Genomic DNA, 260793 nt, shown 5'->3' on the forward strand with positions numbered 1-260793 from the left:
TAGTAAGTACAGCTGTTATATAGATGCCTTCAGGAGACTGGACCTGGATTTCTGGTAAGTTCAGCTTTGTTTTAAAGCATGACAACAACAGAAAAATAATGAATGTAAATTGCAAACTTGCTTTATTTCACATCTACTGATTGATTTAGATTTTGAAAGGTATAACGAAAGGTACACTTTAAGTTATCTAAACCAGGGTTGTTTCTTATAGTCAGGTGCACCGCGTAAAACGAAAACTACAGTAATATTTCAAACAATTCCCAGTTCTCCATCTTGTGTTTATAACACATGTCACATATAAAGGAGTTTGGAAATATGTGATGCTGCGAGGGTTTTTTTGCCATGGTTTAACCCCATGTTGATTAAAGTCAGCTCCATCTTATTGTACAATGTAGACACGTGTGTTTAAGTATCATGCTATAATCCTGATATGTTGCTTTTTTTGTGTAATTATTTAGCTACATCTTTTCAGACGTAAACTAATGGCGTCCATCTTTGCTTTCAGGCTGCCTTTTGTCAGTGTTTATTCTTAGACACCAAGTTGGATTGCAGTGGCCCAAACAGGTAAAAACACTATGGGTGGGTTCACACGTAGTAAATCGCAGCGGATCTCGCTGCGAGTTTGCTGCAAAATCTGCTCCGGCCGGGAACCCATGTGGTGCCGCAAAGAACTGACATGTCAGTTTTCTGCAGCCACAATTCAGTGAATAGAGGCCACAGAAAACCCTGTCAGTTTACACAATGAAGCGAGCGGCTCCGGCCGCTTGCTTCATTGTGCGCTATGGGAAGTTATGATGCAGGCACGCACTGATGCTCGCATCAGAACACTGTGGCCGGAAAGATCATCATCAATGATCTTTGCAGAGACTGGCCGTTCCCTGACCCGGCCGTGTCACGGAACGGCCGATCTCATACGTAGTGGGAACATAGCCTTATTCGAGTGAAGTTTCTTTTTCAGCTCCCAAGAGCTTAAAACAATATAAACTTTATTTCTTCATGTTAAAATGAGCTGATCACATAGATTGGTTGCCAGGTTGTATTTGTACTTTATTTGTGTTTTCATTTCAATGACTGAGTTTATATTTTTTTAACCTCCTGTGAGGGGGAAGAGAAGCTTTAGTGGACAGTGTGTTACACCTAGCGTGGAGTTATCCATTCTCCGTTACTAGAATATGAATAGACAGCCACATGGCCAATAGCAGGGAGCTGATTTTGTCTTGTTATTATTGAAGTTGTATTATTGTATTATAACATTTTGTCATTTTTTTTTTCTTGATTTCAAAATTTTATTTGAAGATTGCAGAAATGTTTTCTTATTTTTCCATTTTTACAAATTATATAAATTGTATACTCTCTCTGAGTGCTGCGTGTATTGGACTATAGATCTACAGAAATTGGATCGACATCCGTATAAAAATCAAACATCTTTATTTTAGACAATAAACATACAATAAAATAACCAAGAGGAAATTCCAAACATGAAAAAAGTTCCAGACCAAGTGATTAGGGAAACAAGAAAGAGTGTTTTTTCCCTTTTTAAAGTGAGGCTATGTGCTGTAAACAGTATTCAAAGAAAAAAGTGCAAATAGTGCAAACTGATTAATATTACAGCTGTATGTGCACCGGACCACAGTATACTAAGGCATGTCTTGCTCTACACCCACATAGTGTTCAGTCAACTGCGTCTCATCAATACCGTCTCTAAACAGCACTATCTATGAGCTTCTTAGTGCATAAAGGTCCGCACTATGCTCCAATGTAAATATAATCACACATATTGCACAGGCCATATAAATAATCATTGCATCTTACCCATAAAGTCACCAGTCTGGTCAGTTCCCCAACGCACGTTTCGCGATCGTAAAGCGACCTTTTTGCTTCCTCAGGGGGCGTTGCCTATTCAGTCATGTGGGCTCTCTTTTATGTCCTGATCTAATGATGTCATAGCTACTTCCGGATTAAACGGCGCATGCGTGAATAGCTCCCGGAAATCACACCGCTCCTCCCTAAGCGTCCAGTCACAATCCGATGCCCACAACCAAAATGGCTGCCGACATGGAAGCGTCACCTACGTCCGCCCGGCTTTTGGTTGTGGGCATTGGAGTGTGACTGGACGCTTAGGGAGGAGCGGTGTGATTTCCGGGAGCTATTCACGCATGCGCCGTTTAATCCGGAAGTAGCTATGACATCATCAGATCAGGACATAAAAGAGAGCCCACATGACTGAATAGGCAACGCCCCCTGAGGAAGCAAAAAGGTCGCTTTACGATTGCGAAACGTGCGTTGAGGAACTGACCAGACCGGTATTGACTGACCAGAGACGGTATTGATGAGACGCAGTTGACGGGAACACTATGTGGGTGTAGAGCAAGACATGCCTTAGTATACTGTGGTCCGGTACACATACAGCTGTAATAGCAATCAGTTTGCACTATTTGCACTTTTTTCTTTGAATACTGTTTACAGCACATAGCCTCACTTTAAAAAGGGAAAAAACACTCTTTCTTGTTTCCCTAATCACTTGGTCTGGAACTTTTTTCATGTTTGGAATTTCTTCTTGGTTATTTTATTGTATGTTTATTGTCTAAAATAAAGATGTTTGATTTTTATACGGACGTTGATCCAATTTCTGTAGATATGTATATTATGGGGGATCTCCGTGATTACTAGATGGGATGAGTATTAATTGTAGAACATCATCACTTGGTGATGTGCATTTATCATCCACTGGAGTACCTGTATATATATGTGTATTGGACTATATATATTGAGATTTTTCTACAAATGGGACATGTTACCGAAGAAAACTAATCTGTGATGTAAGGTTCTATTGCAGGACAAGAATTAATTTGTATGTAAAACATACAACATAAAAAAAAACCTGTAATGCCAATCTTCCTTGTAATAGTAGCTATGTGATCTATATGCTGCAGCGCCTATGAGACCTTCAGTATGTGGGACATATCATATGCATGGTAACAACATATATACATACTGAAACACTCGGGTTATGTCATCAGGGGAATATTGATGGATTACATATAACTCCAACCTAACAAGTCCCCAAGTGGATACGCAGATATAAGAAATCATGTAAAGGAGAAATGTATTGGATATTTCAGCTTGAGTGTCTAGTACCAAATGGGTTAAAGACAATAGCAAGTGCTAAGGAAGATGGAGGCACATTACAGAGGGTCTAGAGGAGACTGGTAAATTTAACTAATATAAAAATAAATATAACATTTTATTTACTGTATTAATGGGCATGATAATGATAAACGTATGAGGCCACGTTCACACAGTGTATTTGGCCGTTTAACAACAGCCCTTGTTGCAGAGTGCAGCTACGGCCATTGCTTAACAGCACTGCTTCATTGTATTGCAGTCTCTAGAACCACGGCCATAGTGTATACACCCCCTGTTCTCTGCGGACGCACAAAATAATTGACAGGTCTATTTTGTGTGGCCGTTATTCAGCTAAGAGTGGCCGTATTGCAGTATTGGCCGGGTGAACATCTCAGACAACGGCCGATGTTTTCCCAGCATGTGAAGATGGCCTAAGGCTATGTTCACACTATTTATTAACAATGGTCGTTGTTTGACATGGCCGTGTAAAACAACGACCACCGTCTCACATCTTCACACATTTAAGTGTGCCTGCAATCCAAATTACCATTGACGGCAATACAATGGTTCATAGTCTGCTTGCTGGAAATAATTGACTATAATTGGCCGTTGTTTGCATAGGTTTCAACACGGTGTCTTTTTTTTTCACAAGAACGGACACTGTTATAATCAGCAACAACGGCCATACAGCTTGTGCAACAGTGCAAATTTGGTGTCCCCTCAAAATGACTCAACACCCAACCTTTTGGCCACCGCACTGCAGCTCAGTTTAAAGATGCTCGGCCAAACTGAAAGGTCTGCTGCAGCCGGGGGGGGGGGGGGGGGGGGGACATAATAAAGAAGCTCTACTTACCCATCCCGCAGTGCCCTGTCCCAGGCTCCTGCAATGTCAGCCTCTCAGTGACTGGGTGAGTGGGCCCTTCCTGCCTGGTCGTGATGACACCAAAAGACTGGAGAAACTGGAGCCTGGCGGTGGTCAATGAGCCTGTGACAAAGCTTACGGGGGCACAAGGACGGTAAGTAGGGCCTCTTTATTATGTTCCTGCACCAACCCCCTGCCTGCAGTGGATTTTTCCTTTTGTCCAGACTTCCCCTTTAAGGCTATGTTTAGACCTCATATGAGAGTGGCAGTTCTGTGACCCGGCTGGGTCACGGAACGGCCGGTGTCTGAAAAGATAATCCCGGCTGGTACTGTAGTACCGACCAGCTGATCTTTGCAGCCGCAGAGTTCTTATGCAGGCGCATCCGTGCGCGCCCACATCAGAACTCCACACAGCACACAATGGAGCGTGCGGCCGGAGCTGCTCACTCCACTGTGTGCTCTTACAGGGTTTTCTGCGGCAGCTATTCACTGAAAACTGGCATGTCAGTTTTCTACTGCACCGCGAGATCCCGGCCAGAGCGTATACTATGTGTATACACTCCAGCTGGGATCCCATAGAACAGGGGGTCAAACTCAAATACACAGTGGGCCAAAATTTAAATATTGGACAAAATCGCGGACCAACCTTGATGATTATTGAGGCGCGAATGCAGCAGCCCTCCCACATAGTCTTATATAGTAGCCATCCCTCCCCATAGTCTCTTATATAGTAGCTAGGCCTTCCCCATAGTCTCTTATATAGTAGCCATCCCCCCCCCCTAGTAGTCTCATATAGCAGCCAGCCCTCCCCCACAGTCTCTTATATAGTAGCCAGCCCTCCCCCAGTCTCTTATATAGTAGCCAGTCCTCCCCCATAGTCCCTTATATAGTAGCCAGCCCTCCCCCATAGTCTCTTATATAGTAGCCAGCCCTCCCCATAGTCTCTTATATAGTAGCAAGCCCTCCCCCATAGTCTCATATAGTAGCCAGCCCTTCCCCATAGTCTCATGTAGTAGCCAGACCTCCCCCATAGTCTCTTATATAGTAGCCAGCCCTCCCCAGTAGTCTCATATAGTAGCCAGCCCTCCCCCATAGTCTATTATATATTAGCCAGCCCTCCCCATAGTCTCTTATATAGTAGCCAGCCCTACCCATAGTCTCTTATATAGTAGCCAGTCCTCCCCCATAGTCTCTTATATAGTAGCCAGCCCTACTCATAGTCTCTTATATAGTAGCCAGTCCTCCCCCATAGTCTTTTATATAGTAGCCAGCCCTCCCCATAGTCTCTTGTATAGTGGCCAGCCCTCCCCAGTAGTCTCATATAGTAGCCATCCCTCCCCCATAGTCTATTATATTGTAGACATGGCGGGCCAGATGTAATTCAAACACTAAATTGCCTGGCAGGCCATAAATAATGGCACCGCGGCCCAGAGTTTGACATGTCTGCCATAGAAGGTAAGGCAATATATGTTTTTGCACAAAGTACGGCCGTTGTTGCCGATTGCAACAACGGCCGTACTTTTCCGAAAATTTACGTTGTATAAACATATGGCCCTATTCCACCAACAGATCTGACAACACATTATCTGCCAAAGATTTGAAGCCAAACCCAGGAGCAGACCATAAACAGAGATCAGGTCATAAAGGAAAGACTGAGATTTCTCCTCTTTTCAAATCCACTCCTGGGTTTGGCTTCAAATCTTTGGCAGATAATCGTCGTCAGATCTTTTGGTCGAATAGGGCCTGAAGGGTGTCGGAACTCTTCTCATAGCCTAGGCCATCTTCACATAGAGCAACAATTCTTTTGTCAGATCCCCAGCGCGTTCTTTGCCATGTTGGAAGTGTGAAAGCGATGGCACCAAATCTAACACACCTGCTCCCCATTCACACCCGAGACCTTTGTAACACTAACAAGTCACATGACACCGGGCAGGGAAAATTGCTAATTGGGCACAATGTGGTCATTTTTGTACTCACACTTGTTGCCAGGGGGTTAGACATTAGTGACTGTGTGTTGAGTTAGGCTAGGTTCACACTGCGTTTTTGCAATCTGTTTTTTTTTTTTCATCCGTTTTTTTTTTTGACAGGCACAAAGTGATGTCGACTACGTTTTTGTGTCCGTAAAAAAAAAAAAAACGGATCCATTTTGATCCATTCTTTTTAAAATGGAAGTCAACGGAAAAACGGATCAAAACGGATGCACACAAATGCATCCGTTTTTTGCAAAAAAAAAATGGATGAAAGAAAACGGATTGCAAAAACGCAGTGTGAACCCAGCCTTATTTGGAGGTCACAGTGAATGTCTATTGTTATACAAGCTGCACACTGACTACATTGTATCAAAGTGTCGTATCTGCAGTGTTGTCCCGCGACAAGATACAATATTTACCGAAATGTGAAGGTTGCGCTCACTGTGTGACATACTGTAATAATCTGTCATCACGAGATACTTTGCACTCAGATATGTACGTTTGGATATATGAGCGTGTATAGATATATTGATAAATACATTATTGGATATTGTTTTTCGTGCATTTTATATAGTTTGTGGTAAAGTATTTCTCTTATTTGATAGAGAAGAGTGTGATCAGGGAAATGATTAACCAAAGCATGGTAGCTATTCGAGATGAATTATTGTTACATACTGTAGTAACGTGGGGTTATATCTTTGTAATGATTATATATGAGGTTATCCCCTCCTTGTTGTTTCCCCCTTTGCCTTTACATGGGGGAGTTTTGGTCATAGGTTATTAAAGGGGTTGTCCAGCAAAAATCTTTTTCTTTCAAATCAACTGGCGTCAGAAAGTTATATATATTTGTAATTTACTTCTATTTAAAAAATCTCCAGTTTTCCAGTACTTATCAGCTGCTGTATATCCTGCAGGAAGTGGTATTTTCTTTTCAGCCTGACACAGTGCTCTCTGCTGCCACCTCTGTCCATGTCAGGAACTGTCCAGAGCAGGAGAGGTTTTCTATGGGGATTTTCTGCTGTTCTGGACAGTTCCTGACATGGACAGAGGTGGCAGCAGAGAGCACTGTGTCAGACTGGAGAGAATACACCACTTCCTGCAGGACATACAGCAGCTGATAAGTACTGGAAGACTGGAGATTTTTAAATAGAAGTAAATTTCAAATCTATATAAGTTTCTGAAACATGTTTATTTGCAATAAAATCATTTTTACCAGCAATGGAAATAAATTAGCATATTAAAAACACATTATGACGTTGTTGTTATTATTATTATTATGATTTTTTTTTTAAAAAAATTGCGGTTTAAGTTTGGGGAGTGATGTGTTATTTTTCTTTCCCACTTCCCAGACAATCTGTCCTAGGACACAGCAGGGTGGGTTGTCTCATTGTATTGCAGGGGACAGGTGTCAGACGTCCTCCCTGCTCGGTCTGCTACTAACTAGCTCACATTACAATATACGCTGCCTGTGTCTGCGACAGGAGAGAAACATGAGCTGCCAACTATAAAATTCCCTCAGCTGTCTGTGGGAGGCTCCGCTCCATAACATCCAAGGCCACACAATTCCCAGAGAATCCCTTTAAGGTTGAGGTTAATGCCCTTCAAACATATCTCTGACTAAGGGGACAATGCACAATACATGCTCATCGTAAGGAGAGCTACCATGGGTATTGTAACCAATGATATTGGTGTTTTGGGAGAGGCACCCATACACAAACTGATTTATTATTTTATTTATTTGTATTCCCTATACATATCTTCTCCATTGTTCCTGAGGGTGTTTGTTCTTTGTTAAAGGGGTACTCCAGCGAAAATATTTTTTTTTCTTTCAAATCAACTGGTTTCAGAAAGTTATATAGATTTGTAATTTACTTCTATTTAAAAACTTTGAGTCTTCTCATACTTATCAGCTGCTGTATGTCCTGCAGGAAGTGGTGTATTTTTCCCAGTCTGACACAGTGCTCTCTGCTTCCACCTCTGTCCATGTCAGGAACTGTCCCTGGTAGGAGAGGTTTTCTATGGGGATTTGCTGCTGCTCTGGACAGTTCCTGACATGGACAGAGGAGGCAGCAGAGAGCACTGTGTCAGACTGGGAAGAATACATCACTTCCTGCAGGACATACAGCAGAAGATAAGTACTGGAAGACTGGAGATTTTTAAATAGAGGTAAATTACAAATCTTTATAACTTTCAGAAAGAAATTGATTTAAAGGAAAAATATTTTCCCTTTAATCTTGTGGGTTTTCTTTTTGTGTTATTTTTTCTGTTTATGGTCCAGTGTAAATTGAGTAACAAAGCTCACCTATTTACTATCTGCCCGTTATAACACTGATGACGTCTTTGGTGCTTTTTTGCCTTGGATGCACGGGACCTTATGCAACAGCTACTTTATACCACACTTCCCATAGCCAAGTCCTGGATCAGAGTATTTCCTGTCAGTAGTCGTACATGAATTATTAAATGTATCTGCAGGGGCATTACTGTCAGTCCATGATAAGGACACCTTGCTTAGGAAAAATTGCTGTCTCACAAGTTTATGGTGTTAAAGGAGAAGTCCAGCTAAATTTTTTATTAAAGTATTGTATTGACCCCCAAAAGTTATACAAATCCCCAATATACACTTGTTATGGGAAATGCTTATGAAGGGCTTTTTTCCCTGCACTTACTACTGCATCAAGGCTTCACTTCCTGGATAACATGGTGATGTCACTTCCTGGATAACATGATGATGTCATTTCCTGGATAACATGGTGATGTCACTTCCTGGATAACATGGTGATGTCACTTCCTGGATAACATGGTGATGTCACTTCCTGGATAACATGGTGATGTCACTTCCTGGATAACATGGTGATGTCACTTCCTGGATAACATGATGATGTCATTTCCTGGATAACATGGTGATGTCACTTCCTGGATAACATGATGATGTCATTTCCTGGATAACATGGTGATTTCACTTGCTGGATAACATGGTGATGTCACTTCCTGGATAACATGGTGATGTCACTTCCTGGATAACATGGGGATGGCACTTCCTGGATAACATGGTGATGTCACTTCCTGGATAACATGGTGATGTCACTTCCTGGATAAAATGGTGATGTCACTTCCCGGATAACATAGTGATGTCACTTGCTGGATAAAATGGTGATGTCACGACTCCCAGAGCTGTGTGGGCTGTGGCTGCTGGAGAGGATGATGGCAGGGGGACACCGAGGGACACAGGGCATTGGAGGGACACTGAGCATCTCTCTGCCATCATCCTCTCCAGCAGCCACAGCCCCCACAGCTCTGAAAGTCGGGTCGTGACATCACCATCTTATCCAGGAAGTGACATCACCATGTTATCCAGGAAGTGACATCACCATGTTATCCAGTAAGTGAAGCCTTGATGCAGTAGTAAGTGCAGGGAAAAAAGCCCTTTATAAGCATTTCCCGTAAAAAGTGTATATTGGTGATTTGTATAACTTTTGGGGGGCAATACAATACTTTAATAAAAAAATTTTGCCAGACTTCTCCTGTACGTATAAATTTATTATTTATTTATTATTTATTATAATTTATATTAAAGGTAAAATTGAAAGGGAATCAGGGCCTCCCTTTAGGGTGGGTTTACACATACCGGAATCGCAGCTTTCACACTGCGATTGCCAGTACCATCCATTTGTATGGGTTTATATACTCGGCGGGTAAAGGAGGACAGGGTTTACACACTAGCAGCGTAATAAAAAACCCACTGCAAGTATATAAACTCTCTCCCCCTTAACCCACCGCAGCCAGGTGAATACTTTACCCGTCCGCACTCTGGTCTGCTTCTGGGGCCCTCAGCTCCCTGACGTCCCACTCAGCCAATCAGTGGGAAATCCTCTGTGATTCTGGTATGTGTGAACCCACCCTTAAAGGGAATCTGGCATCAGAAAATGGCCTATTGTTTGAGTCAAGTTTTTAAAGGGAAACCGACAGCACGGATATCCATATATCCATGCTACTAGTTTCCCATTACCGATCACATGAGCAGCATGCACTATCCTCTCTGCTCTTTGATCCGGCGTCTTCCTAAAAAACGTTCTTTATCCCCAAGTGTACCCGAGGTGTGTCTGTGACACTGTCTGCCCCGAATAGCTTCTGCCCGCCACGCTCTCCAGCCTCTGCAGTATCTTCTTTCTGCGCTACTTCATCTTTTACTCTGCCCCTTAGCTCAAGGACCTGGGAGATCAGGATCTGTACTTCTTGGAGTTTTAGGACCTTTAATAATGTGATCAAAGGTTCTTAAACTCCAGGAAGTAGGATAATGCAGAGCTGCTACTATCAATGTAAGGGACATGCAGTTTCCATTCTGGCCACTAGGCCTAAAACTAAGTTAAGGCTTCTTGTTCTTTACGGATCATTTGCCAGCAGTGTCCTGCTTATAAACAAAGACAGAAGTACAATGAAAGGTGACACCAGTATATAGATAAAAGGTGACACCAGTATATAGATAACAGAGGTACACACATTTGCTGATGCTCACAACTCAGAGTCTCCCTCCCTGTATGGAAACCCTTCCTATTCATCTGAATGGGACTGATTCTATCTATTATTGCCTATTGCCCATGCAGCTTGCAACAGAGAGGAGAGAAAACAACACACCAAAAAAAAAAAAAAAAAACATGCATGTAAGGCATATGATAAACTTCCATTGACCTCCACCTCCAGCTAGGTTGTGGGAGCCTTATACTTTTATTATTGTTTTATCATTATTATTATTATTATTATCATTATTTTATGACTTTATGCCAATGTTTTTGTTTTCATTTCACTGTGTATGAACTTACCTGGAGCAATAAAAGAATAAGGAACCCAACCTTCAGGCTCACAGGGTACCCTAATCCAGTAGAGACCAGGTAAATGCCGTAATGAGCAACTGAAAGTTCAGTATTTGTCCAACTTTAGTTCCATTAGAATGTAGTTCGGGGAGGGAGCCATTAATAATGTACCAGCTATAACTACACGATGACCAAAATACATTCTTAAAGTTTCATATTTTAAAATGATTGAGAGCGCATTATACTGTGAATAGGACTAGCATTGCTTTTAGGGGTATTCCCATGGCCATAACTATATCTAAAACATTAGGTAATTAAAAGTTAAGAAACTTTGCAATTGGTTCTTATTACCTTTTTAGCGCTGGCTCCCTGCTGGACCCTGTGATGTGTCTGCTGTGGTTAGAGTTGTTGTCGGTTCTGGACCCCTCTGTGTTATAAGCAGTGGCCAGGCTGATGACTACGGCCAGAGCACCCATCAGCATGTGTCAGCATGGCCACCTTATCTGCAATAATGCATCACACTCTGTGGAGCTGTCAGAGTGAGCACAGAATAGCGGAGCTCAGCACAGAACAGCAGAGCACAGGACAGCAGCCATGATGCCAGCCCTAGTGCTGCTGGTGAAGAGGACCAATCACAGTGAATGAGCCCGCCTACCAAGGAAACCAGGAAGTGGAGCAATGTGCAAGGTAAGATGGGGAGGTAGGAATAACCCACATTTAATATAATACATGCTTTCCTGTGATAATACCTTCAGTGGGGCTTGGGAATGAGCAGAAGGATGTGATGAAGTTGCAGGGAGCCGGTCGTTTTCCAATAAAACTCCGCCGACTGACAAGTTCTGCTGATTTTCTTTGCTTTTCACAAATATTTTCAGATTTGTAGCTTTATTATTCTCGGAGGTAACTGTCTTTAGGAGTCTTTCATCTTTTATACTATTTACAGCTTCCAAGAGGCTTCCAGCAAATGTGGATATTGATTCCTGCAAGGGATAGAGAAGATATTGACCATCATGTAGCAGTATCGCAATTGGAAGACTTTATAAGGCCGTGTTCACATTAGCGGTTTTCTCATTCATGGACAAATCCATTGCTATATTAAAGGAGAAGTCTGGTGAAAATTTTGATTAAATTACTGTATTGCCCCCAAAAAGTTATACAAATCACCAATATACACTTATTACGGTAAATGCTTATAAAGTGCTTTATTCCCTGCACTTACTACTGCATCAAGGCTTCACTTCCTGGATAACATGGTGATGTCACTTCCTGGATAACATGGTGATGTCACTTCCTTGATAAAAAAATGGTGATGTCACTTCCTGGATAACATGGGGATGTCACTTCCTGGATAACATGGGGATGTCACTTCCTGGATAACATGGTGATGTCACTTCCTGGATAACATGGTGATGTCACTTTCTGGATAACATGGTGAGGTCACTTCCTGGATAAAACGGTGATGTCACGACCCGACTCCCAGAGCTGTGCAGGCTGTGGCTGCTGGAGAGGATGATGGCAGGGGGATGCTCAGTGTCCCTCCAGTGCCCTGTGTCCCTCAGTGTCCCCCTGCCATCATCCAGGAAGTGACATCACCATGTTATCCAGGAAGTGACATCACCATGTTATCCAGGAAGTGACATCCCCATGTTATCCAGGAAGTGACATCCCCATGTTATCCAGGAAGTGACATCACCATGTTATCCAGGAAGTGACATCACCATGTTATCCAGGAAGGGACTTTGGTATATCAGATTGCTTCAGATGGCATTCATTTGCATATCAGTCTATTTTTATTCCCGGTTTCTTACTTCGTCTGTGCATGCTGAGTGAAAAAATCTGATGATGACGGATAAAGCTTGGTTCACACTCCATTTTTTGTCATCCGTTTTTGCCCCCCAAAAAACAAAAAGGGATGCATGTGTGTGCATCCGTTTTGATCCGTTTTTTCCATTGACTTCGATTATTAAAAAATAAAAAGTCAAAGCGCATCCATTTTTTTTAACGTACACAAAAATAAGGTCAGCTACGTTTTTGTGTGCGTTAAAAAAACCAGATGTGCTTTGATTGCAAAAATGTAGTGTGAACCGAGCTTAACTTGCAAACAGACTTGAACGTAAACACTTTCATCTCTGATTGTAATCTAAAATGACTTCTATTTGAAAATCTCAAATCTTCCAGTACTTTTCAGCTGCTGTATGTTCTGCAGGAAGTAGTGTATTCTTTCCAGTCTAACACAGTGCTCTCTGCTGCCACCTTTGTCCAAGTCAGGAACTGTCCGATTTAATGTCCCTTTAATGTTAGAGGAATTTGTGTAACAGTAGTTCTCCTGTAGGATCAGACCAGACAGGCTAGTCTTTGCTCCCCAACCCATTAACGTCAGGAACTGACCAGCCATTTTGTGCCTTATATAGCCCAGATGTCATGAGAAAATGAAAGTCAATTGCTTACCTTGTCAGTGGTTTTAATGTTTTGGGTAATTCAGTGGCTTTTCTTTATGACCTATTGTTTCATAGTCGGGGGGGGGTTGTATTTATACAATACATCATATGACTATTTCCAAAATACTATGAAATAGATACATAGATCCGTCCTACCTCATCCTCCTGATCTTCCATTTCCTCGGCTTCCTGCTCGGGGCTGCCCCGCCCTTCCTTGTGATTCTCCGCTGTTGAGTTTGGCTTGCGGAGAGGAACAGGGTTATAGCCGTCTTTTCCTGCTTGGACTTGTGACTGTTTTTGAAAGTCTAAAATATTCCAGTTGACGCTTGAACCATTTCTCAAATATTTAAAGAGCCACTTGGAGTCCTGAAATGAACGATTTTTAATTATATTAATGACAATCTACAAATATTGTAACAAAAAATCTGCATATTTACTATAAAATAATATTCCAATACAATAGGCAGCATTTCCCCTTAATTGAGGTGGGAATCCGACACTTGTCGTTCACCTCCCTACCACCCAAACTACAATATTTGGCACACCGCACGGGAGTTGTAAAGAAGGTTTCTCCTTGTTTTTATATAAAAATAGTCGAGAGAATACAAAAACTAGCTGATAGCCTAGACAGAGGGTCACAGGTACAAATCCAAAGTGTTTTATTTAGGAATCCACCATAGGTTAAAAATTTGGTTTAAATTTGAACGATGGACTTGTCTTATAATTGTGGGTGAGAGCCTGTTTGTTGTGTCCATCTCAAAGTGACTCTGTTCCCCCAATCTGACCCCCCAAACCACTTGTACCATCAAATAGCTGCTTACAATCCAAGATCTGTCCTGGGGTCCGTTCAGCAGGTGATGCAGTTATTGTCCTAAAAAACTACTTTTAAACTTGCAGCCCTGTGTCAAATTTTCATGGCCTAGAGTGTCCTTGGCCTAGGCTTGCACCGCCTCTCCGACCCTCCTCACCACTAGGAACACCCCCAGGCAGGATTTCTCCTATTCATCACCTGTGTGAACACTGCACATGTGGTGGATCGTTAAGGCATCTGTGCAGTGTTCAGACAAGTGATTATTAGGAGAAACCCTGCGCGGAGAGCGGCTGGAGCAGTGGCGTGTGAAGCCTCTTATAGACAGGCTATGGCACACCAAGGAAGGCGGGATTCCATGGCGGAGAGTTTTGCTGCGGAATTCTGCCACATTTACTTAGTGTGAACGTACTCTTATAGTCTGAGCTTCTGCTGCAAAGTATACTCAAGGGATAGGGAACCTTTGGCCCTCCAGCTGCTGCAAAACTACAATAACCATCATGCCTGGACAGCTGAAGCTTTAACTTTGGCTGTCCAGGCACGATGGGAATTGTAGTCATGCCGAAGGTTCCCCATCCCTGATATACGTTATTAGAGGACAAACAAAACTTTATTACCAAAAAACATCTCCCACCCTGCTGTCTGGGAGAAGGGACCGGCTGTTCTCACCCATGGATGATACAGGCGACTGTTTGTATCTATATTACAGCTGCAGATTTCAAGCTAACAGTGAATTTATTGATCTTACCTCAAAGTAGGTTCAGTAAGAGCAGCACGAAGTAGAGGAATCTTTTATAACTTTTTATAGATCAGTGCTTAGTACAACGTTTCATCCGTACCGTACTGCCTTTATCAAACAACTTTAAAGGGGTTGTCCAGCGAAAATCTTTTTCTTTCAAATCAACTGGTGTCAGAAAGTTATATAGATTTGTAATTTACTTCTATTAAAAAAAAATCTCAAGTCTTCTCATACTTATCAGCTGCTGTATGTCCTGCAGGAAGTGGTGTATTCTTTTCAGTCTGACACAGTGCTCTCTGCTGCTACCTCTGGCCGAGATAGGAACTGTCCAGAGCAGGAGAGATTTTTTTTTATGGGGATTTCCTGCAGGACATACAGCAGCTGATAAGTATGGGAAGACTTGAGATTTTTAAATTGAATTAAATTATAAATCTATATAACTTTCTGACACCGGTTCATCTGAAAGAAAAAGATTTTCACTGGATAACCCCTTTTAATGAGATTAGTCAGAATCAAATATTTATGAGCTCTGGCAAAATGAAGGCTGAGCTGTGATTGGTTGCAATGAGAAACAAAGGACGTTCGTACTGTAAGGGTACCATTACACAGAACGATAAACGGCTGATTATCGTTCCGTGTAATAAAGACAATGATCAGCCGATGATCATTGTCATCGGCTGATCGTTGATATAGGTTCTGACCTATAATCGTCGGGCGCCGACCGCTCACAGCTACGTGTAATAGCGGTGCGCGACCGACGCTGCCGATATGCAAAGAGAAATACATACATATCCAGGTTGCAGGGCTTCTCTTCCTCTGTGCTTTTCCCCGGGTCCCAGCTTCAGAGCGGCCTGTCTCAGCTGGCAGGCCGTTCAGCCAATCACAGGCCGGGACCACCGCGGTCTGTGATTGGCTGAGCAGCCTGTCAGCTGAGACAGACCGCTCTGAAGCTGGAGCGTGCGGGACCCAGGGAAAAGCACAGAGGAAGAGGAGCCCTTCAACCTGGATAGGTATGTATACAGTTTAAACAAGGGCTGCAAGGACATCAGTAACAATGTCCCTGCAGCCCTTGTTAAACGATTATAGGGCCGTGTAATGGGCCCAGTAGATCGGCGCTGGTTTACAGGTATTATCGGGCCCCCATCGGCCCGTGTAATACCACCCTAAGACTCTATTATAAATCTATGCCTTTATCTGACTTCATACCACCTATAGGTTTGCTTACTTTACATCAGAATAGAAAGGGCTGAGAAGTTGGGGTGGATTAACTTTACTATGCCCCCCCCCCCCCCCAGCCCACTGTAACTATGGCAGCACTAACTTAAGTCTTTTTCCTCCATAGTGCAGTCTGTAAAGGACCTGTGGTGACATCATTGTCACATGATAAGGTCCTTCAATATATTCTCTGCATTACTGCATTGTCTCCTAGCTGCAGTTTTGCCCTGACGGACCTAACCCACCCCCCTTATAACCCACTACTGTATAGGATGGGAAATGGTAAAGAAAAAAAAGAGGATTTGACTTGCCTTATATCTAAGGGCCCTATTCCACCGGACGATTATCGTTCGCATAATCGTTAACGATTAACGATCTCAAACGACCACTATTACGAAAGACCTGAAAACGTTCTCTCATTTCCATGGAACGATGATCGTTACTTATGATCGTATTTGCGATTGTTTTCTCTTCGCTATTGCGTTCGTATCTACTGCGAACGACCGAACAAAGTCTTATTCAATGCGAACGATTTGCGAACGAGCAACAATAAAAATAGGTCCAGGTCTTATAAAGTGATCAACGATTTCTCGTTCGGTCGTTAATCGTTAACTGCATTTCAACCAAACAATTATCGTTTAGATTCGAACGATTTAACGATAATCTGAACGATAATCGTCCGGTGGAATAGGGCCCTAACAGTATGCTATGGTAAGTATTGTTCTTATTATTCTATTGTCCTAGAAGCTTCTTAGATCCCTGCTTTCCTGCCATATATAGGCTGCCAGGGAGCTGAAAAGTATCCAAGACTTTTTTTTTTGTTAAAATATTCCAAAGACAGATGTTTTCTGTAAATAGAAACATTATTATTCCTGTAATAAACAAATGCAGCCTGTCTAATGGCAGGTGGGGAGAATAATGATGCCATTCATTTTCATTCTGTGAAGCTATTTTCTGCTATCTTCCAGGGGGTAAAAAAGAGTTATGAATTTCTAAAATTTCTAAACTTCAAAACTGACGGCATCTTAGAATACTATGATATAGTTAATATAGTTAAACTTGGATTTGTTAAGTGAAATATTTTTTGCGAATACAATCTGATATGACTGCCCTAGCATTGTTGATAGATCATTGTCTAGGTTATCCTATGGCTAGGAGTTGGTAGCTAAAATGATTTTATCTAAAAGAAGATCTATGGGAGGCATGCTGAAGTGCTGATTTTATTTTCCATATGTAAATCACTTTGCCTGTATCACAGTCTGGGCGAGATTAAAAAGAAGAGAAAAAGTGAACAATACTAAGGAGACATCACCTCTGAGCCACTGGATGTAACTGCACTGTAATCACTTACATGAGGTCTGAAATTCATGAAGGCAAAGATTAATAGGATTAAATGAGCCCTGAACATTATACTGTATATATAGGGATATGCTTTTATATATAATTTAATGTTTATGATGGGGCAAATCATTTGGGGTTAGGGCTGGTGTATCTAATGCAGTGCTTCTCAAACTGTGAGGCGCCCCCTAGATGTTGGCGAGCACAGCTGGCGAGGCAGTGAGTGTGATCTGCGTTTAGGAGACAGGTGAAAGGTAGCCCTAGCATTTCACCAAAAGAGGTTGAGGCCCAGGCTTCCCGTTGGTCTGTGTGGTGAGGCGCAGGCTTCCCGTTGGTCTGTCTGGTGAGGCCCAGGCTTTCCATTGGTCTGTGTGGTGAGGCCCAGGCTTCCCGTTGGTCTGTCTGGTGAGGCCCAGGCTTCCCGTTGGTCTGTTGGGGGAGGCCCAGGCTTCCCGTTGGTCTGTGTGGTGAGGCCAAGGCTTCCTGTTGGTCTGTCTGGTGAGGCTCAGACTTTCCGTTGGTCTGTGTGGTGAGGCCCAGGCTTCCCGTTGGTCTGTGTGGTGAGGCCAAGGCTTCCTGTTGGTCTGTCTGGTGAGGCCCAGGCTTCCCGTTGGTCTGTCTGGTGAGGCTCAGACTTTCCGTTGGTCTGTTGGGGGAGGCTCCAGTAGGAAAACTTTGAGAAGCGCTGATCTAATGGTACAGGTTGTATGCAGGTAAAATAACATCCAGGGTCCTGATAAGGCCTATATATGTATGTATGTATGTATGTATGTATGTTGGTCGTAGCAATAGCTCCCCCATGTATTAAATGTATATTGTGAAAAGTATTTAAAGAAATTATTCTTAAAGGAGAAGTCTGGCGTTTTCTAAAAGCAGGGGCAGGAATGAAATTGATTTCAAGCAACGACTTACCTCTTCCTGAGCCTGCGGTGAGCGGTGGGACTGGGACCGCTGCAGGAAGGCATTTTCCCCCGAGTTGTGATGACGTCCCGGTTGATAGAGTAGCCACTAAGCCAATCAGTGACTGGAGCGGCGTCCCGCCCCATTACTGACTGGCTAAGCAGCCAATCCATCAGCCAGGTTGTAACTTGGACACTCCAGAGATCCCAGAGCCAGCGGGGGTCCCATGGCCAGTCCCGTGGGCACGGGGAGAGGTAAGTTGTTACTTGAAATCAATTTCCCCCTGCAGGTTGTAGGCTTTTAGAAAACGCCGGACTTCTCCTTTAAGCTACAGATGGACACATCAATACTGCGGGAGCCGAATGCCAAAACCGGACCGATCATTCAACACAGCACAAAAAGCACATCAAAAACAATGCAAAATGTTTTCCTCATTTTGCCATTTACACAGAGGAAGAGGAGCCAGGCTATTATTATAGAGGAGGCCTCTTCCAATATAAACTTGGCAGATGAGCTGGTGGTATTTTCCTCATTAATGGCCCCCTCCCATCTTATGTAAGGGCCTTCGCATGTCATTACAACAATAGATTCTGGAAATAGAATATTTTTCACAATAGCTTATTGTACAGTCATAAAAATATTTAGAGTTAGTGGCATTAGTACTGGTTTTTATATAACAATCTGAAAGATGATAATTCCACAGAATATTCTCTTGTCTCCATATGGTTTGACTTTACTTGGAGTTTTCATTGTTTTATTGTACTGTAATGCACAGCTGTGTGAATACAATAAAATAATAACTGACAGAAAACAAATGATGTACAGTGCCGTAACAATCATTGGTCTTCTTCCAGATCTCAGTATTGCATGGGTCACACTGCATAGGGTCTGTGGAACCAGACTTTATATTAGACAAAATAGGCCCGAGGATGTAATAGGGAGCAGTAATTTAATGTAACAAAACTTGTGGCATACAGTATACCGTAAGGCAAGGGTAGGAAACCCTGGCTCTCCGGCTGATGCAAAACTACAACTCCCATCATGCATGGACAGCCAAAGCTAAAGCTTTGGCTGTCCATGCGCGATGGGAGTTGGAGTTTTGCAACAGCTGGAGAGCCAAGGTTCCCTACCGCTGCCATAAGGTCCCATTTTTTACATACAGAACCTTTTAAACAAGTTAAAGCAATATATAATTATTTGTTGGAAGACAATAGTGAGAAAACAAAGAATATTGTAAAACCTGGGACTATAAACTATACGAAAAACATTTGCCAGTATAAGTCCCGTGGTCTCCTCTGTAGTCGGGTTCTGCAGAACTTACCACCATAGAGAATGTTCTTTCTAGTGGTTGATCCTGCAGCGTCAATGAGATGTCACACAGCAGACTGCAGTGACTAAACAGTGGCGTAGCTACCATTGAGGCAGGGTAGGCAGTTGCTATGGGGCCCGTGCAGGAGGGGGGCCTCCGGGTGAGACTGTAAGAGCGCGTGTCCTTCTGCTTAACCCCTTATGTACTGCAGTGTGTAAGTGACCCAATGTTTACCTACATGCTGCAACACAAAAAAAAGGTTAACAGGCAGAAGACAGAGATCTCGGTTTCACTGCTCTGATAACCTCTGGCCTCTGTTCTCCAGCTGTGCAATAAAGTAGGAAAGGAAAATGTAGAGCTCCATGCAGAGGTCAGGGGTTATCAGTGCACCAGCGGTAAAGCAGATATCTCATTGTCTTTTGTGCTTTGGGTCACTTACTCACTGCAGTACATAAGGGCTTAAGCAGAAGATGGCCTGCTCCTGCACCTATGTATTTAACCATAAGGGCTCCTAATGGGCCCTTTTAGGTACAAACTGTGGCCTGACAGAGCAAGCAGCCATTGGTTCTCTGCTCTGCCAGTCACTCTTGTGGCTACAGCCAGGATTCTGTCACAATAGAGTTTATTTTTTGGCCATATATATACTGTGTGTATATATATATATATATATATATATATATATATATATATATGCGCAGTGCTTTGTGTTGTGCGTAGGAGAGGGGGGCTTCTTAAAATTTTTTGCTATGGGGCCCCGTAAGTCCTAGCTACGTCGCTGCGACTAAAGCCCCTATTACACAGGCCGATGGTGAGGAGCAAGCAAGCGGCGACCTGTCCGATCAGTGCTCGCTTCCTCCTCTTTCCCTGCTTGTTGCCAGCGCTATTACACGCACCAATAGGATTGCAAAGAATAAATAAATGCAAGTTTTAAAGGTCATCTATGGACTAATAAAACTTTTTCCTTTCCTATTTCCTTTAAAGGGGTTATCCAGCGAAAATCTTTTTCTTCAAAATCAACTGGTTTACGAAAGTTATACAGATTTGTAATTTACTTCTATTTAAAAAATCTCCAGTCTTCCAGTACTTATCAGCTGCTGTATGTCCTGTAAGAAGTGATGTATTCTTTCCAATCTGACACAGTGCTCTCTGCTGCCACCTCTGTCCATGTCAGGAACTGTCCAGAGCAGCAGCAAATCCCCATAGAAAACCTCTCCTGCTCTGGACAGTTCCTGACATGGACAGAGGTGGCAGCAGAGAGCACTGTGTCAGACTGGAAAAAATACACCACTTCCTGCAGGACATACAGCAGCTGATAAGTACTGGAAGACTGGAGATTTTTTTAAATAGAAGTAAATTACAAATCTGTATAACTTTCTATAATCAGATGATTTGAAAGAAAACTTTTTTGTCGGTGTGCCCCTTTAAAGAAAAAACACCTGCAATCCCATTGAACTGCAACATTTGTTGAAAGTTTTGAGATTTTATGAATATGTATTTTGTAATGACATCCGTGACAAGAGCTTGAAGTGTGGAAAGTGCTCTGCGTTCTGAACGAGATGAAATAATATTCTGGAAGATAGAAAGCCACTGAGAGATAAGTCCATTACATTTGCAGTGTGCATCGTTCCATCAAAATGCAGAGAACCCATCAATTCACGGTTTCATATAAAACAATGTGTTTTGACAATAAAAAAGGATAAAAACGTTTCTTTGAGGGTAAATGTCGTTGTTCCTAGAGGGTTAAACAATCCCTTATAGATAGTAGATTGGCCGGCATTAGTCACATCATGACTAAGGGTCCTATTACACTGAGCGATTTTTTACAATTAATGACTAACGATAAACGATCACAAACAAGATTGTTTATCGTTAACCTGAAATCGGTCACCATATTACACAGAACGATAATCGTTATTGCAATCGTTACTATAATCGTTTATTCCTTCTGATCCCAGAAAAACAATGAACAATGTGCAATTACACTGAACGAATTGTGAAAAAAACGCAGAACTTGATCGAACGAATGTGGAATTACAGCGAACGATTAACGATAATTTTTGGTTCAGATCTAAATAAACGATCAACAACACACAAACGATTTTTCGATCGTTGCCTGCAATTACACAGAACGATTATCGGTTAAATTCTAACGATTTAACGATTTTTCGCACGATAATCGTCCCGTGTAATAGGGCCCTAAGACGTGAGTCTGGTAAACACTGAATTCAGTCTTTAGCTAAAGGGGTTGTCCAGAGGGGGGGGGGGGGAAATCCTTCAAATCAACTGGTGTCAGAAAGTTATACAGATTTGTAATTTACTTCTATTGAAAAATCTCCAGTCTTCCAGTACTTATCAGCTGCTGTATGTCCTGCAGGAAGTAGTGTATTCTTTCCAGTCTGACTCAGTGCTCTCTGCTGCCACCTCTGTCCATGTCAAGAACTGTCGAGAGCAGCAGCAAATCCCCATAGTAAACCTCTCCTGCTCAGGACAGTTCCTGACATGGACAGAGGTGGCAGCAGAGAGCACTCCGTCTGAATGTAAATAAAACAACACTTCATGCAGGACATACAGCAGCTGATAAGTATGGGAAGACTTGAGATTTTTAAATAGAAGTATATTACAAATCTGCATAACTTTCTGACACCAGTTGATTTGAAAGAAATTTTTTTTCGCTGGACAACCCCTTTAACCCCCTCCCACCGCTGCACTGTTAATTAACATCGCTGCAGCCTATGCCCGATGCTGCAGCAACGTTAATTAACGCTCTAGGATGACACAGGTGCAGGAGCTCGGGTCTCGGCTATCAGTGATAGATGGGGACACGCTGCAACTCTCAGCCCTGGAGCTGCTCTCCGGTGCGGAGAGTTAACCCTATAAATTCTGCGGTCAGCAAGACCGCAGCATCTATAGGGCTCCAGATAGAGAATTCTCCCTCTACAAAGGGAGAATTCTCTCTCCGGTATCCATCGGGGTTCTGTGAAGTGATTGCAGAGCCCGGATGGTAGCCATGGAAACCGGAAGCCTCAGGCTTTCGGTTTCCTGGCTACGAAAGCCGATGGGGTCAGGAGGGAACGCTGGGCACACGGGGCATGCGCCCATGAGCTCTTCCCCCTCCCCTCTCTTCCCTGCTGCTGTTACAAAATAGTAACAGCGGCAGGGGACAGTGGAGAGGGGGCAGACATAGGGACATCAGTTTATGGGATCATTATGATCCCATAAGCTGATGTCAAAACCCGACCTGAGCATTGAGGCATCAATGACCCCAGGATGTGAAAGGGTTAAAGAACGTATCAAACGTATTGTTTGTGGTTAATAAAAAGACGCATTAAGTCTATAAAAATAGCACTAAGTCATCTAATCCCTGAAATGTAGAGAAGCTGCTGCCGGTGGACGCCGATAAGCCGCCCTCCACATGTCTTCTCCTCCCTTAGTAATCTACGAAGGAGGTAAATTCTATGAATATTTTATAGTAATATAAAGAAATATTTACATCTGTCTTCAGGTTAATATAAAGATAACTCTAAACCTTAGTAATTCCGGTAAATTATTGCACCGCGCTGACTGAGCCGGCTGATTAAATGTAATGAAATCAACCGCAAAGCAAATACGGTACACCGCCGGAGAAAAACGATGGATTTTTATAAAGAGGATCAAGAGTTACCGAAATTAATGAGTAAAACGTTTCAATTTTCTCCGTATCAATTTGAAAATAAATATTCCGGCTGCATTATACGAGTGTATTGCTTATTACTGGGTGAGCGCACGGAGAGATGGGTCATGATGGAAGAGAACGGGAGACAAAGTGGTGAAGATCACAGACCTGCGAGTAAGGACGATATCGGAGGGGATCGGGGGAATTATAAGAGGACTTCAGTTTCAGTGGCAAATCCCAAGATAAGACCATTCTGTAAGGAGATGCTCGCACGTCCTGTAAAATTGTCCGTGGTTGCGGATCCGTGACCACATAAATTTTAGGACCCATTGAAATCAATTCATTGACATGATCCGTGCCACAAAAAAATAGGATGTTGTCCTAATACGGAAGAGTGACACGGATCCCCCAATAGAAGTGCAGCCCCCTCCCCCTGTGGCCTGGCAGCGGAGATGACAGGAGGAAATAATCTAAGAACTAATGGCCTCCTCCCCCCGTGCCATGGCTGCACATGTTCACCAGAAGCGGGGTGGTCCCTTGTTGCCCTCTTCTCCCGGCGCCACCACGAACCATGCTACTTCCAGTGAACATGTGTAAATCAGCTGGCACGGGGGAAGTAGTCAAGTAGTTACAAGATTATGCGCTCCTGTTATCTCCGCTGCCAGGCGGTGGGGGGGCGGCTGCACTTCTATTGTGGGATCCGTGCCGCGATCCTCCTCCGGGCATGACCTATTTTTTCGGGCTGCAGATTGCAATCCACAATCGACAAAAAAAATCATCTGTAATGTGCTAAGTATTGTGCGGATCCACAAATTAAAGGTGTAGTTATAAAAAAAAAAAATGGGAAGGCATAATAAGCTCTGTGATGTCACAAAAATGGAGATCCGCAATTACGGATGATTTTGTGGATTGCAATGCGCTCTCCATAAATTTTGCACTTTCCCATAGATTTCTATTGGAGTGTCCGCACTGTAATTGCGGACCACATTACAACCCGTCTTTTTTTTTTTTTTTTTTGGCGTTGCGGATTGTGGGTCTGCAAATTTACGGGATGTATGAATAGCACCATAGAAATCAATGGGTTGCAAAGGATTGAGTATTTTCTACTCAGCAAATACTGAGGTGTGAATGAGGCCTTACCATTATTTATTGCAGTCACTTCTCTTAGGGTTTTGTGTCTACTGCTTACCAGTCACCCCATAAAACCGAAACTGGCAACCCTGGCAGTCACTTTGAAATGTAGGGCAATATTTGACCTCTGACTAGCAATATTGGGGCACTGTATGGCTTTACACAACCAAGGCATGAATGCACGGCATGCACAGCTCTGTATGAGACAGGATACTTTTTCAGTATTTAGGGAGTGTATAGTATTGCCTGATATGGCAATATACAGAATGCACAAAAAAAAAAAGATTGTCGGCACTCACCCCCTTTTTTCGTTCATACTGTTTTGAGGACTGGGATGTCCTCTAGTCCTCTAGTGGACTGTTTGTTGAATATACAGCATGCACAACTAATTTACTCAATGAATTTGAATACTAGATTCACTATTTGGATTTGTAGGGTGTCAGGTATTATAAAATTTTGTGTGACAATATTGTTTAAAGGGGTACTCAGGAGAAATTTTTTTTTTTATAAATCATCTGGTGTAGACATTTTTAAATTACTTTCATTTAAAAAATCTCCAGTCTTCCAGTACTCATCATCTGCTGTATGTCTTACAGGAAGGGGCATATTCTTTCCTGTCTGACACAGTGCTCTCTGCTGCCATCTCTGCTGTCCAGAGCAATAGCAAATAGTGATTAAAAAAAAAAAAGAAAAAAAAAACTCTTTTTTTGGACAGTTCACAGGCAGAGAGCACTGCATCAGATTGGAAAGAAGACCCCGCTTCCTGCAGGACATACAACAGTACTGAAAGATTTGAGATTTTTAAAAAGACGTAATTGACCTCTTTTGCTCAGTGTGAATGGACTGTTAGGGTATGTGCAGACTGAGGAATAGGAATTGAAGAGGTCAGTTTTTTGCTTGACATTCCTCGCCTGGCAGAATTTAAGCAGAATTTGGGTTCACACTGCGGAATCTGGGGAATAACCAACCTTGGATTCTGCCACTCGCACCTGCGCACATCTCGGCCTGTGCCATAAACTCCATTCTATGCACAGGCGGATTCCGCCGTTCGCCCAAAGAACTGACATATCAATTTTATAGGCGGATGGTGAAATCCGCCTGTGTATAGAATAGAGTCTATGGCATGGAAGGAGATGCGTACGGGTGTGTGCCGGGGCAAGCGGCGGAATCCATGAAGGGTTATCCAGATTCCTCAGCATAATTGCACCCTTGGAGTGGAATCGGAGCGGAATTCAAGCCCCATTGACTTCTATAGGATTCCTCTAACAGAATGTCAAGTCTTTGGGTGGAAAGCCGATATGCAGCATTAAATTGTGCAAGAGAGCAGAAATCCCATTGGACACTATGGGACATTGCTCTGTTCCTATTTTACGGGAGGAAATTCAAGTGGAAATTATGAGTGGATTCTGCTTTAAATTCCTTGCCTATTCCTTAGTGTGCACATACCCTCTGATTAGAAAAAAACATACCCGGCTTTCTTCCAAAAACAGCTCCATACCTGTTCTCAGGTTGCACGTTAGCCCCTTTAATCAGTTTCAACCCAAAAGAATTAAAATACTCATAGGGGGAGATTTATCAAACATGGTGTAAAGTGAAACTGGCTCAGTTGCTCCTAGCAACCAATCAGATTCCACCTTTCATTTTCCATTTCAATGACTTTGAAGCTTGTATATAAAGAGAAACACATGCCCCCTATTTTTTTTTTATTGGAAATAAATCACATTTGAACTTCCAATCTATTTTGCAACAACACGTATGCAAACCTCTGGTGAACTATAAGCTAAGAAAAAAAAAATCTGACCTCTTAAGGGTATTTCTGTTAGGAGTTAGAATACCAAATCAAAGGACGTGAAAATTACCTGGAAATTGGATAAACCACACAGAAAAAATTTTTTAGGAAGAAAAACACAGGGGGGGGGGGGGGAACTTTATTCTACTAGTCCAAAACCAGTGGGAGATGCAAAAAGTGCTGAAACCTTATTTCAATATTAGAATCATCTTTTTATGAACTTTACAAAGAGATGGCAGAAGGAACGTCCCTCAGGGAAATAAAACGTCCTCATCTACAGTCCGGGAAGAACTTAAGCTACATCCATTATGCAGCATGAAACTACGTGCAGGATAGACCAGTGTCCCTCTATTGCTTTAATGAATCATTTAGTAATTACCGTATTTTCCGGTGTATAAGACGACCCCCACTTTTCCAGTTAAAATATAGAGTTTGGGATATACTCGCCGTATAAGACTACCCCTCTTCCAACGCACACCAAATAAAAATTAATAAAAACCATCAGACAGCAGTGAGATCTGAGGGGCAGATAAGCAGGTACAGTAATACCGGTAGGATACAAGGGCGGCCAGACGGAGGAAAGAGGTGTGTTATTCTGGGCACAGCGCCACTCTACCGTATCTATTTTTTCCATACCCCGGACGCCTGCAGCTTCCTCTGCTATTCATACAGTCCCCATATACGGCGAGGATGCATCCATTTTGAGCTCCTCCCACCGTATGTGGCGCTGCAGATTCTCCAGTCCGGTTCTGAAGTTTTTCAGCACCCGTCCTAAAAGACAACACGCAGCATATAGGATGACCCCGGACTTTTGAGAAGATTTTCCTGGGTTAAAAAGTTGTCTTATACGCAGGAAAATACTGTAAGTGCTTGACAACTAAGGCTACCATTACACAAAGTGATTATCGTCGGTACTTGGCCAATTACCGGCCGATAATAATTTCATGTAATAGCATCGATCAGCTGATATGCACGATGTTGGGTTATCGTTGACCTTCTGCATGAACCAAAATCTCGATAACAATAGTAACGGTCTGCTGGCCGCCACGTCATGCAACTGGAGTGGCGACAGCAGAGTGTTATCATCTTTTGTGCACCACCTAGACGATCTAAAGATCCCCCTGGACAGTACCTCCCCGCTTGCTGTCGGTGCATGTAATAGCACTGACTGCCAGCAGGGAACGAGGAGCAGGCTGACGGGTTGGCGCTCCCTTGCTCCTAAATATCGGGCTGTCTAATAAGATGAGAGTCAGTAGCCTTATCATGATAGTCATTATCACATTGTGCTGACATGTCAATTCTTTCGGCGGACGGCGGAATTCACCCATTCATAGAATTGAGTCTATAGGACGGGCAGAGATGCGCGTTGCCGTGAGTAAACACGAGCGACAGAATCCGTCGAAACCTACCCGCGTGGATTCTGTAGTGTGAACCCACCCTTAAAGGAGACCTGTCACCCCGGCTGCTGGGGTGAAAGCCGCCCAACCCCCTGCTGGAGCACCTTATACTTACCCCTTCTCCAGTCATTCTCTATGGGTGTCGGACTCATCTCTGGTGAGCGCGCGCACGGCTTCCGACGGGAATGTCTTGGCGGCGGGACAGGGTCCAGGAAGGGGTAAATATAAGGGGCTCCAGCGGGAGGTTGGGTGGCCCTTTAAGGGCAGATGGAATTAATATTCATTATTATTGAATGCTATTTTATAATGGTACGTACATATGTTTTTCTGGTATACAAACAGAAAATAAAACCTTTACCTTTAAAACTAATCTCCATAGCTACATTGCTCTCAAAAAAAAAAAAAAAAATTATGAACTTTGCTTTTTTTCAGATGGCTTTTTCGGCAAATGGTACAACAAAACACGTGCAGCTTTGGTATAATACTGTTGATTCTTACAGGGGGGCGATGTTTTGTGTTTTGTGCTTGCAGATTTCTTTTCTGTCCAAATCTAATTATATACAAACAGAATATTTAATCACAAACAGTGAAAAAAAAGAGCACTGCACTGTGTGTAATGAGTTAAGACCGCAGGCCGAAAGATCAAAATATCATAATAGCAAAACTGAGAACCCATTTCTTCAATCACTCCTAATACAGGATAATAAAATAATTTTGTAAGACAGAAGCGCATGGAATGATTTCCTCCGCAGGCCTCGTCAGACAGGAAAAGCTAATCTAGGTTTGTGTCAAAAAGTCATACGCGGTTTCCTTTCATCCATAATACTTCAATGCAATATTTAGCAGAGATTTACTATGCAATGTGTGTCAGGATTCTAAGAACGTTACCTACCATCCTGCAAAAAATAACGTGAGAAGACAAATTTTTATATATTTTTGTTTTCAGGCAAAAACGCCATATGAGGCCACCGGTAGTTGATGAGCAGGAGTGGAGCTGCTCCTATTATCTTCAATGAGAACTGCTATGTAGTTACACAGTGCCACCAATACAAACAACTGCATGTAGTATAGGCTTCCAGCTCCTGAACATATCGTATTTTCTGGCGTATAAGGTGACTGGGCGTATGAGACTGACGGGATTGCTTTCGGAACTTCTGACGCCTCTCTCATTCTCCCGGCAGCCGAGCCTTTCCAATGAGACGCTCGGCTGCCGGGGAGAGGTTCAGCGATCTCAGTCTCTGGCGCAGGTAATGTACGTCACACTGCCTGCGCCAGGAACGGTACAGGATGCGCGCCGATGCCGGGAACGGGCCCCAGGTGAGTCAAATGTTTGTTGTTTATATTGTTCGCTTCATACAGTGGGGATGGGGCCATTTTTGACCCCCCCACACACACCATACCCAGCGTATAAGACAACCCCTGACTTTAATGAAGATTTTTCGAGGTTAAAAAGTCGTGTTATACGCCGGAAAATACAGTAATTACCGGCACCGCAAGCTAAACAGCTGGGATTCCAAGTGTCAGCACCTCGCTGACCAACTATTTATGGTCCATTCTGTAGATACATAATTAACAATTAATTTTTGCTTGGAAACCCTCTATAAATGTGCTAGATGTATCCATGATTACAGCCATGGAGTAGTGGTACGCATACCTGGTAAGCCAACCATGTGGCTTACCGCTTACAGTAACTTCGAGGAGTACTTGAACTGTAAAACAGTTGCAGAACTTTTCCAGTCCTTGCTGGCACCCAGAGGAGGAGAACTGCCACACCACAAATCCCCCAGGAGGTCAGGTTGTGCTATTATGGTTAAAGATGAGAAAATTTACAGTAATAATTGAGTGAATCACTTCATTTAATCGGAAATCGGCTTATCAATTGGCTGCCTTTTAAGTCACTGCCATTCCACTCCGGGTGCTGGAAAAAGCTGGATTTAGTCCTGGGAAACTGGGATTTGCTTCGTTATTACTGTAAATTTTTAGCGATCATCAACGATCAGCAGATGATTGTGTTTTAAAACAAGGGCTGCAAAGACATCAATAACGATGTCCCTGCAGCCCTCACTAAACTGTATACTGGGCTTATTCCACGGCCCAGTAATAAACGCCAATCTAGCAGATCTGCGCTCGTTTATATTATTGATTGGGACCCTATGGGTGCCTATAATGGGTGCGGAAAACACAGTCTTCGATGAATTATGTTTACTTTCTTTGGCCAAGAATAAAGAGTGGCAAATTTTGTCCTTGGAGTTTTTTGCTCGTTCGAATACCAAAGGGGGGGGGGGGGTCTTCATGCTCATTTTAAGGGTAGGTTCATTTTAAAAGGGGTTATCCAGCGCTACAAAAACATGACCACTTTTGCCCTTTATTGTCTTCAGATTGGGTGTGGTTTGGAACCGTTGTTCCATTGAAGCAAATGGAGCTGAATTGCAAACCACACCTGAACTGGAGAGAAGAGAGGGGGAAAAGTGGCCATGTTTTAGTAGCACTGGATAACCCCTTTAACAGTGAGAGAGAGAATACCAAAAACAAAAATCCAGAAAATCACACCTGGATTATTCTGAGAGTGATTGGGAGATGGTGCTGTGGTCAGATGAGACAAAAATTGAGCTTCTTGGCAATAACTCACGTCACCTTGTTTAGAGGAAGAGAAATTCTGCCTAGGACCCAAAGAACACCATCCCCACTCTCAAGCATGGAGGTGGAAACATTATGTTTTGGGGGTGTTTCTCTGCTAAGTGCTTAGGATTTTTTTACCGCATCAATGGGACAATGAATGAGCCATGTACCATAAAATCCTAAGAGACAACCTCCTTCCCTTCGCCAGGACATTGAACGTTAGTGGTGGCTGGGTCTTCAAGCACGACAATGACCCAAAACATACAGCCCAGGCAGCGACTGTAAGACAATTCTATATATTCTATTGTTAAAGATGGCCCCCATATTCTGGACAACGCCTAAAGGAGAAAGTCTGTGTATGACTATGTAATCCATGAGCTATGTAATATAACCCACTATGCAAAGGAGGAACCTGTCCATGGCAAATAATAGCCTGGCATCTTATCTATATAACTGCCCTCTTTGTTCTGACTTCTGTCTGCTATATAACCTTCTGTAACACTTGTAATAAACGAGTTCTACCTTGACATGGCGTCATACTGATTCTTCATACGCATATGTGTGTGTGTAATTATATATATATATATATATATATATATATACACACATAATTTGGAGCAGATCGACAACAGTCAGGTATGGATTGAGTACCATTCTCAACAACGGTCTTTTTTTTTTTAGGTCCCCCATTCCGCTCTCTCATTCACTGCTGATTATCAGGAAATCTCAACTCTTACATCAATCTTGCCCTGTCTTAACCAATTGAGAAGGGAGGGGGGAGGAGGAAGATTAATCGCCAACAGAGAGCAGAGAACAAAGCATTACACAGTGGGAGCTGTGTGAAAGCCAGTATTCAGAGGTCACTGCTGACTACAGAGGAGATAGCCTGGTGATGTAGCTGTAAATTAACTCTTTGTTTTCCTGTTTTGGTGCCTCCACCACTTCCCTCTCAATAGAAAACCATGAAGATGGGGGGAGAGCTTCAAACTGCTTTTTCATGATGAAAATGTAGCTAATAAACCCAATTACAAAGTTTCTGTAAAAAAAAAAAAAAAAAAATCACCTGTACTATTGATTTCTGCAAAAAAAATTAAAAATAAATAAATTAAACGACAGTGACACTTTAAGGTCATTGAGTGGTCTAGCCAGTCTTCAGACCTTAATCCCATAGAAAACTTATGGAGGGAGCTGAAGCTTTGAGTTGCCAAGCGACAGATCTGCAAAGAGGAGTGGACTAATACAAGGGTTTTGCCACCAAGTATTAAGTCTCGTTTGCCAAAAGGATCAAATACTCATTTCTCTATGCAAAATGCAAATACATTTGTATAATCTATACATTGTAATTTTCTGTATTTTATTTTTTTTATTTTAAATTTACCTACCTTTAAAATTATAGACTATTCAGGTCTTTGTCATTGAGCAAACGTACAAAATCAGCAAGGGATCAAATAATTATTTCCTTCACTGTATATTGTTACTTTTTGTAGAGAGATGTTACAACTTTGCCTAAATATCCTTCTCCCCTTAATTTCAAATGAAAAAAAAAAATCCACCTCTGTTTTGGACTTATTACTAGTAAATATGAGGTTGAGGCTATGGTGTATTCCAAAAATATTCAGGCTGGCATGGTGCTGCTCCATACTGGCTCCCATTATAATAGAGTTTGGTTGTACCACTGATACTCCGCGTAAAGAATTGACATGTCAAGAGAGCGGAGGCGTGCGAGCCATCCCATAGAGAACCTGAGGCAGGCGCTATTCCGTGGTGGTGAATTCTGCCTGTTTTGCTCAGTGTGAACATACTCTAAGAAACTATAGATTAAAAACGTGATTTTTGTATTCTCTAAGGGTACTATTACACGGAACGATAATCGCCCTTTCCGGCCGATTATTGTTCTGGGTAGGTTCACACTGCGTTTTCAGCATCCGTTTAACGGATCCATTTTTTGCAAAAAACGGATGCATTTGTGTGCATCCGTTTTTGATCCGTTTTTCCATTGACTTCCATTATAAAAATAAAAAAACGGATCAAAATGGATGCTTTTTTTTTTGACGCACAATAAAGTACTGTTAACACTACTTTTTTGACCGTTAAAAAAACGGATCCGTTAAACGGATTGCAAAAACGCAGTGTGAACCCACCTGAATAAACACAACGATCAGCCGATGATCGTTGCCATCGACTGATCGTTGATATAGGTTTGGACCTATAATTGTCGGCCACTGACCGCCCACCGCTACGTGTAATAGTAAAGTGCAAAGTAAATATATTACCTATCCATAGTCCAGTGCTCCTCTTGCACGCTGCAGCTTCAGAGCGGCTTGTCTTAGCTGACAGGCCACTCAGCCAATCCCTGGCCGGGACCGCCGCGGCTGTCAGTTAAGACAGGCTGCTCTAAAGCTGCAGCGTGCAGACCTGGGGAGAAGCGGACCGCAAGAGGAGCCCTGGACCATGGATAGGTAATGTATGCCAGTTTAGCAAGGGCTGCAAGGACATCGGTAAAGATGTCCATGCAGCCCTTAATAAATGATCAGGCCGTGTAATAGGCCCAGTAAACGAGCGCCAATCTAGCAGATCGTCGCTCGTTTACAGTTATTATCGGGCCCCCATCCGCCCGTGTAATAGGACCCTAAGAGCAAATAATAGTTGCCAGTTTATTACTAAAACTGAGAAACAGATGATTAACAATAAATATGGTACATAAAATGCTATATTTATAGTATCGATGTCTGAGTGAAAAGACCGGAGAAATGCGAATACAAGGTCAGAAGAAAAAGCGTCTTTCCGGTGCTGGCTGCAATATTCACTAGATAAGATATGCGAACGTATACTGATCTGATTCTGTATGGATAGAATAGGAAAACACACAGACTTTGTTGTAGGAAGACATGAAGGACTATCTCACGCTAGGAAGGAAAAAATCCTCAGGTACTAATAAGAAACCTGCTCTGAAGGTCTGATGGAGAAGGAGCGCTTTCTTCTAAGGAGAAGTTCACAAAGTTAGCAGCAGAATTTGAAACTTTGGAATTTGTGACAAATTCAAAAAGGCAGAGTAGAACTAGATGAAAATTTTACAAATACCTGGTCTTGATCTTTTTCGACTGCGTTTGACTTGGGTTTTTAGAAAAGTTTGCCGTAAAAAATAAATAAATAACGCTTACATATATTTCATGTTACGGGGTTTTTATGGAATTTGTTGAAGGCATCACCTTGCAGTAAAGGGGTTGTCCAGTGAAAATCTTATTCTTTCACATCAACTGGTTTCAGAAAATTATATAGAGCTGTAATTTACTTCTATTTAAAAATCTCATGTCTTCCCATACTTATCAGCTGCTGCATGTCCTGCATAAAGTGGTTCTTCCAGTCTGACACAGTGCTCTCTGCTGCCACCTCTGTCCATGTCAGGAACTGTCCAGAGCAGCAGCAAATCCCCATAGAAAACCTCTCCTGCTCTGAACAGTTCCTAACATGGACAGAGGTGGCAGCAGAGAGCACTGTCAGACTGGAAAGAATACACCACTTCCTGCAGGACATACAGCAGTTGATAAATATGGGAAGACTTGAGATTTTTAAATAGAAGTAAATTACAAATCTGTATAACTTTCTGAAAACAGTGGATTTGTAAGAAATATTTTCACTGGATAACCCTTTAACTGCCAAAAATTGATAAAATATATTTTCCACCACGAAACCTATATCACATATAATATATAGCACTTTAGGCCCTCTGTCTTGTCTCTCACCCTTTCCTTACAGAGTGTAAGCTCACATTCTGGCTTGATGGTTAAATGTGTAATTCTGTAATGTCTGATCTTATCTATGTATGTGCCCCCAGAATTGTAACATGCTGCGGAATATGTTGGTACTATATAAAAATAAAATTATTAGTTACTTCCTCTTCATGGTTAGTATCTCCATTACTGACCGTTCGGGTCCTTTTACACAGAAAGATTATCTGACAGTTTATCTGCCAAAGATTGCAAGGTGAAGGTGGACAATTACCCTCACAGCCACCCAGAGGGGGTCTAGGGCAAAGAGCTGAGCTGTGATTGGTTGCTACAGACAAATTAGATCAGTTTTTATTTATTCCACCAATTTTATTTACACTTGCCAATGTGTCTATAACGGACAGCCTACCTTCCCTACCTACACTAGCCCACATATTTTATATATTACATATATATATTATAGCCTTCTCAGGTCTCCGATCTCATATAATACCCCATTGGAGGCCACATACATTACAGAAAAAGTGCGAAATGCACAAAGTATAGAATAGAACAGTTTTTTTAGGCAAAGTTTTATTTGAGATATATATATATTCCCTCTATATTGTTTGTACTAAGGTGTTAGGTGCGTTTAGTGTTGCCATTTGCCTCCTGATTTATACACTGGCATACCTCCTAGTTATAGGACCATGGTACTTACCCCTGGATTCTGCTGCCACTTGGCCTCCTGATGTGGGCACCTAACCCTGACTGCCTGCTGCATCTTATGTTCACTACCGTACAAACTCCAGATACTGAAGGCGCCTCCTTTTCTGTGTTCTTTCAGCCAGGTTCTATGTCCTCTTTTTCCTACATCAGAGAGGTATAGTCTGTGGACAGTTGTTACGTGGGTTAGGGGGCTGGTTGGCTGCTGAGAGAGGCCGATCATAATGCGACCAAAGGTCCTCAAAGGTTTCTCCTTGAGGACAGCACCATAAATCGTGAAAAAGGCTTAAAGTGTCATTGTCTTTCCATTTTTTTTTTTGGGGGGGGGGGGCAGAAACCAATAGTACAGGTGATTTTAAGAAACTTTTAAGAAACTTTCATGATAAAAATGCATTTTCCGGCTAATAAACCCTATTACAAAGTTTCTTTGTACTATTGATTAACATGTTTTTTTTTTAATGCTATTTTTTTCCAGAGAGAAACATTACCTATATGGTTCCACTGCCTCAAAATGTTGCTGACAGAAGTATTTTACACAATGCACCAACTTTTGTCATTTAGCGTGCATTACAAAATCTTACACTTCTGACCGCTCTCAGCATTAACTACTGGTGAGAATATTTTATCTATAAGACTTATGTAAAACCTAAAGCATTTTATACATTGATGTCCCATCTCCCTGGAGTCAGTAGTTCACTGTACACTGTTCTTTATTAAAAAAAAAAAAAAAAAAAAAAAAAAAAAAAGATTGTTGTTGTAAGGTCAATACACTATTTTGTAAAAACTAGGGATAAAAACAATTTTTATTTTATTTTTTTTTAATAAAAATGCAAGTTTGATTCATGCTTGTCACTATTTAAACCAGCAAGTTCAGGTCCTGCCTGCAATCCAGAAAGACGAGCACCAGACGTGGCTGCAGGCGCTGGGTGTAAGAGCCCCCTTCTATGTTCTCTCCCATTCTCATCCACACCTGACAAAATCTAATGAAAACCGGGGTGCATAAGAACACCCTTATGGTATGTTGCCATATTGGTAGAATAGCAGTCTCGTTAAATAGACTGGCACTTATAAAGATCATGTTTCTTATTAGCGGCAGTCTATTTAATGAGACGGCCACGTCCACTCTGATAAATGAGAACATAGCCTTAAAGTGAACATAAACAATGACAGCTGAGGGTCAGGACGCTTTGTTAAAAATGAACTAAACGGTAGGAGATCTGTATTAGGAACAGAGGAATAGAGGCGCAGGTGCGGCACTTGACCCACGGCTCTATTCATTCCTATGGAGCGACATTAAGAGCTTCTACATGTTAGTTCTCGTGATCCGTTGGGGGTCTAGGCACTTGGACCCTCACCAATCACATCTTGGGAAACATTATAAACTCCTAACATAGTGATATATCAGATCAAATCTGATTTCATTAGTCTGGGTGCTCATTAAAAAAAAAAAAAGCCACAAACCCAGGATTACAGAGTCCGGTCTCCCCAATAATCGGTAGCCTTTTTCTCATGAATGCATATAAAAATGATGCATTTAATCCAAGGGATGGCAAACAAATACTATATTTTACATATAAGTAAATCTTTTAATGCATGTATGATCCGCTTATTGGTATATCATGTCTTATGTAAATTATTACTGACGTCTATCGTATAAATGGGAAATATCATTAACAAGCCTCTGTTCAATTTATTTTATTATTTATGGCACAAGCCCATCTGATTACTTTGTGATAAAACACCTCAAAAAGTGCCGCACATATCTAGAAGCTCCATTTACACTTATATTCACATTTAAATCACAATTTACAATAATACATTATTGCAGATACGCAGTTCACACTGGCAACTTAAATGGGATTGGTCTTTGTGCAGGAATGAAATGTTTCTTCTCTGTTAGACACAAAGCTTACACCTACAAGCCAGATCACTCGGTCATTAAAGCGAATAGACCATCAGACACATTGCTTCGCTTTATTTATCTTAAAATCCATCAGCGCCAGAATACCGAAAGCGCAGCAGTTTTCTGCCTCCCGATTCCCACCTCGGCGCTAGTCTTTTCCAGAGCATCGGCCTGCCCCGGAGCACTGGGGGCATGCTCAACGCTCCACCTAGTGTGACAAGACCCCCTCCCCTGTGACGCGGCTCCATTGATTCTAAAGAAGGGAGAGGTTCTGTCATCCCTGCATCTGCGGTGATCAATTCGTTTAAGGTAAAAAAAAACAAAAAACGCAATGATGTACCTGATGGTAAATTCGCTTTAAAGCTAGCTGTCTGACAGTATACAAGGCATCACAAGGTTGATTCTTAAGGCTGTTGTGGAAGAGGATTCTCCTTACAGACATGTACAACATAAGAGTTAATGTTCTGATGATGTCAGTGCTATGCATATAGGAACTTAAGGTATCTTGGCACAATGGTGGCAATGTACGCCATCGAACGACACCAATTCATTGTTACATTACCACATACAGTACATTTCCAAACTGTTGATAGGTACAAGGCTCTGTTACTTACTGGCACTATTATAAGGCTATATTTAATGTTCTGTTATACTGCTGAGGTAGAGCGTTACAAATAACGAAACACAATTGACGGAGGTCCTTGTTACCATCCAATCCTAACATGGTGCCACCACGGAGGAGGTAACAGCTTAATCAACAAATCTCGTATAGCTCTGCAGCAAAGGAAACAGGACTGTCCGCTAGTTTTATGTGTATGTGTATATATAATTATATATATATATATATATATATATATATATATATATATATATATATATATATATATATATATATGTGTGTGTGTATCTATCTCTCTCTCTCTACATATATATATATATATATATATATATATGTGTGTGTGTGTGTATCTATAATGTGTGTCTGTGTGTGTAATGTGTATGTGTATGTGTGTGTGTGTATTTATTTACACACACCTCTATGTTTAACGGACAAATATATAGAAAAGAAAGTGTTTAACATAAAACAAATGCATATTTCCACAGTACAAGCTCTCTAAGCCTATACAACAGCCAACTCAGTGCAAAAATCCTAAAATAACGCTGGGCAATATGTTAGAAGATTCTATTATTGGATGCAGGAAGCACTAGGAGATACAGTAAAGCAGCCAACACAAACACAGAGTAAGATGAACGTGATAAAGAAACCTTCTACACCAGGGATGGGGAACCTTTGGCCCTCCAGAAGTTGCAAAACTACAATTCCCATCATGCCAAAGCTTCGGCTGTCCAGGCATGATGGGAATTGTAGTTTTGCAACAGCTGGAGGGCTAAAGGTTCTCCATCCCTGTTCTACACAAACAAGCCCCCATCAGTGATTTTTCCGTCTCTCAAGAATGACTTCCCTGAAACTCAAATGGCAACATCTCTTAAAGGGGACCTGTCACCCGGGCTGCCAGGTCGAAGCCCGCTAGACCCCCTGGTGAAGTCATTCTCTATGGGCGTTGGACTCCTCTCTGGTGAGCGCGCGCACGGCTTCCGACGGGGATTTCTCGGCAGCGGGAGGAACGGGACTTCGAGGAAGGGTAAGTATAAGGGGCTCCACCGGGGGGTTGGGCAGCTGGGGTGACAGGTCCCCTTTAAGAGGACAGCGTCCTTGCAGAACATCTGGACTTCTCAGTGTAGCTCTGTAGGACTGTGTGGCTGCTTTATATGTTTCTGACATTATCGACCAATAAGATGGATAAAATGGGCACATGATACCTGTTCTCTATAAAATTGTCCATACGTTCTGCCCACCACCCCCTTTAAGGCACATCTTTGGGGCACGCAGTCAACATAATTCTAAAAACTCAGTCTTTTTTTTTCTTCCTAAACAACAGCATATGTACCGTATTTTAAAAAAAACCAAAACATTTGTTGCAACCTATCATACACCAAATATACACCAATTAAGCTGCCAAAATGTAACACTAAAAAAAAAAAAAAAAAAAAAAAAAAAAAGGTATTAAACTATGTCATTTATCCCTAATAAGTCCACAAAAAGTCCTCATAAAATATATCCCCAAAGAGTTAAAAAATAAAGCTATTTCCAAAAAAGTAAAATTAAAAAATAAAAACAACTCAACAGTAGTGTGTACTACCTCTTAAAAACCAAGACTGGTAAAATATATAAAATTACAGCATTAAGTTAGGTCACAGAGGCAAACATCTGGCCGGTATAAGGCACTTCCTCTCCAGAATGCAGCATCTTAACGTAAGTAGTAAAAAGAGGGATGATGGATTATGTGCTGGTTAAAACAAGAGGCTGGATTGGTGGTCCCGGAAGCAGGGAGACATTTCAACGGTAGGGGAAGAAACAGGAGGTAAGATGGAGGTGGTGGCTCTTTACACAGACGTGGTCAATCTGTCAATGGAGTTAGTGACCTCGTTTTTGTTAGAGTCCAGGCCTTTAGCAGCATTCAGAGTTGTACGCAGGTTCTCCACAGTCTTTTTCATAGTCTTCAGCTCACCGGGGTGAGGAGTGGCTCGTCTCAGAAGAGTTGCCTTAAAGGAAGGACATAGATGAAAAGGTATCAGTGGCATCCAGGAAAGCATCGCCTGCTTGTTAAGCTGCAGAGGATTGCTCACAAAGGTGTAAGAAGCAAGCGGTGAACATGCCCTGAGCTATAGAAGTGTCAATCATAAACACTGCGCAAAAACAGAGGTCAGATAAGGGACTTTTTTGGTAATCTAATGAGAAACTGGTATGGGGGCTGCCGCAGGGGCTTCCTTAAACCAACAACAATACAGGAATAGTAACTATTCCGATAAAATATTTACAGCGCAGGTTTTTAATCCTCATGAAACTACTAGGTGAACCAGAACTGTGAAGACATTTTTTAAAGGGGTTTTCCAGTGCAACAAAAACATGGCCACTTTCTTTCAGAGACAACTCAGGTGCGGTTTGCAATTAAGCTCTATTCACTTCAATGGAACAGAGCAGCAAAACCAACACCCAAGCTGGAGACAAGAGTGGGGCTGTCTCTGGAAGAAAGTGGCCATGTTTTTGTAGCGCTGAATAACCCCTTTAACCTGGTGCGCCATCTACGCTGGTAGGATGTAGGAAAGAGGCATCACACAGTATTGTATGTGAAGCTACAGTAAATGCTCATACAATTGTTGACATATAAGCTGCAGGCATGTATTAATTCAATACTTGTAGAATCTTTAAAAAAACAAAAATAAATAGTACCGTTTCATCCTCCTCATCTTCTTTCTCGTCGTCTAAGAATCGTATTGCACTTATTCTGTTCATCGCTCGCTCGTTCCAGGTGTCATCAGACATATCGTTCACTAGACTCTCAAAGGCCCCGCATCTTGGCAAATTGTCTGTGGCAGAACAAATGCAAAAGAAAGAGCAAGTCATTAAAACACCCTCACACTACTAGGTAAACCAATGATATAATATTAAAGTGAATTAGGCTGGATTCACATTACATTTTTGCAATTTGTATTTTTCATCCTTTTTTTTTTTTTTTTGGCAAAAAAACCCAATGTATGTGTGTGTGTCCGTATGTCTGTGCATCAGTTTTGATCCATTTTTCCATTGAATTCCATTATAAAACAGATCAAAACAGATTTTTTTTTTTAACGGACACAAAAATGAGGTTGACTACGTTTTTGTGTACGTTAAAAAAACCTGATCCGTTCTGATCCGTTTTTTTTTTTAATTGAATTCCATTATAAAAAAAGGGATCAAAATGGATGCACACACATGCATCCGTTTTTTTGCAAAAAACGGAGTGCAAAAACGTAGTGTGAACCCAACCTTATCATGTGATAAATATTTTTGCAAATAACGTAGTTAATATGGCTATTTTATTCAGTCTCTGGGATACGCCATCAATATTAGATCGGGGTCCAACTCCTAAAACTTCAGATCAGCTGTTAAAGGGGCCTGCAATGCTTGTGTGACTGCTGCATCTCAACGCTCTTCAATGTTTACTTGGATTCTACAGTGTAAATGATTGCACAATTGCCCTGTTCCCTTGAGTAGGACAAAGTTGTAGCACCTTAGGCCGATTCGACCAATTATCAATCAGCTGATCTTATCTTTAGGTCCGGACCTAAAAGCATTGGCCACTGTCTGCGCATCGCTATGCGCAATAGCTACATGTAATAGCGATGTACGGCCGATGGCTATTGATTGAATAAACAGTTATACATTACCTTTCCACAGTGTCGGACTGGCCCACCAGAGGATCCTCCGGAGGCCCCCAGCTTTAGAACCTGCACAAACACCGACTGACTGACATGTTGTTTCTTACTGGTTCTTTATTGGTGGGCCCCAGGATAATTTCCTTTGGTGGGCCCCAGGATAATTTCCTTTGGTGGGCCCCAGATACCTCAGTCCGACACTGCCTCTCCGTGCTTCCAGTCTTCTCCCGTCCTCGGCTTGTTTCCCAGCACTGCGGCTGTAGCTTTGAAGCGGTCAGCAAATCACTGGCAGCGGTGGTCCCGGTGACTGGCTGAGCGGTCTGTAAACTCAGACAGCTTTGAAGCTACGGCTGCAGCACCAGAAGAGAGCAGAGGGCAGTAGAAGATCAGGAGCATGGAGTGTTAATGTATGACTGTTTAGTGCAAGGGCTGCACGGACATCGCTAATGATGTCTGTGCAGCTCTTGCTAAACGATCGTGTAATAGGCTCTGTAAATGAGCCCCGATCTAGCAGATTGGTGCTAGTTCACATTATTGATTGGGCTGATGATAGGATCCTTAGGGTCTTGTGATACGTGGTTGGCGGACGATGATTTTAGGTCCAGACCAGCTGATTAGCCGATGGTCATCTGATTATTGTCTATATAACAAGGAGCGATAATCTATATAACAAGGAGCGATAATCTGCGAAATCGGCAGATTATCGCCCCGTGTAGTTGGACCCTTAAGAGTGCAAAAGACGACTGAATAGGCTATGGTGCTTGCATGCCCCTTCTGGTTGGTGGGGGTGGGGGAAAGGCCATATACAGTTTTTACGCAAGAATATTCTTGATCAGGTTTGCAGCATGAAGTTGTGGACTGTAGAGGTGGTTTTTAGAATAGCTCTCACACGTGTGCTGCTGGTCTAGTATGTGCTGGTCTACAGAGGACTGCACAAACCTCTTGCTTACAAGTTGCACTTGGGTGTTTTATATGTGAATGCTGAACTAAGCAGTTTATAACTGGGATACTGAAAGGGACATTAACCTAAAACAGCTGTAGAGAAAGGGGTGATCAGCAGCCATATACATGTTTATTACCTTGGCCAGAAGGATCAGAAGGCATCTGTGGAAGTAACACACAAGTCAGGACTTTTTCTCCAGTTTCAGTATCAACATCTGTCTGGAAGGTCAAGAGAGGCTGGGACTGGTTATCTGATAACCATAAAGCCTTTAGTTTCAGTGATGTCAGTGTTAAGGGTAAATGTGTTAATCTATAGGAAAGAGGGAAAAAAACAAAAACAAATAAAACTGTTCATGTTTCTCTGAAATTACATTTACACAGTTCTTTGCCATAACCACATCTAATTCAAGGGCTTCTCCTGCAAGCCCACTGCACCCTGATCACTATATATATATAGAAAAAAAAAATATTATATATATCTCAACATGTTGAAAAACAAGCGACTGATATAGCAGCGATCTGCTGGCGTCACTTCGTGTAATAGGAGCGGCGGCAGCAGACCGCCGCTATCCTCTATGGGCTGCCCAGACTATCACCCGGGCAGCCCCCCCCCCCCCCCCCCCCCCGGCACCTCCCCACGTCCCCCCTTAGACTCACCCGCTTGCTGCTGCTGCGTGGAATAGTGGGGGCAGCGAGCAGGGATCGAGGCGCAAACGAGCACAGATAGTGCTCGCTTGCTCCTCTCCGTTGGCCCGTAGGATAGGGGCTTTAGTCTTTACTTTCATTGCTGACACACTACTTGTGATTAGGGATGAGCAAACGGGCCGAGGTTCGGGTTTGAACGAAGCCGGACCATCAGCATTTGAATCCCGCTGTCTCCATGGGGAAGGTGGAAACAGCCAGAGTCCCACCTGGAAAACTCAGGATGTCTCCACCTCCCCCACGGAAAGGGAAGACAGCGGGATTCATGTGGTGCGCTCAAAACTATTTACCCTCAAAACTCTGAGGCTAAATAAAGGATTAATTTTAGGTCTTAATATTTGGTAACCTACTTGCAGAAATCAAGCAATTTTAAGAAAAACTGTAATAGGTTTTATTAGGCAAAAAAGCCTCTTTCTGTACTCAAAAAGCTGTTTCGCAGCCAACCCCCCCCCCCCCCCCCCCCTTCTTATCTGTTCATTATCCGAAAAAGCTTTCTTCATTACAGAGAAGCTAAGTGCAGGGCTGCCTTTTCTCCTCTCTGTGCTCACTCACCCCCCTCAGCCCCTCCCCTCTCCATAGACCATAAAACATCTAGCTAAGTTATAGATTCACAAAAAACAAAAAACGTGCACATTTCCCCGAGGCAGAGTTCTTTCGTACGACAATGATAAGACTTTTCCTCTTGAGTGGTTCATGTATCTGGATCGATTGTTGGCATGTAAAATGAGGTTTCAGCTTAGCAAAATCTCTGTTTAACTGCTGTACAAATTCAAACCTTCTAAATACATCAAATCACATTACCAAATAAAAAGGTGCTTAATGCTATCCTACAACATCAAGCAAATATAGGGAACATAAAATCAATCTCAGCTTTGGGAATAAATTAATTGAAAGCACTGAAGCTTCAAAACCTGAGCCTGAGAAAACGTGAAAAGGGGGAAACCTAATTATCTGGAGTGTGTATTATATGGAACAGAATACTTAAATGGCGCCTGATATGAGAGAAGTTTGTATCAGTGGGAGCTCGGAGGCTGACACCCCCACCAATTACTAGGACGAAGGGGGAGAAGCGCTTTGCAGTGCGTGCTCTGCCGCTCTCAATGGTAAAGTATCAGGGGACAGAATTATAATAGAGTCTATGGAACTTCCAGTAATTACGTCTAACAGAAGTTCCAAAGGTCCCAGTTAGAATTCTGTGTACGGCTACTTTAGCAATGAGAGCGGAGATGAGGGGGAAGAGCGGACCTGGCCCTTCACTCTAGCAATCAGCACCCGGACGCACGCAGATACAATCCTCTGACGCGTCGCTAAGACATGTCAGAAGTTTAAATGATCGGTACACTTAAACCTCTTCCTACAAATTCATATACAAGTACATCTGGGGTTGAGGCTCCTTAGTACAGCCCTAAGTCTATGTATGTGAAGGAGTTAAATTAAACAGAGGGACAACATATTAAGTCTGGGTGACGCCTTCGAGGTCCCAGCATCCAGCCAGAAACCTCTGATTACTCGGCCTGATGGGTCAGTTTGTAGAGGCAGACCAATTGCAGTAAGGATGACAGGAGGGGGTAAAGTATTGACTCCATTGACTTCCATTATAGAAAAAAAAAAAAAAAAAAAAAAGATCAAAACGCATCCGTTTTTTTTTTTTTTTTTTTTTTTTTTTTTTTTTAACGTACACAAAAACGTAGCTGACCTTTTGTGTACATAAAAAAAAAAAAAAAAAAAAAAAAAAAAAAAAATTGCAAAAACGTAGTGTGGACCCAGCCTTAGTAAAAATAAAAAAAAATAAAAATAAAATTCCGAGTACAAAAATAAAACCTGACCACCCTGCCACACTATAAGTGGCTGATGTTTAGAATAGAAAACCTGTCAGAAAATGACAGTTTACTTAATAAATCTGTTGGCTGCAGCAGTTTTTAAAGGACACGCTCACTTTTTGCAGTTTTAGACAAAAACTAAGGCTTGGTTGAGTTTTAGGAAATTGTTTCACATACAAAGTAAATAAGGTGGAACACTAACAGCCAGGGGAAATAGTCACAAATCCATAATTTTTCTAACGGGTAAGGTTGCATCTTTGATGTGATGCTGGGGGGACTGTATAATTATGCACGCTGTAATGATGCAGCCACTCGGCTCTGGGGGGCTCCGTTACAGGCATTGCATGTCCGTGTTTCGTGTTAAACACGGAACTTGTAAATGCAACCTAAATCAGCCCCAGTGTGTCTACAAAATTGCTGCCAGCAATGAACTTTGGTGGTCAATTTTTTTTTTTTTTTAACACTAGAAAGACAGATTTTATCAATGCTTTCACCAGAAAACCAGTGTCAATAGGTTTCAGCTTCTGCACAATATTGTAATTCTTTTCTGTCACACGAAGGTTACACATTTTTGAGGAAATAAGGGACTGCTAAAAAAAAAAAAAAAAGAAAAAAAAAAAAAAATCGGCAATAATCTTACACAAAAACAATTAATTCCTCCCCTAAACTTTATTTATTTTTACCTACTAGATATTATCCACAGTTCAGGTAGAAAAATTATTATTACCTGTTTCCAGCAACATCTAAGACATGGAGTTCAGTAGCTTGTGCGATTTCTGGAGGAATTCTAGTTAATCTATTTTCACGCACACAGAAAACATTAAGACTGCAGCAACCACCAATCTGTAAAAAATAAAAAAAAATTCTTATATACCGATTCTTAGGTATTCGCAAAACTGTATGTGACTATACAATTACAATCAAAGAAACAGCACATTTAAAAAAAAAAAAACAAACAAACAAATGTGACCAGAACTTATACTACTATATAGGACTAGATGTGGCAGTTTATCTAACATATACAAAAACCCTACACAGCAGACAACACAAATGGTTAGAGACTAATGGTGTCGGCCAAATGATCTCTCCCGTCCTCCGAAAACACATGAACGTCTGACACGGCCAAATGTTCATGTGTTAGCAACTGGGATGGGTAAGTAACCGCCAATCATCATCTGTCATTGAGGACTTTATACTTAATACTGAACCCATCACCAGCGGCAGGTTCAGCCCACTTTAGTATACAGCGTATAGGAATAGAAACAAGACACCAAACGCCGCAGTACTTACAATAAGCTGTAACTTTATTATGTAGTTTATTAGTAAAGTCTGTACAGCACAAACAGCAGACTGATTCCTGCGCTCTGTCTCCGAGGCATCCATATATATAGCAGGGAGCTTCACCAAGCTACTTCCATTGTAATCAATAGGAGATTTGCAGCTGGGACTCCCTGCTGACTATGGATAAGGAGCTGGATGTAAACCGAGACAGACGAGAATTCAACTCACTGCAGAGATGATGCAGAGAAATAGCGGGTGCATAGAAAACAAAAATAGGCAGATCCTGAATTATTTAAAAGAAAAAAAAAAAAAAAAAAAAAAAGTTACTTCTGTTGGAGTTGGTGTTAAAAAATAAATAAATAAATAAAATGTATATATATAATAACAAAAAAAATAAAATAAATATATATATGCAAAAAAGGGGTCCGTGGAGCCTCAGTTACGAGTCTCAAAACACGGGAATAGCCAGATATCCCTCTCTCCAGAGAAGGAAGCCCATTGCCAAGGGGTGCCTCCTAGTGGGGAGAGCACCAAACCACCCTGATACGTAGTCCCTCAGGTCCTCACTCTGTTGCGAGCTTTAGGACCTAAATAGACTTTGACTCACAGGGGCCACCCTGGTGTTTCCCTAACTCTGTGGCAAGTATAACAACATAAGACAAGGGTTACCAAGGCCAGGCATCCATCCACAGACTGCAGTTTCAGGGTATTTGCCCCTCGTCAGTGTGGAGCAGGATTCTGGCTACTGGGGCAATGATAAATAGACCAACAAAACACAACAATCACTGAACTCAGGGAGAACAGTGAAAAATTCCAATGGAGTACTCATTTACGAGTCTCCATTGATGGTCCCATACAAAATTTAAATATGCAAAAAAGGGGGTCCCTGGTGTTACCCTATTTAGGTCCTAAAGCTCGCAACAGAGGTAGGACCTGAGGGACTACGTATCAGGGTGGTTTGGTGCTCTCCCCACTAGGAGGCACCCCTTGGCAATGGGCTTCCTTCTCTGGAGAGAGGGATATCTGGCTATTCCCGTGTTTTGAGACTCGTAACTGAGGCTCCACGGACCCCTTTTTTGCATATTTAAATTTTGTATGGGACAATCAATGGAGACTCGTAAATGAGTACTCCATTGGAATTTTTCACTGTTCTCCCTGAGTTCAGTGATTGTTGTGTTTTGTTGGTATATATATATATATATATATATATATATATATATATATATATATATATATATATATCTTTTTTATTAATAATAAAAATAAATAAAAATAAAATTAAGATACTACACTGGAAGTCTGCACAGTGCTGTTCTAACCTATAGTTACTTAACATCTTTCCTAGATTAGACAAAAAAAATGTTTTAAATTGGTTTAGGAAAGTGTTTTTTTCTATACAATAGATTTGAGAAAATACATAGTCATTATATATTTGATGGTCTAGTCTCAGGATAGGCCTGCTTAGGTCTGCTTAGCAGGGTGCCAACATCTGACATCCACACTGATCAGCTGATTGGGCACACCGCCGCACCAGCACATACACAACGGAAGAGACCAGAAGCAGTGTGGCATTTAAATGTGAAAACTGAATTACCCATTCTCCACTTTAAAATATATATATTTTGTCTAGGGGACACTTCTGTTTAGCTGCAATAAGCCATTTAAATAAACTTGTAGACATGTAAAAAAAAGTTTTGGTCAATCAGAACAATCACTAGATATAGTTGGGAGAACAGCACGGCTCCATAGACTTACAATGGAGCTCGTCTCCTGAGCGATAAGCCAGGATGTCAGTCATGCTGCAGGTGGCTTTATCCAGAGATTAGTGTAGGTCCCAACATGTTGTGCATGGAAGTATTCTGTCCCCACTACAGTGACAGTCCATGAGTGGATTTTGTTGGCACGTCTTACTTCTTGATATTTGATCAGCTTTCTTGTGGAAAGTATATCTCCCTCTTCTTCATATATACTAAGCAATGTGGGGGTCGCAGGGCCGTCCCATGGCCCCCGTTCCCTGGCTGTGCACGCCTGCGGGGTTGGTGGCCACTGACTGGCACGGTGTGGACTTAGTGTAGGGACCCATGTGTATCAGATACCGGCACGAGGTACATGGGGCAGTATGGCTTGATCAATTCATACACAAAATTCTGATGTGTTTTTTATTTAGCCTAGCGGCATTAGTATCAGCCATAGGTGTGAGGTGCAGCACTCTGTTTCTTCCATGAACCGCATACTAAGCAATGTGGTTACAACATTACATATAGCATAGCAAAGTTGCTGCCATATTATAAATCGCAAACAATGTATATATGGTACCAGCATACTGAGGACTGTAAATACATATGCTCCTGGTGACTTTTTGCATTTTATCTCTGTGTGGTTCCTTTAAAAGTTTTTAGGATATAATTTGTGTTTCGATAAATATGGAAATATTACATATTTTTGGCTTAAATATTTTTTGGATGTTTGTATGACAAAAGCTTTCAAGATGGTAGTAACTAGGGATGAGGGAATGTACAGTAATAACAAAGCGCTTTGTTATTTCTGCAATCCACTTATCAGCCGGCTGACTTTACTCACTAACGCTTCTTCCCGGGTGCTGGGAAAAACTGGATCCAGTCCTGGAAAACTAGAAGAAGTTTCCCAGGATTGGATGCAGCTTTTCCAGGCACCCGGGGAGGAGCAACACAGAGAGTCAGTGAGTTAAAAAGCAGCCGGCTGATGAGTAGAGAGATTGCAGAGATAGAGAAGCACTTTGCTTGGTTTTTACTGTAAATTCGCTCATCTCTAGTAGTAACACTTTAAAGCGAATGTGCCAGCAGGTACATGGCTTCAAGATTTTATCATCAATAGACCAGCGTTGGCACAGGGATGCTGGTGCAGCAGTACTTTTTTTGCACAGTACACAGTGCAGATCTATTCCCAGTCACCGGACCACCCCCAGTGGGATGAAACCCCCTCCTCTCTATGATGCAGCTCCATTGATTCTAATGGAGCCCCCGTCACAGAGAGGAGGGGGCTTCCTCACAATGCGGGTGGGCCAATTGGCCTCCAGTGCTTCAGGCCAGGCTGGTGACCGGCACCATGCACAGGAACTGGGCCGCAGTTATAAAAAAAAAAAAAAAAAAAAAAAAAAAAAAAAAAAGACTGCTGTGCCAGCATCCCTGTGCCGGCCTATTGATGTTAAAATCTTAAAGCCATGTACCTGCTGTTACATTCTCTTTAAAGCCTAGATATCTTAATCTAAGCAGAACCTGCCCTGTAGCAGAATTCATACATTGCATTCTTCTCTCACCTCTTTTGGCAAGGACATTAATTTGTTCCTATCAACATTCAAGTTGTTAAGCTTCTTTAACTTCCCAATACTTCTTGGCAGGACCTGTGGATAGAAACAAAACAGTTTGTATAAACGAACGCCAGATACCAGATTATGCTTAAAGCAGGAATTTATTTCTTCCTATTTACTACTGACACATCCAAAAAAACAAAAGAAAAACATTGTGCTTTGCATTTATAAGCATCACAGAGGTAGCAGAGGTGGAGGTAGGCTTTACTGACGTTCGTACATAAGAAGATGGAAAAATCATACACCGTTATCACTCACTGAAACCAGACCTCTTAGTTCAGTTCTTTAAGCGCAGATTAAAAATGAAAATTGGATGGAACGAGCAACAAGGCACATTGGCTGTGAAGATTAGTTCTGATACAAGGTACGGCCACAGTAAAGCTAGGAGACTGGTGGATGATCATGCATGGGGCATCCTGGATGTCTCTCAACATAAGTCCTCACAAAGAAACAGGAACAGGTCTGCTGAATTTATACTGGATCATTCACACAGGGGATAAAAGTGAAGTAAACAGTGCAAAAAACATGAAAAATTTACATGCACAAGCTAATGTGAGTGAACTTTAAGGGGAAACCCATCACCTTAAACATGCTGCATTTTATAGACTTAGAATAGTCTAACTATCATATCAAATCACTTCTATTTTTTATCTTTTAATTATTTTTTATTTATTTATTCTTTTTCTTTGTAAAAGTACATATATAAATATAGCTATAAATTAGCAATAGAAAACATAGAAGGCCATTGAATAGGCAGAGTTTTTTGTTTTTGATACGTACAGAATAGCATTTAGCAGCGCTTAAAAAAAAAAAAAACAACAACATATGTTTCCCACCAAAAAAGTTCTCGGAAATATTACTAATCTTGCTGTCTATTGAAAGCCACTGCATCAATCAACATGCTTTCACACTAAACATACTCAAGACAAACAATGAGTTCATAAAAAATAAAGAAAAACTTTGAGAAAGAGCACTAACTGCTCTGAACAGAAGTACACTGCAGACTAATAGAGAAGATCGAACAGGGTCGAAGTTCAGGTTCATATGGACCTGAACCATCTGCATTTGAACCCGCTGCCTTTCCGTTCCGTGGGGAAGGTAGAGACAGCCCGAGTACTGCCTGGAAAAGGGGATACAGCCTAGATAATAGACTGTATTCCTGTTTCCAGGCGGTACTCGGGCTGTCTCCACCTCCCCCTTGGAACGGGAAGAAAGCGGGAGTCAAATGCCGATGGTTCAGGTCCGTATGAACCTGAACTTCGGCCCTGTTCGATCATCTCTGCAGACTATAGATATTCTAATAATTAATGATTACTACTGAGAAGTGGTAGGCAGATTTGGAAAAGAGTTCCAATAACAAAACAAAAAAAACAATGTTCCCACAGCGGGATTGTAGTGCAAAATGACAGCGGTCCATTGATAATGATGGCTACAAATGATAATCACGATCATCATTGGCACCTGTCATTATCAATATATCAAGGTCATTTCGCGCTAAAAATACCTTTGTGGGAACATAGCCCTAGTGTCCACTCACAGGTACAGGATGTGCAGAAGATTTGAAGCTGCAGATTTAAAGGTGAACTAGATAAATCTAACCTGCTGATAGCCCCCTATAGCGCCTGGGACACTGAGGAGGAAGGTATGGCTCTTACCTTCCTCCTCAGCCCCAGTCCCACACTTAAGGCTCTATTACACAAAATGATTAACGGCCAATAATCATCTTGTGTAAGGGTCCATTTACACAGAAAGATTATCTGACAGATCTGACAAATTATCTCCAAAGATTTGAAGCCAAAGCCAGAAACAGACTATAAACAGAGATCAGGTCATAAAAGGAAAGCCTAAAATTTCCTTTTTTCAAATCTATTCCTGGCTTTGGCTTCAAATCTTTGGCAGATAATCTGTCAGATAATCTTTCTGTGTAAATGGACCCTAAAAGAAGGCAACAATCAGCCGACATGAACGATGTCAGCTGATCGTTGCAGTCGTTTCTTTTTCAACATGTTGAAAGACAAAAGAATAATAAAGCAGCGATCTGCTGCCGTCGCACCGTGGAATAAGAGCGGCGGCAGCAGACTGCTGCTATCTGCTAGGGGCTGCCTGGACGATCTAGCGACCACCCGGGCAGCGCCCCCTGTACTCACCCGCTCGCTGCCACTGCATGTAATAGTGGCGGCAGCGAGCGGGGAGCAAACGAGCGCTGACACTCTGCTCTCTGGAGTACCCTTAGAAGCACTAATGCATCATCTGGCCTGCTTCCTCCATTCACTATAATTAGGAGAGGCGGGCTGGATGACGCGGCAGTGCGCCCAACAGTGCTCCCGGTCGAAAATTACACTGACTAACAGTGGGGGATCATTGCAGAGGAGGAAGGTAACACACATACCTTCTTCCACAGCATCCCAGGTGCTATAAGGGGCTATCAGCAGGTTAGATTCATCTAACCTGCTGATAATTCTCCTGTTATGTTGTGTTCAGTCATTTAGTTTTTAATATCTGCAGCATCAAACCTGCTGCAGATTCTGTACATGTGAATGGACCATAAGAAATAATAAGTAAATCAAAGATGGGGAGGAATGGTTTCATAATTTCAAGACTGTATCAATTTGAATATTTTCTTCAGGAATGGCCTTCATCCTTTGTTCAGGTAAGTGCATTGTTCCCACATTATAAAGGTTTAGCGAAGCCTGCTCCATTCTGTGAGGCTGCAGGTTTCTATTGGACACCAGTAGGCAATAGAGCTAGCAGTTACTGTACAAAATCATACAGGGAAGTCCTCTGGGGGACTAAATAAAAATAATAAAGATATATGTTTTTCTTTTGAAAATTTTAAGTGCTCACTAAGTGCACCCTGCTTATTTTCCAAAAAAAAAAACAAACAAAAAAAAAACACCTCTAAAGTCATGGGGAAGTACCCTCCTTCCTTCCAGACCACCTTGATTGAAACCTTGATTGCAAGAAGAAACCACTGGGAGGATTTTGTATTCTAAACGATTTGACAAAAAATTCTGAAATAAAATAAAAGGCCCATGCAAGAAAAAATAAGGGTCTTCAAAGTCCCGTAGCAAACTTAAAGAGAATGTACCACCAGTACATTGCTTTTCTGATTTTTAAATGGTCTATTGGCACTGGCTGGGAGGTGAAGCACTGGAGATGGGCTGGCCCACCCCCCGTGGGAGGAAACCTCTGCCCCTCTATGATGCAGCTACATTGGTTCTAATGAAGACGCTTCATAGAGGGGCGGGGGGTTCCTCCCACTGAGGGCAGGCCAGCTTGAAAAAGCTGAAAAACGATGTACCGGTGGTACATTCGCTTTGCAAGGAATCTGTCAGGTCACCACCAGGTACATAGCTACAAATACAGGCAGACATTGTGGTACTTCAGCTTCTAGGGAAAAATTTAATTTTATAATTTTGCAAATGGCAATCATAAAGGACAGAGAGATCATTTGCTTTATCTCCCTGTCACCTATCTGCCAGTGTCTCTGCAGTTTGATATATATTATACAGAGAAATGATAGATATATATATATTATATTATATTATATATATATATAGTAGACATGTCACTGGAGAAGTGTTCGAGGGGGTGTACATCTCACCTAGGTTGCTACACACGAGGAGATGGTAAGTCCAGGAGGGATCTGTGCTCAGCAGTGTTATGCTGCTGAGCTATTATTTATTATTCCCGGGCCTGGACTTACATGGAATGGCAGGTAGGTTTTGGTAGTGGGACTTGCCATTCCCTCCCCTCGATCCAGTTCAGGTGTTGGGATCAGGTGAGCTCTGACCCTTATCAGCCTGAGAACGTAAGAGCTCCACAGAGATGCAGGTGATGGCTCTCAGCCAGTGTGTTTGGTGGGAGCTGTGAATACAGACGCTGCTGGAGCTTATATACACCCTGCGGTATCCAGGTGAAAGACGCACTGTTTGTCTAGTGTCAGATAGGTGAAGAAACCTGTTAGTAAGCGCCCAGACGGGCAAGACCTTTTTGTTTTTGTTCTTAAAAGCGCGGTGTTGCTGTATTATTGTTTGATGGACTGTTTATGCTGCAAATAAACGCCAAGCTGTTTTTATAAGTCCAAGTCTGCTGTGAACTGTGTCCAAACACACCATGCCCTGGGAAGATCCCAACAATTGGTGGAGGATGCGGGCAAAACGGTTGCTAGGGGCAACGGTGTGCATCAACTTGGCTACAGCTGCTTATGTCCTGGGTGAAGACTGCTGCTTCACTCCAAAAACAGTCAAGCAACATGGAGGAGATGATGAAGCAGTTCATGCAAGCTCAGATAGCTGCTAACCTGCGCCATGAACAGGCATTGGCCGCACATCAGCAGGCTAAACGGCAGCAACAACAGGCTCTGACAGCCGCTAACCTGCGCCATGAACAGGCGATGGCTCAACAACAGAAACTTATTGAGCACCTGATAGCAAAGCAAGAGGCGCCTCCAGATGCTAATCCACAGCCGGTGGCAGCAGCCGCTCCAGAGACTTTTTCTGTGAGAAGAGCTGTGCAGCGAGCGCTGCAAAAGATGACTGCTGATGACGATGTTGAGGCCTATTTAACGGTCTTTGAGCGTGTGGCTGAGCGAGAAAAGTTACCCTCCACTGAGTGGGCAGAGGTCATTGCTCCCTATTTAACAGGCGAACCTCAAAAGGCCTACTATGACCTCAGTGAGCAAGAGGTCAAGGACTATCCTCGGCTAAGAGCAGAGATACTCGCCTGACTAGGAGTTACTGCTGCTGTCCGTGCCTGGAGGGTCCACAACTGGAGCTACAGTCGGGACAAGTCAGCGAGGTCCCAGATGTACGACCTGATCCATTTGGCAAGAAAGTGGTTGGAGCCAGACACCTCTACTCCTGCCCAGATCCTAGAGAGGGTCGTGATGGATCGCTATCTCCGAGCACTTCCTGCTGATCTGCAACGCTTGGTGGGACAAGGTGACCCTAGGAGTGCCAACGAACTTGTCAACCTTGTGGAGAGGTTCCAGGCGACTGAGGACTACCTCCGTGATGTTCCTGCAGCACCTTCACCTCCCCGGAGTGCCAGATCTGTGCCGTCAGCTGGTAAGAGACTTCCATCTATTGGGGGAGTGTGGAGGGGTGCCGATAGAGGGAAGAGCGCTCAGGGGCAAAAGACTGGTGATGGTCTTAGGTGGCTAAGTGGCCCTAAAAAGGACTCCCTGCCAAGGAGACCAGGCCCTATCCAGTGCTGGAGGTGCCATGAGACGGGACATATCTCTGCCCATTGCCCCCTTACCAGTGAGCCCATGGAGTGTGACGCTAGCCGGCGTCAGTCGCTATTTGCGGAACCATCATGTGTTGCAGTCCCTGGACTAGAGACTGAACCACAAGTCTGCAACATTACAGTCAATGACTTCCCTGTTAAGGCGTTGCTGGACTCAGGAAGCCTTGTCACCTTGGTGCATGCCAGTCTGGTGGCTGGGGACTTTGTGTCAGAAAAACATATGAGTGTGGTGTGCATACATGGCGATACAAAGGTTTACCCTATACTACTGGCTAATGTCGGGACTGAACTAGGCGCTGTACAATATGAAGTGGGTGTGGTTAAAAACCTTATGCATAATGTGATATTGGGGCGAGATTTTCCATTGTTCTGGGCTCTACGGGGGAAAAGAAAATCCCCTGAAAGGAGTGAGGATACCCCTAAGTCTATTGCATTACCCACGGTAAATGATAAAAATGTACAGGATGAAAATGATGCTTTTCCTTTGCAGGTCCTGGCTGGTGAGGAAGAGGCTCCTCCCACTGGGCAGAATGTTCCAGACTTAGAGGTGTCTAGGGATAATTTTGGTACTGCACAGTTGCAGGACCCCACTCTCAAAAATGCGAGAGCAGGTCACTGTTATGAATGGGGTACCTCAGGAACCAGATGCTGAAAAAAGATTTCCACATTTTCCTGTGACTATAGAAGAGATTGTTAGAGTCACTAAGATTAATGACGAGGTTGTGAAACAGCTTCTGGTTCCTAAGCCGTACCAGCGTCAGGTATTGGACATGGCCCATAATCATGTTCTTGGGGGCCACTTGGGGACGGATAAAACGCAGGAGAGAGTCCTCCAGAGGTTTTATTGGCCTGCGATTTATGATGACATTAAAAAGTACTGCGCGTCCTGCTCCACATGTCAGCTTAGCGCCCCAGTGTCACATTTCCGCAGTCCTTTGGTTTCGCTTCCCATCATAGAGGTACCTTTTGACCGCATTGCAATGGACTTGGTGGGGTCCATTGTAAAGTCGGCAAGGGGACACCAGTACATTTTGGTGGTCTTAGACTATGCGACCCGATATCCTGAGGCTGTACCTCTAAGAAACACTGCATCTAAAACAATTGCACGTGAGTTGTTTTATATGTTTTCAAGGGTGGGGATCCCCAAAGAAATCTTGACTGACCAAGGTACCCCATTTATGGCAAAGGTGATGAAGGATCTATGCAAACTGTTCAAAATCTCACACCTACGTACCTCTGTATATCATCCCCAGACAGACGGGTTAGTGGAGAGGTTTAATAAAACCCTGAAACATATGTTAAAGAAAGTGGTGAAAAAAGATGATTGGGATCACTTACTACCTTACCTGCTGTTTGCTATTAGGGAAGTGCCCCAAGCCTCCACAGGGTTCTCTCCCTTCGAGTTGGTCTATGGTCGTCACCCGAGGGGTTTGCAGGATATAGCGAAAGAGACATGGGAAAGTGAGTCCACCCCATATAAGAGTGTTATTGAGCATGTAGCACAGATGCAGGACCGTATAGCCACTGTAATGCCCCTAGTAAGGGAACACCTCCAGAGGGCGCAAGAGGGCCAAAGTAGAATTTACAATCGTTCTGCAAGAATCAGGACATTCAGCCCAGGTGACCGGGTACTCATACTAGTACCCACTGTAGAAAGTAAATTCTTAGCGAAGTGGCAAGGTCCCTATGAAATTGTACAGAAGATCAGTGAGGTCAACTACAAGGTGCACCAACCAGGTAGAAGGAAGCCTTTTCAAGTTTATCACATAAACTTGATCAAACCCTGGAAAGACAGGGAATCCTTGGTGGCGACAAACACTGTTAATAATTTGTCACAACCAACCCCTCCGGTCAAGATTGGTGATACTCTATCAGTGTCACAGAAGCAGGAGGTTAAGGAATTTTTGCAGAAAAACAAGACAAGTTCTGACCTTCCAGGGCGTACACATCTCATTCACCATCACATTGAAACTGAGCCTAGAAGCAGAGTAAACCTTAAGCCCTATAGAATACCAGAAGCACGGAGGGAGGCGGTATCATCCGAGGTAAAACGTATGCTTGAGCTAGGAGTCATTGAGGTGTCATAGAGCAAGTGGTCCAGCCCGATTGTGCTAATCCCAAAGCCCAATGGAACTTGGAGGTTCTGTAATGATTTCAGAAAGTTAAATGAGATCTCCAAGTTCGATGCTTACCCCATGCCCAGGGTAGATGAGTTGATTGAAAGGATGGGTAATGCCAGGTACATAACCACCCTCGATCTCACAAAGGGCTACTGGCAGATCCCCCTCACTCCTGAGGCTAAAGAGAAGACTGCATTCTCCACCCTTGATGGGCTCTTCCAATACGTAGTGATGCCATTCGGGTTACATGGAGCCCCTGCCACTTTTCAGAGGTTGATGGACTTCTGCGACCACATCGTGATTACTCCGCTGCCTACCTCGATGATGTGGTCATTTTTAGCCCTGATTGGGAAAGTCACCTTTGTAAGGTCCAGGCGTTGTTAGATGCCATAAGTGATGCGGGGTTAACCATCAATGCAGAGAAGTGTGCACTAGCCTTAGAGGAGGCCAAATACCTGGGCTACATTATTTGGAGGGGGTTAGTGAAACCACAACTAAATAAAATTGAGGCAATACAGAATTGGCCTAAACCCCTCAAAAAGAAACAGGTCAAAGCTTTCCTGGGTATTACGGTCTATTACCGTAGGTTTGTACCGAACTTTGCCTCAGTTGCAGCCCCGCTAACTGACCTGACAAAGGGTGCGAAGTCCGCAATGGTGACATGGACTCCAGAGGCCGAGAAGGCTTTTCAAAGCCTTAAGTCTGCCTTGTGCCAACAACCGGTGCTAGTTACCCCTGACTTTAGGCAAGAATTTCTGGTCCAGGCAGATGCCTCCAACACAGGGTTAGGTGCCGTTCTCTCACAGGTCGTGAATGGCGAGGAGCACCCGGTGATGTACTTGAGCAGAAAGCTATCCCCGGCCGAGAAAAATGACGCCATTGTTGAGCGAGAATGTCTGGCAGTGAAGTGGGCCCTAGAGTCCCTGAGGTATTACTTGCTAGGCAGGAAGTTCAAGTTAGTGACAGACCATGCCCCCCTAACATGGATGAAGACGCTGCTGGAGCTTATATACACCCTGCGGTATCCAGGTGGGTGAAAGACGCACTGTTTGTCTAGTGTCAGATAGGTGAAGAAACCTGTTAGTAAGCGCCCAGACGGGCAAGACCTTTTTGTTTGTTTTCTTCCTAAAAGCACAGTGTTGCTGTATTATTGTTTGATGGACTGTTTATGCTGCAAATAAACGGCAAGCTGTTTTTATAAGTCCAAGTCTGCTGCTGAACTGTGTCCAAACACACCATCCCCCGGGAAGATCCCTACAATCAATCTATCTATCTATCTATCTCTCTATATATATAATTTGCTGCAAGTTACACTGCTGTCTTTGAATACGAGTGTATGTGTGTATCTATCTCTATACACATACACCAATATTCCTATGCCTTCTCCTTATAGAAAAATACTGGGGTTAGGTTTCCTTTAACAAACCTTTTTGCTTTAAAATAGTATTTTCCTATAAACACATTAAATGCAACCTTCACGCTCCTCTATAGAGAGAATGAAAAGAAAGCCATTACAAATCCCCCCATTGATCTCCACAGCACTTCTCTCTAAAACAACTAACAAATCTGAGCAGCCAAAAACACATTTTCAATTAATGCTTAACAGAAAACATGAGAATCAGCCACACGTGACTGCCGCGGTCACAATATATTCTCATTTCCAAGATATGAGAACATTTACAACAACCCATTACAACTCTCTGCCCTTAGAAAACATTTGTAGGCTAAAGAAAGAACATATTTCTGTCAGGATAAATTACTCTCAAGTCCCAAGCAAATGTGCACTGAGGACAGCTGTAAGAGTCTGCCCAGCGAGGCAGCATGGTGGAACAAATGTATGTGACAGTACACGTCTAGTAAGTACTGCATGCAAATGATAATGTGTGCAACAAAGCAGAGACAAATAACACAGCTTTCTGTACCAAAGACTTCAGCTTACCTTATGTGAGCACAACTACTGTTCACTGCTCACATAAGAGGGGTACTACTATGCCAGGCAGGATGGAGGGGAGATGTTTGTTGCTCACTTTCCAGCTCAAATTGAAAGGTGAGCTGAGCAAAACAGGTGGATTTTCACGACAGAGCCCCCGCCGTGGAATCCCGCCTGCCTCAGTGTCACACTGTCTCTATGGGATGGCTCGCACGCCTCCACTTCCGTCACTCTCCGCTCAAAGAATTGACATGTTCACACCCAAAAAATAGGCAAGAAACTGAAGGAAAAAAGTTTCCTCTTCTTCAGCTCTGGTGGAATAGGGGCGGAATTTGAGCGGAAATTCAAAGCCCCAATGACTTTCGATTTCTCTTGCAGAACATTCATTGCATAAATTCCGCCGTGTGAACAGAGCAAAAATCCCATTGAACACAATGGAACATTGCTCTGTACATATTTGGCAAATGGAACTTCAAACGGATAATACCCATAAATTTGGATTCCATTTGAAATTCGTCACCTATTCTTCAGTGTGAACACTACCCTTACCTAATGGCTTCCAACTTTCCCCCCTGTAGTCAAGCGACACCTGACTTCATGTAATAGTCATAACTGCACCCCTTTCTGCAAGTTGCCATAGAAGAGTCTCTCACTTTTTTGGCCCAGTGGTCACAGAAATGCCCCCTTTCTATATACACAGCAGCCCTGCTTCTTCTCACAGAAGTCACGATTGCCCCCTTTCCTCTGTATACTCACCTTCGGTACATTCCTACCAGGTGTCCTACCAGTAATTGATAGTCCCCCTTTAACCCTTAGAGTACCGGGCCAATTTAAATTTTTGAGTTTTCAGTTTTTTCCTCCTTGTGCTTAAAGCAATTTTCCACCTAGAGACCCACATAAGCCCTTATTTTTTGCATCACTAATTGTAATTTGCAATGACAGGTTGAATTTTTTTCTGGTTTCGCAGTGTACTTTATGAAAAAATTCAATGTGTGGTGAAATTGAAAAAAGAAAGCATTTATTTTATTTGGAGGGTATTTTTTTATGCCGTTCGCCCTGGGGTAACACTGACTTGTTATGTATGTTTCTCAAGTTGTTACGATTACAACGATATGTAACATGTATAACTTTTCTTATTTGTGATGGCTTGTAAAAAATTCAATCCATTGTTTACAAAAATATGTTCCTTAAAATCGCTCCATTCCCAGGCTTCTAGCGCTTTTATCCTTTGGTCTATGGGGCTGTGTCAGGTGTCATTTTTTGCGCCATGATCTGTACTTTCTATCGGTACCTTGATTGTGCATATGCGACTTTTTGATCGCTTTTTATTACAATTTTTCTGAATTTGATGCGACCAAAAATGCGCAATTTTGCACTTTGGGATTTTTTCTGCACTTACGCCATTTACCGTGCAAGATCAGGAATGTGATTAATTATTAGTTTGGGTGATTACGCACGCAGCGATGCAAAACATGTTTATTTATTTATTTTTATTTATTTATAACATGGGAAAAAGGGGGTGATTCCAACTTTTATTAGGAGAGGGTTTTTTTTTTTTTTACACTTATACTAAAAGCCCCCCTGGGGTTAGGGTTATTCCCCCTGGGGTAAGGGTTATTCCCCCTGGGGATTAGGGTTATTCCCCCTGGGGATTAGGGTTATTCCCCCTGGGGATTAGGGTTATTCCCCCTGGGGATTAGGGTTATTCCCCCTGGGGATTAGGGTTATTCCCCCTGGGGATTAGGGTTATTCCCCCTGGGGATTAGGGTTATTCCCCCTGGGGATTAGGGTTATTCCCCCTGGGGTACTTCTAGTATAAGTACACTGATCTCTCATTGAGATCTATGCTGTATAGTTATACAGCATAGATCAATGAGATAGGCACTCTATTGCTTCCGGCTGCTGCAGAGCCGTCCCGAGCCGGACGTGTGGATCACTCCTCCGTGACAACGTGCTAGACACCAGGGAAGGGCTGCATAAGGTAATCAGATGCAGCTGTCAACTTTGACAGCTGCATCTGATTGCTTAATTAGCAGGTGCGGCGATCGGACCGTGCCCGCTAATAGTCGCAGTCCCGGGCTACATGCAGCACCCAGGACTGCGGTGGTTCAGAGCGGGGCCGCGCGGCGCTGGCCCCGGACGTACCTGTATGCCCAGGGTAGTCTAGGGTTAAAATGTGTCAGTGTTTTTTTGTTTTTGTTTTTTTGCATAAATCAATACGTCATTATCTGCATTCAAAAAGACTTTCCCCAAAGTTTTCTGCCGTCCGCACGAGGAATAAACAGGTTCATTCTTCAAGCGGATGGCAGAATCTGCCTGTGCACAGAATAGAGTCTACGGCACAGGCGGAGATGTGCCGGGGGGCGAGATGTGAAATCCGCGGTGGGTGATCTGCTGGGTTCCGTAGTGTGCACATACCCTAAGGCCGGGACCAAGAGTAGGGTGGCACCGCAGATTCTCATGTTGCCAAAGGCTACAGATTTTTCGGAGAAACTACTGTATGTGGCATATTCTCAGGTTTTTTTGTGAGTCAGGCAAAAGAACAAATAGAACATTTATGGACTTCTATTTACTAGATACACTTTCTTTCAATTCAGGTGAAAAATGTTCTTTCACAGCTAGAACTATTTTGATGGACGCAGGTTTCTTCATGAATGCACTCATGCTAGACTTATTTTATTTTAATCCTTTTTATGGATTTTCGTACATTCCAAGCGAAACAGTGCCTAGACACAGGATGTATAGAAAAGTACGATAGGGAACAAAACAGATGTGCACAAAAAGAACAAGGAGCAATCTCCCTTATCACCACATGCTTAAAAATATTTCTATCAATACAGAGAATTGGGTGTTCAGTAAGTGTTCCAAAGAATATCAGGCTGTATACTTACAGCTATTATGTAGTGAACTTAAAAAAGAAAACGTAAAAAAAATTAAATGACTGCCATGTTGAAAAGAAAGTCAATTGTTTCTTTCTGTAATGTAGTTTACAGTCAATACATATAAAAGAGGAGTTTTCTTCCATGGAGATGAAAAATAAAGAAGCCAGTATTCAACTTTCGAGAATTCGAATCGAATAGGCACCGATATTAGACTATTCGAACGAATATAGTCTATGGGGAAAAAAATTCTCGGCACTTGGAAATCCAAATTCGACCACTTGGAGGTCACCAAGTCCACCATGAAACCTCCCTAAACGATACCAACACCTCCGGAATGACACTGACATCAGGGGGAGCATGCCTGGGTGCACCCAAAACCCCAAAATCGCAGTATAATGCCACTCTCTGCAGTTGCGAAGGAAAAATATTTGCGATCGCTTTACGAATGTTTACGGCAATGTTCACACATTTCCTTCGTATTTCGTGCGCAGCGTTACATACACGATTTCAATGTGCGTCCTTAGAGCGTCACGTTATTCGCGCATATCACGCATTACGAACGCTAGGCCGCAGCAGAGCAGAGATTAGGCAACTGGCATAATAGGTATCACTTGCCTTTTACTGGGCTGCTGGAATATGTATAATGTGCCCTTAGTGGGCTAAACCAGGGACACTATAAGTCACTTGTACACAAAAGCTACTGGAATGAATACACCTGCTGATGCGGCTGCTGCTGTTATATCATCTATGTCTTAGCACTGAGAAGGGCTTTGGATTCAGAGATGACCTTTTTCGCTGGATCTTAGCCCTGAAATGGACTTTTGGGTTCTGTAGTAAGCCTGCCTAACCAAAACGCTGCTAAAACCTATCTCTCCCTGCTCCAGGATCTTTCCCTGGCTAGGTTGAAAGCGCATCTGCGGTCGAGAGGCGGTAGTCAATTATTAAATATTCGAGGTCATGTGGCTCAGCCATCCAATGAGGGTATACACAGTTTTCTCGCTGCGTGCGTACTCCCAGGGTCCCTCACCGCCACCTCCCTGCATGGTGATTGGATTTTAAAAAGCGCCAAGTGCGATGGTAGGGCTTTTGAATGTTTCCCGCGTATTCGTCACACTACTCGATTGAATTTGAATGTTTTGAATACCACAATATTCGATCGAATACCATCTCGATTGAATCGTATTCGCTCATCTCTAATAAACATGTCTGATGGGGGGGGGAAACTCGATTTAAATAATAAGTAATTTTTTGGATGACATTCCTTTTAAGATGAGGGTGGAGTGGTCACAGACAGCTTTTTAAGGTGGTTTCTCATTCAGTGTTTTTCCCCCCTGCAGCATGAATAAGAAAATCGTAGTTCTCCCTTCTACTAGATCTACTTCTTGCTTTTGTAGTGGCGCACTGCACAGCCTCCCGAGAGCTTTCCTACTCGAAGGATAATGTAATAAGCCTTGAGGACTTCTTACATTGCTAATCAAATGCATTAAAGTGAAGTAAAGGCAAAGTCCCTCCAAATTGAAAAAAGTCAGACAGGTAAAGGGGTGCGGGAAAATAATGATCTAAAACTTACCTATACTCGTTCCCCGTATCACAGCTCCCGGGTCCTGTTGACAGCGGGTGGTGTCCTGCTGCTCTACTAGCTGCAACCTTATGTACTTGGCTGAGCGATTGCCCATTTAGCCAGTGACCCCCGTCACTGACTGGCTAAGCAGTCAATCGCTCAGCCGAGCCTTGACGTTGCAGCTGGAAGAACCGGGTACCCGGTTTCCAGCTAAAGATGACATCCGGCAGCCGTTAACAGGACCTGTGTGCAGGGCAACGGAGACATGGGGGGGGAGGGGTAAGTTTATTTCTTTTTTTTTCTAACCCAATTCAAAAAAACAACAGCGGCACCAACATTCCAGCGCCAGTCTATTTGTGTAAAAATAGATTTATTTATTTTTTTGTACATTTATTATGGGGGCTTACATCTTGCCTGAGCGATTTCAACAGCACTTAGAGCCATGTTTTACAGCATACTCCATGAACCATAGGACACAATAAACAGGTCTCATTCAGATGAATGCTAAAGTCTTCTGTGAGTGGCGAGTGACCTTTACCGCTTATCTATAGACTCACTGTACTCCTCCTGCCTGTTAGAAGGGCACTGCTAGCAAAATGATCTGTACAGGCATAACATATTGTAAAGCCTAGAGATCAAAATAAAAGGTGCAACATTTCAGCATTGTTTTATAATAAAAATAGTAAAATTAAAAATTTGATTTAAAAAAAAGTTTAACATAAAAACAACATGAGAGCAATATCACGTTTCATTCATTCCAATCCTCCACCTATTCTTGTAATGAGATTGTTATGACAATGGAATACAGTCACTATATATACAGTGCGTGTGAATTATCTTTAAAGAGGTTTTCTGACACTCACTGTGATTCCACATCAGCGATCCTGTGATCTGGATATGCACCTGCCCCCTCCATTCCATTTCTCAGGCCTACTTCTGAGATGTGGAATCACAGGAAGTGAGCAGCACGGAGCAGAAGATTGCTAAAGGAATACTCCACATTTCCATTTAAAAAAAAAGATTAAAAAAAAGGATTAAAACGGATCCTTTGAAAAAAATTTAAACAAAATATTAACGAACACAAAGACATGGTTGACCAGTACTGAAACTCATACAATGAAATGAAGGCAAAAATGCTGGAACTCTGTGGTTTTGTCTGTTTATCTCCTGGTCATATGCTAACATGCATTGTTGCAAATTGGTGACTGATTCAACATTACTGTCACATAGCTGCTTTGCATGCATATTTGGTGACAATAAACTCAAGTTTCACTGTATGCATGATGTTTTGGGAGTTTATCTGAGGTCAGGTATTCCAGTATAATATAATAAGAAGTGTAATATTGGAGACAAAAAGTTACAATCTGGTACATACCCCCATACCTATTTATCTGGTCGTCATTCCAGTTTATTATACTTTATTGATATCTATCTTTTGTGGTCTTTAATCGCCTGAAGAACCCGTTAACTGTCCAGGTGAACATAAACAAGCCAGCCAACTGGTTCTTGGCCTTGATTGGGTCACTTCCTGCCCCCTTGAGGACGGACAGTGCATTTTTGTGCCATTGGTAGAGACCGTTTGTTTTTCAAGTATATTAATAATAAAAGTTAAAGCACCCGTACCAGCTGTACATTCTCGTTAAGTCTTTTACATGGATAAAACAGCGCTGAAGTGGGGAAGCCGGTGCCGTGGTCCTTTTTTTGAATTGCAGCCTGTTTCCGGCATATAACACTGTTCTATTCCGGGCACTGACTGGGGGTAAAGGACTGGAGGCAGGCCGGCCCCGCCCTCATTGGGAGGAAACCCCGCCCCTCTATGACGTGGCTCCATTGACTTTAAAAAAGGACTGCGGCACCAGCTTCCAGGTGCCGGCGGCGCTCTATCCTTGCAAAGGTCTTAAAGCGAATGTACTGCCGTTACATTGGCTTTAAATTTTATACGTGGTTTTTTGAGACCTAATTTGAAACCAGCCTTACCTCTGGGGGGGTCTTGCACAAAGCTTTCAGAAGGGTTAATTGTTTGTTCGTGTCACCATTTTAATATATGGTTATTAGAGATGAGCGAACCTGGAGCATGCTCGAGTCCATCCGATCCCGAACTTTCAGCATTTGATTAGCGGGGGCTGCTGAACTTGGATAAAGCCCTAAGGCTATGTGGAAAACATGGATATAGTCATTGGCTGTATACATGTTTTCCAGACAACCTTAGGAGCTTTATCCAAGTTCAGCAGCCATCGCTAATCAAATGCTGAAAGTTCGGGTGGACTCGAACCCGAACCCGGTTTGCTCATCTTTAATGGTTATCAAATGCACACCTCTCTTATTTACAAGGAGATGTGTGGCCGATAACGTTAACTTATATGGCGACACAAAAGATTGTCAGCCAATGAACAGGCAAGTGGTCAAATATTGGATAAATTTGTTTTTAGGAGTGCTTATTACCGATGACTGGTCCTTTTAAAAGGACCCTTACTACTAGATTTTCTGGCTGAGCAGTTGCTCAGTACTACAAGTACCAGAATGTGTTGCTTTCCTGCAGTTCTCCATCAGTCTGTTGGAGAACATCTCATTTTACTGCAGAATATTGGACATCAGTAACACTGCAGCACCTGCTACATGAACTCCCTTGTCTGAAGCATAATACATCACAGCAGCATGCTGTAATCACACCTCACTCTTCCTAAATGTTCCAATAAACACATATGTATCTATGTATATGACAGGGAGATGAGGATGTAGGCTGAAGGGGCTGGTCAGACGGGGTGGGGAGAGAGGGGTGGGGAGAGAGGGGGGTCAAACAACAAAAAAAAAAAAATTAAGTTCTGTTTTTGATGGGAGTTTCCCTTTAAAAGTGTTTTACATGGATGCTAAAAGGAAGTGGAGAAAACAACATTTTTAACGATGCTGAATGTAAGTGTAAAGGATAATTGGGGGGGGGGGGGGGGGGGGGGTGGATTTATCAAAAGGTTGTATAGTAAAACTGGCTTAGTTGCCCCAAGCAACCAGATTCCACTTTTCACTTCACAGATTCCTTGGAAAAGGAAAGATGGAATCTGATTGGATGCTAGAAGCAACTGGGCTAATTCTACTCTAGGTTTATTCCACCTTAAATGAGGGCAGCATAAACTAGTGACAGAAATCGGTGTATTACTGACAGCCGTTCTCCTAATATGCAGAAGAATAGGATTCTTGCCACACCCCCTCCCCCCGCCCTCCAGCTGCTGCCTATACACAGCATGGATTGATAACTGCCAATCAGCAGCTGGTGGGGGAATTTTCTGCTTCTGATGAATATCCAGGACTACTGGGCTCATGCACATAATGGAGAGGACTACTTATTGTCCTTGTTATTCAGGAGAAGATCTCTGGATCAGCTGCACAGAACAATGTAAGTGATACATCATTCTGTTCAGCTTCTCTGTCACTAGTTTATGCTACCCTGAGATAGGACAGCCTAAATCTACCCCCAATATGTGTACAACTACTGATCAATGCACAAGGTATAATAAAAGTGGGTGCCACTCAAAGAAATACCCACCTATGATAGGACATCTGTTAAAAGAATTTCTAAATTACCCTGAATTTATTAACGTTATCTACTACACATGTATACATATAATCTTCATGGAAATGCTCTTTAAATTTTATTGTGAAGAAAAACAGCCATATACAATGACGGGAAATACAGACTGCAGAAGTGGTGACCTATAATCCATGTATGCCCTCAAAGGACACTGGGCGAGTCAAACATAGCTGTTAGCACACACTAGATTCCTGTCAGAGTAAATTACATTGCAATCACAACAAACGCTGCTTGTTCTGCACAGGCAACATGACCTGCACGTGTATACTCCAAACAGAGACAAAGCTGGAGACCATGGACCATGATCCACACCATGTTAAAGGCCTCCATAACACACATAACAAACCTGTGTCATTGACCCCAGAAAGTGAAGCATTCTGTACATCTTTCATTCTGTAAACTCACCATTAGTTGATTTTCAGTAAGAACTAGCTCAGTAAGGCTTTCACATTCCCCAATGCATTCTGTTAGCTGCATCAGACGATTCTGGTCCACTTTAAGTATTGAGAGCTTCTTAAGCTTCCCTGGGGACAACAAATGTGTTCACAAATAAAAAAAAATAAGTAAAATAATTGTCCACATAACATACATTACAAAGTTGTATAACTTTGTAATGTGTGTTATTCTGTGAATAATTTCTTAGCGCTGCACTACCCCTTTAAGTGAGGTATTCCCATCTCAACTAATGTAGTTAAAGGACAACTTCGACCAAAATTTTTAATATATTACTTATGGAAAGTGAGACAAATTCCTAATGCAAGGCTCCAGATGGCGACCAAAATGGTCGCCAATGCGACTGACATCTTGCAAATGGCGCCCAGATTTATTAATCTGGGCGCCATTTGCGACTGGCCCCAGCGGCGTGCTGTCTCTTTAAGGACTTCCGCCTTCCGCACGCTGCGCCGAATCACGTGGCGCCTCTGCGGCCGTCCGTCCAATGAATGACGGACGTGCTGGATGACGTGTGCGGGGACACGCTTCTCCAGTGACGTCATCCAGCACGTCCGTCATTCATTGGACGGACGGACGCAGAGGCGCCACACTCCTCCAGCGCCTCTCTCCCGCCTCTCCTCAACCGGCGCCGCGTTTCTTCAAGTTCACCCCAGCGGCACCAAGCTTAGATAGTGGGTGAGTACAACCGGAGGGACGGCAGGGGTGGCGGCCGGTCAGTAATGTGTGTGGGGGGACCGCGGCCTGGGCAGGGGATTGGTAGTGTGTCTGTTGTGATGGCGGCCAGGTGCGGTAGTCAGTGCGTGTGGGGTGCGAGGGGGGGGGGGTTATGTATATACACTGCACAGTACCACTTCCCTCAGTGTCTGTATGTATATACACTGCACAGTACCACTTCCCTCAGTGTGTGTGTATGTATACACTGCGCAGTACCACTTCCCATATACATTGACACAGGGGCTATATGTCATCGGCTGCCGGGGGCTATATAATGATCTAATTATATATATATATATATATATATATATATATATATATATATATATATATATATATATATATATATATATACACATATATACACATATATACACACATACATATAGTAGATCATTGCCGGTAAAATGGCAGCTGGCTGAGGGAACACACCGGCAGCAGGGGGGTATATGGTTGTCAAGTTGCAAGTTTCCATGTTGAACGTTTTCAAACTAAGAAAAGAAAGAATCTAAAGGAGGAGGCTGCTGCCGTGGCCTCTGCACACAGTAAGTCCCATTTAACATAACATTAATTTTACATGTTTTAAAATGTTGGCGACCAAATATTCTATTTGGCGCCTAAATTTTTCAGGTTAGGAGCCAATGGCTCCTAAGTAAATTTTTTAGTCTGGAGCACTGATTTAATGTACAGTAATTATGGGAAATGCACATATAGGGCTTTTTCACTTAATTTAGTAGATCAAGCAGGCTTCAGATTCTGTAAAAAAAAAAAAACGTGACGTCGCAAATCAGTTGTAATGCCTATGGAATGTCCAGCAGGGGGTGAACTATATGTAGAAGTCTATGGCATTGTGTCTATGGATGTCTAAGTAATGTAATGTACAGTATGCTTTATTGATTGAATACATTTATGGAATACTTTGGGGAGCAAGTGTCCTTAATCCATAAAGTATTCCATAAATGTATTCAATCTATCTCCCCCCTCCCTCCCTGCTCGGTGCTGTGGGACACATGTACACTGTACTATTCCTCCCATCATGTGCCCATAGTATGAGCAGATGATGGAGTAGTAGTACCAGGGCCATCCCCATCACCAACCACCCCAGTACCCCCCGCCACATATGCACTGTACTACTCCCCCATACTATGAGCAGATGATGGGAGGAGTAGTACAGTGTGTGTCCCACAGCACCGAGCAGGGAGGGAGGGGGAGGTAGTTAGATGCACAGGCACCTCTCTCCCTGCTCGGTTGCCCTCTAAATATATAGATTGAATACATTTATGGAATACTTTGTCCTTGCTCCCCAAAATATTCCATAAATTTATTCAATCAATAAAGCATACTGTACATTACATTACTTTACATAGATATCCATAGAAACAATACAGTGCCATAGGTTTCTACATATAGTGCGCCCCCTGCGGGACACTCCATAGGAATTTTAACTTATTTGTAACATCACGTTTTTTTTTAACAGAATCTGAACCTTGCCTGATCTACTAAATTGCATTTACCATAATTAATGTACATTAGAAATTTGTCTAACTTTCCATAACAACATATTAAAAAATACTTTAGGCCGAACTTCTCCTTTAAGTCCTTCTAGGGGACTAGAACATTCATGCTTTACATTGCCAACACTGGCCATTGAATAGCATTGATCGGTTTTATCATCAATCTTCACATTGAGCCTGCCTGGTGCAGACTCATTCAGAAGATGGCCGAGCTGACGGCACGGAGGAAGGTAAGAGACCTCTGGCAGTCACTTAAAACAATTGGCACCCCTGCAATCACTCTGCGGAGGTCTCAATCTGACAGTGACACGCCCCGACTCCCAGAGCTGTGCGGGCTGAGGGACACAGGGCACTGGAGGGACACTGAGCATCCCTCTGCCATCATCCTTTCCAGCAGCCACAGCCCGCACAGCTCTGGGAGTCCGGGCGTGACATCACCAGGTTATCCAGGAAATGCCATCCCCAGGTTATCCAGGAAGTGACATCACCAGGTTATCCAGGAAGTGACATCACCATGTTATCCAGGAAGTGACATCACCAGGCTATCCAGGAAGTGAAGCCTTGATGCAGTAGTAAGTGCAGGGAAAAAAAGCATGTTATAAGCATTTTCCGTAATAAGTGTATATTGGTAATTTGTATAACTTTTTTTTGGGGGGGGGGGGCCTGACTTCTCCTTTGAACCTTTTGCTTTGGCAGCAATAATGCCCATTCCTCTGCTTGCATTACCTGTAGGTCTCCTAAACTCTGTGGGCATGTAGATCAAGTGATGTCATCTGCCCTCACAGCCTGCCAAGTAAGGGCAGGAGCGCAGTAAGAAAAGCTCTACTCCGCATGCACCATTATGGGACTGGAATATTGCCGTAACTAGTCAGCACTCAGCAATGTCATGAGGTACCAGTCACTCCTCCGATTAGCCACCTTCCTCCGAACACCTCCCCACCAGCTGTCATCTTTCACTCAGAAAATGGCCGCCAGCGGCTACAAGCAAATCAGCCACCATCTCCCCCTGATTTATATAGGGGTGTATGGAGAAAACCTGACTATAGGGGCATAAATACTGGAAAAAAAAGACTATTATTTCTTGAGCATTATTACTTTAAAGTGACTGTACCACCAGGCCCAGGCTGAAGCACTGGGGGCGGGCCAACCTACCCTTAGTGGGAGGAAACCCTAGCCCCTCTATGATAGGGTTCCATTGGTTCTAATAGAGTTACGTCATGGAGGGGCTAGGATTTCTTCCCACTGGGGGTGAGTCGACCTGCCGCCAGTGCTTCAGCCTGGGCCTGGTGGTACAGTCACTTTAAATTAATCTGGCTTTGATTTGTGCATTTTTTTTTCATTATTATTTTATAGCAGTTCTATTAAAAAGCCTCGGATAGTTTTTTCTTACCAATGCCATCCGGTAAAACTTCAATTAAATTCTGGGACACAAGTAGATCAGTCAGTGAGGTCAGTCCGCTGATCTCTTCAGGAAGCCTCTCCAGTTTGTTCTCTGACACATCCAAGCACAGCAAGTTTTTCAGGCTTCCCATTTCCTGTGCCATGTTACATAGAAGAAAACAAGTCATAACAAGCAAAACTAACGTCAGTCCTAAACCCTGGACACTAAACACAAAAAAAATAATCAACATCTGAACTAAGAAATAAAACAGCATTGTTGAATCACATCACCGTTCCATCTAAGAGAACACATTACTTTGGTCTAACTAGAGGAAAAACAGATTAAAAAAATGGCAAAAAAAAGAAGAACCTGTGATGTCCCTCTATATAGGTTAACTGCTCTTAAAGGGGTTGTCCGGGATTTTTTAATTTTTTTTTTATAACCTAGCATTGCAGTGACTTCTGTGGGTGCTGTTTATGTTACATACACTTCTATTTTTAATTTAGAGCGCTTATTGTGTTCTCAGGCTTAGTCACATGACCTCTGTGTTTTCTTTACTTCCTGTGATGTCATGTTTCCCTTCCGTTTCCTGTTCCTGCTGTGAGGTGGGTGGAGTTATGTATCCACATTCCTTTAGCCCCACCCATGTAGGAGGAGCTACATCTGAGCCCAGGAGAAACTGCAGCAGTAAGAGCAGCAGGACATGGAGGAGACTAGGAGCTAATAGCTATGTTGTGGGGGGAATAATATTGTTATTATTGTACTGTATAGATGTACAGTGTTAGGACAGAGCTGCTGCTGTCGTCTAATATGGAACGAAGAATTGCTACTTCCCCTCATGTCAGTCACCATTCTATCTATTTCTTGCTGAGGTAACAGAATCCTGGCTCATAGATCCCCCACCTGTAGGATGGCTACTGTAGTGTATGTGTTATCCAGGACTACAACTCCTAACATGTACACGTGTGCTGGGGTTTGTAGTCCTACAACAGATAAAAAAGCAAGTTTATTTGATAAACTGAGCCACCATGCTGCTCAAAATGCACTTATATCTAAGTAAAAACATTCAAAGAACACAACTAACAAAACCGTTTCCATTATCTGATAAGACGACTTTTTGGCAATTCATTTACCACCATTTAAAGTATCCTATTGCTTCAATGCCTGCCCTAAAACATGATAAGGCTGGGTTCACACTTTCGCTGGAGCTCCATCGAAAGTTCTGGTTTTTGTAGGATCTGAGTGGACAAACAGAAAACTGCAAGCAGTAATGTTTTGTCCATTAAAGGGGACCTGTCAAACCCCCGTGCCAAGCCAGAGCCTGGCCGACCCCCCGGTGGAGACCCTTATACTTACCCCGTGCACAAAGACCCGCTCCCGTTGCCGAGATATCGCTGTGGGAAGCCCAGCCCGCGCTCATCAGAGATGAGTCCAACGCTCATGGAGAATGACGGCTCCATTCATGCTCTATGAGCGTCGGACTCATCTCTGACGAGCGCGCGCTGGACTTCCCACAGAGATATTTCGGCAATGGGAGCGGGTCTTTGTGCACGGGGTAAGTATAAGGGTCTCCACCGGGGGGTCGGCCGGGCTCTGCCCCGGCACGGGGGTTGACAGGTCCTCTTAATTCTTGTATTAAAATAGATACCAGACGGTAACCTGATGAACCCCACTGAAGTCAAAGGGATTTCTCCTGGTTTCTGTCTGCATTACTAAATGGGCTGCCTGGACACATTCTATGCCACAGACGGACTCTGACGGAGCCCTGGTGGAGGTATAAACTTAGTCTGCATTCATGCGTTCAGTATTTTATTCTGGTCAGTGGATGTAGTCCGCTAGCTACATGCGAGATCCGTGCAAAACCATCTGTGTTTACATCCGTGACTGTGCTTTTCATGGACTGGTTATAATTGTAAAAGGAAAAAAAAAAGAAAAAAAAAAAAGTGATCCATGTTTTCCACAGATGTACACAGATGTTAGATCCATGTACATCTGTGAAAACACATATCTCATTGATTACTATGGGGGAATCTGTGCCGTGCTTCTGCTCAGAGTTATGACATGCCCAATTTTTCCACGGAACGGATTGGGGATCCGTGCAAACACTGATCTGAATAACACAAAACAAAGCAATGGGCTACAAATTTGTCCGTGCGCATGGACAACTTCACAGAACACAACCTTACACAGTTTTATTGTGCTGGTAATGTCAGACACAACCCAAACTACCACTATTCTTGCCTCCAGCCCCATAATGGACAGTACAATTCTGCAGATTCTGGTTTGCCCATAGATATGTACAGTACATTGCTGAAATCCAGTAATTTGCTGTATAGTAGGGATGGAAAAGGTACAGGAAAGAAAAACACAAACCTCCACACACAAGAGCAATGTTCTTAATTAACTAACCTGTATTTCAGCAAAGAAATATTTCCATGGCCAAGCTGCCAGAATACAAAGTGCTGTTTGTATACCAATTTGTATTCCACTGTGTATGTGTAAGCAGATTGCAGATTTGTAAGGTCAAACAGGTTGAAGGACAATATCCTCACAAAGGTTATGTCCATGTAATAATCAGACTGAAGTGTCAGAAAGGTTATATCCAGCTATAGAGAGTCATATAAGTGGATTTCATTTATTAACTTGTATTATGGAAGAAAATAAAACCACCAGGCATTCAACCATATGGGAGATGGGAGATATTAATTATATGCAAATATGTTTAGGCATGGCGTAACACTGAATAAAAGCCCTGCCTGCCTGTTATCTGCTTGTAGCTGCTCATCTCTCATGACACGTCTGTTTAAAGGGACTCTGTACTCACAATTTGCCCCCCCCCCCCCCAAACCCCTTGTACCATCAGATAGCTGCTTTTAATCCAAGATCTGTCCTGGGGTACACTCGGCAGGTATTGTTCTAAAAAACAACTTTTAAACTTTAAGCCCTGTGTCAAACTGGCGTGGCCTAGAGTGTGTGTGACCTAGGATTGCGACGACCCTCCGTCCCTCTTCCCCGCCCTCCTCATTAGGAATGCTCCTAGAACAATTTCTCCTATTCATCACCTGTGTGAACACTGCACATGAGTTGCATCGTTAAGGCACCTGTGCAGTGTTCAGACAGGTGAGGAATAGGAAAAATCCTGCCTGGGGGCAATCCTAATGATGATGAGGGTGGGGAGGGGGGATGAAGGGGCAGTGCAAGCCTAGGTCACACACACTCTAGGCCACGCCAATTTGACACAGGGCTGCAAATTTAACCGTTGTTTTTTTAGGACAATAACTGCATCACCTGCCGAACAGACCCCAGGACAGATCTTGGATTAAAAGCAGCTATCCGTAGGAACAGGCGGAATGAAAATGACGTAATCAGGATGGCGGAGCTGGCCTTGCTGCAGCGAACAAGAGGATCAGGTAAAGTGTAAGATACAGACTGCAAAGGCAATGCTTTATACTTTACCCAATCCTCTTGTTCGGGCCGGGCGCCGCCATCTTGATTACGTTACTTGCGTTCCACCGCTGGAATGCAAATTACGTAGTCAAGATGGCAGGGCCCGGCCTTGCTGTAGCCGACAAGAGGACTGCAAAGGCAGTCTGTATCATAGAGACTTAGGGAAAGATAAACTTTATTAGGGACAGTGAAATTTAGATGATACAGTAGGTTCTCTTTGAGTATGCAATTTGCAATCAGTGAAAAAAATTTTCTTCAAAATAAAATGGTTTTAGAAAGTTATATAGATTTGTAATTTACTACTGTTTAGTAATCTCCAGTCCTCTCTTACTTATCAGCTGCTCTATGTCCTGCAGGAAGTAATATATTCTTTCCTGCTCTCTGCTGCCACCTCTGCCCATGACAGGAACTGCACATAGCAGCAGGAAATCCCCATAGAAAACCTCTCCAGCTCTGGACAGTTCCTGACATTGACACAGTGCTCTCTGCTGCCACCTCTGTCCGACTGCAAAAAATCCAGGACATACAGCAACTGATAAGTATGGGAAAACTGGAGATTTCCAAATAAAAGTACATTACAAAGATAAAGATTTTCACGGAGTACCCCTTTAAGCTCCGTTCACTTCTATGGAACCAAGTTACAAAACCCCACCCAAACTGAAGACAAAAGTGGTGCTGTCTTTTCCATAAACAGAAGACAATTTACATAAACCGTGCAGAACTTTCAGGGTATATAGGAGTATATAGGGCTCCTGGCAAAAAAACAACAAAATACAGGGTTTAGATTGGCCTCCTGGGCACCCTTGGAACAAATCTAATTCACACACTGACACTTAATACCAAGGCAGCGCTGGGTACATTTTCTAGTCTTTGAATAAAGAGGAGCTACTTTGACCACGCAACATGTCAGTGTATGATTCTGCCGTGCACAATAAATACTTAAGGGAGAAGTCAGGCGACAATTTTTATTAAAAAAATGTATTGTCCCCCAAAAGTTATACTAATCCCCAATTAACACCTATTACGGGAAATGCTTATAAAGTGCTTTTTTTCCCTGCACTTACTACTGCATCACAGGCTTCATGGGGATGGCACTTCCTGGATAACATGGGGATGTCACTTCCTGGATAACATGGGGATGTCACTTCCTGGATAACATGGGGATGTCACTTCCTGGATAACATGTTGATGTCACTTCCTGGATAACATGTTGATGTCACTTCCTGGATAACATGTTGATGTCACTTCCTGGATAACATGTTGATGTCACTTCCTGGATAACATGTTGATGTCACTTCCTGGATAACATGTTGATGTCACTTCCTGGATAACATGTTGATGTCACTTCCTGGATAACATGTGGATGTCACTTCCTGGATAACATGGGGATGTCACTTCCTGGATAACATGGGGATGGCACTTCCTGGATAACATGGGGATGGCACTTCCTGGATAACATGGGGATGGCACTTCCTGGATAACATGGGGATGGCACTTCCTGGATAACATGGGGATGGCACTTCCTGGATAACATGGGGATGGCACTTCCTGGATAACATGGGGATGGCACTTCCTGGATAACATGGGGATGGCACTTCCTGGATAACATGGGGATGGCACTTCCTGGATAACATGGGGATGGCACTTCCTGGATAACATGGGGATGGCACTTCCTGGATAACATGGGGATGGCACTTCCTGGATAACATGGGGATGGCACTTCCTGGATAACATGGGGATGGCACTTCCTGGATAACATGGGGATGGCACTTCCTGGATAACATGGGGATGGCACTTCCTGGATAACATGGGGATGGCACTTCCTGGATAACATGGGGATGGCACTTCCTGGATAACATGGGGATGGCACTTCCTGGATAACATGGGGATGGCACTTCCTGGATAACATGGGGATGGCACTTCCTGGATAACATGGGGATGGCACTTCCTGGATAACATGGGGATGGCACTTCCTGGATAACATGGGGATGGCACGACCAGACTCCCAGTGCTGTGCGGGCTGTGGCTGCTGGAGAGGATGATGGCAGGAGGACTGAGGGACACAGGGCACTGGAGGGACACTGGGCATCCCTCTGCCATCATCCTCTCCAGCAGCCACAGCCCGCACAGCTCTGGGAGTTGGGTCGTGACATCCCCATGTTATCCAGGAAGTGACATCCCCATGTTATCCAGGAAGTGACGTCACCATGTTATCCAGGAAGTGAAGCCTTGATGCAGTAGTAAGTGCAGAAAAAAAAAGCACTTTATAAGCATTTCCCATAATAAGTGTATATTGGGGATTAGTATAACTTTTGGCGGGGCAATACAATACTTTAATAAAAATTTTTGCCGGACTTCTCCTTTAACTTGTAATTTGGAGCAAACAGTAAATATGACCGTACACTTCGCTTGCCACCCATAACAAGAAAGGGTAAGCTCTTTAGATTAAATATGTAATAAGTAAACTTGTATCTACTGTACGCATACTACTACATACCGTATGTTACAATACAAGATTCTTTGCATGATGGCAAACTCACCGGAGGCATCTCTGCCAGCTGATTCCCATCCAACCAGAGGTCCTTAAGTCTCTGTAATGATCCAATGGATTCTGGCTGTAATCCAAAACAGAGCGGTTAACTTTATTTTGTGAAAATGTATCATGTATCACCAGGTTACTTATTATTGGAGAAGTGTAGTAACAAACACCAGAAAACATTACTGAAGAGCAGAAACTCCGGCCTTCTGGCACAGATAAGACGTTATCAAAGAACTCCCCAGGTTATACAGACAGATGTCGCCTCTGCTGAGCACTTTATTCTCACTATAAGAGATCTTGCTCGCAGTCCTGTAACTTCACAAAGATATATAACACTCTGTGAAACCCCCGGCAGCTGTCAGGTCTCACTACAGCCAGACATTGTGCAGAATCCATGCTGTCTCCACAGTAATACAAATCTGCTTAACAAAGCAATAACAGCAAAGATTTGTGTCCCAAGCCATCATAAGGAATATTGTCAAGTCCTGAACCACAAAAAGGTCAATGATTAAGATATTTGTGGGTGATCATATGTGGGGGCATATCAATAAATGGATGTATTAGTAAATGTAAGGCATCTAAGACTTAGGCTGGGTTCAGGCTACGTTTTTGCAATCCGTTTTTTGAAAGGAAGAAAAAAAAAAAAAAAAAAAAAAACTGATGCAGCCGTGTGCATTCATTTTGATCCGTTTTTCCATTGACTTCCATTTGAAAAAAAAAAACACAGATCCGTTTTTTTTTTTTTTTTTGACGGATACAAAAATGAGGTCGACCACATTTTTGTGTCCGTCAAAAAAAGAACGTATCCGTTTTGATTTTATTTATTTATTTTTTTATATAATTGAAGTCAATGGAAAAAGGGATCAAAATGGATGCACACAGTTGCATCTGTTATTTTTCATCCGTTTTTTGCAAAAAACGGATTGCAAAAACGTAGTGTGAACCCAGCCTTATCCAGCTTAAATCTTTTGCTTTCAAATCGACTGGTTTCAGAAAGTTATGTAAATTTGTAATTTACTTCCATTTAAAAATCTCAAGCCTTCCCATACTTATCAGCTGTTGTATGTCCTGCAGGAAATATTTCCTTTCCAGTCTGACACAGTGCTCTCTGCTGCCACCTCTGTCCATGTCAGGAACTGTCCAGAGCAGCAGCAAATCCCCATAGAAAACCTCTCCTGCTCTGGACAGTTCCTGGCATGGACAGAGGTGGCAGCAGAGAGCACTGTGTCAGACTGGAAAGAATACACCTATTCCTGCAGGACTTACAGCAGCTGATAAGTATGGGAAGACTTGATATTTTTAAATAGAAGTAAATTACAACATTTACATAACTTTCTGAAACCAGTCGATTTGAAAAAAAGAATTTTGCCAGAGTACCCCTTTAATAAACATGTTGCTATGATTAAACATGTGTTAGAAAACTATGGCAAATGTTATATTCACTGATCAATACATCAGTAATAATTCTGAAAGCCTGCTGTGTGTTACTACAGCACCCCAGCCATGCTGCATTATGTTACTACCTACTATACAGCACACAGACTATAACTTTAGACGTTGTTGACACCAACACACCTAAAAAAATCCCCTATATATCTGGATATTCTACACACATCAGATACATCATGTATATAAACACAGAGGATACTCCTGTATTTCTTTCTAACAGAACAGTAATTATATCTAAATCCTTCCAATGGTAAATAACTATTATATGAAACTAGCCCAGGGTGTGCCCAGAGCCAAGCTGTACATGACAACATCCCCCTCCTTTATGACTCAGGAAACTTAGCAGGTGATACGGAACTAGGACTAGGTTGTTGAAAAAAAAAAAAAAAACGGAACAATAAGAAAGTCACATGACAATAATATTGTGTCCTTGCTAAAAAAAAAAAAAAATAATGAACCTGTATTTCATATATTTATATCTTATAAAACCATAGCCTGGTAAACAATTACTTCTACATCATCTCAGGCTCTCCAGCTGTTGCAAAACTACAATTCCCATCATGCTTTGGCTGTCCAGGCATGATGGGAATTGAAGTTTTGTAACAGCTGGAGGGCCTGAGTTTGACACCTTTGTTCTACAAGGAGACCAGACAACTGGGATGGGTAACCCAGTGGTCGGGGTGCATATTGGCAGAGAGGTAGCTGTAGTGTTTTAAACATTTACTGACCTACGTATGTTTATTTTTTTTTTATTTTTCTTTCTGTGCCATAGGAGTTGTAAGTTTTCTTTTGTTTTATTGACAGGTGTACAAACTGAACTGCAGCAACCAGGCCCGGCCACTACACAGTGTATGGAACAAGATACTTCTTGCCCCAATCACACAGTAGTGCCGAAAAGCTGATCCCCAGGGTGCTAGCTGTCAGTACCCCTGGACTGATTAATGGCCTGTCATGAGGAGATGGTAAGCTTCAAGGTGCCAGCGGCCAGATAGGTGCGTATCTGACAAATGGGATCTGACCCTATTTGGCTTATCCTGTGACCATGCCACAAAAACAAAAATTTATTTAAAAGTGTCGCTATAGTTTCCCCTATACCTGTGACATGTCATAGAGACGTGTCAAAAGTTTTGATCGGTCCGGGTTTGTGTGTTCAGACCCGCACCAATTGGGAGATAGAGCTCTGTGTCATGTGATGGAGGACAGATCACATGAAACAGAGCCGTGAGAGGATCACGCTTACCATGACTCTCTCCCGCTTCTACCTCCTGATAGGTACAGGGCTGAACACTCAGACCCGGACCAATCAAAACTTTTAACGTGCGTCTATGACATGTGAAAATTTTTGGGAAACGACAGTGACACTTTAAAGTGTCACTGCCGTTTAAATTTTTTTTTTTTTCAGAAATCAATAGTACAGGTGATTTTAAGAAACGTTGTAATTGGGTTCATTAGCCGAAAAATGCATTTTTATCATGAAAAAGCAGTTTGAAGCTCTCCCCCCGTCTTCATGATTCTCTTATGGAGAGGGGAGGGGTGGAGGGAGATGAGGCACCGACACAGGACAACAAAGTTAAATTTACAGCTACATCACTGGGCTAACTCTCTGACCTCTGAATACCGGCTTTCACACAGGTCCCGCAGTGTAATCCTTTGTTCTCTGCTGGTGACTAATCTCTCTCCTCCCCCCTCCCCTCTGCTGGTGACTAATCTCTCTCCTCCCCCCTCCCCTCTGCTGGTGACTAATCTCTCTCCTCCCCCCTCCCCTCTCCATAGGTTACACAGGGCCCTGATGTAAAAGAGTCGAGATTTCCTGATAATGAGCAGTGAATGAGAGAGAGGGAGGGGGGGGGGGGACCTGGGGAAAGTCTCTTTGAATACAGATAATGGCATATTTGCCTAATAAGCCCAATTACAAAGTTCATTAAGATCGCCTGGAGTATTGATTTTTGAAAAAACAAAACATGACACAGTGACACTTTAAGGGTACAAACACACACGGCATATACGCTGCGTATTTACTGCTGCGATACGCAGCAAATACGCAGCAGATACGCAGCAGATTAGATCTAAATAACTGAACACAGCATCAAATCTGCACCACCAAATCTGCTGCGTATCTCCTGCGTATCTGCTGTGTGTGTTTGTACCCTAACTTAGAATACCTTTATCCCACCGTACACAATGCACAGAAATCGCTTACCAAATTATAGATTTCATTGTTTCCCAAATCAAGCTCTTCAAGTCTATGAAGCTGTGAAAGAGACCTGCCAGCAGGAAAAGAACAGAGGATCAGTACAAACCAGAACGCTAGGCTACTTTGTGGCTGATACTATGCAAGAAAGTAAGCTAACTTCAGTCAGCTCCACTATACAGAAACTGTGGATTTATAGGGTGCTGATGCTTCCCTGCTTGTATATAGAGGAATTACACTGGGTGTAGGGCTGCACTGAAAATATTTGATGTCTCAATTACTAAGGTGTCACTTATTAGTGTGCTATATTTAGGCCTGTCATCATAAAACTAATTTATGGAGACAGGGAAAGAACAAATTATAGGATGCAAAACGCCAAGCAAACTTAATGGCATCGCTACTAGTTTTATTTCTATAGTAATAAACCTTCATAGTCAGTAACTGCAAATCTTACAATTGAAGTCACCTTAAATGAGGACGGGAGTTTCAGCCATTACTATGAACACTGTAGGATGCCAATCCTAATATACTAACTCATTCACATCTAATATATTCATCTTTCAGGACGCACACGCTCCCATATTCTCAAAGTAAATGAATAAATAGCAGTTAAACAGGGCACGGCGTGAGGATGGCACTTAATGGGATCCCTCAGCGGGGGTGATAGAGTTGTAATAAACAGGAGCACTTCTCTGCTCATCCATCATTTTGGTGTGACAACTCCACAAATTATTTCATGCAGCGTAGTCATCACCAATGTTTAATCCCCATCGTCTATGGTAACATTTCCACCCAAAATAAAATGTCCTCATTAGAGATAACGTGCTGCGGAAATAGATCTTGGATGGAAATGGCGACAGTACAAAAACTGCCCAGAGGTAATAACCAATAGATTAGTGTGTCTGCAGCCATACAAATTTTAGCGGTGGTCATACACCAGGAGCGGGAAAAACCATTTGTTACTGTGGAAAGTTTTTTAGGGTAGCTTCACACAAACCGGATTTAAAGCAGATTTGACGCTGTGAGTTTGCAGAGAAATCTGCTGCGAATCCTAATAGTGTAAAGTTCAATGGAGTTACATACTCGCAGGAATATTTATTCCACTGCGAGTATGTAATCCGGCCCTTTTAACCGCCCGGAGCATACATTACCGGCTCCTGTCGGTTCCGCTCAGCCAATCAGTGCATGGCAGCACTGACTGGCTGAGCAGGACCACCGGGAGCCTCACATACAGCCGCAGCACCGAGCAGGTAATGTATGCTGCGGGCGGGTTAAAGGGCCAGGTTACATACTTGCAGTGGAATAAAAATTCCTGTGGGTATGTAACCCCATTGAACTTCACACTACCAGGATTCACAGCGTCAAACCCGCTGCGGATCCGATCTGTGTGAAGGCACCCTTAAAGGGGTTGCCCAGCGAGAAAATTTTTTTCTTTCAAATCAACTGATCTCAATAAGTAATATAGATTTGTAATTTACTACTATTTAAAAATCTCCAGTCTTTCAGTACTTATCAGCAGCTGTATGTTCTGCATGAAATGATGGCTCTCATAATGCAGTTCGTCTTAATCTCTGTTCACGTAGTGTTTAAGTCTTCCTTAGATGTATCAGATGTATATGGTGGGAGTTAATTTCTGATGTATACTTCTAATGTATTAAAGGGGTTCTTAAGCGAAAAGCTTTTTCTTTTAGATCAACTGATATCAGAAAGTTATATAGATTTGTAAATTACTTCTATTAAAAAATCTCAAGTCTTCCCATACTTATTAGCTGCTGTAGGTCATGCAAAAAATGTTTTATTTTCAGTCTGACACAGTGCTCTCTGCTGACATCTCTGGCCAAGACAGAACCGGTCTCGGTTTTCTATGAATCCCCATAGAAAACCTCCTGCTGTGGACAGTTCCTGTCTCGGCCAGAGATGTCAGCAGAGAGCACTGTGTCAGACTGAAAATAAAACAACATTTTCTGCAGGACATACAGCAGCTGATAAGTATGGGAAGACTTGAGATTTTTTAATAGAAGTTAATTACAAATCTCTATAACTTTCTGACACCAGTTGATTTGAAAGAAAAAGATTTTTGCTGGGCAACCCCTTTAATGGAATAATCATTCCTCTTACAGCAAACTGCATCATGTTCCAGTAACTACTGGAGAGATTTGCGGTGCCGCGCTTTTCTCTCCCCACTCAGTGTCCTTTCGACCTGGGCGGCCCCATAGACTCAGGCCTTATGCACAGTCCATATATACAGACAATGCGCAATGGAACAGATTATCGGAACATCATGTATCATTATACCAGGCGCTATGAAACGGTTTAAATCTTCTGTTACTGTACTGACACAGCCGCAGCCTGCATGAGGCCTTACACTATGCGGCTGTCCAGGTTACATAACAGAGCCAGGAGAGACCACACTGCACATCGACTTCTCCCTGCTTATTCTCCTGATAAGTCACAGTCTGAACACTCCGACCCCGACCGATCAAAACCTTTAACATGTCCATCAATTTTTACAATGACCGGTACTGAAAGTGCAGTATGCAATACTCTAAATCAGCGCTTCTCAAACTGTGAGGCGCGCCTCACTGGTGAGGCGCAGCTCGCAGTCTGGTGAGACGCCGGGTCCCTGTCTGTGCCCGACATCGGCACACAGCAGGGACTCCAGGATTTGTCACCAGCATTCCCTGTAAGCTGCACGGCGCGCGGCCGCTCAGCTGACAGGGAGGTCCCGCGCACTTCTTTCAGCCGCCCGCTCAGCCCCCTCATGGCGCCATTTCTTTTTAATCTGGTGCACTGAGGCTCAGTACAGCCTCAGCGCACCGCTGCTCCTGATTGGCCCGCCCACCTGTCTATCACCGCCGGCGCCAAGCTCTCCCCCTGGTTTCCGAGTGAACAGTGACAGGAGGATGGGAGCCGGACGTGCGCCTGCGGTTGCAAGCAAGCAACGCCGTCTCCAAGCCAGTGGTGTGGTAAACAAGGAGAGGGGGACACGTGTGTGGCAAACAAGAGGAGAGGGGGACACGTGTGTGGCAAACAAGAGGAGAGGGGGACACGTGTGTGGCAAACAAGAGGAGAGGGGGACACGTGTGTGGCAAACAAGAGGAGAGGGGGACACGTGTGTGGCAAACAAGAGGAGAGGGGGACACGTGTGTGGCAAACAAGAGGAGAGGGGGACACGTGTGTGGCAAACGAGGAGAGGGGGACACGAGTGTGGCAAACAAGAGGAGGGGGACACGTGTGTGGCAAACAAGAGGAGGGGGACGTGTGTGTGGAAAAAGAGGAGGGGGGGGACACGTGTGTGGAAAACAAGGAGAGGGGGACATGTGTGTGGAAAACAAGAGGAGGGGGATGTGTGTGGAAAACAAGAGGAGGGGGATGTGTGTGGAAAACAAGAGGAGGGGGATGTGTGTGGAAAACAAGAGGAGGGGGATGTGTGTGGAAAACAAGAGGAGAGGGGGGACATATGGAAAACAGGGGGAGGACATATGGAAAACAGGGGGAGGGGGGCAGGTGAGGTAGGGTGTGTGTTTGGGGGGGGGTCAGGTGGGGGAGTGTGTGTGTGGGGTGGTGGTCATGTGGGGAAGTGTGTGTGTGGGGTAGTTAGTGTGTAGAGGGGTCAGGTTAATTGCAGGCAGAGGGGGGAACTTACCTGGTGGATACAGCAGGTGCATTATTACTATGTAGGGGCACAGCACTGGACATTATTACTATATGGGGGTACAGCAGGGGGCATTATTACTATATGGGGGGCACAGCAGAAGACATTACTATATGGGGGTACAGCAGGGGCAGTATTACTATATGGGGGCACAGCAGCAGGCATTATAACTATATGAGGGCACAGCGGGAGACATTATTACTATATGGGGGCACAGCAGGGCAACCCACATATCTAATCTGGGGGATTTAACCGTTTGCGGGGCACTACTGGGGAATTAACAATTTGTGGGACACTGATGTGTCATTATTGGGGGAATTGCCTATTTGTGGGTCACTAGTGGGGTTATTAACTGTTTGTGGGGCACTAGTGGGGGAATTTACTATTTGTAAGGCACTATTAAAAGTATTAACTACTATATGGGAGCTATTATGGGAATACCTACTACTTTGACAGTGCCAGGAACACTGCACATCACTCTGACAGTGACAGGAACGCCAAATGTACAGAAATGGGGTAATGAGAGGAAAGGGAGCTACCACAGGAAGAGGAGGTTGAGAGTAGAATCATGCTAGCGTGTGTGTGTGTTATGGAGAAAGAAATGCTGCACTGTGGGGCTGGTACACAGGTGGAGCACTATGTGGTAATGGGTTACTGCAGGTGGAGCAGTATGTATTTTCCGCACTGTGCCGATGGTTTACAAAAGGTGAAGCAACATTTATTTATACACTTTGGTGTTGTTTTTAAGCTGCTCTGGGATATTACGTGCACTAAATGGCGGTATCTGGCGCTTCCTAGTTTTATATGTTTGTTGGTGAGGCCCGAGCATCAACATGGATTGCCGGGTGAGGCCCGAGAACAAAAAGTTTGAGAAGCACTGCTCTAAATACTTACTGAAAACGGACAAACAATAGACATGTACTTACTCTGGTAGATAGGTCAGCAAATTTTCTCTCAATTCTAAAGACACGAGGTTTGATAGGCTGTAAAATATGGAACACAAAAAAAAAAGTCTAATAATGGTAACAAAAATAAATAAAAATACACAAACATATCACAGTACTAAAAAGGTGATAATAAATGATAAAAGTAAAAAAAACTAAAGAATAATTTCTTGCAGTTTTTGGGAGTTTGCAGTATTGTTGTCATATTAAAAAGGATTCTATGACAAAAATATGTGGACTATGCACCGCCAAAATTACAGGGTGCTCAGAAGATGACAGGAATATAAATAGTACAAACAAAACAAAAAGGGAAGGCCTGTCATATGTACTCACTGGCACACCAAACAAATAAAGAAGAAAATGTGTATCTTTTTTCACATAAATCATAATAAACAACCATACTGGGACATAAAAACATAAAAAAAAACACAAAATACATCAAGGGGGCCCCACTACATATAGGGACAGGCCCCCTAGGACACTCCGACAAGCAAAAACGGCAAGGACCATATCTAACCAATGAATCTGATGTGACAACTATGACGCACTACTGTAAACAATGATGAGGTAGAAAAACTACCAAAAGATGTGCAAAACAAGTAAGGGCAGGTAGGTCCATGTCAGAGCCCACTGCTCCCCACGCGTTCTGTTCTTCACTGGGAACTTCCAGGGGTTAAAGGGATTTAACCAGTTCATTTGAAAGGAATTTTTTTTTTTTCTGGGGGGGGGGGGGGGGGGGGGGAGATGAACACCCCCTTTAAGGCAGCACTCCATAGGAAAGGTACTTTATCCAGAATAGCAAAAGTAGTAACAAGCTAACAGTTAACTACAGTAAATGACAACCTGACAGGCTTTCCATCAACATTCAGATCCCGGACGTATAAGAACAGAAAATAATTCAGACAATCTTTCTATAGCACAGCGAACACAGTATATGCTCAGGCTTTTTAACATTCAGTGAAGGCGGCTGTGAATTGCCAGTCCAGTAGGACGCAGTACTTAATGGGTCGCTTTTATAGTAATCTGTCTTTGCTTGCAGTCAAATATTGTCTTTTAAACATATGGGGAAATCACATAATGTCAGTCCTCTGAATACTAATGATGTGTTAGACCATATCGGCACATTCAGCATCGCCAACAAACACCAGCAGGCCATTAAGAAAGAGAAAGAACTTGTCATGGGAATATAAATGCAATTGGGCTTTGTTCCCTGTAGTACTGGTGCAATTCTAATTTCACAATGCAAATGACTGCTGAAAAATCTACATGTTGGAACGCACCCACACACGGACCTTATAAGCCATTTTCCCGCTGGACTGTCAATTTACAGGACATATATCGGAGCAGAAAAGTTACATTTAGCCGCACATAACCTCCATTCTGCCGTCATACTAGCGGCTAAGGCAGGGAGACAAACTTCTATGTAGTTGCCAATGCTACTGTCTGCTGTATGATGGGAAGGTTATCAGGAGAGGCGGCAGAAAGTACTAGAGAGCTGGACACGGGGGAGTTTGTTCTCACTTTACCCCCTTGAAGGTCATTTCTTATTTATCTGGAAACCCCCCTTTGAAGTCAATGGTTTGGCCACATTATACTTAGGGTCCTATTACAAATCTCTGGCACCAGCTGATTTGAAACACAGTGCGGGTGCGTGGGGTCTGCAGGTGAGCGCATGGGGCTGGACATTGGGGAGGAAGGGGGGAGGGGATGTCACAGCACAGGGGCTACAGGAGCGGGCATGGTTGGATGTGTGTGTGGGGAGGGGGACACAGCAGCACTGGAAGGAGCTGAGGGAGACTGTAGCTATCCTCCCTCTCTTCAGTGGGCAGGGTTAACCCGGCCCATTGAAGAGACGGCGGACACGTGATGCCGACACAGAGGGTGGGGTTTATACCCCTTTAAATTCTTTGGAACCTTGCAAGCTATTAGGCTGGGTCCACACTACGTTTTTGCAATCCATTTTTTTCCATTTTTTTTGCGAAAACGGATGCATGTGTGTGTATCCGTTTTTTATTCCATTGAATGCGTTTTTTTTAAAAGGACACAAAAATGAGTTTGACTCCGTTTTGTGTACTTTTCGATCCTTTTTTTTTATAATGGAGATCAATGGAAAAACGAATCAGTTTTTTCCATCCGTTTTCTGCAAAAAAAAACCCAGAACAGATGAAAAGACTGATTGCAAAAATGTAGTGTGAACCCAGCCTTATTCTAACAAACATGTTTATCCCTGAATGGGGTGGCCCAGGTCCCAATGAGAAGCAGCCCTGGCAGTCCCTGGGGCCAAACCTTCCTTTGCTGTCAGTGAATGGAAGCTGCATTGCTTTATACCTGTGTTAGCATCACATGACCGGAGAGATTTTTATCTTCTGTAGGTAAACAATCAACTTATTGTCATAAAATCAATGCGCTTTATTTGCTGAAGCTGAAGTATTCTTCTCTGCTAGATTGACTTTAAAACCATTTATACAAAGTGATTATTGTTCGGCTTTAGATGGTTATTCGTTTTTGTTACAATAAATTCTTTGTGTGGAGGAGCGAAGCATCGATGGATGATAAAAACATAATTTATTGGTTAGTAAATTGCCCATTCATACATATCTCCAAGCAAAGTAATAAGCTCAGAAGGTGCAGAGAAGATTTTACCAGACAAGACAATATTACTGGTAATACGTTATTGACAAATCCCATCACATTATTCTTACTTCTGCCATCATCTAATGCCGGGGTGTCAAACTCAAAAACACAGTGGGACTAAATTAAAAACTTGGACAAAGTCGCGGGCCTGATATTAAGCGTGCAAGCAGCATTTCTGGCACTTTTACAGCGCTGTTCCTGGCACTATGATAAATTATATGGTAAATTCCTAGGTATTGCCTCACATAGTAATAGTGCCCCATACAGTAGTCAGCCCCCCCGATGTAGTGCCCCCTACAGTAGTCAGCCCCCCCGATGTAGTGCCCCCTACAGTAGTCAGCCCCCCCGATGTAGTGCCCCCTACAGTAGTCAGCCCCCCCGATGTAGTGCCCCCTACAGTAGTCAGCCCCCTACAATACTGTCCAATACAATAGCCAGCCGCAGTAGTGTCCTATACATTATCCACACAGTAGAGTACTATACATAAGCCAGCCCCACCCATTAGTGTGCTCTACAGAAGCCAGGCCCCGGAAGACCACCTATATTATACTCTGTTGCAATGTCCTGTCAGTGGGCCAGCTCTAGAAAATAAATTTATTTCCTCGGCGGGCCAAAAATGGCCTGCGGGCCAGAATTTGTCATGTGTGATCTAATGGGAGGTGTAGGGGACACACGCACTTTGTGCTCGGGGTACAAAACACATGCATTTTGTATAGTTAAGGCTGTATTTACACATCCGCAATTCTGTCTGCAACTTTGGATCCACAATTACGGACAGAAAATAAGGTCAATGTATTTCAATAACCCCACTCACACATCCATAGGTGTGTACTTGTTTGCTAAGATCCTCACTTTTTAATATCTACAGAGCAGGTGTTTACCGTGTGTACTCTGGGAGGAGTATATACGGTAGGCCCCTGCACCTGTCGGTTGCTGTTGCACCTTCTGGGTTTTTTTTGTCTGTACTTAAGCCACAAGCAGCGTGCAACCTGCAGTGTGAACAGAGTCACAGATGTGCTGCCAATTTTTTCTTTTGTTCACACATCCATAGGCGAGTACAGGGCTGTGATTTGTGCCCCCCAAAAGAAGGCAGGCCCTAGTGCGGACCGAAACCCCTCCACGAACACACCAATAAAAGGTCTATGGGAGTCTCATCTCTGACTAGCTTATTATAAAGTACACTCATTTTTGCGAATCAACAAATTACGGATGCAATACGGATGGAATTTTGCAGATTGGGGATGAATAATTGGGGACTCAATTAGTCCCTCTCAGCCATTCAGTGGCCATAGCGGAGTACCATCTTGGCCTCCCATTGGCTGAGAGGGCCTGGCCAGTCATGAATCGGGTCCCCACACAGGCCAGCAAGCAGCCAGAAGACCGGTAATGGAGCGGAGGACAGGGAACCCCAGCGCTGTAGCCGGGGAGGTAGCTGCATGTTATGTTCAGTACTTGGAGTATAATGCTGCTCAGCATGCTAGAATTCCCCATTTGAAGGGCTGTTGTTGTGAACAACACTAACTTGTTTTGAAGGAATCCTGCCTTTTCTCCAGCCAATATTCTGAATACAGTCAGGGCGTTTGTTACATCACTGCCATGACAAACATAGGTTCTTTAGCTTTTGGACACATTTCCGAAACAAACATGCTGGTTCCGAAACCAAGTTGTATGCAATCCACTACACAAATGAATAAAACCTGAACAGAGGAGAGCAATCTTACTTATTCAATTGGCCAACTCCAGCATACTAGCCCTCCTAGATGTCAGTAAGCCTCTAAGCTGTCCCTTTACTTCCCATGCTAAGCTTTTATCAACATCACCATAGAAACACTGCGATTTTACAGGGCTTTATTTATGACTAAATGGAGCACAAAGAGGCGGACATTATCCCAAAGGTATAATCTGCATTAATCTTTTCTAACCTCACATTTTAGGACAGAGAGTAAATGCACCGAGTGTAACAAAAATGACAAATGTGCGTAAGACAAAGATCTGTTATTTAGACGCCACTACATTATATGCAAATGTCACAATGACACCGAGCCAAATAACAGTACAGGGAGAGAAAGCTGCAGATAATGCATGCCGACTTTAAAGTACAGACATTTACATATGGAAAAATCCAAAGCATGTTATTTGTTCTGCGAATGCCATTTGTCTCTTTGGAGCTGGGTGAGATATAGGCTGTTTAACTGGATAGTAAAGACAATGACAAACTTGCAAAACTGTTAAAGGGAACCTGTCACCCCCCGTGCCGGGGTGACAGGCTCCCGACCCCCCGTTAGAGCCGCCTATACTTACCTAATCCCGCCGGGTCCCGCTTCTGGAGGTGGTCGGGTGATGAAGATCTCAGCCGCTGCAGCCTGGCGCGCGCTGAGAGATGATTCCAACACCCATAGAGAATGACAGGAGAGTCCAGCGAGATCTTCATCACCCGACCACCTCCAGAAGCGGGACCCGGCGGGATTAGGTAAGAATAGGGGGCTCGGGAGCCTGTCACCCCGGCACAGGGGGTGACAGGTTCCCTTTAAATTTTTCACGCTGTTGACCATGCAGGAAAACTGCTGTATTATGGATCCTATAACTATGGGACTGTTTGTTTTTTAGTCCATCATTTCTGGGATTTCCTGACTATTAAAATGCAATTCTAGCACTGGGTAAATTGTGTGTTTATGGCATTTATTGTGTGGGATCAATAGTCTACTTGGGTATTTTTTTAAAGGGGAACTATCTAACTATCTAGACTAAACTGACCTGCTGATAGCCCCCTAATGTACACGGGGCGCTAAGGAGGAAGGTTTGCGTCTTACCTTCCCTCTCAGCTTTGTTCCCGTGTAGTTAGTAGTTAAATCCTCTTCCATAATCAGAACCTCTCACTCCCGCCTCTAAGACTTCTCTCGTGCTGCACCAGTTCTCTGGAACTCCCTACCCAAACACCTCAGACTTATTTCTAACACCCCCAGTTTCAAGCGTGCCCTGAAGACTCAGCTCTTCAGGTGGGCTTATAACATTTCCTAATCTCTCTGCTATCCCTCCTGCATCCTCTCTATACCTCTTTGGTGCCATCTACTTTGTACTTGCTACCTGAACTCAGAAAATGGCTTGTGACTGGCTCGCCCAGTCACCTATAGGAACTTTGAGAGTCTATGTACAATAACTGGAACATTGACAAATAAAGCCCTTGTTGCCTCTCGTGTCATCCTAGTCTGTACGCTCTCAAGAGCAGGTCTCTAATTGTGTATTTTTAATGTTATCTTAATTTGGAAATTGTATAACTCAATATAAATATAACCTGTATTGTATTTATATATTTAAACAATCGCTGCGGAATCTGTTGGCGCTATACAAATAATTAATTATTAAATCCACAGCTCGGAGCACTGTTAGGAGCACTGCCCGCCCCCATCACACAGTGCCGCCCCGCTTCTACTAATAATAATCAATGGAGTGGGCTGGCGGGATCAGCGCAATGGGGGTGGGGCAGTGGATTCAACTACTAACTGTACGGGAACGGTGCCAAGGAAGAAGGTAAGACACATACCTTTCTCCTCAGCACCCAGTGCACATTGGTCTAACCTGCATGTAGTTTCACTTTTTTTTTTCTTTTTAAATCTGAAAAATGTGAAAAGGGGTGATCAGAATTTTTTTCTTTGTCATGGGGGATTTTGACACTGACTTCTTTGGTTAAGGGTGCATTCACACATACAGGATCTGCAGCAGATTTGATGGTGCAGATTTGAAGTTGCAGATTCAATGCAAAGTAACTCTAGGCCATCAAATCTGCTGCGGATCTGCTGCAGATTCAAATCTGCGCCATCAAATCTGCTGCGGATCTGCTGCAGATCCAAATCTGCGCCATCAAATCTGCTGCAGATCTTGTACGTGTGAATGCACCCTAACATGGCATCAGGAGGTTTTCAGAAGGCCTATGTGGCCCTCATTAACTATACTAGACTGACTAATAATAGAGTGGTGATTTTACAGATCAATGCGGGGGTAATAGCACTGAACTAAGCTGTATAAGCAATGAAATGATGGTTTATAAAAGTCTCCTGGGGGAATTATTGTAAAAAAAAAAAAATCTTTAAATATTGGGGGGGGGGGGGGATCTGTCCCCAAATATAAATTTAAATAACATCCCTTTCCTTTTCTGAAAATAGTAACATATTTGATATCAGCTTATGTAAAAATGTCTTAAAAATATTTTGTTATTAATAAATAAACCGTGTAGGTGGGGGGAAAACAATGGCAGAATTGCAGATTTTTTTTTTTGGTTACATTACTTCACAAAAAAAAAAAAATTCTAATAAAAAGCGATTAAAATGTCCTATCTTTTCCAAGTTGGTACCAATAAAAATTACAGATCATGGTGCACAAAATGAGGATTCATACACAACCATAGGCAGAAAAATACTATAATTATAAGGGTCAGAATAGGGCACCTTAAAATTAATCTGTCAGGTGAAAGTCACATTCCAAACTGCAGAGACTGTTACATAGAAAGATAGAAGATTGTCGGCAGAAAAAGACCACCTGGTCCATCTAGTCTGCCCTTTTAGTATTTCCTTATCTTAGGATAGATATAGGTTTATCCTGGGCAGGTTTAAATTCAATTATAGATTTTAACCGATCACCCTTGATAAAGCTGTACGCGAAATGCGCGTCGGGTGAGTGGTGCGGTGGTTACATTTGCTAGGGACACCTGAGTGGTAATGTATATGGAGTTTTGATGTGATTCATTTACCTTCATTCACTGTGAGTTTTATCATTTGTCCCATATATGCCCAGTACACATGTATGTAAATTTGTATATTGATTTGCATTTATTTTCTTGTGTATCATGTAACGTAATTCACTCCTATCCACCCTCTTGTTGAAGATTTGTATAGGCACCAGCTCCCGTTATATGTGTTTTAATGTTTAATGTGATTTTTTTTTAAGTATATTTGATAAAGAACAATAATTCTTACATTTGGTCTTGCATTTAGTTGGATGGGGGGGGGGGGGGGTCTTTTTAACATCTTTCCCCTAAAACTATATTTTTTTGGGTTTGCTTCAATTATAGATTTACCGACCACATCTGCTGGAAGTTTGTTCCAGGCATCTACTACTCTTTCAGTAAAGTTATATTTTCTCTTCTGATCTTTTGCTTCTGATCTTTCCCCCAACTAACCTCTCACTGTGTTCTCTTGTTCTTAAAGTGTCACTGTCGTTTAATTTTTTTTTGCAGAAATCAATAGTACAGGCGATTTTAAGAAACTGTGTAATTGGGTTTATTAGGCAAATCTGCCATTATCTGCATTCAAAAAGAATTTTCTATTTCAGATTCACTGTACATTTTAAAATGAAACGTGTCAGTGCAAAGTTCAACTGGTCTCACCCAAAAAAAAAAAAAAATTATATGGATCTGCTTGAAAGAGAAAAAAAAAAAAAAAAGTGTTATGACTTTTAGAATCTAAGAGTAAAAAAAAAGAAAAATGAAAAGATCTGGCCTCGATAGGATAAGCCTCAGAGATGAATGAAAGTACATTAGATTCAGAATCTGTGAAAACTTCTCCTTTTAGCAGAGCTAGTAGGTCTCCTAGAGCTATATGCAATGAATCTGCTAAAAACACACATATATATATATATATATATATATATACATACACACACACATTATATATATATATATATATACACATACACACTATATATATATATATATATATATATATATATATATATATATATATATACACATACATACACACACATATATTATATATATACATACATATATATACATATACTCGTGTGTGTGTGTGTTATTCTATTTTTTTCTAAAAATATTTATATATACAGTGGTACCTTGGTTTAAGAGTAACTTGGTTTAAGAGCGTTTTGGTTTAAGAGCTCACAGTTTTTTAAATTTGTGACTTGGTTTAAGAGCATTGCTTTGGTTTAAGAGCTCCCTGTGCTGGGTGGGAGCATGAGTGGGGGAGGGGCATGGTCTGCATAGCGGGGGTCTACAGTACTGTACTCTGACCCAGGAAGTCTCCCTCACCTTCCAACTCATAATAGATCCACTTCAAGCTGGGGCTTACATGAGGGGACAGGACTGTGGAGGTAATCTCTCCATAGCTGTAACCCCTCTCTCCCTAGACAGAGAATGCTGCATGTATGTGCCCACATCTTCCCTGCTCATTCCTTCCTGCTCCCTGCAGTCTCTGTCAGCCCTTGTGTTTCCCATCCTCTCCATTACTGTGCAGTAACTTATAATATCACATGTTCTGCTGTTTCTGAATGTTTGTTTCATTTGTTTTACATGTTATTCAGAATAATAAATCATTATTTTTGGGGGGTGGAACCAATTGTCTGCATTTCTGTGATTTCTTATGGGAAAATTTGCTTTGGTGTAAGAGTGGATTTGGATTACAAGCACAGTCCCGGAACAAATTATGCTCGTAATCCAAGGCACCACTGTATATATATATTTTTTTCTTCTCTCCAAATCTAATGTAAATTTGCCGTCACAAAGAAAGCCAGAAGTTTTCATCTTTGCCGTTACCTCCCCCACCCCAGTAAAGCATCTCAGTGTTCTGACCCTTAATAACATAAATAAACAACCATATTGCATTGATGCCTATTTTATTAGAGGGCTTTATATCTCTCTATACTAATTGTGATGTGTACATCAGTTTTCATGCAGGATCTAAGTCCTCCTGTTCTTTATAACTCCTATCTTTTAGGTTTCATTCTCAGGCAGCCACAGGCAGACCACTGCCACCGAACTAGAAGTCTCCTTTTTCTCAGTTTATTTCAGAATAAAAACATTGCTTAGAGCAATATCAGAAAGGCTAAAGTTCCCAGCACAGAAATCTGTCAAATGAATGAAAAGCATTAGACATCTGCACTAAGCCATCTCAAGTCTAAGCACAGCTCGGTCGGAAATCTTCCAGCTTGAATTGCTCCTCTGTAGCTTGAAAATCCTTTTACAAGCCTGTTATATGGTTAACCTCATTCTCTTCCATATCAAATATTAGAAAAATAAAATCTCACAATTTCTCCAATTTATGTTCGTTAAAGTTCAAAGGGGTTGCCCAGTCCTTGCAGGAAATTAAAGGTCAGTACTTATCAGCTGCTGTATGTCCTACATATCTATATCTATATCTATGGCATACAGCAGCTGATAAGTACTGGAAGACTTGAGATTTTTTTATTGAAGTAAATTACAAATCTTTGGCACTTTCTGACACCAGCTGATTTAAAGAAAGTTTTTTCTGCTGGAGTTGCCCTTTAAAGAAGCTGCGGGGAACAAACACTTTTGGAAGAGGAGGAGGATGGCTACTGACACAGTGCGGCCTGGAAACTGGCAACGGTGCAGGATGGTTAAGTATATATGTTTGTTATGTTCCCCGCAGCCCAAACAGTATTTTTAAATCTAAGTAAGGACCATACAACCCCTCTAATGGATGGATTTACAATGTCCGACCCTTTTGCTCTCAGGAGGGTAAGCCGGCACCAAAGCAAAACTAAAGTGTACCTGTCAGAAATAAGACAAATTTTGATCCGTCAGGGTATAAGTGTTCAGCCCCGGCCAAGCACTAGAACGAGCAGAGGGAGAAGTACAGGGCTGAGCCCATTTCTCCCTGCTCAGAGTACAAGCCCAAGATGGTCCCAATGATTTCTCAGCTGTGTGTATGCTTAGGGCACACCTTTCCTAAAGTTTTCTAACCATAAGTCCATGTCTGAACACCCAGGCCCCAATGGATCAAAAGTTTTTACTCTACAACAGGTCAAAAGTTTTCTTTAAAATGACTATGCTCATTTACAATCTGTTGTGTCTGGTGTGAATTAAAACATTGACTCTAGATGTCTCCAGTGCAATGTAAAGTTCTTTGGATGTTGTATGTAGTTTACTTCCCCCAATTCTCCTCTTTCCACCCAATCTTGGAATGCTCCATGAGTAACAGGTTTCTCGATAACATTTCAAGCTCTTGAAGCTGCGATCTAGGTCTTTGGAAATTATCTTGCACCCCCCTCAAGTGTCCCATAAACTTTCCTATAAAGTCTAAAGTACTAAAGCCAACAGTATACGTATACATGCGAGTACAGCATGTGAACCACGGCTCTATTCATTCCTATGGAGCGGATGGAAAGAGCAGAGTACAGCGCTCTTCCAGCAGGGGATACGGAGATCGGCGGGGGGGTATAGAGGTCGGACCCTGCGCCATCACCTATTTTTACCTACACCTACTTAGGGGAAATACCCCTTTAAGTTTTGACAACACATGCCCCATTAAAATACATTAAAAAGATTATATTTAAGGTATTATAATTTTACTATAAGACGCCTTTATTATGAGCCAGTGGGAGATGCTACCATTTCCATTATACTTTCTTGGCAACTTGCTAAGTCACAAAACAGAATGACTTACTTTCCAATATTCTCAGGGAGCATCTGTAGTGAGATATCATTAATGGATAGGCAGGTGAGACTCTCCAGATCTGGGAAACTCTCTGGTAACCTGAATTACAAAGAGAAAAGAAAATACATACCATTTATCACAACGTTTACCCCAAAACAGCAACTTATGATACATAAAGCAATCACACTTTTGTAGCTCTATTGCTATTAAAGCGATGCTGACTGTAAAGATCATGGGTCTCCAAACTGCGGCCCTCCAGCTGTTGCAAAAGTACATTTTCCATCATGCCTGGACAGCCAAATCGAAAGCTTTAGCTGTCTAGGCATGATGGGAGTTATAGTTTCGCAACAGCTGGTGGGTCAAAGTTTGGAGACCCATGGTATAGATTGTAAGCCCTCGCGGGCAGGGTCCTCTTCCCCCATGCACCAGTCTGCCATTTGCCTTCATGTAATGTATTTTGATCTTTTATTGTTCCTGTTTGTTACCCCCTCTCTCTTGTATAGCGCTCTGGGTTAAAGGAAATACTAATACTACTACAATACTACTACTACTACTACTAAACTACTACTACTAAACTACTACTACTAAACTACTACTACTAAACTACTACTACTAAACTACTACTACTAAACTACTACTACTAAACTACTACTACTAAACTACTACTACTAAACTACTACTACTAAACTACTACTACTAAAATACTAATACTACTACTAATACTACTACTAATACTACTACTAATACTACTACTAATACTACTACTAATACTACTACTAATACTACTACTAATACTACTACTAATACAATACTAATCCTACTAATACAACTAATACTAATACAATACTAAAAGTAATACTAATAAAATACTACTAAAATAATACTACTAATTATACTACTAATAATACTACTAATAATAATAAACCACAGAGCTCAATATTCTAAAGTAGTGTAAACCACAGAGCTCAATATTCTAAAGTAGTGTATACTAGGATGTACAAGGCCAATTAGATGCAAAGGACATTAAATGTCACGTTTTTTCTGTACAATGGCACAGACAGACATTCAATAGTTGGATCATAAGAGATTCATTTTGCTTTCATTTGGCAGTAATACATCTCTATGCAGCGAAATGAGATCCCATTAGGACAAACCAAAGAATCTAACAGGTGATTGGACTGGCTGAGTGATGTAGAGTTACAGATAATACACAACCTTTCATATAAAACATAAAAAATAATATAATTCTACTTAAAACTAAATGTATATTTAAAGAGGTATTCCAATCAAAGACATACGTAGCAATGTACAGAACACTGGGGGGGAGGGGGGGGGATTTATGAAGACCAGCGTACAAGTGCGGCAGTCTTATATTAAGCCTTGCCCTCTTTTTTCAGGCAGGATTCGCTTAGAGGCGTACGCCCGGCGCAAAAAATCTACACCTGCTCACAGCAGGTGTAGATTTGAGTCATGATTTGTGCCTGCGAGCAGGCGTAAATCAAGATAAATTAGGCGCGGGTGAAGGCCACGCCCCCCAAGCTCCTACCGGGCGAGCCGGGCATACGCCAGGGAGAAGGGGCAAATCTGCACCTTCTCTCTGGCATACGCTTCGTAATTCCCCCCTAGATGCTTGAGGGTATGGACCCCACCTATGAAAGCTCTGCACGCTAAAGTTTCCACAGACTTCAAAAGAAGGTGTGTACAAATACAGCCATCTCTCCATTGACTTCTGGGATAAAAAACAAAACAAAAAAACTGTCCAGAATCTATAAACAACCAGACACCTGTTATCCCGCAAAAGGGAGAGACCATGTGGTAGGTGTTTAGGATGGGAATGTGCCTTGCCATCATGTTATCCTTACCTGACACGCTCCCTCTGTGTCCCCCGCTGACTGCAGAATCTCCACTACCAAGATAAACTCGTTTCAGGAGTGACAGACCGCTCAGCCAATCACTGGCCACAGGGCTGTCCCGTCTCGTCCATTAATTGGCTGAGCAGGCTGTCACTCCAGAAGTGGAGGCTCTGCAGTCAGCGGGCAGCACTGGCGACACCAGAGAAGGACACCGAGGGAGCGAACAGGTAAGGATAACATGTTTATTCTTTTATATGCACCAGCTGCAAAATTTTTAAAAAAGGCCGACTACCCCTTTAAGTCACATGCTTTGTTAATACTTGTGTTGTCTAAACAGAAAAAAAAAAATTATATATATTAATATGTTATTAATAATAAAAACAAACAAAAAAACAAACAGACTTTAAAAACAAGCTAATTAATAAACTTAAACTAATTAATTCCCCTGAGGGGGGCTCACGATTAGATTTTTTTTTCTAAAAATACCAATTTGATTTAAAAATAATAAATAAAATTTACAACAACCATCCCCACCACAATCACCCCCAACCACAGCCACAACAGGGATCCTGTGAGGAGGAGCCGATGAGACATAATGTAGCATCCTGCTCTATCACTTTCTGTGCTGCAGCATGTAAGTGATACAGAGCCTAAAAGGGGTTGTCCAGCGAAAAAAAAATTATTTCAAATCAACTGGTGTAAAAATTTGCAAAAAAAATAAAAATTATAGATTTGTAATTTACTTCTATTAAAAAAATCTCCACTCTTCCCATACTCCCTGACACCACCCCTTTAATTACACATGCTGCAGCACAGAAAGGGTTAAAAAGCCTTATAACCAGCTGTTAGATGCATAACTAAGAAGTTAGGAACTCTTTGCTATCTGGATAATGTGAGATAAGTCTGCATTCATAAAATATAAAAATTCAAGCTATCCAGCTCTAACCTTGTGAGTGGGTTTCCACTGAAGTCGGCGACTTGGAGTGCTTTGCAAAACGAGATGCTCTCTGGAATTTCTGGAATATCTGAAATAAATTAAAGAAAGATATGAATTTTTAAAAAAGGTAAAGTCGACCTCTTATAATACTCCACATATATGGTTCACTGCCATAGAGGAAAAACTGATTGTTTAGAACATCACTGTGTAGCCGACACCAAGGCGTTTCTGGTCTCTGTGGCCCTTTTCATGGCTGAAAGTCGATCAACAGATGGGAATATGTTGTAGCCGTCTAATCAGGACTCGGGGCCAAACACATTGACATCAGCTACACGCCGCTTCTTGATATGTCAGCCACTGTGTGTTTTAGAATGCATACCCTGAAGTCTTCCTTTCTCCAGCGACCATGGTCACTAGTTGCAGGCACTCAGTTTATGTCAGCACACCTTTATGTTGTAAACCTACAAAGTACTTTCAAAACACAATGTTAAACCTAGTCTTAGTGTCCATGTCTGAAGACGTGTAACCTCTCTCAGGTAATACCACCATAATAAACCAAGCGGTCATTCACACGTCTGCACCAAGGCATAATGAAGCAAGTCACGAACTGTTCACGCGTCATACCCAGTGAGTGCCGATCATTCGCCAATAAGGACCAAAATCAGTGATCACGCTGATGTCAGTCAGTCAACCACCTAATGCAATGACGACGTTTAAATGCCACACTTACACTTATATGCAGTGTTCATCAATTACTACAGTAGTAACAAATCATTTTAAGTATCAAAATAAAACACTGACCCACATATTATACATACCATATAACTTATTTTAACAGTGTGCATGTTACAGTGTAAAAAGAAAAAAAAAAATTGGCAAATATTTTTTTCAATTTCACCTTACAAATGTTAATTTTTCTTTCTGTTCATTTCACCATACATTCTGCGGCAAAATCTAGAGCGTTACTACCAAGTCAAATCAACTGGTTTCAGAAAGTTATATAGATTTGTAATTTACTTCTATTTGAAAATCTCAATTCTTCCCATACTTAACAACTACTGTATGTCCTGCAGGAAGTGGTGTATTCTTTCCTGTCTGACAAAGTGCTCTCTGCTGCCACCCTTGTCTGCGACCCTGTCTCGGCCAGAGGTGGACTCCGCTCAGAATCCTGCCTGCTATCTTTTACAATGGGATGCCCCGCACGTCTTCACTCAAAGAATTCTCCTTCAAAACCATCAGGACCTGGGGCCTTGTTGTTGTGTAGAGACAATCTAATCCACAACACTTTCTCTAGGGCAGGGGGAGGGAACATTGGCTCTCCAGCAGCTGCAAAACTACAACTCCCATCATGTCTGGACAGCCAAAGCTTGAGCCAAGGTTCCCTACCCCCGCTCTAGTGTTACAGGGGCGTAAAGGGCAGAATACTTATTTGTATGAATAAATTTACTTTACAGGACATTCACCAGTGGGAACAGCAGAAGATTAATCCTTTCTATAGAACTCATACATTATTCAGTGCCAAGAGACTGGCATCTTATTTATGGAGTTCAAGCAGCCATAATTCTTTCCCAGGGCAGATCATTTGTCTTATTAGCCATGGCAATAAAAAAAGAAAATGGATCTTGGACGTGTTTCCTCTTGGTCTCCGAGTGGACTCTGGTTTCCTGACTAACATGTGAGTACACAGCCTGAGACTAGACATCTCCCAGCGTAGACCAGATGTTGAGGGACATATGCTGTATGAAATCATGTACGACCAAAAGACGAGTACTTAATCCTAACTGCGTCACACGACCAAACCCAATGCAAAACCAGAGCGGCTAAGCATAATCCAGCTAACAACCGCTAAGATATGGTTTGGGGGTTTTTTTTCAAGTTATTTTGTAAAAGCTGCTTATTTTCCCTTGTTTGACCAAAGGATCTTTTCTATCTAAGGAACTATTCTATTTATAAAAAGTTAATTCCCTTATACAGTGGTTCCTTGGATTACGAGCATAATTCGTTCCGGGACCGTGCTTGTAATCCAAATCCTCTCTCAAACCAAAGCAAATTTTCCCATAAGAAATCATAGAAATGCAGACAATTGGTTTCACATCCAAAAATAATGATTTGTTATTCTAAATAACATGTAAAACAAATGAAACAAACATTCAGAAACAGCAGAATAAGTGACATTATAAGTTACTGTACAGTAATGGAGAGGATGGGAAACACAAGGGCGGACAGAGACTGCAGGGAGCAGGAAGGAATGAGTAGGGTATATGTGGGCACATACATGCAGCGCTCTGTCCGGGGAGAGAGGGGTTACAGATATGGAGAGATTACCTCCACAGTCCTGTCCCCTGATGTAAGCCCCAGCCTGAAGCTGTCCTGTGCAGCTGATCCAGAGATATACAATAAGTAGTCCTCCCCATTATGTGCATGAGCGCAGTAGTCCTGGATATTCATGAGAAGCAGAAAACTCCGCCCACCAGCTGCTGATTGGCAGTTATCTATCCATGCTGTGTATAGGCAGCCAACTGTCAACCAGCAATCTGCAATTTACATTCATTATTTATTTTTTTAGTTATCATGGAAAACATGCCACTTCCTGTTTTCTGACTCTTTTTTTTTCAAAAACAGGAAACAGTCAGAAAACAAGGTCCAGTATATCCCAGGCCATCTGAGGGCTCACAGAGAGAAGGCAGTCATGTGATTGATGGACATATTGAGCAGTGACTCTGTACTGTCTAGAATTCCATTTTTTTAGTCTGTTTTTTTTTCAACAAGCACAAGCCAGAAATTCTGCCTTCAGGAGACTGGACCTGGACGTTTGGTAAGTTCGGCTTTATTTTACGGCATAACAAAAAATAAATGAATTTATATTGCAGACTTTGATTTTGAAAGTTATAACGATAGGTACATGTTAAAGCTGCACCACACATTCCTTTTTACCAACAACCAAATGTTGTTGGTTCCTTGTGCTAATGATCTAAGGTGTTGTTATTCGGTGTACCCTGATCCTTTGCCTGGTATTGAATTACACTTGACTGCCTGACCCTTCTGTACAGATTGCCTCTCCTGCTGCCGACCCAGACTGTGTAAAGCTGCCTCTGATCTGCCAGCCCGGATTCTCCACTATGACTATGCCTCTGCCTAATTCCTGATACTGTTCTGCTTGACCTGTCGCCGACTACGAGCCTTCTGACTCTGCACATACTGACAGTTTCTCTGGTGTTCTGCATCAGCACTATCTGGTTCTTAGGACCAGCCGTACTCATACCAGGACAACACTTGTGGGACAACCTGGTGTCCTATAGCCACAGAATTCCTAACCATGGCCCAAAGCCATCGAACCTATTTTTTTATCGATGAACTGACAGCTATACCTATGCACTGGTCGTTGGCAGCTAATGACTGCCATCTCCCTGTTCCTTTACCCACCATGTAGACCCAATACCATACATGAGTGAAGACATGATTGTGCCTTCAGGCTTTCAATTAGAATGACACCAGACAAACTTTCTTTGACATTCAGTGACAAATTGCCTATTTGCGTTGGCCAAGAAGATGACACGTATCGATCCTCTACACTCCATGATCACTTTTCTTTAGCCCACTCTAACCTTTTGTTCTGCTTAGATGTCAGTGTTCATCTTCATTTGGAATCTCTATAAATCAATCGCACTTCATTCAGATAATTTCCAACCGCTCTGTCACTGACTTTTGTTGTTCATTTGTTGTGTTGTGCATTTTCTATTTTCAGGTTCTTTTTACTTGATTTTTCTATCCTTATGCTCTTCACATCTGCTTTGGTCTACCCGAATTATACCGTTCTATTTTGTTTATACTTGCCTGAAAACCGCCAACATCTTTTGCCATACTCCATTCTTTACATTGTTTTAAATGTCACTTATCTTGTTTAATACAGAAACTGATGTAAACTGCCCATAGGAACCAATCTCTGCCTTTAGCTCAAAGCTGTAACCGGTCGTTCTGGGCAGTTTACACAAGTTTCTATTTTACACACATTTAGTGACATCATTTTTAGAAGAGTATTCCCCCAACTTTTTTTTTTGCATTAATACATTGCACACCTATAGTTTTCCATCTTTCCAATATCAATTTATTACAGTTTCTGCACAGTTTTGCTGTTATCTAGTTGCATTCATCCCCACCAAACGCATAGAATCATCAAATCTCAGCCCAACCAGTCTCCACTCCCTGCTCCTGGCTTAGGATTGGAAGAACATGGTTGCTTTCATCCCAAACAGTGCTACACCCGTCCATAAGTTGCATCACATCAAGCAGGTACAAATAAGGAGGACGCGTTTCAGCCTATGGCCTTCTCCTGCTCTGAGCACTGACACCGCATGGATGAATGGCGTTCAGTTCAAATATTAGCTCTCTGCCCATGACATGTTTTTAATATAATCACCATTGCTCGGGTCATTAACTCTCTCAATACCTCTCAAGAACGATATATACACACACACCATAAAAAGTATGATGGACTCTCCAGATTGCAGCATTTCTGTTAAAAAAAAAAAAAAAAAAAAAAAAAATGCACACACACACGGAAAAACAGAAGGTAACATCAGGTGATCAAGAACGCTCCAACACCATGGCCTACTTAAGAGGTTAGCTTGGAAAAATGAATCCCTGACAAAGGTGGACGCAATTTTCAGAAACGTGCAGGAAGTTGTTTTTTTTTCTTTCATTTTGTATTAAAGTGTCACTGTTGTTTATTTTTTTTGCATAAATCAATAGTACAGGCGATTGTAATAAACTTTGTAATTGGGTTTATTAGCCAAAAAATGCATTTTTATCATGAAAAAGCGGTTTGAAGTTCTCCCCCTGTCTTTATGGTTCTCTTATGGAGAGGGGAGGAGTGGGGGAACATGAGGCACCAAAACAGGACAACATAGAGTTAATTTACAGCTACATCACCGTGCTATCTCCTCTGATGTCAGCACTGACCTCTGAATACCGGCTTTCACACAGGTTCCGCTGTGTAATCCTTTGTTCTCTGCTTGAGACTAATCTCCCTCCTCCCCCCCACCCCTCTCCATAGGTTACACAGGGCACGACTGATGTAAAAGATATCCAGCAATAGAATGAAGGATAAGGCACTCACCGATCCGTGAATAATTCGTAACTTTATTACACCACTTGTTACATCAGGTACTTGAGAAACGGTCAGGTGAGTGAACAGGCGACAGCCTGTTTTGCGTGAGGACGTTCACGCTTCCTCTCGGCCCTCAGCGCTCGTTCACTCACCTGACCGCGTCTTAAGTACCTGATGTAACAAGTGGTGTAATAAAGTTACGAATTATTCACGGAGCGGTGAGTGCCTCATCCTTCATTCTATTGCTGGATATGGTTTTGATGCAAGTCACAAACTGTCATGGATGAATGAGCACCGCATGATCTGAAGGGTGGACTATAAGCAAGTCACGCCACGCACACATTAGTATCTGTAGTGCAGAGGTTGCTGTAGTTTGGACTGATGTAAAAGAGTTGAGATTCCCTGATGATGAGCAGTGGATGAAAGAGAGAAGGACCTGGGGAAAGTCTTTGTGAATGCAGATAATGGCATATTTGCCTAATAAACCCAATTACAAAGTTTCTTAAAAAATCGCCTGTTCTATTGATTTCTGTACAAAAAAAAACAAAAAAAAAACGTGACAATTTAGCAATAACATCACTTAGTACAGATTCACACCACATGCCAGGACACGCTCTTCACAAAAGGTGACATTGGGAGGAATATACAAAATGATACTTGTACTCAGTCTACTGGAACTACTGTTGCGACATATATTCTTGGCCACCTACATGTTTCAGGTTGTTTTCTGCACTCAGGAAAGAAAAGTGTAGAATTTGGAGTTCTTTCAACAAATAGTTTAGAATAGTTTTTTTCCACCAGGTGGAAATTATTGTAATTTTTTTATGTCATTATAAGGAAGGCCGAGCCTCGTACGGACTTGTGTCAGAAATATAATGGAGTCAATCAATATTTTGCATTAAGAATGAGAACTTTTTTTTGTAATAACTATTAAAAAAAAAAACGCATTCCTCGCTGCCAATGAATATGTACTTTTTTTTAGGTAACCCTACATATACTATTTCCATTTATCATACTTGTTACCAGTGTTCCATAGAAAAAAAAACTTTACTGAACAACAAGCTCAATACAAAAAAAAAAAAAAAAAAAAAAAAAAAAAAAAAAAAAAAAAAAAACTGTTCACTTTCACACACTTATCACCCAACAGGAGGATGTGAACCTGAACAAAAGGTAACAGGTCATCTGTCAGATCCTGCACAATGTGGTTTTCAACACAATAGTTGTGATAACTCTTGTGTATTGCCCACATTTACAACCATACAGGTACTTAGAGACCCATATAAACACTAAACAGGCAAATAAAGAGTGAAGAGAAGAATAAAAAGGGAGAAGTAGTTCTATGAAAGGAACAATAGTTCTTTCCAACTTTGTTAGCTACGTGTTTAAATATACCATCATAGCCAAACCCGGGCTTAAAGTGGCCTTCAGATAACCCTCTGCAGATACCACAGGTAATGTATATTGAGCACCTGAGTATCCCTGATAGCTGAAACAGGTCTGACCACCAGGTCTACAACTTAAATAAACTTTAATTTTTGTTTTTTAATCCGGCCCAGCAGTATACACGTGGCTCTCTGTTTCACTGAACTCTAACAGCAAAAATAAATTCATTTACTGTTCAGTGAGAGACCATTAACTATCCAGAAACTCAGCAGACTTAAGGCTGACCTTTCCCAAAATCTATAGTAAATGTTGCTGGAGCTAAAGAGGAAAACACAATGCCTCCAAAAGATGTATGAAGCAGACTCTTTAACCCTTTGTTCGTTAATATAGGAGGTAGAAAAAGATTATATTGTCTTTTTCGTGAAATCATTTCAGTAATTGGTGGGGGGCCGGGTGCTGATACCTCCTACTGATTGCTAAAAAGAAGGGTCATAAGCATTCATTTCTTTGCTCAGTTCATGACAGAGTGAGTGGTATACAGAAACACAGAAAGTAGACCACTCTTTCTGCTAAGTTGAATAGAGCTGAAAAGAAAAATGAAGGGGCACAGTGCCCCTTCACTTTAAAAAGTATACCTGTCAGGAGTAGCGATCAGGTACAGTACCAGGGGTGAATATCAGGTACAGTAATGGGTGACTATAGGTACAGTAATGAAGGATTAGGGAGGCTATCAGGTACAGCAGGGATGGGGAACCTTCAGCCCTCCAGCTGTTGCAAAACTACAATTCCCATCATGCCTGGACAGCCAAAGCTTCGCTTTGGCTGTCCAGGCATGATGGGAATTGTAGTTTTGCAACAGCTAGAAGGCCGAAGGTTCCCTATCCCTGAGGTACAGCAACAGGGGCCAGGGATGACTACAAGGACAGGAGTGACAATTCGATACACTAATAGGGAAGATGATTAGTTTAGGAAGGGGTTAATTTGTGTGTTGTACTGTACTGCTAGGCTGTTCTTCAATCCTGGCTCTGAAATCAATCCTCCCACAAACAAGGGAGGAGATCAGAGCCAGAACAGCGGTCAAAAGATTTTCAGATAGAAAAGAACAGTGAAATAAGGTTATACTGGCTAATCAATATTTATTAGCTAACTAGCTTGCCGATATGGTGTAATTCTGTACAACAAATTCTTCACTTTCATCTAAAGTTTCTTTTTTAGATGTACTTTACTCTATTTAATCAGAGGTTTCTTTCAACTAAAACATGTAAGTAATAAGAATAATTGAGTAAAATTTATTAAAAATATTTAACTTACCATTACGGGACACGTCTAGTTCTACCAGCTGCATAAAGTTTGCTATCTCTGGAGGAAGTCGCTGAATTTCATTATCACTAAGACCAAGTTTTCTTAACTTCACAAGCTGGAAAAATTGCTGTAAGAGAATAAACACATTAAATGTCAACTTAATACAAAGTAACATTTCCTATTCAGCAAGTAATGAAATTGAGAATAAGAGTGTTTCATTGCTGTAAAGAATAATCCGGTGATGTGAATTGTAATAACACTTTTAATCTGATTAGGGCCAATAGTCCTCTAGAATGGTTAGGACAGTCAATATCACATTTTAAAGGGGTTGTTCACCAAAAAAATATTTTCTTTCAAATCAACTGGTCCCAGCAAGTTCCGGATATTTTTATTTACTTCTAATAAATAATCTCAAGTCTTCAGCTGCTGTATGTCCTGCAGGAAGTGGAATTCTGAAGTCTGAAAAGCAGGAGAGGTTTCCTATAGGAATTTGCAGCAGAGGTGGCAGCAGAGAGTACTGTCAGACAGTAAAGAATACACCACTTCCTGCAGAACAAACAACAACTGATAAATACTGGAGACGAGATTTTTTTAGATTTTTTTTTATAGAAAATTAAAAAGCTCTGGCTCTTGCTGGGACCAGTTGATTTAAGAGAATTTTTTTTTGGTGAAGTACCCCTTTAAAGAGACACTGCCCCCCCCCTTTTTTTTTGCACTTGCACCCTGACTACTCTACACAGGTGTAAAGCGTAAATTTATCAGTTTTCATACCTTAATTTTGTATCATGTGTCATGGTGCTTGTACCAGTAAGGCACCCCCCCATGACATCATCGACGCATAGGCCCTGCCCCCCTCAACGGCCATTGGTATAGGCCAACCTAGAGGGGGTGGGCCTACACCTTTAGGCTGGCCTGTTCCAATGGCCGTTGAGGGGGAGGGACCTATGCGCTGATTACCTCATGGGGGGCAGGGCCTATGGTGGAGATATGGGCAGGGCTAAATGGCACTTCGGCCGTAAAGCTTCGCCCACGTAGCAGTTGTCAGATAAAAGATCACTTTTTACTGGAACAAGCACTATGACATATGACATAAAATACGGTATGAAAACTGCTAAATGTACCCTTTACCCTTTGTCAGAATGCAAAAAAGGGGTGGGGGGGGAAGTGTCACTTTAAAGGATTGTCAGTGGAAAAGTTGTTTTCCGACTATCTTTCAAATGTATACTGTAGATACTGTACATCCCAAAACATGACAACCAATCTTATCACGTCCAATTTTTGGCCATTACCCCCGCCCACTAGAAAAAAAAAAATCCCTATGAGGATAATAAATGGTAACAAGCACCAATAGTTTAAACACAATCCACATAGAAAAACATAGTAGTGGGTAGAGATGTCTGTTAAGGGGACAACTGCTGGAAAGTGAACTGCACAGAAATACAGCAAAAAGTGACACCATTAAATAACAGTGACAAATGGTGATGTTCCCAACTCAACCTCCCCCTCCCTGCCAAATAATCTAGCAGTACACAGTTCATGCCCAGAAACCTTTCCTATTTATGTGAATTGGACGGCTTAATGACTATAATTTATATTATATATGTGTCTATAAACGGAAACAGATAAAGGAACACTGGAATTTTTTATTTTTTTTTGGACGATTTTTTTTTTTTTTTAATTATGTCTACTTGATCTGGAAAAAACATGTGCCATTTACTACAATAATGTATACGATACATGTTCCATGAGGCCAGTATGCTTACTGTTTTGTGTCTGATGTGTAAATTGTGTATTTTTTATGAAGAAAAAAATGGTGAACACTAGAGATGAGCACAACTGGAGCACGCTCAATTCTGATTGGAACTTGTTTTCCAATGGCTGAAGTTGTTGGATGCAGCCCTAGGGAGTCCAGGAAAACATGGATCCTTAGATCATCTCGATGACCCATTGAAGAGAGCAGCGGTCTGCAGCCGCTGCTCCGACTGCGCAGATTGCTATTGTGATCAGGATTATTCAACCTGCTTTGAGACTACGATCATCCAACATCATGCATGTCAGTTGATCTTTTCACAGGCGCTACTACAACAAATGATTATCTTCCGGAATGGCCGGTAATCGGCCAAGTACAGCCAATAATCGCTTAGTGTAATAGAGCCCTTCTCCCAGTTTCCCAGGACTGGATCCATTTTTCCCCAGCACCGGGGAGGAGCAGCACAGAGCAGCAGTCAGTTAAATGGAAGCTGACTGATGAGCGAATGAGCTTCGCTATTACTGTAAATTCTCTAATCTCTAGTGGTGATCCCATTGTTGTTGCCGTCAGGGATTATATATCTATACCTGCATATAAGAATACGCCGATGCATTTTCATATTTCCTTAGGAAATATACCAGCACCATTGACCACTTTTGCGTAGTACTGTACAATAAAAGTTTACCTATGACACTATAATACCCAGACTAGCCTCAGTAAAGTGATTTGGGGAAAAAAATAAAAAATAAATAATAAATATATATATGTACATGTGTAATCCATATCTCTAAACCTTCCATAAGGGAGAAGCTATGATGTCCTTCACTCCCTTATAACCACTCACAATTACATAACAATACACTTTCATTAACAGTACTACATACACAAAACTAAAGCCAGTACACATACCATGGAAGTAGAATGCATGACGGAAGTCCCCAGTTATCGCTCTATAAGCAACGTTCCCTCGCCTCCTACATAACACTACACCTAAACAAGTTCCGCCTTTAGGACACATTGCAGCCCGTACATGTAGGACTGATCCAAATTCAGACCTGCTAACTGTTTACTCAGTGATTGTTCTCATTTAGTGAAGAATGTCACTCGTCTCCTCCTCCTCCATGTTATTACCGCATACCACGCAGGGCGAAACCAATCACTTACAAAAATCAGACACACGCACCTTCCACAAGCGTACAGAGGCCTGACACTGCAGGAGACATAACACGTCTGTAAGGAGTACAATGGCTGCAAAAACATATCCCAGCATTCTTGGACTGTATCTACACAACAAACTACATTTGCATTTTAGCCTTTTTTTTTTTACTTTGAGACAGAACTAACTTCTATATACAGCAATGTGCATACGCATCGGTGGACATGATTTTAATACATTACAGAACTGAATTCTGTGGCACAGTTGCCGGCAACGCTGAGAAAATCAGAACACATGGAGACCTACTTTATATTTATAACTGTATAATTTATGTTATGTACAGAGTTTACATTTATTTTTAGCTTTGCTTAACTTGTAAAAAAATGTCTTATTTATTTAAAATGTACCTGGTATACCTGTGCTTTAAAGTGTATTTTGCAGACAAGATATAAAAACAAAACAAAAAGGACACGAAGGATCTGCTGCATGCCAGACCCCATTGACGTTATAGCGAATGTACCATCAGGTCCTTTTTTTTGAACCACGGCCCGGTTTCCACGCACGGCATCAGTCTGATCGCCAAAGCACTGGAGGCAGGCCGCCCATGGAGGCTGCCACGTTGGAAGCACACACAACTGGGCTACATTTACAACCTCTGTTTAAAGAATTACTGTTGATTGTGGTAACTTTTGACGCATCAAAAGTTACCAATCGCACCAGGTCTCAGCCAGAGTATGCAACCGAGCGCACCTCTCTATGGCTGTCCATCAAATAGATTATTTGCTTTCTAGGCTGTAAGGAAGCAAATAAGTTGCATATGATTGACAGCTGAGGAGAGACATGTGCTAGCCCACACTCCCCCTAGTTACTGGACAGGATCCCAGTGGGTCTCAGGACCAAGACCAATGTGATCTGTGACTTTCAAAAAGAGAAAGAGAAATTAGTGAGGAATGGACTTAATCCCTGGATTGTCTTGTAGAATTGTTGTTGGCTGAAGAATAGATAGAGGGTTGTTGTTAATGGAGTATTCTGAGCAGAGACTGTTACAAGTTGAGTTCAACATGGTCTATTCTGGGTCCTGTCATTTTAATGTGTGTAAGTGACATAGGAGAAGGTTTGGTAGGTAAGGATAGTGACATAGGAGAAGGTTTGGTGGGTAAGGATAGTGACATAGGAGAAGGCTTGGTGGGTAAGGATAGTGACATAGGAGGAGGTTTGGTAGGTAAGGATAGTGACATAGGAGAAGGTTTGGTAGGTAAGGATAGTTACATAGGAGAAGGTTTGGTGGGTAAGGATAGTGACATAGGAGAAGGCTTGGTGGGTAAGGATAGTGACATAGGAGGAGGTTTGGTAGGTAAGGATAGTGACATAGGAGAAGGGTTGGTAGCTAAGGATAGTGACATAGGAGAAGGTTTGGTAGGTAAGGATAGTGACATAGGAGAAGGTTTGGTAGGTAAGGATAGTTACATAGGAGAAGGTTTGGTAGGTAAGGATAGTGACATAGGAGAAGGCTTGGTGGGTAAGGATAGTGACATAGGAGGAGGTTTGGCAGGTAAGGATAGTGACATAGGAGAAGGTTTGGTAGGTAAGGATAGTGACATAGGAGAAGGTTTGGTAGGTAAGGATAGTGACATGGGAGAAGGTTTGGTAGGTAAGGATAGTGACATGGGAGAAGGTTTGGTAGGTAAGGTTTGTCTATTTGCTGATGACACAGTAGGGCTGTAATAGTGCAATAGGCCTGATATTCCTGGAAGTGTCAGTAATATGAAAAAAGGGAATCTGTCAGATGATTTGGGGGTCCTATTTGAGCAGTCTAAAAGGGAACAATACATAAAGTCAGCTTAAATATAGCACTCCAATAAAAATGCTTAAAACAAAACATAGTGCTCCAGTGTGTAGTTTGTGTTTTAATATGCTGTTTGGTGCAACGGGGTGCCATTTGACCCCTTGGTGTAAAGATACAGCCGCTAGTCCACTCTTCTAGCAAAGCCCCCCTAACTAATACTCAGCCACTGCAGCTGAAGCCATTGGACGGCCTCATTAGCATAGCAGATTTATCTGAAAGATTTTTGAAGCCAAAGCCAGAAACAGACTATGAACAGGAAACATGTCATAAAGGAAAGACCTTACACAGAAAATTGTTATATGGCACGAATTTAATCATCCCGTATAATTGCGGGCAACAATCAAAAAAAAAAAAAAAAATCACTCATGTGTCGTTGATCGTCGATTTAGCTCTGACCCTAAAATCATTGTTAATCGTTCACTGTAATTCCGCATTCGTTCAATAATCGGTCAGTGTAATTCCAAATCGCTCCTCCTTTTGCTGGAATCAGATGGAGTAAACTATCGTAGTAACAATAGTTGTAAAGATCTGAACTAATGATAATATGGTGAACGATTTCAGGTTAACGTTAAACAATCTCGTTTATTGTTAATCGTTAAAAATCGCTTCATCTAATAGGACTAACTGTTAACATATAAAATCAGTACACCTAAGCTTCATATTAACCCTTACATGTGCCTCTGTATATGGTCACCCATTAGTCTCTATTAGCAGGTTAGGATTGTCTAACCTACTAACAGATTATGTAGTGAGCCCCCCCGGTGTTATGGCGGAGGTACTGCCGGTCACTTGCTAGATGGGATAGTGTGACGGCAGGTCTATGGTGGTTGGCTGAGATATAGCCGGGCCCAGTGATGTTATGTTGTGACGCCAGTGCCGTTTGGGCACACAGGTATGGGAGCACATCTGCTTTTATTTTAAAGGAACAGACAGGGGAGATAACCCAAGGAATGTTCGTGTACTGTGTTGGTGCGAAGTGAGAAATCACAGAGTCTCTATCATAAATAAGGTTTGCTTTACTTGGAGAATGTATGTACAGCAGGTCATCAGCTTTGCCTTGAAACGACACTTGATAAGTTAGGATCCAGAACTGTAGTGAGTGGAGGAGAGGAGGTGAAGGAAGGTTATGCCAGCTGGAGGTAAAACCATGCAGAAAGATCCGGGACTTTTAGTGGTGCTGACAACATCAGATAAACATCACTCCTTCAATGATGGGAGTAGTAGTACTTTAATTTTACATCAAGCTTTGATTTTACATAAAGTTTTATTGCAGGAATTACGCGTTTCAAGGCACAGCCTCTTCATCAGATTCGCATGGTAATGGGATGTACACTCTGGACATTTATGCAGTAAAAAATAAAAAACGGGAAAACACTGTTTGAATTGCCCGGGAATCACTCTCATAGGTCATTTGCATAAACACTTAAAACATGAATTCCAATGTAAGAAATAATAAAATTATTAGATTACAACATCATTGAGTGTGTCATGATGAAAAAGTAATAAATAGTAATGATAATGTGTGTGATTAAAAAGAACGGCATTAAAACACAGTGTCGGCATAGATGTGAGATAGGGACTTCATGTAGTAGAGAAGGAGAAGAAGTGGACTGAGTTGCGTGCTGAGAATATAGAGTCAGAGGAGCAGAGAGGAGGATGTCATGAGAGTTCCAACCAAATTAGTACTGTGCTCTGCTGGGATGTTGGAGGACGAGGAAGAAATAGAAGAATACTTGAGAGAGAATACTTGTGCCCGTGCATCGACTCTTGTCGGAATGAACCACCTATTGCCCTAGCAGTGTCGGGGGACCCATCCTAGAGGGTGACACAATGCTGAGGGTTCCCTGCTGACACACACGCTGAGAGATAGAGTTCATAGGCTTCTAGCAACTTTGCTCTATCCGGATGAGTTCCTAGCCTTCTGCTTTGTGAATACTGTCCTGCACTGTGACTCTCCTAGTCCATGGCATGGGTTGAGATGATCTCTGACTTGTCCTCTCTAAGGAAGGGGTTTAACACTGCATAGAGTCACGTAGTGTTACTTGAAGAGAAAAAGGTTAACTTCATGTCCATGAGTCTGCTTCTGGACTGCACACGAAGACTGGGGACCTGGTGGAGGGCCAGGGCCCAACTAGACTGCTGTGGGGAGCGTCCTGGCTTGTGTCCTTCCTCTACAGAGCCCAGTGACAAAAGACCTCTACCTCTACCCATGTGACTTTCTATCTACAGCTCTATATAAGGTGTGCTGTGAATGGGTGAAGAGTGTATACAGAAGTAGTAAAGGGAGAAGTGATAGTACAGAAGAGAACACGCTCATTGGTCTACAGATCCATGTAACACATTAACAAACAATAACCCTTACAGTGCTGCATCTGTGCACTAACTAAGCATATACATTTGCAATAGCGGCGAAACTTTAACACTACTTCATCACCACTTACACTAAGTACAGGCTTTTGCGAAGGGTGTAACTACGAGCAACACCCATGGTGGGACACCACAATTCCCTTTAAGGCAATGTTCACACACTGTAAAACGGAACGTCAATAGGAAACTGGTGGGCAGAGCACAAACAATACAGAATAATGACCGTAATGGATTACAATCATCCAAATAAAGAACCTGCTTATTATTTACCACCTCCTTTAGAAAACTATGGCCTTTTTGGACTGCAGACGTTTACCACAACAATCCATTGCCTTTTATACTCCTTTCTCCCAAAACACAGACAACAAAATTACATAACTACCTCTAACAAAACATCCAGCTCTTCCCATGTGTTTTTTTTTCCTTTTCTATAAAAAGCCAAAAGCTGCAGTCTTTCTACTACTGTTTATTTCCATTGTTTACTTTGTTTTGTGTGCAGGGGAAAAAAATAAAAAGGTCATCTGAAAAGGAAGAGTTGGCAGGCTACACTTATGCATGAGTGAGAAGGCTCTTTGTGCCAGTAAATAATTGCATTGTCCTGTACAAGTCACAAGTGCACTGCATGGAGCCTGAAAACATCCCCAAGTAGTAGTATTCCATAATCCTTCCCCTCATTCTGAGGAGAAATCTGATCAAATAGAGAGAATCTGCAAATAGGAGAGACAGGCCGTGTGAGTGCAGGGAGCTGTATAACTCTGCGGCTTAAAGGAGACCTGCCCCCCCTCCCCTTGTGCCGGGGTGACAGGCTCCCGACCCCCGTTAGAGCCCCCTATACTCACGTGATCCCGCCGGGTCCGGCTTCTTGAGTCGTTCGGGTCACGGAGATATCAGCACCTGAAGCTCGGCACGCGCGCTGACAGCAGAGTCTGATGCCCATCGAGAACGTATGGCGAGTCCGATGCTCCGTCATTCTCTATGGGTATCGGACTCTCCAGTCAGCGTGTGCGCCAAGCGCTCATATCTCCGTGACCCGACCAGCTCAGGAAGCGGGACCCCGCGTGATCACGTGAGTATCAGGGGCTCTAACGGGGGGTCGGGAGCCTGTCACCCTGACACAGGGGGTGACAGGTCCTCTTTAAGGACTAAGGGCCGTCATACATGGGACCAATCTTTTAGTGTAAAAACAGACAACGATTAAACAACCAACGAGAAATCGTTGGTCTGTTGATAGAATTCGGACCTATTTTTATCGTTTGATTGTTCGCAAATCGTTCGGTGTAATAAGTCATAGCTGAAACGTACGCAATAGCAACGACAAAACAGCAAGAATGATCATAATCTCTAGTTTTTAGTAGTATCATTTGTGTAAATTGAAGATTTTTATTTTTATTAATTTTTTACTTCATTTTTTTAAAAGATAATTTGACAAAAAATTCTGCAATCCTGGTGCTCTTTCACCGTACAGGAACAACAATGTTATAACTTAAAAGATCGAATATTGCTACAATATACAATATTTTTACTTATTTTATATGTTATATTTGTAAAATTGGAAAGGGGGTAATTTAACCTTTTATTGGGGGATTTATAATATTTCTTTTATTAAGCTTAGTCGTTCGTCTTTCAATGTTGACAGATGTCGGCTGATCGTTGCCTTCTATTCCACGGGACGATTATTGTCCATAAAGGCCGATAATCGTTCAGTGGAATAGGACCTTTAGTTGAACTACAACCTGCATGATGTCTTGTAGGTGTCCTTCCTTGCATGAGTTTTGTTGATTTGAACATAGGAAACTTAAAAAATATAATAAAGAGTGTATATTGCAAAACAGCTTGCAACCACAACCCCTATTGATTGGAAAAAAAAAAAACAAAAACCCACAGACGATACACTTTAAAGGGCTATAAGTTTTAAAGGGGTTATCCAGCGCTACAAAAACATGGCCACTTTCTATCAGAGACAGCTCCGCTCTTGTCTCCAGCTTGGGTGCTGTTTTGCTGCTCAGTTCCATTAAAGTGAATGGAGCTTAACTGCAAACCGCACCTGAACTGGAGACAAGAGCGGAGCTGTCTCTGATAGAAAGTGGCCATGTTTTTGTAGCGCTGGATAACCCCTTTAAAACTTATAGGACTCAGATTAGGTTAGTGAGGGTGACAAATTTTACTTCAAACTAATTTTCCACTCACCTCATTCCGCTGCTTTGTACTAGAGAAGAAAATAAACCATGTTTGATGTAATAGAACACACAAACCCAAGAAATACCTGGATTGTATGTTTACATGTCTTGGAGTGGCAGAATAAATGATACAAATCATCAGTTCTCCTGCCTGTAGATGCTGAAGGGCGCTACACAATCAGGACACAGGTATACTTGGTATGTAACGCTAGACTCAGGTTATCTGCATGGAATTAGTTGCCAAGGTAACAAGCAAAATGGAGCTGAAGTTTAACATAGTAGATGCCCGTGTATCAACGGCCGAAATAACAGAATTAGAAAACACTAACCCCCCCCCCCCCCCCCCCCCAATCTTCGGGTCACTCATGAAGATGATGATTCAATTACCATTTCTGTTGCACATTTAAAAAAAAAAAAATACTTGCCACATATGTGAGACAATAAGTGTTACAATACAGAGTGCACATTTTCCTATTCAGAAAATGCTAGAGCCATGCAGTATGGGCTAGTGTCTGTCTGTCCTTCTGTCTGTCTGTCTGTCTCATATAGACTTCCAAGCCTGAACCGTTTGACCCCAAATTTGGCACACAGATACATTGGGTGCCTGGGAAGCGAAGGTCCCGTCCCCGCCAGATGTACAGCCTTGGTTTATCCCTTGTCATTACATTGACTTATAGGGCCACTTAATATGGTGGATTTGGTAGTTTCCTAACAGGAGCTGCCCCTTGGCTGGGTCCTTCCCGGAGGGATATCTGGCTAGTCCTGTGTTTTGAGACTCTTCAATGAGGCTCCACGGACTCCTCTTTTGCATACTCATGTTTCCCAGGGGGCAATGCACCTAGGACTTCACTGCATTGAGCGCTTTCACTAGCAGCCGGCGGTGTTGTCGTTTGGCTGATCTCCCTGAGTTCAGCAATCTGTTTCTCAGATGTACAGGAGGGGAGGGGGAGGGGAAAGAGAGGCACCCCATAGAGATGAATGGGAAAATCTCCTCACTGCAAACACAGGTGATATAATTAGCTGCAGCTTTGCCCAGAGAAAAGGGCAGTTGGAGCCTTAGCAACCAATCGGATTACTGCTTTCATTTTCACAGGGAGCAATGGTTGCTAGGGAAGCTGCCTCACAACATCCACAGTAATAACTGGTAGACCCCCTACTCCATCTATACAGTACAGGTATACAGGACCCCCTACTCCAACTATACAGTACATGTATACAGGACCCCCTACTCCATCTATACAGTACATGTATATACAGGGCCCCCTACTCCATCTATACAGTACATGTATATACAGGACCCCCTACTCCATCTATACAGTACATGTATATACAGGGCCCCCTACTCCATCTATACAGTACATGTATATACAGGACCCCCTACTCCATCTATACAGTACATGTATATACAGGACCCCCTACTCCATCTATACAGTACATGTATATGTATATACAGGACCCCCTACTCCATCTATACAGTACATGTATATACAGGGCCCCCTACTCCATCTATACAGTACATGTATATACAGGACCCCCTACTCCATCTATACAGTACATGTATATACAGGAGCCACTACTCCATCTATACAGGTATACAGGGCAGTATTACCAGCTGCTGCCCTAAGTACTAAACGTGAAGACGCCCCATCCTCACTCACCAACTAGCATCAGGACTGGTAGGTAATAGCTCCACACGTCACATTTAACACCGCCACACCAGACCTGACCAATACAACCATACTGTGACTGGATAACACCGCCACACCAGACCTGACCAATACCACCATAGTGTGACTGGATAACACTGTCATACCATACCAAATAAGACCGCCACACCAGACCTGACCAATACCGCCACATTGTGACTGGATAACACTGCCATACCAGACCTGACCAATACCGCCATACTGTGAATGGATAAAACCGCCACACCAGACCTGACCAATACCACCATACTGTGACTGGATAACACCGCTATACCAGACCTTACCAACACCGCCATACTGTGACTGGATGAATCTGCCATACCAGACCAGACCTGACCAATACCACCATACTGTGACTGGATAACACTGCCACAGCACCTCCACCAACTCTATACTACAGGTATACGGAACCCCAAACTATACACTACAGGTATACAGGACCCCCGAACTATATACTTTAGGTATACAAGACCTCCACCAACTGTATACTACAGGTATACAGCACCTCCACCAACTATATGCTACAGGTATACAGGACCCTCTATACACACTGACACTTTATACCCGGGCAGCGCCGGGTACATTTTGTAGTATATAATAAAAATGAAAGTCTGTCTGTCCCAAATAGACTTCCAAACGCCTGAACCGTTTGACCCCAAATTTGGCACACAGATACATTGGGTGCCCGGGAAGGTTATTGCAAAGGCCAGATGTACAGGAGAGGAGGGGGAGGGGGAAAAGCGGCCCCCATAGAAATGAATGGGAAAATCTCCACACTGCACACAGGTGATATAATTAGCTGCAGTTGGGAGCCTTAGCAACCAATAGGATTACTACTTTCACTAGGAGCTGGAATGTGAATACTTGCTAGGGCCAGCTGTCTCACAACAGATACACAGAAATAACTGGTAGACCCCCTACTCCATCTATACAGTACATGTATACAGGACCTCCTACTCCATCTATACAGGTATACAGGGCAGTATTACCAGCTGCTGCTGCCCTAAGCACTAAACCCGAAGACGCCCCATCCTCACTCACCATTTAGCATCAGGATAGGTAGGTAATAGCTCCAGACGTCACATTTAACACCGCCACACCAGACCTGACCAATACCGCCATACTGTGACTGGATAACACCGCTATACCAGACCTGACCAATAACGCCATACTGTGACTGGATAACACCACTATACCAGACCTGACCAATACTACCATACTGTGACTGAATAACACTGCCATACCAGACCTGACCAATACAGCCATACTGTGACTGGATAACACAGCTATACCAGACCTGACCAATAACGCCATACTGTGACTGGATAACACTGTCATACCAGACCTGACCAATACCGCCATACTGTGACTGGATAACACGGTCATACCAGACCTGACCAATACCGCCATACTGTGACTGGATAACACCACTATACCAGACCTGACCAATACTACCATACTGTGACTGAATAACACTGCCATACCAGACCTGACCAATACAGCCATACTGTGACTGGATAACACCGCTATACCAGACCTGACCAATAACGCCATACTGTGACTGGATAACACTGTCATACCAGACCTGACCAATACCGCCATACTGTGACTGGATAACACGGTCATACCAGACCTGACCAATACCGCCATACTGTGACTGGATAACACTGTCATACCAGACCTGACCAATACCGCCATACCCCCCTCGAAAAGCCACCAGATTTTCTGAACGTGAGGGTACTGCCCCTCTGCAAGGTGCTACCCTAGGCACCAGACCATGGGTGCCTAATGGTAAATACGACCCTGCAGGTATAGAGGACACTACAGGTATACAGGACCCCAGAACTATACACTACAGGTGCACGGGACCTCCACCAACTATATACTACAGGTATATAGGACCCCAAACTATACACTACAAGTATACAGGAACTCCACCAACTATATACTATAGGTATACAGGATCTCAAACTATTCACTACAGGTATACAGGACCCAAAACTATACACTACAGGTATACAGGACCTCCACCAACTCTATACTACAGGTATACAGGACCCCAAACTATACACTACGGGTTTACAGAAACCCAAAACTATACACTACAGTTATACAGTACCTTCACCAACTCTTTAATACAGGTATACAGGACCCCCCACCAACTCTATACTACAGGTATACAGGACCCCAAAACTATACACTACAGGTATACAGGAACTGCACCAACTATATACTACAGGTATATAGGACCCCAAACTTTACACTACAGGTATACAGCACCTTTACCAACTCTATACTACAGGTATACAAGACCCCCAAACTTTACACTACAGGTATACAGGACCTCCACCAACTACATACTACAGATATACAGGACCCTCAAACTATACACTACAGGTATACAGGACCCCCGAACTATATACTACAGGTATACAAGACCTCCACCAACTACACACTACAGGTATCAGGACCCTCAAACTATAAACTACAGGTATACAAAACCTCCACCAACTATACATTACAGGTATACAGCACCAACTATTTACTACAGGTATACAGGATCCGCGAACTATACAGTACAGGTATACAGGACCTTCACTAACTATACACTGCAGGTACACAGGACTTCCCAAACTATACAGTACAGGTATACAGCCCCCCCAACTATACACTACTGGTATACAGGACCTCCCTCAACTATATACTACAGGTATACAGCCCCCCCCCCAACTATGCACTACAGATATGCGGGACCCCTAAAAACTATACACTGTAGGTATACAGAACCCCTCCAACAGGTATACACTAATTCCACTGATGAAACAATACCTTTAGATTGGCCTCCTGGGCACCTTAGAACAAATCTAATTAACACACTGACACTTTATACCCGGGCAGCGCCGGGTACATTTTCTAGTTCATGATAAAACAGTCCATCTAGTGTGGTAGATTCCTGTAAGTCCCTCTGATATGACTCTGCTACTTCTCTTATTAAAGGAGAAGTCTGGCAAAAAATTTTACTAAAGTATTGTATTGCCCCCCAAAAGTTATACAAATCACCAATATACACTTATTATGGGAAATGGTTATAAAGTGCTTTTACTACTACAGCAAGGCTTCACTTCCTGGATAACCATGGGGATGTCACTTCCTGGATAACCATGGGGATGTCACTTCCTGGATAACCATGGGGATGTCACTTCCTGGATAACCATGGGGATGTCACTTCCTGGATAACCATGGGGATGTCACTTCCTGGATAACCATGGGGATGTCACTTCCTGGATAACCATGGGGATGTCACTTCCTGGATAACCATGGGGATGTCACTTCCTGGATAACCATGGGGATGTCACTTCCTGGATAAACCAGGGCTGTGGAGTTGGAGTCGGGGCTAGTTTTGGCTTGAGTCGGAGTCGGAGCTAGTTTTGGCTGGAGTCTGAGTCGGAAAAAAAATGTACCGACTTTAAAAAAAAAAATTCTTTAAACAATTTAGAATTGAGTTTTGATATGAATTTTATTTTTACGTTTTGCTCATCAATATATTTTATGAGCAACATTCTAATAGATCACTGGCCCTATTACATAAGGGTGGTCAGGGAAAAGTTGTCAGCCACTATTTGTCAGTTTGTTTCTGAGCTGGAAGAGTCCATTGTGTGGGGGGAGATCTGTGCTGTTCTCTTCCTGAATGCTGGATGATTGTATTTGAGCAGTAGTGTAATATGAAGATATCCTGTGTAATATAGAGGAAGAGGAGAAGATATAAGTAGTGCAGCAGTAAACTCAGTCCCCAGTGTGGTGTTTTCTCTCTGGGAGAAGATTAAGTGTTTTTCTTCAGTGTTCTATGTCAGCAGCAGCTGTGTGTGTGTGCGCTATGGCTGCAGCAGGCTGTGTGTGTGTGTGTGTGTCTGTGTGTGTGCGCGCTATGGCTGCAGCAGGCTGTGTGTGTGTGTGTGTATGCATGCATACATGTATGTGCGCTATGGCTGAACTGTGTGTGTGTGTATGTATGTATGTATGTATGTATGCTATGGCTGCAGCAGGCTGTGTGTGTGTGTGTGTGTGTGTGTGTGTGTGTGTGTGTGTGTGTGTGTGTGTGATGGCTGCAGCAGGCTGTGTGTGTGTGTGTGCTCTATTGCTTGCCCCCACAGTGACCCTCAACATCACTATATGTGACTATCAGTATGGCTGACCCCTGTGTCACAGGGATTTGGCAGTGTTAGCAGTGTTTCTTTGTGTATGGTGAATATTGGTTAGAAGCATCGAAGATTGTCAGCAGGAAAAACCACCTGCTCCATCTAGTCTAGTTCTGACATGGTTCAGGACATGGAGGCTGGAGACTGGCTGAATCCTCTGCACACAAAGGAGAAGCTGCTTTATATACAGTATTTCTTTATTCACTCAGAAGTTGTAACAGGATTATGTAGGACATTAGGGAGAAGCTGCTAAACCAGTGTGATAAATAACTCTACTGGTATCTGAGTGGCCATTTATGAAGGAGCAGGAGTCTGAGTCGGGAGGCGGAGGCGGTCCTGAAAAAATTCAGGAGTTTGAGTAGGAGCTGCGGCTTACCGACTCCACAGCCCTGGGATAAACATGGGGATGTCACTTTCCTGGATAACATGGTGATGTCACTTTCCTGGATAACATGGTAATGTCACTTTCCTGGATAACATGGTGATGTCACTTTCCTGGATAACATGGTGATGTCACTTTCCTGGATAACATGGTGATGTCACTTTCCTGGATAACATGGTGATGTCACTTCCTGGATAACTGGCTTTGGCTTCCAAAATCTGTCTGTGTAAACGCACCCTTATTCTTCTGTCTTATTTTGGGGCAAACACTGTCAATGCAACATCCAACAAAAACTCTGAGTCCAGCTTCCAGCAAATAGTTGCAAAAGTAGGTTTATTAGAACCTTCGTCCCCGTACACACACTGCAGCCTGCTCCCAACAAGACGCCTACGCGTTTCAGCTGCGTTAAGCAGCCTTAATCATGGCTCCATGATTAAGGCTGCTTAACGCAGCTGAAACGCGTAGGCGTCTTGTTGGGAGCAGGCTGCAGTGTGTGTACGGGGACGAAGGTTCTAATAAACCTACTTTTGCAACTATTTGCTGGAAGCTGGACTCAGAGTTTTTGTTGGATGTATCTCGTGGCACCTGTTGGAGTGAGAGTCCGAGCTAGGAAGCAATAGGAAAGAGGGTAAGCTGGCTTTTCCTTTATATTACTTTATCCACTGTCAATGCAACCACTTCAACAATTAGGCTACGTTCACACAGAGCAAAAGGGGCGGATTAGGCGAGGAAATATTTCCACCTGAAATCAACTGACACTGAATTCAGAGCAGAATGTAAGCGGAATCCCTGCGTATTTCAGCACGGAATACTCGCGGAATCCGCGCTGATTCCACATGCATTCAGCGCTGAAATTCAGCTGCTTTTGCTCTGTGTGAACGAGCCCTTACGGCCAAAAATTGTTGCTGTGTTACTTGCTGCCTGACAACCACTAACAGAAGCCATCAGTGTCCATACAGGTTATCAGGCAGCAACCCAATAACCATTCAGGATATAAAAAGCTATAAAAGAGGAAAGTAACATTCCATAATAGATGCCATTTGGGACACAATGTCACTCCCCTACTACTGAGATTTAAAAGGGGAATTCTGGGGGAAATTTATTTACTTATTTTCAGATAAACTGGTGTCAGAAAGTTATATAGATTTGTAATTTACTTCTATTTAAAAATCTCAAGTCTTCCAGTACTTATCAGCTGCTGTATGTCCTGCAGATGGCACTGTGTCAGACTGGACACTTTCTGGAGGATGCACAGTAGCTGATAGGTACTGGAAGACAAAGTGTCACAGTGTTTGTTTTTTTGCAGAAATCAATAGTACAGGTGATTTTAAGAAACTTTGTAATTGGGTTTATTGGGCATATATGCCATTATCTGCATTCAAAAAGACTTTCCCCAGCCCCCCCCCCGCCTCCTCTCTCTCATCCACTGCTCATTATCAGGAAATCTCAACTCTCTTACATCACACATGTCCCTGTCTAATCTATAGAGAGGGGAGAGGGGAAGAGGGAGATTAGTCATAAGCAGAGATTTAAGGATTACACAGTGGCACCTGTGTGAAAGGGTATTCAGAGGTCAGAGCTGACTTCAGAGGAAATAGCCCGGTGATGAAGCTGTAAATTAACTATTTGTTGTCCTCTTTTGGTGCCTTATCTCCCTCCACCCCTCCCCTCTCCATAGAAAACCATGAAGACAGGGGGGAGATCTTCAAACTGCTTTTTCATGATAAAAATGCATTTTTAAGCTAATAAACCCAATTAGGAAGTTTCTTAAAAATCGCCTGTACTATTGATCTCTGCAAAAAAAAAAAAAAAAAATGTAAACGACAGACACTTAAAGATTTTTAAAAAAGTAAAATACAAATCTATATAAACTTCCTGACACCAGTTGAAAAAAAAAAAACCACCAGTTTTCCTTTAAGAATCCAGTATTTGTAACTACACATCTCTGCATAAATGTACTTATTACTGAAGGTTTGTTTTATAACTAAACAAGCAAAAAAATAAATAAATAAAAATCAAAGCCTGTAGCCAAGCTGTGAGCCTCGAGTTGTAGATTAAATACAGATAATTAAATCAGGAGAACTCCATTGGATTTGGCTGTAGAGTAGATCTATCATGCAGCACACAGACCTCTCTCCAAATAACTGAGCACTGCTGTGTACAGCCGGAGTTCCTAAAAGCAATAGCTCAGCTCTATCATCCAGGAGTGTAGGAAACCTTTGTTCCCTCCAGCTGCTAAAAAACTACAATTCCCATCATGCCAGGGCAGCCATAGGATTTGTAATTTTGCAATAGCTGGAGGGCCGGAGGTTCCCCCATCCCTGCTTTACAGGGTCTAAGGGCTTATTCACACGTTCCAACATGGACATGGAAGCCCATGGAAGAATGATGTAATCAATATCATTCCAGGAGTGGAGAAAGTGTTTGAATATTTGCGGTACTGTAATGACACAGTTGCGCGGCATGTTTGCATCATTTAAGGGGTTAATGGCAGACGGCAAAGAGATAAAAGTGAGGACCTAGCTGCTTCTTAGCTCACGTCATAGAGCTCCTATATCACAACGTGCAAACTAACTGCTTCTCACGACGAGCCGGTATGAGAAGGTTTACCTTTGTTTCACAGTGTGGACCCTCTAAAGAAGGTATGCTCACCGGTCAGACTCTCTTCCCTCTGTTCTGCACATAACACAAGCTAAGCCAACCCCTTACTTAGGGTAGTATTACACGGAGTGATTTTTAACGATTAATGACCAACGGTAAACGATCGCAAACAAGATTGTATATCGTTAACCTGAAATTGTTCACCATATTACATAGAACAATGGTCGTTAGTTTCGATCGTTACTACAATTGTTATTGCGATTGTTACTACAATCGTTTACTCCTGATTCCAGCAAAAATATGACTATGCAAATACACTGAACAAATGCGGTACTTGAGCAAACAAATGTGGAGTTACAGCGAACGATTAAAGAGGATGTACCACCAGGTACATCCTCTAAGCTGAACCCACGGATCGAACGGCGCCATCACGGGGAAGCTGGTGCCGCTGTCCTATTTTCGGACTGTGGCCCGGTTCCCGTGCATGGCGCCGTTCTATGGACTGGAACCGGCCGGTGCTCAAGCACTGGAGGCCGGCCGGGCCGCTCCCAGTGGGAGGGAATTACCTCCCCTGTATGACGCGGCTCCCTTAGAATGAATGGAGCCGCGTCATACAGGGGAGGGAATTCCCTCCCACTGGGGGCGGCCCGGCCTACCTCCAGTGCTTGAGCACCTACCGGTTCCAGTGCATAGAACGGCGCACACACCGGCTTCCTCGTGCCGGCGCCGTTCAATCCGTGGGTTCAGCTTAAAGAGGATGTACCTAGTGGTACATCCTCTTTAACAATAATTTTAGGTTCGGATCTAAATCAACGACCTAGGAATGATTTTCCGATCATTGCCTGCAATTACACAGAACGATTATTGTTTAAATTCGATAATCATCCCGTGTAATAGGGCCCTTAATGTGTTCCAACTTGGTGACTGTTTGGAGACCGAGCATGACAAAAAGGCAGTGGACAACAGACAAAATCCATTTTAGTATGCCAATCTAAAGAAAAAAAAAAGTACAGGATAAAACGACGAGGAAAAAGCTTACTGTCTCAATGTCACGGTTTCATGAAGGTCGTTCACAGAACGGAGTGTAAGCGCAGAGGAAGTTATTCTCCAAACTACTACAACCTGTTCTTCTGTTCAGGATGTTCACGCTGCTCTTAGACTGGGTTCACATCTCTGTCAGAGGTTTCTGATTGGGGTCTCCATTGCAGATTCTATTCAGCAGTGACAGAGCCAGACAATCCCTTGTACGACAGACACTAATGAAGCCCGACAGACCTCACTGACTTTAATAGGGTCTGTCAGGTTTTCTGCTGGTGTTTGCCATTTTGCTGGAGTTTAGCCAAACAAAAAAAATATATAAAAATTGATAAATTAAATAAATATATTAGTAATAATAATAAAAAGATACTGCACACATTTTCAATCCTGTTAAGAAAAAAACCTTAGAAGACTCATTCCGCAACACATTTATGTGAAATTTCTACATACATGAGAACTGTTATATTCTGAAGCACAAAAGTGTTTTTGAACTTGGCAGCTAACATTCGTAATGGCCTTGCCTAAACATTCTCTCTCCAGCAGCATCATATGCACTGAAGGACATATAGAGGATGAAGGATGAGTGATTTGGTGAGGAGTCTAAGGACTGCCAGGGGGTATTTAAAGCGACTCTGTACCCACAATCTGCCCCCTCCCCCAAACCACTTGTAACGTCAGATAGCTGCTTTTAATCCAAGATCTGTCCTGGGGTCAGTTTGGCAGGTGATGCAGTTATTGTCATAAAAACAACTTTTAAACTTGCAAATTCATGTGGCCTAGAGTGTCTATGCCCTAACCTTGCACCGCCTCTCCCTCCCTCCTCCCCATCATTAGGAATGGCCCTGGTAGAATTCTCCTATTCCTCACTTGTTTGAACACTGCGCAGGTGCCTTAACAATCCAGCACATGTGCAGTGCTCAGACAGGTGAGGTAGGGCTGGGCGGTATACCGCAAAAATACAGATACCGTCACTGGCGTCTGTTAACCGACCTCAACTTAGCCAGGACGGTATTTGCGGTATTTGTGTATTTCCATCCTCCTGGGGGAGCGCCCTCTCCCTGCACCTGTCCTGTCAGAGCACACACGCGCGCCGCCTGGCATTAGGGCTGCACGTTATGTGCAGGGACGCCGGCATCAGAGCGGGAGGTGGGGGAGGAGCAGCAGCAGAAGCTTACCTCCCGCCCCCCACAAGTCCCGTCCGAGCGCTCACTCTCCCGACCCGTCCGGTCCCACCTCACCCGTCCAAGGCCCCCACCCCACTGGTCCGGTCTGGTCCCGTCCGAGGCCCCCCACCCCACTGGTCCGGTCTGGTCCCGTCCGAGGCCCCCCACCCCACTGGTCCGGTCTGGTCCCGTCCGAGGCCCCCCACCCCACTGGTCCGGTCTGGTCCCGTCCGAGGCCCCCCACCCCACTGGTCCGGTCCCGTCCGAGGCCCCCCACCCCACTGGTCCGGTCCGGTCCCGTCCCGTCCGAGGCCCCCCACCCCACCGGTCCGGTCCCGCCCAGTCCGAGGCCTCTCCACCTCACCCGTCCGAGGCCCCCACCGGTCCAGTCCCATCTGAGCGCCCCACATCCGGCCGGCTAACGCTGCACATGTGTGTGTGCAGAGACGCTGGCATTTCAGAGCTGGAGGAGCAGCACTTGGGGGCCGCTGTCCTGTAGTTCCCTCATTAACAGTACAAGAGTGTAGCATAGGAGGAATGGATGTGCTGCAGCAGGCAGGATGTCACACACAGCAATGTCTCCTATATCTTATCCTGCCTGCTGCAGCCCATTATTCCTCCTATGTTACAGCCCTGTACTGTTAATGAGGGAACTACAGTCATACACCCCTGTCCGCCCCCCTGTACAGTCAGTCATACACCCCTGTCCGCCCCCCCCCCCCCCCGTACAGTCATACACCCCTGTCTGCCTTCCCTGTACAGTCATACACCCCTGTCTGCCTTCCCTGTACAGTCATACACCCCTGTCGGCCCCCCCTGTACAGTCATACACCCCTGTCCGCCGCCCCCCCCCCCCAAATATAGTCATACACCCCTGTCGGCCCCCCTGTATAGTCATACACCCCCTTGTATAGTCATACACCCCTGTCCGTCCCCCTGTACAGTCATACACCCCTGTCCGCCCCCCCTGTATAGACAAACACCCCTGCCTGCCCCCCTGTACAGTCATACACCCGTCGGCCTTCCCTGTACAGTCATACACCCCTGTCCGCCCCCCCCTGTACAGTCATACACCCCTGTCCGCCCCCCCCCTGTACACTCATACACCCCTGTCCGCCCCCCCCCCTGTACACTCATACACCCCTGTCCGCCCCCCCCTGTACACTCATACACCCCTGTCCGCCCCCCTGTACACTCATACATCCCTGTCCGCCCCCCCTGTACAGTCATACATCCCTGTCCGCCCCCCTGTACAGTCATACACCCCTGTCCGCCCCCCCATATAGTCATACATCCCTGTCTGCCCCCCCTGTACAGTCATACATCCCTGTCTACCCCCCCTGTACAGTCATACACCCCTGTCTGCCCCCCCTGTACAGTCATACACCCCTGTCTGCCCCCCCTGTACAGTCATACACCCCTGTCCGCCCCCCCTGTACAGTCATACACCCCTGTCTGCCTTCCCTGTACAGTCATACACCCCTGTCCAGTCATACACCCCTGTCTGCCTTCCCTGTACAGTCATACACCCCTGTCCAGTCATACACCCCTGTCTGCCCCCCCCGGTACAGTCATACAGCCCTGTCGGCCCCCCTGTACACTCATACACCCCTGTCCACCCCCCCTGTACAGTCATACACCCCTGTCTGCCTTCCCTGTACAGTCATACACCCCTGTCCAGTCATACACCCCTGTCTGCCCCCCCTGTACAGTCATACAGCCCTGTCGGCCCCCCTGTACAGTCATACACCCCTGTCCGCCCCCCCTGCACAGTCATACACCCCTGGCGTTTCTAGTCCTAATGCAGACACTCTAGGCCATGCCAATTTGACACAGGGCTGCAAGTTTGAAAGTTGTTTTTTAGGACAATAACTGCATCACCAGCCGAATGGATCTTGAAATAAAAGCAGCTATCTGAAGGTACAAGCAGTTTGGGGAGGTCAGATTGTGGGTACAGAGTCGCTTTAAAACAGTCCTGATCTAAGCAGTTAACTGCTAATGTTGACTAGACATGAGAGAGCATTGCAACAAGCAATAAGATACCTCACAAAGTAGCCCTGGACTGAACAATTTACTGCTACTAAAGATGACTGGGGGGTGGAGGACAAAAGGGGATTCCATTCAGAGGGCAGCAGCAATAAGAAAGAGACTGCTGAAAAGTGATCTGTACAGAACAGAAAATCTCAGGTTGGTTTTCGGCTTAGTGGTCAGATTTTAGTATTATTTTAAACCATACATGGTAAAATACAAAATAAAAAAACAGACATGAAACATTCCTTAAAAATACATTTAACAAATAGTTTAACCAAAAAAAAAAATCTTAAATTTTGATTTAAAGAATAAGTAATTTTAGAATGAACCATCCCTTTTTAAAGTGTGCCTGTCAGCATAGCCACTGCCGGATCAGAGGGTATTGCTCTCTTCCAGAATCCAGAAGTTCGGCTATGAACCACGCCGGGACAAAAATGCTTACGACCTCCACTGGATTAGCTATGTATGTAGAAATGTATTTCCATCACGGTATGGTTCATAGCCATGAATACCTGAACTTGCAGATGGAGAGGAATACACTGCTGAACCGGCAGCAGGTGTGTCTACACTACCATCAGAGGATTTGTTCAGCGCCTATCACAGCAGTTCCACTAGATGTTCCAGTAAGTAGAGTACAACACATAGCACTATTTTTTCCTATCTAAACGATATAACCAAACATAACCCATTATCAGTCAATAGAGTCTGTCGGCACCATTAGTATCTGTTATTTGACAGGATCTTCACGGCCTTGAAAATGCTTGAAAAATACCTTGTTGGTCAAAACGTTGCTGTTATTTTTGTACTTAATATGCAATAAGTTGAAGATTACATTTACTATTTGGGATTGCCAAGAGTCCAGCATGCAGCCACCTCTCTAGTAGCCCACCCGAACCTGGTTCCGAGGTGCTGTGTGACTCTTACCTTGGTATGTCCTGCGCTGCTATCTATATAGAGGAACCAATGACTGTGTAAGCGGTGCCTAATCTTTATGACATTCATCTCACTTCCAATAGACCAAACTGAGAATATTTTTATCCAGAAATTAAAAGGTTACATATAAAAATCAAAAAAATAATTTATCAGAGCAAGTCAGCATTAAATGCTTGAACGCTGCAAGTATCTAAGAACTACAGTGCTGCGGAGATTCAAAGAGTTTCTCCGCTCCCGGCATGATATTGATACATCATGCCCAGCGGGGAAACAGTCCATTACAGAGCTTCCCCATCCATAGGGCCTGTAATTTAGGGGACTGATGAATAAGCCCTATATTGGTATTTAGTGAATATCATGTGCAAGCGGCAAGGATTTTTAGGTTTCTATTAGGACTAAGCTGAGCAACACCTTAAGCTTCTAAAACAATTCACAACACTAAATTTAACTCTATTATTTAATTTCTAGGAACCAAACTTGCCACCTGCTCATGTACCTGCTCACGCATGTATCACTGTGTCTTCTACCAATAAAACAAGCCCGGCCACACTTATAATAAATGCATTTTTTGAATCCTCTGAAATTTATAAGTTTCTCTGCAGTGCCTAAGTGTCCAACATCACAGACTTCACCAGTTTGATCTTCTCTATGTCTATGAAACATCACATCATTATGACTGGGCTTTCCTCTAAAGATTATGCCCACAGGGGGAACTAAAAAGAAATGAAGACCATGCGCCTGTAGTTCTAAGGCAATTTATACATATGAATCACTGCACAGAAACAAGGGACCGCACAGGAAAAGTTTTAGTTTTTGCAAAACTAGGGGGAAAAAAAAAAAGTTAAAGTGACTCTGTACCCACAATCTTCCCCGAGCATCATATGCACTGAAGGACATATAGGGGATGAAGGATGAGTGATTTGGTGAGGTGTCTAAGGACTGCCAGGGAGTGTATAAAGTGATTCTGTACCCACAATCTGCCCCCTCCCCCAAACTGCTTGTACAGGTGATGCAGTTATTGCCCTCCGTCCCCAAAACCGCTTGTACCGTTTGATTGCTGCTTTTAATCCAATACATGTCCTGGGTCCATTCGGTCGGTGATTCAGTTTTTGTCCTACAAAACAACTTTTAAACTTGCAGCCCCGTGTCACATTGGCGTGGCCTAGAGTGGCCAGCGTCGCCTCTCTGTCCCTCCTCCCCGGCCTCTTCATCATTAGGAATGCCCCAGGCAGGATTTCTCCTATTCATCACCTGTCTGAACACTGCACATGTGAATAGGAGAAATCCTGCCTGGGCCATTCCTAATAATGAAGAGGGCGGGGAGGAGGGACAAAAGAGGCGTTGCAAGCCTAGAGCACAGGCACTCTATGCCTCTCCAAATTGACACAGGTCTGCAAGTTTTTAGGACAATAACTGCATCACCTGCCGAACGGACCCCAGGACAGATCTTAAATTAAATGCAGCTATCCGACAGTACAAGCGGTTGGGGAGGGGGCCAATTGTGGGTACAGTCGCTTTAAATGCACCACATCATTCCAACTGAGTTGGTAAATGGGTAAAGACCAGAAACGAAGGCTGCGAATCAAGTACAATCATGCAGAACAGAATAATGCATGATCTAGAAGATCTTATAGTCATAGCCCATTCAATCTTCTGCCCATAAAGAATTTGCGAAATAGAGATGTCATTCAGAAGCCTACGGTTGGCGTGGAATCCTAATGTGACTGAACCGCCACACCGAGTCACAATAGCTTTAAGGCAAATGGAAGAAATTAAGTTTCCAAGCGACAAAACATTTTGTAAGTGATTGAGATCCGCGCACATTGTTTCTCAGGCGGTAAGCTACTCTGCGGTAAGAAGTTTGATTGCTGCGGTCGATCTTTCTATTTAATCTTGTCACAGTATAAAACGCCATCTCTCTCAGCTTTCTCGGTGCCAGACCACTGGAGACACCATCAAAGCGGAATGCTCACACGTTACGATTTCTCAGAACGCTTGACCTGATTTCTGCACTGTGCTGTAACATCCATAGGCTTGAAATAATAAAAAAAAAAATAAAAAACAAACATGGCCCGTCACCTGGCAAAAAACAGTGCACTGATATTTAAGGCACCTGACAGGAGTACTGCAGCAAGTGTTGGGAAAGCTACTATAGATTTCAATTGAAATTTATTTGAAGTATTTGTAAGTGAACTAATCGCTGGAAATCTATAGTCTTACAGAATTTTTTCTCAACAGAAGATGAGAGGCGGCAAGAGCCAAAGGGACTTGGAGCTTTGACGATCATTTGAATCACCAGCCATAAGAGCAAAAAAACGCTATGATCACAACATGACATGTACAATGCCTATACCAATAGTGACAGCGGCATATTCTGCTAGAAAGTAAGCCACCTGCTGTGGTTCCACATTTACACACACACGCTCCATTGGTCTACAGGCAGTAGCAGCAATTATTGTCTAGTTCGTTTAAAATACATACATAAAATTGAAAAACCTTTTTTGATCAATTTTGAGCAATAATGAGCAAATGTACATACTAGGAACAAGTGACTTTCTTGCTAAAACAGTGCCACCCTCTCTTCACCCTCTCTATTCACTTTAAGGGTATGTCCACACTTCAGAAATCACACGGATAACTTGCCGTGAATGCCCCTCCCTCTCCGTGCTCTCGTTTGAAGTTTCGCCCGTTCAATAGACTCCATTCTATGGTCAGGTGGATTCCGCCGTCCACCTGAAGAATGAACCCATTCATTCCTTGGGCAGATTGCCGAATCTGCCTGACCATAGAATGAAGTCTATGGGACGGATGGAGAACGAAGCCGGAGCACGCTGGGACAAGCAGCGGAGTGCGCGGCAAGTTATCCGTGTAATTTCCACAGTGTGGACATACCCTTATAGAACTAAGCTGATAAATCCTCTCCAAACCGAGGACAGGAAAGGTGCTGTTTCTTGGAGTCATATTGTTCTAAGCCTGGATAACCCTTTTAAGGGGAAATGTAACTAAAGGTCCTTTCACTCTTACTAATCTTTAGCCACCTGCTCCTGCAAACGAGCGCTGATCAGCATTTGCTTACAGTGCCTTTAAATGGGGCAAGTCAATCAAGGAGCCGGACTGCACAAACAATCCCTTTACCGTTCAGGCAGCTATTTAAATGCATTGTTATCTGCCGCACATCATCTGTTTACACTAGGAGATGTGCAGCCAATAAACAACAATCAAGCTGCATAACCCCTTAAAGACAGAGCCAATTTCGATTTTTGCGTTTTCGTTTTTTCCTCCTTGTGCTTAAAAGGCCATAGCAGTTGCATTTTTCCACCTAGAAACCCACATGAGCCCTTATTTTTTGCGTCACTAATTGTACTTTGCAATGACAGGCTGAACTTTTGCATAAAGTACACTGCGAAACCAGAAAAAAATTCAAAGTGTGGTAAAATTGAAAAAAAACGCATTTTGTTTATTTGGGGGAAATGTGTTTTTACGCCATTCACCCTGGGGTAAAACTGACTTGTTATATATGTTCCTCAAGTCGTTACGATTACAACGATATATAACATGTACAACTTATATTGTATTAGATGGCCGGTAAAAAATTCAAACCATTGTCAACAAATATATGTCACTTAAAATCGCTCCATTCCCAGGCTTATAGCGCTTTTATCCTTTGGTCTATGGGGCTGGGTCAGGTGTCATTTTTTGCGCCATGATGTTTACTTTCTATCGTTACCTTGATTGCGCATATAAGACTTTTTGATCGCTTTTTATTACAATTTTTCTGGATTTGATGCAACCAAAAATGTGCAATTTTGCACTTTGGATTTTTTTGCGCTGACGCCGTTTATCGTGCGAGATCAGGAATGTGATTAATTAATAGTTCGGGCGATTACGCACGCGGCAATAACAAACATGTTTATTTATTTACTTTTATTTATAACCTGGGAAAAGGGGGGGGGGGTGATTCAGACTTATTAGGGGAGGGGGCTTTTTATTAAAAATTACACTTTTTTTTTTACTTTTACACTTATACTAGAAGCCCCCTGTGGTTAGAGTTATTCCCCCCGGGGTTAGGGTTATTCCCCCTAGGGGACTTCTAGTATAAGTGCACTGATCTCTCATAGAGATCTATGCTGCATAGATATGCTGCAGAGATCCATGAGATGGGCACTTGTTTACTTCCGGCTGCTACAGCCGGAAGTAAACGAGAGCCGAGCCGGGGACGGCGCCATCTTGGAGCGGTCCCCGGCCGGCTTCAGAAACGGAGATCGCTCCTCCGGAATAACATGCCGGAGGAGCAATCTCCTACACTAGACACCAGGGATGACGCTGCGTCCGGTAATCGGATGCAGCTGTCATGTTTGACAGCTGCATCTGATTACTGTATTAGCGGGCACGGCGATCGGACCGTGTCCGCTAATACCTGCGGTCCCGGGCTACAAGCGGCACCCGGGACCGCCGTGGTTCAGAGCTCTGAACTCCCTTACCGGCAATAGGGCGTAAATATACGCCCTTTGTCGTTAAGGGGTTAAAAGATGCAATCAGCTAATGCTGCGTTTACACGGAAGTATTATCGTGCGAATTTGCACGATAACGATCGAATTCGAACGATAATCGTACGTGTAAACGCAGCGAACGACGAACGAGAGATCGTTCATTTTGATCTTTGAACATGTTCTTAAATCGTCGTTCGCAAAAAAAAAAAAATAAATAAAAAATAAAAAAAAAATCGCAGATCGTTTCGTGTAAACAGTTGTTGACCAATTTTTCCTGTGTGTGAGATAGGCTTAAGCGATCTCAAAACGAATTCTCTGTACGATATATCGTTCCGTCTACACGCTGATCGTTATATAAGAAAAATCGTTACTTCGAAGTTGTTAATCGCACGATCAGGCAAATTATCGCTCCGTGTAAACCCAGCATAAGGATCAGGCATTTTTCCGCCCCTTGGCTAATCGTGGACACTTTTACATGGGCCGGTTATTGGCTGAATGAGCCTTTCTAGAAACAACCCCTGTAAAAGGACCCTTACGCTACAATACACACAGCATTTACAAGGAAAAAAAAACAAAAACCACAGTGGCCCAGATTTACTATTGAAAATGTGCTTAAAGGGAACCTGTCACCGGGGACGCGGGCACAGATCCTGCCCGACCCCCCGGTGCAGCCCCAAGATACCTACCCTTTCCGACAAGTCCCGTTCCTGGAGCAAGTCCCGTTCCTGGAGCCAGTCCCAGGACGACAATATCAGCGCCCGGACCCGTGCGCGCGGCTGAGACGAGTCCGATACCCATAGAGAATGACGGCTCCATTCATTCTCTATGGGCGTCCGACTCATCTCAGCAGCGCGCACATGGCTTCAGGTGCCGATATCTTCGTCCAGGGACCGGCTCCAGGAACGGGACTTGTCGGAAAGGGTAAGTATCCGGGGGCTGCACATGGATATATCTCCAAATGATGAATGAAATACAGCAAGAGTACTGTGTGCAAGAGCAAGGAGGAACATGGGTGTCAGAAGCCAAATGAGAAGCGGCTTTTTCCGATAATAAATGATCCATCTAAATGACAATGCCCATGATGTAAATTGTCCATGGGCATCATTATGACTAAAGGTTATGAGGTACATTTAGAAAAGTTACATTGCTGCCATTACCACAAGACGAGGGATCAAAGAGCAAATTAGTCAGAAGTTACAGTTGTAGGATTTGGCGCTCTGGCGCTGACACCGTTCCTTGATCTCCCCTAATTAGATATATTTCAGCAGACACGCAGTCATCCTGAGGCACCGGCAAGCTATGGACTGCGACTAGGAACAGGTAAGCCATCATTCTAGTCATTAATGCTGGTTATTAACTAAATGCAACATCTTATAAGTGAGGAAATGTAAATTAACTGGGATAGAAACAGTCAAGGCCATGAGCTCAAGAGCAGCCGGCAAAGAGGTGATCTACTACTACAATTACTTACAGCTCCAGCTAATGGCATCACCACAATGTCACCTGTCTGCATTGTTCACATCACATTAGTTTGTTGTTTTTTTTGTTTTTTTTAATGTACAGAAATAAAAGAATTGACGTGACAATGCGGAATCAGCCGGCCCATAGAATGGAGTCTATGGAGCCGGCGGAAAGGCTGCATCCGTGAGCGCATACAGGCAACGGAATTCCACGGTATTTATCCGACAGAATTCCGTAGTCTGAACCCGCCCATCATTTAGGGATGAAGAAAAAAGTCAGACTTAGGGTGGGTCCACATTGAGGAATTCTCGTGCATAAATGCCACAGAATTCCGCCGGCTGTATGCGCTCACGGACGCGTGCCTTTCCGCCAGCTCTATAGACACCATTCTATTGGCCGGCTGATTTCGCCGAAAGAACTGACATGTCAATTCTTTTGGCGGAATGCAGAATCAGCCGGCCCATAGAATGGTGTCTATGAAGCCGGCGGAAAGACGCGCGTCCGTGAGCGCATACAGCCGGCGGAATTCCAAAGAATTTATCCGTGAGAATTTCTCAATGTGAACCCACCCTTATAATAAAGTTCTATGGGGCCCAACACTTTTTGTAACTCAAGAGCAGGAAGAGGACGCACTGCATTGCATCTTCTGGCCCATTCTCTTACCCCACCGGTTCCAGCACCGGGTTGCAGGATCGCGGTGCCCCGTACACCCGTCGCCGCAATCCGGGACCCAGCGATGGAACCGATGTGGTAAGTGACCTCCGGCATCCATAACCACCCCTCCCCGGCCATATCTGAAAAATATCTATCATTTAAACAAACTTTTGACGTGTCAGTCACACTAGGGGTTAAAAAAAAAATAAATAAAAATGGACTACTGTCCATTTTCTTTCTTTGTGAACTTTGTTATAACATTTGGATCCATCAAGATTATTGTCTGACCTAAATAAAACGTTTAGTAAGAAGATAATAGACAATGATAAGAAATAAAAACAGAAACGATAAATCCTTGCTTCTACCATATAATGAAAAAAAAAAAAAAATACAAGGGCCACAGATACGAACTAATATTTATTTATACAATTTTCTGATAGGGGAAGAGTACATGGAGAAGAGTGACATAAACCCAACAGGTATCAAGGACTTAGCGAGTGTCTATTTGTCTTAGAAAGAAGCTGGCTTTAAATCTGGTTAAAGGATTCAAAATGGATTCAATGGGGGGCGGTCACGCACATTACTGTCTCATGGCATCTCTTTATCCATGGGAGACCCAAATTTAGCAGTGGATCTCAATGGTGATCTGGAAGGAACCTATCGTGACAGGTACACTTTAAAATAAAAAAAATGTAATTTTACAGTGTGTGATTTTATCCTTTTAACCCCTTAAGGTCCAAGCCAATTTTCGTTTTTGCGCTTTTGCTTTTTCCATTTTATGTTTAAAAGTCCATAGCGCTTGCATTTTTTTCACCTAGAGACTTATATGAGTGCTTATTTTTTGCGAAACCAATTGTACTTTGCAATTACAGGCATAATTTTTCCATAAAATATGTTGTGAAACCGGAAAAAAATAATTTGCGCTGTCAAATTGAAAAAAAAACGAATTTGTTTTGATTTCAGGGAGTTTTGCATTTACGCCGTTCGCCCTATGGTAAAACTGACTTGTTATGCATGTTCCTCAAGTCGTTACGATTACTATGATATGTAACATGTATAACTTATATTGTATCGGATGGCCTGTAAAAAATTCAAACCATTGTTAACAAATATATGTCACTTAAAATCGCTCCATTCCCAGGCTTATAGCGCTTTTATCCTTTGGTCTATGGGGCTGTGTGAGGTGTCAGTTTTTGCGCCATGATGTGTTCTTTCTATCGGTACCTTGATTGCGCATATACGACTTTTTGATCGCTTTTTATTACATTTTTTCTGGATTTGATGCGACCAAAAATGCGCAATTTTGCACTTTGGGATTTTTTTGCGCTTACGCTGTTTACCGTACGAGATCAGGAATGTGATTAATTAATAGTTTGGGCGATTACGCACGCGGCGATACTAAATATGTTTATTTATTTATTAATTTATATTTATAAAATGGGAAAAGGGGGGTGATTTGGACTTTTATTAGGGGAGGGGATTTTTTATTAATAAAAACACTTTTTTACTTTTTTTTTTACATGGACTAGAAGCCCCCCTGGGGGGCTTGTATATACATAGCACTGATCTCTCATAGAGATCAATGCTGTGTATTTACACAGCAAAGATCCATGAGATCGGTCATAGATTGCTATGGCCTGCTGCAGGCCATAGCAATCTACTGCCGAGCCGGGATCAGCGTCATTCCGACGCTAAGGCCCGGCACGCCCAGAAGAACGGATCTCCCCCCCGCGATCGCATCGCGGGGGGGAGATCCGAGCCACCAGACACCAGGGATGTTGTGCATAAAGCACTTCAATGCAGCTGTCAGGTTTGACAGCTGCATTGAAGTGCTTAATTAGCCGGCGCGGCAACGGGACCTGCGCTGGCTAACAGAGGCACTGCCCGGCTGCACGTGTCAGCCGGGATCAGCGCCGTTCAGAGCGGGGTCCCGGCGGGACCCCGCTCTGAACACCCCCTGCGGCGCCATGACGTATCAGATACGTCATGGGTCGCTAAGGGGTTAAAGTAGGAACAGAAACATGCTGAAAAAGGAGTCCCCCGTCAGTGGTCTGACAAGATGAAAAATAACACCAAGCGTCAGAATTGCTGAGTTTCTGTCACATCACAAAAGCGCTTACAAAGTTCTATCAATCCCAAACTGGTACAGAAAACTACAAATCATGTCTCAAAAAATGAGCCCTCGCACAGCTCCGTAGGTAAGCTTTCTAGTGCAGACTATTAAAAAGTCACATTTTTGCACCAAAAATTATGACTTTTTACCATTCTGCACCCGGCAGGACAACAAAGAGTTAATTTGCAGCTACATCACCGGGCTATCTCCTCTGAAGTCAGCACTGACCTCTCTGACCTCTGCATACCAGCTTTCACACAGTTCCCACTGTGTAATCCTTTGTTCTCTGCTGCCGTCTAATCTCCCTCTTCCCCCCTCCATAGAACAGACAGGGCTCGACTAATGTAAAAGATTTCCAGGCAATGAGCAGTGAATAAGAGATGGGGGGGGGGACCCAGGGAAAGTCTTTTTGAATGCAGATAATGGCATATTTGCCTAATAAACCCAATTACAAAGTTCCTTAAAATTACTTTTATTAAAAAAAAAAAAAACTTCCAGCACTCAGCTGCTGTATGTCCATAGGGGGTGTATTCTCTCCAGTCTGACAGTGCTCTCTGCTGCCACCTCAGTTCATGTCAGGAACTGTCCAGAGCAAGAGAGGTTTTCTATAGGGATTTACTACTGCTCTAGACAGTTCCTGACATGGACAGAGAATACACCACTTCCTGCAGCGAATACAGCAGCTGATAAGTACTGGAAAATTAGTTTGTTTGTTTTTTTTAAATAGAAGTAATTTACAAACCTGTATTACAATCTGACACCAGCTGATTTATTTATTTTTTCCCTCTGGTGTACTCCTTTAAGGTTACGGCAACGCAATAACTTTGGTCTCATGACATGAACATTGTAATGTTAAATGGATACATTGCAAGTAATGGCTGGATGTGGTCACAATGCAACATACAACTGTGATCAGACGGTTGCAGAAAAATCCAAACCTTTGTGACCGAAGCAAAAACAAGGACCTGCCAGCTCAGCAGACACACAGACACGCAGAATCTCCCTCTGGGTGTACAGCAGCCACAGGACAGCTATGACTCACAACACACGTAAGCAAGCTGGGAAGATTATTAAGTTATACAGGAGGTATAACAAAGCATGAAGTCATTTGGCTTGTATCACGGTCACGGGTTGCAAGCAATTTTCCCAATACAGAAATTAAAGTGACTGTACCACCAGGCCCAGGCTGAAGCATTGGAAGCTGCCGACCCACCCTTAGTGGGAAGAAACTCCAGCCCCTCCATGATGTGACCCCATTAGAATCAATGGAACCCTATCATAGAGAGTTGGGGTCTCCTCCCACTAAGGGTGGGTCGGCCGCCTGCAGTGCTTCAGCCTGGGCCTGGTGGTACAGTCACTTTAATATGTTCTATGTGCAAGTGCAACGGGCCAGCATTTCTTCTATTTTTTATTTTTTGCAATGTGTTTTGCAAACACTAAACCGCACCCTAAGACTGTCGCATGACACCAATGTAACAGTCACAGACAACTCACACACTTGACTGTACGTGACGTAAGACACATGACCAAAGTCATAGGCCCACACTTATCAACCTGACAAACTAATCCGGTCTGCTTCTGCCAATAGCAGCTAATCACAGTCCAGCTTTCACTTCACCAGAGCTCGATAAGAAGGGGCAGCTGAAGTGTTTTTGATCTGTTTTTCCATTGACTTCCAAAAAAAAAACAAAAAAAAACACCTGATCAAAACAGATCCTTTTTTGCAACGTACACAAAAATGTTATCGACCTAATTTCTGTGTCTGTTAAATAAAAGGGTCAGTTTTAGAAATTTTTTTATAATGGAAGTTAATGGAAAAAATGGGTCAAAACGTATTCACACCACTGCACTCTTTTTTTTATTTTGTTCTTACCCCCTTTAAGACAGAGCCCTTTGATGCACGGATGTTCGGGTCAAATTAATGCAATGTTTCTCCCACCATAGATCTTTCATTTTTCCACCTACAGGGCTGGTTGGGGTAATTTTTTGCACCATCTCTAGTTTTTATTAATATCATATTAGTGTAACAGAAACATTTTGATCGCTTTTTATTAATTTTTTTTCTGATATATAATTTATTAAAATCAGCAATCCTGGTGTGTGTTTTTTATTTTGTTTACGCCGTTCATCATGCGGGAACAGTAATGTTATATTTTAATAGATCGGACAATTCCGCATGCTACAATATATACAATATGTTTATTTTTTTTATATTTTTATAATGGGCAAGGGGGCATATTAAACTTTTATTGGGAGGGGGAGTTATAAGGGTTTGTTTTTTTTAATACAGTGGTGCCTTGGTTTAAGAGCTCAGTTTTTCAAAACTGTGACTTGGTTTAAGAGCATTGGTTTAAGAGCTCCCTGTACTGGGTGGGAGGGGGAGTGGGGGAGGGGCATGGTCTGCATAGTGGGGTCTACAGCCCTGTACTCTGACCCAGGAAGTCTCCCTCACCATCCAAATCATAGCAGATCCACTTCAGGCTGGGGCCTGCATCAGGGGACAGGACTGTGGAGGTAATCTCTCCATAGCTGTAACCCCTCTCTCCCCGGACAGAGAGTGCTGCATGTATGTGCCCACATCTGTCCTGCTCATTCCTTCATGCTCCCTGCAGTCTCTGTCAGCCCTTGTGTTTCCCATCCTCTCCATTACTGTACAGTAACTTACAGTATCACATGTTCTGCTGTTTCTAGATGTTTGTTTCATTTGTTTTACAGGTTAGTCAGAATAATAAATGATTATTTTTGGGGTGTGGAACCAATTGTCTGTATTTCTATGATTTCTTATGGGAAAATTTGCTTTGGTTTAAGAGGGGATTTGGATTACAAGCACGGTCTCTGAACGACCACTGTACTTTTAAAAACTTTATTACACTTTACACTTTTTTTTCACTGTAAAACATGCAAATACTGATCTATGCTATGCCATAGCATTGATTAGTGTTATCAGCTATCTATGCATACAGCCTGCCTGAGAGCGGACTCTATTCATAGATCAACAATGCGACAGGACGGAGGTAAGGAGCTTACCCCCTCCTGTCAGTACAAGCAATCAGGACCTCCACAGCATGGCTGCGGGGGTCCCAATCATTCAGTGACAGACGCTTGTCTTCAACAAGTTGAAAAATAAATGACTCTATTACACAGGATAATCATCGGCCGTAATGGCCGAATACGGCCGATAATCGTTCCGTGTAATAGGGCCTTTAGCTTTTAAAAGAGACATCAGGACAGGTAAGACCAAAAAAATAATAAACCCGCTGCAGAAGCACATAGCAGCGATAACCTGCCTGATCCATTTCAAAACTACCAAAAAGCTATTTGTTTTGGGGGTCTTAAGGCTGTATTACATGGCCCGATGCCCTGTGCCCTGTGTAATAGAGCATATGCAGCCAATTGAAATTAAAGGAGAAGTCCGGCGAAAATTTTTATTAAAGTATTGTATTGCCCCCCAAAAGTGACACAAATCACCAATATACGCTTATTACGGGAAATGCTTATAAAGTGCTTTTTTCCTGCACTTACTACTGCATCAAGGCTTCACTTCCTGGATAACATGGCGATGTCACTTCCTGGATAACATGGCGATGTCACTTCCTGGATAACATGGCGATGTCACTTCCTGGATAACATGGCGATGTCACTTCCTGGATAACATGGTAAGGTCATGCCCGGACTCCCAGAGCTGTGCGGGCTGTGGCTGCTGGAGAGGATGATGGCAGAGGGATGCTCAGTGTCCCTCCAGTGCCCTGTGTCCCTCAGTGTCCTCCTGCCATCATCCTCTCCAGCAGCCACAGCCGCACAGCTCTGGAGGGCATCCCCCACCCTAGTTCTAAAGTCATGACCAGGGGGAATGCCTTAATGATGGACTGCCCCGTCAGCTAATCCGTGACTGCAGGGTAATACAATAGTTTAATAAAAAAAAAATTGCCTGACTTCTCCTTTAGGAGAAGTTGTTTTCAGGTTAAAGGGGGCATACATTTTAACAAAAATTCTACTTAAAGGGGAAGTGCGGCAGTAAAGAATTATTCACAGAATAACACACATTACAAAGTTATACAACTTTGTAATGTATGTTATGTCTGTGTATGGCCTCCTTCCCCGTGTCCCACCACCCCCACCAGTGTACCCGGAAGTGTGGTGCGCTATACATATGTATCACGTGCCGACCTCCGTCTCCGATCTTCAGTCAGTGACGTCTTCTTCGGGCGGCAAACAGCTCCGACTCTCCCGAGTCATCAGCCGCGATTGGCTGAGCACAGTTGTGCTCAGCCAATCGCGGCTGAGCATCTGATGACGCGGCAGAGGGCGGCCGGCACTTGGGAAGATCGGAGAACATCGGCCAGCCGAAGATGACGTTGCGGCACAAGATGGAGGACGGGCGCGACACGGCTGGTAATGTATAATGCACCAACACTTCTGGGTACACGTGCAGGGGTGGGGGGACACAGGAAAGGGGGGGATTCACAGACATAACATACATTACAAAGTTGTACAACTTTGTAATGTGTGTTATTCTGTGAATAATTTCTTAGCGCCGCACTACCCCTTTAAGGGCCTGTTCACACTGAGCAAATTTGGCAGAATCCCACCTGCCTCAGTGTCAAGCAGTGTGTCTATGGGGGGGCTCGTACACCTCTGCGCTCTGTGGCTCTCCTGACATATGAATTCTTTGAGCGGAGAGTGGAGGAAGTGGAGGCGCAAGAGCCCTCTCAGACACACTGCTTGACACTGAAGCAGGTGGGATTCTAGGGCAGAGGGCTCCGCCACGGAATTCTGCCGAATTTGCTCAGTGTGAACAGGCCCTGACAGTGTGAATCAATCAGTTGCTGCCTTGTTCTTCATTTTCTAGCACTACAGGCAGAGGTGCAGTCATACAAAGTAGCAGAAGTTTTCCATAATGACTTCTTCCGTGTGAGGGAACATTTCCAAGAACTGCTGGAGTCTGTGTAACTAATGAGGAGTGTTCTGCCGGACTATTTACACAGTGTGCAGGGCATAATCCCAGTGCCACTCCAGTCATAAACGCACTTAACACTGGGTAAGAATACAATATCATACACAGCTGAAGCCAAAGGAAGGAAAAACCTGAAAGACAGCGCAATCAAACAAAAACCTTACAGTTACTACCACAATTTATATGTCAATTACTTGTCATTTACATGGCATCTGAGGAACGTTCAGTCAAAACACCGCCTCTGAAAAATTATTATATATCCGTAATTGTAATTGCTGTAAAATCATCCACTTCAGATTGGTTCATACAAGGACGCAGTTCAGACTCGTACACAATATTCCCACACATTCTTTAAAAAAAAGTCTTCATTTCCTATTGTTTTATACAGAACATCTTCACAATTAAACGGAAAGTTCAGCAAACAAAAAAAAAAAAAATCAACTGGTATCAGAAAGTGGCAGAAATGTATCATTTACTTCTATTAAAAATCTCAAGAAGTACCAGAAGACTTGAGATTTTGTTAATAGAAGTAAATTACAAATTTCTGGCACCCGTTGATTTGAATTTTTTTTTTTTTTTTGCTCAACTACCCATTTATAAGAATAACGCCACTACAGACAACTCCACATGCAGGAACAGGCTAAAGTCATCAAGGGACACGTCAGAAGTGTTAGAAAGGGAACAAAAGGTGAACGGCATTCAGTAATGATTTGTTTAGAAAAAAAGCTAATTGACTTATAGTATTTTTAGCAGAACTAGGTCCAATTGTATGTATATAGCTTTCCCATGAATGGGGACTTGTTGAACTTGGGCTAGTTATTCATTATTCCAGTTATTCCCATTCCCTTAGCACTGCAGAAAAAGTCATACCTCTCAACAAGTGGGACAAAGGGAAGGGGAAAGTGTAAGGGAAAAAGTAAACAAAACAAAAAAACAACATACACCGAATGGCCATTTTATCAGAGACCCTTTCACTACAAAATCTTCCCCACCTGTGGTAGCCTACTTATGGCCAGTAATTCAAAAACAGCTAAGCTAGGATTATCTGGTATCATGCATGGCCTACAGAGTATACAGAGAGTGGTGTGGGCGAGGAAAAACAAACAGCAATAACAGGACCCTGTGCATATAAACAACTTGCGATGAAAGGGATCAGAGGACATTGACAATCCCTTGTGATGAACAGGCGGTGCACAGTCAAGCTAAACACAATGCTGGTGCTCCAACATGTCTATACGCACAACTTGTCATTCCTTAGAATGGATGAGCTAATACAGCAGAGGAACCTGTTTAAGGTCATTGCTACTGATGGAACACAAAAAAACTCCAAGGGCAACAGAGTACAAATTGATCAGGTCTTCCTGCCAGGAGTCAACAGTGGAGGGTGGTGGGGCATAAAGGAGGAACGTCAGAAATTTGGATAGTAGAGCTTAGCACTTTCAGCAGGACAATGTACCATGATACAAGAGTCATATAGTCATGTATTGGTGGCATGGAGTTTTTCCTGCATACCCAACCGAACTTAGCTTAAAGTCTATGTCATAGTGTGTACTGTACACTGACCAGATTGGCATGCGGTCCATCCTGCCACCGGAAGCTCAGGTATCCATAGATATGACCACACCATGTCTGTTCCTTGCACAAGTCCCATTCTGATCCAATAGGGCTTATGCATGGAACAGACCCGGCGTACATTGTACCAGGTAAACTCGCTGAGTTTCAAAGGACATCCAACACACACTACGGGGGCCTCTAATAGAGTGGCCATTCAGTGTATACATAAAAAGATTTCTCTTACAGGAAAGCATAGCAGCCTATTTTCCACAATATTTAGCCTTGGGCTAGATTCACACACTGCAAAGGAAACCTGTCAGCAGTTTTGGGCCATTAAAACTGCTGAAACCCCTACACCAAAGCCAGGGAAAGCAAGGTAACCATACCTGATATCTGAGGTAGAAGAGAGAGATGGAAATACCCCTTGGCTAAATTACTGACACTAGTATGATCGATATTGGTCAGTGACAGTGAGTACTGGCTGCTGATAGCGACCAGTACTCACCGGGTGTAACGCAAACTCATATGCTATACATGCAAGGTAAATCTCAAATCTCAAAGACTATGTAGGACCAGCTAGATATGGATTTACACTGGCATCCCCTTCCACATGGGCACAGGGAGGCTAAGGGAGGGCTGAGAGACCCCTTTGACTAACACCAGTGAAAAAGGGCCTTGCATGACCGGAAATACTGCCACCAGTTCATTGCCATGTGCCCGGTCCATTATCGGGATTATATCTGGCCATAAGCATTGTAGCATTAGCCTGAGAACACAGAATTGTGGATCCAGATAAAAGAACAAGCCAAGATTAAATGGATTATTTAACTGCTGATGGTCACTATATACACAGAGAACACATATATATAACACGTAGTGATACAAGACTATTTTAGCTATAGTCAATTACCATTATGAAGCTGAGGCGTGTGCAGCTAAGCGGTTTCAGGAACGCTGCAACATGACATGGAGGGCATGGCTTCCCTTGGCATTTTATCTAATATGAAACAAAGCATTGATTGTTTTAAAAAGCTGGAGAAAGCCTAAGTATGGATTCCCTTGGACAAAGTACCCCGCTCACTGCCAAGCACCAGTACATACAAGCCCTGGCCAGACACTGCTCCTCCTATCCTGTGGGACAGTCCCAAGTTACTCCCCTTTGGTCTGAACGCAAAAACCACACAGTCCTAAGACGGGTCTTAACTCTGCAACACAGGGTCATAGGGAGACTGTTCTGGTACCATATGATCTAACTGTAGGCGGCCAGGACATACGGTAACTTCATAACTCGTTATGGAATTACAGCTCCTGGCCGTCTACATAAATTCTCCATCCAGCTCAATTCAGCTCGGTCCTCCAGCTGGAGTTCTGCTATCTGAGTTTGTGTAAACGCACCATTACAGGCACCAGACAGATTTATCTGACAGATTTTTGAAGCCAAAAACAGGAACAGACTATAAACCGAGAACAGGCCATAAAAGGAAAGACTGAGATTTCTCCTCTTTTCAAATCCATTCCTGGCTTTGGCTTCCAAAATTGGTCAGATAAATCTGTCTGTGTAAACGCACCATTAGAGAGGTGGGAGATTTGACACTTATGGGCGTATGAGTGCTGTGAACCGCTGGGCTCCCGGCTGCTATCTGCAGTAGGGATGGTCCGAAACTGCCGAGGTTCGGATTCGTATGAACCCGAACGCTCGGCATCAGACTCCCGCTGTCTGCCTGCTCCGTGCAGCGGTGGATACAGCGGGAGGACCGCCTGGAAAACTGGGATACAGCCTATGGCTATGGCTGTATTCCAGTTTTCCAGGCGGTCCTTCCACTGTATCCACCCGCTCCACGGGCGGGCAGACAGTGGGAATCATTACCGAGAGTTCGGGTTCGTACGAACCCGAACGGAACTCGGTTCGGACCATCCCTAATCTGCAGCCGAGGACTGCGGCAGTTAGCAGATTGCCGCTCCTGGCTAATTAGCCATGTAGATGCAGCTGTCAAAGCTGACAGATGCCATTGTAGAGGGGAGATGCCTTCTTTTTGCCAGCCAGAACTCAGATTCTGACTGATGCTGATCCCGGCTCGGTAAACCCAGATCTGGGCTGCAGCAGCAGAATAATACAGCACTGATCTAATCAATCAGTGCTGTATTAATATAATATTAAGTAGTAATCTCTATGTGAGATCACTGAAGCAATAAAAAGAAAGTTCCCGAGGGGGGACTAAAAGTTGGTAGAAAAAAAAAAAATCATTAATAAAAAAATCCCCTCCCCTAATAAAGTTTAAATCACATGGATCGGGCACACTGCACAATGAGCCGTAGCAGTGCTAGGGCCCAAGGAACCCTAGAATCGTGTTCCCTGACGCTAATCACAGCATAAAGGCATTTTTATATAAAAAATAAAAATACAGGCAACAAAGGTATGTTCAGAATTCTTTCAGCAGTGCCACCAGCTCAGCATGCAGTCGGGAGGTGACAGACTTACTTTAAAATCACGTTAGAATAAAACAAATCATGTACAACTAAAATTTGTCAACTACCCGAGAGTGTGTCTTTAACGGATAAAATGTGGGATTTTTAGTTGTAAATTTCATAGATGTATTATGACAGCAAAAATAAATCAATCTGCCCATAGGAGCTGTAGATCCGACAGCGCTGCATTTTTCTCCGCAGACTTCAATCTGCATCTCAATTTGCCATCACACAACAGGACTGTATAAAAGAAAACCTATAACCTAAAATCTATATGTGTAGCGTAACGTGAAGAATTTATCCACTCTCTTACTGAATCAGATTCTAAGATTAGGAACAACGAACACCATACATGATAGAGTTTAGAAAAAATATATATTATGCAATTACTGTTCTTATAGGATTTACTTAGACATATTCACATTCACATGGAGATCGGTATGAATATATTAGAAAAAATTTTTGAGGTTACAATAATTTATATATTCCTTTAAATTTATAGTTAATCGCACACAAAGTGCACACCCCTCTGAAGCCTCATGCACCAGAGAGAGAAAATGTGTGGATGTATGTGTGTGTGCATAAATTTATATAATTTATACATAATTATATATATAAATATATATATATATATATATATATATATATATATATATATATATATATATATATATATATATATATCTATATATATATATATATATATATATAAGCCAGACCACTGTTTAAGAGTCAGACAACAAGGAAAAAAGGGGTAGGTTCGCTAAATTAGGACCCATTCACACTGCAGAAAACAGGCAGAAATTCCGAGCGATCCTGGCCGCAGACTTCACTCGGAATTCCGCCTGCCTCATAGGGCGCCTGCGCTTTCCGCTGAAAGAATTGACAAGTCATGTCCAAATGTCATTCATAGGAGTGTACTGTAAATATCACTATCCGTCTACCCCAGTCAGAAAAGAATCATACAATTTGGGGTTATATGAACCCCAAAATGGTTCAATTATAAAGTACAACATGTTCCTCAAACAAGTGCAAATACGGCTATAAAAGTTAAAGCTCTTAGGGCTTATTCCCACGTTTCATGAAACACGGACGGGGAAGCCCTGTAGTGGAGTCTTTCCCCATTTGGCATCATGTATCAATATGATGCCAGGAGAGGGGAAACTGGTTAAACAATCGCGGCACTGTAATGACACAGCTGTTTCATTACAGTGTGACAAAGATTTAAATACTTTCCCTGCTCCCGGCATCATATTGATTCCCTGCTTGGTATCATGTATCAATATGATGCCAGGAGCGAGGAAAGTGTTTGAATCTTCTCACACTGTAATGAAGCAGTCGTGCAGCTGTCTCGTTACAGTGCTGGGATTAAACAATTTCCCCTCTCCTGGCATCTTATTGATACATGATGCCAAGCGGGGAAAGACTCAACTACATAACTACCCTGTCTGTGCCATCTGTGTTTCATGGAACATCGGAATAAGCCCTAAGAATTATAGGATATAAAAGATTAAAGGGGTTGTCCAGGACTTTTCAATAAACTAGCATTGCATTGACTTTCGTGGGTGTTGTATGTTCTATAGATACATTCATTATTTATTTCTATTTATGTCACGTTCAATCTCTGTTTCCTGTTCCCTCCACTGAACATGATCAAAGGTGGAGTCATCAGATGGGGGGGGAGAGGGTGTCCCTCCCAGGGGTTGGCTGAAATTCCACATTGAGTCTATCCCTGCCCCTGTACGCACAGCTAATACGGGAAGCACAGTAGCAGTAAGGGCAGCATGACATGTGGGTAGCATAGTGGTTTGCCGCGTTGGCTACAAAACAGTGCTAATCACTTAGCTGCCATGCTGCAGACATGCATTGCTATCAACAATTTTGAACTACTGTATAAGGGAGAAAAAAAAACACCTCAAGATTAGAGTTAAGCAAATGTCGAGCATGCTCAAAGTTCAACCGACCTCTAGTCCTTATTTGAACCAAGAAAGCCAGCAACACAAGGGAACATCACTTATCAGTTGGCCAACATGCTGCCCGACAGACACTTAAGCCTCTATTACACAGGGCAATGCGGGCGCTCCCCGCTCGGCACTATTACACACGTCGGCAGCGAGCGGTTAAGAGTCGGGAAGCCGCAGGGAGCTGCCCGGGTGATCACTAGATAGTCCAGGCAGCCCATGTAACAGTGGTCTGCTGCCGTCGCTTCTATTCCCCGGAGCAACAGCAGCAGATCGTTGCCTCTCTTAGGGTCCTATTCCACAGGCCGATAGGGGCCAGATCAATAATGTAAACGACAGACGATTCCACAAGCACCATACTTTACCTAAACATATTGCAGGTCTTTTCCTGCGCTCCTTCTTCCTCCCGCTCCCAGCAGCTCCGGAGCGGCCGTCTGAGCTGACAGACCGCTCAGCCAATCACTGGCTGCGGCAGTGCTGGCCAGTGATTGGCTGAGTGGTCTGTCAGCTAATACAGGCCACTCCAAAGCCGCTGCTGCTGCACGCGGGAGGAAGAAGGAGCGCAGGAGAAGACCTGCAATATGTTTAGGTAAAGTATGGTGCTTGTGGAATGGTCTGTCGCCCACCACACACCGCTATTACATGTAGCGATGCGTGGTCAGTGTCCGACAATTATATGTCCAAACCTATCTCAACGATCAGCCTGATACGGCCGATTCGGCTGATTATCGTTTCGTGTAATAGTACCCTTAGTCTTTTGTCTTTCAACATGTTGAAAAATGACAGACAACGATCAGCCAACATTGTTAATGTCAGCTGATCGTTGTCTTCTATTACACAAGACGATTATTGGCCAATAATAGTTTCTTGTAATAGGGCCTACAGGGTATGTGCACACTGAATTCTCGTGGATAATATGCTGCGGATTCCACCGCTCACCCCCGCTTGACTCTCTGCCCATGCTATAGACTCCCATTCTATGCTTACTAGCTTCACTCTGGAATTAAATAGGCAACAAGGAAGTGGTCGTACATGGTTTGTACAGATTGTGTGAACCACTTTGAGGCTCAGAACTAAACATGTGAATCAGTCAGCAGGCAGGGATTTGTAATACAAACTCAATCATGGGCACTGCTAAGTGAAAGACACAGAACCCACCCCTTCATCCTCAAGCCATACACACATAATGAGAACGGATACTAACTACATAGATATAAATACAGAAATCAATACATTTATTAACTCATTCAACTCGGCCATCTGGGATAAGGCTGGCTTAATGGAAAAAAGAAATCAATTTATGCAAGGATTATTGCATGCGACAGATGTCCTGCTGATGTGCATGGGAACAGAGAGAGATTAATCTGCTCTATACTGGCAGACACTTCTATGAATCATTAGCCTATTGACGGTTAATGGTCATATAATACCAACGACCCAAAGAGCGGAAGGGTTTGTGCCCCCTCTGTCTTAAAACTGAGTCATTGTTATTCAGGATGACGTAAACTGAAAGTGAAATGAAAACAAAATCCACCCCCTAATACTGTACTCAGTGCTGACACCCTGCACTATATAAGTGGCAATAAAGGTACCATAGGGGTTAAACACCACCATATAATAACCATTTGCTTGGTTTACCTTTCAGATATACGCCGTGCCAAATGGCCTTCATTAGCATCTGATGGATAAAATTCCTATTGCTTAAAAGGGACTGGACGATAATAATTCGAACCGATAAATCGTGTCTGGGAATGTTTTAAGAACATTTTGACAGATCTTCCCTATTGACTGAAAGCAATGCTTAAGGCCCTATCACACAAAACGATTATCGGTCATATTCGGCCGATAATCGCATTGTGTAATAGAAGGCAACAATCAGCTAACATGAACGACGTCGGCTGATCGTTGCAGTAATTTGTCTATCAACGACATAGGGCCCTATTCCACCGGACGATTATCGTTCAGATTACCATTAAATCGTTCGAATCTAAACAATAATCTTTTTGTTGAAATGCAGTTAACGATTAACGACCGAACGAGAAATCGTTGATCGCTTTATAAGACCTGGACCTATTTTTAAGGCCCTATTCCACGGAACGATTATCGTTCGTATTCGGCCGATAACGGCCGCTACGGACGATAATCGTCCGGTGGAATAGAGTGCAACGATCAGCTGACATCGTTCATGTCGGCTGATCGTTGCAGTCGCTTGGTTTTCAACATGTTGAAAAACAAGCGACTGATATAGCAGCGATCTGCTGCCGTCGCTCCGTTGAATAGGAGCGTCGGCAGCAGACGCTGCTATATCCTATGGGCTGCCCAGACCATCAGCGATCCCCCTGGCAGCCACCCCGCCGCCCCCTCCTGCACTCACCCGCTCGCTGCAGCCGCGTTGAATAGCGGTGGCAGCGAGCAGGGAACGAGGAGCAAACGAGCGCTGAGAGCGCTCGTTTGCTCCTCTAAACGACCTGTGGAATAGGGGCATTATCGTTGCTCGTTCGCAAATCGTTCGCATTGAATAAAACATCGTTCGGTCGTTCGCAGTATATACATACGCAATAGCGAAGAAATAGCGGGAGAAAAACAATCGCAAATACGATCATAAGTAACGATTATCGTTCCATGGAAATGAGTGAACGTTTTCAGTTCTTTCGCAATAGCGGTCGCTTGAGATCGTTAATCGTTAACGATTATGCGAACGATAATCGTGAGGTGGAATAGGGCCCTTAGAGTCCATTTACACAGAAAGATTATCTGCCAAAGATTTGAACCCAAAGCCAGGAATGGACTATAAACAGAGATCAGGTGATAAAGGAAAGCCTGAGATTTCTCCTCTTTTCAAATCAATTCCTGGCTTTGGCTTCAAATCTTTGGCAGATAATCTGTCAGATAATCTTTCTGTGTAAATGGACCCTTAGATAGCAGCGATCTGCTGCAGTCTTATCCGCACAAACCTGCTTTTCTTTGAGGGTTTAAAGCAACGATCTGCATGAACAATAAGCTGCCGGGCACACATCTAACACAAAAAAAAACACTATACTTTTTACATGTCAGAATTGAGCACTTGCTCATTTGTCTTTGGATCGCTGGCCCTATTCCATGGGGCGATATTTGCCTTATCTGACATTTTATCAGCCTGTGTAATAGGGACTTTATATACTGTGCCAGATACAGGGGAGGGGGAGTCTGACTACTGGATGTCGGCAGGTAAAAAGAAAATTACAGGTCGTGTTGCACTCAAGTTCAGTTTTTTGCAGAATGGCTACTATGAGCTACTAGCGGCCGTATGTTGTATGACTTGGTGGCTTACTCTACTGTGGGTGAGTCTGCTTGCAAGTGGAACACTTTTGGGGTTCCCTGTCTCCCCAGTATCATGACAGACAGTGTGGTGGCAGCAAGGTTTTGTGTATTTACGTTGTCTTTGGGTGTGTGGCAGCGGCTGGAGGGCTACGTGTATGACAACAGCTAGTGAGCCCTGACACAACAAAGATTTGTGCACACATTTCGTTGTGTCTGGCAGCGGCTGGTGGGTCACGTGTATGGCAGCGGCTGGTGGGTCACGTGTATGGCAGCGGCTGGTGGGTCACGTGTATGACAGCGGCTGGTGGGTCACGTGTATGACAGCGGCTGGTGGGTCACGTGTATGACAGCGGCTGGTGGGTCACGTGTATGACAGCGGCTGGTGGGTCACGTGTATGACAGCGGCTGGTGGGTCACGTGTATGACAGCGGCTGGTGGGTCACGTGTATGACAGCGGCTGGTGGGTCACGTGTATGACAGCGGCTGGTGGGTCACGTGTATGACAGCGGCTGGTGGGTCAAGACACAGTGAAGTTTCATGTTTTTGCTGTCCAGCAAACAAAGTGGGCTTCTGGTGTCTGGGTGTGCAGAAGGATTCAGGTGGCGATTTATGCTCGAGTTATGACCCGGGAGCAGGGTGTAAAAGCTTGAGTGTGTGTGAGGTGAATCGACCTGTAGGGCTAGTGCAACCCAGATTCCCCTGATCCCCTTGTCTTGTTCTGCCCCTAATTACGAGGGACGACTATCATGCGAAAATTGTTATATTGTTCGAATTTAAACAATAATTGTTCTGTGTAATTGCAGGCAACAATCGAAAAATCGTTTGTGTCGTTGATCATTGATATAGAGCTGAACCTAAAATTATCGTTAAATTGTTCGCTGTAATTCCACGTTTGTTCAAGTTCCGCATTTTTTCACTAATCCTTCAGTGTAATTGCACATTGTTCCTTGTTTTGCTGGGATCAGAAGGAATAAACGATCACAGTAACGACCGTAACTAACAACCATCGTTCCGTGTAATATGGTGAACGGTTTAAGGTTAACGATAAACAATCTCGTTTGCGTTTGTTTATCGATAATAGTTAAAAATCGCTTCGTGTAATAGGACCCCAAGTCCTAGGCACCAGAAGTCCAGTAAGCATAGTAATGCTGGCAAACTAGCACACTGACTTACATGCACCTTAATTCCTTCAGTACTGATAACAGTGGTGCATTCTGAACGAGGCAACGAGGGGAGGCTGTAAACATTAATGAAAAGCCTGCAGACATCTGCAACATGTGACTATAACCCAATTGTGATCGCAACTGGTAATTATTCAGATTAGAGGAAACTGTAATACTGCACATAATGTACTTCGGGAAAAAAAAGATCACAAAAAACACTCACAAACTCTGGGCCACAATTTTACAAGTTGAATATATTCATGGATCAGTAAAATAACCTATGGCTGCTGTGACTGAAGCGTAAACATAACCATAAACCATATTGGTGGTTGTCACTTTTCAAGAGAAGAAAGAACTGTGAATAGGGAAGGGATGAATATAATGTTTAGTAACACAAAGCAAAAGAACAATAGAATAAATATGGGGGAATTACTGTAATGCAACGATCCAGTTTGGACAACTTCCAAACTGGCTTCCCTCCCCGATAGATCCCTCTAAAATTAGCACCAGAAATCAATAAGTTTCCATTATTTTGCTGGCTGCTTGACGAGAGGTGGGGGCAATAATTGTCTCATGTAGCCGCCCGCCATCCCCTCCTAGTCTCTATACAATGTATGCTAATCCAGCAGATTGTTTCCGTTCTACTTGTTCTCATCAGGTTATGTAATTGTTTTTTATCACGCCAGTGAGTTAAACACCTTCTATAGAAGGAACACGCCTGTGGCTGATCTCCTATATGACAAGTACATATTTATTGAAAATTATTGAGGAGTAGGATAAGCACCACATACACAGTACAATAACCGCACCACCTTTGTGGTAGTAGAATAGCATGTTTACATCTTTAATTTGTCTTAGACAGAAATCACAGCATTAGGACTCCTTGAACCCTTGTAAAGCGATAGACACTTGTCATAATCCATTCAAATAGATATATACACCAAATATACAAATGCTAGACTAGAATAGCTCCTTCTCTGGTATACAGCTGGATCACGGAGCACCTGTGAGGCCGCCTCTTAAATCGGCTTGGAAATGTTCCAAAAATTGAAAAGCAAAAAGATCAACAAATGGTAAATGCTAGTCACCTGCAAATACTCCAGTTTTTCAATGTTTAATATTGGTGTGTCATGGTGCGTTTACACCGAACGATTTTTGTTAAAATCTTTGCGATAACTATCGCATTTGAGCGATAATCGGCTCGTGTAAACACAGTGAACGATCAAGCCATGAGCGAGAAATCGTTCATTGTGATCCTTTAACATGTTCTCAAATTGTCGTTGGTTGTTCACTGAAAACGCGCAGATCGCTTCATGTAAACAGTCTTTCAAATATTCGCCCTGTATGTGAGATGGGCTTAGGCGATCTTAAAAACGATTTTTCTAACAATTTATCTCTTAGTCTAAACACTGATCGTTATAAAAATCCCAAGCTGTGCCTAGTCAACAATAAAGGGGTGCAACACATCCCCTTCACAAACCTGATTGGGGTCAGTGGGCCCCTTCATGACTTCATATTGATGGTCTATCCTAAGGACCCTATCTTAATGATAATCTGACGATTCAGCAGATTATCACTCCGTGTAATATAAACAACGATCAGCCTAAAGCCACTATAACACTGGGCCATGGAGAGGAGCAAACGAGCTATTACACGCATCGCCAGCAAGAGAGTAGGTGATGGCACAATAAGGAAAATAAAGTTTAAACTTTTCTGTCCAAGCTCCCCTGGTGCCCTGCAGCCTTTACCCCACATTTCCTGCCCCCTGTAGTAGCCTCTGACAGGCAGCACAGCCAATCCTGTGTAAGCGATGAAATAAATACCCACACTACCATGCTATCAGCCAATGAGCAAGTTTTCTCACTTGCTTGCAGCTAGAGCTCGGCTATATTCAGCTGATAATTGTCCTGTATAATAGAACACAACGATCGGCCGACATGAACAATGTCGGCTGATCGTTGTAGTCGTTGGACTCGAACCCGATCACAGTTCGCTCATCCCTACAAACGACTCATATAGCAGCACTCTGCTGCCGTCGCTCCGTGGAATAGGTGCGGCGGCAGCAGACCGCTGCTATATGAGTCAAGCGATCACCTAGGCAGCCCCCCCCCGGCTTTCACCCGCTCGCTGCTGCTGCGAGCAATAGCGGCGGAAGCAAGCGGGGAACGAGTAAAAAGCAAGCGCTAACAGCTCGTTTGCTCCTCTCAGTCGCCCCATGTAATAGGGGCTTTACACAGAACAGTTATCATCAATGAGCGTTTCTGACTACTGATAATAGGCCTGTGTATGCCCTGTGCCACCCAAGGTGCCACAGCTCACACTGAAAGGCAAAGTATTATTGCTTGGCACATGGGACAGAAAATGCCTGCAGCAGTAATTTCGATAAGCAGCTCGATAGTTGTAAGATATATAACAAAGGTGAGGCAACCATCAGGAAATACAAGTTTGAAGTTCAGCTAATGTTATTCATTAAACCATTCTATTTTCCATTTGAACTTTGTAGCAGCTCTAAGAAGCCTCATGTAATACGAACATACAAGCGATAGAAGCCTGGGCTATAAACCACCCTGACACAATGACTTATCTGCTGAGGGTGGATACAAGCATGACACAACGTCGGCCATCCAGATGGTTGGCAGCTCGCTAGTTGGGTGTAATCCTACAAAGACTATCAAACTGGTTACTGCACATAAAACTAACAAAGAATACAATAGACACTTCAGCTGATGTGAACAGTACAGTGCATTCAAGATACATTACAGACTCACGGATGAGGATAAAATGACTAAAAACCAATGGGAAAAAAGTCCCATAGGTCAGCAGATTAGCAGACACATTTGAAGGGGTATTCCTGTTCAGGCATACAAATGTTCTTACTAAAAAGTAATAGGGCCTTTTACAAGTGCTAGAAACGCCCGATCCTCAGCTGTTTAGAACAGGGTTCCAAATTTATTGTTGTTGGCTACACATCTTGTAGATGTGAGTCCCATAACGATAAAGGGAAACTGGCGGCACGAATGTGTATATAGGATACGTATATACACTCACCGGCCACTTTATTAGGTACACCTGTCCAACTGCACGTTACCAGTTAATTTCTAATCAGCCAATCACATGGCGGCAACTCAGTGCATTTAGGCATGTAGACATGGTCAAGACAATCTCCTGCAGTTCAAACCGAGCATCAGTATGGGGAAGAAAGGTGATTTGAGTGCCTTTGAACGTGGCATGGTTGTTGGTGCCAGAAGGGCTGGTCTGAGTATTTCAGAAACTGCTGATCTACTGGGATTTTCACGCACAACCATTTCTAGGGTTTACATAGAATGGTCCGAAAAAGAAAAAAACACCCAGTGAGCGGCAGTTCTGTGGGCGGAAATGCCTTGTTGATGCCAGAGGTCAGAGGAGAATGGGCAGACTGGTTTGAGCTGATAGAAAGGCAACAGTGACTCAAATAGCCAACCGTTACAACCAAGGTAGGCAGAAGAGCATCTCTGAATGCACAGTACGTCCAACTTTGAGGCAGATGGGCTACAGCAGCAGAAGACCACACCGGGTGCCACTCCTTTCAGCTAAGAACAGGAAACTGAGGCTAAAATTTGCACAAGCTCATCGAAATTGGACAGTAGAAGATTGGAAGAACGTTGCCTGGTCTGATGAGTCTCGATTTCTGCTTGAACATGACAATGAGTTCACTTTACTCAAATGGCCTCCACAGTCACCAGATCTTAATCCAATAGAGCATCTTTGGGATGTGGTGGAACGGGAGATTCGCATCATGGATGTGCAGCCGACAAATCTGCGGCAACTGTGTGATGCCATCATGTCAATATGGAACAAAATCTCTGAGGAAGCTTCCAGCACCTTGTTGAATCTATGCCACGAAGAATTGAGGCAGTTCTGAAGGCAAAAGGGGGTCCAACCCATTACTAGCATGGTGTACCTAATAAAGTGGCCGGTAAGTGTATGTGTGCTGTCAGTTTCCAAACACAAGCAGCAGTGTATACTTACCACGCTGCTTGTGATCCACCATCTGGCTTCTCCAGTCCTCCCGCCACAGATGGAAACTTTAGGCCCCGCCTGTTCCAGAATAATTGACAGCTGGAGGAGGCCTGAAGATACAGTGGGCGGGTGGAGAACTATGGAAGCCAAATGCCAGATCACAAGCAGCATGTTAGTATAGACTGCTTGTTTCTAACACCAAAAGTCCAGGCTGCACCACAGGTAGCCAAAAGGGCCTGCTAGTCCACCTGCTACAATCAATAGCAAACAACCAAAAGGAAAAGGGATATCAGTATACTTTGTTAATTAAAGTTAGACAAAAAAAAACAACTCTAAAATCTTAAAAACATACCAAAAATCCACTCCTGGCTCAAATACAGCACAGTCTGTTACCATTCAACCCCTACTGGTATAAAGCAGTGTCATTATTGCACATCTGCCAATTATGTATATCTGTAACTACATAACCATATGCAAAAAAGATAAACTACATGGCCAAGCTAAAAGGGAACCAATCACCGAAAAAAAAAGCATATAGAGCTTTTGAAATGTGCTGTTAGAGCACACAGTACACTTGCCACACGTGTTTTCATAGCCTCCGTGCCTTCCTGGTGTAAGCCGCAAAGTAACTTTATAAAATTGGCGCCCTGTATGCTAATTACCTGAGGTAGTCATCTGGGCGGTGTGCGGCTAGCAGGTAGTCACGGTCCCCTGGGCGTTCTTCTGTTGTAATCACGCCCCTCTGGGCGTGATTCAAATGGCAGAGTAGCTGTGGCGTCAATCGGGAGCGCACCGTGCCCGAGGTCGGCGCGCTTACGTACTGATGCCGGACGCCGCCGCGCATGTGCAGCGCAGCCGCTTCCATTCCAGCTAGACTGCGCCTGTGCAGAATAGCCTCGAACTCCAGCTCACAGGCTATTCGAGGCTATTCTGCACAGGCGCAGTACAGCAGAAATGGAAGCGGCTGTACTGCGCATGTGCGGCGGCGTCCGGCATCAGAATGTCACAGCTACTCGGCCATTGTGATAACAGCAGAACGCCCAGGGGACCGTGACTACCTGCTAGCCGCACACCGCCCAGATGACTACCTCAGGTAATTAGCATACGGGGCACCAGTTTTATAAAGTTACTTTGCGGCTTACACCGGGAAGGCACGGAGGCTATGAAAACACGTGTGGCAAGTGTGCTGTGTGCTCTAACAGCACACTTCAAAATCTCTATATGTGGTTTTCTGGTGATTGGTTCCCTTTAACAAGCATCAAACAACAAATAAAGTGCAAGTGCAACAGATCCCCAAGGCAAGGCAAGTAGGTCAACAAAAAGGATTCCCAAGGGGAGGCGACAGCTGGACAGCTGGATAACAGATCCAGAGCCTGACAGCCCCCACTGACTTTCAGGGTAGAAACACAAACACCAGGACCACAGCAGATTTCGCTGTGAATTGCTGCTGATCCCCTGCCGGGCAGTTCGCTTTGGGGGCTCCCGGCCTGAACGTCCCACTCAGCCAATCAGTGGCTGCATCAGGGCACCGCACTGATGGGCTAAGCAGGACATCCAGCCGGGAACCCGCAAAGCAATGTATGTATGTACTGGCTGGCAGGGGGTTAGGGGGCTGTCACTTACATACTGTATTCTCTTCGAAACTGACCGGCATGGGATCCGCAGCAAATTTTGTTGTGAATTTGCAGTGTGAAATCCGCTGCGGCTCCAGTGTGTGTTTTTCTACCCTAATAAAGGTGTTCTGCTTGTGTCTGACACAGGTGTAACCAAAGCCCAAGTAAAAAAGTTATCAAAAATATACAGTGATACCTTGGTTTAAGAGTAACTTGGATTGAGAGCGTTTTGCGAGAAGAACTCACTGTTTTTTAAAATTGTGCATTGCTTTGGTTTAAGAGCTCCCTGTACTGGGTGAGAGGGGAAGTGGCATGGTCTGCATAGTGGGGTCTACAGTACTGTACTCTGACCCAGGAAGTCTCCCTCACCTTGCAAATCATAGCAGATCCACTTCAGGCTGGGGCTTGCATCAGGGGACAGGACTGTGGGGGTAATCTCTTCCTAGCTGTAACCCCTCTCTCCCTGGACAGAGTGCTGCATATATGTGCCCACATCTGCCCTGCTCATTCCTCCCTGCAGTCTCTGTCAGTCCTTGTGTTTCCTATCCTCTCCCTTCCTGCTATAATGTGCTTGCACTTACACTCAACCATTCACACTGCTTTATAGAGAAGTTTCTGTCACCGTCCTCCTCCCCCCCTTCCCCATTGCTGTCATGTGACCACACAGACCTCTGACAACAGCCCTGCTTCTCTATTCTAGCCTGTTGTACTACGCTACTGCATTATGGGGATCTGCAGCTCCATCCTGTATCTACAAACTGCAGCTCTTTTTCAGGTTTATGCAGTTACTATACATTATACTCCATATACTGACTGCTATACTGTACAATAACTTATATTATTACATATCCAGCTGTTTCTCATTGTTTCATCTGCTCTACATGTCATTCAGAATAAAAAATATATATATTTTTCGGGTGTGGAACCAATTGTCTGCATATCAGTGATTTCTTATGGGAAAATTTGCTTTGGTTTAAGAGTGGATTTGGATTACAAGCGCGGCCCCCAAACGAATTATGCTCGTAATCCAAGGCACCACTGTATTTAAAAATTCTCAATTCTCTTTAGAGAAATGAAACACTGCCCACCAAATTCTTTTCTCAAGCATTGGACACAAAGGCTACAGCCCAGGTAGAGTTACATTACATACCAAAGACAAGTTCATTCTTGAGTAACGAATTAGGTTTCCTGAATAGATTTGGTTGAAAAAGTGCACACAACAGAACAGAAGCCAAGTCATTCAAAGCAATGACGTTAGAATAATATAAAGTATGTTACCTGATCAGCTACTATATATCAATGTTAGAGGCTGTTCATCTGCTGTCAGCGAGCTTACGCTTCGCATGTATGCTGGGAAAAGCTCCCAAAGCGCACAAAAGTATATGTCATAGGACTTCATAAGCCCCATGGGAGACAAAAGTCTATTGGGCTGTTATAAAACTAAAGTATGGAATAGTGCAGACAACTAGGCTAGTCCCCAGAACAGCACACGCCGAATAAAAAACACTGCTGAACACTACTTTATCTGAGCACCCCCTTGCATTAGAGGGCATGTTTCACCTAGATCAGGGACGTCATATTCAGGCCCTCCAGCTGTTACAAAACTACAATTCCCATCATGCCTGGACAGCCAAAGCTTTAGCTGTCTAGGCATGATGGGAATTGTAGTTTTGTAAGAGCTGGAGGGCCTGAGTTTCACACCTGTGACCTAGATTTTCTTTTACTGATTAGAATCAGATACTTATGGTGCATTTACACAGAGATTTCACTGACAGATTTTTGAAGCCAAAGCCAGGAACAGACTATAACGCAGCTCAAAAAAAGGACAGCTGCACCAGCATCCCTGCGCCAGTCTACGTGAATTGATTGAAAATATTATAGCGATGTGCCTGCTGGTACATTCGCACATAACCGCAGCAGATCCACAGGAGATTTGATTTCCCAGATTTGCTTTGCTTTGAATATGCAACTTAAAATCTGCGTCATCAAATCTGCTGCGGATCCTGTACGTGTGAACGCACCCTAAAAAAAACATTTTAAAAAATCCCCCCCCATCCTACCCCAAGTAATAAAATTACATTTTATTCCCCACACAAAATAAACTGTTAGATAAAAAATAAAAAAATAGCCCCGTCCTTAATGACAGCAACTATACTATCATTTATACCGCACAGTATTAATCAGAATAATACAATTTAGAAAATCTTTTCCTTGGGAAATATATCTAAGCTGAACTAAACTATATTATATACAGTAACTGGATAAGTTATGTGAGCAGGGTTTAGGCCTGTGTCTACCATAACACCCTCCAACTTGTTGGCCGTTGTTGTGCTGGCACACATATGGAAGCTGTCATGTGACTAATGGCCGCTGATAAGAATGACAGGTGATAACATTAAACACATTCCATCATCCCACTCCTGTGCGTTGGCTCTGGCTAACATAAAGCCTATCAGCGGGGAGGACCACACCTTGTCCCTGGGCCGGCAGCTTAGGAGTAAATATCCCGGCTGTCACTATGAGAACATATAACCATATAACCAATAGCCATGTAAAGCACTACAAAAGTAATAGAAAACAATACTAATGCAATAAAAAAAAAAAAAAAAAAAAAAAATGGAAGGAAGAGTTTTAGACTTGCATGCTAACCAATATCTAGCAATAATCTGCTTTCCCGTGGGAGTAAAAAACAAACAAACACATTTTCACCTGAACAAAAAGGCGTTATTGTCATGAATACATTGTTTGGTTGTGTTTTGGATCACTACAGGCAAGGCCTTCACCAGACCAGTACAGACGCCTGGATGGGAATCAAAGTTATCTTACTTCTCTCCCAATTCACTTCCAATTATGTGCACCTCTACCATCAAGCATGTGTGCTGCGCAACCAGTCTGTCACCATGTTCCTTGAGTCCTGACTTACAGATGAAAATAAATAGCTAAACCTAAACAAACAAGCGTCAGGAAAAAACTCCCGTCAGGCGCAGACCCATCTGTCACCTCCATATAAACAAGGTACTATAATTACTATACACATACCGGAAAGATGACAATACAGGGACAGAGAGTTACCTGTAGACTGCCCCCTCCCCTATTGTGCACAGGTACAGCTATGTCCGATACAGGACAGCACTCTCAGCCCCATAGACCCAGCAATGTTCAGTAACCCCTACAGCGCTGGCATCAAACTCAGGCCCCACAGCTACTACAAAACTACAATTCCCGCAATGCCTGATGGGAACTGTAGTTTTGTAACAGCTGGAGGGCCTAGGTTTGACACCCCTGCCCTAGGGAATGAATGAAGTTGTGCACTGAAGACTCAGTCACTGGTGGCCAAAACTTTTATTGTTAAAGGGGCTTTTTAATTCTTTTTTTGTTGTTGTTTTTTTAATGCAAAAAAACAGAAGTAAAGCATCTTTGTAGATCACGTACCCTTCTGATACTGTCCCATGGCGCCTTTCTCTCGGCAGATCACATGACATTGATCTTTCTTCCTATTCTCTTCCCTTGTATATTGCATCCAGCATGCACTGCGGCAGAGTATAGATGCATGCATGGCTGTGCTTCTATCTTATACTAAACAGGCTAGAAAATGAAGGTACGGCCCATTTCTACATACATCACCGCTGCTGTATCCCAACACTGCAACAAAACTAGCTGGATGCAGCGTACATCAGTGAAAGAGGAGGAAGGGTAAAAACCAGCGTCACCTGACCGGCTGGGAGAATGCCATAACTGGACTTTCTGACAGGTAAGTGATCTACAAAGCTGCTTTACTGCCGACTTCTAGAGGGATTAAAAACCTTTAACAACGATTGACAGCTATAACCAATATAACCTATGGGAAATGACAAACTACAACTCCTATCATTGCCTGGACAGCCAAAGCCAAGAGTAGTTTAGCCAAACCTGGAAGGCCACAAGTTCTGTATCCCTGACAAACCTATATGACGCAATCCATAAAACACTTGTTCATGCGATGACTGTTCTTCTATGCGACATGGATAATGGGGTTCATCCAAGTTCCCATCAATGGAAGAGGGTGCACCTGTCACTCACTAATCAGTACGGGCAACAACACTTCAACCAGCACTGACTGGCTGACAGCGGCTGTGATGTCACCACTATGACCTCATACATGTCCTCCTAAGGGTATGCTGACACTGAGGAACAGGCGCAGAATTCAAGAAGTTTTCTGCTTGGAATTTCCTCTTCTTCAGCTCCGGCAGAATGCGGAAATTCAAAGCCCCAACAACTTCTATGGGATTTCTCTAGCGGATTCTGCTCCCAAAGAGTGGAAAGCGGATTGGTGGAAATCCCATTGAGCACAATGGAATATTCGGGTGGAATTTTAAGCAGAATACACGTACAATTAATTGCGGATTCAGCTTGAAATTCCTCAGTGTGAACATACCCTAATAACTACTTTATACGCACATTAACCACCTGATGCCATCAGGATTATTCACCTACATATCCGCAATGCCACCTACACAGCAGCAACGCCACTCCCTGCACTCTCCTAACCTTTCCCCAGCTGGTGGTGAGCCCAGCCTCAGGCAGACAGCAGAGGGGCAGCCTGTTCTCAGCAGAGGGACAGCCACAGTACAGGGGCAGCAGAGGGGCAGCCTGCTCTCAGTACAGGGGCAGCTGTGTTCTCACCCCAGGCAGCTCTCACAGTACACAGGCAGCCATAGGGGGGCACCAGCATAGAGGGGCACCTGTGTTCTCAGTAGCAGAGGGGCAGCCACAGTACAGGGGCACCTGTCTTCTCAGTACAGGGACTGCCACAGTAGAGGGGTACCTGCTCTCAGTACAGGGGCAGCCATAGCAGAGGGGCAGCCACAGTAAAGGGGTACCTGCTCTCAGTACAGAGGCACCTGTGTTCTCAGTAGAGGGGCAGCCACAGTACAGGGGCAGCCACAGTACAGGGGCAGCCACAGTACAGGGGCAGCCATAGCAGAGGGGTACCTGCTCTCAGTACAGGGGCAGCCACAGTACAGGGGTACCTGCTCTCAGTACAGGGGCAGCCACAGTACAGGGGTACCTGCTCTCAGTACAGGGGCAGCCACAGTAGAGGGGTACCTGCTCTCAGTACAGGGGCAGCCACAGTAGAGGGGTACCTGCTCTCAGTACAGGGGCAGCCACAGTACAGGGGTACCTGCTCTCAGTACAGGGGCAGCCATAGCAGAGGGGCAGCAGCCGTGCTCTCACCCTGGGCAGCTCTCGCAGCTGGTTGGCATCCAGTAGCAGCTCCTCCAGGCTCCGGCTGTAGCGGTAGATCTCCTCGGGCACGGTCAGCAGGGAGCAGTGCCTCTTATCCAGGTACTCCACATGACGGTGACACCGCCACAGGGGGATGCAGTGGAACATCCCCGAGGAGAGTCCGAACCAGCGGCCCAGCGTGCCTATAGTGGCCGGGGCCCAGTAGCCGGCCCTCCCGCTCCGCCCGGGTCACTGACAATCACTTCCCCGGCTCCACCGCGTCACCATCCAGGTGTGTGCGACACAAGTTCCCAAAGTGCCGAGAGTCAGGCTCCCCCCGGGTCCCCGCGCCTCCTCCCGGTGCAGACAATGAGCCTGTGCCGCCCGCGGGTCACTCCTCCCCGGATCCCAGGAAGTAACCTGTGCGGCGGCGGCGGAGAGCGTGTGGCCCAGGCTGTGTGCGGCCCCTCCCCCCGTGTGGACATGTACACATGGACCGGTGTGTGAGCGCCGCCCCCTCCCTCTATTATCACCTCACTGCACGGCCTCTCCCTCCCACCCCGGGCCCGCCTGACGTCTGACTGGCCCCGCCCCTCCCGGGGTCTGAGAGCGGCGCTCAGGGCTCAGTGTCCTGCCGGGAGGGGGGTGACCACAGGAGGCGAAGGCCTCCCTGACAGGACGGCGGGCACCGCGACACCTGACACCGGCCGGGAGAGAGAGGCGGCTCACCGGCACCACTCACCACACTGAGAGGCGGCACCGGGGGCTGATAGACTGCGGGGTTTGTTACACACCTGACACAGTAAAGAAACAGTGGAGCAGTTGCCCATAGCAACCAGTCAGCGTTAAGTTTCTGTGGTACTTTCAAAATGAAAGGAGCGATCTGATTGGTTGTTATTGGCAAGGTTCAATAATGGAAGGAGCGATCTGATTGGTTGTTATTGGCAAGGTTCAATAATGGAAGGAGCGATCTGATTGGTTGTTATTGGCAACGTTCAATAATGGAAGGAGCGATCTGATTGGTTGTTATTGGCAACGTTCAATAATGGAAGGAGCGATCTGATTGGTTGTTATTGGCAAGGTTCAATAATGAAAGGAGCGATCTGATTGGTTGTTATTGGCAACGCTCAATAATGGAAGGAGCGATCTGATCGGTTGTTATTGGCAACGTTCAATAATGGAAGGAGCGATCTGATTGGTTGTTATTGGCAACGTTCAATAATGGAAGGAGCGATCTGATTGGTTGTTATTGGCAAGGTTCAATAATGGAAGGAGCGATCTGATTGGTTGTTATTGGCAAGGTTCAATAATGAAAGGAGCGATCTGATTGGTTGTTATTGGCAACGCTCAATAATGGAAGGAGCGATCTGATTGGTTGTTATTGGCAACGTTCAATAATGGAAGGAGCGATCTGATTGGTTGTTATTGGCAACGTTCAATAATGGAAGGGGCGATCTGATTGGTTGTTATTTTCCATAAATCTCCCCCTTGGTGACATCACACAGTGTAATGTGTGGTAATAGTCTATGCTGTAACATTATGTGTAGGGATGGTCCGAACCCACCGAGGTTCGGATGAACCTGAAAGCTCGGCATCGGATTCCTGCTGTCTGCCCGCTCCGTGCACCGGGAGGATACAGCGGGAGGACCGCCTGGAAAACTGGGATACAGCCTATGGCTATGGCTGTATCCCAGTTTTCCAGGCGGTCCTCCTGCTGGATCCGCCCGCTGCACGGAGCAGGTGGACAGCGAGAATCATTACCGAGGGTTTGGGTTTGTACGAACCTTAATCGAACTCGATTCGGACCATCCCTAGTTATGTGTATATTGTCTTGTTCCCACAGGGTGTTGTGTATTTTGGGACACTCTTACAGCACTAAAACTGGCGCAAAAAAAATCACAGTGGCTCGTCATGTTTGATAGATTTTGCACAGTTTTAGGCTATGTTCACACTATGTATAGAGACCGGCCATTCCGTGACCCGAAACGGCCGGTCTCTGTTTGGATCATCCCGGCCAGTACTGCAGTACCAGCCGGATGATCTTTTGGCCGCAGGGTTCTGATGCGGGCGCATCAGCGCGTGCCCGCATCAGAATCTCCCATAGCACACAGCTGGAGCCGCTCACTTCATTGTGTGAACTGACAGGGTTTCCTACGGCCGCAATTCATTGAATTGCGGCCGCAGAAAACTGACGTGTCAGTTGTTTGCGGCCCCGTGCAGGATCCCGGCCGGAGCGTATACGATGTGTATACTCTCCGACTGGGATCCCATGGAACAATAGGCATTGTTAACCCATACAAAGTATGGCGGCAACAACGGCTGTACTTTTACGTAGTGTGAACATAGCCTTAAAGTGACTGTACCACCAGGCCCAGGCTGAAGCACTGGAGGCGGCCGACCCACCCTTAGTTGGGAGGAAACCCCAGCTCTCTATGATAGGGTTCCATTGATTCTAATGGAGTCACGTCATGGAGCGGCTGGGGTTTCTTCCCACTAAGGGTGGGTCAGCCGCCTCCAGTGCTTCAGCCTGGGCCTGGTGGTACAGTCACTTTAAGGTCCCTAAGGGTATGTTCACATCTCGTTTTTGGCCCCACGTAGGGCTACACGTCAGGAATCGGTGAAAAAAGGATGCCGGCGTGCGGTTGACTGCCACATTGACTTAAATGAGCAGGACGGAGTCTACCACGCTTTTGACTCCTGCACAAAAGCAGCGTACGTACGGCAAATGAGCAGAACGTTGTCACATAATGGCTCCGTCCTGCTCATTTAGGTCAATCTGGCCATTGGCTACACGCCAGCATCCTTTTTTTCACTGATTCCTGACGTGTAGCCCGACATGGGGCCAAAAACGAGATGTGAACATACCCTTATACTGTTGTCGGATTCAGCCGTCGGTATGAGGCATATGGGGCTCTCCTAAAAGACTACTAACAGATGGTGATGGGGTTGGGCATGATGGAAAATCATTATAGGAATAGGAATTTCCCAAAGTTTCTTTAGGAAAGCACCTGTATTGTCACGAACCCGATTGTCACGTTCTTCCTCTCTTGCTTGACCTGTGTAGATTGTCCTTAAATTGTACAATCCCCCTGATCAACTTGTGAGAACGATTTTATCGGTTTTATGTCCTACTAGATCTAGATTTTCTATCTGCTTCCAACAGGCATAGGAAGTACAGTAAAACCTCGGTGTTCGAACAATTCGGTATTCGAACTAAATTTCCCCCTGATGTTTTGCTCGGTACTCAAACAAAATCTGGGGGATAACTGTCAGTTATAGGTGTTCGGGAACAGTGAGAGGCAGGAGCGGGCAGCTATTTAAAGGGGTACTGCAGCGTGGGGACACTTTTTCGCTGGGAGCGGGGAGGAGGTGGCCGAGGGAAAAGACGTCCACTCACCTCCCTGGTTCCAGCGGCAGGTCCAACATCGCGGCACTCCGGTGAAACGGATCCCGCCTCCTTCACTGAGTGGCTGAGCGGACCTGAGATGTCAGACACCCGGAAGCGGCCTGGCACCGGAGCCCCGTGATGCAGGACCCGCCACTGGAACCGGGGAGATCCCAGCGAAAAACTGCCCCCACGCTGGAGTACCCCTTTAAACTTGCCGCCATGCTCCTGCTCCTCTCAGCTGCAGGGGACACCCTGTAAAGAAGCGGGGATTCCCCTCTTTTTGATGGGATTCCCCGCTTCTTTACAAGGTGTCCCCCGCAGCTAAGAGGAGCAGGAGCATGGCGGCAAGTTTAAATAGCCGCCCGCTTCTGCCACTCACTGTGGGGGACACCCTGTAAAGAAGCCGGCCGGGAGGCGCACTGACCTGTCTCTGCACATCCTCCCCGCCGGCCCGGAGCACTTCCTGTACACTTCCCCCGCCCTCCTGTGCTGTAGCACCGGCGGCCCCGCTCACAAGCTCCTTAGCCGCTTGCTCCCGCTGCTCCCTGCCATCTCTGCAGGGTAAAGGAGAGTCTGCAGAGGTGGCGGGGAGCAGCAGGTGCAAGCGGCTAAGGAGCTTGTGAGTGGGGCTGCAAGTGCTACAGCACAGGCGTGCGGGGAAGCGTACAGGAAGTGCTTCGGGCCGGCAGGGAGGATGTGCAGAGACAGGTCAGTGCGCCCCCTGGCCTGCTTCTTTACAGGGCGTCCCTGCAGTAAGAGGCAGGAGCGGGTGGCTATTTAAACTTGCCGCCGAGCTCCTGCTCCTCTCACCTGCGGAGGACACCTTGTAAAGAAGTGGGGAATCCCATCATAATGAGGTGAATCCCCGCTTCTTTACAGGGTGTCCCCCGCAGCTGAGAGGAGCAGGAGCATGGCGGCAAGTTTAAATAGCCGCCCGCTCCTGCCTCTCACTGTTGCGGGGAACATGGAGCGTTTTTACGCTCTGTGGGCCGGGGGCTCTGCACCTGAACCACGGAGTGTAAGAACCAATTCAATTTACGTTGTTCCCTATGGGAACTTACAGCTCAGTTCTGGAACAGCCTTCCAGAACCGATTATGTGCGAGAACCGAGGTACCACTGTATGAAGATCCATTGTAACTTCTTTTTTTTTAAAGGAGAAGCCCGGCCTTAACAAATTGTTGTCAGGTGGCAGGATTTTTTACATCTCCCTGTGCCTGCGATGCACCGCCTGACCGACCATGAGACCCCTGTTGCAAGGCATCTTTGTGACATCGTCACAACTCAGGGGTAAAATGCCCAAGCCGGCTGATGGACAGCCCCCTCAGCCAATCAGTGACTGGAGCGGCATCTCACCCCCGTCACTGATTTGCTGAGGGGCTGTCAGTCAGCCATGCCGTTGGCAAAACAGGAGATCTCGGAGATCGGCATGGGTCTAGGAGCCAGTCATGGCAAATCGCGGGCACGGGGAGAGGTAAGTTAGTGCCGTTTGTTTTGTTTGTTAAAAGTGTCTTGTTTACTTTTCCTTTCCAGCTTAGACAACCATTAAAGGGAATCTGTCACCTGTCTGTGTCAGCAATGTGGACAGGTGACAGATTCCCTTTAACCCTTTAAGGACGGAGCCAGTTTTCATTTTTGCACTTTCGTTTTTTCCTCCTCATGTTTAAAAGGCCACAGCGCTTGCATATTTTCCCCTACAGACCCCCATGAGCCCTTATTTTTTGCGACACCAATAATACGTTGCAAATACAGACTTAATTTTTCTATAAAATATGCTGCAAAAACAGAAAAAAATTATATGTGCAGTGAAGTTGGAAAAAAGGTGCAATTCCTTTTATTTCAAGGGGTTTTGTATTAACGCCGTTCGCCCTATGGTAAAACTGACATGTTATATATGTTCCTCAAGTACGATTACAACAATATGTTACTTGTATAACTTTTATATTATTTGATGGCTTTTAAAAAATTAAAACAAAAATACATAAATTAAATGCGTTTAAAGTTGCTCTATTCCCATCCTTATAACGCTTTTATTTTTTGGCCTATGGGGCTGTGTGAGATGTCATTTCTTGCGCCACAATCTGCTCTTTCTTTTGGTACCTTGTTTGTGTATATGCGACTTTTTGATCACTTTTTATTACATTTTTTCTGGATTTAATGTAAATAAAAATGCGCAATTTTGCACTTTGGCGGGTTTTTGCGCTTACGCCATTTACCGTGCAGGATCAGGAATGTAATCTTTTAATAGTTTGGGCGATTACGCACGCAATGATGCCAAATATGTTTCTTTTTTAATTGATTTATTTTTATTTATAGCATGGGAAAAGGGGGGTGATTTAAATTTTTATTAGGGGAGGGGATTTTTTTATTAATAAAAACACTTTCTTTTTTTTCCACTAACAGTAATTAGAAGCCCCCTGGGGGACTCCTATATACACAGCACTGATCTCCCATTGAGATCGATGCTGTGTATATAATAGAGCACTGATCCATCAGATCAGTGCTCTATTATAATAGTCTGCTGCAGACCATCTACATGGATTGCCAAGCCGGGATCAGCATCATTCCGAGATCCCCTACTAGACACCAGGGACAGAGGGCACCACCACTATTCAAATGCAGATGTCAGCTTTGACAGCTGCAGTAGTTAGGCGTATCATTGGTAGCTAGGCCCCAGCTTAGTTACCTCCCCCCCTAATATAGTGGTTAGGCCCCATCATATATTTGTTACCACCTCATAGTAGTAAGTCCCCTTATAATTGTTAGGCCCCTTTTTATAAGTTAGGCGGGCTTCTCTTTCTCTGCGGCAAAGCTCAGGGTAGATTTTGGGGCCCACCAGAAGACTCTCCTCCGATAGGCCGTACTGACGCTGAACCTCAGTACAGGCTATGCTATGTGATTTCATAAACAGCTAACTGCCAATTTTGCTGCAAATTTTTCAAATATAGGCAAAATTTTTATAATTTTAACACAAATATAAAAGTCACAGTGAAATCAGGGCAAAAATTGCTCAAAAAGTCCCACCCACATTTCCTGTATTTGGTCCAAGACCTGCAGTTGTCATAGACAAACATAAATTGACGACAGGCAGAGGAGAATGAACAGTGACACCTAGTGGCCAATATTATAACTTAAAATTTTACACATTAAAATATTTTTTTTATGAATTATTACGGCCTTAGTGAAAATATGCAATGTTGTTTTTAATGACACGACAATGCCCATTTATCAATATACTGCTTATTGGCAAAAGATTGTTGGCACCATGTTGATGCCTGTTAATTTAAAAGGGAAGGGTTCAATTTTTTTGTCATCCTCTTATAATAATTTGTATTTTATCTGGAAATAAATGCATCTTATCTTGACAACTTGAAGGTTTATTATCTGTGAAATTGTTACGACTACTTTTGCTATAGGAAATTGCCTTCGTAAAAATTTCAGGTGTACTATATATGAGTGATACATTGGTCGTGGTTCATTACATTTAATTCCACATTAGAATTTTTATATGAATGTGACATTTCTCTAACTCTGTACCACAGAGAGTAATTATGTCAGATTAGTTCCAAAGTATCAGGTTAGTGGTTCTTATCAGTCTGTGAAATGAGGTTCAAAAGAAGATGAGTCTCACAGTAACACAAGTGGCCTAAATACACAAGTCAGTCAGCCGAAGAATAGCTTGAGCAGTAATACTGCAACTCAAGTTGGCAAGTCAAAGTACAGACCTAAATATAATAAAATTGTAGAGATAGGACCTAATTTAGTAGAAATGAAAAGTTTTCCAGTGCAAAAGTCCAGTAAAAATTCCAAATTTATTTGTGCAAAAATTCCATTAAAATGATAGGAAACAAGGTGATCTCTGAACCATACACTAGATGCGTTTCGGCCGGTGGCTTTGATCACAGCTTGATCACATTCATGCCACCGGCCAAAACGCGTCTAAAGTATGGTTCAGAGATCACCTTGTTTCTTATCATTTTAATGGAATTTTTGCACAAATAAATTTGGATTTTTTATTGGGCTTTGCACCTGGAACACTTTTCTACTATTTTTCTCCCGTGTCTCTGATTGGAGCTCCGTGCACCACCACTGGTTAACCATGCACGCTCAGGTTCTGTTTTTCATATTTTTTTGACATGATCATAGCTGTAGCGGCAATTGGACAGTTTGGACCTAATTTTGTGTCTATATTCCACAGTGTCAACCGGCCATATCTTCTTGTCCTCCCGCTTTCTAACACCTAACATAGACAAAACAGAACTTATCATCTTTCCCCCATCTCGCTCCACCCTGCCATCTAAACTGTCAATCACTATCAATGGCTGCACTCTGTCCCCTGTCCCCCAAGTCTGCTGCCTTGGGGTCACCTTTGACTTTTTCCCTGTCTTTTAAACTGCATATTAAGGCCCTGACCACCTCCTGCCGCCTTCACCTAAAAAACATTTTCAGAATCTGCTCTTTTCTCACCCCATGACTCCACCAAACTGCTGATACATGATCTCATTGTTTCCCACTTGGACTACTGTAACATCCTCCTCTCTGGCCTTCCATCTAACTCCCTCGCTCCCCTCCAGTCTATCCTTAACTCTGCCGCCAGACTATTCCACCTTTCCCCTCGCTTTGCCTCTGGCAATCCCTCCACTGGCTCCCCATTGCCCAACGTATTCACTTTAAATTGTTGACCATGACATACAAGGCCATCCACAACCTGTCCCCTCCATACATCTGTGACCTGATATCCCGCTACCGTCCCTCACGCTGCCTTTGATCCTCCAGTGACCTCCTTTTGTGCTCCCCGCTTGTTCGTACCTCGCACAACCTCCTCCAAGACTTTGCCCGAGCCTCCCCCATATTCTGGAACTCGCTACCCCAACACATCCAGCTCTCATCCACCATCAAGTCCTTCAAAAGTAACCTGAAAACCCATCTCTACGAACCAGACTACAACCTATAATAATTCTGCATCACACTGTGACTGGCTGCACTTTAACCCTTTGCCTCTTCAGCCTGTTTTGGCCTTAATGCCCGGGGCCTATTTTCCAAATCTGACCTGTCTCTCTTTATGTAGTTATAACTCTGCGATGCTTTTAATTATCGCGGTTATTCTGAGATTGTTTTTCGTGACATATTCCTTTTTATGTTTGTGCTATACTTTGGTTGATACACTCAGTAGTTTTTTGTAAAAAACACATTTGCACAAAGATTTGAAAAGTTTACGTTTCTTTATATTAAAAATTCTCTTTTTTTCTGATAAAAATAGTCCTGTCACATAAACTAATTATTACTGCAACATCTACAACATGTCTGCTTTATGGTGACGTCATTTGGTGAACGTCCTTTTACTTTTTAGGATATTAGAGGACTTTTAAACTTTTCTGACAGTTTAAAAAATTGCTGCACAATTTCGAATTTTGATTAGATTTATTAGGGACCAGTTCAGTTCTGTAGTGGATTTGTGGGGCCTGTATGTTAGTTACCCCCATAAATCCCTCCACTGTAAAAACTGCACCCCTCAAAGTATTCAAAGTAACATTTCATAAGTTTATTTACCCTTTAGGTGTTTCGCAGTAATTTAAGCAAGTTGGAGGGAAAATTAAAAATTTTAATTTTTTTGGCAGGTATTCTATTTTAATCCATTTTTTTCCTCTAACACAGCAAATACTAACTGAGAAATGGAACTCAATATTTATTCCCCTTATTCCAATGTTTTTAGAAATCCCCCATATGTGGCCACAGTGCGTCACCTGACTCACGCAGACATGAGTCCTTTTTTATTTCAGTTTTTTTTTTTTAGCCATTTAGCCATTTTTTTGCCACGGAGGCCTTGGGGTGCCAAAATATTTGTGTAAGACAAGTTGACGTTTCCATCGGTACCATTCTGGGGGGAATGTGGCACCCTAATCATTGCCACCCTGAGGTGGTACGAAAAAAAATACAATTTAATAGCTGGTTTTCATCATTTTTTTTGTACGCCGTTTACTATACGTTACATGTGACATGTTAACGTTATTCGTCAGGTCGGTACGATTACAGTGATATCCATGTTATATAGCTTTTGTTATAGTTTATGGCGTTAATACTATAAATACTGTTTGTGTCTTGCATATTGTAAGAGCAGTAATATTAAAAAATTTTCGTTAATGGAGTTACATGAGGACTTTTTTTTTTGCGTCATAAGCTGACGTTTTTAGTGGTACACCTTTTGAGTACATGTGACATTTTGATAGCTTTTTTCTATCATTTTTAGCAGGCGGGATTAACAAAAACAATTTCATTTTTGGTTAGTTGTTTACTTATTTTTTTGATGCCATTGATCGGGCGGGATAACTAATGTAATGTGTATTTTTATTCATAGAGGATCATCTATAAAGGGGTGTGGGGAATGTGTATATTTATTTAATTTATTTATTTATGTAACTTATTTATTTATGTGTGTGTGTTTTTTGTTTTACTTTTACAGGTACATCTATAATACATTACAGCATATGATCAGTGCTGTAATGTATTATAAAGTGAATGAGCTGTCAGTAGACTGACAGCTCATTCAAATGATCAGACCCCTTCCTCAGTGCCGCATTAAGCAGCGTGTGGGTTGCTATGGTAACCCCCCCCCGGAGCTGTGCGATCGCTTGCGCGGCTCCGGGGGTTTGGAGGGAGCGGATCTCCCTCCGGACTCCCCATAGACGCTGCGGTCCCATGCTGCAGCGCCTATGGGGTTAACTGCCCAGGGGGGGGCAGCTCCCCTCCGGGCAGGGGCAGCAGGAGGAGGCTGCGTGAGACAGCCTCCTCCTGCTACCCGAGCGCCGCTAGGGACAGCGGGGGGAGGCAGGAAAAGCATGAGGTTGCATATTGCAGGAACTACCTGCTTTACATGATGTTTCGGGAACATCAATTTGCGGCAAGGGGTTAAAAAGTCACACAAACGGGTAAAGACCTACGTCTGGTCAATACCGGGTGAATCGGTTTGCAACTTCTTTAGGTTTAAATGGGTTTAAAACAAGGAACTTAAAGAGATTAAATTCTATAGTACACACTGTGTATAAATAATATGCAAATGTGCAACTTTGTTTTACTGCTGTTTGTTATAATCCGTACCCCCTACCTGTTACGTTTTTTTAAGGTTATGCAGAGAGTCATCTATTGAAGTAGACACAATGCTCTTATAATAGACTAATTAGCTTCCTATTATTTCTTTGTAGCAATTTGAGAATTTACGGTGCAAAAAAAAAGACTAAAGGCATTGTAGTGTTTTCACGCTATTATGTCATCAAATAATACATACAAAGCAGGACAGAGACTTCATCATTACGAGCCGGAATATACTAGAACAGGAGAAACTAACTAACAAAAGAAAGGCGAAAAGAAATCAACAACAATGGAGGAAGATGGAAGAAAAAAAAAAATTGGTGTGTGCCTCTCTTTGCACCATAATATACTTTACTTCTCACCAGTGTCGGACCGGCCCACCAGAGGAGCGGAGAATCCTCCGGAGGCCCCCAGCTTTAGAACCTGCAGTAACACCGACTGACATGTTGTTTCTCACTGGTTCTACATTGGTGGACCCCCAGGATCATTTCCTCTGGTGGGCCAAAGAGAAAAATTATAATGGAAAGACTTTTGGAAACACACTTTCTGTGTTTTTAACCGACTCCTGGTTTTGGTTGGGAAAAAAAAAATACTGAGTGAAATACTATGTGCGAACATGGCCTTATACTAGTGTCACACATGGCTTTTTGAGCTAAAGCCAAGAATGGATTCAAAAGCAATGGGAAATATAAAGAAAGGACTTCTGTATATCATTGTAATGTATTGTGTAGACACCGCAAGTTTTCTTGTTGAAAAAAACGTAATATAAATATAGATTTGAAAAAGGAAAAAAAAAACTACTATGAGACTTAGGGTCCTTTTCATTGGCCACCAATGATAGAAACGAGTGCCGATCTATTCCATCTGCTATTACACTGATCGATTATCGCTAAGCAAGGGCTCCACAGACTTTAATGATGTCCGTGCAGCCCTTGCCCTGAACTGTTCATAGTTTACCTGTCCACGCTCCCAGTCTCCTCCTGCCCTCTGTTTCCACCCCGGCACCATGCACTGTAGCTTCTCTGAGCTGACGGGTCGATCAGCCAATCACTTGCCGCAGAGGTCCTGTCCAGTGATTGGCTGAGCAGCCTGTCAGCTGACAGGCTGCTCTGAAGCTGCAGCACGTGGGACCCAGGGAGAAGCGGAGCGCAGGAGCAGCACTGCACCGTGGATAGGTAATGTATGCAGTTTAAGCAAGGGCTGCAAGGACATCGGTAACGATCGGTTAAACGATTATCGGACCGTGTAATAGGCCCAGTAAACGAGCGCTGATCTAGTAGACTGGCGCTCATTTACAGTTATTATCGGGCCCCCATTGGGCCGTGTAATAGGACCCTAAGCCTTTAATGACATTGTTTTCTCAGGTATACATCTGTGCTCTCAATTATCGCTTTCTTTAGCACTACCAGTTGAAAAAACAAGATTTCTCTTTGTAGGATTCGTAGAAAGCCAGGCTATGCTTGACAAGACTGCAGGAAGGCTAAATCAAATATAAATAACCAGCACCCCCAAAATTAGTAATCAATGCAAACTCACTTTATTGGGTATATCTCATAAGGAACAAGTAATACAACACCTATTTAAAATCATAACCCCCTAAGGGGCCATTAACAATAAGAATGTGTCCCTTTTACAAGGTTTCTACAGAGGATCTCCCATAATCCTATGTAATATATATGTCCCCAACTCCCACCAAATTAGATTCTTAAATAGACTCCTCCTTAAACTCTCCCGATTACCCCCTGCCATGCTTCTCTTGGGAGGCGACTTTAATATGATTTACTCAGAGCAAATGGATCGATTCTCTCCGACACATGCCCACACCCCACCCTCATCAATAACGCTAGCAAGGGAATTTCGTAAACTAGTTCGCAAGTACTCACTGTTCGACATGTGGAGGATTAATCACCCTAGAGACAAATCTTACTCTTTTTATTCGTCTCCTCACAGCACATTTACGAGGATAGATTACTTCTTTGGCAACATTCTAGGGGTACGAAACATGGCAGATGCCAACATGGGCCTAATTACATGGTCGGATCATGCCCCCATTTCTTTGGACCTGAAAGATGTTATTGCACCTTTGCGATCATGTCATTGGCGCCTTAATGAGTCCCTTTTGAAAACCCCCCATCTAAGAGAATCTTTATCTTCACACCTTACGGCTTTCTTTTCGGAAAACACTGGTTCAGTGGGGTCCCCGGTAGTGTTATGGGAAGCCCATAAGGCAGTAATGAGGGGTCATTGCATCTCTTTGATTACTAAATTAAAAAAGGATAGAAATCTCCTGATGGAACAATTGTCTGCTCAATTGCGAAAGCGAGAATCTGCACTATTTGCTAGTCCCTCTTTATCATTATTGAGGAAGGTTATTAGCCTTCGAGCACGAATTAAGAGTTTATCATTGCATAAAGTGGAGAAATTGCTTCTATACACCAGACAAAAGTACTACGAAAGAGGCAATAAAGCCCATACGCTTCTCGCTAAGCAAGTGAGAGATCGCACGGAGCAGCAAACCCCTCATGCTGTACGAGATAATGATGGTACCATGATACATGACCCCTCAGCTATTGCTGATAAATTTCGGGACTTCTTTGCTAGACTATATGACCTGCCCTCTATGCTACCTGTAGACCCTACAGAACGTATGCGCCTTTTTGACTCCTTCCTTGCTGACTGCCAGCTGCCTACACTTCCTCCAGAAGCTATGGAGGACTTGAATGCAGATGTCACGGCAGAAGAGTTAGGGGACGTATTGAAATCCCTACCCTCAGGTAAATCCCCTGGCCCTGATGGGTTCTCCTATCTTTATTATCTTACCTTTGCCTCTACTTTAACCCCTTATCTACTTGCTATGTTTAATGCATTCCTGGCGGGTGCCCCACTCCCCACTTCATTAACCCATGCTTACATTTCCTTAATTCCTAAACCTGGGAAAGACCCTGCTGATTGTGGGAGTTATCGTCCTATTGCCCTTTTAAATTCGGATCTTAAACTGTACACCAAAATACTTGCATCCCGCCTGTCGAAGTGGCTACCTCAAATCATTGATAAAGACCAAGTTGGTTTCGTTGCATGTCGACAGGGGGGGGACAATACCAGGAGAGTGGTCAATTTGGTAGATGCGGTCAACAAGGAGCGTGGGTCCGCACTTTTGCTAAGCCTTGACGCAGAAAAGGCCTTCGACCGCCTGGGATGGCCCTTCATGACAAGAGTCTTGGAGACGTTTGGTATACAGGGGGCCTTTCTCAGAGCGGTGGGAGGTTTGTATTCTAGTCCGACCGCCTCTATTAAATTCCCTCATGCTCTCTCAACTCAGATCCCTATCCGTAATGGCACTCGCCAGGGGTGTCCTCTTTCTCCACTTATTTTTGTGATGTGCATTGAGCCCCTGGCGGCTGCCATACGTAATCATCCTGATATTCATGGAATTCAAATTCGAGGGAAGGAATATAAACTGTCACTCTTCGCTGATGATGTCCTACTAACACTAACTCAACCTCACACCTCTCTCCCCAACCTCCATGAGCTCTTGTCGACCTTCGGCCGCCTATCCGGATATAAAATAAATGCTTCTAAAACAGAAGCCTTGCCTATAAATATCCCTGATCCTCTTCTGGCTACCCTTCGTACCAACTTCACTTATAGTTGGAAAGCTACCTCCCTTAAATATCTCGGGATACAAATCACAAATTCATACCCTTCTCTTTATGCACACAATTTCCCTAAATTATTCGCAGACGTCAGGACCCTGCTGGATAAATGGAACACGTTACCCATCTCTTTGCTAGGACGTATAGCAGCTATCAAAATGACAATTCTCCCTAAAATTTTATACTATTTTGAGACTCTCCCAATTCCTGTACCTATGAGTGCCTTAAAAGCAATACAGGCTTCTATTCTGCGCTTCGTGTGGGCTCATAGGCGGCATAGAATTGCGAAGAACATCCTTCAGGCCCCTAAAGCTATGGGAGGTCTGGCTCTACCCGATTTAATCTGCTACTATTGGGCAGCCCATCTGCGCCAGATCCCAGCTTGGTCGGCACCTCTGGCCTACACGAAGTGGATGATGCTTGAAAAACTGTGGATAGCCCCAGTGCACCCTAATTCCCTTCTATGGCCCACCCCGAATACATTACTGCAGGGATCGATACTCGGCCCTATAGCACATACCTGACAAATATGGCGGACGTGTATTAAAAAGTTTCCCCTAGTTTCTAAAAAAACTCCCATGACTTCTTTTCTTTTTCATCCAGATCTACCAACTAGCCTCACCAGCACCATGACTAGGACATGGCAAGCTAGTAAATTGTTTAGGTTTGCAGATATTGTTAACTTTAGGGATAGAACCTTGCTCCCATTCGATATCTTAATCATTGACCATAAACTCCCCAGTACTGCCCATTACCAGTATCTCCAAATTAAACATTTTATGACCACGCTTTTCTCATCTACCACAGTTTCTCTCCCTACGGACTTCGAGAGGCTATGTAAGGCGGGGGTCTCCACTAAAGGGCTGATCTCTGATATCTACCGCATCTTGAAGGGTTCTATTCCTGAAACTGATATTAGATATCCTTATATGACCCGATGGGAAACACTCTTTGGTAAACGGTTGCCCCATTCTATCTGGCGGGTGATATGGGATAGGGCAGCTAAAACCTCCATATGTACGACCTATAAAGAGAATCAGTACAAGCTGATGTACTTTTGGTACTATACGCCTGAATTCCTTCATGCCATGAATCCAGCGCTGCCCCAAGTATGCTGGAGATGTGGAAGGGGAGTGGGATCCCTCCAACATATATATTGGACATGCCCCTTGATAGTCCCTTATTGGGAACTGGTGAGAGATCTGATCAAAGAACTTAGTGGCTTAAATATCCCCTTAGACCCTGTTTTCTATTTATTCAATGTGCCCTCTACGAAACTGGGTCGCAAAATCATGAAACTGCTGCTCCATATTCTTACCGCGGCCAGATGTCTGATAGCCCGGTTCTGGAGGAGAACGGTGGTCCCCACTAAGAATGACCTGTACTCACGTATCCTGGACGTAAGGAATATGGAGCAGTTGACGGCCATGATCAATAATAGGTCAGACCAACTTAAAAAGGTCTGGAATTTGTGGGACATATACTGGGCGGATAAAGAGTCCACTCGCATTGGGGTTCCATGAATTGGCAGGCCCTAGTAGATCACAGACCCTATCCACTTCCTTCCCTCTACCCCCCCCCCCCCCTGTGTCTTCTGTGCCCGACGTCCTGTCTACACCCCCCCCTTTTTATTTTTATTTTTTTTTGTTGTTTTGTTTTTGTTTGTTTTTTGTTCTTTTTTTTGTTCTTCTGTCTGATACATGGACGATTCGAAATGTTAACTTGTTTGCTTTTATTTAAACACCCAAAGGCGCCATAAACGTGAATACGTGTTGTATTATTGGCGAGATTGAAATATTGTCATTGTTTGTCTTAAAGTTTGAAAAATTTTAATAAAAATACAATTAATAAAAAAAAAAAAGAACGTGTCCTGGGACAGACCATCATGCATAGTTATGCAAACCTGCCTGTACGTGTAAACAATGTTAGGGCCCTATTCCACGGGGCGATTATCGTTCGGATAATCGTTAACGATAAACGATCCAAAAGACCTGAAATCGTTCACCCATTTACATGGAACGATAATCGTTACTTATGATCGTTCTTGCAGTCGTCTTGTCGTCGCTATTGCGTTCGTCACTACTGCGAACGACCGAACGATGTCTTATTCAATGCGAATGATAAAAATAGGTTCAGGTCTTATTAAACGATCAACGATTTCTCGTTCGGTCGTTAATCGTTAACTGCTATTCAACCGAACGATTATCGCTTAGATTTGAACGACTTACGAACGTGGAATAGGGCCTTAAGGCTTTGTTCACACACAGTATTTTTGCTCAGTATTTTGCAACCAACACCAGGAGTGAATTTGAATTGAAATGAATGTTCCTTGTGCATGATGTAATTTGTCTTGTTGGGGTGCTTCAGAAGTCTGAACACTGGTTTTGTCCCAGATTACAGCTAATAGCTGAGGGTCCCAGCAGAAGATACTTTGTAATCAGCTTTTTGCCTCTTCCTCCTCCATATGGGCAGTGAAAGGGGCTAAAAACACTACTTCGGCCGATAACCGGCCTGCGGAAAAGCGTCAGAGGTCGGCCAAGGAACCGGAAACCCCCCCATCCTTGGCTGATCACATCTATGGGGATTTGCTCCTGCTCTGGAAAGTTCCTGTCTCAGACAGAGGTGGCAGCAGAGAGCACTGTGTCAGACTGAAAAGAAAACACAACTTCCTGCAGGACATACAGCAGCTGATAACTATAGGAAAACTCAAGGTTTTTAAATAGAAGTAAATTACAAATCTATATAACTTCCTGAAACCAGTTGATTTGAAAGAAAAAGATTTTCTTTGGACAACCCCTTTAAGCACTTCAAGAAAATGTGCACACATCTATAGAGAAATTTCCATAATAGCATTTTAAAAACATGTTTGATATTGCTAAATATGAAGTCTATTTGTGGTCATTTCATCTTGTAGTATATGTTAGGAGTTCTACTGCACTAGTATCCTGTAAATCCAGGCTCCGGGTTTTATTATGCAGATAGACAAGGAACATATTGTTGGTTTGCCGGTAGTGTTCTCCTTACAGAACAGGTTACCTGCATGTCTGCCGGAGTTGGCAATAACTACAGACTTTGTTGTAGAACAAGTGGCTGCTTTCCCCCAGAGAGGCATTACACCATGCTTGTTATACATAATTAAATCTGTGTAATTGCAGTATAACAGCCATGAGAATTACACGTCTGTCACACTCCGGGGTCCGACCAGCGGTGTCATTGTGTGCAGAAAGCTGTAGATTATTGCGGGATATGGAAATGTTTGTGTAGTATCAAAGCTTCAAAGAAACATCCAAGAATATTACAGCATAAAATATCCGTTTGTGTTTTCTCGCTGTTACAATATGATCTAAGCATTTGTGTTTGCCTTGTAGATTACAGGTGTGAGGCACTAGGGGGCGCCAGTTGTTAGCAGGGGCGGGTGTTGTGGTACGGCTGTGGCACTTGTCCCAGGGCTTGGAGCAGTATATGCCCTCCCGGGGTCCTGACACACGCCTGTCTTAGGTGTAGATACATTAGGTTTCACATTAACAGACATAGGGAAGCTGGTGGTGCAGTCCTTTTTTTGTACCGCCACCTGCTTCCCGCGCTTGGAGCAAGTCTATTCCTGAGCACCGGCTGGGCAGGAAGCACTGGAGACTGGCCCAACGGCACCCAGTGTGATGATCTCCCCTCTGTGACGCAGATTCTACAGGAGCTCCATTACAGAGGGGAAGGGGTTTCATCACACTGGAGTCTGTGAAAATATCCATGTTTTTCACAGACTGTACGGAACTGACATCCGCGCAATCTGTGAAAAACACAGATCTTATAAACTTCTATGGGGGAATCTGTCCGAGTTATGACAGGTCTTATTTTTTCACGGAACAGATTGCGGATCTGTGAAAAAAAACCGGAACGTGTGAATAGCCCAATAGACAGCAATGGGCTCTAAAATTGTCCATAATCACGGAATGTGTGAATGCAGCCTTAGGCTGGGTTCACACTACGTATATTTCAGTCAGTATTGTGGTCCTCATATTGCAACCAAAACCAGGAGTGGATTAAAAACACAGAAAGGCTCTGTTCACACAATGGTGAAATTGAGTGGATGGCCGTCATATAACAGTAAATAACGGCCATTATTTCAATATAACAGCCGTTGTTCTAAAATAACAGCAAATATTTGCCATTAAATGGCGGCCATCCACTCAATTACAACATTGTGTGAACAGAACCTTTCTGTGTTTTAATCCACTCCTGGTTTTGGTTGCAATATGAGGACCACAATACTGACTGAAATATACGTAGTGTGAACCCAACCTTAGGGTACTATTACACGGAACGATTCGGCCGATTATCGTTCTGTGTAATAAAGACAACGATCAGCCGATGATCGTCGTCATCGGCTAATCATTGATATAGGTTCTGACCTATAATTGTCGGGCGCCAACCACGCACCGCTACGTGTAATAGGGGTGCGCGGCTGGCGACTGACGATATATATTACCTATCCACGCTCGAGCTGCTCCTGCGGTCCGCTTCTTCCCGGGTCCACCCGCTCCAGCTTCAGAGTGGCCTGTCAGCTGACAGGTCGCTCAGCCAATCACTGGCCAAGACCGACGCTGAGACAGGCCGCTCTGAAGCTGGAGCGCGCGGGACTCGGGGAGAAGCACAGAGGCCTGGATAGGTAATGTATAGTGTTTAAACAAGGGCTGCAAGGACATTGGTAACGATGTCCCTGCAGCCCTTATTAAATGATTATCGGGCCGTGTAAAAGGCCCAGTAAACGAGATCGGCGCTTGTTTACATTTATTATCTGGCCCCCATCGGACCGTCTAATAGTACCCTTAGGCCATGTTCACATAGCGTAAGACTCCGGCTGATCCGTGACCTAGCCGGGTCACAGAGCGGCCGGTGTCCGAGTAGATCATTCCGGACGTTACTGCAGTACCGGCCAGATGATCTTCACTGCTGCTCAAATCGGATGCGGGCGTATCAGTGCGCATCCGCATCCGAACCCCCCACTGCACACAATGAATAGCGGTCGCAGAAAACTGAGATGTCAGTTTTTTGCGCCGCCGCCAGGGATCCCGGCTGAAGTGTATACACTCCGGTCAGGATTGCCTAAGCTGCAGCACAATGATTTTCAACAACGGCCGTGATTACTACGGAACTTACGTTGTGTGAACACAGCCTAAGTCTACAGCGATCACATTTTTGTTTTCTAATAATGTCCTCTAAGCACCCCAGAAGTCTAAACTCTGGAACTCTTATCCAGGCAATGTAAACCCCCCTGATGCCGCGTCTCCTCGGGTTGTTTAGCATCCTGCATGGAAAACAATATCTGTCATATAATAAACATAGTGTTATCCTTACTAGAAATAACTCTCCTCTTCTCAAGTTGATGCTTAATTAATCTATGTACTAAGAATCCGCCGCCTTCTCGTCTTCCTCTCCGCATACAATAGTTATTTCCATGAATCAGTCCATGGCCGGCAGAGATGACGGCACTGAGGACTGTACATGACTTCATTGATGCTTCATTCATAAATAACCCAATGGGTTTGCACTTCTCCCCTGTATAGGAATAACCCAGGAAAAGCTGATAACCAGATGCCACCTATTGGTGAAAGTAGATAATCCAAACCTTCTCATGTCGCTTCATAAATCAATTATATATTTGTATTTATTTAGTATTTGTATATTAATATTTAGTATTAGTATTTTGTATATTTGTAAATTGCTGATAATATGATTTTTATGGACTCATCAGATAATTCCTTTATAGCAAGAGTAGGGAACCTTGGCTCTCCAGCTGGTGCAAAACTACAACTCCCATCATGCCTGGACAGCCAAAGCTTTCACTTTGGCTGTCCAGGCATGATGGGATTTGTAGTTTTACAATAGCTGGAGGGCCATCCTGGGGTTATCAAGTGAAAATCTTTTTATTTTAAATCAACTGGTTTCAGAAAGTTATATAGATTTGTTATATACTTCTATTTAAAAATCTGAAGTCTTCCAGTACTTATCAGCTGCTGTATGTTCTGCAGGAAGTGGTAGTCTCTCCAGTCTGACACTGTGCTCTCTGCTGCTACCTCTGTCCATGTCAGGAACTGTCCAGGAAAAACACCACCAAACTCCAACAACGGGGAGCCAGGTGCAGGTCCGACTAATGGTGACCAGATGAATAATGTAAAAGTTTATTAAAAAGACCCAACGCGTTTCGGAACCGTACCGGTTCCTTTTTCAAGAGTCCTATAACAGGAACTGTCCAGAGCAGCATCAAATCTCCATAGAAAACCTCTCCTGCCCTGGACAGAGATGGCAACAGAGAGCACTGTGTCAGACTGGAGAGACTACCACTTCCTGCAGGACATACAGCAGCTGATAAGTACTGGAAGACTTCAGATTTTTAAATAGAAGTATATTACAAATCTATATAATGTATATAATGGGGAGTACCCCCTTAAGGCATGTTTAGATGTATTTCTCTCATATTCTCTCAGTTCTCATATGTAAACCGTCTCATAGAACGATTGTCCTTGATGCCTGCGGTAACGGATCACTCTACAGCTTTCATCCTCTAAACAGAATTGGAAGTATACGCCATCATCCACTAAATGGCATTGAAAATATGAACAGTGATTGGTTAGTGATTGGGCAGTGAGGCCGTTGTTTCTGCCAGACAGGACTGATGCATGAGGCACATGGGACGTTTTTATATTCTCATGGAGAAGATCAGCAGCAAAGCGACTATTTCTAATATTAAAATAAAATAATAAAAATCACAATTCACACTGGCACCATAATAATTGCTTTAATGCTGCTCACTGATCTACGGAGCCCTGCAAACCGCAGTATACACATAATATATAACCTGAAAAACAGATATCAGAGGGAACCATATATCAGATGGGGAAAAGAAGAAAAAAGAAAATATATAAAATTGCTATTGCAGTTTATAAGTACCCACCAATCAAACATTGACATCAAGTAACTAACCTTTTAAGTAAGCATAAAATAATTCTAAATAAAAAAAAAATTCTATCTTAAAGGGGTTGTTCATCAAAAAAATGTTTTCTTTCAGATAAACTGGTGCCAGAAAGTGCCAGAGATTTGTAATGTACTTCTATTAAAAAATTTCAAATCTTTCTGTACTTATCAGCTGCTGTATGTCCTGCAGGAAGTGGTGTATTCTTTCCAGTCTGACACAGTGCTCTATGCTGCCACCTCTGTCCATGTCAGGAACAGTCCAGAGCAGTATCAAATCTCCATAGAAAACCTCTCCTGCTCTGAACAGTTCCTGACATGGACAGAGATTGCAGCAGAGAGCGCTGTGTCAGACTGGAGAGAATACACCACTTTCTGCAGAGCATATAGCAGCTGATAAGTATGGGAAGACTTGACCATTTTTAAAGAGAAGTAAATTACAAATCTATATACTGTAACTTTCTGAAACCAGTTGATTTAAAAGAAAAAGATTTTTGCTGGAGAACCCCTTTAATCTTCATTAATATTTTTTTTATTATGGGGCTTCCGAATTAATGACTAGTTTTCCATTAGGTTTTTTCCCTCAAGATACAGTATTTTTATTTACAGTGGATATCCTGGAACCAGTTGTAACTTGAAGGTCCGTTGTATTCTCTGATAGATGCATACCGAGCACCCAAGTAAACATTTCACACAATACTAGTACACATAAAATACTAATGCAAATACAGTAATACCTCTGTTCTCACACACAATAGCTTCTGGAAGGCTGTCCCGGAACCGAGCAGTTTGAGAACCGAGCTGTGTGTTCCTATAGTGAACAATGTAAATGTGTTAAGTTGGTTTTAAACTCTATGACTCAAGTGCAGAGTGCCCGACCCACAGAGTGTAAAGAGTTAAGTGGTGATGCAATAGCATCACCACTTACCTCCTCTGGACTAGCAGTAAGTAGTAATCTATCTTACACCACTACTTACTGTAAGAGTAAATTCTTAAGGGGTGTTTCCTTCAGCTGATGCGGGGAGAGAGGCACGAGTGGGGCAGCTGTTTGAATTTGGCGTTCACCGTCTCCTGTCAGTGCCATCCTCATCCTATCTGGCCCTCTCAGCGGGAGAATGGAACTCCCGGTAATAGCGCTCTCCCCTGGAATTAGCTGCCATTCCTAGATACACGTATACGGTGCTGTACAGTAACGTGCACGGCAGGGATTATCTTCACTGGCCTGCCCTAGCTGCAGGCACCCATCTCCAGGCCGCCGGTGCCCGTGCTTCAGCTCCAGTGGGCTGGAGATGAGTGCCTGCAGCTGGGGCAGTTCCGTTCTCCCACTGAGAGGGTTGGACAGGATGAAGGTGGCGTCTAAGTCTAACAGCAGCCAGTGCTTGGCAAGTTCAAACAGCTGCCCTGCTCCTGGCTGTCTCTTTGCCTCCGCCACGAGAAAAAATAGTTTAGAGCAGGGACTCCTGTCACTATGACAGGAATCCCTGCTCCTGTAACCTTGGTGTCCGAATACCTTAATATTTCAGCTGACAGTTCTCTCCTCTGATTTTGTTCAGATACCGAACAAAACTTTAGAGGGAAATTTCTTTTGAATACCGAAGTGTTTGAACAGCGAAGTATTACTGTGCTTACCTTACTGGCATATACATCTTCAGGGAATTTTGCAGATATGTAATGCAAATATCAATGATATTCTACTGATATTCCCTAATGCAAAAGAAAAATGGAATTGTAACTTTAAGCCAAAGAGATATTTCCATTCTCACGGATATCTGTACTTTTGATGACCAAAAATATTTCTAAATTCCTGTAAATAACCTTGTAGATGTTCCCATTACATCTTCAAGGGTGAAAGTCAGGAGACATCAGAGGTAAAAGCCACTAAAATGACATAATAAGTTATAAACTCTAAAATAAGGACATGTCTGAAATCGCATTGGGGTTTAGTATTTGAATCATATTAAGAACTCATAAGAAATATCATCCTCCTTATGAATCCTCGGAAGAATGTGATCAAAGCGGAGCAAAAATAATGCTGGAAAAGCTAATGAGGAAGATGAAGAAATTATTTGCAAATAGCAAAGAGGGTTTTGTTAAAATGTTCTCATTTAGAAGTGAGAGCTTTCTATATTGCTACATAATAGGATGGTAATAGTAGATAGAATAAGATGATGGTTTAAAGTGTCCCTGTCGTTATAAATTTCAAAATCTAAATTAACAGTAGATGTGATATAAAGCAAGTTTGCCATATACATTCATTATTTTTTTGTTGTTATCATGCTGTAAAACAAAGCTGAACTTACCAGAAATGCAGGTCCAGTCTCCTGAATACTATATAATAGCTATACTTACTGTATCCAGATCCAGTCTCCTGAAGGCAGCTATATAACAGCTATACTTACTGTATCCAGGTCCAGTCTCCTGAAGGCAGCTATATAACAGCTATACTTACTATATCCAGGTCCAATCTCCTGAATACTTCTATATAACAGCTATACTTACTGTATCCAGGTCCAGTCTCCTGAAGGCAGCTATATAACAGCTATACTTACTGTATCCAGGTCCAGTCTCCTGAAGGCAGCTATACTTACTGTATCCTGGTCCAGTCTCCTGAAGGCAGCTATATAACAGCTATACTTACTATATCCAGGTCCAGTCTCCGGAGGGCAGCTATATTACAGCAATACTTACTGTATCAAGGTCCAGTCTCCTAAAGGCTGCTATATAACAGCTATACTTGTATCCAGGTCCGGTCTCCTGAAGGCAGCTATATAATAGCTATACTTACTGTATCCAGGTCCAGTCTCCTGAAGACAGCTATATAACAGCTATACTTGTATCCAGGTCCGGTCTCCTGAAGGCAGCTATATAACAGCTATACTTACTGTATCCAGGTCCAGTCTTCTGAAGGCTGCTATATAACAGCTATACTTACTGTATCCAGGTCCAGCCTCCTGAAGGCAGCTATATAACAGCTATACTTACTGTATCCAGGTTCTATATAACAGCTATACTTACTGTATCCAGGTCCAGTCTCCTGAAGCTGCTATATAACAGCTATACTTACTGTATCTAGGTCCAGTCTCCTGAAGCTGCTATATAACAGCTATACTTACTGTATCCAGGTCCAGTCTCCTGAAGGCAGCTATATAACAGATATACTTACTGTATCCAGGTCCAGTCTCCTGAAGCTGCTATATACCAGCTATACTTACTGTATCCAGGTCCAGTCTCCTGAAGGCTGCTATATAACAGCTATACTTACTGTATCCAGGACCAGTCTCCTGAAGGCAGCTATACTTACTGTATCCAGGTCCAGTCTCCTAAAGTTTTTTAGTCTTGTGTTGATTAAAAAAAATAGACTAAACACAGGAATTCTGGCCAGTACAGAGGGTCACCGCTCAGTGTGTCCATCAATCACATGACTGCCTTCTCTCTGTGAGCGCTCAGATGACCTGGGAAACACTGGACTTCCTGTTTTCTGACTCTTTGAGAAAAAAAACAGTCAGAAAACAGGAAGTGCTGTGTTTTCCATGATAACTATAAAAAAATAAAAAATAAAAAAAAAAGAAGCAATGTATATTGCAAACTTGCTTTATATCACATCTACTGCTGATTTACATTTTGAAAGTTATAACAGTGACACTTTAAGCAGGGGGGAGTAGAATTCTTCTCGCTGGATCATAAAATTCCAAGTCCCACAATGAAATCCTATATGATCTAAAATGTGCCAGATGTAGTCACTTTTCAAACTATGTTTGACACATTCAAATGAAGAGATCTAGTGGGGACACGGTGTGGTACACATCAACAACTCAAGCTCTTAAGTTTCCATTGCACACCACATAATTTGCTGGTGTATAAATGCAAACTTAGCCTTAAACCATGGGTCTCCAAACTGCAGCCCTCCAGCTGTTGCAAAACTACATTTCCAATCATGCCTGGGCAACCAAATGCAAAGCTTTAGCTGTCCAGGCATGATGGGAGTTGTGGTTTCGCAACAGCTGGAGGGCTGCAGTTTGGAGACCCATGCCTTAAAGGGGTTCTGCAGTTTTCTTTCAGATGAACTGGTTTCAGAAAGTTATAAAGATTTGTGATTTACTTCTATTCAAAAATGTCAAGTCTTCCAGTATTTATCAGCTGCTGTATGTCCTGCAGAAAGTGCTGTATTCTCTTCAATCTGACACGGTGCTCTCTGCTGCCCCTTTGTCCATGTCAGGAACTGTCCAGAGCAGGAGAGGTTTTCTATGGGGATTTGCTACTGCTCTGGACAGTTCCTGACATGGACAGAGGTGGCAGCAGAGAGCACTGTGTCAGACTGGAAAGAATACACCACTTCCTGCAGCAGCTGGTAAGTACAGGAAGACTTCAGGCTTTTATATAGAAGTAAATTCCAGATCTATATAACTTTTTTAAAACCAGCTGATTTTTTTTTATTTTTTTATGCTGGAGTAGCCCTTTAAATAAATGCGTGTCATTCAAATATTATTTTTACCCATATTATGATGGAGAAATGGGGGTTAATATACAAACACCTTCACCATTTGTGAATTACCTCTGTTCCCGAGCCTGTAACTATTCTAGCTAAAAATCCAGCCACCTATTTAGAGCACAGTACAATGAGGCACATTGATTTTTCGCAGAGGTCTTTCGCAGTGTTTTATGCTAGTTATTAGGATCTTGCTCCCGGTGTCACAGTGTGAGATCATTAAAACAAATATTTCCTACAATGCATTTGTTTGTGAAAATGTCAAGTCGTTATTTAATGATTCTGTATTCTATTCGGTGAGAAATCATGCGAGACATTATTTAGAAGCATGTGTGTTCTAGGGAAAGCAATTATAAGGTTTTAAATATGTTAATAAAATCATAAAGTACAACAAAGAGATGGCTAACACCGGCACTACTAAAGGTTATTACTGCGGATACTGCTGTAGATGTGGTGCAAACAATGGAGTATTCATAGAGGAGCACACATAAGCCAGAAGAATATATGTTGTATATCAAAATAGAAAAAAAAGTGTGGCACTCACCAACTCCAGTTTCCCAGGACTAGGGCACGGATGTCAACAGCAAAAGCAATATACTGTATATATGTAGTGTAGAGGGAGGGAGGACGGGTGGTATGGGGGGCGCGCACTCCCTGGAAGAGTGCTCCGGAGAGTCCTCGCTGCACACCGAGCATGAAATAAGAAAAATAAACAAATACAGGTTCATAGCGGTGAGTGCCCTTTCTCTTTCTACACTACATATATTGGACTGTTGTGCTGTATACAGTGGCACCCAGTGAAGTATTAGTGGATTTCCCCGTCACAGATTAGTGCATCCTGTCATTGGGGTTGTGGTGCCGACTTACCTCTACTATTGAATATACAGTATATATTACTATATTTTCCGGCAGTATCTGACATCAGGTAAAGGGAGATATCGCTGCTCACTGGGCTGTAGAGTTGCTGAGGCCCCTGACTATCATGTATATATGCTACCGACCAGCAACTGGCAAACACCTCATGTTTCTCCTCAACATGTTTCACTGTCAATACAGCATCATCCGGGGAATTGGATACTACCAGTCAACAGCCATCTTAACTGTCGGCTCATCTTCTCCCTTACTCCAAAACTTTGTGGCTTCTGTTACAAGCGTATGCTACAATTCAGATGTAGACGTGTGTAGATTTTATTTTCAATCTGCTGTGTATCCAGTTTTTGCTTCTAGAAACAAATCGCTGTAAACTCCATGTCGGGCGTCTCCATAAAACACAGTGATAGATCTTTTATTTGTAGTTTTTAAGTTACTTTTAAGTGACAGATGACCTTGTCCTTGAGAAACCCAGTTATATATAAGTCTTTACGACATAAATTTTATTCTTTTCATTCTTCTGTACTAAGCTGCAAATCCAGCTTCACTGTCCGTGTAAATGATTATATGTGTGGGTGTCAGACAGTCACCGTATGCATGAAATATAGATTCCACAGATAGTTTTTTTCTCTTTCTTTTATTATGTAGCCATTTTGTAAGGCCAGGCTCTCGCCCCTGTTATAAGCATACATTCACACTGAGGAATCGGCTCCAAAATTCCTAGCGGAATCCCCATCGGTATAGGGTGCCTTCTTTTCTGCCATTTTGAGTCCAAATTTTTTTTATGAACCAGTATTCAACAGACATAAATTTTTTAGATGCAACTTTTTTTTTTTTTTTTTACCCAAAAAAATAGCATAATCCAGGATTTGCACCCAATTTAAAAAGTCCCAAAAATGTACAGGCCTACGTCTGGTCAGTACCAGGTGTATTTTTTTGCCACTTTTTACCTAGTTGCATTTATTGCGACTTTTCCATAAATAACACACATAATATTTAGAAATAAAATAAACAAGAACCCACATTAGATTAGTCACACACATTAGACCCCCTTAGTAAATGTCCCCTAAAGTGTATATAATATAGCCGACGACGCAGTGAGATAAGATTAGAAAGAGGCCCAGATTTATTGCCGTGTCTGGGACAAAACCGTACACGGACAGATAGTGTTTCTCAGAATGGGCCGTAACTGGTCGCTACCTGTCTCAGACCATTGTGGAAAATACAAATAGTTAATTAAAGGGGTTATCCAGCATTAGAAAAACATGGCCACTTTCTCCCAGAGACAGCACTGCTCTTGTCACTAGGTCAGGTGTGGTTTACAGTTAAGCTCCATTCACTTCAATAGAACTGAGTTGAAAAACCTGCACCCAAACTGGAGACAAGAGTGGTGCTGTGTCTGGGAGAAAGCAGCCATGTTATTCTAATGCTGGATTATCCCTTCTATGTATATCTAGAAATATAACAGTAGTGAGTTAGTATTATGGGAATACAATAGGCAGGGCTCGATTATTTCGCTTGTTCTGGTACGGAACATAATGTAATAAGCATCACAAAGGAATAATCACTGTTAAACCTTCTACATAAAATATCTACCAATAACTTTTACAAGAAACATCTTACAATATGAATCATGACATTCTCTATGCAATTCTTTCACATGTATCACAAAGGCTTAATAGGAGACTCAAACCGCTGATTATTTTTCCTTTGATACAATGAAATTACACTGAATATTACATACACATCTTCTTTGGGGACCTGTGCTGCCCTCTCTGAGAGCAACATATGATAGAGGGCAGGAGAGGATATACCGATATTAGAGCGCCCCCTTCTAGTGGGAATTAGAGATGAGCACAAGTCGAGCATGCTCAAGTCCAGGGTCGGCTCCAGGTTTTTGTGGGCCCTTGGGTGACAGAGCCTCAGCGGGCCCCTCATCCATCCACTATGCACAATCATTTGAGACTCCATTAACACACACATTACTGACTGACACACACTTACTGATATACACATTACTAACACTGACTGACACACACACAGAACTTACAGCTGTATTCTCCCTCTCTGTTCACCGATCTCCACACTGTAATTAGATTGAGGACCTGTGAGTCATGTGATCAGGTCCTTCATCCATTCCTCTCTCTCTGCAGGAAGCTCACCGGTCCTTCTCTTTCTCTTCTGATGTTCAGCACTCACCCTGCAATACAGTGAGTGGGCTGATCATCAGAACACCAGGCCCCTCTCCCTCTTTTGGCCCCTGGAGGACCTGGGGCCCCAGCAATTGCCCAGGTCAGCCCTGTGCTGACGCCGATTCTGCTAAAGTCCCATCCCTCTACTTTTTATTAACAGTGGCTGAAGAAGTTCATTGCAGCCCTAGGGAGTCCAGGAAAACATAGATACAGTCTGTGGCCAGGTTCACACTACGCAAGACAACAGCTGTTCTGTGACCTGGCCGTGTCACAGAACGTCCGGTGTCAGTGTTGTTCATCAGATGAACGTCATTTGTGCTGAATTGGGATGTTGGCGCATCTGTGTGCGCCTGCATCCCAATTCACCATAGCACTCTCCATTGTGTGAACTGACACGTCTATGCAGCTGCTATTTAAGGAATAGCAGCCGCACAAAACTGACATGTCAGTTTTCCGTGCGGCTGGTTGGGATCCCGTCCGGAGCGTATACTATGTGTATACACTCCGGCCGGGATTCCCTCTGACTTCTATGGCAATCGATCTTTTGTATTAATCACGGCCTTTTTGCAATTTGCAACACCAGCCGTAATTAATACAAAAGATACATAGTGTGAACATGGCCTATAGCTGTATCCAAATTTCCAGGCAGCCTTAGGGCTGCATCCAACTTCTCCAGCCACCTGTATTCAAATGCCGAACGATCAGACTCTCTAGCGGTAATAGATTGGGGCTTGAAGCTCCTAATACTGAAAAAGAGAAAATTTCATATTTGGCTACATGGCGAGAATTTATCTGCCTTTTTATATTTACATTTTTCTACTGAGCAAACAGCTTAAAATTTGAAAAGGGGGCACAATGTGTAGTTGGGGGAAAGATCAGGAACAACATGAAAAATTATTACTTTACTCAAAGAGTAGTAGATGCTTGGAACAACCTTCCTGAAAATGTGGTAGATACTGTATATCCACAGTAATTCAGTTTCAATCTGACTGAGATAATCATATATGTATCCTAAAATAATAATAAAAGGAATATTATAGGGGCGGATGAGATGGACCCAGTGGTTTTTTTCTGAAGACCAAATGCAGGAAATCCCAGATGTATGCTGGGAATCTCTGTTGTTTTTTCGCCTCTGTGACAGTTTTTGCAAAACGCAGCAGGCTGAGGGTTTGGCATTTTTTCGGCAAACTGGCGTTTTTCTCTAATAGAATTCAATGGAAGCCTTCGGCACCACTAAAAAGCTCCATAGCTTGCGCATATGGCGGTTTTTAGTGGCGCCGGTGTCCTGGCTGCAGCCACTGATTCAGCGGCTCCATCTTTGAAGAAGCAGAGCCTAGTACACTTGTATCTCAGTGTGCCAGGCTCTGCTGAAGATTGAAGATGTCGGGTATCAATAGGGCCCCCCTTCTACCCCCAGCACTGCACCTATCCCAGCAAGGGGGACAATTAACTCCTTCCTTGCTGGGATGGGTACATTGAGATATCAATGTGGCAACCATGGGGTTAAGTGAGGATGCTATGCATCCATACTTAACCCCTTGTGTGCCATATTATAAGCAGTTTCTGCTAAGATGCTGCCTACTGTAAGGTACAGAATACCTGTCACAATGCTGGGTGTTGGGTGTACTAAGTCGATGTTATTTTTATTTAAATAAAATGGTCAACTAGGGGTGTGGGGGTGTTCTTTTTTAAAACAAATACCTTTCTCTATTGTGTTGTATTTAAATATTCTTTACTTTCAGACTTAGTAATGGATTCCGTCAATAAGACAGCTTCCACTACTAAGTCGGGGCCTAGTATTAGCCAGTATAAAATGGCATACACTAACACCCCCCCCCCCACACACATTATCACCCCAGTACCCAATGCCACCAGGGGTACTGGGAAAAGCCGGGTAACCAGTAGTCCCAGAGGGTCAAATTTGGCACTCCTGGACTTGGCGGTAGCAGGCTGGTATTATTAGGTTGGGGAGAGCCAAAACAATGGCCCTTCCCATCCTGGTACTACTAGGCTGCTGCTGTTTGGTTGTTAAACCTGTCTGGTTATGGAAATAGGGGGAACCCTATGCGTATTGAGGTCCTTTGACCTCCTATGAACCCAACCTGGTCCCAATGTATGATACATGGCAATGGTGGATTCAAACAATTTTATGAGCAGAAATTTAAAGCGTACCTGTCTTTGTAAAAAAAAAACTTTGACACGTCATAGAGAGACGTCAAAAGTTACGTTCAGACCTGTACTGATTGGGAGAACAAGCTGGGAGGAGACCTCACTGTAGTATGGTCCACTCCCTGTTCTGTGTTAGAAAAAAAAGTCAGGCTCTTATTATTCTTATACAGAGCGGGGAGAGGACGATTCTCCCGATCGGTACAGGTTTAAGGACTCAGTTTTTACAAACAGGTACACTTTACAGCATTAAGTTCAGTAAATAAAAGGGATATTTCCAAAGTTATCCACAGAACAGGAAATAAAAAGTTGATCTATGGGAATTCCACTGGGACCCCCACCGATCATGAGAAAGGAGGTAAACTGTACCCCTGAATGAATGGAGATAGGTATGAATAATAGTTTCTGGACTAAGCATAATAGGACCCAAATTTACCATTTTTTGTAAGCGAGAATGTAAAATCTTATATGTTGCAAAAAATAAGAGTTACTGTAGATTAGTTGGGGCCAAAATTTAGGCAACCATACTGAATAATGAAGAATTCCTCATTTGTATTTGCAGTTGTTTACCAGAAAATAAAATTCTCTGTTTTTGATGCAATGATCTTTATATAAGGATACAATAGGTTTTATATATTAAAAAAATGTAATAAAATTGCTTATTTTCATAAATTCACATCTATAGACATTTCTAATTCCAGACCAGTATGAGTAGCCCACGCCGAGCAGCTCTGCTATAATGCATAAACATATTGCTTACATATTGCATAATACTGCCATCTAGTGGCTGCTGCTTGGAAATACATTCTCAAATGTTTAATCTGTATTCTATAACAATTCACTAAGGGATAGAAAGGGTTCTGATTAGAGATGAGCGAACCTCAAGCATGCTCGAGTCCATCCAAAACCGATCATTCGGCATTTGATTAGCTGGGGCTGCTGAAGTTGGATAAAGCCCTAAGGTTGTCTGGAAAACATGGATACAGCCAATGACTATATCCATGATTTCCACATAGCCTTAGGGCTTTATCCAACTTCAGCAGGACTTCAGGATGGACTCGAGATGAGCGAACCTCGAGCATGCTCTAGTTCTAATGTATGGATGCCAAACAGCAGAGGAGAAAGTACAAGGTCAGTTCTCCATTAGGTACCAGTCCTCCTACCCTTTACATAGCACCCATAGTATATCACCTTACAGGAGGAAAAGATGGAGCTGTTTACAATACGCCACAGTCCTTAGTTTCAGTCTGGATTCAATTTGGGAAACAATTACATTTGTTGTACAACATAGCTTACAAATTCTAGATCATCATATTTGGCTTCCATAGACTGCGGCACAGTCTCCTTCCCCCAGTTCTGAGAAAACACTAAAATCTTTGTGGGAGCCTCTCTGTCTCCCCCTCCCTTCTGAGACAGCTCACTTCCCTAACATCTGCTTACAGCCTCCGTCCCTGCCTGCCAGGGCCGATTCTAGCTTTTTTGCTGCCTGAGGCGAAAACTGAAATAGCGCCCCCCCCCCCCTATACTGAGATCAACATCATATAAAAACCTAATACCACTACATAATGACTGCATATCACCACCCCATAGTGACAAAATATTATACCAATATTATTACTACACAAGGGAAAAATACCACGACATCCTGAACACACTACCTCATCTTAATGACTGATAAATACCACCAGTACTGCTACGAAAAAAAACTAGCGTATAGAGTCCAGCATTACCCCCACACAGTGACAGTATAGTGATCAGGGTGCAGTTACATCCAGTGACTCACAGGTGACGTCTTCTCTCTTCAGAGTCGTTCAATTTCTCGTTTCTTCAAATCTGCGCCATCAAATCTGCTGCAGATCCTGTACGTGTGAACGCACATGTGTTTTTTTTTGTCTTGCTTGAGGAACTCTCTTGTCTCCCATTTAGAATCAAGACGAAACGCAACAAAAATGCACATGTGTAAATGTTAGTGCATCCCCTTTCCTGTGACTCTCCAGGTGGTGAAAAATTACAACTTCCATCTATCTGGGCATGCTGGGAGTTGTTTCACACCAGCTAGCATTACTAGGTCGGGACATTGGCATACTGAGTATAAGATGCTGCAAAGCTGGGTGACCACATTATACTGAGAACAGGACACTGGGAAAGCTGGGTGACCACATTATACTGAGAACAGGACACTGGAAAAGCTGGGTGACCACATTATACTGAGAACAGGACACTGGAAAAGCTGGGTGACCACATTATACTGAGAACAGGACACTGGGAAAGCTGGGTGACCCCATTATACTGACAACAGGACATTGGAAAAGCTGGGTGACCCCATTATACTGAGAACAGGACACTGGGAAAGCTAGGTGACCCCATTATACTGACAACAGGACACTGGGAAAGCTGGGTGGCCACATTATACTGACAACAGGACACTGGGAAAGCTCGGTGGCCACATTATACTGAGAACAGGACACTGGGAAAGCTGGGTGACCACATTATACTGAGAACAGGACACTGGAAAAGCTGGGTGACCTCCATTATACTGAGAACAGGACACTGGGAAAGCTGGGTGACCACATTATACTGAGAACAGGACACTGGAAAAGCTGGGTGACCACATTATACTGAGAACAGGACATTGGGAAAGCTGGGTGACCCCATTATACTGAGAACAGGACACTGGGAAAGCTGGGTGACAACATTATACTGACAACAGGACATTGGGAAAGCCGGGTGACAACATTATACTGACAACAGGACATTGGGAAAGCCGGGTGACCACATTATACTGAGAACAGGACACTGGGAAAGCTGGGTGACCACATTATACTGAGAACAGGACACTGGGAAAGCTGGGTGGCCACATTATACTGACAACAGGACATTGGGAAAGCTGGGTGACCACATTATACTGACAACAGGACACTGGGAAAGCTGGGTGGCCACATTATACTGACAACAGGACACTGGGAAAGCTCGGTGGCCACATTATACTGAGAACAGGACACTGGGAAAGCTGGGTGACCACATTATACTGGGAAAGCTGGGTAACTCCCATTATACTGAGAACAGGACACTGGGAAAGCTGGGTGATCACATAATACTTAGTATAAGATGCTGGATAGCTGGGTGACCTCAGTCATACAATATGGTGGGTGACCTCACTTATACAGTATATTGTATAGCTGGGTGATCTCTAACTTGCAGTGCGAGTTAACATACAACCCGCGGGCTGCACAGGGGGCGGGGCTTATCATCAGGGGGCGGGGCTTGTCGGACATACCGGGGACAAGTAAATTCTCTATCAGTGGGCCCCCAGTCATTCAGCAACCCCCCAAATCACACTACCTACATCAGTAGTGGTGCTCCCTGTCCTCCAGCAGCAGCGCTACAGAAACCACAATCAGCCACCTCTTCACGTGGAGACACGTGTCAGCTGGATGCTTTTGCAGGCGGCAGTGTCTCCTGGGCTCCCCCACACACAGAGCCTGCAGTACATGTACAGGAAGCTGCTGCAGACAGGGCACTGCACCACACAGCCTCCTCCTCCTTCCCGACCACCACCAGCCTCACGCTGCTGCTGCTGCCGACACATGAGCTCAGGCACAATGCTCAGACATGTGCGCCTTCAGCTCCTTCACTGCCGCGCTCTGCACCAGCTCCCGCACTTCCCCCAGCCCGGCTCCTGCGTGCCCCCTCTGCCTGCGCCGCGTACTGCAGGTAATATATGCATGGCTGCTTACTGTGCAGGGGCGGCCAGTGCCGCCCCCTGCAGAGTCCTATGACCTGCCGCCTGAGGCGAACACTTCACATCGCCTCATGGCAGATGCGGCCCTGCTGCCTGCAATAATCTGCACTGTATATACATGAGCCCCCTACAAGTCATCTGGGCGTAGTCATTCTTCCAAATAGTCACGGTCATGGACATGGGCGGAGTCAGCGCTGTAATCACACCCCTCTAGGCATAATTCAAAGCACTGTACATCATTGAGAGGCAGGCCTTCCCTAGCATCGCAGCTCCGAAGTCTTCATTCAGGCGGACATGCTGTGCAGAGTGGCATGATTACAGTGCTGACTCCGCCCAGAACCGCGACTACTTGGAAGAACTACAATCCCTTCGCCGGAAGATGAAAGGGGAGAAGACGCACTGCGAGAGGAGCTGCTCGAGAGCGGGTGACAGGTGAGTTGTTTCCCCCTCCCCCCAAGCTGGTTAAACTTTCGGAGATAGCCCTGGACATTTATGCCTAGCGATGCCCCCAATTACAATCCCAAGCATATGAAATTGCAAAGTGTTGTTTTATACCAGGGACGGTATAAAACAACGGCATGTACTTTTTCTAACAAAGTGAATTTTCAGGTCTTGTTGTCTCCGAATTGTCAGCGACTTTAATAGAGCAAAACAGGACACATGGTAATTTACTTGGGACATATCGTATTTCATGCATAGGATGACTTCTTATTCAGTTCTTCTGCCATCTTTTTAGTTTACACTTTATTTCTTCTAAAATGCTCTAGAATGATCAATACAATCTGGAAGAGAATTTTTTTTTTTTTTTTATTAATTTAGTGTAGACACTGTTTCCTGTGTTCATCTTGTTGCAATAAACTGTGTGTAAAAGAAAGGTTGTCTCATTGTCACATTATGACCATTCATTTGGACATGAAGTGATACCGTTGTCTCCGCTCATAGGGTCATCATCCCTGCGCTGTATGCAGGAGATTAGTTTTCTAACTTGGTTCAACGCTGATGTCATTACAATTCTCCTGGTGGACTGTATCATTTCTGTATGGATAACTAAAACCAGCAAAAATCATTCACCAGAAGCTCTCAAGGTAGCCAGGGTCTCACAGTGTCAGAGGCCGAGAGAGCTTCAGGTGAATGACAGAAGCTTTGGAGACTTTCAGTGTGAGGGACAACACTGCAGGCTCTCCTGAACCCCCAGCACTACTGCCTCCTGCTTGGGTTAACCCCGGCCTGACCGCAGCAGGTCTCCCCAGCTGCAGATAGTCAGCCACTTCTAAATTATATAGACTGTATAGAATATAATTTAGATGTGGGTGACTGGCTGCTGCGGTCAGGCAAGGGTTAATATTTTTTCAACGTATAAGACTACCTCAACTCTGCTATGTCACTACATCACCTCTGCTATGTCACTAACTCAACTCTGCTATTTCTTGTGGATATCAGCTCTGCTACATCATGGACCAATCAGGCTTAAGCATTGCATAATGTGAGATGTAGTTTTCTGGCCGGTGCCATGTTGGATATAGATCGGCTTTTTAAAAAACTTGTAACTATAAAAACGGAAGCAGCTAGAAAGACAGGAGAAGGTTAAAAATACCCAGGGGAACTTTGGGAGTAAGAACAGCTAGGTTTAGGAGCATTTTATTTTCTAGCTCTTGGGGGGAATACCCCTTTAAAAGTTGGGGGCCGTCCTATACACCAGAAAATACAGTACTTCAAACTTTAACACTTGAAAATATTCAACACAGTTGTAGTATTTAACTTTATTAGAATACAATATACACCAGCAGGTACATACACAAAGTGCTATATTCAAGGGACCATGCATTGAAGAAGGGGGGAGAAAAAAAAAAAAGAAGCAGGCTCTCTCTTAAACTTAAATTATGGCACTTGAGAACCTCAAAGTACGAAAATTCATCTTGGTCCCACCCTGTTCTTGAAGGCTCGCATAGATTTTGCCATCATTGGTGCGATTTCTAAAAGAGGAATGTTAAGAGATTATCAACCAGAACACTCATGGAGAAGCGAACGTGTTCAATTCATTAACTTTACAAACAGGTGGTCCCCAACCGGTCCACCTAGAGAACAATAGCACCATGTGGTGTCACTAAACATATCCCAAGAGGTAAACAATGAAAATCAAAAGAATATAGACAATGCTTCATATAAAAAAAAAAAAATATATTATATATATGTAAGAATACATCTACCATTAAAAGTATAGAATGATCATGTCTTTATTAGTGGGCAAACAAAGAAAATCAGCAAGGGATCAAATACTTCTTGGACTAATATATATATATATATATATATATATATATATATATATATATATTATATATATATATATATATATATATATATATATTATATATATATATATATATATATATATATATATATATATATATATATATACACATACACACACACACACACATACATATATACACACACACACACATATATACACACACATACATATATACACACACATACATATATACACACACATACATATATACACACACATACATATACATATATATATATATATATATATATATATATATATATATATATATATATATACACATATATACACATACATATATATATATATATATATATTTAAAACCCTGTTAGCAGGCTCCAGTTTAACCATTAGGAGGTATAATAAATCTGTGGCAGGAAGATACAAACCCAAATTGTAATCAATCCATGATGAAATATCAATTTATTTCACAGTGTACAATATATATGCACCTCACTAGGGATGAGCAGATTTACAGTACTAGCGAAGTGCTCTGTGCCTCTCTGCTCCACGTGGCTGGAAAAGCTGGATCCAGTCCCAGGAAACTTCTCCCAGTTTCCCCATGACTGGATCCAGCGCTTCCCCAGTGACCCGACACACGGAAAACTCAGTGTGCAGGGTCTGGCACCGACCCCAGCAAAGAAGGGGGTCACTTATGCCCTTCCTAACTGTTGCGGGTGCGTTCAGACCTGAACATGGACTTCAGCAATAACCCCAAAAAAAGTCCACGTTGGCACAAAAACGCAAAAAAAAAAAAAAAAAACACACACACACACAAACGCCACGCACAGCATGGCCAATTTTTTGCAATTTTTGTGGAGGCAAGAAAAACACAATAAAAAAAATAAACAAACAAAAAAAAAACGTGTTTGGGGGAACCCCAAGCGACCTAAGGCCCCGTTCCCACTGAGCAAAACTAGCGGAATTCCGCGGCGGAATTGTCCGCTGCGGAATGCTGTTAGCCTCCCGCTCATAATTGGAGTCTATGGGAGGTGCGCGCTCCTGCCCTGTCCGCGCTGAAGAATGAACATGTTCCAAAGATTAGCAGCAAATATAGAAATAAAAATCCAAAAAGGATAGACAGGAGGAGAGAGAAAAAAACAAAAAGGTGAGAAGAGGTAGAAATCTCCTATAAAATACTCATGGGTGGAAAAGTTCCCTTATAAGACTCCACCTCCTTGTGACTGAGATTTTTACTCCCTTTGATTCTCGTCAATAGACATATAAGCGGCATACAGTATATGAACTGTTCACATCTTAGATCTTTATTTTCTTTCAAATCAACTGGTGCCAGAGATTTTTAATTTACTTCTATTAAACAAAATCTCAAGTCTTCCAGTACTTATCAGCCGCTGTATGTCCTGCAGGAAGTGGTGTATTCATTCCAGTCTGGAGATCAGGAGAGGTTTTCTATAGGGATTTGCTCCTGCTCTGGACAGTTCCTGTTATGGACAGAGGTGTCATCAGAGAGCACTGTGTCAGAGTGGAAAGAATACACAACTTCCTGCAGGACATACAGCAGCTGATAAGGACTGGAAGACTGGAAGGCACTTTCTGCCACCAGTTAATTTTAACGGAAAATTATAATTTTTTTGGTTAAAGGGGTGCTCCAGCATGGGGGCACTTTCTAGGGGGGACTGGGGAGGAGGTGGCTGAAATAAAAAAAAGACGTCCACTCACCTCCCCGGTTCCAGCGGCGGGTCACTCATTGTGGCGCTCCGGTACCCGATTCCCGGCCGCTTCCTGGTGTCTGACGCCGCCCGAGACGCTACGTCTCAGGGCCGCTCAGCCACTCAGTGAAGGAGGCGGGATCAGTTTGAAGTCCGCTCGGATCCCGCCTCCTTCACTGAGTGGCTGAGCGGCCCTGAGACGTAGCGTCTCGGGCGGCGTCAGACACCAGGAAGCGGCCGGGAATCGGGTACCGGAGCGCCGCAATGAGTGACCCGCCGCTGGAACCGGGGAGGTGAGTGGACGTCTTTTTTTTATTTCAGCCACCTCCTCCCCAGTCCCCCCTAGAAAGTGCCCCCATGCTGGAGCACCCCTTTAACTACCCTCCCAGAGCTGATTTGTACGAAAAAATAAAAACACAATAAAAACCAGTATATTTCCTATGACAAGTGAAAGGGAAAGGATTCTTACTTATTGCTCATTTCAGCCTCCTAAACTGTCCGGTTAACAAAATATATTTTTAGATCTGTGGCACATTGCAATGTATTTCTTCTCACATTTAGGGCTGGCAGGCTAGGTTGGTGGCTGCCACCTGTCAGGAGCAGCTGTCACTGTGATCTTACACACTGCACCAGGAGTCTGGAGCTTGTCACATTACTAACATCAAGACTAAAGCCCAGCTGGCACATGCTGAACATTGGAGGCTGGAACAACTGGCGCAATGTGTGTATGTGTGTATGTGAGGATAACCCATCATACATACAGTATATAGTGGTTATATACTGTATTATGAATAACCAAATTGTTTATCATAGTAATACACTTAAATAGCCATGAGTTTAACCCCTTAAGGACGGAGCCAATTTCAATTTTTGCGTTTTAGTTTTTTCCTCCTGGTACTTAAAAGGCCATAGAACTTGCATTTTTCCACCTAGAAACCCACATGAGCCCTTATTTTTTGCGTCACTAACTGTACTTTGCAATGACAGGCTGAATTTTTCATAAAGTACACTGCGAAACCAGAAAAAAATTCAAAGTGTGGTGAAATTGAAAAAAAAAAAAAGCATTTTGTTTATTTGGGGGAAATGTGTTTTTACGCCATTCGCCCTGGGGTAAAACTAACTTGTTATATATGTTCCTCAAGTCGTTACGATTACTATGATATATAACTTATATTGTATCTGATGGCCTGTAAAAAATTTAAACCATTGTCAACAAATATACGTCACTTAAAACCGCTCCATTCCCAGGCTTATAGCGCTTTTATCCTTTGGTCTATGGGGCTGTGTCAGGTGTCATTTTTTGCACCATGATGTGTTCTTTCTATCGGTACCTTGATTGCGCATATACGACTTTTTGATCGCTTTTTATTACAATTTTTCTGGATTTGATGCGACCAAAAATGTGCAATTTTGCAGTTTAGGATTTTTTTGCGCTGACACCATTTACCGTGAGAGATCAGGAATGTGATTAATTAATAGTTCGGGCGATTACGCACGCGGCGATAGCAAACATGTTTATTTATTTATTTATTTATTTACTTTTATTTATAACCTGGGAAAAGGGGGGTGATTCAGACTTTTATTAGGGGAGGGGGCTTTTTACTATTAACAACACTTTTTTTTTTACTTTAACACTTATACTAGAAGCCCCCCTGGGGTTAGGGTTATTCCCCCCGGGGTTAGGGTTATTCCCCCCTGGGGTTAGGGTTATTCCCCCTGGGGGACTTCTAGTATAAGTGATCTGATCTCTCAGAGATCTCTGCAGCATAGATATGCTGCTGCTGCAGCCGGAAGTAAACGAGTGCCGAGTCGGGGACGGCGCCATCTTGGAGCGGTCCCCAGCCGGCTTCAGAAACGGAGATTGCTCCTCCGGGATAACATCCTGGAGGAGCGATCTCTGCCACTAGACACCAGGGATGACGCTGCGTCCGGTAATCGGATGCAGCTGTCATGTTTGACAGCTGCATCTGATTACTGTATTAGCGGGCACAGCGATCGGACCGTGCCCGCTAATACCTGCGGTCCCGGGCTACAAGCGGCACCCGGGACCGCCGCTCTGAACGTCCTTACCGGCATCAGGGCCCGATGTCGTTAAGGGGTTTAAGGGGTTATCCAGCAAAAATCTTCTTTCAGAAAGTTATATAGATTTGTAATTTACTTCTATTTAAAAATCTCAAGTCTTCCCATACTTATCAGCTGCTGTATGTCTTTTAAGTATGGGACAACTTGAGATTTTTTAAATAGAAGGAAATTACAAATCTATATAACTTTATGAAACCAGTTGATTTGAAAGAAAAAAAGACTTTTGCTGGACAACCCCTTCAAGTAAACTGGTAAAGGTCTTAAAAAATAAACCCACATATTTTCTTCAATACAGCAATATAGGACATAGCAATGTATGTGCCTGGTGCCTAGCTGTTAGGGTGCACAGAGATCACATAGGGCATCAGATGGATATATGCTCTCCTATAGTTATCGCTGAGGATAGAGTACCCCCTTATGTCTCTCAAGCAATCCATCAGTAATGGGAGCTATACAAAAAGTCTTAGATTAGCTTCCCAACATCTGATAAATTCTATGTATGAGATTGTTACTATTGGGCCCCTATGCGGATGCACATGTGGCATATCCATCCCTGTGTTAGGGACTTGGTAAGACCGAGTCAATGAAGATCCTGCAGTATACACAGTTACTGGACACTAGGTGGCGCGCTGGGCACTTTATTAAACCGGGATAGGGAACCTTCAGCTGTTGCAAAGCTTCACTATGGCTTTGGCTGTCCGGGCATGATGGGAATTGTAGTTTTGCCACATCTGGAGGGCTGAAGGTTCCCCATCTCTAGGAGAAGACAATGCGATTGCACTAGTGGGTTCTAGAAGTATATCTTATACATCTCAGATCAGCGGAGCTTGCTGTATATCTTATACATCTCAGAACAGCGGAGCTTGCTGTATATCTTATACATCTCAGATCAGCGGAGCTTGCTGTATATCTTATACATCTCAGATCAGCGGAGCTTGCTGTATATCTTATACATCTCAGAACAGCGGAGCTTGCTGTATATCTTATACATCTCAGATCAGCGGAGCTTGCTGTATATCTTATACATCTCAGAACAGCGGAGCTTGCTGTATATCTTATACATCTCAGATCAGCGGAGCTTGCTGTATATCTTATACATCTCAGAACAGCGGAGCTTGCTGTAACACTGAATGTGCTGCACAATGGTGTCCCAGCTACTTGCTGGGGAGAGAATTGCAGTCGGGATTTATGCAAGTGACTAAAGCTGAGTGGATATAGTGATGTGCAGGGAAATACGGCAGTAAAACCGCCCTGCACTTACTAAACATCAGGCGAAATTCTGTATCCTATAGACATATACTGGCTATTGATTGTTTACACAGAGAGATTTATCTGAAAGATTTTTGAAGCCAAAGCCAAGAAAGGATTTGAAAATAGGTTAAAATCTCAGGCTTTCCTTTATGACCTGATGTCTGTTTATAGTCTGTTCCTGGCTTTGGCTTCAAAAATCTATCAGATAAATCTGTCTGTGTGAACACACCATCAGGCTGAATTCATACTACGTTTTTACAATCAGTAATGTTTCACGGATGGAAAAAAAGAGGCATTTGTGCGCGTCCGTTTTGATCTGTTTTTCCATTGCCTTCCATTACTTAAAAAAAAAAAAAAACACAGGCCGAGTTCACACTACATTTTTGCAATCAGTTTTTTTTTTCATCCGTTTTTACAAAAAACAGATGCATTTGCGTACATCCGTTTTGATCCGTGTTTCCATTGACTTCCATTATAAAAAAAGAAAACTGATCAAAACATTTCCTTTTTTTAGTTTTCTTTTTTTATACTGGAAGTCAATGGAAACACGGATCAAAACGGATGTACGCAAATGCATCTGGCTTTTGCAAAAATAGATGAAAAAAAATATGGATTGCAAAAATGTAGTGTGAACTTGGCCTAAGTTTTTTGGGTTTTTTTTGTGAGGGAGCAGGCAAAAATAATTTGCGGTGAGGATAGTCTCCACCTCTGGGCAGGACACATGAGCCTCCTTCAATCTATTTAACCAATTGACGACACAGGATGAGCATGCTTGCCCTGGTGCCATCCACATTGTATAGTGCAGGCTGAGGACGCATGCACACATTGCAGCTAGGGGCCTCCAATAATAGCGATTCTCCATACCCACTATTTAACCATTTTGATGCCACTGTCAAAACTGACACCACAGGACGACACTGGGAGAGTGTAGTAAGGAAAAATAAATAAAATAATTTTTTTTTATAATATATATATATATATATATATATATATATATATATATAATTTAAAGGGCCGGAGCACCTCTTTTCCTTTATTAGAAAGATGTGTGTACTTGCCCAATATACCCAACGTAATCAAATAATTTAGAAACTGTTCCATAGATTGGAATTAATATAGAAGAATGTGTAGGAAGAGCTTTACTTACTCTTTATAACTTTTTTTGGATCTTGACTTTGGCCAAACTGGCTACTACTAGGAGGCACGTAGGCATTCTGGTGAACATTCACGTTGGGAGCTGAGACATTACTCTCCTTTGTTTCTATTTTTTGCAGCCTATAATGGTATAATAAGAAAAGTAAAATGAGTCATGACAAAACCTTATCATACGACTGTCAGGTTATAGAGTTAATGATACAAGGTACGCCATACTCTTCTTCTGAAGCCTGGTACGGCAAAATGTACGTCGGGACAGCTCCAGCCGATGCAGTAAGATGGATAAGTGAGATCTATACTGAGGAAATGTTTATGTGGTACTCAATCGGTCACCTGCTTAGTTGTTCCTGGTGACACCACTGCTGTGGTGGTTGGTCGGTGGTGTAGTACAGCTTAGCCAGTCAGAGGATTGTTGGGGCGTCAGTGCTAGTTCAGCACACAGGTTTGGTGTTACTTTTTTGTTATGGCTGGCTGTACTAGTCCCCAATGGTAGGTGACCTGCCGGGTTGTGATGGGTACCTTGGGTTCTTGTCACAGTAGTCCTGAGTGGATATTGACCCACCTGGACTGTCGGTGCCGCCACCAGCAGAAAGGGGGGAGTAACCCTTGGAGTATATAGCTGAGAGGTGTAGGTGCTGGTGCAATGATGACAGAGTCCCAGTAGAATAAATAAAATGGCTTTACTGATAATCTCTACTTTAAAGTGCTGAGGTAGTATAGCGGTGCTTGTGTAGCTTAGTGTTGAGCAGTGAAGAGAAGAGGAGAGGAGTGAGAGCCCCACCCAGGGTAGTAGTGTGCTCTGCCGGAACTTGAGAGATACTTGAGAGAAGAGAAGAATACTTGTGCCCTGTTTCACTAACCACCTTCTGCCCTGCAGTTTTGGGGTACCCTTCCTATCAGGGTGACACAAGCCCCAAGTTACCTGAGAGTAGCCAAGTGTCCGAAATTATCCGGTGTCACCTGCGCTGCGAGGTAGAGTACTTAGACCTTTGTTACAGTTGCTTTGCTCTATCCGGGTCAGTTCCTCTGTATTAGGACACTGCCCTGCACTTTTCAGAGAGGTTCACGGCGTGTGCTGCGGTTATCTCCAACTTGTCCTTCTTTAGGGGTCTAGCACTGTATAGTGTCTGCAGTTATACTTTCAGATGTAAAAGTTCTCCATACACGAGTGTCTTGGCTCACTAACACAGCTGGACTGTCCTGGACAGGGATCCTGGCAGAGCCAGGCTCTGGCTAAGTTCAGCAGGGATGCCTGTTCTGTGTGTGTCCTACTCCTCAGAGAATCAGAGGGAAACGCACGCTACACTTACCCTTGTAGGAAGTACTCTCACTTGGGGAGAGTATGTAAGAGCCCCTGTGAGTGGTGCAGAAAAGAGAGTGTGCAAAGAAAGAAGCATATAGATAGGTAGAAGAAAAGAAGTATCTCCATTGGCCCATAAGATCACAGAATACAAAGTAAAAACAGTAACCCTATAGTTAATACAGCTGTGCAACACACATATATATATCTGCTCATACATAAAATACTGGCATCTAGTGGTGAAACTAGAAAATGCAGCTTTATCACCACTTTCCTTACGAGTGCAAGGCTTTTGCGACAGGTACCATACAAGGCACATCCGTGGCACATTTACAACCTACCTGTAGAACTTCTGCATGTGGTACACAGTGGAATAGTATCCACATGTACATAGTAGGCAGTTTACAAAAGATACTCTGAGCACCTTAGTCTTTTATGTCTATACTGCACAGTACCTTTTATGTTCTTTTATATGGTATTGATCATTGGTCATTTATTTATTGGTTATTTATTTATTTTCATGAATTAAATTTTTTTATGGTACCAAGACTTAATAATTCATGCAAAATTTAAAGATATTTATGTATTTTGAACTATGCCAATATTTTCTTTGTGTATCCATTCTTGTTGATGGGTTGTGCTTTCTAAGATAGAATATATAGTTGATGCTATGTCTGCGTACTCAAAGTAGGGGATGCCAGTTGAATCGATTTTATTTTATGCACTTGAAATTTGCCGTATGCTATGTTAAAGGGGTAGTTTAAAGGGGTTATCCAGCGAAAATCTTTTTCTTTCAAATCAACTGGTGACAGAAAGTGCCAGAGATATGTCATTTACTTCTATTTAAAAATCTCCAGTCTTCCAGTACTTATCAGCTGCTGTATGTCCTGCAGGAGGTGGTGTATTCTATCCAGTCTGACACAGTGCTCTCTGCTGCCACCTCTGTCCATGTCAGGAACTATCCAGAACAGGAGAAGTTTTCTATGGGTATTTGCTGCTGCTCTGGACAGTTCCAGACATGAACAGAGGTGGCAAAAGAGAACACTGTGTCAGACTGGAGAGAATACACTACTTCCTGTAGGACATACAGCAGCTGAGAAGTACTGGAAGACTGGAGATTTTTAAAAAGTAGTAAATTAATTAAAAAAAAAACTTTCTGAAACTAGTTGATTTGAAAGAAAAATTTTTTTTTTGCTAGAGTACCCCTTTAATGTATATGTAGAAATATAGAATGTATCCATCCCTCCCTTGGATGAACTTCATGGATGCATTTTTTTAAACCCTTATGTAACCTTTTTTTAACTTCTGTAACTATATATAGAAAATAGGGAAATCATTTATTTTAAATGAGAGACACAATTTCTGTATCTATACCAATTAGTGGGCAATGTATACAACAAAGGCTTAAAATGTAAAACGTGCGTCACCGGGCGGCAGGACAGTGTGAATGACAGCAACAGGCAGGGAGTGAATTTCCTATCACTTCCAAGATCATGTTTCACTATATAGTTACACAGCTAAAATAGTTTATTGCCTTCAGGTACACAAGAGCCACATTAGTGTCTGTACTGCAGACTGGGAGCAGATCACTGCTTACTGAGAACAGAGAGCGGGGGAGAAGAGAAGCAACAAATCACACTATTCTACAGTATGTCCCCTGGAATAGTAAGAAGAGAATATAGTATATTATCACACTACTTTTTTCACTACTAGCATTGGAAGATGTAGATTTCCACTTCTATTGATTCCATTGGATTATTATAGAGAGTCACCACATCCTGCAAAGAGAAGCTTCACTTACATTGGTCCCCGTCCCTACTGGGGTTTAAAATAAAAAATCCAAATTGACCTATAAAGTTTGTTTTTTGAACGCACATGTAGTTTTTTAAAGCATTCAGTAAATACATACAGTGAACACAGGAAGATTGGTATAATATATTAAAAGCCACTTTGGGAATAGGAAAATAACAGGTACTGGAAGACTGGAGAATTTATTATTATTTTTTTTTTTTTAAAAGGACAACTTCGGCGGGACCCACCAAAAAAAAAAACAAAAAAAAACACAGACACCATACTCACCATCCCTCTGGTGATGATCGCCACTCCATTCGCCCGCCGTACGCCTCACCATCACCTGCGTCCGCCATCCAGCGATGCCTCTTACTTCCGTGTCCATGGGAGAGAAAAGGGCACCGGCAGCCTTTTCATTGGCTGGAGCGCATCACATGGCTTCCAGCAAGCTCAGGCAAAAAGGGCAGAAGCCATGTGATGCGCTCCAGCCAATGAAAAGGCTGCTGGTGCGCATATGCACCAGCAGCCTTTTCTCTCCCATTCACTTTCAATGAAGACGCCGAGGAGGAAGAAGACCCGGACCGCCCCCCGCCTCTGACGTCGTCGTCACCAGATGCCGCCCGGAAGAGGACCGTGACGATTGTAATAGGTAATGTATACATTCTTTAACTTCCGGAGGGGGGACGGGGGTCGGAAAGTGGGGGAAGGGGGCCAGACCGGGCATTTAACCACATTACAAAGTTATATAACTTTGTAATGTGTGTTAAATAAGCCAAAAAATTTTTTTGTGGGAGTTGTCCTTTAAGTAGTTACTGTCATGAAAAACATAGCACTCAAATTTAGCCTTGCAAAAGTACCCAGTTGTCGTCGCTTCCTTCCTGCTACTGGGCTTTTGCCATGAAAACAAGTGGCCTTGCGATGAAATTTCAGGCTATAGACCAAAATATAGTAAACCGAGACCCTCTTAACAGAGATAAGTATAGGAGAATTAGTATTGAAGGAACAGTGGCCAGACAGGGTTCTAGCACTGAAGCTACACCACCAATAAAGAAATCGCTGTCGGCGGGCAGTGCGGGGATGACTGACAGGAAGAGAGACCCGTTAGTGGCCATTCATCCCCTCACTGCACGCTCACAGGCAGCTTCCTGCCCAGATGACTAGCTGCCGCCCCTCTTCTGGCCTTTTTTTTCTTCTTACTAAAGCTACTGCTGTAGCCAGACTGGTACGTTTCGCAAACTGAACAGTAGCTCTATAGGGTGCTGGGGGGAACCATATCCGCACAATCATGCCGATTGCTTCCCTTTAAGTGTAAAATCCCCCAAAGCCTTTCTAAGGGTGCCTTCACACCTACCGTATCGCAGTAGAAAATCCGCTGCGGATCCGCAGTGGATATAACTAAATGAATGAACACAGCACTAAATCCGCACTTACAAATCTGCTGCGGATCCGCAGCGGATTTGACAGTGTGTATTTAATGTTGTGTTCATTCATTTAGTTAAATCTGCTGCGGATCTGCTGCGGATTTTCTACTGCGATACGGTAGGTGTGAAGGCACCCTAACTCTCTATTTTATTTGCTCATCATTTATATACAAACACTGACCTATAGATACAGACTTACTTGTATTTGTCTATTGGATGAGGTTGTGCAACAGAGCCTGCCGTTCCATTAATTTCCTGCTGCCGACGAATGTTCCGTGGAGGTTTGGCAGCACCATGGATATAAGCCAGCTTCACTTGCCGACCTGTAAGAATTGTACAAAATGTTCTATTTATCACACTGACAAAGCTAAATATAAAACCCTAGAAAGGCATATAAAGAGACTGTCAGCAGGATTATGGTGTCCTATCTCAGGGCAGTATAAACTAGTGACAGAGAAGCTGAACAGAATCATGTATTACTTACATTGTTCTGTGCAGCTGATCCAGAGATATCCTCCTGAATAACATGGACAATAAGTAGTCCTCTCCATTATGTGCATGAGCCCTGTAGTCCTGGATATTCATGAGAAGCAGAAAACTCCGCCCACCAGCTGCTGATTGGCAGTTATCTATCCTTGCTGTGTATAGGCAGTCACCTGTCAATCAGCAACTGGAGGGCGGGGGGAGGGGTGTGGCAAAAATCCTATTCTCCTGCATATTAGGAGAACGGCTTAAAAGAATGATGTGATACACCGATCTGTTCAGCTCAGCATTTCTGTCACTAGTTCACTAGTTTAGGCTGTTCTCATTAAAAGGTGGAATAAACCTAGTGACAGATTCCCTTTAAATTTCCATTAGAATGTTCAATGGGCAACCATTGTAAATAATAGCAGTAATACAGGCCTACTAGCAACAAAATTGCTCAATTTTTCTCCCAATGAACATTCAAAGGTGTTTGGTTAGTTGAAGCATGCTACATAGAATTTACATTGTAGTACATCTGCATTGCTATAGGAATACTCAAGAGAATGGAAGTGTTCTTGGAATAGATAGGAATATGTATGAGGCCGGCTCTCGGAATCCATTACTTATGCATATCCTATTTTGTTTATAAAAATACAACCAGTTTCCAAGAAATCTACCATCTCCGCTTCTGCACAAAATGTTCCGAAATAACCTAAAGACAAACCTTTTGGTTTCCCGGAATGTGCAGAACTGATATTTTTTGTTATCTTCCTTAACTTTTCTTCTCTTTCGTTAAAAAGCCGTAAGTACATTTCCCGCCAAGACTCGTACTCTAAGAGCCGGTGTCCTTTAAAGTCTCGTTCGCAGTGCTTCTTCCACAGATTTCCAGAGTCTTCCATGAAAACCTTAATCATAAAACACAATATATAAAAATCTATTAAGGTGGATTTGGTTTGTATATAGAAGGAGGTGGCTCACTAGCATGGCATGACCAAACTATAGTAAATCACATCAAAAGCTGCACGTGTGTCATCTAACTAACGTGTACACACTGGATTGCATTCTTCAATTCGATTCAACTGTTCAGGAGTGCAGCGATCCAGCACCGGCTTCAGGATCTCAAACGGGACACCTCCAACTTCTTGAATGGCTGTAAAGGAAGTAGAACAAGCTTACTTTACTGAAAGAGTAGTAGATGCTTGAAACCAGCTTCCAGCAGATGTGGTTGGTAAATCAACAAAAACTGAATATAAACCTGCCTGGTATAAACATGTATCGATCCTAGGAAAATAAGTAAAGAAATACTAAAAGAATAGACGAGATGGACCAAGTGGTCTTTTTCTGCCGACAATCTTCTAGGTTTCCATCACAGTGGCTCATACTGTTAATATAAAAGGAGAAGGCCGGCTACATTTTTTATTAAAGTATTGTATTGCCCCCCCAAAAGTTATACAAATCACCAATATAGACTTATTACGGGAAATGATTATAAAGTGCTTTTTCCCTGCATATACTACTGCATCAAGGCTTCACTTCCTGGATAACATGGCGATGTCACTTCCTGGATAACATGGTGATGTCACTTCCTGGATAACATGGTGATGTCACTTCCTGGATAACATGGTGATGTCACTTCCGGGATAACATGGTGATGTCACTTCCGGGATAACATGGTGATGTCACTTCCGGGATAACATGGTGATGTCACTTCCTGGATAACATGGTGATGTCACAACCCAACTCACAGAGCTGTGCGGGCTGTGGCTGCTGAAGAGGATGATGACAGGGGGATGATCAGTGTCCCTCCAGTGCCCTGTGTCCCTCAGTGTCCCTCTGCCATCATCCTCTCCAGCAGCCACAGCCCGCACAGCTCTGGGAGTCGGGGCGTGACATCACCGTTTTGCCCAGGAAGTGACATCACCATGTTATCCAGGAAGTGACATCACCATGTTATCCAGGAAGTGAAGCCTTGATGTAGTAGTAAGTGCAGGGAAAAAAAAGCACTTTATAAGCATTTCCCGTAATAAGTTTATATTGGTGATTTGTATAACTTTTGGTGGACAATGCAATCCTAAAAATTTAAAAATTTTTGCTGGACTTCTCCTTTAAAGGGTGGGTTCACACATAAGGGAATCGCAGAAGATTTCACGTTGCAAACTCCTAGCAAAATCCACTGCGATTCCCGTACTGTCATTCCGAATAGGTTTACATGTTTGCAGTGGAATTTTCAATTTCCAAGTATGAAATCCTATTCAGAATGACAGTACAGGAATTTTGCAATCCACTGCGATTCTGTTATGTGTGATGCCCCCCTTAAGGAAATCTCGGCTGTAATCAACATTCCAAACTGCTGACACTGTTAGATAGCTGTTAGGGCAAGGATACATATAAAAATGCTGCTCTTCTGTGGTAAAAAGAATCTAATAGGCTTCGGAAAAGCTGCAAGCTGGAATGTCTCCTCTCTACCCTCCCAAGCAGGTTCAGGAATGGGAGGGGGAGGGAGGAGATGTTACAGCTTACTGCACTTCAGAAGCTCCAAAAAGTCTTACTGACTCTCTGTATTATAGAATCAAAGCATCTATCTTCTGGAAGCACAGATATATGAAATGTAAGGCATCTCCTGGAGCTAATAGCTATCTACCAGTGTCTGCAGTTTGGAATGTGAATTGCCGCCGACAGATTCCCTTTAAAATATTCCAAAAATGTAGCCAAATAAACAATGCATTTTCGGCAATGACAAACAGATTTTAAGCCATGCCTCTTTTTTTTTTTTTTTTTTATAAAGGTATGCTCATTTCCTCATCAAGTGAGTTACAATGCACTATGCATAATAACTGAGTCACAATTGCAAGTCAAACTTGTGGCATGGCAGCCATAGACAGTCGGTGGTGCTCGTGGTGGAAAAGCCAGAAGACCCGGCACTCCCCAAGTTAGTTCTGCTGTTTATTAAGGTGCAGGAAACATCAGGTACATACAGGACGCGTTTCGGCCAAGCATGGCCTTCATCAGCTTTAGGCTGGGTTCACACTACGTATATTTCAGTCAGTATTGTGGTCCTTATATTGCAACCAAAACCAGGAGTGGATTAAAAACACAGAAAGGCTCTGTTCACACAATGGTGAAATTGAGTGGATGGCCGCCATATAACAGTAAATAACGGCCATTATTTCAATATAACAGCCGTTGTTTTAAAATAACAGCAAATATTTTCCATTATATGGCAGCCATCCACTCAATTTCACCATTGTGTGAACAGAGCCTTTCTGTGTTTTTAATCCACTCCTGGTTTTGGTTGCAATATGAGGACCACAATACTGACTGAAATATACGTAGTGTGAACCCAGCCTAAAGGTAGTACAGTGTCATACAGTGTTGAAACCATGTGGGCGGGGCCAACATAATGACTTCATTGGGAAGACAGTACTACAGGCATTAAAGGGGCACGTTATAACAAATAATATTTACTATTATGTACCTGAGGTTTCCTGCATCTTAATAAACAGCAGAACTAACTCGATGAGTGCCGGGTCTCTTCTATTATTTTAATAAGTGTCATGGGGATTAAGTGGTCAAAGCTTTACTTAAGAGAGTAGTCCGTCAATTTTTAAAAAAATCCGGCAGCCAAGAGGGGCGGGGGAAAATTTCTTAAGGAGTTTGAACTTACCTCTGCTCGTGCCCGCGGTGAGTTGTGATGAGGCCACAACTAGGAGGAAAATGCCTGTCTCAACTGATGGACTGGCTGCTCAGCCAATCAGTGACTGGAGCAGCATCCCGCCCCCGTCCATCAGCCAGGTCGTGATGTGTCAGAGATCCCGGAACTCGGCAGGGGTCCCGGATCTCATCAATATACAAAGAAAGTGGTTAAAGTCCACAACATAATGGAAATGCTGCAGTTCAAATCTGCAGGGAAATTTCTCTCAAATTCGGTCAGTGCCAGATAACAGAGCAAATAGGGCCTGGGTCCTCAAATATCTGGACTGAGGGAGATCTCCACTAATAATTGTGTGGTTTTAAAAACATGGACCAGTTTATTAATTTACAAAATAAGAATGCCCAAATATTATACATTAAATTTTTTGGGGGAAAGGAAATAAGAGAAATGGGAGAATTTTATCCAGATAGGAGTATGAGAACATTTTGCTTTTTAGAAGAAAATTGGTGTACGTGGGAGGGAAAGCTGAGAATGCAAGAAGGACAATGCTATACTATAAATGCTGCCAAAGCAAAATGGTTCAAAATGTTTAATAAAAACCTGTTAGAAAAACAATCACACAGTGGGAATATACATATGGTATAAGTGCTATGGTTTAAGCTTACAGGGGGCCACCCTGTTGTTTCCCTGTCTATGTTCCAATACTCGCAACCGAGTGGGACTTAAGGGGTTATTTATCAGGGTGGTGTGGTGCTCTCCCCATCATGGAGACACCCCGTTGGCAACAGGCTAGAGATATCTGGCTATCCCATGTTTTGAGACTCGTAACTGAGGCTCCACGGACTCTTGTTTTGCATATTTAAATTTTTGGGGGCATCAGTGGAGACTCTTGATTGAGTACTTCATTGGAATTTTTTTCGCTGTTCTCCTTGAGTTCAGTGATTACTGTGTTTTGTTGGTTGATTTTTCATTGCCCCAACTAGCCAGAATCCTACCCCACACTGACGAGGGGCAAAAACCCCGAAACGGCTGTCTGTGGGTGGAAGCCTGCCTTGGCAAGCCCTTGTCATGATCGCAATACTCGCACCTTGAGTTAGACATTGACAAAAGGGGCCACCCTGTTGTTTCCCTGTCTATGTTCCAATACTCGCAACCGAGTGGGACTTAAGGGGTTATTTATCAGGGTGGTGTGGTGCTCTCCCCATCATGGAGGCACCCCGTTGGCAACAGGCTAGAGATATCTGGCTATCCCATGTTTTGAGACTCGTAACTGAGGCTCCACGGACTCTTGTTTTGCTTCCTTATTTATAAACAGGTTATTGTGTTAGAATTTGAAATTATAGCCTGGACAAACTCTTTAAGGTAACACATTAGCTTGATTGAGGTGAAAGGGCGGACATACATTTAGGGCTACTTACAATCAATGTTATTTTGAAGAACTCGGATACATTGCTGATACAGAGATAACATTTTTGGAAGATGTATTATTTTGGAACCAGAATACACCAACATTTTTGAATTCAGACGTCGTCCAGTAAATCCACTTGATTCCGGACTCATGTCAGGTGAAATTTCCGGAATGATCCCTGTTAAAATAGGAATAAAACAAAAAGCTTTCATGTTTGGTCAGTAAAACAGGTTTTTCAGTGTATTGTGCACAGATAGGCAATGTTGACACGAAGTTAAAAAAAAAAAAAAAAAAAGGCATCTGCTTTTTCTTTTTAAAATAACGTCCATTATTACCGCACTTTGAAGTCAATGGAATGACGGCCGCTCAATGTAAACAATGTATCAAATAGCGGACGTCAAATTAACATTCACGACAGTTTTCAGACGTTTTTTGCAAACAGGTGTTATTTTTAGTTCATACAAATTTTTTTTCCCACCCTGTTTTTACTTTTAATTTCAATAAACGTTCCAAAAAAAAACCCCCCACCAAAAAGAGCCTGAACTAGAATAATGTATCAGTCACTGTAATGTCCAAAGCACAAAATGATGGACATATTAAAAAGTATGGACGTACCTTTGCATTCACTAGGATGAGGTGGAGAAGGGAAGAGAGAGTAATCTGACAAAACTTTAGGTAGTGGGACGTTGAGTAAATCCTCGAGACAGCTCTTCTTGACCTAAAATTGAACAGCCACCAAAAGCTCAGATGGGACGCACGGTTTATATAGCTTTGTCTATTTATATGAATTTCATTACAATTGCAGAAGTCATTCTGTGTACAGTATTAAAGAGGTATTCCACTCAAATTAATATTGTGCTGCCATTTGGGAGAACATAAACAGTCTATTCTTACCTTTCCCCACTCCCCCAGTGTTCACCTATGTCATCTCCAGATTCCGGGCTGAATAATCGCCGCCACTCATTAGGCAGTGACAGCTCAGGCAGCCAATCACTAACAGAGAAAGAACATTGCAGCAACCAGTGATTGGCTGAGCGGGCACTGCTAGTCAAGTTCATCTACGAAATGGAGACAGGATCGAAAGGTAATAGGCTGTTATGTTCTCCAAGGGTGACAACATAATAAGACTTTAAGTGGAATACCTTTTTAGGCTGGGTTCACACTACGTATATTTCAGTCAGTATTGTGGTCCTCATATTGCAACCAAAACCAGGAGTGGATTAAAAACACAGAAAGGATATGTCCACACAATGGTGAAATTGAGTGGATGGCCGGCATATAACAGTAAATAACGGCCATTATTTCAATATAACAGCAGTTGTTTTAAAATAACAGCAAATATTTGCCATTAAATGGCGGCCATCCACTCAATTTCAACATTGTGTGAACAGATCCTTTCTGTGTTATTAATCCACTCCTGGTTTTGGTTGCAATATGAGGACAACAATACTGACTGAAATATTCGTAGTGTGAACCCAGCCTAAATGTGTTACTCAATGCTGTTGAGTTATGCATACATGGTGGAAGGGCCTTATGGACGCTATCCAGCTACTGCCGTACAATGCTCTCCGTTGGACTTTTGGGCCCTTAATGTCATTGTACACTTTCAGCACTATGATAATGTTTCTGTTGAAATGTCTGTAACCCCTATTTTTGCAAAAAATCCTTCATAAAATAAGAGTTAAAATAAATGTGTTACTCAATGCATATGTGAGGTCTTTAAAGGGGTAGTGTGGGTTATACAACTTTGTAATGTATGTTATGTCTGTGAATCGCCCCCTTCCCCGTGTCCCACCACCCCCACCCGTGTACCCGGAAGTGTGGTGCATTATACATACCTGATCCGTGTCGAAGGCCGTCCGCCATCTTGTGCCAAACGTCATCTTCGGACAGACAGCCGAGTCGCTGCCACCCGTCCCCCCTCCACCGCGTCACAACTGTGCTCAGCCAATCGCGGCTGAGCATCGGATGACGCTGCAGAGGGCGGCCGGCGAACAGCTCCGACTGTCCCGAATGCCGGCTGCCCTCTGCAGCGTCATCCAATGCTCAGCCGCGATTGGCTGAGCACAGTTGTGACGCGGCGGAGGGGGGACGGGTGGCAGCGACTCGGCCGTCCGTCCGAAGATGACTTTTGGCACAAGATGATGTTTGGCCCGAAGAAGACGGCACTCGCTGAAGATCGGAGACTGGTGTCGGCACGTGACAGGGGAGTATAGCGCACCACACTTCCGGGCACACGGGTGGGGGTGGTGGGACATGGGGAAGGGGGCCATTCACAGACATAACATACATTACAAAGTTGTATAACTTTGTAATGTATGTTAGTCTGTGAATAATTCTTTACCGCCGCACTACCCCTTTAAATCCCTTTCCTATTTAATACAGACCTGGAGAAACAAGATATGAGCAGGGATGTCAAAACTAGTTCTCAATGATTGTGCCAGTCAACGCTGCATTAACATGTGCAACCAATCTTTAGATTACTGTATTAAAATTAGATATCATAAGAGGAACACTTAAATGGCTGTTTCCCTTACGTCCCATTGGCATCACAACATATGGGGTAAATTCGCCCCTGCGAGCCCCTGGGACGAAGGAATATTTAATGAAAAAATAACAATTAAATTTTAATCCCCTCCTCCATGAGGTATAAATAGGCTCCACCTCCCCCTAGACCTCAGTCTTTTTTTACTTCGTTGCTGTTAGCCCTAGGGGACTTTGTCCCTCCTCCGTTTTTATGCTTTGTTAACCTGTTGCATTCAGGTTTTCTCTCCAGGTAATGATTGCTGGGATGCCGCTGGAGCCGGTGTCCAGGTAGTATCCTGATATTTGCTTCTGCAGGTCTTAGCTTTTAAGTTTTTCTTACCTAGTGCGTCTTGGAACGCACTCTGCGTGTCACCCGAGCCGCTGGCTTTTCTTCCAGTCGTGTTTGACTGTGGAACGCATCAGCGCTGCGTGCGTCTCAGCACTGCGGCGTCGGCGTCATGTCACTTCCGGGGGCCGGCAGCGGCGTGCGCTCTCTGCATGCCGGATTAGCTGTGTGTTCAAGGCAGAAGGTAAGCTGTTGCTACCTCTAGGTCTGGCTGTCTTCCTCTGGAAGGATTTTCTGTGGCTCATTTGGATCTAATAGAAAACATCTGAGTGCATAGTGCTGTGATCTCTCTTCTATATACTTAAAAGTAAGTGTTGCTGCCACCTAGTGTCTCTTTCCGATATCACTCTAGCCAGGCTAGTGGTTTATATGTATTGTAATACATTGATTATTTGCAGATGTCTGAAATGGAGACCAGTCCTGCTGCTGGCAAAAGACCTTCTAAGGAAGCACTTCATGTGCCGAGTGTGAGACTCCTCTACCTGACGGCTATGGATACCGTAGGAGGATCATTATTTCCAGATAAGATTCATCCTTTCTTTCATAAAAATATTTATGAATGCCTAAAAATATTTATAATGCCTAAGTACGCTGTCCTTCATGCAGACCAAAACCTATGAGGAGCCTGATGTTCAGGAGGTAGTTGTATGGGTCAAGGACTATGTGCAAAAGACTTTAGCGGCTAATGAGATTCGCCGCCCGTGTCCTAAGTTAAAGACCAAATGGAGTATTTCTCTCTCTACTCCCAGCCTTTGAGTATATTACTTTATGGCTGTAGGATTATGGTCATTTTCAGTTTTACTGTGATTGATGAAGTTAAGTCATCATCTTCTTCTGAAACCTCTTCTACTTCTGAAGATGAGAGAATTATTCAGGGGGTATTTCACAGCTGATAGAATTAACAAGCTCTGCTAGCTGTGCAAGCTGAAATACACCCTGAGGAAATAGAAGAGGATAGGATTGGTCCTCCTCAAAAAAGCCTAGGGCTTTTTCTGTGGGTAAGACTTCATTGTCTATGTTACAGGCGGAATGGAAGGAACCGGAAAAGGCTCCGGGTTTGAGCAAGAGGTTTAAGACCTTATATGTTCTCAAGGAAGAACAATGTAAGGACTGGATTGAGCCTCCAAAGGTGGACCCGGCCATAGCCAAACTGTCGAAATGTACTGTGCTGCCTGCGCAGGACGGATCCAATCTTAAGGATCCGATGGATAGAAGGGTGGAGGTAGCCCTCGAGATCATATGCGGCAGCCCAAGGGGCAGTCTCCATTTCTTCTTTGAGGTTTCTAGAAGCCTAAGAAGATGGCTGACCAAGGTCCAGGAAAATTTGGAAGGTAGAGCTAGCAGGGACAAGGTCCTTCGCTCCTTAAAAAAGGTCATTATGGCCATTGACTTCCTCTGCTATGATGCATCTCAGGGAACCAGGTTGGCGTAAAAAAACTAGTACGCTCTCGACCGCTGCCGAAGGGCGCTATGGTTAAAACCCTGGGTTGGAGATGCTAACTCCAAAATTCAGCTCTGTAATATGGAGTTCCAGCCAGGTAGGCTGTTTGGCTCTGAGCTGGATAAATTAATGGAGGAATTGTCTGACAAGGAGGGGAAGTCCCTACCATTGTCCTATAAGAGCGGTGATTCCTTTTGCAGAGCAAAATCTCCTCAGCGAGACAAAGGGAGATACCAGTACAGAGGTCGAGGAAGAAACTATTCCAGAAGAGGTTCCGGGAAGCAGCAGAATAAGGACACCAACAAGAAACCAGACTTCTGACGCAGAAGCTGTCCAGTGGGAACACGTCTGAGTTTGTTTCTCCCTGCCTGGGAAGAATTAAGAAAAGATCACTGGGTGTTAAATATTATTCAAAATGGTTATGTCCTTCATTTATCATCTCTTCCTCCTCCAAGATTTCTTCTGTCAAGAAATCTTAAGCCAGAAAGACACTTAGTCCTAGAGACAGAAATTCTTCACCTCCTTTCCATTGAGGCTCTAGAGGATGTTCCTCTATCTGAGATCGGTCAGGGAGTTTACTCCCCAGTGTTACTAGTGCTGAAGCCATCCGGAAATTGGAGGCTTATTATAGATTTGCGATATCTCAACAGGTGCATCGTAAAGAAGACGTTCCACATGGAGAACATAAGATCGGTAAAATCTATCCTCCAGGGAGATTTTATGGTCACCATAGATCTACCGGATGCATATCTTCATGTACCGATTCTGAAGGCTCACAGGAGAGCCTTCGCCATCCAAATCCAGGGGAAGGTAAGACACTTACAATTCAAAGTCCTTCCATCCGGAATACCTCCGCACCCTTTGTTTTCACAAAGGTAGTGTCACCATGATGGTTTGCTTCCGTTTACAGGGGATAAAGTTATCCCTTACCTGGACGATTGGTTGATTATGACTCAGACTCAGGATCTTCTGAGAGTTCAGTTGAACTATGTCCAGGACATACTTCAACAATTAGGTTGGCTCATCAACATAGAGAAATCAGACTTAATTCCTCCTCGTCAGGTATCCATAAAAACATAAATGCGCTTTCTAGGGCTCCTTGCCTCAGCTGCGGATGCGGTGCCATGGGCGTTATGGCACATGAGATTTCTTCAGAGAGAAGCACTAACAGTATGGAACCGAGGACTGAAGGACTGGATGCGATGCATGTTCTATTTACTCAAACAAGACATTCTCTAATGTGGTGAAGACAAGTCAAACATGGAGTTTTATTTTCAGAACCACACTGAATAACCATCACGACAGATGCTTCAGGAACAGGTTGGGGAGCTCATCTGACAGTCATCACGACTGCAGGATCTTGGAGTCAACAGGAATCCGCTCTGCCCTCCAACGTGAGGGAGCTCAGAGCGATTTACCTAGCTGCTCTTCATTTTTCTCCTCCTATTTTACAGAGAGCAGTCAGAATCCGGATGAACGACATGACCTGTGTGGCGTACCTAAACAGGGAGGTACCAGATCCCCTTCTCTCCTCAGGGAAGTAGAGAAGATTTTTCTGTTGGGCAGAAACCAGAATAACCAGACTCTCTGCGATTCATATCAGGGGTGTCGACAATATATTGGCGGATTGACTGAGTTGAGGCCTGACATTACCGGGGGAATGGTCTCTCTCAAGGAGAGTGTTCATTCAGTTAACCCAGAGGTGGGGGCTTCCTCAGAGAGACCTCATGGCATCAGCAAGCAATGCCAAACTGAGGAATTTCTGTTCCCTTTATAGGGCAGACAATCCCACGGTAGTGGACTCAATGACAATACCATGGACATACCAACTGGCGTATATCTTTCCTCCCATAGCCATGATTCCCAGAGTTTGACGAAGATCAGTCTAGATCAGTCGTCAGTAATAATAATAACTCCCTTCTGGCCGAAGGGGTCATGGTTCACCCTGCCCATGAATATGAGCAGAGGGGAATTTTGGAGATTACCTCTGCATCCGGATCTAATATTCCAGGGTCAACATCTGTGCAGGAATCTTTCCAGCCTCAGCTTGACAGCTTGGAGACTAAGAGGACCGTATTAGACTCTAGTTTTTCTGAGAAGGTATAGTATACCCTTTCTCACGCTCGTAGTAGCACTACAAATAAATCTTATGCACGGATTTGGAAGATTTTCAAGATTGGTGTGCAAGCAGGAGTATTGATGGACTTAAACCTTCTACTCCACAGTCATTGGAGTTTTTACAGGAAGGCTTCTATAAAGGATTAAAACCTAGTTCCATCAAGGTGCAGATAGCAGCCCTCTCTGCACACCTAAACTCACGTTTCTTTCAGATCTTGGAGGTAAAGAATTTTGTTAAGGCTAGACTAGGCCTAACCTGGTAAAGCAGGTAGACCCATGGGACTTATCATTTGTGTTGAGACGCCTGTGTCTTCCTCCCTTTAAGCCTTGGGAGGAAGTAGACTTCAAGTTAACATTGAAAGTTTCTCTTTTACTAGCCATTACCTCTGCTAAGAGAGTTGGAGAACTTCAAGCCCTTGACTCCACACGTGATTTTTTTCCCAAGACAAGGTTATCCTTGGGTTCCTTCCAGGATTCCTGCCTATGGTGGCTTCATTTGCCAACATCAACCAGACAATAGTATTGCCTGTATTTTCTCCTACTGGATCATCTAAAGAAGACTTGGATCTTTCTTTATTGGACGTATCCAGAGCTATCAAGATCTATCTACATAGAGTAGGTGATTTTCGTAAAGACGAGAATTTCTTTATCCCTTTCGCAGGAAAGAACAAGGGGAGAAAGGCTTCAAAACCTTCAATATACAGATGGATCTGTGACTCCATTGCCTTATGTTACTCCTCTGCTGATCTGGATCCACCAGAATTTACCAGGGCTCACTCTACTAGAGCTGTGGCCTCCACTTGGGCAGAGAGTGCTGCTGTGCCACTTGAGGACATATGCCAGGCAGCTACCTTGTCGTCTTTGACTACCTTTGTGAGATATTTCAGGCTTGATACTTCTTTCCTGTCAAGAACAACCTTTGCAAGATCTGTTCTTAATGCGGATGTAATAAATAACCCACCCATTGGGGATAATGCTTGCTAATTCCCCATATGTTGTGATGCCAATGGGACGTAAGGGAAGCTAAAATTATTATGTTAATTTGTTTTCCCTAAGACCCATTGGCATCACAAGACTCCCTCCCTGTGTTTTATGTTTCTTTATAATTAGACTGAGGTCTAGGGGGAGGTGGAGCCTATTTATACCTCATGGAGGAGGGGATTAAAATTGAATTGTTATTTTTTCATTAAATATTCCTTCGTCCCAGGGACTCGCAGGGGCGAATTTACCCCATATGTTGTGATGCCAATGGGTCTTAGGGAAAACAAATTAACATAATAATTTTAGCTTTTCAACTTCTGTAACTGAATTTGCCATAACATAAAAGCTTAAATAAAAGACGAATAACCCTGATTATCTTGTTAAAATGGCACCTATTAAAAGTTTGTATGAAGGAAGCCCAAAAAAAAAAAAAAAAAAAAAAAAAAAAAAAAAAAAAAAAAAAAAAACAAGAAGAAAGAAAGAATAAATAAATAAATAAATTTCTTTTTCTGCTTCCTGATTTTTTTCATCTATCTGTCTGTCTGGTGTCCCAAGACACCATCTTAGCGGTACAGTATGAGGAATGTTTCAACTACATGACCTCACCTGTAACAATCAGAACACCCTGTATATTAGGAGAATATTTACCAATACATAAAATGTGTTTAGATCACTAAGAGTATAAATCCAAAAAAGTACAACCCCCACTCTGTACACGTAAGCCTACAGTACCTTTGCGTGATCCTCTTGCTCTTCTTTCTTTTCTTCACCTTCTTGGCTGTAACTTTTGGATAGTCCTACATTACAGTACTGCTTGCACACTTTTTCCACTTTTCTAGGCGGCTCATTTACCGGATAGGATTTCTTTTTTCTTTTGTTTGAAACTTGGTCATAACTGAGATACGACTCGAATGACATTGTGGGGGCTTCAAACTCCTCGCTGGAGAACATGATCTCCGTCCTTTCCTCGTGTACAGAGTCCTTTCTGTTAGGTCTGTTGGTAGACTTGTCTTCATCCTTACTGGAGGACCTTGGTTTCTTCTCAGTGTTCATGGACTGAGAATTTTTCATCTTCTCCTGGTTTCCAGACTTGGACTTTTCCCATTTTGATTGGGAATTGGTCCTGTCCTGTTTCTTTGCCTTGGACGTTGGAGTCTTGTCCGGTGTTTTCTCTTTAGGTAGATGTTTTCCATCGTGGTCTTTAGGGTCTTCCGCTTCGCTGGACTCCCTTCTCTTTTTATAAACCTTTTCGTTATTTTGCTGCTTTTCTTTTGAATTGACGGCCACTTCTTCCAGAATGTCGCTCTGTCCAGGTTTAGCTTTGGAAATCGGCTTCTTGTCTTTATTTTCTTGTTTAGAAATATTTTTTCTGTCTTCCAAAATTTCATAATTTTGTTCCCGTTTGGATTTTGTCGCAGGTTTCTTATTTTCCACAATTTCTTTTTGTTCAGGTCTAGAATTTTGCACGTGGTCACTACAATGTAGAAATAAGTGCAGTTTAAAAGGACTAACATGTAGGGTTCCTATTTAGGAGTATTAAAGGGGTATTCCACTCAAACATAACTTTTGATATGTTGCTTCCCATGGGGAGACTAACAATTCCTTTCATACTTATTATAATCTATTCGGTCTCCTTCCTCCAGTTCTGAGCTGCCGCTTTCTGCTGAAGACACAAAATCTGAGTGTAAGCTTTTCTCTCTGTCCCCCTCTCCTTCCCCTCCCTTCTGAGATGGCTGAAGTAAAAAAAAAAAAAAAAAAAAAAAAAAAAAAAAAGTCCCTGACAGGCTTTATCTGCAACATTGCAGCTTTCTTGTAATGCTGTGAGGGTTCATCTGTGGTCAAGTTGCTGATGAACTTACTGTAATTAACACTCTCGACATCACAAAGATTGTTACAATGTTGCAGATAAAGCCTGCCAGGGACTTTTTACATCAGCTGTCTCAGAAAGGGGGGAAGGGGGGGGTGGAGAGACCCCCCCCCCCCCCCCACACACACAGATTTCTGTGTTTTCAGCAGAATGCAGCAGCTGAGAACTGGGGGAAGGAGACTGAATAGATAACAACAAGTATTGAAGCAATAGTTAGTCTCACCATGGGCAGCAACATATCAAACGTTATGTTTGAGTGGAAAACCTCTTTAGGGTAAATTCACACGGGCGGATCCGCTGCGAGTTTCCCGCAAAAAAATTGCATCTAATCCGCAATGACCAAACCAAACGTTACAAACACGCTGGGAGTTGAGTTTGCCATTGACTTACATGACAAACATTCTCGCAGCATTTTAATCTGCGGATTTATCGCAATCGCTAAACTCGCGACAGATCCGCCCGTGTGAATTTACCCTTAAGGTTCATACACACAATCGTACAGAGCTATTACAGCAACCTTCTGCTGTCTGTTTAGCCATCTTGTACTATTTTATGCTTCTGATTTTTTATACAGAGGTAATAACGACACGTTCTTAATTTATGTATTAGAGAGGATATCATGTTCTAGTATAAGATACCAACTAAAATTTCAATAACAGCGTACAGAGTGCCAACTGTTTCTGAGCAACATGTTGCAGTATACAGACATGTGACCTTATTCAAGCACACATATATATATAAATAATGTATTAGATATATCTCATGATTGATCGGGGACAATACAGTAGGGGAGCAGAGGTAGCAGTCCCAGCTCCGGAGCCAGTATGGGGGTTAGCCAAAGAATTGGCATGCTCTTCTGCCATATAGCAGAGTCTTTCTATATCTGCACAATGTTCAGTGTTTCTATGAGAAAGCCTCATTGGCAGACAAGACAAGGCAAGACAAGGCACAGCACACAAGCTAGACAAGACAAGGCAAGGCACAGCACACAAGCTAGACAAGACAAGGCAAGGCACAGCACACAAGCTAGACAAGGCAAAGCACAGCACACAAGCTAGACAAGACAAGGCACAGCACACAAGCTAGACAAGACAAGGCATAGCACACAAGCTAGACAAGACAAGGCATAGCACACAAGCTAGACAAGACAAGGCACAGCACACAAGCTAGACAAGGCACAGCACACAAGCTAGAAGAGCAGCAGAATAAATCCATGCAAACCCACACTTACTGTTCCTTAACTTCAGGAACTAATTTTTTCCATTGAAGTACAATAGATTTAGCAATGTCGCCCACATCGGTGTGTTTACGGAAGCTGTTTACGGTCTTTCCAACTCCAGTTTCCTTGGAAGTAAAACATTTTTTATGACAAATTTTATTGATTTTTTTTCATTTTATACAGAACAGAAAAGGTTTTCTATGGGGATTTGCTATTGCTCTAGACAGTTCCTGACATGGACAGAGGTGGCAGCAGAGAGCACTGTCATACTGGAAAGAATACACTGCTTCCTGCAGGACATACAGCAGCTGATAAGTATGGTGAGACTTGAGACTTGAGATTTTTAAATAGAAGTAAATTACAAATCTATATAACTTTCTGAAACCAGTTGATTTGAAAGAAAAAGATTTTCACTGGACAACCCCTTTATTAAGAAAGTGTAGTATAGATTATAGGAATGTATGTATTCTTTCCAGAAACATTTAAAATTGTTAAATATTGCATGTAAAGTTATAAAGAAATTGAGAGGCTTACTAAATAGGGGATATGATGTAACAGATGCTATATGTATAGTGGATTATGCTATCTAATGTCATTTGGACAACATAGTAACCAAACCCCTCAGGTATTGTGTCCTTTGGTTTGTACATAAACCGAAAATAAAGTTGGAGGTGATATACAATACAAACTACAGGGAAAATTTATCAAACATGCTGTAAAGTGAAACTGGCTCAGTCGCCCCTAGCAACCAATCAGATTCCACCTTTCATTTTCCAAAGAGTCTGTGAGGAATGAAAGGTGGAATCTGATTGGTTGCTAGGGGCAACTGAGCCAGTTTCACTTTACACCATGTTTGATAAATCTCCCCCGTGTACATTTCTAATTATATACCCTAGATCAGATCAAAATAAATCTGTTTCTACAAGATAACTTCATTTGATGACTTACCACAAGGATATCCAACGAGATGTCGAGTTCCTGTAAGCTCTTCAGAGCTTTGGAAATCTACAAGTATATGACAAGGTATTATTACTTGGATTGGTAAAGGGACCCCTATACACATCTGGTAAATTTATCCGGATTTCTTATCAGAAAATCTGGATAAATTCCCGGACCCATAGGATTCTATTGGGCAGGGAAACCTTTCGGGATTATTCCTAAAAGGTGTCCATGCCGGAAAATTCCCTATGGGGGCTTTCAGAATTCCGGACAGCTCCGGATGCACATCTGGAATTCCAGATACATTGTATGGCAGCCTGGGCCAGCGCATGTTATGTTGATGCTGAGGCTTTAACTGTACATGCACCTAATCAGACGCGCATACATTTAAAATGCAATGCTGTGATTGGCCAGGTCGGGAGCCATTGGTATCGGTTCCCGACCCTGTCAATCATTCTTGTGGTCGGAAGCAGCATTATACTTTTGGCCACAAGAGGCCGCTACCTTCCCCCAGTGTTGCAGCACAAGAATGCACTCGTGCGCACACAGAAGAGCAAAGGAAAGGCTAGAGGAGGTATATTTGTAATCTACTTCTATTAAAAAATATCAAGCCTTGAAGTACTTATCAGCTGCTGTATGTCCTGCAGGAAGTGGTGTATTCTTTCCAGTCTGACACACTGCTCTCTGCTCCCACTACTGTCCATGTCAGGAACTGTCCAGAGCAGGAGAGGTTTTCTATGGGGATTTGCTGCTGCTCTGGACAGTTCCTTACATGGACAGAGGTGGCAGCAGAGAGCACTGTGTCATACTGGAGAGAATACACCCACTTCCTGCAGGACATACAGCAGCTAGTACTGGAAGACTGGAGATTTTTTTTACTAGAAATATATTACAAAAACTTACATAACGTAGATGTTATAACAACTGAGTGTGCAGAACAAAACTAAAATGTAATTTTATTTTGATTTAACACGTAACAAAAGGACGGCATACTGCCGTTTCCACAGAACTTGGATCTTTATCGAGGCATCTGCAAAATATTAGAATATTCAGAACTAATGAATACATTATACAGAGAGAATTAATAAGTCAGGAGCAGCTACTGTGCGTATGCTCAACAATCTCAATCCCTATTTGCATAAGCATAAAGATATTAACACAGGATAATAAATTCTTCAGAATCTCCAGATTGTGTTATATTGAGATACGGTTATCAGATAGAAACACTGGCAGGAAAAGCACAAACCCTCAGCGCACGTAAATAAAGAACGATTACTTAGATGGTATGCACACATAAGCAATGTAACTGGGGGTATAAAAAAATTATATAGATACAATCTTCATTACAGGTAAATACATAGATAAGGAGAACAGCTGCTGCCATAAAATCCAGGCTTGTGACCTGCTGGACGTATGACCCCAAGGATAGTGATACTCTGCTGGCAAGGAAACTGCAGTCTAAGACTTGGGAAGATGACCGGGAGCTTTGTCGCAGGTTTTTTATTTTCCACAATTTTTTTGTGTTCAGGTCTAGAATTTTGTACGTGGTCACTACAATGTAGAAACGAGTGCAGTATAAAAGGACTAACATATAGGGTTCCTATTTATGAGTATTAAAGGGGTATTAAACTTAAACATAACTTTTCATATGTTGCTGCTCATGGCGAGACTAACAATTCCTTCCATACTTGTTATTATCTATTTAGTCTCCTTCCCCCAGTTCTCAGCTGCTGCTTTCTGCTGAAAACACAAATCTGTGTGTGAGCCTCTCTCTCTGTCTCCCCCTCCCTTCTGAGACAGGTGATGTATACAAGTCTCTGACTGGATTTATTAGCAACAACTTAGCTTCTTTGTAATGCTGGGAGGGTTATTCTGAGGTCAAGTTGCTGATGAACTCACTGCGATTATCCCTCCCAGCATTACAAAGAAGCTACAATGTTGCAGATAAAGCCAGCCAGGGACTTGTTTACATCAGCCGTCTCAGAAGGGAGGAGGAGGTGAGGAGGGGGAAACAGAGAGAAAGGCTTACACACAGGTTTTTGTGTCTTCAGCAGAAAGCAGCAGCTGAGAACTAAGGGAAGGAGACTGAATAGATAATAAGTATGGAAGGAATTGTAATCCTCACCATAGGCAGCAACATATCAAAAGTTATTTCTTACGTAGAGAAACAGTAGCGGCACTCTCCCATAGGTATAAAACGCTTTATTTCACAGGCAGAAGCAAAGGACAAACAGTGCAATCCAAAAGGAAGAGCTACGAATCGTTTCACGCTACACGCGCATCAACAGGCTCATGTTCCCATACGTCACTGGCGCATCTTAAATACGTCAGCATACGCTGATAATATACAATATAACAGTGCAAAAATACCAATAATAAACACATACATAGTTATAAATGATAAAATCAATGGTAACCAACAAAAAAGGAATCTACAAAAAAGCTGACATTTCGTTCCTATCGTTTAATCCTAGTGCGCCCATGGCTCCCGTCCGGATGATCCATGTCGCCTCTTTTCTGGCTAAGGCTTTTTGCCGATCCCCTCCATCTGGATTGTTACGGATCAGTTCTAGTCCTGAAAATTTAAGCACAGTGGGATCACTATTATGCTTTTCCCTAACATGTGCGATCAGTCTAGCTGCACCTACTCCTGTAGTTACTGATCTCATGTGTTCTCTGAAACGGATTTGTAAACTGCGGATAGTTCTCCCTATGTAAAACATACCACAGGGGCATACTAACGCGTATACTACAAAACCAGACCAACATGTGATGAACTGTCTCACTTCCCAGCTTACGCCCCCCAGGCATATAAATTTAGATTCAGCATTGTAGCTACAATAGGAACAATGACCTCATCTAAAGTTACCCTTAGGTAGATCCCTGTCCAGCCAAGTGCGGTTTTTCTTCTCTTCTGTGTGAATAGGTCTAGATAAATGATCTCCTATTGTACGTGTTCTCCTGTACGCAAACAAGGGCTGCCTGTGTGCCACCTCTCCCAATTCATTGTCTTGCTCAACTAGATGCCAATGTTTTCTAATGGCCGACTGAATTACTCTGTCCATAGAAGTATGTGTAAACGTAAATACAAATCGTTTATCAGTTCTTTTTTTTCTTTTTATTACCCAGAATTCTTTCTCTTCTCTGTCTCCTAGCTCTCTCGAAGGCCTCTAGTATTACTCCAGCTGAGTAACCTCTTTCCCTAAGCCGATCTGTTAGCTCCTGAGACTGTATGAGAAACTTCTCTTCTGTCGAATTGAGCCTTCTAAGACGAAGAAATTGGCTATAGGGGAGGGATTTCTTGACGTGAGGGGGGTGGTAGCTACCAAAGTGAAGTAACGAATTGGTAGCCGTTTCCTTACGGAAACCAGAAGTAACCAACTTACCATCCACAATCTCCACCCTCACGTCAAGAAAGTCCAGTTGCTGGCCCCCAAAAACGGAGGTGAATTTCATGTTCATTTTTGTACCATCGTTTAAATATTCAACAAATTGCTCAAACTGGGCTTTAGTCCCCGACCAAACTATAAAAATATCGTCCATGAAACGTAAAAATGTAACAATGTAACGCATGAAATGATTATTTAGTGTAAAGATGTATTTTTTCTCGAAAACTGCCAAAAACAGATTAGCTAGTGAACACGCCACCGGGGTCCCCATGGCCACTCCTGACACCTGTTGGAACCACCGATCCCCAAACTTAAATGCATTATGTGACAATACAAAGGCCAAGGCTTCTCCTACAAACTGTACAAAGGACTCTGGTTTGTCCGTACTGGACAACACCTCCTGGATCGCCTGTACCCCCGCATCTTGAGGGATGCGGGTGTACAGGCTCTCCACATCCACGGAGGCCAGGGCAAATCCCTCCTGCCAGACAATATCCTGGATAGCCTCTAAAAATTCACCCGTATCTTTCAAGTATGTGGGAATCGTGCACAACAGGGGACGCAGCAGCCAATCCAGGTACTTAGAAAGGCACTCAGTCACTGAGCCGATCCCCGCCACAATAGGGCGGCCGGGGGGACGGCCCAGTGACTTATGCACCTTAGGAAGAAAGTACCAGGACGGCTTATGTTTGAGTGGAATACCCCTTCAATGCTTAAATACAGATGAGCTGGCTGGCTATCAATCATTCTCAGAGGTGGTAGGGGCAGTATGAGGACGAAACCATAGAGTGGGGTGGGCACAAACACTGTCACAGAACCGCATCTGTGAAACTGTTGGGAATTAAAGATTTTTTCTTTTTTTTTTTTGCGGACATGCCAGATCAGATAATAACGATACCTTTACAATTATTGGACACAGCCAGCACTTTGCTAGGCATATTTGTACATATCCAACTTTATTATCCCAAACTCAATAAATGTAAGTATCTAATCCTGACTCTCTCAGTGCTGAAGTTTACTATAGATATATTCTTGTTAGAAGTACAGTAACAATTCTACAACAAATAAGAGCACCATGGGATTATGGGAGTTTAAAGAATCATCTTAGCAGTTTGGTTTCTTCCACAACACAATTTACCAGGTCAGGACTGAAAGATCACTGAAGACCATTGTAAAATGTTGGCAACTGTGTTTGTGTAAATATATATATATATATATATATATATATATATATATATATATATATATATATATATTCCCAGTGACTGCTATTCAGTGTGAAATGGCAGAACTGCAAAAGAACAAGTGTCCGACAATCTCTATGCTTGTCGCTCAGGGATCAGTGCATTTATTTTTAGCCGTCCATTATACATTGTTAAACTGTGTGCACAAGCTTAACTACAAGAAAGTGTCGGTGCAGACGGCCATCGAGAGCTTACGTTATGATTTACGCATTAGTCAGAGCTAGCCCCTAAAGTGTAATGGGAAAAACGGTGCCCAGTGGTTGCTTCCCTTTTTCTTGCTGGCCGTGTAGGATCATTGAGGTTAGGACTCCTGCTAAATGCTCAATAAATATAAATATTTTTTATATAATATATATTATATATATATTATATATACACACACATACATACATACATACATACATACACACACACAGAGAACACACACACACAGTATATATGAAAGCAAAAAAAAAAAAAAAAAAAAAACACAATTTCCTTAGATCTGGCACTGGAGTAAATATACGGACTATACATTGAAAGATGGTCCAATATTGTAGCAGGCATCCAGCAAAAATCAGTTCTGATTTGTGGTCATACTTGCCAATGGGGAGAGACTACATTCCAGTGAATAATGAATAAGAATGATGCATAACAGAGCGATCATGGGGGGGCGGGGGTTGCCATTTTGCTGAGTTCCTAAGGGTGGGGCTTAAAGGAGAAGTTCGGCCAAAAGTATTTTTTAATATGTTAATAGATAAGGAAAGTTAGACAAATTCCTACTATCCACTTATTATGGGAAATGCACATATACTTATATTTTCCTCAATTAAGTAGATCAGGCAGACTTCAATTTCTCTAAAAGACTGACGTCACGAATCAAAATAGAGCCTGGTGTAATTCCTATGAAGCATCCAGCAGGCAGCACAGTATATGGAAAAATTACAATGTAATTTCGGTACGGATTGCAGGCATCCATAGCAGCTTGTGAAATCACCAGCTGGCAGGGAAGAGGCTTCCCTGCACCCATCCATCCCACACTGGCTCCCCTAGCCTAAAAAGGACCCCCACACCCGTCTAACCCGCCGGCTGGCCTCCCCAAGCCCCCCTGCATCTGTCTATCCCATCGGCCGCCCTTCCCTAGCCTCCCCACACCCGTCCATCCCACCAGCCACCCTACCCACTCTCTTTCCCGCTGCAGTCAATGACTGTGTGGCACGGTTCATTTTGGCAGGAGTTGTCCTTTAAATGCTCCAGTTTTGGTCTTTTTTTATTGTTGACAAGTATACAAAAGACTTCATGTACTGCATTAGTAGGTGACCATGTAGACAATGTGCTGTTGTGGAAGGCATATTGGAGCAAATAGGGCCACCTCTAGCACCGGCAGGGAGGGTATGGCTACAAGGGGAACTTTATACAGGGCTACTGGGTTAACTACCCACATGGGCGAGACAACTGGGACTGAAATTCAGCCCTAGCATTGGAAAGTATGCAAGCCCACCTGCTATAGGGTGAGCAAGTGTTCACAGTTAGGGCCCTATTACACCGGACGATTATCGTGTGAAAAATCGTTAAATCATTCAAAGTTAAACGATAATTTTTCTGTGTAATGGTGCGTTTACACATAACGATAATTGGCCCGATCGTACGATTAACAATGTCGGAGTAACGATTTTTTTTTCATAACGAGCAGCGTTTAGACGGTACGATATATCGTACAGAAAATTTGTTTTGCGATCGTTTTGCGAATGCTTAAGCCTCTCACACATTGGTTAAATCGGCGAACGACTGTTCACACGGAACGATTTGCAAATTTTTTGCGAACGACGAACAACGATTTGATAACATGTTGAACTGAAAGATCAAAATGAGCGATGTATCGTTCGACGTTTGATCGTTCGCTGCGTTTACACGTACGATTATCGTTCGAATTAGATCGTTATCGCGCAAATTCGTACGATAATCGTTACGTGTAAACGCACCATAATTGCAGACAACGATCGAAAAATCATTAATCGTTCGCTTTAATTCCACATTCGATCGCTCAAGTTCCGCATTTTTTCACTAATCGTTCAGTGTAATTGCACATTGTTCATTGTTTTTCTGGGATCAGAAGAAATAAACAATCATAGTAACGATTGCAATAACGATCGTAGTAACGATCATAACTAACGATTATCGTTCTGTGTGATGTGGTGAACGATTTCAGGTTAACGATAAACAATCTCGTTTGCGATCGTTTATCGTTAGTCGATAATCGTTAAAAATTGCTTAGTGTAATAGGACCCTTACAGGGAAGCACCTGTGTGAAGCGCTGTTGCTCTCACCAAAGTCAATAGGAGTTTGGTTTTCAGACCCCTCGGATTTTGATGGAGAAAATATCAAATTTTCACACATTTTCCTTGTAAACGTCCACGTTTTTTGTTCTCATCCAAAATGGGGCAATATCAGCCTCCTAATACAGCAACCTGGGAGTCTGATGCATCCTTGCATGCTCTCCTACTGCGCCAGTTCCAGTTCTTTGATGTCTTAGTCACTTTTTGAGGTTTTTAGATGCACCAGACACCCTCCCCTCTGCCAAATATGAGACCCCTGAAAAAAAAAAATCTTCATTGCCCATGAACTGGGTTCATTACGCGGATCGAGCATTTGAAAATCTAAAAACACCGCCAGTTTCCCATGGCAGACTATCACAGCACACTTCAAATTTCCCACTTAAAAAAATTGAAATCCAAGCTCTGATTACTTACTATGGGCAACAGCGTTTTTCTTTTAGATAGTTTCAAAAAATTGCCCAAATGGGAACAGTGTTTAAAGGAAGCAGAAAAGGACCTATTATTTAAATTAAGTTTTTCTTTTATTTAACGTTTTTTTTTTTTTTATTGTGGTGATTTTTTGTTTCAATTTTACTGTCTACACTACATTATAAAATAATCAGGATATCTTCCATTTTTCATTCTCACCCCTGGGGCTAAAACTAAGCTGAGACTTCCTGTTGCGTCTGTGGTGATAAGAGGAAGCTGCAGTGAATTGATCTGTACATCATTGCAGCGTCATGTGACACCAGTAGATAAAGGAGACAGTGGCAGCTCCTTGTGTAATGACGTCTTCACAGGTCACAGAGCGCGCTCAGTTATGTTTCACATTCATCTCAAGGGACCAGTTCCTATCTATTGTGGTCTATGTTTTTGAGGCTTGCGTATAGCAAGTTACTAAGTGCTGCTAAAAACAGCTCAGGCAAAATGATAGCACCACATAACACTGTACATAAAAGAGTTTAAAAAAAAAAAATTAAAACGGCTCTCTTCACTAACTGACTGGAGTTTGTTAGAAGACCAGCCATGCTCAGACCTTTCTCTTTTTACATCAATAGACCGGTGCCGGAACGGGGATGCTGGGGCCACAGTCCTTTTTTTGAACCGTGGCCTGGTTCCTGTTTTTCCCATGCAAGTCTATGAATCTGTACGGATACTTCTGTCGGGGCATCTAATGCCAACTGCAAGGCCAAACTTGACGCAGAATAAAGGGACACGTTCTTTTTTTTATCTAGATAGGCGCATTTTGATGCTTTCAGTCCATATTTGTGTTAGTTATCCGTTACGGTTAGCATAGGACAGGCCCATTTTATACTATCAGGCTTGGGGCTCTGCTTTTATAATGGTGGTGGGGGGGGGGTATGGTAGCAAGCTATTTTCTTGAAAATTTTATTTTTGTATAGAAATGGTCTGAAGTTACAGGCCCAAAGCCTCCATACTCCCAAATCAATAGCTGCTAAGGCTAGGTTCACACTGCGTTTTCAGCATCCGTTTAACGGATCCGTTTTTTTAACGTCCAGAAAAATAGGGTCAGCAACGTTTTTTGGTCCGTTTTGGTCCGTCAAAAAAAACGGATCCGTTTTTTTTTATAATGGAAGTCAATGGAAAAACGGATGCACACAAATGAATCCGTTTTTTGCAATCCGTTTTTCATGCGTTTTTTGCAAAAAACGGATGCGTTAAACGGATGCTGAAAACGCAGTGTGAACCTAGCCTAACCGGGGACATACTGTACATTTTTAAAGTTTCCCTATTTTGTCTAGAAGCCGTATTGTAACTGCTTTAAAGGGAACCAATCACCCAGAAAATCAATGTAAAGACAAGGATATGTGCTGATAGATCACCCAGCACACTTCCCAAATATGCCCCTGTAACCTCTGTGCCCCCCTCAATTAGACAGTAATCTTACTTTGTTCAGGTCACGCGCTGTATGTAAATTTTTGCTAAGTAGTCCTGGTGGGCGTATGTAGTCCTGGTGGGCGTATGTAGTCACGGTCCGGGGGCGTATGTAGTCACGGTCTGGGGCTGTAATCACGCCCAGAGGGGCGTGATTCGGAGGCTTGCGGTCCAGTGACGTCATCCGGCTGCTTGCGTTCCGCGTCGCGGCCGCGCCGACGTGTTCGGGAACCCGCGCATGCGCAGTACGGCGGGAGGCGACGCTGACGTACTGCGCTTGCGCGGGTTCCCGAACACGTCGGCGCGGCCGCGACGCGGAACGCAAGCCGCCGGATGACGTCACTGGACCGCAAGCCTCCGAATCACGCCCCTCTGGGCGTGATTACAGCCCCAGACCGTGACTACATACGCCCCCGGACCGTGACTAGATACGCCCCCGGACCGTGACTACATACACCCACCAGGACTACATACGCCCACCAGGACTACTTAGCAAAAATTTACATACAGCGCGTGACCTGAACAAAGTAAGATTACTGTCTAATTGAGGGGGGCACAGAGGTTACAGGGGCATATTTGGGAAGTGTGCTGGGTGATCTATCAGCACATATCCTTGTCTTTACATTGATTTTCTGGGTGATTGGTTCCCTTTAAATTTTTTCAACAAAAGGTGATCTGCGGACAGATCCACTTTAATTTTGGTCAGCCTCTCTCTTTGAAGGGGTACTCCGGCGCGGATTAAAAAAAACCCAAAATCAATCATAAACATAGTTTTTACATTTACCATCCCTCCAGAGTCTGTCTCCATTTGAATTTCTGTCTGTTTGCAGGTCCCTGAAGCTCCAGTTGGTGGCTTCATTTTTTATTTACTTGCTGGTTTGGGCTTTCCCATGATGCACTTTGTCTCCAGTGATGTCTGACTGTTAGATGGCTTAAATCTTGTTCAGCCAATCAGAGCTGAGCAACCTGTGTCATCTGACAAAGGGAGGCTGGCCTAAAAGGGCCTAGACCCACCTCCTTCTTGATGAAGTCATTGTCACAAAATGGCTGCCTGGGGTCAGCAGTCATTAGGTAAGAATGAGTTTACTTCACTTCCTGGTGGGGGAATGAGGGGGTGGAAAGATAGGGAAGGGGGCCAGATAGGTGATTGAAGCATATTACAGTTCTATAACTTTGTAATGTGTTTCAATTACAGGGAAAAAGCTTTTTGCTGGAGTACCCCTTTAAGGTGTTTTCTCACAATCTCATTGTGTGGATTGAAGTTGTGATACAGCAATGTGAATTGCCTGACATGGACAGAGGTGGAAGCAGAGAGCACGGTGCGAGACTGGAAAGAAAACACCACTTCTTACAGGTCATACAGCAGCTGATAAGTACTGGAAGACTTGAGATTTTTCAATAGAAGTAAATTACAAAATCTATATAAACTTTCTGAAACCAGTTGATTTTGAAAGAAAAAGAAGATTTACACCGGAGTACCCCTTTGGTTCTCCAATATTGCTCCCCACAGAAGTGACAATGCTGGAATCAGTTTCTGACACTACTCTCATAGACGGCAGCCTAAATCGTCCGACACATTAAAGGGGTTGTCCAGCGAAAATCGTTTTCTTTCAAATCAACTGATCATCAGAAAGTTATATAGATTTATAATTTACTTTTAATAAAAAAATCTCAAGTCTTCTGACACTTATCAGCTGCTGCATGTCCTGCAGGAAATGTTTTATTTTCAGTCTGACACAGTGCTCTCTGCTGACATCTCTGGCCAAGACAGGAACTGCCCAGAGCAGGAGAGGTTTTTTATGGGGATTTATAGAAAACAGAGACAGAGTTCCTGTCTCGGCCAGAGATGTCAGCAGAGAGCACTGTGTCAGACTGAAAATAAAACACCATTTCCTGTAGCACATACAGCAGCTAATAAGTATGGGAAGACTAGAGATTTTTTTTTTTAATAGAAGTAAATTACAAATCTATATAACTTTCTGACACCAGTTGATTTGAAAGGAAAAAAAATTTAGTTGGACAACCCCTTTAATAACTGATCGTTCATAAATGATCACAAAAGTGACGTTATTATAAAACGTAGGAAAACTGTAATGTCCGATAGGTAAAACTTGGAGAGCCATGTATGGGAAGGGCCTGTGGTTCTCTAGGAAGCTTGGAATGGCTGAGCACGCAGTGAGCTCAGGGGCTATGTATGGGAATGCCTGAGGATATAGACATCTCAGCTTACTGGGAGCTATAAATGGGCAATGCAAATGCCAGCAGCTAGATGGGTAAAAACAGGCTGACCTCACAAACCTGAATATCAGGCGAGCAAATTAGAGAGAACAGTTGTCATCTTCCCTTTTACCGTGGGCTTTTCTTCTTAGTTATTCAAAGTCTCGGATGATGGTGACGCTTTGTGTGGGAGAAAGTGCAGCCTGGGGGGATAGCGGCCAGTGTAGTCACTATCATACAGGTGCTTCACTTATCAACCTGACAGCAGAGGGATCTCCAGTAAGGTGTGACCCCTTCTCATCGGAGGCTTTACAGGTTCTGTAACTGTGGGAGCCGATGGCAAAACCATCAAGTCAAATTTCACTTTCAAAGTTCAAGAGTTGTAGAGGCCGGGCTGAGCATGTATACCTCCTCTCTGCCTCTCTGAGTGCGGTTTCCAGCACGGAGCTTTGTACATCAATCATGCAGAGCAGGGAGAGGGGCATGCATGCTGCAGCTCAGCCCAGCCTCTACAACTCAAAAAAAAATATATATATATATTTCTCCATTCTCCACTAGTGACAACATAAACACAAGATGGTGCCAGCAGAAGATCCTGGGGTCAACAGGACTTCAGTGACTTTATTACACTTTGAAGAAGGGGGCAGAATGGTGATTGAAGCACAAAGTTATATAAAACTTTGTAATGTGTTTCACTCCCTGCATTTGCATTGGAGTTGCCCTTTAAGCCCTTAAGGTACACAATGTTTTACAGGCAGGACACGTAATGATACATTAAAAAAAAAAAAATGACATGCAATTTACTTGTATTAAAAAAATCTTCAGTCTTCCAGTACTTATCAGCAGCTGTGCGTACTGCAGGAAGTGGTAAATTCTCTCCAGTCTGACACAGCGCTCTCTGCTGCCTCCTCGTTCCATGTCAGGAACTGTCCAGAGCAGCAGCAAATCCCCATAAAAACCTCTCCTGCTCTCCAGAGTGGAAAGAATACACCACTACCTGCAGGACATGCAGCTGCTGATAAGTACTGGAAGACTGGAGATTTTTTTTATAGAAGTAAATTACAAATCTCTAGCACCAGTTGATTTAAAAGAAAAGCATTTTTGGTGAACTACCCCTTTAAAAGGTATCTTCACATGTAGCTGAGGATGTCATTCAAAGTAGTAATCCGCCGGTCTCTCCACGTTGATTTATTTGTGAATTTTATGAAAAAGAATAAAATGGATGTTAAAACTCCACATTTACACAACAGGATTTTCTTGTATTATAACCTCAGTGTTAATACACTACATGTGAACATACAACTCCAGCTCTAGAAAAAATATATAAATACACAGGGGTCTCATACTTACCTTCCTCGGTCCAACTTGGCTTGAATTTTCCACCGTTCACGGAGCTTTGGTCGGCCCCTTCGGTAGCTTCTGGTTCTTCAGCTTTCTCAGCCAATCAAGTGATCCAACGGGGTGTAGTAGAGGGGGGCTGGCCTAACTAAGGGACATTAGTTAGGCCATCCTCCACTAGTGACAACATCAACACAAGATGGCGCCAGCAGAAGATCCTGGGGTCGACAGGACTTCTGTATAAGTGACTTTATTACACTTTAAAGAAGGGGGCAGAATGGTGATTGAAGCACAAAGTTATATAAACCTTTGTATTGTGTTTCACTCCCTGCATTTGCATTGGAGTTGCCCTTTAAGCCCTTAAGGTACACAATGTTTTACAGGCAGGACACGTAATGATACATTAAAAAAAAAAAAAAAAAGTGATTTATGCGGTGATTGCAGCCTGTAAAATTATACTCAGCTAGGCATGTAATATGCAGGAGCAAGTTTCCATCCCGGCAGCAAGTTATACAAATAGATAGAGCATAAACAGGCACAACTAAAACCATCACACATCTGAGCCGGCCGTTACAGACACATGGACACGTACAAGATTCTAAGGCTCGGTACAAGTATACGACTCTGGAGGATACGGCTACATATATCTTCAGCACATGGGGGGGGGGGGGGGGAAACAACATAGGGAACTTTGTAATTGTCTGAATTAAAAAAAAAAAAAAAAATCACTGGAGTTGTCCTTTAAGTTGTTCACACAATACACGAACAGCCGCCATCGTTGCACTGAAAATTGCTTTGAAATCAGCGCACAACGGCCGTAAATAATTGACATTAATCGATGGAGCGGGAGGGGTAGCGATCAGAGTGGCGGGGGTGGCGATCGGGGCAGCGGGGGTGGCGATCGGAGTGGCGGCGCTGGGGGTGGTGCGAGGGGCTGCGGGCGCGCGATCGCAAAACGATTTTTCCGTCCGATATATCGTACCGTCTAAACGCTGATCGTTATGAAAAAAAATATAAATTACTAACCGGTAATTTCTTTTCTTTGAGCCCATGACGGCACCCCTGGAGAGGTCCACCCCCTGCTCCCATAGGACAGGAAACAGGATACAGGAAATCCCTGGATCTTTTAAAAGAGTAAACTCCCCTCCTCTCGTCAGTCTTTAGCAAGGACCTAGGAGCGAAGCTCACAAGACACACAAACACCAAAAAATATATATATATATCTACGTTTTTTTTTTTTTTTTTTTTTTTGTGTGTGTTTTTTGTAAAAGTTTTTTTTTTTTTTTTTTTTAGTATATACAGCTATATACACATATATATATACATACATACATATACATACACCCACTCATACAAGGGCGGGATTTAGGCGGGGTGCCGTCATGGGCTCAAAGAAAAGAAATTACCGGTTAGTAATTTATATTTTCTCTCTTCGCCCGATGACGGCACCCCTGGAGAATAGAATAGGGATATACCCGCCTAGGGGGGGACTACAGCATGTAATACCCTACGACCAAAGGTCAAATCTTCAGTAGAAGATAGTTGTAACCTGTAGTGTCTGTAGAATGTATGTGGGGTGCTCCATGTAGCTGCTCTGCATATCTGGTCAATGGAAACTGATGCCCTTTCTGCCCATGAGGTTGCTACTGCTCTAGTTGAATGAGCACCGAATCCGACTGGTGTATCAATGTTCTTGGCTTTATAACATTCTTCAATTGCCTGCTTGACCCATCTGGCTATTGTCTGTGTAGAGGCAGTCTTACCCTTAGTTTTTCCTTGAAAAGATATCAGTAAGTTATTACTCAAGCGCCATTCCTTCGTGACCTGTAGATAGTGTAGGATCGCTCTTCTAACATCAAGAGAATGGAAAGATGCTTCACGCTCATTAGTTGGTGTGTTGCAAAATGAAGGTAACACTACCTCTTGTGACCTGTGGAAGTCAGTAACAACTTTCGGTAGAAAGGCAGGGTCAGGAGAAAGAACAATTCTATCGTCTCTAATGGTCATGTAAGGGGCCTGTATAGAAAAAGCCCTAATCTCACTAACCCTCCGTGCTGACGTAATAGCTAATAGGAAGGCCAACTTGTATGATAGGAACTTAATATGACATTCAGTTATGGGTTCAAAGGGGTTAGTGGTAAGACCATTTAGAACTAGATTAAGGTCCCAGGGAGGAATCCTTGATTTAATAGTGGGACATAGTCTACTGGCTGCTTTAACAAATCTTTTGATCCATGGATGATCTGCCAGTTTACAGTCATAGAGGGCACTGAGGGCAGAGATCTGGACCTTAATGGTGCTGGGTCTAAGGTTCTTATTTAGACCCTCCTGAAGGAATTGTAGAATTAAAGGAACGTCCGGAGCAGCCAGTACATTAATCGGTTTATTTATAAATCTGCAAAATGCTTTCCAAGTACGCAGGTAAATGATAGAAGTAACCCTCTTTCTGCTGGCAAGTAGAGTGGTGATGACTTCTGATGAAAGGCCTCTATCTATCAACAATTGCCTTTCAAGTGCCATGCAGTCATGTGGAGATTCTGAACTAGTGGATGAAAGACTGGGCCCTGGCTGAGGAGATCTGGCCTGTCCGGTAGAATCCAGGGGTCCGTCAGAGACATCTTCCTGAGCCAAGAAAACCAGACCCTTCTTGGCCAAAAGGGAGCTATTAGTATAACGTGTGCCTTGTCCTGTCTGATCTTTCTGATAACTCTTGGAATCAGTCTGATAGGAGGGAAGGCATAAAGTAGGCCCTTGTTCCAGGGTTGCGCTAGAGCATCCAGGGCCATGGGTCTGTCGGCAGGGCAGAGGGAGAAGAACCTGTGGGTCTTTCTGTTCGTGCGTGAGGCAAAGAGGTCTATATCTGGAGTTCCCCACAGACTGCAGATCTGGAGAAAGACTTCCTGCGAGAGTTCCCACTCTCCCTGATTTAGTGAGTGTCTGCTGAGAAAGTCTGCTTTGACATTGTCCACCCCCTTCAAATGGAGAGCCGAAAGGGACAGACAATGTGGTTCTACTAGTCTGAAGAGAAAGTGGGCTAACCTCATGAGCTGTGGCGATCTCGTGCCTCCCTGATGGTTGATATATGCCACTGCTGAACTGTTGTCTGTTAAGATTCTGACATTTCTGTTCTCTATTAATGGAAGAGCCTGGGATAAGGAGAAGAATATTGCTCTCAACTCTCTCACGTTCTGAGGGTCTCTGGCTTCCTCTGGAGTCCACTGGCCCTGGAAGACCTGAGAATCCGAATGAGCTCCCCATCCCCGAGGACTGGCGTCCGTGGTGATGGTTATGACGTCTTCCAGATTCCAAGGGAGCCCTCTGGTGAGATTATCTCTTTCTTTCCACCAAGAAAGAGACCTGAGGGTCTGTGGAGATAGAAGAAAGGAAGAATCAAGAGAATCTGTCGCACCATCCCATTCACCAAGAATTTGAGACTGAAACACCCTGGAGTGATATTGTGCCCAGGGGACCGCAGGAATGCAAGAAGAGAATAGACCCAATAGTGACATAGCCTTTCTGAAGGTAGTCAGAGGAGTGTCTAAAAATTCCTGAGTTCTCTTACAGATGTTGGAAATTTTATTTTCTGGTAAGAATGACTTTCTGGATCTGGAGTCTAAACAGATTCCCAGAAACTGGCAGTGTTGAGAGGGGATCTTGTTAGATTTTTCGGCATTGATCTCCCAACCCAAGTTAGACAGGATGTCCTCCACTATCCTAATCTGGGCCTGAAGGGAGTTAGACGAGTCACCTATCAGTAAGAAATCGTCTAGATATGGGACAATGATAATGTCCTGTTCTCTTATGTGGGCCATTACCTCTGACATTACTTTGGTAAACACTCTAGGTGCCTGTGAGATACCAAACGGTAAAGCCTGGTATTGAAAATGACCAATAGAATCCTGAAGTTTTACTGCCACTCTCAAAAACCTTTGATGGTCTGGGTGAATGGGAATATGGTAGTAAGCATCCTTTAAATCTAGGGTGGCCATGTAACAATCCTGGGTGAGATTTAGGATGGCTGAAGAAACTGATTCCATCTTAAACCTCTCATAGGACAATACCTTGTTGAGAGGTTTAAGATTGATAATGGTTCTGAAAGAACCATTGGGCTTCCTTACCAGAAATAAAGTGGAGTAAAACCCTCTACCATACTCTGCCTCTGGGACTGGAATCAGGACTCTCTTATCCAGTAAGGACTGTACTTCTAGTGAGAGGGCTACATGTTTTTCAGGATCTGATGACAAATCTGTAACCACAAATCTTTCCCCTGGGGAGGACAAGAAGGAAATCTTCAATCCATGTTTTATTATATCTAGAACAAACGTGCTATTGGAAATACCACACCATTGTGAGAAAAAACATGAAAGGCGACCTCCCACAGGGACCTGGCGTCATTGTGTAGGTTTTTTGGAACTGTGTTCTTGAATAGGAACCCTTTAGATTTTTTCGTGGGTCTCCACTCTTTCTTATTAGTATTAGGAGCCCTTTGTGTGTTCCTACCTTTTCCCTTGAAGGGGCGATTAGCCTGCTGAGGAATCAAAGGAAACCCCTTCTTTTTGTCTGAGGCCTTCTCAAGGATATTGTCCAGAGCTGGACCAAAAAGCAGGTTGCCTTCACATGGGACACCACATAGCTTGGATCTAGATGTGACGTCTCCTTTCCACTCCTTAAGCCACAGGGATCTGCGAGCAGAATTCGATACTGCGGCCGAACGAGCGGAAAGTTTAAGTGCGTCAGCTGACGCTTCAGACACAAATGACATAGCTTTCTCAAGGGTATCAAAGGGTTTAAGGAGTTCCTCCGCTGGTGTACCCTTGCTAATCATCTCTTTTAGCTCTGATAACCATACTTCTAAAGCTCTAGAGACTGAAGTAGCGGCCACCAAAGGCTTAAATAGAGCTGTGGATGCCTCCCAGTCCTTTTTTAAATAAACCTCCGCCCGTTTGTCCATAGGGTCTTTTAAGGAGGCACAGTCCTCAAACGGAAGAGCATTCTGCTTGAAAATCTTTGCCACCGGAGGATCTATTTTGGGAGCCACACCCCAAGTACTAGACTCTTCTTGGTCAAACGGGTACTTCCTTTTGAACTGTAAATCAAACAACAAAAAAGGGGGGGATGTCTAATAATCATGAGTTCCTACTATATTCCGGACAGAAATAGGTGTATACCTATATCCCTATATATAAATATGAAAAAGACACTCACGGCAGCAGGGATAAAGAATTTTCTATCCGGGTTAGACCATTCATGTTTGATTAAGGTCTTGATATTCTGATGGATAGGGAACACCAAGCGTTTTTTAGGCGCTAAAGCTCCAAACATTCGGTCCTGTATAGTCTGGGATTCAGGAGTATCCTCTATGCCCATCGTCTCTCTTACTGCTTTAATAAGGATATCTACAGTTGGAGACCGGTCAGTCGCAACCTCTAATCCTTCTACTCCTGACGACCCCAGGTCCTCTGCCTCTGTGCCTAGACTCTGTTCCTCCTCATCTCCTATGGAGGATGGAGGTTCGGATACAGACATACTATGCCCAGCTTCTTCAAGATCAACTGTTGGAATAACCACTGGAGCAGCCATAGGCGGAGGCAGATTCGGAGCTGGTATAGGGATAGTTGGAAGGGTAGGAGAAGGCACCTGAAGTGGAGGCTGCGACTGAGAAGGCATGGCAGCCTAAAAAAACAAAGAAAGAACTTTCTGAGGATGTTCTATATACATATATATATATGATATTACTTCCCCCTTTCTTTCTTACGTACCCTAATTTCCTTCTTAATGATGCTTCTCATGTTACGTACAAATGAAGGTCCCTGATCTTCCAATACTCTATTCATACAGCTACCACAGAGAAGTTTATTGTATGAGCTACTAAGACGTTTTCTACAAGTTGGGCATTCCTTGCTTCTAGCTCTGCTTTTACCGGATGACCCTTCCTAAATAAAATGAGATAAATAAACAATAGAAATCATAAGAAAAAAATAAGCCTGTTTGGGGAAAAACTCCCCTCTTACCCACTCCATACCGATAAAGCCTGTGTTGAAGGTGAAGTGGTTTCAATAGTTTCAGCGCTTTCCGCCTCCATAACGATAATAGAAGTTTTAGGAGGTTAGATATCCAACTGCAGCTAGCTACAGTGAAGCGGTATAACAGCACCGGGCAGCTACCTCTTCCGGAGGTGTCGGGGGGGGGAGCCAGACTAGGAGGCTGCTCCACCAGCGGAGTCTGATGCCGCCGGGACGCCGGTAAGGTATACCACGGCCCCCCAGTCACCTCTCTTTTTCCAGGGTTGGGAAGGAGAGAGACCCCTTCCAGCTCCTGCTCCCGTAGGGACAGGAAACAGAAACTGACGAGAGGAGGGGAGTTTACTCTTTTAAAAGATCCAGGGATTTCCTGTATCCTGTTTCCTGTCCTATGGGAGCAGGGGGTGGACCTCTCCAGGGGTGCCGTCATCGGGCGAAGAGAGAAAAATCGTTACTCCGACATTGTTAATTGTACGATCGGGCCAATTATCGTTTCGTGTAAACGCAGCATTAGAGATATATATATATAACAATTATATATTATATATATATCAATATGTATAATATATGACAATTCATTCTGCGTCTGTTTGGGGGATGGGGGGGGGGATTTATTTTTTTATTACCAGGTGTGAAGGAAAAGATTGTGTTTAAGTGACTCTGTACCCACAATCTGACCCCCCTCAAACCACTTTTACCACTAGATAGCTAATCCAAGATCTGTCCTGGGGTCCGTTCGGCAGGTGATGCAGTTATTGTCCTAAAAAACAACTTTCAAACTTGCAGCCCTGTGCCCAACGGCCATGGCCTAGATTGTGTATGCATTAGGCTGGCACACCCTCTCTGTCCCTCCTCCCCGCCCTCTTCATCATTAGGAATGCTCCAGACAGATTGTCTCCTATTCATCAGCTGTGTGAGCTCAGCACATGGGCTGGATCGTTAAGACACCTGTGCAATGTTTAGACAGAAGAAAATGTTCTAGGGGCATTCCTAATGATGAAGAGGGTGGGGAGGAGGGACAGAGGGGTGGTGCAAAGTTAGGGCACAGACACTCTAGGCCACGGCCGTTTGACACAGGGCTGCAAGTTTAAAAGTTTAGGACAATAACTGCATCACCTGTTGAACGGCCCCCAGGACAGATCTTGGATTAAAAGCAGCTATCTAAAAGGTACAAGTGTTTTTGTTTTTTTTTTTTGGGGGGGGGGGCAGATTGTGGGTACAGTCTCGCTTTAAATCTAACATCTACAAACATTTCTCTAGACTGTACTTTGTTGATATTTTTGTAGCTTCCCTGATTGAGGGAGCACTACACTCACTACAACGGCCATTGTTTGTACATTGTGTGAACATAGCCTTATGCTACAAGGCCCTTCATAACAGAGTTCAGTGTAATATAGGATTTAAAACTTGCTTCTTCTCTGAACAAAGTATACCTGTTACAGTTCAGTCTTCTCAGCCTTCTGCCACTACAGGTTGCTGTGGAAATAATTATCTGCGAGTTCTGTGCATGAGCCCTATTAACAAGAATAGAGCTCATGCATGGAATTCACAGATGCTTAGGACACTGTCACGGCAACACAAACTTCCATCAGCAGTTGCATCTGAACGCTGAGGTTAAGACTGAATTTTGACAGGTACAAGAGAAACTAACAGCAGGTTTGGTGCCCTGGAGCAGGACTATCACCCTCAGTGCACCTGCCCCTGCTAATGAATGTCGGGTTGGCACTCTGCCTGTGCACCAAGGGCGATAGTAACACCCCTAGTGCAGCAAACCACCTCATTTGCATAGTTAATGGAGAAAGAAAATTAAAAAAATTATTTTCATCCTCAGTACCCTGAACACTATTGGAACATCACAGCATTTTAGATGCTTCTAACTTGCTGTTAGTTTCCCTTTAAACTGGTTATCGAGGCTTAGGCCTTCTTCCCACGCTCCATGTTTTACGGACGACAAGGACGTGGAAGGCCTGAAGCCACTTGGCTGCTTCATTACAGTGCCGCGCATATTCATACAGTCTCCCTGCTCCAAGCATCATATTGGAGTTGCTGTCATGCATGCGGGATTCCACCACAGGCCTTCCACGTCCGTGTCATCCCTGAAACATGGAACGTGGGAATAAGGCCTTAGAATAACATGGCTGCAGAAATAGCACTGTTATTGTCCTCAGGTGTGGTGGAGAGGAGGAAGGGCCCTATTACACGCAGCAATAATCGTCCCAATTCAGCCGATGTAATAGAGAGAACTCCGCTGATTGTTTCTTTAGGCCCTACCTAAAATCATCGGCTACGTGTAACAATGCGCGGCTGGCAATTCTACAAACAGTTTTTACATTACCTATCCATGTTCCCAGTTTCCTCCTGCGTTCTGCATGCTTCCTCCCCGCTCCCGCGTGCTGCCCGTCTCAGCTGACAGGCGTTCAGTTAATCACTGGCTGCGGTGATCCTGGCTAGTGATTGGCTGAGCACTGACGGGCCACTCTGAGGCTGCAGCGCGTGGGACCAGGAAGGAAGCATGCAGAACGCAGGAAAAGACAGACAGTGTCCATGCAGCTCTTGCTAAACGATTATCGGGCCGTGTAACAGGCCCAGTAAACGAGTGGCGACCTAGCAGATCAGCGCTCTTTACAGAATTGATTGGGCCGCCATTGGCCCGTGAAATAGCACCCTAATGCTGGGTTTAAACGTAGCGATAATTCGCCCGATTGTACGATTAACTATTTCGAAGTAACAATTTATTTTTTTTATAACAATCAGCGCTTAGACGGAACGATATATTGCACGGAAAAATTGTTTTGCGATCGCTTAAAGGGGTAGTGCACCAAAAAAAATTTTCTTTCAAATCAATTGCTGCCATGAAGTGCCAGAGATTTGTAATTTACTTCTATTAAAAAATCTCAAGCCTTCCAGTACTTATCAGCTGCTGTGTGTCCAGCAGGAAGTGGTGTTTTCTTTCCTGTCTGACACAGTGCTCTCTGTTGTCTCCTCTGTCCATGTCAGGAACTGTCCAGAGAAGGAGTAAATCCCCATAGAAAACCTCTCCTGCTCTCCAGACTGGAAATAATACCACTTCCTGCTGGGCATACAGCAGCTGATAAGTACTGGAAGGCTTGAGATTTTTTAATAGAAGTAAATTACAAATCTCTGGCACTTCATGGCAGCAGTTGATTTGAAAGAAAAAATTTTTTGGTGCACTACCCCTTTAAGCCCATCTCGCACATAGATTAAATCGATGAACGACTGTTTAGACGCAAATTTTTTACGACGATTTGAGAACATGTTCAAAGATCAAAATGAATGATTTCTCGCTCATCGCTTGATCGTTTGCTGCGTTTACACGTACAATTATTGTTCAAATTCGATCGTTATCGTGAAAATTTGCGCAATAATTGTTCCGTGTAAAAGCAGCATAAAGATAAGCTTCCTTGCAGCTTCTAAGCCAAGACCCAAGAAGATTTCCAACTAGACAGACTTTATAGATCTGCACCCTGCTGCTGGAACGTGCAATACTGATGGAAATGAGACCAGTAAGACAAACAGATGGGATTCCTGCCTATATGCTATGCTGGCAAGAAGAGGAGCCAAAACAGACACCCGCACCAAGAGAACCTGACCCCCCCGAAAGGCCTAGGAGTAGCAGAGGGATACAGCCCTGAAAAACTACACTAGTAAAGACACTTTGTAAACCTCTATCCAGCCAAAGTCCCGCCTTGGCCGCTGAATGGCTGAGCTGCCTTGAGACGTCACGTCTCATGCCGCAGCTCACACCAGGAAGCGACCGCGGGACGAGTGAACGGGGCACCGCAATCTGGGACCCAGCGCTGGAACTTGGGAGGTAAGTGATCTCCGCCGTCTATAACCACCCCCTCCCCGGCCATAGCTTAAAAATACCCCCGGGCCGAAGTACCCCCTTAATCTAGTACAGACCATTATTGGGGCATGGACTGTCCCACAGAAGTCTATGAAAGCGTCCGTAATTACCAGGTGTTGTGTAAAAGTTTTGCCCATAACGTCCTCAAATTACAGAGCCATAATTCTCATGGCACAGATGTAGCTCTGCATACAGATGCATTTTTTGCAGATTGCAGACATATTATACGGTCCTGAAAAAAAAAAAAAAAAAGGTACGTGTGATTGTAGCCTTAGGCCAAAAGTCTTTAGGACGATATATTATGTCTGCAATAAAAAAATAAATAAATAAAAATCTGTATGCAGAGTACGTATTAAGGATCCATATTTTGCAGACGTTATTGCCAATACTGTTACACAACATCCACAAATTACAGGCACTCTAAGAATCTGTGCCAAAATGCATCCATACTGCATCGGCAATCTGTATATTTGGTTAAATAACTGGCTGCCAGGAGAAACTACACCTGTGACATTAGAATTACGGATCCCTATTTTGCGGACGATACAGATCTGCATATCAAGGATGCTCGCATTGACTTCTATGGGACAATCCTTTCCGCAGTTACGGACTGTATTAGAGCTTGTCAGTCATTTTTGCAAGATGGATTACAGGCTATTTACAGACCCATAAAATTACGGACCTGTGAATAGCCCAAAGGGGATAAATAGGTCCTAGAAGTATGGAGTGAGTGAGTCCGGCCTAACTCACCATTTACCAACCATAATCATCTTTTTACAGATTAAGAAACTAGGCCCAGATTTATCACACATGGAAACTGGTGTGAACTGCCCATAGCAACCAATCACAGCTCAGCTTTCATTTTACCAGAGCTGTAAACTGAGCTGTGATTGGCTGCTATGGGTAATGTATACCATTTCTAGACCCTAAGGCCCCGTTCCCACTGAGCAAAGCTAGCGGAATTCCGCGACGGAATTGTCCGCCGCGGAATGCCGTTAGCCTCCCGCTCATAATGGGACTCTATGGGAGGCGCGCGCTGCTGCTCTATACGCGCTGAAGAATGAACATGTTCATTCTTCAGCGCGGACAGGGCAGGAGCGCGCGCCTCCCATAGAGTCCCATTATGAGCGGGAGGCTAACGGCATTCCGCGGCGGACAATTCCGTCGCGGAATTCCGCTAGCTTTGCTCAGTGGGAACGGGGCCTAAGGCTTAAAAATCATAGTTTAAAAAGCAAAGACTTCCTCTATATCGAGATTAGAAAACCAATATGGCCCAGATTTATCAACCTGTCAAAAACTGGCTGGTTTTCCCATAGCAACCAATCACAACTGACATTTCATATCACATGAACACTGAACAGTGACTGGTTGCTATGAGAAAATGAGACATCAACTTGTCTGAGCGCGTACGTTTGTCAATAGACTGAACCCAGTCACTAGTAGAATTAGTTTGGTCCATTGAACTAAATAGGCAGAATATGAAACCTAAATCCAATGGTTAAATGGGCTTTGCAAGGGCCACTATGGGAAAATGATTTAAAAAAACAAACAAACAAAAAAAAACAAACACCTAGCTAACTTCCCTCGGATCCCCCCGTAATGTCTTTTCTGCTGTTTTCTGGTGTCCCACCTAAGACAGTGATTGGCTTAGTAGGCAGAACATATCCCTGGTTTATACATTGAAGTTCTCTGATCTGGGTTTTCCGCTAGGTTGGGAATTCTAAGATAACAATCCCCACCTATCAGACATTCATGGCATATCCCATAGAGATTTAAGGCCATGTCTTTCATAGCCAGTGTACTTGTCTATTTTTGGCAGACTTATACACTGAGAAGTGTCAGCTGCTTAACCTGTTGCTGGGGAGGGGAGAAGAAACCCCCTTTATAGTGCGGATTTAACCCCTTAAGGACGGGGCCAATATTTGTTTTTGCGTTTTCGTTTTTTCCTTCTTGTGTTTAAAAGGCCATAGCACTTGCATTTTTCCACCTAGAAACCCACATGAGCCCTTATATTTTGCGTCACTAATTGTACTTTGCAATGACAGGCTGAATTTTTGCATAAAGTACACTGCGAAACCAGGAAAAAATTCAACATGGTGAAATTGAACAAAAAAAACCACATTTCTTTTATTTGGGGGGGTATTTGTTATTACGCCATTCACACTGGGGTAAAACTGACTTGTTATGCATGTTCCTCAAGTCGTTACGATTGATGTTTACTTTTTATCAGTACCTTGATTGAGCATATACGACTTTTTGATCACTTTGTATAAAAAATTTTCTGGATTTGATGCGACCAAAAATGCACAATTTTCCACTTTGGATTTTTTTTGCGCTTACGCCGTTTACCGTGCGAGATCAGGAATGTGATTAATAGTTCGGGCGATTACGCACGCGGCGATACCAAACATGTTTATTTCTTTATTTGTATTTATAACCTGGGAAAAGGGGGGTGATTCAAACTTTTATTAGGGGAGGGGGCTTTTTATTAACACTTTTTTTTTTTTTTTTTTTTACACATATACTAGAAGCCCCCCTGGGGGACTTCTAGTATATGCACTCTGATCTCTCATTGATCTATGCTGTATACAGCATAGATCGATGAGATCGGCACTTGATTGCTTTTGGCTGCTGCAGCCGAAAACAGAGACCTCGGCAGGTAATAGACACGGAGATCACTCCTCCAGGACAACGTCCCGGAGGAGCGATCTCCGCCACTAGACACCAGGGAACGGCTGCATACGGTAATCGGAGGCAGCTGTCAACTTTGACAGCTGCCTCAGATTACTTAATTGGTAATAGCCCCGGACCGCGGCTATAAGCGGGCACGTTCTGATCACCGCCGCGGTCCCGGGCTACACGCGGAACCCGGGATCACGGCGGTTCAGAGCAGGGTTGCCACGCAGGCCCCGCTCTGAACATCTCTTCTGGACATAGGGACATATGAGGTACCGGTACGCCATAAGAGGTTAAAGCGACTCTGTACCCACAATCTGTCCCCCCCCCAAACCCCTTGTACCTTCAGATAGCTGCTTTTAATCCAAGATCTGTCCTGGGGTCCGTTCGGCAGGTGATGCAGTTATTGTCATAAAAACAACTTTTAATCCAGCAGCGCTGTGTCTAACGGCCGGGGCTTACATTAGTATATGCATTAGGCTGGCACCACCTCTCCGTCTTTCCTGCACACCCTCCTCATTATTAGAAATGATCCAGGAACATTTACTGCTGTTTGAGCTTTGCACAGGTGTATTAACGATCCAGCCCATGTTCATTATACACACAGGTGGGGAATAGGAAGCAGTCTGCCTGGAGCATTCCTAATGATGAGGAGGTTGGGGAGGAAGGACAGAGAGGGTGTGCCAGCCTAATGCATATACAAATGTAAGCCCCGGCCGTTAGACACAGCGCTGTAGGATTAAAAGTTGTTTTTTTAGGACAATAACTGCATCACCTGCCGAACGGACCCTAGGACAGATCTTGGATTAAAAGCAGCTATCCGAAGGTACAAGTGGTTTGGGGGGGGGGGGGTCAGATTGTGGGTACAGATTTGCTTTAAGGGATTAGGCCCCTAGCAGACATTTATCACTAATCCTGTTTATAGGTAATAATTAGGAGTTATGCTGCGTTTACACGGAGCGATAAATCGCCCGATCGTACGATTTAGAAGTAATGATTTTTTTGTATAACGATCAGCGTTTAGACGGAACGATATATTGTATGGAAAAATTGTTTTGCGATCGCTTAAGCCTATCTCGCATAGGTTAAATCAGTGAACGACTGTTTACACGGAACGATCTACGAATTTTTTGCAAACGACGATTTAAGAACATGCAAGATCAAAATGAACGATTTCTCGCTCGTTGTTTGATTGTTTTCCCCCTCTCTTGTCTCCAGTTCAGGTGTGGTTTGCAATTAAGCTCCATTTACTTCAATGGAACTGAGTTCCAAATCCCACCCAATCTGGAGACGAGAGGAGGAAAAAGTGGCCATGTTTTTGTAGCGCTCTGATTTTGGGAAATCCTTTAGGGCAAACTCACACGTACCACATCAGCTGCACACATCCGCTCCTGTTCAGTGTTTCTTCCCTAACACACATCAGTATTTAAAATCAGTTGCAGATCTGCTCCAGAAAATCCCCAGCATGTGAACATACCCTTACAGAACTTGGGTGTTTGTATGCACAAAAATACTGAATGTAAAAAAAAAAAAAAATAATAAAATTGAAAGCAGTTTGGCACATTATATGTTTTTTGTGATTTGATCTTTAGATTTTTTAACTGTATGCTTTGAGGTTATGTTCACATAATGTATGAACAACGGACACTTTTTGGCACTCAAAAACAACGGCCGATGTTGCATCGAAAATAGCATTGATTTCAATGCACAGCAGCCGGGAATTATTGACATGCTAGTTATTTCCATGGACATTGTTCATTACATTGTGTGAACAATGGCCGTTGCTTGCATTGACTTCAACGCAACACATTTCAATATGAAAAAATTTCCGTTGTTTTAATTTAAAGGAACCGTCATTCTTTTCGTAAAAAAAATAAGTTGTGTGAACATAGCCTTAATCTAATATCTGGCCCCAGAGCCAAATAGGATGCCGCGAGCAACAACAACAAAAATGACTCTATAATACAGTGCAGAAGTACAGTATCTGTCCAACCTTAAGCATGTGACCTCCAGCCTGGGTCTCAAAATGTTAAACATTACACCAAATGGGCTTGATGTGCAAAATGATCCCTGTCCTAGCTAGTGGCAGCTCCGCACTTCCCCCAACACCTGTTCTAATATAGAATGCAAACCAGAATAGAGCTCCCAATATAAACAAGGCCTCCGAAATACCCCACACTTCCTGAAAACCTCACACTCAGAGACTGTATGGGAACCCTATGGCCAAAAGCATTCTGAATATAGTAACACATTGGAGCAGATCAATCTGAATGGAAAAAAATAAAAAATAAATAGCAACCAGTCCACAGTCCAATCACGGGACAATTATCGTGCGAAAAACTCGATTATCGTGCGAAAAATTTGCAGGAAACGATCAAAAAAATCGTTCATGTGTCGTTGATCATTAATTTAGATCTGAACCTAAAATGATCGTTAATCGTTCGCTGTAATTCCACGTTCATTCGCTCAAGTTCCGCATTTGTTCATTAATCATTCAGTGTAATTGCGCATTGTTCATTGTTTTGCTGGGATCAGAAGGAATAAACGATCATAGTAACGATCATAACTAACGATTATCGTTCTGTGTAATATGGTGAACGATTTCAGGTTAACGATAAACAATCTCGTCTGCGATCGTTTATCGTTAATCATTGAAAATCGGTCCGTGTAATAGGACCCTAATTCTGGTCTTGAAAAATGAAAGCTCTACTATAATTATTTGCTTGTTTAAAATCCATGGGACCTTTAAAAGAGAGAAAAAAAAAAAAGTAAGTGACGGCCCAAACATATAAAACCAAATCAAAATCTGCACCAGAATCCACATGGATTTTAGCCTGTCCCCCAACTAGGTAAAATAACGTTCATGGACATAGCCTAAACATTGCAGAGTAAAAAGCACCATCAAAAACCCATATAAAAATCACTACAAATAACTCTTTTAGGGTTTACATATGCTAGAGGGAAAAAGAAATAGGTTTTCAAGGATGCAGCAGATACTGTATCAGTCTTAGGTTACAAACACACATGACGGATCCCAGTCACTGATTGGTTGAGCGGGATGTCTAGCCCGGAACCCCCGGAGCAAGCCGGATCGCGGAGCAGGTAATGTATAAGCTCCGTCCGGCCGGGGTTAAAGGGGTGGTCTCCTGACATGCTCGCAGCCGGATGTCTGCCCATAGACGTTACAAGGCAGGGATCCGCAGCGGATTCGCTGTGAATTCGCAGTGAGAAATCCGCTGCGGATCAGTCGTATGTGTTTGTACCCTAAGGGTACAAACACACACACACACACACCGTATACGCAGTGTATTTTCTGCTGTGATACGCAGCAGATTAGATCTAAATAACTGAACACAGCTATGTTCCCTCTAGGTAAAAAATAAGGCCATGATCGTTAATAATGGCTGGTATTTGGCCTTATTTTTACCTAGTGGGGAAATAGCCTTAGACTATGTTTACACACTGTATTTTTTAAGACAAGAACAGCCATTGTATTGAACTCTATGGGAACAGCGGCCATTGCTTGGTACGGCTGCAGAAAGAATTGACATGTTAAATTTTTCCGGATGTTGTTTACAATGCCTGTGTCGGTACAGTGCCGCAAAGATGTGAAAAGTTGCAGAACTCCCAGCATTATAACGATACATGATGGCAGAGGAGCTGTGAATCCGGTCCGCAGCACATGCTCTGTGCTGGCTTCACACAGCCTTAAAATCCTGGAAAAACAAATATTTTTTCCAAAAATTGCCAGCGGCCAGATGTTAGCTAGAGGTCAGTGGAAGGTTATGATCTGCCTTACACACATGGGGGAGATTTATCAAACATGCTGTAAAGTGAAACTGGCCCAGTTGCCCCTAGCAACCAATCAGATTCCACCTTTCATTTTCCAAAGAGTCTGTGAGGAATGAAAGGTGGAATCTGATTGGTTGCTAGGGGCAACTGAGCCAGTTTCACTTTACACCATGTTTGATAAATGTCCCCCATGGTGTTTTTTTGGGGTGGCGTTTTTCTCTCCTTCCTCCTGTTTTTGAGGCTGTTTTGTCACATGCTGAGGATGTACCTTTTTTTTTTTTTTTTGCAAACTGTGGCATTTTTTATTATATACACTCCAATGGGATTGTTCTGGTTATCTCAAAAACACCATTGCTGTGTGTTTGGTGTTTTTTGGGTTTTTTTTCCTGGCGTTTTTTGTCACCTTTTGCGTTCCAGCAGCAAGGTCATGTGATGGCAAAGGGAAAAAAAATTCATCACATAAAAAAACTCCTTCCCACAGAGTCCAAAAAGCTATGAAAAGTGTTAGAAACGCAAATGAAATAAAAAAAAAAAAAAGGGGGCCGCATTGGATTTTTTTTTTTAGCATGAAAAACATCAAACAAACAGTGTGTGTGAGGGCATCCTAAGGCTGAAAACACACAGGGCAGTTTTTGTGCCTAAATCAGAAATGGATTCAAATGGGATGGGAACTATAAAAGGAGGATGAGTACTCCTCTTTTTTTTTTTTCTCTTTTTGGATCCTCTTCTGGTTTTGGCACAAAAACTGCAGTGGCCGTTTTCCCTAAAAAAAAGCAGTGTGTCTTTCCACTCACATTAGAGGTAAAGCGTGTTGATACAACGGAGTTGCATGCTATATGTTTACCGTGAAGACCTACGTTGCCCATGTCATCTAACATTATCATTTAGAAGGACAGAGTGAACTACGTTTCCAAAAATTGACTCTAAGTTGCGTATAATGACTGCTACCTTTTTAGGATCCTGCGTGTGTCCAAGTCGATCCTTCAGTTGCTGAACTCTTTGCACAATGCTCTGAGAGTCCATATTAGAAGCTCCCTTCAAACAGTGGCTGCTCCCAATGTCTTACCCACTCATTAGATTCTGGTGTCATAAATGACATCACTTTCCCATGTGATTGCCTAAATCACATGTTATGGATGGTCATGTGACTTCATGAAGCTCAGGACCAGTAAGAAAGGAAAAGCAATTTGGCTTTACCCATGCTTGATTGTTTGTTTCCTTTGTACTAAGGCCGAGTTCACACTGTTTTTGCTATCTGTTTTTTTTTTCCCATCCGTTTTTGCAAAAAAAAAAAAAGGATGAAAAAATGGACGGAGAAAAAGATGCATTTTGGGTGTGTCCGTTTTGATCCATTTTCCCACTGACTTCCATTATAAAATAAAATAAAAAAAAAGGATCAGACCGCATCCGTTTTTTCGAACGCGTACAAAAGCGTAGTCAACTACATTTTTGCGTACGTTAAGAAAACGGATGTGTATTTGGATCCTTTTTTTGTTGTAATGGAAGTCAATACAAAAACAGATCAAAACTGACGCACCCAAAATGCATCTGGTTCTCCGTCCGTTTTTTCATCCCTTTTTTTTTTTTGTTGCAAAAAACAGATTAAAAAAATGGATTGCAAAAAGGCAGTGTAAATATATAACAACTCGCGTGTGACTGTTCCCTTAAACTGGTACTCCGGAGACTGAAAGAATTTTTTTTTTGTTAGTACATTGCTTGAATAAAGCGTTGTAATATAACTTTATTACAATAAATGTATTGTTTTTTATTTACATATTCACTTTTGGAGACTGTTGGCAATAAAGGGTGACACAGGCCCCTCTGCTGCCACCAATGTTTGAGTCAGGAACTGCAGAGCTGTCTAAGCCCTGCAGTTCCCAATCCCTTTCTCTTATCTAGGACTGCACTATACAGAGTCCCTTTCCAGCCATGTACTGTATATTCTTATATACAGTACCCGAGGGGGGAGGTAACCTTTGTACAGCGAGCAGTGATTGCTACCACATCTGGCTCTGCTTGCGGTTTTAGTACAATGAGCAGTAAGCTACAGTAATAGCGACAACCACTCGCTGTGCAGAGACTATGGCAAGCAGCGATCATGGTGGGCAGCTTTCCCCCAGATACTGTATATAAGAATATACAGTACACAGGGGGACCAGGACATTCGCTGTATGGTAGTGCTTGATCAGAGCAAAAAATAGGGAACTGCGGGGCTTAGACAGCCCTGCAGTTGCCAACATGAACATTGAAGGCAGCAGAAGGGGCAAACTGTGGCATGTTTTCTACCATAGACTTCAATGGCATTGTTCTGGTTGCTGTGCGTATGTTTTTTTCCCCCCTGGCGTTTTTGTCACCTTTTGTAGTCCAGCAGCTAGGTCATGTGATGGCAAAGGGGAAAAAAAGTTCAGCACACGAAAACACCTAAACGCCAAAAAAGATCATTCACACATAAAGTCAAAAACGCAAAAAAAAAACGCAAATGCGTGGGGAAAAGTATTTTAAAGTGACACTGTCCCCCCTTTTTGCATTCTGACTTCTCTACACAGGTGTAATGGGTAAATTTAAGAGTTTTCATACCTTATTTTATATCATACGTTATGGTGCTTGTTCAAGTAAAAAGTCATCTTTTATCATCTATAGATTGTGCTAAGTGGGCGGGGCTCCATGGCAACAGCGTCACTTAGCCCGCCCACAGCGCCGCCGTTGCCCCGCCCCTCTATAATGTCATAGGCACATAGGCCCCACCCCCTAGCGGACCATTTGAACAGGCTTGCCTAAAGGTCTAGGCCGGATCCTCTCTAGGTCGGCCCATACCAATGGACGTTGCGGGGGTGGGGCCTCTGTGGCAATGACGTCATGGAAAGGTGGGGCCAGTGGTGGTGCTGTGGGCGGGGCTAAGCGGTGTTGTTTCTGTGAAGCCCCGCCCACTTAGCACAATCTGCAGACGATAAAAGATCACTGTTTACTTGAACAAGCACCATGACATATAATATAAAATAAGGTATGAAAACTGCTAAATTTACCCATTACACCTGTGTGTATGCAGTATGCAGGTGGATTCATGGGCCAGTCTGCCTACAGGGCTTCACCCCCGGGACAGTGCCCAGGAATAGGACGGCGCCATACGTGGAAAGCGGGCAACGGTACAAAAAGAGGACCACGGCACCAGCATCCCTACGCTGGCGCCACTCTATCCATGTAAATGTCAGAAAAGCAATGTACCGGTGATACATTCGCTTTAACTCATTAGCTGCCGGGCTTTAAA

At 43.2% G+C, this 260793-nt stretch overlaps 3 protein-coding genes across 6 annotated transcripts in view; all 3 read right to left on the reverse strand.

Annotated features, from left to right (window-relative positions):
* Window positions 1-37436: 37436 nt before the first annotated feature.
* On the reverse strand, window positions 37437-164795 carry LRRC1 (leucine rich repeat containing 1). The gene is made up of 14 exons (XM_069974505.1): window positions 164314-164795; window positions 106035-106152; window positions 98243-98321; window positions 95453-95542; window positions 84381-84437; window positions 79809-79872; window positions 76161-76235; window positions 70183-70327; window positions 66517-66635; window positions 48735-48818; window positions 44886-45001; window positions 41774-41946; window positions 39730-39866; window positions 37437-39041 (listed from the first exon to the last, which is right to left on the reverse strand). Exons 1-14 carry the CDS (start codon window positions 164470-164472, stop codon window positions 38883-38885), a joined length of 1575 nt encoding a protein of 524 aa, XP_069830606.1. The 5' UTR covers window positions 164473-164795; the 3' UTR covers window positions 37437-38882.
* Window positions 164796-200635: 35840 nt separating this feature from the next.
* LOC138794649 (elongin-A-like) overlaps window positions 200636-260793 on the reverse strand; it is a 110689-nt gene continuing 50531 nt past the window's right edge. The window contains exons 1-11 of one of the 4 annotated variants that reach the window (XM_069973432.1): window positions 251811-251850; window positions 228804-228860; window positions 227868-227980; window positions 225502-226243; window positions 217973-218075; window positions 217368-217535; window positions 213350-213447; window positions 213022-213202; window positions 212032-212155; window positions 207313-207440; window positions 200636-200824 (exon numbers count right to left, since the gene is read on the reverse strand). In XM_069973432.1, coding sequence (XP_069829533.1) covers window positions 200763-200824; window positions 207313-207440; window positions 212032-212155; window positions 213022-213202; window positions 213350-213447; window positions 217368-217535; window positions 217973-218075; window positions 225502-226243; window positions 227868-227980; window positions 228804-228860; window positions 251811-251813 — 1779 coding nt within the window. In that variant the 5' untranslated portion in view covers window positions 251814-251850 and the 3' untranslated portion in view covers window positions 200636-200762. The other 3 variants (XM_069973429.1, XM_069973433.1, XM_069973431.1) reach the window with 3 other exon arrangements.
* Window positions 229761-246569, reverse strand: LOC138794576 (uncharacterized). Its single transcript, XM_069973338.1, has 7 exons — window positions 246378-246569; window positions 245496-246258; window positions 244212-245439; window positions 242679-243102; window positions 231920-232664; window positions 231243-231369; window positions 229761-229824 (listed from the first exon to the last, which is right to left on the reverse strand). Exons 1-7 carry the CDS (start codon window positions 246537-246539, stop codon window positions 229761-229763), a joined length of 3513 nt encoding a protein of 1170 aa, XP_069829439.1. The 5' UTR covers window positions 246540-246569.

Source organism: Dendropsophus ebraccatus, chromosome 6 (genome assembly GCF_027789765.1).
Source record: "Dendropsophus ebraccatus isolate aDenEbr1 chromosome 6, aDenEbr1.pat, whole genome shotgun sequence".
Lineage (NCBI taxonomy): Eukaryota > Metazoa > Chordata > Amphibia > Anura > Hylidae > Dendropsophus > Dendropsophus ebraccatus.

Bases quoted from the DNA above. Each gene is read 5' to 3' on its own strand.
- LRRC1 (XM_069974505.1), bottom strand. From the start codon at position 164,472: ATGTTCCACTGCATCCCCCTGTGGCGGTGTCACCGTCATGTGGAGTAC. The intron at 98,322-106,034 runs GTAAGTTAAATA...AATTTATTTCAG, and splicing joins ACTAGACGTGTCCCGTAATG to ATATTCCAGAAATTCCAGAG. The intron at 66,636-70,182 runs GTAAGAAAAAAC...TGTTGTCCCCAG, and splicing joins AGTTTTACCGGATGGCATTG to GGAAGCTTAAGAAGCTCTCA.
- LOC138794576 (XM_069973338.1), bottom strand. From the start codon at position 246,539: ATGGGCATAGAGGATACTCCTGAATCCCAGACTATACAGGACCGAATG. The intron at 245,440-245,495 runs GTTTGTTCTAGA...TGTCCTCCCCAG, and splicing joins TGTGGTATTTCCAATAGCAC to GGGAAAGATTTGTGGTTACA. The intron at 243,103-244,211 runs GTTAGCCCACTT...TGACTTCCACAG, and splicing joins AGATCGCCACAGCTCATGAG to GTCACAAGAGGTAGTGTTAC.